We start from the raw sequence: 267,609 nt of genomic DNA, 5'->3' as shown, positions 1-267,609 counted from the left end.
ATGCCTTATTTTCTCTATGGCCCTTATCACCATTTGACCTATTATATACTTATTTTTTGTAGTTGTTTATTGTCTGTCTCTCCAAGTAAAATGTAAGTTCCCTGAGAACACAGACTTTACTCTTTCTGTTCATGCTGTATTCCTAGTACCTAGAATAGCACCTGACACATGGTAAATACTTAGTAAATATTTACTGAGTTAATTTTGCTCAATATATTTAACATGGGTTTATCTGGTTCCTTCTAAAAAATAGGCAGCACTGTATAGATTTCAGTGGCTGCTAATGTCAAATCACTCCAAACCTCCCTTTTTGCTTTTCTCTTTCCTTTTCATTTCAGAGTCTTATTTAGGGGTTGGAATGACCATGGGAATCAAGTTGCATATACCCCAGGTTTGGTACTAGTTTTGTTGCCGTGTTGCAGTAAGCTGGGAATTGTGTCTTTGGTAGCCAGGGTGAAAGAAAATGTACTATTTTAATGTCTCAAGTTCAAATTCCCTCTCATATAGGGATCCCTTGAATGTGATAATGTTGAATCACATTGGAGAATAAAAGATGGCAAAGACTGTATTGGAATTCAGACTGATTCACAAGTAAAGACCTCTTGGAAATAACATTCTGAGAAAGGTCCTTCGTATTTGAAAATCTGCAAGTTTTGGGATCTGGATGATGTGAGTGGTACAGAGACTTGAAACGGAAATTGTAGGGGTGCCTGGTGGCTCAGTCGGTTAAGCATCCGACTCTTCAGGTCATGATCTCACAGTCCATGGGTTCAAGCCCCTCATCAGGCTCTGTGCTGACAGAGCCTGCTTGGGATTCTGACTCCCTTTCTCTCTGCCCCTCTCCCATTTGCTATCTCTCTAAAAAAATAAATGAAAATAAACTTAAAAAAATTTTTTAAATGGAAATTTTAGCTTCTTCTCATTGATTCATTCCAATAAATATTTTATCAAATGTCTAAAACACCAGATACCTCAAATATGTAATCCTAATTGTGATCTATTTTTTTCAACAAGTCAACATTGTTTCTATAGTAAGATATTTTCTGCTCAATGACCCAGAAAATCCCACTCCCTGGTTGTCAGTAAGTAATATTCATTGAATACCCACGTGTGCAGATTACAGCATTAACTTCTACCCTAAAGCAGTTTGCAATTTCTGTCTGCTCAAGGGGCTTGGTTGAAAGGAAATTAATAAATAAGCTTGACTATAAGACTCATTGCTTCCAATGGAAGAAAGGATGTTGACTACTAAAACTTTTATAAATCACCTCTTTTTGTAATATGGAAGCAACTAAAATTTGTTTTTCATATTTTGAGAGGATATTTGCTACTGACACTATCGAACTGATACTATGTTTGAGGGTGGGGCTTATACCTGGGAGGGTTGTGAATCTTGTATCACCTTCCCCAAATACTCAAAAGACCATGGTCAGGAAGAGGGTTATTGCGAGAACAAGGGCATTACACAGCACATTCTGGTCAAGAATAATAAATAAGGAAAACAGAGTAATCAGCTTTTAAAGAAGACATGTATATATAAAAACAATCTGCAAAGTCAAAGTAATTTGCAGAAACTTCCTAGTTTCACCATTGAGATGCCTCTTGTCAATACTATTTACTTAAAACAGTCTAAGACAAGGTGCAACCTATTGATCAGTTTCTCATAATCAATTCTTAGCCAGAAAATGTAAGGACCCTTCTGTGAGTTCTACCTTACCAGAAGCCATGGGCTTCCTGGAATGACTTAGAAATCTCAGATCTGACAATGATTTTGAAACACAATTTTCAGTATTATTGACCCACCCAGCCATTCCTAGATGTACAAATTATATGGCCACCTGGCGTGTGACCAGAACAGAGGACCAGGCAGAGAGCACAGCAAGGAGAACAGGAACAGAAGAGACACTTTTGCCCATTGACCATTACCTTTGTATTTTTTATAAGATCACATTTTTGAATTTTTATTATGGAAAATTTTGAACATAGACACAAAAATAGAACAATAATAAATGCACATGAACCCATCAATCAGCTTTACCCATCAGCAACATTTTGTCTTTCTCAATGTATCCATCCCCTCTTGTATTGTATTGTATTGTATTGTATTGTATTGTATTGTATTGTATTATTTATTTTATTTTTATTTCTGCTGGAATATTTTAAAGCAGCTCTCAGACATATCACTTCACCCTTAATTAGTACAGTACACATCTCTTTTTAAAGCAAAATCACAATACTATTATCCCCATCCTAAACAAAATTAACATTAATTCCTTTTATTAGCTAATAATAAATTATTATTTATTAGACCTCTAAATCCATGTTCATATTTCCTCAGTTGGTTCAAAATGGCTTTAGTATAGTTGGTATGTTTGAAATGGGATTCAGGCAAGGTACGCCCCTTGCATTTGGTTGCTATATCCCTTAAGTCTATTTTAATTTATGAGTTCATTTCCCCTTCTCCACCCTTCTGCCATTTACTGACTGAAAAGTTGGGTCATGTGTCCTGTAGAATTTCCCAAATTTTGAATTGTGCTGATTGAGTTTCTATGATGTCACTTAAAATTTTATTCTATCCCCTGTATTTTTTGTAAACTGATAGATCTAGAGGAGGAATTCAATTCAGGTGATTGATTGATTGATTGATTGAGGCAAGAATACTCATCGGAGGTGCTGTAAGCTTTCTATTGCATCACATTAATAGGAAGTGATATTAAGCTTGATTAATGGGTTTGCTAGGTTTATATCATTTTATTTAAAATTCTTAATTATGAATATAATACACTCACTATGGAAAAATTTAAAAAATATAGATAGCAATCAAGAAGAAAAAAAGTAAGAGTATGCCTACATTCCAAAGAAGACTACTATTTGTATTTGGTGTACATCTTTCCCAGTTTCTTCTGTTTTGGTTGAAACTTTCTCTTTTTGCTCCCTAATTGGACTTATGCTGCCTTTAAAAATATAATCCAGTAAGCCCATTCACTAATAAATATTTTGGGTGCCTATTACATTTTTGTGATAATAGAAAGAAGAAAAGGAGGAAGGGTATGATTTGAGCCTCTGCTATCAAGCTGTTGCTGTTATATTATTTTTTACTTATCTTCACAATGACTGTGTGAGAGAGGTATTCTATTCCCATTTTATGAAAAGGGAAATAAAGACTCAGACCTCTTGGAATCTTTAACTTTGAGTCCGAAGAGTCTTGAAGTCTTTTGGTTACATCTGAAGTCCTGGCATTCATTTTCTTCCTGAATTTGGGGGGTAACTATCAAACAGAACCATTCTATCTCGTCAGTTAAGAATGTACTTGATGGTCATGAAAAAACTTTAAAGTTGCTTAAAAGGCTTGAGAGATTTTATTTGATAAGTAGCAAGGCAAACTCATTTAGGTGTATGAAAATAAAGTACAGAATGTTGTGCATTTTTCAGAGATTAAGAAAGTTTTGCATGTTTCCTATGTTTTACTTCATCTTTACTGTTTATCTTTTGTAGTACTGGCAGTTAGTCTTTAACTTAAAATAGGTAAAGGAGTGAAAAAGAGGACAAAAATCTGATGCAAGAGTTTGGATTTTGGGTTATCTATAAATCCTTTGACATCAATTCTTAATTGCATGAGTTAATTCAAAGAAGTACAGAATTTTATTTATTATTTATTTTTTAAAATTTTTATCTAAATCCAAGTTAGTTAACATATAGTGTAATAATGGTTTCAGGAGTAGAATTTAGTGATTCATCATTTACATATAACACCCAGTGCTCATCCCAACAAATGTTCTCCTTAATGCCCTTCACCATTTAGCCCATCCCCCCACCCAACACCTTTCCAGCACCTCTGTTTATTCTCTGTATTTAATAGTCTCTTATGGTTTGCCTCCCTGTTTTTATCTTATTTTAACTTGCCTTCCCCCATGTTCATCTGTTTCATTTCATAAATGCCACATATGAGTGAGATCATATGATTTTTGTCTTTCTCTGATTTTGCTTAGCATAATACATTCTAGCTCCATCCATGTTGCAAATGGCAAGATTTCATTCTTTTTGAGCGCCAAGTAGTATTCCATTGTTTATATATACCACATCTTTTTTATCCGTTCGTGTTGATGGACATTTGTGTTTCCATAATTTGGCTATTGTTGATAGTGCTGCTATAAACATTGAGGAAACACAGTATTTTAGAACTGGAAGGTGTCTTAAAGATCATCTTCTGGAACATTTTCAATATATAATGAAGAGTCTACAGACCCAGTGGGTTCAGTGCCTTTCCTCAGGTAACTCAACTACTTTGACATCAAGGTATGAGTTGAACTCAACATCTTTAACCTTCAGTTGTATATTGCCTTTGTGTGAATTTAACCTATTTTAACAATTTTTCCCCGCTATGAACAGAAGGAAATGTTTAAACAATCTTTTCATTACACTTAGGGTGGCCACTAATTTTACCAGACTCAGAAGCACGTCCTAGTGTTGTAAAACATATGCCAAGAATGGTTTCTTACTATTATGGAAGCTGAGGGCCAGGATACAAAGGGTCCTGTCTTTAGACAGGGAGAGAAAACACGTTTGAAATAAACGGTGATTATATTTTCTAGACTTTCTTTAATCCTCTTCAGGAAAAGTTTAAATAAATGTATCTTTTAGAACCACTGAATAGTTTAATTCCAAAATAGAGGTAGAAGAGTAATAAGCTTGATTGTAATATTACTGATCATGCTTTTTTAAAAGTAGAAATATTTGCATATAGAAAAGTAGAAATATGTAAAACTCATTTGGGAAAATTGAAGCAAAATCTTTCATCATGCTAACTTAAAATGCAAACATAAAAGTTGGAAATAAATGGCAGGAAAGAGCTGAGTAATAAGCCCTTGGGACAATGGTTTGAAGCAGCTAGATAATGTGTTTAGTATCCAGTTTCCTACCATTTTGTATAAACATTGCCTCTCCGTTTCCTTCGTGGATAAATTTAACCTAAAAATCAGTCTCAGTGTCTCCAGTGCTGTCCTGTTTGTAGGGCAATAATCAGTCCACAGGTTTTTGACAGTTTGTGGCTTACAGGATATCCTTCAGCAGACAGACATGTGCATTAGTCATCCATTTTCTGATGATATTTCTGGACTACATACAGGGACTGATGGTGCCATGTGGTACATGGCTATTTATTCTGGTTTTTAAGCAATTGGAATGCAGGGAACTATTTAGTTCCATGGTACTTGACAGAAGGGAACAGATTTGCTAGACAAGGTTGAAAACAAGCATGTCATTGTAGGCTGAGAATAAATTGGCATAAATGTAGTATCCTTCCTATATGCATAGCCACTAGTAAAGAATAGTATCAGGTACCATTAACATTCAAACCAAAGTTTTTAAAAAATACACAATGGAGGAAAGGGAGCTTTGAAGTACCCATCAATTAACTTCACAATTATCAACTCATAACCAGTCCAGTTTGTCCCTATCTACTTCCCAACCCTGACTATGGTAAAGCAAATTCCAGACATCAAATTATTTTATCACAAATATTTTAACATTTATCTCTAAAAGACAGGGGTCTTTTTTAAAAAAGACAACCACACTACCATATCACAACTGGAAAATGGACAAAAATAACTTAATTCATTAAACATACACTTGCTATTGAAATTTCCTGGGGTCTCATAAATTTTTTTTCTTTATTTTAAAGTTTATATGTTTGGATCAGTATCCACACATTGCAATTGGCTGTTTGTTAATTTTTTTTTAATTTAAAAAATTGTTTTAATTTACTTGTGGTAAAATATACATAAGGTTTACTATCTTAACCATGTTTACATGTATAGTTTAGTAGTGCTAGGTACCTTCACCCTATTGTACAATCATCACCACTACCTATCTCCAGAACTCTTTGTATATTGCAAAGCTGAAACTTTATGTCCGTTAAACAACAATTTCCCACCACCCATTCCCTTAGACCCTTGGCAACCACCGTTCTACTTTGTCTCCTTGAATTTGGTCACTCTAGGTACCTCATTATTAGTGCAATCATATAGTATATATCGTTTTGTGACTGGCTTATTGCACTCAGCAATAATGTTCTCAAAATTTATCCATGTTGGAGCATGTGTCAGAATTTCATTCCTTTTTAAGGTTGAATAATATTCTATTATATGTGCGTACCACATTTTGTTTATCTAGTCATCTGTTGTTGGACACTTGGGTTCCTTCCACCTCTTGGCTGTTTTGAGTAATGCTTCTATAATGTGCATATACAAGTATATTTTTGAGACCTGCTTTCAATTCCTCTGGATGTGTACCCGGAAATGGTATTACTAGATCCTATGGTAATTCTATTTTTATTTTACCTTTATAAGGAAGCACCACACCATTTTCCTTAACGGTGTGCCACTTTACATTCCCAGCAACAGTGCACAAGAGTTCCAGTTTCTCACATCTTTGCCAACTCTTGTTATTTTCGGTTATTCATGAGTTTTTCTTTGTTTTAATAGTAGCCATACTAATGGGTATGAGGTGGTATCTCATTGTAATTTTGATTTGCATTTCCCTAATGACTAGTGATGAGCATCTTTTCATGTGTTTCTTGGCCATTTGTATATCTTCTTTGGAGAGATGTCTATTCAAATCCTTTTGCCCATTTAAAAAAAATATATATTTTTTAATGTTTATTCCTGAGAGAGAGAGACAGAGACAGAGCATGAGCAGGAAAGGGCAGAGACAAAGGGAGACACAATCCAAAGCAGGCTCCAGGCTCTGAGCTGTCAGCACAGAGCCCGATGCGGGGCCCAAACCCATGGACAGCGAGATCATGACCTGAGCCGAAGTTGGGCACACAACTGACCGAGCCACCCAGGTGCCCCCTTTTGCCCATTTTTTAAGCAGGTTTTTTGTTTTTAGGTTATAGGAGTTCTTTATATGTTCTGAACGTTAACCCTTTATCATATAACGATTTGCAAATATTTTCTCCCATTCCATAGACTAACTTCTCAATCTAATTGTGTCTTGATGCACTGTTTTAAATTTTGATGTGGTCCAATTTTCTTATTTTTACTTTTGTGGTCTGTGCTTTTGGTATTATATCCAACATATCACTGCCAAATCCAATGTCATGAAGCTTTTCCCATATGTTTTCTTCTAAGCACTTAAAAAATTTATTTATTATTTTTATTTTGGAGAGAGAGCACATGCACGAGCTGGGAAGTGGGGTAGAGGGAGAGAGAGAGAGTGAGAGAGAGAGAAAATCTTGGACAGGCTGCATGTTCAGTACAAAGCCCAATGCAGGGCTTGATCCCACGACCCTGTGAATATCCACCTGAGCTGAAATGAAGAGTTGAACCCTTAACTGACTGAGCCACCCAAGCACCCCTCTTCTAAGCATTTTATACTTTGAGCTCTTACGTTTCGGTGTTTGAACCAGCTTTAGTTAGTTTTTGTATATGGTGTGAAGTAAGACTTTTACATGTTTTAATCTATAAGTTCTTCCCTTTTTTTCTCTCTCCCCCACCCACTTATTTTTTCCTTGCAATTTATTTATTGAAGACACTGGGTTATTTTTCTTGAAGACTGGCTTTTGTTAACTGCATCCTTGTGGTTTCACTTAACAGATTCTTCTGTTTCTCTTCCTTGCATTTTCTCTAAACTGGTAGCTGACTCTTAAGGTGTAGTTTGATTTTGGCTCAATGTTTTTGGCAACAAACTTCATAGGTATTATAGGCACATCAGGAAGTACATATCTGGTTGTCTTTTTGTTGTGATGTTAACTATCACTGAACAATAATTATTTGTATCCATTCATAAGGGTTATAAACAAGTGATATTCTAATTCACTCATTCTCTCTTCCCTTATTTACTGGAAAAATTCTGAATGGTGAAACTTCTCATTATCAACTAACTAATATCTTAGTTTATAAGTTCATATAAGAAAAATAACACAAATATTAGATTCTTATTCTTAATTTAACAATTTTCAAAATAACGAGTTGGTTCCCTAGTATTCTCCAATAGTGGCAAATGCACCTTTTTTTTTTTTTTGGTTTTATTATAAACCTATCATGAACTTATTATGAAAAAATGTTTTATGTACTTCAATTCATTTTAGTTATTAATTTCATATGTGCTCACGTTGTCCCATCTTTTCTAGTGGGAGCCTCTTCAGTTTAACTCTTGACTCCTTTTGAAATAATCATTAATCTTTGATCTTTGATAGCCTCCTTGCAATCTGAAATGACAAGCTATTCCAGGCTTGTTTTTAACATTTTCTTCTCCAGATCAGGAATCAGCCAATTTCTGAGGAGCTCTGATTCATTTTCCTGAGAAATGATATGTAGAGATTACAACTTGGGGCATAAGATATATTCGTTGCTATTAGGTTTGCCATTATTTCTAGACCTTTTCAATGGACTGACAAATATATGATATATATCATATATATGCCATATGTATGCACATATATATATATGCACACACAACATATATATGTGTGTATATACACATGCTCTATGTGTGTAAATATGCATATATTTGTATACAGTCAGTCTAATATAAAAGATAACAAAACATTAATTCATTTTGATACTGCCAATGCAGGAGTTTTATTTAACTTAATTGATCTTACATCTGTAGACCTTTCCCCCATGCTTCACTTTATTGTCACAACGCATACACACCTCAGCATAACAATAGCAACACTGCTGTCCACAATATGATTACTGAAAACAGTTTACAAAATATTTTCCTAGTTCACTTGTCCTTAAAGTGTATCTTACTAAGAATGTACAGTTAAATTGCTGAATTTGTCTAACTTTTAAGTAATAGCTTTGTTGAGATGTAATTCATAGATCATACAATTCACACACATCATAAAATTCAGTGTTTTTTTTTTTAATTTTTTTTTTTAAATTTTTTTAACGTTTGTTTATTTTTGAGACAGACAGAGACAGAGCATGAACAGGGGAGGGTCAGAGAGAGAGAGGGAGACACAGAATCTGAAACAGGCTCCAGGCTCTGAGCTGTCAGCACAGAGCCTGACGTGGGGCTGGAACTCATGGACCACGAGATCATGACCTGAGCCGAAGTCGGCCGCTTAACCAACTGAGCCACCCAGGCAAATTCAGTGTTTTTTAGCATAATCACAGTTGTGCAACCATTGTGGCAAAACAATGAATTTTAGAACATTTTCATTATGCCAGAAGGAAATCCTATACATATTAGCAGTCAGTCCTCATTTTCCCCCAACTGCCCTCCCAGCCGTAGGCAAACACCAATCTACTTTCCATCTCTATGGATTTGTCTAATCTGTATATTTACATAATGGAATCATGTAATATGTGTCATTTTGTGTCTGACTTCTTCACTCAGCATAATGTTTTCAAAGTTCATCCATGTTGTATCTATTCATTCCTTTCTATTACTCAATACTATTACGTGGTATGGTTATACAAAATTTTATGTATCTGTTCATCAGTTGATAGACATTTGGGTTGTTTCCACTTTTGCCTTTGATGAGTAATGCTTCTATGAACATTTGTGTATACAGTTTTACATAAACATATGTTTTCATTTCCCTAGGGTATAAGGTTTTGCATAAACATATGTTTTCATTTCCCTTGGGTATATACCTAGGAGTTGAATTTCTGGGCCATGGGGTAACTATGTTTAACTTTCTGAGGAACTGCCAGAATGTTATCCAAAGCAGCTGTACCATTTTATATTTCCACCAGAATTGTAGTGGGTTCCAGTTTCTCCATACCCTCCCTAACACTTGTTATTTTCTGACTTTTTGATTACAGGCATCTTAGTGATATCTTAGTCTGGTTTTGATTTGTATTTCTCTTTTTTTTTTTTTTTAATTTTTTTTTCAACGTTTTTTATTTATTTTTGGGACAGAGAGAGACAGAGCATGAACGGGGGAGGGGCAGAGAGAGAGGGAGACACAGAATCGGAAACAGGCTCCAGGCCAGAGCCTGAGCAGGGCTCGAACTCACGGACCGCGAGATCGTGACCTGGCTGAAGTCGGACGCTTAACCGACTGCGCCACCCAGGCGCCCCTGATTTGTATTTCTCTTGTGGCTAATGTGTGGTTTAAGTTTCATGTGCTCTTTTGCCAATATCTGAAGGTGGAACATTAGGCTTTGATTTCAGATTTTTCTTTTTTTTTTAATATAGGCACTTAAAGCTATAAATTCCCTCTAATCATAGCTTCTGCTGCATCCCATAAATTTTGGTATGAGTTTTCATTTTCATTCATTTTAAGGTATTTTCTAATTTTTCTTATGATTTCTTCTTTGGCTTATATATATAGATTATATATGTATACATATTATATATGTTATGTATATATGATTTCTTTGATGAGTGTTGTTTAATTTTAATATCTTCAATTTCTTTCTGTACTGGTTTCTATTTTCATTCCATTATGGTTGGAGAACATAGTTTGTGTGATTTCAATCATTCTAAATTTAATGAGTTTGTATTATGGCCTAGAATATGATCTGTTCTGAAGAATGTTCCATGTGATCTGGAGAAGAATATGCGTTCTCTTGCTGGGATAGATTCTATAGATGTGTTAGAACTTGTTGGTTTAGGGACAACTGGGTAGCTCAGTTGGTTGATTGTCCAACTCTTGATTTCAACTCAGGTCATGATCCCAGGATCCTGGGTTTGAGCCCTGCATCAGGCTCTGTGCTAAACATGGAGCCTGCTAAGATTCTCTCTCCCTTTCCCTATGCCCCTCCCCTGCTTGTGTGCATGTGCATGCCCTTTTTCTCTCTAAAAAAGAAAAAAAGAATTAGTTGGTTTGTAGAGTTCTTCCAGTCTTATGTTTCCATGCTATCTAGTTGTTCTGTTTATACTGAAAAGTGGGGTATTGAAGATTCCAACTGTTATTGAATTGGCTATTTCTCCCTATAATTGTTTTAATTTTTGCTTCATGAATTTTGGGGCTCTACGATTAGAAACATGCAGGTTAACAGTTACTAAATCTTCCTAATACATTGACCCTTTTATCATTACAAAATTGTTCTTTTTATTAATACTAAATAATTTTGGTTAAAGTCTCTTTTGTCTGATATTAATATAGCCACTCCAGTTTTCCTATGGTTGTGGTTTGCATGATATAGCTTTTTCCATCCTTTTCCTTTCAGCCTATTTGTATCTTGAACTGAAAGTGTCCTGTGGACAGGGAATAGTTACATTTTGATTTTTATCCGATCTGACAGTCTCTGCCTTTGACTAGTTTAATCCATTCACATTTAGTATCATTATCGGGTATAGTTGGATTTACATCTGGCATTTTCTTTTTGTTTTCTATACATCTCATGTCTTTTTTTCTTCCTCTCTTCCTCTTTTATTGCTGTCTTTTGCATTAATTGGAATTTTCTAGGGTAACATTTTAATTCCTTTAATATTTTTCGCTGTCTATTTTTGCATTATTTTCTAGTGGTAGCTCTAGTGTTTACACATCTTGTTAGAATCTACTTCAAATATGCGCTAGCTTATTTCTGGTTCTATAAAGTATATAAAGATATAAAACATTACTCCTATCAAGTTTGATTTGTTCTCCCATCTGGGCTATTATTATTAAACATTTATTATGTATGTTACAAATTCAATTGTACATTGTTATAATCATTACTTTGTATATAGTTTTATGTCTCTTAGAGAATCTCTCTTTTACTATTTCTGGTTCTTTTCATTTGTTCCTTGGATTCAAGTTCCACCTGGTGTCATTTCTTTACTCCCATACAGCTTTGCTTCTACCCACCTCCTCTGTGGTGTTACTGTCAAGTTTATTAAATTTCTGTATGTTATATACACAACAGTATATTTATATACATATTGTTTTATGAAATTACTTTTAACTCAGTTAAAATGGAAAGGAGATAATATGTTTACTGGTACTTTTTGTTTTTCTTTGTGGATTTTAATTGCTGTCTGTTGTCACTTGCTTTCAGCCTGAAGACGATCCTTAGTATTTCTTGTATGGTGGTCTGTTAGCAAGGAATTCTCTCTGTTATTTCTCTAGAAATGTCATTAATCCATCTCCATATTTGAAAGATAATTTTGCTGGGTATAAGACCCTAGGTTGGCACTTTTGTCTTTTCAGCACTTTGAATATGTCATCCCATTACTCTCTGGCTTTTAATCAGCTGTTAATCTTACTGAGATTCTCTCGTATGTGCTGAGTCATTTTTTTCTTGCTGCCTTCAAGATTTTCTCTGTTTTTGGCTTTCAGCATTTTGATGTGTCTGGGTGTGTGGGTCTCTTTGCATTTATCCTACTAGAGTTCATTCTGGAAAACTTGTTAAAACACAGACCACCCCAGAGTTTTTGATCAAGTAGGTCTGAGGTGGGGCCTGAGAATTTGCATTTCTAATAATCCCCAAGTAATGCTAATGCTGCTGATTCAGGACTATACTTTGAAAATCACTGCCATATAGTTTTGAAGATTTAGAAAAATTTGGTAAATTAAAAACATTTTTTAAATGTTCATTTATTTTGAGAGGGAGAGAGAGAGAGAAAGAGCGCGAGTGAGCACTAGTGGGTAGGGGGCAGAAAGAGAGGGGGAGAGAGAATACCAAGCCGGCTCATGCTGTCAGCATAGAGCCCAGTGTGGGGCTCGAATTCAACAAACTGTGAGATAATGACCCGAGCCAAAATCAAGAGTTGGATACTTACCCAATTGAGCCACCCAGGGACCCTCCAAATTGGGTAATTTTATCAAATTAAAAAATAAATTAACATGTGCTATTACTTTAATTGTACTAAGATTTATTTTATTTTATTATTTTTTTTCCAATATATGAAATTTATTGTCAAATTGGTTTCCATACAACACCCAGTGCTCATCCCAAAAGATGCCCTCCTCAATGCCCATCACCCACCCTCCCCTCCCTCCCACCCCCCATCAACCCTCAGTTTGTTCTCAGTTTTTAACAGTCTCTTATGCTTTGGCTCTCTCCCACTCTAACCTCTTTTTTTTTTTTTCCTAAGATTTATTTTAAATAAGAGATGTGTAATCTTAAAATCAAACACAGAAATATACAATTGATAGATGTATCCTACTATAATGCATGTACTTATGCTATTTGTCAATCATGTAGCTGCAAATCAATTTATGGTCCTTTATCTCCCTCTAGCTTCTAATTAAAATTTTTCAGGCTGGACATCTGCCCCCCCGCCCCGTCCCCCCCAAAAAAGCAATTACAGAGATTCTTAAAATTTAGCACTGACTTATGGGGTCAAAAGCTAAATGAAAGGCCATTTAAATACATAAATATAAAAGCTGACTCAAATGTGGTACATAGTAGGGTTCCTTCCTTGAAGGAACCCCCAGGGAAGGAAATTGGACAGAGGAAGTCATTGTCTCAATACTCCATCCCCCTTCTTGGTTTTAAATCTGATTGAGCCCTCACTAACAACCTGAGTAACAACCTCAGTAACAAGTGGAATGTTAAAAAGGTGTTGATCCCTTTTCTAGATTTTGGGTTTTATAGATTTTGGGTCTTTTATTTTTCAAAACACCTGGTGTTAAAAGTGGTTAATTCAGTTGAATCTAGAGGGTAGGCTATGGAGGATTGAAACTGTGTTGTGTTGATTATTGACCTTTGCTCAGAGCATTCTGTAGTACTCCTCTCTTCTCCTTTTTAAACAGACTGCACTTGCCACTTGCTTCTGCCTATGATACCTCCTTTCCATGCTGTCAGTTCTTGCTTCTTGCTGGGACTTATGCTATCTGCCAACTCCTAGGTTTCTCCTGGGTGAAACTGTGGAGAATCTAATCACATATCTAGGCACCCTACATGCTGGAAAAACTCTGTCGGCACAAAGAAAAGACTTGTCCACAGGCTCCATAGTTTTGACATAAGACTTCCTGATCTGCCAATAGCTAAACCCTAGAGAGAGCCCTGAGCAGTTGAATACTCCCAGATTCCTTTATTTAGCTAACAGGTGGCCCTGTATCTTATAGCTGTGGCCAGAGTCTCACATACAATCAATCTTCTGTTGGAGTGAAAGAACATTGTTGGCTTCCTATAAACATAACTAGAGCCCCTGATGGAACCCTTTACTTAGGTTCCTCAGGAGTTCAGTGATCCACCAGAACTGATAAACAGTCCATAGTTTCATTCACCAGCATTCTATAACTTCCATCTCCTGCACCCAAACAGAGGTTGGCACAAACTTTGCCATGTGACTAATTTCAGGAGTAATTAATGGATCCTATCCACAGCAGTGGCAGTAACTCCCTGAACTCAACCAAGCAATGAAACCAGGTAGAGTGAAAGTTTGACATCAGTTCAAGTTTCCTTTATTTTGGGATCTCAAATACTCAAGACTGACATCCTTACGCCTCCATCTCCGAGGATTCTATCCTCTAAACCTGACACCCAGGAGTGAATCAGTGCAGCCCAGCATCATCACCCATAGGGGGCCCAGCTTTGTCTCTATCAAATGGTTTCAGCTCCACCCGGAGGGGTCTCTGTCTTATTTCTGGCCATTTGATCTTAAGCACTGTGTTCCCTACAATCCTTAACCAGAACTCGTGCATCTCACACAGTTCATCAGAGATTTGGGTGCAGCAGTGGATGGATGTCATTGTCCTGAAAGACCCCCTGCTAGTGAGTACAAGGGCTGACTTGGTGGCAGGGGGCTCTCCTGAAGAGCTTTCTCCTGGTGAGGCCCATCCTCCAGATCTTGGGGTTGGAGGTCCAGATGAGAGAACATGAGGATATTCTTACCACATCATGCAGACATGCAGTGGCCTAACTGGTCTCCTCCTGTCCATGTTTTCCTCTTTTCAATTCTCCACATGGCAGTCAGGAAATCTCATGGTGGCTTTCTTTTATTGAAAGCCCTTCCCTGTCTCACCTGTATGCCCTTGTCCTTGCCAGTCTTTCCAGTCCCACCTCGTGCCACCTTCCTCCTGTGCTGTGTTCCAATTTTTTTTTTAGTTCCTCACATTTATTGCTCCCTCCTGCTTGAGCTTTTCCACATGCCGTTTTCTTTGACTTTTCAACGTATTAATTCCCACTCATCTTTTTGAGCTCAGTTCAAATGTCATCTCTTCAGGGAAGCTGTCCTTGAGTCCCCCATTACTCCCTTTGTAGCTCTACATCAATTCCTTCCTAGTTTGTAATTTTATATCTGAGCAATATTTCCTGTCTACCTCCCAACCAGCTTGTAAGCTTCATGAAGGCAGAGTTTATGTCTATAAAGGTTTCCCCTGGATCCCTGAGTACCCGCATGGTAGAGGCTTGATAAATATTTACTAGACGAATAAATTCACGAAAATAAACATGGAAAATTACTACTATCAGAGGCTCCACCAGATGGTGAGTAGATGTAGTTCCATGACCTCATGCACTTTCAGTGGTTCTGTCACATGTGTGACAGCTAAGAAATTTTTCATTCTATGTGACACAGAAATTCGATATGACAGCTGCAGGAGTGGGTGCCTGGATTCTTGTCCAGTTTCTCCTCCCTCAGTCTCTCTCTTCCTCCTTCTAGCTCACCCAAAATACTCACTAGACAAGTGTGGACACATACACATACACACACATGCACATACACACACACACACAACTTTCCCATAGCATATGAATGGCAAATTCTGGCTTCTTGAATTCTAAAAAATGTTTTTGCCTACATTATTTATTTAGTGAGATCTGTTAGTTGGCTTTGTTCTGTTAAAAACAATAATATCAATCAGAAAATAACATAACCTTTCTTTAAGATTCACACAGTTCTTAAAAATCTCATTTCCTAGAGATCTTAATAGAAACTTTACACCACTTGGAATTATTTCCTAAGAGTACATTTTTCACTCAAACTCTTTTCTGGCCACTTAACTTTTCACTTCGTCTAGATTTTTTTTTTCTAAAAAGATCATGAGGTACTTGAGGGGAGAGTCTACGGATCTTCTAGTTTATACTCTCCCCAACCTATATCTGTGCACAAAAAAGTGTTTAACAAAATTCTCTCAATTGTTTCCAGAAAGAGAATTTAAGTTGAAGAGGAAAAGAAAATGAAGTTATTACAAAATTGTATATTCTATAATTATATTTCATGTCCTATGACAAAGGAAAATGAAGACTGTAGGCAAGAAGGTAAATCTGTATTCTAGTTGGTTGAGGTAAAAGCCATGGTAACTGTGAAAGTAAGTTACTGTTAATAACCAGAAAGAAGACAAATTCACAAATTATCATTTTCATGGAAAATTATTATTGCAAACTGCTCTGGATTAAACAGTCCTTGAGGCTTAAACATTCTATTATGGCCAACTTTAACTCTTATATATGATTAACACTCTTTTTATTATCCCACTGAATTTCATAAACCCCACGAGGAGGACTCAGAGTGTAAGCAATCATGTAGAAGAATGTAATGTGAATCAGAAGAACTTCCTGACTTCAGACTATAGATTCTCTGGGTTGAGAAGAAAGGTCAAGTCTAGATGGCAAATGAACAAGAGGAGAACTAACCTTGGTGGGTCACTGAAGAGGGAACTGGTCTTGCCCCACTGGGGAGGAGCAAACTAACAGAAGCACCATGTAAGTTTGCAGGAACCGAGAAGAGAGACGATCTCAATGTTTTCTTAAATAGAAACTCAAGAAAACCCAAGATCTCAGAGACTAAAAGGGCTGTGTGGCCGATATGAGTCAGGGGCAGCTTACAGAGTCTCATGTGTCACAATGTGACCTGCAAGCAGGCAGGTGGTTCTGTGGCCTGAGTGACCCAGGAGATGGGGTCTTAGATAGCACCCCACAGTTTCCAAGCCTGCCAGTTTCTCAGCCTGGCAGTGGAATGAAAATGTGTGTACCCTGTACAGTCTGTATGTGTGTACAGTGTGTACAGTCTGTATAGAAGTTGAAAAGGTGGTTGTCAAACCTGCAGGGACCTTTTTAATGGAATCATGAAGATGGTGCAGCAGTCAGACCTATATGTCCAGTGAACAAAAATGAAACAGGATGATGGGTGGCTGAATGAAAACCAAGGTGACAGCAGACAGTTAAGGACCAGACGCCACATCTCCCAGTGCTTTAACACTCCACAAGCACCCCAGAAATTAAATGTATCCCTTTGGTATATATTGACTAAATTTAAATTTTTACCACTTAGAGGCCAGGGGCTCTAAATAGAAAATCAGAGGAAGATAAAGTTACTATTTCTTACACAGCTGAGTTTGTGAGCTGAAAGTGAAACCAATACACAAACCTCTTTAGAAATGCTAATGTTCTGCATTCACATATTATTATGTGAACAAAGTATTTCTTTGATTAATAGCATCCCTTCACCTAGTTTTGAACTAACGGGAGAATATAGCATATTTGGGTGAAGAAGAAAGGTGGGAGGATTGTTGTCAAAGGATTCTCTTTCTAATGGGAAGAGAAGGAGGAGAACATTAAGAGAAAAAGAAAGAAAAGCAGACAGATGAATAACCAACATCTCCTCTGTTCTCATTTCGATATTCATCCTGAATTAATGGGACTTTCTGTTTTTCTAGCATACTCACAAAGGATACTTTAATCTAGACTACTGAAGATGCAGTGTTATCGGAGGTGTGGAAAAACAATGGTAGGTTTAATAACTCAACCCAGGTTTAATTTCTAGCTTTGCCATTTCATACAGGTGTGACTTTGGACAATACCTTAACCTATTTGAACTTCAGTTTCTTCAACTGTAAGAAAGGTTTAACACAGCCCATTGAATCACTGAGAGAACTGAGTCAGTGTACATGAAAGAGATTAGTAAATGGTAAAAAACCCAACAGCAATGCACAATGTAGGTCATTTTGTGGTAAAGGAGACTATGGGGAGAGATAAAACAGGTGGAGAAGGCACATGGGGGTGAAAGGTGCTATTCTGGAGTCTTTGAACAAACAGTTCAACACAAGGACATCAGGCTTACTGGAAGAAAGTAGTCCAGAAGAGAAAAATTAGGAAAGGAGTTTTATGGCCATTAAAGACAGACCCAGATATCCTGACTGGAAGTCTAATAATTACAACATCAAACTCTGTTTATTTATGCTTAGTTGTAGACTCTCTTGCTCATTTACCTTAGAGATCTACTTACAATTAGTATTAGGTACCTTGCCCTGTACTTAGAATTCCAGAACAGGGCAATCACTACTCACACTTTCAATATAAGAAATCAATGGAAATTGGGAGGGGCATGAGGGGATGGGTAAAATGGGTGAAGGGGAGATACAGACTTCCAGTTATAGAATGAATAAGTCAGGGGAATAAAGGGTACAACACAGAGACTATAGTCAATGGTATTGTAATAGTGTTGTAGGTTGACAGATGTGGCTACACTTGTGGTGAGCACAGCATAATGTATAAGCTCATCAGATCACTATGTTGTACATCTGAAACTAATGTAAAATTGTGTGTTAACTACACTTCAATTTAAAAAAAGAGAGAGAGAGAGAAACCACAGTAATTGGGGCTTTAGGAACTGATAGTTAATCTTTCAACCGTTAGAAATCCTTCTTAGTTATTGTCCTTACCATGAAAACCCCTGGATACTAATTCAACTAGTTGTTTTTTTTTCTGACATCTCTGGAAGTTTCACACTTCTGTGCAAAAATCTTTGTCAGAACTCTTTGAAAGCTGGGAATTAGGAAGTAAGCTTTAAATTTAGCTTCAGATGACATACAGAAAAGTCTGAAATAGCAGCAATCTTCCTGATTTAATTCAGGGTTGGCATCCTTTAGTTGTGAAATGAGATGAAAATCCCATTCCCCAGAATTCTTTTGAAGTAGTGTTTGGTGGGAATATTTTGTTATGCTACTTAGGGTGTGGATGATATCTCAAAAACATAGCTAGCACATAATGGTCACTAGAATGTCTTCTCAGGAGTGTAGGCCTGACCAACTAGAGCCCTCTGGGTTTCACTGAAAATTTTGATGGGTTTATGATTGTGACTTTTGGTGTAGAAACCAACAAGAGGTACATGTTTTGTATAAATAGAGAGGAAACATAATTGAAGTGGGAGAGAAAGAGATACCTTGTATAAAACTGCAGAGCCAACAAAGGTAGGGCAGTATTGGAGAAGGAGAATTAAAGAGAGATCTCTGGTACTGGGGAGCCAAAGGTGGATGTCAAAGAACAGATATAGTAAGGGGATTCCCACAAATGTTTTATTTTGAAAAATACCAAAACTTTAGGAAGTTGCAAGAATAGTATAATAAACACTAGTATACCTCTTACATATACATACACATGTATATAGAAGGACAGAGAACATACTTTTATAAATGCGTGTATTCACATTTTATATATAGATAGGCAGATAAAAAAGTAGATACAGAGAGGGGTGCCTGTGCGGCTCAGTTGGTTAAGCGTCTGACTCTTGATTTCAGCTCAGGTCATGATCTCACAGTTGGGGAATTCCAGCCCCACATTGCACTTATGTGCGGAGCCTGCTTGGGATTCTCTCTCTCTCCCTCTATCTGTATCTCTCCATCCTGTCTCTTCTCTCTCCCTCCCTCCCTCTCTCTCTCTCTCAAAAATAAATAAACTTTAAAAAAGTAGATACAGAGAGAAATGTGTGTGTGTGTATTTTTTTCCTGAACCATGTGAAAGTTGTTTGTGGACATGAAACTTTATCACTAAATACTTCAATATGTGTCTTCTGAGAACAAGGCCATTCTCCTATATGACCACAATACAATTATCCCACTCAGGAACTTAAACTTGATACAATACAATATCTAATATTTGGTACATATTCAATTTCCCCGATTGTCCCAATAATATCCTTATAAATCTCCAATGTAAAGGGGATTTTAAAATTGTTTGCCATGTTTGGCATAAATGCCTTTTCCATTTTCCCAACAAAATCATCAAAAACAACTACATTTTCGTTAATGTTTTTTGCAAGTAATTTCTGCAGGGGAACTTGTAGATGTCCCACGTCCAGATTGGCAATGAATGAAAATAGAAATAATAGCAGCTGCCACAAGAGAGATTGGTTGATGCTGATCACATTTGAAGCAACTATTTGGGGGAGAGGAGCTTTGTAGAGACAGTAAGTAATGGAGACATTTAAAACCACTTATTCAGTTCCTTGTATCCTGCCCCTTTTCTTCCTACCCATGTTTTAAATCTGTTCTGTCTTAGTTGTTAGTATGTGATAAGTGTTTCCCAGATCCTACCATGATACATTCAGCTTGCTCTCATAGATCTTTTGTAAAAAACAGATTCTATTTTTAGAGCAGTTTTATATATACAGAAAAAAAAAATGAGAAAACAGTACAGAGTTTCCATACATCCCCTCTCCCTCTACACACAATTTCCCCTATTAATATCTTACATTAGTATAGTATGTTGGTTACAACTGATGAACCAATATTCACAAATTATTATTAATGAGATCCATACTTTATTCAGATTTCCATAGTTTTTAACCTAATGTCCTTTCTGTTCCAAGATCCCACCTAGGAATCAGAATTACATTTAGTTGTTATTTCTCCTTAGGCTCCTTAGACTGTGACAGTTTCTCAAACTTTTCTTGTTTTTGATGTCCTTGACAGTTTTGAACTCATAGGTCTTTTGATAATTTAATCTCCATACATTGCTTGGCAGAGCACCACAACAAATACTATTTTGAATTAAGTAAAATCTTTGATAATTCGTGAAAATCAAATCCTGTTTGAAGTAGCTGCATGATAAAGATGATAAAGTTATTTTAGCAGCCTTGCTTGTATTAGGTCATATTATGACTACTTATTGATTAAATATGGGATATAGAGTTCACAGCATTCATTGGGTGGCATGGTCTTCTTTGTGTGGATTGAGTCAATGGAGCCCGAGGGACAAAGATCAATTGAGAGAGAACCATTCAGAAGGTGCCTTTTCCCCTGGGGCCTTGTGTTCTTACAGACTACACAAGGCAGATGTTTTATGCTTTTCTCTTGGGGGTAATTTGGCTTGAGACATGCTACTATCCTTTACCAAGCAAGTATTTCTCTTGTCCTTTTAACTTTTTTTAATTAAAGTACAATTTACAAATAGTGATAAGCACAGATCTTATGTACACAGTTGGAGGTGTTCTGACAAATGCATTCACCTGTGTAATCCACACCTTATCAAAAGAGAATATGTTCATCACCACAGAAAGTTATCTCATGCCTTTACCAAGTAAATGCCTGCCCTTAATCCCCAGAGGCAACCACTGGTTCAATTTCTTTCACTGTAGATTAGGTTTGCTTGTCCTAGGACTTCATATAAATGGGATCATATATTTTGTACTCTTTTGTGTGTGGGCTTCTTTAGCTTAGCATAATGCTTGTGAGATTCATTCATGTTTTGCATCTATCAAAAGTTTATGCCATTTTATTGCTGAGTAGTATTCATTGTATTGTATCAATATACCACAATTTCTTTATCTACTTTTATATTGATGGGAATTTTTTTCTGATTTTTTGGCTGTTTTGAATGAAGCTACTGTGAATATTCTACTTTATGTCTTTTATGTGGACTTTATGTTTCTCTTGAGTGTGGAATTTCTGTGTCATGTAGTTGGAGAATGTTTAATGTTATAAGAAAATGTCAAACCATTTCCCAAAGAGTGTGCAACACTTTACAGTCTGTGTTAATTATCTATTGCTGCATAACAATTTAACAGTTTAAATCAACACACATTTATTATCTCCCAGTTTGGGTCAGGAGACTGGGCATACCTTAGTTTATCCTTTGCAAGACTGTAATCACAGTGTTGACCAAAACTGGGTTCTCCTATGGAGGCTTAATTGGGGAAGGAAGAATTCTGTTGACAGGATTAACTTCCTTGTGTTGTGTGATTGAGGACTTCAGCTTCTTGCTGGCTGAGGTGGTTGCCCTCAGTTGCTAGAGGCTGCCAGCAGTTTCTTACCATATGGTGTTCTTTAACATGGGCAGTTTGAGTTGCTTCCTCGAAGCCAGCAAAGGAGCAAGAGATTCCAGCTAGGTGAGTGCTATAACCTTATAAGATGTAGTCATGTAATCAAATATATTCAATCATATACATCTCATTACCTTTTCCATATTCTATTACAAGTCCCACTTATGCTCAAGGGAAGGGATCACATAGGGCATGAATACTAGGAGGTGGGGATCAAAGGAGACCACCTTAAGGGTATGCGTATCACATACTCCCACCAGAAATGAATGAGAGTTTTGGTTGCTTCATATCTTTGCCAACATTTGGTGTCGCCACTTGTTTCATTTAGCCATTATAGTTGTTGTAAGGTATGCCACTATGGTTTATTTTTTAGTTTGTTTTATTTTTAATTTAATTTAATTTAATTTTTGTGAGTATGGTTATAACACAATGTTAAATTAGTTTCAGGCATAAAACACAATGTTTGGCAAGTTTATACGTTATGCTATGCTCACCACAAGTGTAGCTACCATCTGTCACCATAAAAAGCTATTAAAATATCACTGACTATATTCCCTATGCTGTGCCTTTTATTCCCATTGTGGTTTTAATTTGTATTTCTGTAATGTCTAATGATACTAAACATTTCTTCATGTGCTTATTGGCTGATTGCATGTCTTCTTTCAGGAAATGTCTTTACCTGTATTTGGCCCATTTAAAATATTGTGTTGTTTGTCTTTTTATTGTTGAGTTGGAGGTCTTCCTTATATATTCTGGATAAAGATCCTTTGATAGATATATGTATTAAAATATTTTCTCTCTGTCTAGGTCTTGCCTAGGTTTTTTTGTTAGCAGTGTCTTTTGATGAACAGATAATTTTAACTTTGATGAAATTTAATTGACCAATTTTTCTGTAATGTTTAGTACTGTCCTGGTGAGAACATTTCTCTCTCAGTAATTGATAAAACAAGTAAATGGTAAATTTTAAAATAACTCATGATACAGAGAAGAAATCACATGGGAAATAAAATATTTTGAACTGAATGTTAATAAAAATACAACATACTAAACCATCTCATATTTGTGAGATATAGCAGTTGAATCATTGCCTAGAAGGGAGTTTATAGTGTACAATGCTTAAATTAAATTTAAATTTTAAAGTTTTGAAGTTTCAATCGTCCAAAGCAAAAGGGAAAAAAGAGTAAATTAGCCCAAAGGAAGCTTAAAAAAGGAAACAAGAAATGTAAGGAAAATCAATAAAATAGGAAATAAATTAACCAGTTAGTTCAGTGAAAATCAGTGTAATGAAAATTTGGTTCTTACAAAAGAACAGTGGAGGCAATAAAGCTCTACTTAGACTGATCAAGAAAAAAAAAATCAATAAAAAAACAGAAAATTAATAAAATAAAAATTTAAATCAATTAAAAATTCATTGATATAACACATTGCATCATATTAGCATAGAGGACAAAAACCACGTTATCATCTCAATAGATACAGAAAAAGCATTTGACTAAATCTATAACCCTTTCATGACAAATACTCAACATATTAGGAATAGAAAGAAAATTCCTCAACCTGATAAAGGGCTTCTAGGAAAATCCCCCCAGAAAATATGATACTTAATGGTAAAAGACTGAATGTGTTCCACTAAGGAACAGAAACAAGACAATGGTGTTTGTTCTCACCACTTCTATTCAACATTGTATTGAAGGTTCTAACCTGGGAAGTTAGGCAAGAAAATAAAACAAAAGGCATCCAGATTGGAAAGGAAGAAGTCAAATGATCTCTATTTTCAAATGGTATGATCTTGTATATACAAAAGAAAAAGTCCTAAGGAATTCATTAAAAATAATGAACAATCTAAAAATAAGGAAAACAAGTCCACTTGCAATAGTACCAAAAAGAATAAAATACTTATAAATAAATTTACCTAAATAAATGTAATACTGATATTTTGAAAACTGTAAAACATTGCTTAAAGAAAATAAAGAAGTCCCACTAAATGGAAAGACATTTCATGTTTATGAATCATAATATTTAGTATGGCAAAGTGAAGATATTAATATTCCCCAAACTGACCTAAACTTCCGAGAAATCCCTATTAATATCTCAACTGGCTTCTTTGCAGGAACTGACAAGCAGATCTAAAATTCATATGTAAATGAAGTTTCAGAATCATCAAAGAATTCTTCAAAGAAAATAATAAAGTTGGAGCACTCACACTTTCCTACTTTCAAACTTAATATAAAACTCAGTAATCAAGACAATGTTGTACTGACATCAAGGTAAACATATAGATCAATGGAACAGAATTGAGAGTCCTGAAATAAGCCCTCACATTTCTGGTCAATTATTTTCAGTAAGGGTGCCAAGACAATTCAATATAGAAAATGGTGCTGTAACAGGTGGTATCTGCATACAAAAGAATGAAGTTGGATCCCTACCTCACATTATATACAAAAATGAGCTCAATATGAATAAAAGACCTTAGTGTAAGAGCTAAACTACAAAACTCTCAGAGGAAAATACAGGCTAAAACTTTATGGCATAGCATTAATTTCATCCCTGACTTATTTTATAACTGGGAAGCTTGCATCTCTTAATTCCCTGCACCTATGTTGCCATTACCCCACTCCCTCTTCCCTCTGGCAATGACTAGTTTGTTCTCTGTATATATGAGTCTCTTCCTGTTTTTTTGTTGTGTGTTTTAGATTCCACATGTAAATGAAATAATGGTATTTTTCTCTGTGTGATTTATTTCACTTAGCATAATACCCTCTAGGTCCACCCATGTTTTTGCAAATGGCAAGATTTCATTCTTTTTAATGGCTCAGTAAAATACTCCATTGTGTATATATACCATATATATGGTATATATACACCCATACACCACAGCTTCTTCATTCATCCAACCATCTATTTAATAGACATTTAGGGGTTGTTTCAGTATCTTGGCTATTGTAAATAATGCTCCAATAGACATAGGGGGTGCATATACTTTCTTGAATTAGTATTTTTTTTCCTTTGGATAGTGGAATTATTGGATTGTATGCTATTTCTATTTTTACCTTTTTTAGTGACTTCCACACTGTTTTCCATAGTGGCTGCGCCATTTTACATTATTAAGAATAACAGGACATGAGCGTTCTCTTTTCTCCATATCCTCGCTAACACCTTATTTCTTTTCTTTTTGATACTAGCCATTTTGACTAGTATAAGGTGATATTTCAGTGTGGTTTTGATTTGCATTTCCCTGATGATTAGTCATGTTGAGCATCTTTTCATGTGTCTGTTGGCCATCTGTATGTCTTCTTTTGTAAAATGTCTATTCAGGCCCTCTGCCCATTTCAATCAGATTACTTGTTTTTTGGTATTGAGTTCTATGAGGTCTTTATATATAAATTTTTAATTTTTAAAAATGTTTAATTTTTTTTTTTTTTTTTTGAGAGAAAGAGAGAGAGACAGAGTGCGAGCAGGGGAGGGGCAGAGAGAGAGGGAGACATAGAACCCAAAGCAGGTCCCAGGCTCTGAGCTGTCAGCACAGAGCCTGATGTGGAGCTCAAACCCACGAACTGTGAGATCATGACCTGAGCCAAAGTCAGATGCTTAACCGACTGAGCCACCCAGGCACCCCTATATTTTTGATATTAATCCCTTATTGCATATAAGTTTGTAAATATCTTCTCCCATTTAGTAGGTTGTCTTTTCATTTTGTTGATGGTTTCCTTCATTGTGCACAAGCTTTAAAACAATCACTATCTGCAGATCACATAATGCTGTACACAGAAAACTCTAAAGACCCCATCAAAAAACTATTAGAACTGAGAAATGAATTCAGTAAAGTTATGGGAGAAATCTGTTCTTTCTATACAGTAGTAATGAAATAGCAGAAAGAGAAATTAACAAAATAACCCCATTTATAATTGCATCAAAAAGAATAAAATATCTACAAATAAACATAACCAAAGAAGTGAAAGGTCTGTTCTCTGAAAACACTGAAGACCACACAAACAAATGGAAAGATATACTATGCTTATGGATTGGAAGAATTAATATAGTTAAAAACGTCCAAATGCTTTGCTTACCCAAAGCAATCTACAGATTCAATACAATGTCTATCTAAACACCAAAAGTATTTTTTACAGAATTAGAACAAATAATACTAAAATGTGTATGCAACCAGAAAGGACTCCAAATAACCAAAGCAATCTTGAGAAAGAAGAACAAAGCTGGAGGTATCACAATCTCAGATTTCAAGGTATACTGTACAGCTGTAGTAATGAAAATAGTTTGGTACTGGCACAAAAATAGACACATCGATCAATGGAACAGAATAGAAAGCACAGTAATAAAGCTGTGCTTATATGGTCAATTAATCTACAACAAAGGAGGCAAGAATATACAATGGGGAAAAGACAGTCTCTTCAATAAATGGTGCTGGTAAAACTGGAAAGTTACATCCAAAAGCATGGTTGAGCTGCACCACTTTCTTAAACTATTCTCAAAACTAAACTCAAAATGGAGTAAAATCTAAATGTAAGACCTAAAATCATACAACTTCTAGATGAAATCATAGGCAGTAATCTTTTGGACACTGGCCTTAGCAACATTTTTCTGGATACCTCTCTCTAGGCAAGAAAAACAAAAGCAAAAATAATTTATTGGTATTACATCAATATCACTGCCAATAGAGGACATCTGCCTTTCTCAGTGTGGCTTAAGGTGACAGTTGACTGACCAGAGGTATTGTTTTCTTTTACAAAGTATACATTTCTATTAACAGAATCCATCGCAATCCCTGTAATTATTGTCCCCATAGTGCTCAAGTATCAGAGCCACTACAAATTCCAATGCTCCACCTTCTAGGTGCACTGCATCCTGATTGGCCACAGGTGGGAAGCTTTAGTCATTATGATACTACTGTGTGGTCCCACTTAGTACCCACATACTGTGCCTGGGTCTTTAATGCCATAAGATCAGTGAGTAACCTAATCTAATATCCCATCCTGAGTGTCTTCAGGACACTTTGGAGCCAAGCCAAGTCTTTTGCTTGGGTTCTCTAGGAGATAGAGACAGAGTGCAATTTGAGAGAAATAGGAGTGAGGACAAAGAGGAGTGGGCAGGGAAGGAGGGGAAACTAATACAATGATTTGGTACCAAACTAGCTACCACTTGATATCAAGTCCAATTGATTGCTCAGTGTCATGGGCACATACTAGGCATGGGGGCACCATAGTTAGCAGAACAGATATAGATATACCCTCATGGACATGTACCATCATGGACAACTGCTTTATGGGCAGTTATATAACACTCCATGTTAGAAAGGCATTGTGCTTGGTTTAACGTTCTGCACTCACCATCTTGAAAATCTCAATATTTTGTGAATAAAGGGCCTTGCATTTCCATTTTGCACTGAGCCTTGCAAATTATGTTATCTGGTCCTTCTAGTGTAAATTACAGTTTAGTAAGGGAACTAGTCATATTCTCTCTCCCGAAGAATGGAGAGGAGGTCATTGTGGTAGGAGAAAATTATAAAAAGATGAAGACTAACAACTTTTACACTGGCAGGAAGGAGGCAAGCCAGCTGTTGGATGAGTGACAAGGTACATGAATGCGGCAGGAGGGACTATTTTATTTGTTGTGGGTTTTTTTTGGTCTTTCACTTTTTCTCCCTAAACTAATCAATAATTCTGAATAATTAAGGTAAACTAAGTGGATCTCTGTTTCTTGAAACCTGAAAGAATCTAAGAGTATACACATATGGGAGGTCATTTAAACCATGGAAATGAAATAGAGCAAAAGGAGAGGAGAATTGAATATCTTTTAGGCCAATGTTATCTCACATTATCTGTGAAGGAACTTTCTTTTTTAATTTTTAATTTTTCATGAGTTAATACTTCTGGAAAATAAAACATTTTAAAGTACTAGAAAAATGAAAGGAAAACAAAAAAGTCACACCAAATACAAACTCGTATGTTTTAGTATTTTAACATATAAAATTATATTTCAAAAAACACAGAACAAAAAATAACATAGTATAAAAGAAAAAATTACAAAAACTACTTTGCTTACTTAGAGTGTGTGTATAGGCGATTTATATAAAGAATTGCTAATACACGATTAGTTTTTTAATCATTCCATACTCATAACAACTAAACAAAAAGTTGGTAGTGAAGTAGCAATTTCCCATATTAAAACCTGTATTTAATATTTTAAATTTGTCAACAGTTATAGTTTTAAACATGACAAATGTGTTTCTTGCTTGTTAAATAATCTCCTCTAGGTTGAATTGGTGACCATGCCACTAGCAGGAGATATTGTAAATCTGTTTCTATGTTTTATTCAGTAACACTCATAGAGAAATTGGTCTCTCAAAGGTATGTTAAGGGAATGGAAATGATTTTAAAGCAATTTCAGCAAGCTCAGGATATTCATTTTTAATTAATTAATTAATTAATTAATTAATTTTTGAGAGAGAGAGAGAGAGAGCATGTGCATGTGGGAGGAGCAAAGGGAGAGAAAGGGGATCATAAGCAGACTCCACACCAATGCAGAGCCCATGCGGGGCTTAGTATCACTACCATGAGATCATGACCTGAGCCAAAATCAAGAATTGGATGCTCAACTAACTGAGCCACCCAGGTGCCCCTCATTTTTTACTTTTATCCAAAATGGAGCAACCTATGCTTTATTTTCAAAATTCATCTTCAATTCTTTATCGGTAATAGTATCAAATCTTTATCAGTTCCAAACATTTGTCCTATTAAGTTATAATTACAAATTAAAGAAATGGGCTACGGATCCATGAATTCCCTATGTTTGATTATTTTCTTGGAAAAACTCCAAATGTTTTATCAAACTCGTAATTAGTTTCTTTATGTTTTGTACGTGAAAGCCACTGAATTTCGATGAGTTTATTGCTTTATTAGTCGGTTTTAGTACTTTACTATGAGTTATGGCTCTGAACTCAATAGAAGGGGGATGATATGTCTTAGTCAAATTAGTAAAATGCTTAGATCTTTAATTCTTTGGAATCACTTCTCTGGTCATTATTTGATTTACTACTATTATTACTAACACACTGCTGACATGTGTCTTTTCTTGACAAAACAGGAAAGTGAGGCTTATTTCGACAACTATAATTTAGGGTTAAAAACAAATGACACAATTTGGGGCCCTGGGTGGCTCAGTCGGTTAAGCCTCCAACTTGAGCTCAGGTCATGATCTCATGGTACATGAGTTTGAGCCCCACGGTCAGGCTCTGTGCTGACAGCTTGGAGCCTGGAGCCTGCTTCACATTCTGTGTCTCCCTCTCTCTCTGTTCCTCCCCAGCTCATGCTCTGTCTCTCTGTCTCTCTCTCTCTCAAAAATAAATAAAGATTAAAAAAAATTAAAAGAAAAACAAATGACACAATTTTACTTCCTTAAGTCAGCTATGAATTTCATAAAACAAACAATTAAAATTTAAAATGACTATAAACATACAAGTGAGAAAAGTAAATAAATATATTTTCATAGATTTGTATTCACTTTTGGGTTACAGTTAACCTCAAAATTTCACTCCTTATAGGGAATTACTCTCATTTATAATTGCACCAAAACCCATAAGATATATAGGAATAAACCCGACCAAAGGGGTAAAAAGATATGTAGTCTGAAAATTATAGAACATTTACAAAAGAAATTGAAGAAGACACAAAGAAATAGAAAAATATTCCATGCTCATGGATTGGAAGAACAAATATTGTTAAAATGTTTATACTACCCAAAGCAATGTACACATTCAATGCAATCCCTATCAAAATGCCACCAGCATTCTTCACAGAGCTAGAACAAACAGTCCTAAAATTTGTATGGTACCACAAAAGACCTCGAATAGCCAAAGTGATATTGAAAAAGCAAAGCAAAGCAGGAGGCATCACAAGCCCGGACTTCAAGCTGTATTGTGAAGCTGTAATCATTAAGACAGTATGGTACTAGCACAAAAACAGACACATAGATGAATGGAACAGAATAGAGAACCAAGAATTGGACCCACAACTATATGGTCAACTAATCTTCAACAAAGCAGGAACAGCATCCAATGAAAAAAGGACAGTTTCTTCATCAAATGGTGTTGGGAAAGCTGGACAGCAACATGCAGAAGAATGAAACTGGACCAGTTTATTATACCATACACAAAAATAAATTCAAAATGGATGAAAGACCTAAATGTGAGATAGGAAACCATCAAAATCCTAGAGGAGTACACAGGCAGTAACCTCCTTGACCTCATTCCCAGCAGCTTCTTACTAGACACATCGCCAGAGGCAAGGGAAACAAAAGCAAGCATGAACTATTGGGACCTCATCAAGATAAAAAGCTTCTGCACAGCAAAGGAAACAATCAACAAAACTAAAAGGCAACCACAGGAATGGGAGAAGATATTTCCAAATGACATATTGGATAAAGGGCTAGTATCCAAAATCTATAAAGAACTTATCAAACTCAATACCCCAAAAATAAATAATCCAGTTAAAGGGTGCCTGAGTGGCTCAGTTGAGTGTCCGACTGCTGATTTCTGCTCAGGTCATGATCCCAGGGTCATGGGATAGCCCCACCTTGGGCTCTGCACGAGCACAGAGCCTGCTTAAGATTCTCTCTCCCTCTGCCTCTCTTCCCCACCCTGCTCCTGCACACTCTCTCTCTCTAAAATTAAAAAAATAAAATAAAATAAAAACCCAGTTAAAAAGTGGGCAGAAGACATGAACAGACATTTCTCCAAAGAAAACATACAAATAGCTGACACATGAAAAAATGCTCTATATCACTCATCATCTGGGGAATACAAATCAAAACCGTAATTAGATACTACCTCACACCTGTCATAATGACTAAAATTAACAAGTCAGGAAACAACAGATGTTGGTGAGGATGCAGAGACAGAGGAACCCTCCTACACCGTGGGTGGGAATGCAAACTGAAGCAGCCACTCTGGAAAACAGTAAGGGGCTTCCTCAAAAAGTTAAAAATAGAACTACCCTACGATCCACCAATTGCACTACCAGGTATTTATCCAAAGGATACAAAAATATTGATGCGAAGGGGCATATGCACCCCAATGTTTATAACACTGCTATCAAGAATAGCCAAATTATGGAAAGAGCCCAAATGTCCATTGACTGATGAATAAAGAAGATGTGATATGCCACATCTTCTTTATCCATATATGTATATGGATATATACATATTATATATAATGTATATGGATATATACATATCCATACATATCCATACACATTATAGCCATCAAAAAGAATGAAATCTTGCCATTTGCAACAATGTGAATGGATGGAGCTAGAGTATTATTATGCTAAGTGAAATAGGTCAGAGAAAGACAAATATCATATGATTTCACTCAATGTGGAATTTAAGAAACAAAACAGATGAACATAGGGGAAGGGAAGGAAAAATAAAATAAGATAAAATAGAGAGAGAGGCAAACTGTAAGAGACTCTTAGCTATAGAGAACAAACTGAAGGTTGCTGGAGGGGAGGTGAGTGGGGAAGATTGGCTAAACGGGTGATGGGCTTTAAGGAAGGCACTTGGGATGAGCACTGGGTGTTGTACGTAAGTGATGAATCACTAAATTCTACTCCTGAAACCAATACTACACTATATGTTAATTAACTTGAATTTAAATAAAAACGTGGGGAAGAAATTTACTCCTTATAATGTGGTCCTACTACAGATGGTAAGGACAATCAAAAAAGTTGCAGAACACCTGAACCCATATTTTGTTCAATGAGAAGTGTCCAATGATCATGTGCTTGGATATAGCTGAAATATTAAATGCTATAAATGCTGCTAAGCACTTTTAATTTCTGTGCTTATCTCCTGTGGACTAGATATAAGCAAACTGGCAGTGGTCCAAGGAACACTCTTTGAGTCCTGCTGCTCTGGGGAAACTTCACTGAAGACAAGGAGAAGAAGGATTGGGAGTTAATAAAGGAACAGAAGGGAGCAGGAGAAAAAGGAGACCATGGATTTGTGGAAGACTAGGGAAGTTTTAAGAAAGAGGAAGAGGTTAATTGTGTTAACTGCAAGATAGTCAATTAGAATGAAGACCAGAAAGAAGCCATTGAATTGACAAGTAGGACACGTGTAACCTTTGAAAGAGTGATTTCAGTGGAGTGCTGGTGGTGAAGGAAGATCAAGAAAAGCTTCTTTGAAGAATCTGCAGAATTTCTAATATTTCTTTGGTTGTGCAACAGAAAGCTGTGGGGGATATAAAACTTTTGATCAATCCAATTGCTCCTAAATTGTGTGTAAGGATATTTTATTTTATTATTTTATTTATTTAATTTAATTTAATTTAAGTTTACTTACTTTGAGAGAGAGAAAGTGGGAGTAGGGGAGGGGCAGAGAGAGAGAATCCCAAGAAGGTTTCACCCTATCAGTGCAGGACCTGACACAGGACTCAAACCCAAGAACCACGAGATCATGACCTGAGCTGAAGTCGGATGCTTAACTGACTGAGCCCCCAGGTGCCTGGTGTGTAAGGATTTTAAATGTAGTGGGGAACATAGTTAAATTAATCCATGATAAAGATACACATCGTTTTGCAAATTGAAAAATCTTTGATGTATCACAATTGTGGTAAATCCAGAGGTTGATAAAGTGGGTTTAAATAAAGCAAGTCATATCTACATGTAGAGAGTTTACTTCAGTTCCCAGAACTTTCCCTCTGCTCTCTTGGCCCCTCTACTTTTAGCAAATAAGCACTTACTGTGTGCCTAACACTGTGTTGGCTACTATAAAGCTACAATGATGCCTAAGATTTGGTCTCTGCCTGGAAGGGGCTCAGAGGGCAAATGTTATCAGTCACAATGCTTTCTGGTAGAAACAACTGAAAACCCCAGCTCAGTTGAGGTCAGCCCCAGGGTTGGTCAAGTCAGACTCAGTTGTCACCGAGGAGGCAGATTTTTTTGATATTATTACTGTTAACATCATTAACATTTCTGCCTTATCCTCAGGTCAGCTTGCCTGAAGTCACAATGGCTGCAGCAACTGTTTAAGTGTCACATTCTCATGGAAATAGTTAAGGGCAGAAGAGCTGTGTCATCTCTGTATCTCATTTTATCAGGCTGCCAGCAGACAACCTTTGATCCTGCAAAGACCAAAACTGCATCCTGAGCAGTTAGTTAGCCTACACTAACCCAGGCAGGTGAGTAAAATAACCACTTGGATGGTACTCATTCTCTGTAGCTGAGGCTGGGTATGAGCCCTACTTCTGACAAGCTTTTGGCCCCAGAGAGATTTTTCCTGAACTTGGGCCAGACTGGCTGTTGAGTAGGCAAATGACTGCCAACCCTTTTCACATCCTGACATATATCATGGTATATACAGAAGATGCAAATTGTGCAAATCGCTAAAATAAACCCAAGAGGCTTGCAGCCATGACTTGCTTGAAGGCTCCCCCTGCCTCAGCTCTGTTCAGCTGTTCCAAGGATGAGGGGATTCACATCAGAACACGGCTATATTGTATTCACAGTGCCTCAGTTGGGAAGTTCTGATTGGGCAATCCACTGGGTCTGCCAAAGAGAGAAAACCGTGTATTCATATTAGACGGTCTATTATTACAGTAAATATTAAGACACAGAAGAGACACAGCTTTTAAACCAGTTTGATGGTGTAAGCTCTTTTAGCAAGCTCTTCTCTGTCTTTGTGCCTTTGCACATGCTCCTCTCTTCTGGGCGCATTCCTTGTCAACACAACGTAATGGTTAAGCAGAATCAAATCTTCGGCAACCCATAAGCTCTGTAATGCTGGGCAAATTAATTAACTCCTCTGAGTGTGTTTCCCCATCTGGAAACAGAAATGATACTACTACTCATTTCAAAGGGTTGTTTCTGAGGATTAAGATAATTAGTTAAAATGGCCAGCACAACCCCTGGTACATAGTAAGCCCTCCTTACATGTTAGGTCTGCCTGGCAAACTTCCATTCAGCTGCCACCGCTTCTCTGAAGATGTCCCATAGACATTTCGATGGTGCCTCGTTTTTTACACCGCTATCAAAACATTTGTCACACTACAATCTGTTCTTCACGCACTCCTCCTCTCTCCCTCCCTAAATAGCGATCCTAAAAGGCCAGTAATCGTTTTACACTTTCCATCTCCCAGTGATCCTCAGAGTTCCGTTTGCATCAAGCATTCCACAAAGGTTTGTTTTTGTTTTGGCCGATTCTGAGTAACGGATTGGGCGGGAGGAGCGTGGTACAGAGGGACGGCACCGCCCACGGAGGGAGAGGGGCGTGCCCGCCCTGGGTGCACACGCTTGATATTCCCGGCGGGGCCTGAGCTGCGTGCAGCCCCAGATCAACCCACAGATAAAAACGGGGCCCAATCTCACGCCCCAGACTGTGCAGTGCCCCGTTACCGGCACCCAGGCCCGGAGGGGAGAATTTCGAGTAGAGACACGTCCGGGCGGCGGCGGCTGCCTCAGAGAGAGTGCCTCGGCCCAGGCCGGGGGGGCCCACGCCCAGGCCGCCCGACCTCACGCCCCCGCCCAGCACACCGCTGGGCGCCCCGGTTCCCTCCCGACGCCGGCGGGCCCGGGAGCCTCGCGGACGTGACGCCGCGGGCGGAAGTGACGTTTTCCCGCGGTTGGACGCGGCGCTCGGTTGCCGGGCGGGGGAGGGCTTGTCCGGTTTCTCTCAGGGGACGTTCAAATTATTTTTGTAACGGGAGTCGGGAGAGGACGGGGCGTGCCCCGAAGTGCGCGCGTCCTCCTTCCCCGGCTCTTCGCCACCACTCACTGGCTCCTGCCCTGGGGGGGAGTCATGCCGCCCAAAACCCCCCGGAGAGCAGCAGCCGCAGCCGCCGCCGCCGCCGCCGCCGAACCCCCGGCGCCGCCGCCGCCCCCTCCTGAAGAGGACCCCGAGCAGGACAGCGGCCCCGAGGACTTGCCTCTGCCCAGGTGAGCGAGCGGAGCCGCGGCGGCCGTCTCGAGAGAAGGGCGCCTCGAGAGTGCGTCGGGGCGGGCACCCCAGCGTCTAGGCGGGGGCGCGTCTCCGCCGGCTGCCGCGTCCCGGCGGGAGGAGGGTTCTCCCTTGTCCCCCAGCACCGCGGAGCGCCTGGACGGGGGTGACAGGGGTCTGGGTTCGCGAGCGAGGGGAGGGAATCCGGGAAGGGTCTCGGCTCCAGCTTGACAGGTGTCGGGCGGGTGGGGCTCGGGTCCCTGAGCAAAGTGACAGGTGCCGCCTTTCCTCCTCCAGGCGGAAAGGCTCGCCGGCGGAGGGTGTTTTTGAGGCGCCATCGAACGCAAAAAAGAAAAATGACTGGCTGGTGTCTGGTGGAGAGTTTGTCTCCTGTTGAGATTTGTAACATTTCGGTGGTCGTGTTTGACTTTCTGTCTTGGTCTCCTGAGATGCAGCAGCTGAAAGTGTTTTCCTCTGGGCGTGCACTGCATCCGAAGCCCAGTCCTGGAAATGCCAACCAGGAAAGCTAGGGGACGTGAAGTGCAGGGTTCTGCGTGTCAGTTGCCCGCAGTGTACTCGGCTGAGGTGCTTTGTGGCGTTTCCTTGTAACAGTGCGTTGAGGTCTTGGGGATTCAGAGCCATCAGTAGCGACTGGAGGGTCATAACACTTGAGAGGAACTGGCGTATGGGCAAAAGTTTTGTGAGACGTTTAGTCTAAGTGCTTGAAAGTTTCTGAACTTTTATTCCTGTCGCATAAAACTCTTCTATGTTAAGCTTCAGCATTTTTCATTCTTTCTTACATTTTGCCTTTGAGCCAGACAACAAACATCCTTGTGTTTCTTTCTCTCTCTCTCTTTCTTTTTTGTTTGGGTACAAAAATTAGTGATGTTCATGCGCTCACATTGAACTTTTTTTCTTCCCCAAGTGGAATCTAAATTTAGGCGAGTAGAACATGACAGGGAGATATTTATTGTACTGCGACATCCTATTTTTCTTGATTGTGATACTTTATGGTTAAAAAGCTAAGATTGAAAGAGTATGATTGCCATTATTATTGCCAGTACTGGTCCTACTTTGAGACTACATGTAGATTGCTGGGAAATGGAACTCCTTTCTTTCCCTCACCACTTCCTCTCCATTTTTGTCCTTTACCAAGTCCTTTTCTTTCAACTTTCCAGATACAGAGTTCAAGCATATTGCAAAAGATAGGAATGGGCTTTTGGGATGGTTTGTGAAAGGCTATTGAAAATACATCTGTTTAAGTGGATTGTCTTATGGGTCAGTTAAAAATCATACTGTTTAAAAAAAAAATCTGAAACGTTCTGGGAGAAGACAGAAGTTTAATTTCTGATTAAGCTCTGATGTATCCAATACTTGAAAGTTGGCATTTGGAAAAAGCAGTAAATATACCTTAAAGAATCCCCTGTTACCCATAGAGCTTTGGAAGCATTCTCAATTATTGTAGGGCAGCCAGAAATACTGAAATTATGGCCATCACTTGGGAAAAGAAGGCCTTTCTTCCCTGACCCAACATTGTTATTCATCTTTAAATGGTGGAACTACCAAAAATTCTCCTGTTAAGTCCAAACCATGCAAAATACACTGTACTCTTGATTATCCTTACCCACAAAAGTTTTCATTAGTATGGGCAGTTCAGCTCTGCAGATTAGCTGCTTAGCAAGAGTAAAACTACTGGCTGGCAGTCTGAAGCCTAGCAATTTGCTTAGGGGTGGATTCAGGGCTCACTCCACCTGCACTTTGCAGTGAGGTTTTTGCTACCTTGACAGTTGAGATCTTTTTTTCTGTTGCATTTTATCTGGCTTAAGTGGTGCAGTTAGAAGGGAAACCTTCACTAGGAATAGCATTTCACCCCCAGTGGTGGTGTAACCAAAAGTTAATTATGTTTTGAAGGAGGGTTGGCAGTCTAAAATAGCGGTCAAGGGCATGGGTTATGGAATTAAACTGTTGGGTTTCCCACTTACTGGCCATTGCCTAGTTGAGTACTTTAACTTCTCTGATTTGGTACTTATCTGTAAAAGAAGAATAATAAGAGTGCTTATCTAATAGGCTGATGTGCATTTAAGGTACTTTGTACAGGGTTAGTGTAAATACTCAAAAATTAGTAGCTATTCCTCACACTAATTATTATTATTAGGTGTGAGACATTAAATGAATGAACAGGAACTAGCCAACAAGAAATTATTGACTACCTATAATGGGTAAGGAAGATTGAGGAGAAAAGGATAAAATAAGCATAGCAATACTTTATGTTAATCGTTACATAAGAAATGCTAGTAGGTAGAGAGATTATATGAGATATTGGTTACATGTAGACTGCATTTTAGCAAAGTCGCTGATACTAAATTGATTCTGAAATATTATATATGGGCTTTCCTCTTTTTGCTGTTACTGTCATCCCAGTTTTCCCATACAGCTTTAGCTATCATGCTTACTTCCTTTTACAAAGCTATTTTTTTGTGCTGAAGTGTATGTGATTCACCAGGCCAGCAAACCTTTTTCATTGTGTGGTATTTTTGCTGGAAAGACTATGAAAAAAGATAAATATGTTTAAAATTCTACCTGTAGTTTTCTTCAAAATAAATAAGATTTTAAACTAGTTAGTGATGCTTTTTTTCAGAACAGTGCTGTTATATGCAAACCATTGAAACAAATATTTAATTAGTTTGATTTGTAAGTATATGCCTATTATATATCTATTTTTATCTGGCAGGCTTGTATTTGAAGAAACTGAAGAACCTGATTTTATTGCATTATGTCAGAAATTAAAGATACCAGATCATGTCAGAGAAAGAGCTTGGTTTACTTGGGAAAAAGTTTCATCTGTGGATGGAGTGTTGGTAAGGATTTCCTTAACATTTTTTGAAAAAAATTTTCTCGTTTAAAAAGTTATTTTGGAGAATAGAAAAATATAAAGAAAAGAAAAGCTAGTAATAATTCTGTTATCCAGTAATAATTATGTTATTCTGATTAGCATTAAAAAATTTTTTTAGCATTAAAAGTTTTTTTTTAAATCTCCCCATATAAACCCCTCCAAAGTATTTTAAAGCAAATCTTAGATGATATATTTTATTCATATACTTTACTCTGGTACAAAGAGTTATTGAAAAGCAAAGCCATACCTTATAAAATAATCTTTAATATTTTATAAATTTAAATAAATTAAATTTAAATAAATTTAAATAAATTAAATCAAAATTAAAAATTTAAATTTAAATAAGTATTTAAATTTCCTGATTGTTTCAGAATTAGTTTTGTTAGAATTTAGAATCTTTGATAGCATTTGATATATTTCTTCCATTTTTTTTCTTTTCAGAGGTGTGTGTGTGTGTGTGTGTGTGTGTGTGTGTGTGTATGTGTGATACTACTAACACCAGCAAATAATTCCTAGTGCTTTATATGTACTGGAGGAATATTATAAGCATTTTGCAAACAACCCATTCAGCAATCCATTGAGATATGAAATAAAAAAATCTTTGTTTTACATGTAAAATTTTTAGAAGGTGATACTGAAGTAGAGTGAGGTTAAGTAACTTGACCAAGGTCTCTGGCTAATAACATTTAGAACACAGATTTGGGATCATACGTGTAGTTATACATAGTTACATATAATAGTTTTGTATCTTGTTATACAATTTTTTTCTCAACATGAGCATTTTATTGTTAAATATTTTATGATATTTAATAATATAGTTTCCGATGGTACTATAATATTTAATACATTAGATATATTTTGATTTTTTAACTCTTACTGTTATTGGACATTTTCCCCTCCAACTTTTTGGCACATAAAATGATGTGATAAGCATCCTTATTCAGAAGAATAATGCCTGGCACAAAGTAAGCCCTTGATAATTTAATGAGTGAAACTCTGATTGTTAGAATACATTTTGAATTACTGTGTCAAAAGCTATGAATATTTATAAAACTTTTGATAGTTAAATTACACTCTAGACAGATACTTTTAATGAATTTACTTTTTAACAGCATCATATTAGTGTACATATCTGTCTGGTTTTACTGATCAGATTAACACAACAAAATATGTTTTTGTATATCATAAAAATATTTAAGACCATTACAAAATCTGGTATCTTAGTCCATTTGGGCTACTGTAACAAGATACCACAGACTGGGTGGCTCATAAACAACAGAAATTTATTTCTCACAGTTCTGGAGGCTGGGAAGTTCAAGATCATAGTGCTGGCTGATTCTCTGTGTGAGGGCCTATTTCCTGTTTCATAGACAGTGCCATGTCACTGGCCTCACATGGTGGAAGGGGTGGCAGCTTTCTTGAGCCTCTTTTTAAGGATACTGGTCCCATTCATTAGGACAGAGCCCTTGTGACATGATCACTTCCTAAAGGCCACAACTCCTAATACCATCACATTGGGCATTAGGTTTTAAGGATATGAATTGTGGGGGATTGTGCACAAGCATTCAGTGCAATAGCATCTGGTAATAAAAAAGAGAAAATGAATCCAATTTCAAAGACCTGAATATAATCTGGAACTCCTTACTAAAAAATGAGGAATATTGAAGTATCTTGGATGAATGACTTTGGTATTATCGTCCCAAAGGATCTAATGTATATTTTCACTGTATATATTATCGTCCCAAAGGATCTTGGGTACTTCATGTAACAAAGTTTTTTTTGTGCATGTGCAGTTAAAGATAGTCCTAGCTCTGTCACCTCTCACTCATAAATGCTAGGCTTTTAGTTTTCAGAAAGTTGGAAAGGAGTAGTAGATTATAGAGAGAATTGGTGAATATATTTTCCAGTTTATGAGTGGGTTATGTTCCCAGTCTTTGTAAGTACAATATAGTAGTTAGGTTTCCAGGCTAGTTCACGCAAAACTTTTTTTGTACTGAACTATAACAGTAATAGTTTTCATCATTGAGGCCCTTTTAGGCTTCAGACTTGACTACAAGTACAAATAAATATTACTACTTTCTTACCCTATGTTTTTTCTCCTAATGGAGCTGATGAGGGGACTAGGGGATGTGAAATTATTCTTGGTGGTATGCTGGAGGAAGACAAGGAATTTCATGTTATCTTTGGGATATTGGGTACTTTTTTTTTTTTTTTTTTTGCAGGGTGTATGACAGAGGAGGGTATGGTATTATCCTGTTATAAATACCAGACATTTATGTAGAAATATTATTTTAAGAGATATTTAACTTTTTGAGGGTTGGCCTGAGAATTCAACCTCTGTTTATACAATATCTAAGGGAGAATGTAACAGTGTGTGCAGACAAGTGAATGTAATGACAAAATTAACCAGTTTCTGATGCAGCTGTTCTGTTCTAGCTATTCTAGATAGCAGTTGGTTATCTTCTTTGAAACAAGAGAAGGAATTTAGTAACTCAGGGAACTCTGGAAACTGAAAGTAGGTGATATTTATTGGAATAAAGGATGGGTTAAGAGCAAGGATTTGTCATCAGACTAGACTGACTCAAGTCTCAGTTCTACCTTTTACTACCTCCATGATCTTGAACAAGTTACCTAAAATCTCCAAGTCTCAGTTTTGTTATTTGTATAAAGGATTAACAATAATTTCTGGATCTTGGAGTTAAAATGTGGGTTAAATAACTTTATGCATACAAAACACTTGTTAGTGTCAATGAAGGCCTATATTAAATCATGCAGCCAGAATAATTTGACTTAAGGATTACCCTAGAAAATTTTATATTAATATAATTTTTAAGAGAACTTAAGAATCAGTTAAAATACTTTAATTTTTTAAAGTTTTTATGTAAATTCCAGTTCGTTAACATGATTAGTGTAATATTAGTTTCAGGTGTACAATATGATGCTTCATCACTTACATACAGCGTGTGGTGCTCATCACAAGTGCACTCCTCAATCCCCATTACCTATTTAACCTATCCTCCCACTCACCCAGACCAATTCTGTTTCTTGGTTTGCCTCTCTCTCTTTTTCCCTTTGCTTATTTTTAAGTTCCACATATGAGTGAAGTCATATTGTATTTTTCTTTCTCTGACTTCACTTAGCATAACACTCTCTAGCTCCATCCATGTAATTGTAATTTTTATGTCTGAGTAATATACTATTGTGTATATATACCACATATTTATCCATTCATCAGTCGATGGACGCTTGGGCTGTTTCCATAATTTGGCTATTGTAAATGCTGCTGTAAACATTGGGGTATACCTTTGAATTAGTATTTTTGTATTCTTTGAGTAAATACCTAGTAGTGCAGTTTCTGGATTATAGATAGTTTTATTTTGAACTTTTTGAGGAACCTCCATACTGTTTTCCAGAGTGGCTGTACCAGTTTGCATTCCCACTAACAGTGCATGAGGGTACTCCTTTCTCCACATCCTTCCAACACCTGCTGTTTCTTGTGTTGTTGATTTTAGCCCTTCTGATAGGCATGGGGTGGTATCTCATTGTAGTTTTGATTTGTGTTTCCCTGATGATGAATGATGTTGAGCATCTTTTCATGTGTCTGTTGGCCATCTGTATGTCTTCCTTAGAAAAATGTCTATTATGTCTTGTGCCCATTTTTATTTTTATTTTATTTTATTTTATTTTATTTTATTTTATTTTATTTTATTTTATTTTATTTTATTTATTTTTTTTTGTGTGTGTGTGCCCATTTTTAAATTGGATTATTTGTTTTTTGGGTGTTGAGTTTTATTTGTTCTTCATATATTTTGGATACTAACCCTTTATCAGATATGTCATTTGGAAATATATTCTCCCATTCCATAGATTGCCTTTTAGTTTTGTTGATTGTTCACTTTGCAGGAGCTTTTTATTTTGATCAAGTCCCAGTAGTTTATTTTTGCTTTGGTTCCCTTGCCTCAGGAGACCTGTCTAGAAAGAAGTTCCTATGGCCAGTGTCAAAGAGATTACTGCCTGTGTTCTCTAGGATTTAGATGGTTTTCTGTCTCACATTTTGTCTTTCATTCATTTTGAATTTATTTTTGTGTTTGGTGTAAGAAAGTGGCCCAGTTTCATTCTTTTGCATGTTGCTCTCCAGTTTTCCCAGAGCTCTCTTCACCTCTTCCATTTGGTGAAGAGACTGTCTTTTTTCTATTGGATATTATTTCCTGCTTTGTTGAAGATTAATTGAGTATATAGTTGTGGGTTCATTTATGCATTTTCTGTTCCATTGATCTATGTGTCTGTTTTTGTGCCAGTATTACACTGTTTTGATCACTACAGCTTTGTAATATAACTTGAATTCTGGAATTGTGATACCTCCAGCTTTGCTTTTCAAGAAAGGATAAGAACCATATGATCATTTCACTATTTGTAGATGACATTGTACTCTATATAGAAAATTCGAAAGACCAGCAAAAAACTGCTAGAACTGATACACGAATTCAGTAAGGTCACAGGATACAAAATCAATGTGCAGAAATATGTTCCATTTCTGAACACCAATAATGAAACAGAAAGAGAAAATAAAATTAAGGAATAGATCTCATTTACAATTGCACCCAAAACAGTAAGATACTTCCCGAGAGGTGAAAGACCTTTATTATGAAAACTAGAGAACACTGAGGAAAGAAATTGAAAGGACACCAAGAAGTGGAAAGACGTTACATTCTTATGGATTAGAAGAAAAAAATTATTAAAATGTCTATACTACCCAAAGCAATCTACACATTTAATGCAATTCCTATTAAAATACCAACAGCATTTTTCACAGAGCTTAGAACAAACAGTCCTTAAATTTTTATGGAACCATGAAAGACCTCAAAATAGCCAAAGAAACATTGAAAATAGTTGAATTTATAAATGTATGTGTAATGATTTTGATGTAATTTTCGTAAAACTTAAGGAAAGTTTGTGGTATTTTGTCTAGAAAAGTGTTTTTTCCTTTTTGCATAAACGTTTAATGGATGTAATATTAGTGATTGTTGTCATTACATTAGATTGTATTCATACTGCATATAACATATAAATAAGGGACTTTTCATTAAGAAATTGGCCAGGAGTGTTGTTCATGTTGGGATTTACAGTGAATCAGTTAGAATTTTGATTTTCTTCTGCATCTTAAATCATTGCATGGTAGAGTGGAGAAGACCTTGGACCTTGAAGCAGGAAAGTTTTGATTGTAGTAGTTGTAATGTAGCTGTAGGATTTTAGATAAATTGGTTGATTCTCCAAGTCTCAGTTTGTTCATCTGTAGAGCAGAAATGATGCCTGAATGCTGTCCTCGTAGGGTTTCGTGTGTCTGTGTCCATTCAAGAGCTATGAAATATATTGCCCTTGATAGAGGCATTGTTTTTGTGATATGGGTCATTATATTTAGAAAGATAATTAAAAGAATAGTTTGGAATTGGAGTAACAGTAGCCATTCCATGTAAGTTATACTGCAGACATATGAAGAGTCATATACTACAGACATATGAAGAGGTTTTTTTAATAAACTTAAAAAACAGAATATTTAAAAATTAAGTGTAATAGAAGGCATATACCTGTTATTTTCTAGTTATTAGTACTATATTTACCCTTTCTTTTTGAATATGGTGCTCATATTCTGATTACGTGTGAGTATTGCTGAGAAAAAAAATCATTTAAGAACATATACGTGAATGTTATATTTTGTCTTACAGATAGAGGCTATTTGCAACTTCTTTTATTTCTGATTCTGCTTCTAAGGTTAATTTTTTACATCTTATTATGGAGAATTTTAGAGATTTATAAAAATAGGTTAATAGTGTGAACTCTCATATACCTCTTAACCAATTACAAATCATGGCCAAACTATATTTCTCTCTGATTCCAGATTATTTTAAAGTAAATTCAGGTTATGTTGTTTCACCAATAAATATCTCACTATGCATGATCTTTTATTCTTTTTTTTTAAGTTTATTTATTTATTATGAGAGAGAGAGAGAGAGAGAGAGAGAGAGAGAGAGAGAGAGAGAATGAATATCCCAAGTAGGCTCTGTACTATCAGCACAAAGCCCTGTGTGGGGCTAGAACTCATGAACTGCAAGATCAAGAGTGGGATGTTTAACTGACTGAGCCATCCAGGCACCCCTTCAGTATGCATTGTCTTTTTAAAAAGTGACTTCTGTTCATCACATCTAACAAAATTGGTGCAAATTTTCTATTATCGGATATCCAGTGTTCAAAATTTCTCGATTATTTGTAATTTATTTTTCATGTGCTCTAATCAGGATCAAAATAAAGTTCATATATTGTGATTGATTGACTTCTGTCTTAAATCTCTTAATCTGTAGGTTTTACCTACCCCCTTTCTTCTCTTACAATTTAGTTGAAGAAACTGGATTGTTTATCCTGTAGAATTTCCTACAGTGTGTATTTTGCAGATTGCATCTCCTCCATTGTTTAACATAATTGTCTAATTCTCTGTATTTCCTGGAAATAGAGCAGGCCTAGAGGCCTGATCAGATCCTGGTTTGATATTTTCTGGAAGAAATACTTCAGAGATATTTTTGTGGATCCCAATTGGCAGGCACATATCTTGTTAATCTTTCTCTCTCTCTTTTTTTTTTTTTTTTTTTGATGTAAGCAATTATTGATCACCATTAACTGGATCTATAGGAGTTGCTAAAACTTTATCATTCCTCTCTCAACTATTAGTTGTAATTCTGTAAAGAGAAACTTTCCTCTATTAACTGTTCTTATTCTAAAGTGTAGTTTATTCAGGAAAGGAAGGCTAGATGAGAGATTTATGGTTTGCTTTTACTTACTACTTTTTAAACTAAAAATTTGTAAGATCTTCCAAAGATGGCCCGTGATTATAATCATCTTTTTAAGTATTATGTTGACTGTACCAGTAGACCAGTTGGAGTACATACATAGGTGTTTAATAAGATCTTTACTCAATAATTGACATATTTTATAATTCGATAATGTTATATAAATGGGATCATACATTATTTAACCTTTGGGATTGGCTTTTTCAGCATAATTCCCTGGAGAATAATTGAAGTTATATATCAATATATTAGTTTGATAGGGCTGCTATAACAAAATACTACAGACTGGGTGACTGACAGAAATTTTGTCATGTTTCTGGAACCTGGAAGTCCAAGTTAAGGTGTCTGCAGATTTAGTTTCTTCTGGGACCTCTCTATTTGGCTTGCGGATGGCTGCCTTCTCCTTGTGCTCTAAAATGGTTTTCCTGTGCACACACTCCCTTGTGTGTTTGTGTGTCCAAATTTCCTGTTCTTATAAGGACACTATAATCAGGTTGGATTAGGGCTCACCAAATGTCCTCATTTTAATTTACTGTACCCCTTTTGAAGCCCTGACTTAAAAAAACAGTCACATTCTTGGGTACTTAGGTTAGTACTTCAACATACGAGTTTTGCAGGGGTGGGGAGCACAAGTCAGCCCATTGCAATTTATTATTGTTGTTTAGTAGTATTCCATGGTATGGCTGGACCACAGTTTGTGTAACCATTCACTCATTGAAAGATACCTGCTCTCTTCATAGGTTTTAACTGTTGTGAATACAGCTGCTTTGAACATTTGTGTATAGGTTTTTGTATAGATACCAGTTTTCATTTTCCTGGGAGATAAATAACCAAGAGTGCAATTGCTGGCCGTATGGTATGGTCATGTAGGTCATATGGTGTGGTCATATATGCTTAATTGTGTAAGAGCTGCCAAACTTTGTTTCAGAGTGGCTGTACCATTTTGTATTACTATCATCAATATATGCGTGTTCCAGTTTCCCAGCATCTTTGCCAACATTTGGTGGTTTTACTTTTTTTTTTTTTAATATTAGCCATTTTTCTCAGTATGTAGTGATATCTCATTGTGGTTCTAATTTACATTTTTCTTATGGCTAATGGTATGGAATATTTTTTTAATAGACTGTTTAGAATAGTTTTAGGTTCACAACAAAATTGAGCAAAAGGTACAGAGATTTCCTGTATTCCCCCTGCCCGCATAAATGCTTAACCTTTTCCACTGTCACCATTCCCACAAGAGTGCTACATTTGTTATGGTTAGTGAACTAATACTGACACATCATTATCACCCAAAGTCCATAGCTGCTGAAAGTCTTCTAAATGTGCTTATTTGCCATTTGTTTATCATCAGTGAAATGTCTCTTTACGTTTTTTGCCCATTTTGAGTTTCCATAGGTTTTTTATATTCACAGCTATGTCATGGGTGAATAATGACAGCTTTATTTCTTCCTTTCTAATCTTTTTGCTTTTTTTTTCTTGTCTGTTGCACTGGCTAAGATTTCAATACAGTGTTGAATAGAAGTGCTAAGAGTTCCTGCTCTTAGAAAGAAATCATTCTGTCTTTTAGCATTAAGTATAATGTCAGGAGTAGGTTTTTCTTAGGTGTTGTTTATCACATTAAGGAATTGTCTTTCTATTCCTAGTTTGCAGAGATTTTTTTATATCAGAAATAAATGTTGGAGTTTCTGAAATGTGTTTTCTGCATCTATCGTGATGATCATATTTTTCCTTTATTAGACTATTGATATGATGAGTGATATTGCCTGTTAAAACAACTTTCCCTTCTTGGATAAATTCCACTTGATCATAATATAGTATCCCTTTCATATATTGTTGGATTTGATTTGCTAAACTTTTAAGAATTTTTGTACTATGTGTTTACAAGGGATATTGGTCTGTAGTTTTCTCTTTATGGTTATGGTTATGGGTTTTTTTTCTAGTTTTTTTTTTTTCTACAATTTTTGTTGGACGTTTTGACAGAATAATTCTGGCCTTATAGAATGAATTGGGAAATTGTTCTCTTCAATTTTTTCATAGAGTTTGTACAAAATTGATATTATTAAATGTTTGGTAAAACCATAACCATATGGGTCTCAAGGCTTTTTGTTTTTTTTTTTCTTTTGTGGGAAGGTTTTTAACTACAAATTCAATTTCTTTAAATAGATATGGGCAATTCAGTTTTATTACTATTTTAGTGAGCTTGGGCAATATATGTTTTTCAAGGAATGTGTCCATCTAAATTGTTGAACTGGCAGAAAATTGTTTATAATCTTTTATTATTGTATTTAATTATATCTCAGTATTACTTAATAAACTTTACTCTTAATATATTTTATTTTATATACTCTTATATATTTTTTCTTTATGTATATATATATTATACATATTATATATTATACATATATATATTATATATATATACATATTATACATATATATATTATACATATATATATTATACATATATATATTATGTATATATATTATTCTTTATGTATATATGTATATATGTATGTGCTTTCAGCACAGAGCCTGATATGGGGCTTGAACTCATGAACTGAGACATCATGACCTAAGCCCACCAAAGTTGGATGCTTAGCCAACTGAGCCACCCAGGCGCCCTGAAATCTTTTTCTAATATTAATATAAACACTTAAGCTCTCTTTTGACAAGTATTTAGCATTGTATACTTTTTTTAAAAAAAACTCTTAACCTCTTTGTATCTTTATTCAGTTGACCCTTGCACAACATGGGTTTGAAGTAAGTGGGTCCACCATACCTGGATTTATTTTCAGTAAATATGCTACAGTACTATACGTGTATTTTCTCTTCCTTATGATTTTCTTAGTAACATTTTCTTTAGTATATAATACATGTAACAAATGAATTATGTGTTAGTCGACTGTATATATTATCAGTGAGGCTTCTGGTCAACAGTAGGCTATTAGTAGTTAAGTTTTGGGGAAATGAAAATTATAGTTGGATGTTCAACTGCACAGGGGTCAGCAGCCTTAACTCCCATGTTGTTCAAGGGTCAACTGTATTTAATGTGGGTGGGTTTCTTGTAGGCTGCATATAGTTGAGTCGGTCTTTGCCTCTTAATTGGGGTTTTTAAATTGACATTTAAAGTGGTTTTTGAAATGGTTGGGTTTAAATCTGCCACCTTGCTATTTGTTTCTACTTGTCTTATTTTTTCTTTGTCTCTTTCCCCTCTTTTTATGACTTTGTTTGGATTGGCCATTTTTTATGATTCCTTTTTTGTCATTTTTTGGCTTGTTAGCTATAACTTTTTTGTGTTATTCATTTCAGGGTTTATAGTATATATTTGAAACTTTTCATAGTCTATTTTCTTTTTTTTTTCCTCAAGAGAAAGAAAACAGTTTTATTTTTGAACAGGCATTAAACCAAAATGTGATGCCTATAACAAGTAATCTGCTGAGAGACTTCAAAACAGAAGGAATCTCACCCTTTTATAGACAGGCAGTGACAGCCCATTACATATATGCTTTTGAGATAAACAAGAAGTAGTCCTCACGTAAGAGGACTCGACAGTACCATTTGTCACATGCAGTTCACTTTAGATTCACTTGGTAATGAGGGTGACGATCTGTGTTAGTTAATTGGCTTTATCCAAAAGAAAAAGAAACTCCTCACATTTTATGACAAGAGGTAATTTTGCCACCTACAGCACGGTACCTGCTAAAGTTAGGATCCTACTGTCCTACAGAGCCTGGGAGATAGTGGTGCTACCTTCCTTGATGGTTGCATTTCAAAGAGATGGATCCTAGGTCCTTGAGAAAGACATCCCTGGGTCAGAAAGCTGGCAAGAATCTTACTTAGCTTTTAAAATACATAACAGAAACAAGGAGTTTACAATTAAAAGTTTTCTTTTTTTTTCTTTTTTTCTTTTTTACATGTTTATTTTTGAGAGAGAGAGAGAGAGAGAGAGAGAGAGAGAGAGAGAGAGAGAGAAAGAGAGAGTGAGCACGAGCTGGGGAGGGGCAGGGAGAGAGAGGATCCGAAGCAGGCTCTGTGCTGACAGCAGAGAGCCAATGTGGGACTGAAACTCATGAACCATGAGATCTTGATGTAAGCAGAAGTCAGATGTTTAACCAACTGAGCCACCCAGGCGCCCCTATAAGTTTTCTAAAGTATATGCTCTGAGAGGGGAAATCACTTCTCTTTTTTTAAATTTGCATTTATCCTTATACCTGTCACCTCCTTTATCTCTTCTTTTTTCTTTTTTTTAAACTTAAATTTTATTAGTTAACATACAGTATAGTATTGGTTTCAGGAGTAGAATTCAGTGATTCATCACTTACATACAACACCCAGTGTTCATCATAACATGGCCTCCTTAGTAACCATCACCCACCTAGCTCATCTCCCACTCACCTCCCTCCATCAACTCATAATTTGTTCTCTGTCACTAAGAGTGTCTTATGGTTTGTTTCCCTCTCTTCTCTTCCCCTGCTTTCCTATATGTTCATCTGTTTTGTTTCTTAAATTACACATGAGTGAAATCATATAGTATTTGTCTTTCTCTGATTGGTTTATTTTGCTTAGCATAATACTCTCTAGCTCCATCCATGTCATTGCAAATGGCAAGATTTCATTCTTTTTGATGGCTGAGTAATATTCCTCTGTGTGTGTGTGTGTGTGTGTGTGTGTGTGTGTGTGTGTGTACGTGTGTACGTACCACATCTTCTTTATCCATTCATCAGTCAGTGGACATTGGGCTCCCTCCATAGTTTGGCTATTGTTGATAATGCTGCTATAAACATTGGGATCCATGTACTCCTTTGAATCTGTATTTTTGTATCCTTTGGATAACTACCTAATAGTGCAATTGCTGGGTTGTAGAGTAGCTCTATTTTTAACTATTTGAGAAACCTCCATACTGTTTTCCAGAGTGGCTGCATCAGTTTGCATTCCCACCAACAGTGCAAGAGGGTTCCCCTTTCTCCACATCCACACCAATACCTGTTGTTTCTTGTGTTGTTGATTTTAGCCATTCTGACAGGTGTGAGGTGGTATCTAAATGTGGTTTTGATTTGTATTTTCTGATTATGAGTGATGTTGAACATTTTTTCAGGTGTCTTTAAGCCATCTGGATGTCTTCTTTGGAGAGGTGTCTATTTGTGTCTTCTGCCCTTTGTTAACTGGGTTGTTTGTTTTTTGGGTATTGAGTTTGATAAGTCCTTTATAGATTTTAGATACTAACCCTTCATCAGATATGTTGCTTTCAATTATCTCCTCCCATTCCATATGCTGCCTTTTAGTTTTGCTGATTGGTACCTTCACCATGCAGAAGCTTTTTATCTTGATGAAGTCCCAGTAGTTCAGGTTTGCTTTTGTCTCTCTTGCCTTCAGTGATGTGTCTACTAAGAAGTTGCTGCATCTGAGGTCAAAGAGGTTGCTGCCTGAGTTTTCCTCTAGGATTTTGATGGTGTATTATCTCACATTTAGGTCTTTCATCCCGTTTGAATTTATTTTTGTGTATGGTGTAAGAGAGTGGTCCAGTTTTAATCTTCTACGTGTTGCTGTCCATTTCACTGTTGAAGAGACTTTTTTCCATTGGATATTCTTTCCTGCTTTGTTTAAGATTAGTTGACCATATAGTTGTGGCATAGTCTATTTCCAAATGATTTTTACTATTGAATGTATATTATACAAACTATGTCACTATATTTTTCATGTCTTCCCTCATGGTCTTTGTCCTATTGTCATACATTTTACTTGTACATGTAAAACCCCATAATACGGTGCTATTATTTTTGCTTTAACCAATTTTTTTAAAGGAAATTTAAATAGTAATTTAAAAAAGAGTCTTTAAAATAGCCATGTAGCTACCGTTTCCAGTGCTCGTCCTTCTTTTATAAAGATCCATATTTCCATCTGGCATCATTTCCTTCTGCTTGAAGGATTTTCCTTAACATTTTCTATAGACATCAGACGTGGTGATGATTTCTTTCAGCATTTGTACATCTGAAAAGGTCTGTATTTTGCCTTAGTTTTTAAAAGATACTTCCACTGGTTAAAAAATTGTAGTTTGACTTTTTTCCCTCAGTACTTTAAAGATGCTGTCTTGCTGTGTTCTAGCTTGCATTGTTTCCAAAGAGAAGTCTGCTGTCATCCAAATCTTTGTTTCTCTGTATGTGAAATGTTTTGTGGGTTTTTTTTATGTTTATTTGTTTTTGAGAGAGTATTAGAGCGGGAGGAGCAGAGAGAGAGGTAGACACAGAATTGGAAGCAGGCTCCAGGCTCTGAGCTGTCAGCACAGAGCCTGACATGCTGACGCGGGGCTTGAACTCATGAACTGCGAGATCATGACCTGAGCTGAAGTCAGACGCTCAACTGACCAAGCCACCCAGGAGCCCCTGTTTTTTGTTTTTGTTTTTTTAACTTTGTTTATTTTTGAGGGAGAGAGAGAGCAGGAGCAGGGTGAGGGGCAGAGAGAGAGGGAGAGAGAATCTCAAGCAGGCTCCACACTGTGTATGGAGCCTAAGGCAGTGCTCAAACCCATGAACATGACCTAAGTGAAAATCAAGAGTGGGATGCTTAACTGACTAAGCCACCCAGGTACCTTCTGTATGTGAAATGTTGTATTTTATGATCTTCTCTTTCTCCCTAGAGTGTTTCAGCATTTTGATCATGATATTTAATGGTGTAGTTTTTAAGATTTTCATGTTTGAGGTTCATTTTACTTCTTGAATGTGTAGGTTTATAGTTTTCATCAAATTTGGAAACAGTTGGCCATTATGTCTTCAAATAAAGCTTTTTATGGTTCTTTTTCTTTCCTCTCCTTCATGGTCTCTAATTATATATATATATATATATTTAGCTATGCGACATTTTCCCACAGTTCATTGATCCTCTGTTCAGATTTTTGGTCTTCAGTTTACTTTGCTGTGCATTTCATTTTGGATGATTCCTTTTGCTTTATCCTTAAATTTACCTGCCTTTAATCCCATTCAGTGTACGTCTCACCTCACATTTAAGAATTTTCATATTTAGAAGTTCAATTTAGCAGTTTTTAAAAAATATATATTCTATGTCTGTGCTTATTACATCTTTGGTATAGCTCAAAGGTTGGCAAACTTTTTCTGTAAAGGGTCAGATAATACAAATTTTAGGTGATGCAATCTCTGTCATTGTAGCATGAAAACACTCACAGACAAAGTGAAAATGAATAAGTGTGGCTGTATTCCAATAACTTTATAAAAATGGGCATGCTGGATTTGATTGTAGTTTGCTGACCTCTGGGATAGCTTCTTGAAAATATGAGGTACTGTAATAATAACCGTTTTAATGTCCATATCTAATAATTCTATACCTGATTTTTTAAATTCTAATGGATTTTTGTCCTTTTTGTGGTTATTTTCCTGTTTTTTGTATATCTAATAACTTTTATTTGGCTGTAGACATTGTAAATTTGTGTATTAGATATTTCATTAATTTTTGTATTCCTGATAATATTCTTAATCTTTTTTCTGGGTTCATTAAGTTTTTTTGGACACAGGTTGATCCTTTCAGGTTTTACTTTTAAGATTTATTAGGTGACATTAGAGTTGGGCTTAATCTAGGGCAGAGATTCTCAATTTTGCCACTGTTGACATTTTGGGCTGGATAATTCTTTGTTACAGGGGCTGTCTTGTGTGTTTTAGAACGTTTAGGGGCATGATCCCAGGCTTCAATCTACTAGATGCCTGTAGTACACCCTGACCAGTTGTGATGACCAAAATCGTACCCAGATTATTGCCATATGTCCACTGGGAAGTAAAAATATCACTAGGTAACAACCACCTGTCTAGCATTAAATACTCTATTGAGGTAAGCCTCTTTAATGTATACCGTTTGTATTACCATGAGGTTTTCTCCTCTGGCCATTGGGAACAGGCACTACTCCCAGCTGGTGTGAGCCATAAATGTTCCTCACCTGCATGTGCTAATTGAGGGGAATCCATTGCAGATCTCTGGAGTTTCTCTGTGTAGCTCTCTTCTCTTTGGTACTCTGCACTGTGAATTCTAGGTGCTTTGACTTCCTCAGACTTCTAGTTCTGTCCAGCCAGTCCATGGAGACCATTGGGCTGTCCTTGGTTTTTCCCTCCTTGCACTGCTATCTGGAATTATTCACCAGGAAGTAGCTTAAACATTTATAGGGCTCACCTTGTATATTCCCTGAGTCTTGGAGATTACTCTTCTTTATTGCCTAAGGTCTAGAGCCTTGAGTTATATTATGTATCTGTTTCCATTTTCTTTTCTTTTTTGTTTATTTTGGGCAGAACCATGAATCTGGCCCTAGTTACTTCATCAAAAGTTGGAGCAGAGGGGCACCCACGTGGCTCCGGTGGTTGAGCGTCTGACTTTGGCTCAGGTCATGATCTCTTGGTTCATGGGTTCGAGCCCTCCATCAGGCCTGCTGCTGTCAGTGCAGAGCCCACTTTGGATCTTATGTACCTCTGGTTCTCTGCCTCTCCCTTGCTCACATTCTCTCTCTCAAAAATAAATAAAACATTAAAAAAAAGTTGAAGCAGAAATCCTCAGTAAAATATTTTTCACGTTTTTAAAAATTTTTCTTAGTGGTTACTCTGTGGCTTGCAATACACATCTTAACTTACCAGATTTTACCAATTTAATTCCATTAAGATACAAAAAGTTTACTATTACACTGTTCTAATCTCTCCTTCCTTTTTTATGGTATTTTTATACATACTATGTCTGTATATCTTAGAAACACAAGAATGTAAGAGAAATAAGCAGAGGATAAATAAATTTATAGAGGTTTTTCAAAAATTCATATATTAGCTTTTTTTAAATTCAACATTTTTGGTTCTCTATTATTCCTTGTTCTGTTCCACCTCTTTCTCCACCTCCCCCCTTTTGTAAAATTTAATCTCCTCTTCTTTTTTAAAAAAAAAAAATTTAAGTGTTTACTTACCTTTGAGAGAGAGAGAGACAGAGAGAGACAGAGTACGGGTAGGGGATGAACAGGGAGAGAGAGGGAGACACAGAATCCCAAGCAGGCTCCAGGCTCTGAGCTGTCATCACAGAGCTCCACGCGGGGCTCGAACTCGTGAACTGCAAGGTCATGACCTGAGCTGAAGTCGGACACTTAACTGACTGAGCCACCCAGGCACCCCTCTTCTCTTCCATCTTAACTGTGAATCCAAGTTATTATCTGGTATCATTTCCTTATTCCAATGTAGTTTCATTCCCACCATCTTTTTTTATGTTGTTATTATCAAATACTACATATCTTTATGTTATAGGCCTGACAGTAAAATTTTAGATTTTTTAAAAAAACAATTGCTTTTTAAAATCAGTTGGAAGGAAAAAGAAATATGCAATGATACTATATTTTGTCATTACCTATTTACCTTTACACACATTATTCATGTAGATTTTAATTACAGTCTATTGTCATTTCCTCTTAGCCTGAAGAAATTCTTTAGTACGTCTTGTAAGGCAGGTTTGGTTTTAGTTCTTTCATTTTTTGTTAATCTGGGAATACCTTTATTTTGCTTTGATTTTTGAAAGATAGATTTGCTGGATATAGGATTATTAGTTCATGGTTTTATTCTTTCAGCTCTCTGAATAGATCATTAATTCCTTCCTCAACTTCATTGTTTCTGATGAGAAGTCAGCTGTTAATCTTACTGTGATTTCATTTGTATTGATAAATCCTTTATTCTCTTGATGTTTTTAAGATTTTCTCTATTTTTGTTCTTAAACTTTTTTAGTGTGATGTGTCTGAGTGTAGATATCTTTGCATTTTTCCCATTTGGAGTTTGTTGATCTTCTTGGATGTATAGATTAGTATTCTCTCAAATATTAAGGAGACTTGAGTTAATTCCTAGATTTGTTTTTAAAATACATACTGCCAGGGGTGCCTGGCTGGCTCAGTCAGTTGAGCATCCAACTCTTGATTTCAGCTCAGGTCATGGTCCCAGAGTTGTGGGATCAAGCCCCACATTGGGCTCTGTCCTGAGTGTGAAGCCTTCTTGGGATTCATTCTCTCTCAATAACTCAACTCTCAATCTCTCTCTCTCCCCCCCCCCCCAACCCCCCTCTCCCACTGTGCTCATTCTCTCTCAAATAAAAAAAAAAATACTTACTGCTAATGTACATAGACATACATATTACTGCAGACAAAGATGTAGATCAAAAACCTTATATTAGATTATTTTCCAGTCCTTCAAAATTTATTGAGACTTGTTTTATGGCTCATCTTTGTGTTCTGTCCTGGTTAACATATGTTTACTTAGTAAAATTCATTAGTGAAGTTATCTTTGGAGTTTTTGGGCAAATTTTAAACTTTTTACTCAATTTCTGTAATAGATATAGTATTATTTAGGTTATCTGTTTCTTCCTGAGTATATATTAATAATTTGTGTCTTAATGGAATTTGTGCATATCATCTAAGTTGTTAAATTTTCAGGAAGGACTTTTTTCCCTCCTTTTCAAAATCTACTTCTTAGTAGATGTTGTTTTTTTTTAGAGCATTGTTAGGTTCACAGTAAAATTGAGGAAAAAGCACACAAATTTCCCACATACCCCCTGTTCCCAATATTCACAGCCTTCCCCACTATCAATATCCTGCACTAGAGTGGTATATTTATTATAGTTGAGCCTTCATTGACAAATCATAATCACCCAAAGTCCATAATTTACCTTAGGCTTCACTCTTGGTATATTATTTTCTACATTGGGACAAATTTATGTAATAGCATGTACTGATCATTGAAATATCATACAGAGTATTTTCACTGCCCTGAAAATTCTCTGTGCTCTGCTTATTCATCCTTCTCCTCCCCCACCACAGCAACCACTGATCTTTTTACCGTCTACATAGTTTTGTCTTTTTTAGAATGTCATATAGTTGGAATCACATAGTTTCTAGCCTTTTCAGATTGGCTTCTTTTCCCTTAGTTATGTGTATTTGAGGTGCTCTATGTCTTGAATGTTTTGATAGCTCATTTTTTTTTTTAGCCCTGAATAATATTCCATTATTTAGATGTACCATTTTTTGTTTATCAAGTCATCTACTGAAGGACATCTTTGTTGGTTCCCAGTTTTGGCAGTTATGAATAAAGCCACTCTAAAAACCCATGTATAAGTTTTTATGGGGATAGAAGTTTTCAGCTCTTTGGGTAAATACCAAGGACAGTGATTTCTGGATCCTATGGTAAGAGTTTGTTTATAAGAAAGTGCCAAATTGTTTTCCAAAGTGACTGCATCATTTTGAATTTCCACTGGTAATGGAAGTTCTTTTTGCTCTACATTCTCAGCAGCATTTGGTGTTGTCAGCGTTTTGGAATTTGGCCATGGTAATAGGTGCAGTATCTCACTGTTTTAATTTGCAATTCTCTACTGGCATATGATGTAGAGTATTTTTTCATATGCTTACTTGCTATCAGTACACTTTTTTTGAGAGCTACCTATTCAGACCATGTGCCCATTTTTTAATCAGTTCATTTTCTTGTGGAATTTTAAGAGTTTGTGTATTTTGGATAACAGTTCTTTATCAAATACATCTTTTGCAAATATTTTCTCCTTCTGTGGCTTGACTTCTTGTTTTCTTGACAGTGTCTTTCATGCAGCAGAAATGATTAATGAAGTCTAGGTTATCAATTCTTCCTTTTGTGAATCTTGCCTTTGGTGTTGTATCTAAAAAGTCATTGCCATCATGCTTTCTGATTTCAAACTATATTACAAAGCTGTAGTAATCAAAACAGTATGGAGTTGGCATAAAAACAGACTCCTAGATAAATGCTGGGGAATATCCCAGAAATAAATCCATGCATATATGGCCAATTAATTTATTACAAAAGGATCCAAGAATATAAAATGGGGATAGGACAGTCTCTTCAAAAGATGGTACGGAGAAAACTGGACAGCCAAATGTGAATGAAACTGGACCACTATTTTGTACCATACATAAACATCAACTCCAAAGACTTGATTAAGTCTTAATCCAAAGATTAAGACTTGAACATAAGACCTAAAAGCCTAAACCTAGAAGAAAATGTAAATTGTAAGCTCCTTGACAATGATTTTGGTAATGATTTTTTGGGATTGATAGCAAAAGCAAAGGCACCAAAAGTAAAAACAAGCAAGTGGGAATATATCGAACTAAAAAGCTTCTGCTCAACAAAGGAAACCGTCAACAAAATGAAAAGGCAACCTACTGAATAGGAGAATGTATTTGCAAATCATATATCTGATACAGGGTTAATTTCTAAGATACATAAAAAAACTAAATGGCAAAGAAGCCAACAATCCAGTTAAAAGATGGGCAGAGGATTTGAATAGACATTTTCCCAAAGGAGACATGCATATGGCCAACAGGTACATGAAAAGATGCTTAGCATCACTCATCATCAGGGAAATGCAAATCAAAACCACAATGAGATATCCCTTCACATCAGTTAGAATGACTGTTATCAAAAAAGACAAGAAATAATAAGTGTTGGTGAAGATTTAGAGAAAAGGGACTCTGGTGCATCGTTGGTGAGCATATAAACTGATGCAGCAATATGCAAAACAATATGAAGGTTTTTTTAAAAATTGAAAATAGAACTACCATATGATCCATCATTCTACTTCTGGGTGTATATATACATACATATATATATATATATATATATATATATATGTATATGTGTGTGTATATATATATGCATACACACATATATACATACATACATATATAAATATAGTGGAATATTATTCTGCCATAATAAAGAAAGAAATCTTAACACTGCAACAACATGGAGAGATCTTGAGGGCCTTATGTTAAGTGAAATAAGTCAATCAGAGAAGGACAAATGCCATGTGACCTCACTTATATGTAGGATCTAAAAAAAACTGAACTTACAGAGACCAGATTGGTGGTTACCACAGGTAGGTAACCTTTAGCGGATGGGCAGTATGGATGAAGGTGATCCAAAAGTATAGTCTTCCAGTTAAAAACAACCAAGTCATAAGATGACTTATTAAATAACTAATTAAATAAATAAGTAATGTAAAACATGGTGACTATAGTTAATTCTGTATTTTATATTTAAAAGTTGCTGAGTGAGTATACCTTAGAAGTTCACGAGAAAAAACATTGTAATTATGTGTGGTGAGGGATGTTACATAGACTTATTGTGATCCTTTCACAACATACACAAATATTGAATCATAATGTACACCAGAAACTAATATGTTATACTCCAATCATATCTAAATTAAAGAAAAGTCTTTGCCGAACCTAAGGTCAACCAGATTTTCCTTATTTTACCTTTTAGGAATTTTATAGTTTTCCATTTTACATTTAGGTCTGTGATCCATTTTGAGTTAATTTTTGTGAAGGGTATAAGGTCTGTGTGTCTAGATTCATTGTTTTGCAGGTGTATATCCAGTTGTTCTAATACTATTTGTGGAAAATACATTTTTCCTTCATTATTGTCAAAGATTATTTGACTATATTAGTGTGGGTCTGTTTATGGACTGTCTGTTCCATTGATCTGTTTGTCAGTTTTTTCACCAGTATCACAGTGTCTTGATTATTGTAGCTTTATAAATCTTGAGATTGGATAGTGTTAGTCCTCTGACTTTGTTATTCTTTTTCAATATTATATTGGCCGTTTGAGCTCTTTTGCCTCTTCATATCAACTTTAGAATCACTGTGTCAATATTCACAAAATAACTTGCTGGGATTTTGATTGAGGTTGTGTTAGATCTATGGGTCAATTTGGGAAAAACTGATGTCTTGTTTTCCTATTTATAAGTATGGAATATCTCTATTTATTTTAGTTCCTTGATTTCATTCACCAGTTTTGTAGTTTTTCTTGTATACATCTGGTACATATTTTATATTTTGTTAGGTTTATACCTAAATATTTCATTTTTGGAGTGCTAATATGAATGGTATTTTGTTTTTTATTCCACATCCTACTTGTTCACTGTTGGTGTATAGGAAAGTTATTTAGTTATGTATACTAATCTTGCATTTTGTAACCCTGATATAATCACTTATTAGGTCTAGGAATTTTTGTCAGTTCTTCCAGATTTTCTAAATAGTCATATCATTTGCAAACAGTTTTTTTTTTTTCTTCCCAATATGTATACCTTTTATTCATTTTCTGGTCTTAGTGCATTTTATAGGACTTACAGTATGATATTGAAAAGGAGCAGTGAGAGCCAACACCCTTGCTTTGTTCCTTATCTTTAATGGGGAAGCTTGTAGTTTCTCACCATTAAGTATGAGGTTAGTTGTAGGTTGTTTATAGATGTTCTTTATCAAATTGGGGAAGTTCTTTATTCATTTTTGTTGAGAAGTTTTATCAGGTGTTGGATTTTGTTAAATGCTGTTTTTATATCTCTTGATATGATCATGTCATTTTTTTCTTCATCTTGTTGATGTGATGTATTACATTAATTGGTTTTTGAATGTTGCATACCTGGAATAAATCCCAATTTTTCAGGTATATAACTCTTATTATACATTGTTGATTCAATTTTCTAGTAATCTGTGGAGGATTTTTGTTTCTATATGCATGATAAATACTGGTCTGTATTTTTTTTTTTCCTTGTAATGTATTTGTCTGGGTTTAGTATTGTGGTAATGCTACTTCATGCAATGACTTAGAAAGTATTTCCTTTGCTTCTGTCTTCTGGAAGAGATTATAGAGAATTGGTAAAATTTTTTCCTTAAATGTTTGTTAGAATTCACCAGTGAATTCTTCTGTGTCTAGCGCTTTCTGTTTTGAATGGTTATTATTGATTCAATTTCTTTAATATATTAGAGGTATATTCAGAGTGTATATTTTTTTGTGTGAGTTTTGGCAGATTGTGTCTTTGAAGGAATTGGTTTATTTCATCTAGGTTTTTGGATTTGTGGGAATAGAATTGTTTATAATACTGTATTATCCTTTTAATTTCCATAGGATCTGTAGTTATTTTTTTTTCATTTCTTAAAGAAGTAATTTGTCTTCTCTTTTTTCAGTTAATATAAATATAGGCTTCTCAGTTATATTACTCTTTTCAGAGAATCAGCTTTTGGTTTCATTGTGGCTTGTTTTTTCTTTCTGTTGATTATCTGTTTTCAGTAGTTCTTTTGTGTTTAGGCGGATTTCTGTTGTGAAATATCAAAATTACTTTTATTTCCTCTTGTATATATTCTTCAGCTATTTTCTTTGTAGCTATGATTGTGATTCATTTAACATCCTAAAGTTATAACACTGTAATTTGAATTTATTTCAGACTAACTTCAGTGACGCAAAAACTGTACCCCTTCAACAGCTCTATATCCAACTCTTTTAGTTGTTGATGTCACAAAATTACATTTTCATACACTGTGAGTTCAAAACATAACTAATAGTTTAATTCATTAGTCTTATGTAGAAAACAAAAAGTGGAGTTATACACCATTCTTACAATAATAGTAACTTTTCTAGTTGTCTATGTGTTTACTTTTATTGAAATTTTTATTTTTATGGTTTTGAGTTACTCTTTCTTTTCATTTCAGTCTTCACGACTCCCATTAGCATTGTTCACAGGGCATGTTTAGTGGTAATGAACTCCCTCAACTTCTGTTTATCCCAGAATGTCTTACTTTCTCTTTGATTTTTTGAAGGATAATTTTGTTGGATATAGCAGTCTTGGCTGACAGTATTTTCCTTTGAGCATTTTTAATATATCAGCGTACTACCTCTGGCCTTCAGAATTTCTAATGAGAAATCTGTTGATAATCACTGAAGCTTCTTTGTACATGATGAGTTGCTTCTTTCTTGCTGCTTTATAAATTCTGCCTTTGACTTGAACTTTTGACATCTTGATTATAGTATGTCCTCGTAGGAGTGTCTTTTAGTTCATCATACTTGGAGTTTGTTGAGTTTCTTAGATGTTTATATTCATCTTTTAACACATTTTGGAAGTTTTTGGCCATTATTTCTTTAAATATTCTCTCTGCCCTTTTCTCTCTCTTTTCCTTGGGGAACTCCCATAAATCATATGATGGTATCCTGTAGGTCCCTTAGTCTTTGTTTCCTTTTCTTCAATTTGTTTTCTGTTTCCCAGACTCTATACTTTCCATTATCCTATCTTCACGTTTGTTGTTTTTTTTCTTCTACCTTTGAATCTCTCTAGGTGAATTTTTCATTTTAGTTATATACTTTCCAGCTCCAGAATTTTTTTTTGTTTCTTTTTAGATTTTCTTTCTCTTGATATTTCCATTTTGTTTGTCATTTTCTTGACTTTGTTCATGTCTTCCTTTTGTTCTTTGAGCATCTTTAGGATCATTGTTTTAAGTTCTTCTTCTAGTATATCTGCCATCAGTTATTTTTCAACAACAGTTTCTGTTGGTCTTTTTTTTTCCCTTTGAGTGAGTCATACTTTCCTGTTTCTTTATATGCTTTGTGATTCTTTTTTGTGGAAAACTGGACATTTGAATCCAGTAATGTGGTAAGTCTGAAAATCAGATTCTCCCTTTTTTCCTAGGGCTTGCTGTTTTTTGGGTTTTATTTTTCATTTTGTTTTCTTTTTTGGTTGTTGTAGTGCATGTTTCTGCCAAAAATCAGTGTGGGGTATAAGATTAAGGTCTTCTCAGGTCTTTTCTGAGCCCGTGACTTCTCTGAACATGCACTGTCTTTTTTATTTTCTTTGTGTATGTGATTGCTTTACAGTTATCTAGTTATGGATGTCTCACTCCCAAAAGTGGAAAAAGAAAAAGGCACAGATCCTTTAAGTCCCCTGGAAGTCACTTCAACCAAAGGAGGAGGCATAACAGTAGCCCCACTTCTTTGCATTTCTGTGATGAGTAGCAGCAGTCAGTGATTAGAACATATATCTCTGAAATTTGAGAGAGTCCTTTTTGCTCACTCTGACTCCTGTGGACTGTGTGTAAGCTATTCCAGGAACATGTGCACAGCTGCCTGCAGGGTAGCTGAGGGTTGGCAAGAGTAGCTGCTACTGTTTTAAGAGCTGAAATCAAGAGAAATTAGCCCTAATTTGTGGTCTGTGCCTTTCCCTGGAAATCGAAAGCCTTTAATAGACTCCAGAGTTACAAAATAGCTACATCAAAGACATTCCTTCAGTATAATTGTTATCTAGGTAGGGAGATAGATTTCTGCTTCTTACTCTGCCATCTTCTCAGAATCCTCTCTCCATATGGATTTTACAATGAATTTGTCAATTTCTATTAGAAAGACAGTTGGTATTTCAATAGGGATTATGGCAGATCAGTAGATCAATTTGGGAAGTATTGCCATCTTAACAATATTAAGTCTTCAGATTTGTGAGCATGAAATGTCTCTCCATTTATCTAGATGTTGTTGACTTTCAGTGATATTTTTGGGTTTTAGAGTACAAGTCTTACCTTAAAAATTATTCCTAAGTATTTTATTCTTGTCCATGATATTATACATAGAATTGTTTTCTTAATTTCGTTTTCAGTTTATTCATTGCTGGTGTATAGAAATACAGTTGATTTTTGTGTGTTTATTTTGTCCCCTGCAAACTTGCTAAATTTATTAGTTCAAATAGTGTCTTAGTAAATTCCTTAGGATTTTATTTATACAGGATCACATTGTCTGCAGATACAGATAGTTTGACTTCTTTCTTTTCTTGATACGTTTTTATTTGTTTTTCTTCCCTAATTGCCCTGATTAGAACATCCAGTACATTGGTGAATAGAATAGCAAGAGGGGCATTGTTGTCTTTCCTGATCGTTTTGATGCCTTTCATCAGGTTGAGGAAGTTCCCTTTTCTTCCTCTTGCATTTAGTGTTTTATCAGATGATTTTGGATTTGCCAAATGATTTTTCTGTGTGTATTGATATTATATGATATGTGATTTTTTTCTTTTATTGGTATTACATTAATTGATTTTCAGATCGTAAGCCAGCATTGCATTTCTAGGATAAGTCTTACTTGGTCATTGTGTATAATCTTTTGTATATGTTTGTGAATTTGGTTTGCTAGTATTTTCTTGAGGATTTTTGGTTTATACTCATAGATTTTCTCTCTGTTGTCTTTCCTTGTAATATCTTTGTTTGATTTTAGTATCAGGGTAATACTGGTTTCTCACAGAATAAGTTGAGGAATCTTCCCTCTTAAGAGATTTTTATGGGAATTTGATGAGTTGATATTAATTCCTTTTAAAATGTTTGGAATTCATCAGTGAAGCTATCTGGGCCTGGAATTTTCCCTATGGGAAGTTCTAAAATTACTATTCTTTTACTGTAGGTCTATTCAGATTGTTTATTTTTGAGTCAGTTTTGGTAGTTTGTCCTTTTCAAGGAATTTGTCCATTTCATCTATGTTATCTAATTTGTTGGCATGTGGTTATTTATAGCATTCATGTTAATATTCTTTTTATTTCTATAAGGTTGGTCTTAATGTCCTTATTTCATTCCTAATTTTAGCTAATTTAAGCCTTTTGTCTTGGTGAGTCTAACTAAAAGTTTCTCTATTTTGGTGATCTCTTTAAAAAACCATTTTTGGTTTGATTTCCCCCCCCCCCCACTTTTCTGTTCTCTTTCCTAAACTGTTTCTTTCCTATTTTTTCCACCATTTAATGTTTTATACTTAATATGTATAGCAGATAACATTATTAAAGTTCATTATGAACTTTCATCATGAAATACTCAGATATGTCTAATATATAATTACATATAGTCAAATTATTATAATAATGTATAATTGGACTGCCTCCTTTTAAAATTCCTTTTCCTTCATTAAAGTTTTCAGTGTTAGGCAGTATTATTTACTGCAGTGTATTTTCTTCTGGGCCTATGCAAGGAGTTTTATCCTCATCTGTGAATAAAGATCAGCTTGGCTTCTTCTGAGAACTAATTTATTTAATTTTGTGGTCACCATGAATCTTGTAACTGATTATTTACTATTTTGGATATCAACTTCCAAGGCATTATAGCATGCAGTTTTTCAGATACTAACATCTCTCCTGTTATTTTTTATCATCATTATATTTTGCTTTCAAAATTTCAAAGAAAAAATCATATACTCAAAGTTCAAATGTACTTGTTTTTAAGAGATCAGGTTTTATAGTAATAGAGTAAAAAGTGAATATATATATATATATATATATATATATATATATATAGACTTCTTTCTATCCCTACCTTTGTAGAAAGAACCATTGATAGATTTTTTATTCACTTTGTACCTCCAATCCTTCCTCCTTTAACCTCACCACACACACACAAGGATTTTTATTTTACCTAATTGAGGTTTTATTATTTATTTACACTTTTTAAAAATTCATTACTTTTTATTATTATTGGAGTAGGCATTAGACTCACATGGTTCAAGATTCAAGAGAAATAAAAATGTAAACAGTGAAAAGTTGCTCTCATTCCTATCCCTCAGCCACCTACATTTTCCCTCCAAAAGCGACTAATAAAAGTTTCTAGCTTTTGCATTGTTCTGCACCTTGCTTTTTTCATGTAGCCATGTGTCTTGAAGAGTACCTTGCCCTTTGGGGTTAGCTTGATATTTTTAGTAAATGTATTTTCTATTGTATGGACATATAATTTATTTATGTGTTCCCCTCTTGGTAAACATATAGTTTATTTTTGAATATTTGATACTATAAATGTTGTATGCAATGAATATCCTATCCACATTTAATGCACAAGTAACATGATTTCTGTAGTGTAGATTGCTAGAGGTGGAATTATTGGGTCAAAATTTAATAGATATTTTAATAGATGATGTCTTCGTTCATAGAATGACAGTCTTTGCCCAGATTTCACTCTTCCAGTGAGACCTACCACCCTGTTTAATAGTGTTTAATCTCACTTTTTTTCCCTCAAATTCTCTATTCACTTTACTCTGTTCTTTTTATAATATAGTGTATAGTATACTTATTTAAACTGATTTTTGTTTATTGTCTTTCCCCTCCCTTTAAAATTTCAGCTCCAGGACACAAGAATGTTTATTTTGTTACTGATGTATTCTGAGCAGTTAAAATAGTACTTGGTGCTTAGTAGGCTTTTAATAAATAACTATTGAATTAATTTAATGAATAAGAGAATAATGTCCCCAAATTACCCTTCCCAAAAATGCTTAAGTTCTTTATCCATATATTTTGGATTTTTTTTCTTGATCTTATTTATAGTTTTTTAAATTTAAAAAAAAAATTCTTTCTAGTACCTTTTGGGATACAGATTATTGAAAACCAGCTATAATGTATTTTCTTTTAATTTTTTAATTTTTTAATTTAATTTAATTTAATTTTATACTTGAGAGAGAGAGAGAGAGCAAGCGAGCAGCAGAGGGGTAGAGAGATGGAGACCTAATCTGAAGCAGGCTCGAACTCATGAGCAGTGAGATCATGAGCAGTGAGATCATGAGCAGTGAGATCATGATTTGAGCCAAATTTGGATGCCCAACTGACTGAGCCACCCAGGCGCCCCAATGTATTTCCTTTTTAAAAAATCTTCCCCCTCATTCTGCACAAACATAGAGCCAAATCTGAATTTTTATCCCCCCTGTTAGAAGTAGATATCAGAAGAATACATCAAACTCTTCCATAGGATTAAAATGACTGTAGAGATTGTCATGGGCTTCCAAGTATGCTAGATTAACAGCAGATGTTGCTTTGAAATAAATAAATGATCTGCCAGTGAATTAATATTTTTCCTTATTTACATGCATTGTAAGGGCACCTGGGTGGCTCATTCAGTTAAGTGACCAACTTTGGCTCAGGTCATGATCTCACGGTAGGTGAGTTCAAGCCCCACATTGGGCTCTGTGCTGACGGTGCAGAGCCTGCTTGGGATTCTGTCTCTCCCCTCTCTTTATGCCCCCACACTGCTTGCTCTCTCTCTCTCTCTCTCAAAATAAATAAATAAACTTTAAAAAATTGTATGCATTGTAATGTTAGAAGCCTGATATACATGATTATTGATGTTATTGGTAGTTATTCCTCTCTGTTTTATATTCAGCTATAAACAGATAATCAAGTTTGTATAAGACCTAGATATTTAGGAGTTTTTAAGTGAATTATTTTATCAAACATTCATAATCCTGTTTGTGTCTTAATTTATCTCTTTTATATGTGCCTTGATTTTCTCATGGTACAAACTATTTTTTAAGGTAAGTTGAATCAGAATCATATTGCACTCAAAACTAAATATTTATTATTAATTTCCCCTCACCTTACCTCTGTTTCAGAAGGTCTCCAAACTTTGTTTATTAAGTCTATTTCTCCTAGTTTTATTCAAGACCTAAAAGCTGGCAGTCATTGTTTTTTTATCAACATAAAGGTAAATTGTGTTACCATGCTGCATTGAATTCTAACAGAAGCGATAAATGCCCATTCTAACAAGTGCCCTCCTCACAAGGACATTGTGTAACTAGATGGCTGTTTAATAATTGAAGCTTTATGGGAAGTGAACATATGGGTTTTCCTAAAGTTTTTTTAAAATATAGGAAAATTTGCCAAAGATTATCATTTTATGACTTGGAACCCTAGAAACTCCCAGACCACAGAATGCTTTGACAATTACTGATCTCTTTCAGTTCCTTTCCTACTTGGGATTTTTATTCTAATGCCAGCTCATTTATTCATTATTGAAGTTTTTCTTTTTTCAAGTAGTATATGCTATATTGGTAGAAGGAGTTGGCATTCAAACTTTGGAAGATACCTTTTATCCATATAATTGAATCTGAGTTGTAGGAATTGATCTGTCTCTTCAATGTTTTTCTACCTTGTTTCTAAGAGTAGTAGATAACAGTTTGATAGAAAAGCCAGACTTTTACAGAAAAGCCAATTAATGAATGGTTGTTTGAGCTTGGTGGCAGCTTTTTCTTCTATATGATTATATCTTCTGGGGTAGATCATCTTTGGGCCTTTGACTCAATAAACTAAGCAGAGAGCTGGACCAGAAACTAAGTTCCAGGTCAGTTGTGTGTCACCTATTTAGAAAATGAGGCCTGTAATATCATTTCTTTGTGTAAGTTACTTTTTTTAAATGTTTAATTTATTTTATTTTTTGAGAGAGCAAGCTGGGGAGGAGCAGAGAGAGAGAGGGAGAGAGAAATCCCAAGCAGGCTCCATGCTGTCAGTTCAGAGCCCGACGCGGGGCTCGAACTGACAGTGAGATCATGACCTGATCTGAAACCAAGAGTCAGATGCTTAACCAACAGAGCCACTCTTGTGTCCCTGTGAGTTACTCTTGTTCATACTCACTAGTTGTTATCAATGTGAATGAGAGTTGAAGAAACTATAGTAGAACCAATCATTGTACCTTACATTTTGTACTGGTGATTGAAGTGTTGCTTGTTTTTCTGAGCATACTAAGGGAAAAAAAAGATAAAGACAAAAAAGCTATTCTATCCTATATGGGGTATGGCTATTACTACTGCTTTTTTTTTTTTTTAATACACATTTAATACCAAGTTATTGTGAATACTGTATTAGGCTCTTGGGTGGTACAGTAATTAATTAGGTATAACTCTTTTGCCTTCCAAATGCTTATGGACTAGTTGAAATACGGACAAATAAAAACAAGTAAATCACAGTTCTATTAAGTGCTTGGGTAGTGCTATCCACTGAGTTCTGTGGAAGTTCTTAATGGAGGGAACCCCGTCTCTTGGGCAGTGGGCCAGGCAAATCTGAACTTGCTAGGTACTTACTTTTCCTGGAGTAGAGTCAATTCTCTCTCACAAGGGCATTGTGTAACTGGATGGCTGATTCAGCTGTGTGTTGTATCAAAAATGTGATTGAGTGCAAGTAAGGTTAGCTTTTATATTCATCTTCTTGGCTGTGTCACTCTTAATTTCTGCTTCTTCTGAGCACATTGAAGAATTGTCCTTAATGCTGACTGCTGTCAGCCAGTATTACACAAGTGAGGGAGGTGGGATTTTCTGGCATATTAGTCTGTTATCCCTTTGGTTCCTACATACAGTCTTGGTGAGGAAGAAATCCAAGAGTAGAAGATAAAGACAGCTCTTACCCCCTCTATTCCTCTAATATACTCCTGTAATACATTCCTGTAATACATTTAATTTGTAACCTTGTTGCTAGTCACTCATTTCAGTCCTGTGAATCAAGTGTAAGGATGTGTCTGTCCTTTTGACCCAGAGTTAAAAAGCATGTTTTTAATGGCTTTTTTTCAGTTTTTTAACTATGAAATTTATTGTCAAATTGGTTTCCATACAACACCCAGTGCTTATCCCCAACAGGTGCCCTCTTCAGTGCCCATCACCCACCCCTCCCTCCCACCCCCCATCAACCCTCAGTTTATTCTCAGTTTTTAAGAGTCTCTTATGGTTTGGCTGTCTCCCTCTCTACCTTTTTTTTTTTTTTCCTTCTCTGTGGTCTTCTGTTAAGTTTTTCAGGCTTATTTTCATCTTGGTTGTGGCTAATATTTTAAAAAGTGAAAATTAGAGATAATAGTATTTTTAAGTTTTAAAATTGAATTTAAATTCATGTTAGTTAAGTTGTGACAGCATGAATAGTAATTTTCTAATGCATCCAAGATGATTTCTTTTACCACTTGGTGGAGCTCTTTTGTAAGTTAGTGCATTTTAAAGCAGCAAGTTGAAGTCATCAATTGGGGGCTATCATTTGGGTGGTTCAAGTGAACTAAATGCTACTAATAGGTAGCCTCTTCAAGTGTTGATTGTAGATTTTAATTTAAACTATAATGTGTAATTAAAGTTTTAATATCTTAATGGTTTCTCAATATTCCTAATTTTTCTCTTTCCTGCTTTGTATAAATTTAGCACTTTCTTGCTGACTAAATTTTCTTACTGACTAAATAAAAAGCTCATAAGCTTTTTATCTTGATGAGGTCCCAGTAGTTCATTTTTGCTTTTATTTCCCTTGCTTTTGGAGAACTGTCGACTAAAAAGTTATTGCAGCTGAGGTCAGAGAGGTTGTTGTCTGTTTTCTCCTCTAGGGTTTTGATGGTTTCTTGTCTCACATTCAGGTCCTTCATCCATTTTGAGTTTATTTTTGTGTATAGTGTAAGGAAGTAGTCCAGTTTCATTCTTTTACATGTTGCTGTCCAGTTCTCCCAGTACCAATTGCTAAAGAGACGGTCTTTTTTCCATTGGATATTCTTTCTTTGTCAAAAATTAGTTGGCCATACATTTGTGGTCCAGTTCTGGGTTCTCTATTCCCTTGGTCTGTGTGTCTGTGTTTGTACCAATACCGTACTGTCTTGATGAGTACAGCTTTGTAGTAGAGGCTAAAGTCTGGGATTGTCATGCCTCCCACTTTGTTTCTCTTTTTCAACATTACTTTGAAATGTTGGGGTTTGGCTTTTTGGCTGTTTGGGGTCTTTTGTGGCTCCATATAGATTTTAGGATTGTTTGTTCTAGCTCTGAGAAGAATGTTGGTGCAATTTTGATTGAGATTGCGATGAATGAATAGATTGCTTTGGGTAGTATTGACATTTTAACAATATTTATTCTTCCAATCCATGAGCCTGGAATGTTTTTCATTTCTTTGTGTCGTTTTCAATTTCTTTCATAAGTTTTCTATAGTTTCAAGCATGTAGATCTTTTACATCTTTAGTTAGGTTTATTCCTAGGTATTTTATGGTGCTTGGTGCAGTTGTAAATGGGATCAATTTCTTGATTTTTTTTTTTTTTTTATTCTGTTGCTTCATTATTGGTGCATAGAAATGCAACCGATTTCTGTACATTGATTTTTGTATCCTGCGACTTTGCTAATAGATTCATGTTTCCATTCCACCAGTTTTTTGGTGGAGTCTTTCAGGTTTTCCATGTATAGTATCATGTCATCTGCAAATAGTGAAAGTTTTACTTCTTTGCAAATTTGGATGCCTTTTGTTTCATTTTGTTTTCTGATTGTTGAGGCTAGGACTTCCAATACTGTGTTAAACAACAGTGGTGAGAGTGGACATCCCTGTAGTGTTCCTGATCTCAGGGGGGAAAGCTCTCAATTTTTCTCCATTGCGGATGATATTAGCTGTGGGCTTTTCATATAGAGCTTTTATGATGTTAAGTTATGTTCCTTCTATCCCAACTTTCTTGAGGGTTTTTATTAAGAAAGGATGCTGTATTTTTTAAGATGTTTTTTCTGCATCTATTGACAGGATCATATGGCTTTTATCCTTTTTTCTTTTTTTTTTTAACTTTTTTTTTCCAACTTTTTTTTTTTATTTTTATTTTTGGGACAGAGAGAGACAGAGCATGAACGGGGGAGGGGCAGAGAGAGAGGGAGACACAGAATCGGAAACAGGCTCCAGGCTCCGAGCCATCAGCCCAGAGCCCGACGCAGGGCTCGAACTCACGGACCGCGAGATCGTGACCTGGCTGAAGTCGGACGCTCAACCGACTGCACCACCCAGGCGCCCCTTTTATCCTTTTTTCTATTAATGTGATGTATCACATTGGTTGATTTGTGAATATTGAATCAGCCCTGCAGCTCAGGAATGAATCCCACTTGATCATGGAGAATAATTCTTATATTCTCCAATAATATACTGTTGAATTTGATTTGCTGGTATCTTGTTAATAATTTTTGTATCCAGGTTCAGCCTGTAATTCTCCTTTTTAGTGGGGTCTCTGATTTGGGAATCAAGGTAATGCTGGCTTCATAGAATGAGTCTGGAAGCTTTCTGTTTCTATTTTATGGAACAGCTTGAGAAGAATAGGTATTAACTGGGCTTTAAATGTCTGGTAGAATTCCCCTGGGAAGCCATCTGGTCCAGGACTCTTACTTGTTGGGAGATTTTTGATAACTGATTCAATTTCTTTGCTGGTATGGGTCTGTTCAAATTTTCTATTTCTTTCTGTTTGACTTTTGGTAGTGTGTGGGTGTCTAGGAATTTATCCATTTCTTCCAGGTTGTCCAGTTTATTGGCATATAATTTTTCATAGTATTGTCTCCTAACTGTATTTCTGTGATGTTGGTTGTGATTTCTCCTCTTTCATTCGTGGTTTTATCTATTTGGGTTCTCTCAGTTTTTGAGAAGTCTGGCTAGGGGTTTATTAATATTGTTTATTCTTTCAAAATATCAGTTCTTAGATTCATTGATGAGTTTTTTTTTTAGAATTCTGTATTGTTTATTTCTGCTCTAATCTTTATTATTTATCTTCTGCTCATTTTGGGGATTCTTTGCTGCTATGTTTCTAGTTCTTTTAGGTGTGAGGTTAGGTTTTGTATTCAGCATTTTTCTTGTTTTTGAGATAGGCCTGGATTGCAATGTATTTTCCTCTTAGGACTGTTTTTGCTGCATCCCAAAGGGTTTGGACTGTTGTGTTTTCATTTTCATTTGCTTCCATTTGTTTTTTAATTTCTTCTTTAATTGCCTGGTTGACTTGTTCATTCTTTAGTAGGATGTTCTTTAACCTCCATGCATTTGGAGGCTTTCCAAATTCTTTCTTGTGGTTGATTTCAAGATTCATAGCATTGTGATCTGAAAATATGCATGGTATGATCTCAATTCTTTTATTTATTGAGGGCTGTTTTGTGACTCAGTATGTGATCTATCTTGGAGAATGTTCCGTGTGCACTTGAGAAGAATGTGTATTTTGCTGCTTTTGGATGAGAAGTTCTGAATGTATCTGTCAAGTCCATCTGGTCCAGTGTATCATTCAAGCCCATTGTTTCTTTATTGATTTTCTGCCTATATGATCTGTCCATTGTTATAAGTGGAGTTTTAAAGTCCCTTGCAAATACCGCATTCTTATCAATAAGATTGCTTATGTTTGTGATAGATTTATGTATTTGGGTTCTCTCAAGTTGGGGACATAAACATTTATAATTGTTAGCTCTTCTTGATGGATAGTCCCTGTAATTATGATATAATGCCCTTCTTCATCTCTTGTTACAGCCTTTAGTTTAAAACCTAGTTTGTCTGATATAAGTATGGCTACTCCAGCTTTTCTTTTGACTTCCAGTAGCATGATAGATGGTTCTCCATCCCCTCACTTTCAATCTGAAGGTGTCCTCATGTCTAAAGTGAGTCTCTTGTAGATAGCATATAGATGCATCGTAGTTTTTTACCCATTCTGATACCTGTGTCTTTTGATTGGGGCATTTAGTCCATTTACAGTTAGAGTTATTATTGAAAGATGCAAATTTAATGTCATTGTGCTATCTGTAGGTTTTATGCTTGTAGTGATAGCTCTGGTCCTTTGTAGTCTTTACAGCATTCCACTCACATAGTCCCCCTTAGCATGTCTTGCACAGCTGGTTTAGTGGTCATGAACTCCTTCAGTTTTTGTTTGTCTGGGAAAGCCTTTATCTCTCCTTCTATTCTGAATGACCGCCTTGCCAGATAAATGATTCTTGGCTGCATATTTTTCCTATTTATCACATTGAATATTTCCTGCCCCTCCCATCTTGCATGTCAGGTTTCAGTGGACAGGTCTGCTAGTACCCTAATGTGTCTACCCTTGTAGGTTAAGGCCTGTTTGTCCCTAGCTGCTTTCAGAATTCTCTCTTTATCTTTGTATTTTGCCAGTTTCACTCTGATATGCCATGGTGAAGACCTATTCTTGTTGAATCTGAAGGGAGTTTTCTGTGCCTCCTGGATTTGGATGTCTGCTTCCTTCCTCAGATTAGGGAAGTTCTCAGTTACAATTTGTTCAAGTAAACCTTCTGCCCCTTTCTCTTTCTCTTCTTCTGGAACTCGTATGATATGGATATTAGTACATTTCATTGAAGCACTTAGTTTTCTAATTCTCCCCTCATAGTCTGGTATTTTCTTATCTTTTTCTTGGCTTCATCACTTTCCATAATTTTATCTTCTATTTCACTTATTCTCCCCTCTGCTTCCTCTGTCCTTGCTGTCACTGCATCTACTTTATTGTGCACCTCATATATACCATTTCTTAATTTGTTGTGACTATTTCTTAGTTCCTTGATCTCTGCAGCAATAGATTCTCTGCTGTCTTACTGGCTTTTTCAAGCCCAGCTATTAATCTTATGACTATCATTCCAAATTCTTTATCAGATATATTGTTTATATCTGTTTTGAGAAATTCTCTGTCATTTCTTCCTGAAATTTCTTTTGAGGGAATTCTTCCATTTCATCATTTTAGCTAGTTTTCTGCCCTTTAAGTGTTTTAATAGCTTGTTAAGGGTCCTTCACCTACGAGCACTACTATATTAAAAAGGGGTCATACACTGTCCAGGGCCTGGTCATTCAGGATGTGTTTTTGGAGTGTGTTGTGTGCTCTCTGTTATTGTGACTCTGGTTGCTCTATCTCCCTACTTGTAATGGTGGTTTGGACCTTCCACCAGGTATACTTTGATTTGTTCTTTGAAATAACCCTGGAAAAAATTTTAAAAGGCATGGTGGTAGAAGAAGCCTTATCCCATACAAAGAAATGACAGGGGTGTGGTATAAAGAAAAGAAAAAAAAAATGACCAGGCAGAGAATCAGAGAAACTATATGGCTTACTACAGAGAGAGAAAGGGGAAAATAAGGAAAAAAGAGATACAGAAGAGATATGAAAAGACTAGATTAAAAACGTCTGCTTAAACCAATAACCAGAATAGAAAAGGGAAGAAATAAGAGGAAGAAAAGAAAGAAAAAATTGACCATGAATCCAATCAGAAAATGCAACACTGCTGGACCAATATCTGATGGTTCCTTGAAACCAGTGGCTGTGCTGGTCTGGAGGAGGGGCTGTCTGGTTCGGTCAGTGTCAGTCTTGCTTAGGTAGATAGCAGTTACCAGATACAAAGGGGGAGGGGCGTGGCTTGGTGTAGGTGGGTCCTGCCTCCACTCTGGGCCTGCTGTTTTGTTCCCTGAAGCCCAACCTTGTTGGTGATGGGGATAAAAATGGCGACAACCCAGTCTCTACTCCCTGGATGGGCTATCCCATACCACTCTCTTCAGGCTGTCCTCACAGTGCTGCCTGGGCATGAGCAGGTGGTTTGTCTTGCTCCACAGTCTTCTGTGCCTTCCAGGCACTTGGCTGGGATTCAAACCCCAATGTCCTAAAGGATCCCACTCTGCCCGCCCCCATTCCAGGGTAGTGCCACTCTACCCTGCCAACAAAGGTCCTCTGGCTGGCAGGTCTTTTGTCCTTGGAGTGGCTATATACTTCTTCCCACAACACCCAAGGGAGGGGACTGCTGTCTTTGTGCCTCTGAGCTTGCTCCTGAGCCTGGGGTGGCTCCCCTTCTCCACCAGGTGCATGTACAAGGCAGCAGGCCCCGGTCTGGAGAAAGTCCTGTAACCCTGGATTGTCACTTCTAAGGCTGTTTGCAAGTTAGACATTGGTTCTTTCTGTTTTTTCCATTCCCTGGACTATGGTCCAGAGAGGTTTTTCTCTTGTCCAAACATAATCCTACGCTTCCACAGCCTCTCTGTCTCTTCCTTTTGTCTCTCCACAGAAGGAGATCCTTCTCTTCTGTGCCTATGCCTCCTGTTTTATCTCTCCCAGTTCATAATCACCCACTTATAGCTTGCCAAGTTGTATCTGTTGGCCCCTGGAGATGTTTCTGTCACTCTGTAGCCTAGATTCCTGGAATTCCAAATCTTCTGGCCTCAATACTCCTGTGTTTGAGGGGCGGGGGACCTTCACATCCCCCTGCTTCTCTGCCATGTTGACTCTGTCTCCTAAGTTGTTTTTTTTTTAATTTTTTAAATGTTTACTTATTATTTTGAGAGAGAGAGAGAGTGAGCACAAGTGGGGGAAAGGGCAGAGAGAGAGGGAGGGAGACACAGAATCTGAAGCAGGCTCCAGGCTCTGAGCTGACAACAGAGAGCCTGACACGGGGCTTAAACCCACTGACTGTGAGATCCTGACCTGAGCCAAAGTTGGATGCTTAACTGACTGAGCCACCCAGGCGCCCCAATAAATCTTGATAAATGCACTCAACCATGTAATTACCACCATCAATTAAAGTATAGAAATTTTTGGTCCAGAAAGTTTTCTCCTTTCCTTTGTTGTCTAACCCCTCCACTCCTGTCCCAAGGCAGCCACTGATGTACTTTTTGCCATTAAAAATTAATTTTGCCTTTTCTAGAGTTTTGTAGGAAAGGAAGAACAGTATATAGGATTTACCCTTTTTTCTCTGGCTTCTTTTTTTCATGTGATAATTTTGAGGTTTATGTTGTGTTTATTAGTACTTTTCCTTTTTTATTAAAAACATTTTTTTATGTTTTATTTATTTTTGAGAGAGAGATTGAGAGACAGAGCATGCATGGAGGAGGGACAGAGAGAGAGGGAAACACAGAAACTGAAACATGCTCCAGGCTCTGAGCTGTCAGCACAGAGCCCAACGCGGGGCTCAAACCTACGAACTGTGAAATCTTGACCTGAGCCAAAGTCGGATGCTTAACTGACTGAGCCACCCGGGCGCCCCAGTACTTTTCCTTTTTATTGCTGAATAACATTCCATTGTATGGTTGTACCACAGTTTATCTGTTCACCAGTTTTTGGATATTGGGACATTTTCTAGTTTTTGGTTTTTATAATTGAAGCTGTTATTAACATTTATGTACAAAGTTTCCATTTCTCTTGGGTATAAATACCTGGGAGTGGTATTGATAAGTGTTATGGAAAGTATATACTTAACTTTATAAGAGCTTGCCAAACTTGTTTTTCAAAATGGTTGTACCATTTTACATGATCACCAGCAGTATTTGAGTATTCCTTGCTCTACATTCTTACCAACCATTTGTCATCTCAACCATATCGTCAGTCTTTTTAATTTAACCATTCTAGTGGGTGTATAGTTGTAAGTTTTAAGATATTTGTATAGAAATGCAACAGATTGCTGCATATTGTGGAATTTAAGAAACAAACAGCAAAGAAAAGAAAAGACACATGAAGAAATAGACTCTTAACTATAGAGAACAAACTGATCGTTACCAGAAGGGAGGTGAGGGGATGGGTTAAAAAGGTGATGGAGATTAAGGAGTGTACTTGTCTTGATGAGCATTGGGTGATATATGGAATTGTTGAATCCCTGTATTGTACACATGAAACTAATATACCACTGTATGTTAACTATACTGTAATTAAAGCAAAACTTAAAATATTTGTTTTCCATGTAGCTAAAATTAAGGAAAAGTTTAGAGTTAGATAATATGTTTTTATTATTAAAATTTGATAATCCAGAACAATTCTTTTCCTAAAGTTTATATGTAACTGAGATTTCAAAACAATGTAAAATTTCATCATAAACTTTTCAGCTCTGTTGTAACCTTCGATTGAGAGTAAGCAAATTGTTCCAGTTGTGTAATAGAATATCAGCTAATTTGGTATTTCTTTTGTTTGCAATCTAATGTAATCAAGTTTTACCTATAAAACTTACATATTTAGAAAGAGATACATATTTTTAAGGGAAAAAGTATTCTAATGATAATCATAGCCATCACTCATCAGGTACTAATTATATGCCAGGCATTATTCTAAGGGCTTTAGATGTATACTCTCACTTAATTCTTACCAAGTGAGATATGTATTATTATTTCCATTTTACAAAGGAGGCAATTATGGCACTGAGAGATATGAATTTCATGAGGTTACAAAATACTTGAGTCAGTAGATTGGTAAAAAAAAATTAAGTGTATCAGAGCAAAATGAAGATATTCAAGAAAGTAGGCTTCTTTTTAAAAAAAACAAACAAACAATTGTTATGAACTCAAATCTTTTAAGTTGGCTCTGATGACATTGGATTATTGAAAAATGAAAATATTTGCTTTAGAGAAATGACCCCTCAATTTTTCACAGTAAGTTATAATTTAACTTTTTGATCTTTCTAGTATTTTTTGCTTTATAATATAAAATTAAAGATTTTTTATTAGTGTGGAATTAAATACTCTCAACTATATGCCATCATAAGAATTTAAAAGCAAGTTAAATTGAGTAAGAAAAAAAGTCATCATATAATTTTAGTATAGTATCCAGTGTGTGAATAATTAATGAAATATTTGAATTTTTTTTTTTTTTTTGTACCCAGGAAGGTTATAGTCAAAGGAAAAAGGAACTGTGGGGAATCTGTATCTTTATTGCAGCAGTTGACCTAGATGAGATGCCATTCACCTTTACTGAGCTACAGAAAAACATAGAAACCAGGTAAAATTTCTTACATCAATATAGGCCTCTGCCATTAAAGAAAAGTATTTCTGAACTTTCCTCTTAACAGACTTTAGAGAACTAGTGAGAAATGTTGAAATTAAATAAAACTTTTAAAGGACTTAGGTCAACTAGTGAACTTTCTCTCATGAAGCCTTGATGAATGTATATTTATGTTGCACTTTCTCAAGAATATTGCAGTTTGTGTCCTGGGAAATTTTTCATCATGTTCTAACTCTCTAGAACTTTCCTAGTTGTAGCTCTTGATGAATTGGACAAAAAGAACAAGGGTTTGTAATGTAGACTTATTAGATTAAAACTTACAAAAGTACTGTAAGTCTATCTTAAAGGAATTTAACTAAGATTTATTAACGTTTAAGATTGCTTAATGTAATATATGCATAATTATATGCTTTTTGAGACTGGAAATTTAGCTGAGTGTCCATAGTTGCTCTATGAATTAATGTTTGTTGTTAAGTTTATAAGCCTTATAAGAAGCATTTACTAATTTGTTTCTAGTAACTTCTGAACTGTATCCTGAGCAGATAGTTTGTTTGACTTCCAGTCATTTCATTTGCAGTGTATTTACAAAATGTAACAGTAAATAATGTTACCAGAAAGGTAGTAGTATATGTTTTTTCTTGGATAAAACCATCTAGAATTAAACATAATTGGTGTTTTATTTAAATGAGATAAATTGCTGTGTTGTTCAGTAACTCTTTTTCTTACTGCCTCCAAATAAAATGTGGAAACAAAGACCTTGTATATTTTTTATTATTTTTTATGAATATAATTTATTGTCAAATTGGCTTACATATAACACCCAGTGCTCATCCCAACAAGTACCCTCCTCAATGCCCATCACCCATTTTCCCCTTGCCCTCACCCTCAGTTTGTTTTCTGTATTTGAGTCTCTTGTGGTTTGCCTCCCTCCCTCTCTGTTTTTTTCCCCTTCCCTTCCCCCATGGACTTCTGTTAAGTTTCTCAAGATCACATGAGTGAAAACCTATCATATCTGTCCTTCTCTGAATGACTTATTTCACTCAGCATAATACTGTATGTTCATATTTAACCTGGTGAATTAGAATTGGTTTACTGCTCAGATTTCAGTTTAACTTGATTAATAAAATCACTAAATCAAAATATTTTTATATAACTGAGAAATAATCTAAATATATAAGTAAATTTCTACATTCATTTGTATATTTACATGGTAGATGTTTCATCTACCTAGACGATTCATCTGTCCTAGAGGATTGAAAAGAATATGGATGCTTTGGTTGAGACAGAGCAGGTTTTAATCTGGTCTCTGTTGTTTTACAAGCTGTATGACTTGGAGCAGATTGCTTAGCTTTATTAAGTCTCAGTTTCCTCATCTGTAAAGTGAAAATTATTAGCTACTTTATATGAGAATTAAATAGCTTACAGCAAATAGAGAAGTAAGCAGTTTATAGAATCAGCATTCATGACTCAACTTGACCATAGGTACTGTTGAGGTCTTGAGTTCTTTCCTTCTACAGACCACCCCTCCATGCCCTTCCCCTACAAAAAAAAGAAAGAAAACTGGAACAACTGTTAGGCACTCTGATACTGTGCTAGGTTCTAATGATATGGAGGTGAGAAATAGTCTGTGACCTCAAGAAACTCAGTCCACTGGGAAAGATAAACAGATGGCTGCAATTCAGTGTTACATAGCTATTTATAGACTACTAAATAAATATGAAAGAGAAAAGTGAATACATCTTTTATTTCTAACATGAAAGAATTTTCCTGGCAAATGTTTTCCTATACTTTTTTCCTGAGTATTCATAAGCAGCACTGTTTTATAATTGGGCATGTCATAACTAATCTCCCTAAAATAAATGTAGTAATGACTTGTTATAACTTTTTCTTAGGGCATCTCTCTGTTGTAATAACTACCCAGTAATGTTATCTAGACCACTGCTTCTTAAATGTGCTTTGGTAAAGGGCTTTTTTCCTCAGTATATCATGGACTGACATTTAAAAATATATAATGTCAATTGATTACCGAAAAAAAATGAAATGAAAAACTTATAGTAATATTTTTTATTTTTATATTTTATATTTTTATTTTTATTATATTTAGCAGGCATAAAATTAAATTGTGAAAGTTTTTATATGCTTACCCTCAATTTCTGTACTTATTTTAATTGTGGACGGATAACAAACCAGTACCAATTCATGGAGCACTGCTCTAGAGTATGTAGTTACTTACAGATCCGTGTGTCTTAATTATGGCTTTTTATACCTGCTTTTCCTCCCTCTAGCCTTTCCTCTTCTCTTTCCTTCACAGAAAGGCTACAGAAGGAATACTCAATTAAGTTACCCCTAGTAACAATTCAGTTTCCACGGTCCTCCATAGATATTGCCATATATCTCATAAAAACTGGAATTTTCATGGAGAATGGTTCATGAATAAATGCTGTTCTGAGGTTGATTTCTTTTTCTCTGGAGGTACCTACACATTTACTCCATTCCCTTTTCTGAGCAGCATCATGATCATTTACTCCACATTATTTCTGCTTCTTTGTTTGCTGTTCCACATAGCTTGTTGTGGCTGCCCCAGTCCCTTCTATATCCTGAGGATTTTAATAACCTTCTTTTGGGTTTTTTGCCCTCTGTTGATTAGCTGAAGCTTTTATTTTTACAGTTCTCAAGATAAGTGTCTGAGGGGTCCAGTCCATTTTTGGAATGAAACCTGTAATTCATTAGTTGCCAGACAGCCTTTGGGTGGGTCTGGTGACTACCCTTTAGTTCATTTAGCTGCTTTGGTATAATTCCTTAGACAATCTTGATTAGAAATGAGTGTGTGAGGTGCAGTTGATGATTGCTGTCTTTAGTGCCCTGTTTCTCATTGGTGAAAAACGTGTTAATATTTCACATAGATTAATTTTTTATAGAAAACAATAAAGAATGATTTAAAGAGATTATTTAAACAACTTAAAAATTTTATTCAGTTTTTATTTTCCCTTCCCCAACAATTCAGTCCTAAAACCACTGGGGGGGGGTGCAGTGAAGAAAGTAGGTATGTGCATCTGTGATAGGGTAGAGCCACGGGGTCCAAGAAGGATGTTAGAGTCCAAATGAGATAAGGAAGGCATTCACATGGCTGTGGTTGGGGGTGGGGATTATGATCTGGACTGCTTGGTGTGCAGTGTCAGAGACCAAGCAGGGTGTGTAGTAAGCCAGTGTAGAGAGTCATGGCACATGTGAGGTGAGGGCAGTTACGGGAGGGGAGTCCTCAGTCTCCTAGGGTGAGGAAGATGTCCATGTAGAGGGGTGAGGGCAGTCTAGAATGGGGAGTCAGTCTAAGCAGGAGAGGAGAGTGCCCATATGGGAGAGGGGATAGCTTTGGAGATGGAAGGTAGTTACATACAGGGGGGGTTGACTAAATGAATAAATAAAGATAAGTAGATCCTAGGTTTCTCACTGTGAAAGAAGAGGTATAAATATGGAAATGGAAACACTGGAATGAACCATGTGTTCAAAAAACCATGTTTTTTGTTGGAATTAGATAAATAGATGTGAACTTATGATTTTCAAAGCATATGGGTAGGTATGGAAATAAATATGTATGTATATGCCTGTCATAACCCTTGTTTTTGTATAAATAAATGTAGGCATAGGTATACAGATACAGGGGTGTAAGTTGAAGCTAGTTGATTTTTACTCTTCAAAGTCTAGTAAAATGTAAAAAGTAATTCCTTCTAAAGAATATAATAGTGATTTGGTGTAGAGCTAATAAACTTTTTAATTGAAATGTCTCTGCTTTGAAAATGAAATAAAACATTTTTTCAGTTACAGATTCACTTTTTTCTGTTATTTTCTTTTAGTGTCTACAAATTCTTTGATTTACTAAAAGAAGTTGATACGAGTACCAAAGTTGATAATGCTATGTCAAGACTGTTGAAGAAGTATAAGGTATTGTGTGCACTCTACAGCAAATTGGAAAGGTAAGTAGAAATATTATTAGGATTACCTCCATTTTTCATGTTACTGTTCATGATTAGGTTCCGTCTGGGAACTCTGTTTAGTAATATTGTTGGATATTACCCCTTAGATTTGTCCCCTTTGCTATTAGTTTTTTTTTTTTTTTTTTTTTTTTGGTTCTTATTAGCTTTCTCTTTTATCCAGTTATACACAATTCTGAATGTTTCCTCCAAAATTGTTATATGGTCCTTTCATATTTCTCATTTGCTTTAACGAACTTTAAGCTTAGTTCCCACTTTAGCCTTCTCTGCCAGAAGAAGACTTCTAGTTCTCAATGGAAGAGTGACCTTAACATTTAAACTTCTTCCTAATGGTGTTATTTCGTTTAGAAAGAGAAAGCATGCAGTAGGTGTACCTGACGTATACTACCAAGCTATGATTTGTATTCTCAGTGGTGGTTTAGAAGACTTTTCATTACTATTCAATGGGGAGAAAGATAAAATTCAGATAAATGTGGGTTGAGTTTTTAATACACTCTTCATGTAGGTCCCCACTGCCACTGGATACAATGCCAAATCTGGCATGTGCCTGTTGCTGTGTCCACTTGGGGGCTCATTTCACTTGGGTAAAAAATATGAAAGTTAATATTTTAGGTAAATAAAAAGTTGTAAAGGAAGTTGTATTCTACTTTGGGCTCCAACACGTATTGTGTGATCTTGGACAAGCTAGTTACCTAACTTTAGTGCTTAGTTTTCTAGTGTGTAAGCTGAATTGATAATGGTGCCTATCCTCTTAGGTTTTTTTAATGTACTAAATGAGGTAATGCAGACAGTGATGACTCCAATGCCTGTAATAAACATAGTAAACTTTACACTGTTTGTTGTTTTTTGGGTTTTTTTTTCCTTAAGTAAGCTCTATACCCAATATGTGGCTTGAACTCATGACCCCAAGAGCAAGAGCCACATGCTCTATTGATGGAGTCAGCCAGATGCCCCTTCACAAATGTTTAAAAAATTTTTAATTGTTTGTTTCTTTTTGAGAGAGATAGCAAGAGAGAGCAAGTGAGCACGAGTGGGGAAGGGGCAGAGAGAGAGGGAGACACAGAATCTGAAGCGGGCTCCATACTCCGAGCTGTCAGCACAGAGCCGATGGAGGGCTCCAACTCACAGACCAAGAGATCGTGACCTGAGCTGAAGTCAGATGCTTAACCGACTGAGCCACCCAAGCACCCTTCCACATAATGTTTTTAAAACAAAAAAATATTTCTCGCCCAATTTGGGAAAATTTATATACTATATCCCCTTTAAAGAGTCACGCTGTACACTGGCAACTCAGGATTCTTAAAAGTCCTATATAATAAAATATGTGGAATCTGTTGAATTCATCATTTCCTAAATTTATTAGACTACTAATATTTGTTTATATGCATTTAACATCAATTAAAACCTCCTGGAAATAGTGTTTTGTAGAATATACTTTAAGAATCTTTAGGCTAGCTATCAGCTTATTTTATTGCAAATAAATTAAGAAACTACAACAAGCATTAACTAAGTGTCTGTTAGTCCTCAGTTATAGGTTAGGTGCTGGGGACATAAAATCTATGACACTATGATCATCAAGAAGCTTATAGTAAATAAATTATATTCTTTAATAAAAATAAGTGCAGTAATGCATGTGATGCTCTCTTTTAAAAGATTATATATGAGAAGTAGAAATTACATAGTGGGCAAAATGTCGTGTATGTTCAAGGGTGAGAAGGGTAATTGCAGGGTACTTTTGATCAAGTAAAAACTATAAAATGCAATATCTGAAAAGGCTTAAGGATAAATTCACCAAGCAAAATGTGTAGGAACTGTGACTGAACTTCCCAGGCAGAGTGATTAGCATGTGTACAAAGGCAAAGCAGTAGCATTATGTACTTTGTTTTGCTGATGGCTGAAAGGTAGGAAGGGTTCAGACTGATAGTGAGCTTGGACTTTGCCTTGCAGGGGATGGAGTCATTGAATGATTTTGATCTGGAATGACAGATCTGGCCTTAACAGATCACTTGGGCCTTTTTTATTAACTAGTTATATAAGTGGATTGTTAGGTTTTTTTCCTATCTTCTTTGTACTTTTTTCTGAAGAGCAATTAGGAAAATTAACTGTGGTATCAAAGCCTGTTCATTTCAGAGCAGACTGTATGTGTGCATATATATATGGCAATATGACGAAAAAGATCTAAGTATGAATATTAATTTAGTCACTGAGTGTGTGAGTTAGGAAAAGTTCCTTAACTTCTCTAAACATCAATTTCGGTCTAAAATATAGCCAGTAATATTTTCCTTACAGGGTAATTGGGAGAATTAAATAAGACGATGTTATCGGTTAGCTCACTTGCCAGCACATATTAAGTGCATAATAAATGGTAGCTTTTAAAGTTAATATTAGCTTTGTTAATGCTATTATAGAGAAATATAATAATGTAAGCCATGAATTTTAAATACTCTAGTAGCTATGTGACAAAAATAAAAAGAAACAAGTGAAATTAATTTTAACATTTCATTTAACTTACATATTTCAAAATATCTCATTTCAACATGTATAATTCACACAAAAATTTTTGCCTAAATGTTCATAGCAACATTATTCATAATAACCAAAGGTAGATTATTTTATTGTTCAGCTATTAAAGGGAATAAAGTGCTTTTAGATACTACAACATGGATGAACCTTGAAAACATTAAGCTAAGTGAAAGAAGCCAGACACAAAAGAGCATATATTCCATTATATGAAGTGTCCAAATGGGCATATCCATAGAAACAGAATGTAAATTAGTGATTGCCAAGGAGTATTGCTAATAGATAGGGGGTTTGTTTGGGGGGTTGGGGGGACGATAGAAATATTCTGGAATTAGATAGTAGTGATGGTTGTAAAACGAAGTGAATACACTAAAATTACTGAATTTATATACTTTAGAATTATAAACTTTATGCTATATGAGTTATATTTTAATAAAACATAAAACCAATATAAAAGTTATTAATGAAATATTTCACATTCTTTTTCTTGTACTAAGTATTTTTTAATACTTTGGTGTATAATTCACATTTACAGCACAACTTCATTTGCACTAGCCACATTGCAGGTGTTCGGTAGCTTGCTGTAAGTGCTTGTGGCTACCATATTAGCACAGACATATGTTGAATGCATTATCTTTTACTGTATGAGAGCATTTTAGTTGGAGTTACATTAAGTTACAGTTTAAAACAATGCTTTGGACATTAAACATCTTTTCTATAATTACAAAAAGTCCTTTTTGTAATTATAAACTACTCTTTATTATAAGGTAGTAATTTTGTCTATATACATTTTTTTATTTACATATTTTTGGTGACTGGCTTCTTTCACTTAGCATGTTTTCATGGATTATCCATGTTGTAGCATGTTTCCCTACTTTGTTACTATTTATTATGGAGCAATATTCCACTGTATGGTTTTATCACATTTTATTTATCAGTTTACAGACATTTGTGTTGTATGTCTTTTAAAGTAGTTGAGAGTATGGAGAAAAGCAAGTGTATATTTATAGAGTTTGTTACATTAATTGTCTTATTAAGCCATTTTTTGTTCTCCTCATTTGTTCCTATGGATTCAGTTTACCATCTAGTGTCATTTGTTTACTCCAACACAGCTTTGATCCCACCCACCTCTTTTGTGCAAATAGATTACATTTCTCTATGTTATAGCCCCCAAAATACAGTTATATACATACCGTGTTATACAGTTGCTTTCACATCAGTTATGAGAAGAAATACGCAGTTATTACCATCTTTTATAGCACAATAATTTCACCTTTTCCAGTGCTCTTTGTTTTTTCATGTGGATATGAATTAGTGTTACTTATTTTCAGCCTGAAGAACTTCTTTTAGTATTTCTTGTGAGAAATATTTAGTATTTAGTATTTCTAATGAGTCTGCTATCAACAAATTCTCTTTTATTATTTGGTAATGTCTCTTTTATTATTTTGACTCTTGACAGTTTTGCTGGATATGATTCTTGGTTAACATTTTTTTTCTTTCAGCACTTTGAATATGTAATCTTACTGCCTTCTGATCTTCATTGTTTCATGAGAAGTCAGCTGTTAATGTTATTGGGTTCCTTTCTACATGCTGTATCATCTTTTTCCTGTTTTTCTCTTTGTCTTTTAACACTTTACTGTCATATATCTGGGTATGGATTCCTTTACATTCATCCTTCTTGGAGTTTATGTGTTTTGGGTATGTAAATTAATGTTTTTTCATCAGATTCAGGAAGTTTTCAGCTATTTCTTTAAATTTTTTTTTTCTGCTCCTATCTCTCCACCCACTTCTGGTACTCCCATTACACATGTATTGGTGTGTTTTTTGGTGTCCCACATTTATATGAACCTCTTCATTTTTCTTCTTCCCCCCCCCCCCCTTTGTTCTTCACACACCATAATCTCTTTTGGTCTGTCTTCAAGTTTAGTGTTTCTTTCTTATGTCAGGTCAGATCTGTTGAGCCTATCTAGTGAATTTTTCATTTTGGTTGTTGTACTTTTCAACTCAAATTTCCATTTGGTTCTTTTAAAATAATATCTCTTTATTGATATTCTCTATTGGATGAGACAATATCAGAATACCTTTCTTTGTTCCTTAAGCATGATTTCTTTTAGTTATCTGGATATATTTATTTACTTATTTTTGGGGGGGATATATTTATAATAGCTCCTTTGAAGTCTTTGTTAAGTCTGACATCTGGGCTCTCTTTAATGCAATTTCTATTGCATGCTTTTTTCTCATGTAGAGTTCATACTTTCCTATTTCTTTGCATATTTTCATTTATTCTTGAAAACTGAACATTTTGATAACACCCTAGTAAGTCTAGGTACTGATTCTCCTATGTTGTGGGGCTTTCTGTTGTCGTTTTGCATTTGTTAGGTGGCCTAGCTGTGTTATTTCAGTGAAGTATGTTAGTCCCACAGTGTCCAGCCTTTGATAATGCCCTTCAGTGTAGCCATTGGACATGTGCACAGTCACTCTGAGGTGACTCATTTTCAAGAGGTTCTCTTTGACAGTCTTTTTCCCCCTGATCTCTCTTGTTAAGTTAACCACTTTGTTGATATACCTTCCATTAATTGGTGAATGATTATTTTGCTGTTTTTGACAATGTCTGGGCCTCAAATTGTTTCACAGTCTGATCTCATTAATTTGGCTCCCTTTTCAGAAATAGTCTTTGAGGTCAGCCTTGAGGCTTGTTCTTTTTGAGCTCTTCTTAGCTCCTTCTTCTCCTGGTTCTCTCCTAAGTGGTCTAGGATTCAGCTTGTTGCTTTCATACAATTGCTAGCCTCCTCTTACATGCTCACCACCAAAATTTCCATTGTTTCAATGGCACCTAGCCTTGAAAGTTCCCACACTGTGTTCCAAATGAAGTTAATTCCTTTGGAGAGAGCTTCAGACCTCTTTTTTTCTGAAGACTTGCCTCTTTCCTGGGCATCACTTTGCCACTGCTGTGAGGTCAGAATGGGAAATGTGCACCTCTTCTCTTAGAACGTCATTTCCACTTTAAGAGTAGGGCACTGAGAAAACATGGTAGCCCCTAATCTTCTCAGATTGCTTTTCATATCTGGAACCTCTGTACTGTGAACTAAGTGGGGTAAAAGAAGTCAAGGCCCCAGTATTCTTGATCAGCTGTGCCTGGAATAGAACTTTCACCCTTTGAGTGGGAGCTAAGTGGAGGAAGGGAGCCCTAGACCTCCCAGTTACTCTTGCCTGGGATAGACTTTCTGCATACAAAGCTGGGGGTGATTAGAAATTCTGGCCACCTTCCTTTCCCAGAGTGATAGTCCTAGGCTGGGAACTGCAGAGAGAGGGAGTCCTGTGTCTGGGTGTACCTGCCCAGGGTAGAGCTTTATGATGCTGAGCTAAAGAGGAGGAGGAAGTGAGTTTTGCTATGAATTCCAGTCTGTTTTTGTTCTTACCAAGAGTTAGTAGATTTTCATGAACAAATGTTTCCTTTTTTGCTGTATTCCCTCAGGAGAATTTCCAGAGACTTTAAATGATTTTTAAAATAATTTCAACCAATTATAGTTACTACACTGGGAAACAGGTCTGTGGAAATTTTTACTCCACCATTGTCCTAAAAAAACATGGTTTATAGTACTGTTAAGTTGAGTTATTTTAGTGAGACTAATAGTTAAATAAACTTTTACGACCTGATCTGAGATTCTAACTAGATCAAGATTTAATTGCAAAATACATTCTGAGTTACAAATGCCCATAAGGAATCCAGTCCTTTTGTAGTTAAATATTAACAGTGATGTGTGGAAATGTCATGTATTGGAAAAACCTACTTTAACATTTTTTAATAATGCTGTAATTTTTTGTCTTTAAAATGTATACTTCTGGATAAAAAGAAAAATAATAAGATGTATACTTCTGGAAATAAGATGAATAAAGCATGATAAAATTTATTTCTAAGTTATGAAAAAAATTTAAAAGTAACTTTTAAAAAAGCCATAATGGTAATATAATTATTATTTCCTTTTAGGACATGTGAACATATATATTTGACACAACCTGGCAGTTTGTAAGTATTTCCTAGCATGTTATTTTTATCTTCTTTTATTTTTATTTATTTTTTAAAAGATTTTATTTATTTTGAGAGAGAGAGGACAGCATGAGTAGGGGAGGAGCATAGAGAGAGGGAAGGAGAAAAATCCCAAGCAGGCTCTACACTGTCAACACAGAGCCCAATGTAGGGGTCGAACTGACAAACCATGACATTGTGACCTGAGCTAAAAGCAAGAGTTGGACACCATTGAGCCACCCAGCTGCCCCTGTCTTTTTTTTTTTTTTTTTTTTAAAGATTTTTCTGGAATAATCCCAAACATGTTAATGTCAGGGTTAGTTTGATAGATTATAGCATGCTACCTCATAAATTAAGGTCATAGATTTATACTCTGTGCAGATTACTTACCTTCTCACAAAGACAGTGGTACGAAATACATGTCCTTTACTGCAAGGTGAACTAATAGGGTGGAAGTTCATTCAGTGCAACATATCACCTGCTCAGGGGAAAATGCGTATTCACTGGCTAAATCTTTTTTGAGGGTCCGTTATAAGCACTTTATTAACTTTAGTAAGACTAAAAGCATAGTGTTTTTGTAAGAGTAAATGTGAAGTGTATATTAAAATTTCCAAATTATCTTTTTAAATGTATATGGTACATGCTCCAACAGTATACCCATGTAAGAGCTCTAGAGATTTTCTTTGGAAATGGTATGAGTAGTATATGAGATATTCTGCCCCACTGAACTAGTGGTATTGAAGATGATTGATAAAAAGGGAAATTATATGTTTATTAATTAATCTATTCCAGTTGTTAATACCAACAAGTTATCAAAGCATAGTGTTAAATTAGTAAAGTAGAGTCACCCAAACCTCTCTCTGCTTAAATGTTGATTTTAATTAGAAAGCAAAGGGCAGGAAAGTATTAAGTAATTGGAAACCAAGTACATCATAGTATACCACTTTTTATGCATATTTTTCGATTAGAATTGAAATATTAAATATTTCCTTTACAAAATGTGTTTTGTACATTTTGTACATGGGCTAAATATAAATATTGGTAAAACCACTCACTGAATTGAAGCAAATTGACTTAATGTGTAAATTGTACATTTAAAATGGATTGTATTCTCTTACGCAATCAATCAACTTAGGCCTGTAATTTAAAAAGAAGGAAGAGGTGCCTGGGTGTCTCAGTTGCTCCACACTGTTGGTGAAGCCTGCTTAGTATTCTCCCTCCCTCTCTGCCTCTCTCTACCTACACCTTGTGTGTGCATGTACTCTCTCTCTCTCAAAATAAATAAGTAAAAGGAAAAAAATAGTTGAAGACTGTCAGTGTAAAATTTTTTTCTGCTTTGTTTGTTTACCAGGCTATCTACTGAAATAAACTCTATGTTGGTGCTAAAAGCTTCTTGGATCACATTTTTACTAGCTAAAGGTAAAGTCATTGTTTTTGTTCCATGTGAATGTTTCAAATGCAATAATTGATAATTCTTTTGGACTACGCTCAATTTTTTATTCAGTTTAATGTTACTCCCACCCCCCCACTCCCCAATTCTCTGTGTGGCTTGTGAACTCTTAGCAAGTTCTTGTAATTATGGCACTGGAAGCAGCTTTGGAAATGTCTTATTTCATTTCTGTTTCTAATATCCTTTTATCCTTCTTGCCTTTTTTTTTTTTTTAAGAATAATGTTACTGTTTTTATAAAAATGATACAGTCACAATACATAATTCAAATAATACAGAAAATGCAAAGAAAAGTGTAGAAAAATTACCCAAAACCTACCTAGAAATAATTATCATTAAAATTAGACTGTCATTCCAGTTATAATTTCTCTAAGATTATAAAACATTATTAAAAAATTAAGGTTACAATCTTTTTAATTTTACCTTGTGTTTCGATTTAAAGGTATTAATCTGCTTGAAAGAAAAGAGCACTAATATTACCACTCTTCCTGTTACCTCCCCATTCCCTACTTTAAGATTTTTGCATTTTCGTATTAACATTATCAAAGATTATAACACATACATTCTCTTCTATAATTAAAATTACTTGTTTATTCTCACTTCTCTGTTTTGGTGGATTCTAAGTTTATTGTCACTTCTCTGTTACAGCTTCTCCATTTCTGAGTTCTTTATTTTGATTCATCTTTAGTTGGCTGGATTTTACCAAGAAGGAGTTTTTCAAAAAAGGCTTTTTGGCACCATATTCTCTGTGTTGTTTATGAGTCATGTCCATAGGCTTTATACTTGAAGGACCACTTGGCTGTCTATCCTATTTTTGTGTCATTCTTGTTTTCCTCAGGACACTGTTTTATGGCATTAAACATTGCTATTAAAAAATTGGAGACTAGCTTAATTTCCGCCCCTTATTTACTTTTTTTTTTTCTTGAGAGATAGTGCGAGTGGGGGAGAGGCAGAGAGAAAGGGAGACACAGAATCCGAAGCAGGCTCCAGGCTCTGAGCTGTTGGCACAGGGCCTGATGCGAGACTTGAATTCACGGACTGTGAGATCATGACCTGAGCTGAAGTCAGATGCTTAACTGACTGAGCCACCCAGCTGCCCCCACTTATTTACTGTCTAAATACTTGATTTTTTTTTTTAAAGTTTGAGGTTCATTATCTTAACTAGAATATCTCTTTTGTTTTTTATTATTCTGTATTATTTTTTCTTGTAACACTATATCTCTTTTTAAACTGAAGGTCTGCACTTTATTTCAAAGAAATCTTAACATACTGCATTTTTTCAAGTTTATTTATTTTGAGAGAGAGAGAGAGAGAGAGATAAAGCACAAGTGGGGGAGGGGCAGAGAGAGAATCCCAAGCAGGGTCAGCACTGTCAGCATGGAGTCCATCGTGGGGCTTGAACCCATGAACCAGGAGATCACCAACTGAGCCACCCAGGAACCCTTCATGCGCTACATTTTTAAATATTACTCTATTCAGTTAGGTGCTATTCTATTCTGTTTCAGGAACTTAGCTGTCTTATGTTGGATTGTTTTTGTCCTCCATATTTAGTATCTTTTCTCATATTATTCTGATCTTTGGTCTTTTTCTTATGTATTAACTGTTTTTTGTCTCAAGCCTTTCTTCTGTTTTGAGCTAAACTGTGTTTGTAATGGTGTTATTTGGTCCTCAGTTTTTCCTTAGCTTTTCTAGCTCCTTATTTTTATATAACTTGTGCTTTTTATTTCTTAGTGCAAGGAGTCATAGGGCATTTTCTTCTCGTATATTATCTTCCAGATTGGGTTCTCTGATTTTTTTTCCCCTTCTTACATTGTGATTCTTTTATTTCTTTTCTTGTTTTATTTTCTGTACTGTGTTTGCATAATTGCTGTTTCTCATGCTCTCCCCCACCTCATGTTACTAAGACTTTTTGTAGGCAACCCTGACCTGATGTTCTAGTTTCTCTGTTGTGGTTGGTGTTTGATGTTCTGTTTTCTCTGATGTAGTGTGAATAAATCTCTTTTCACTCACTTTGCATTTTATCTTTGGCTCGTTGTATTCCCCAAAGAGCTACAATATGAGTACAGCCTTTTTATTATATTTATTTTTAGTCGGGGTGAGGGAGAAAGTGGAGAATTTATCTGGAATGGTATGAGTCTTTGTTGTTCTGAGATTCTTGTTAGAATGAACTCTACAATAGAACATTTATAGTGATAATTACATCCTGTTTCCATAACAGGATTGTGTTGGGATTCAGATTGGCCCCCAGTTCAGCACAATATACTGGAGTCTCTGTGTTTATCAGAAAGTTAGCTACCATTTACTTCCTCTCTTTTACCCTTCTCTCATCAGCAATTTCTGTGCCCTCCACGTAAGAGGAGGAAAAGATGAGGATACTCTGAGTCAGTATCTCTTAAATTTGGTGTTGGTACTGACACTTAGCCAGAACATGTTTTCCTTTATTTTATTGGGTATTGGAGGAGGATTTGATCTGACTTCACTTGACCATTTTATGTATTTACTTACTTACTTAATGTTTACTTATTTTTAAGAGGGAGAGAGAGCAAGCATGAGTGGGGGAGGGGCAGAGAGAGAGAGAGAGAGACAGAATCCAAAGGAGGCTCCAGCTCTGAGCTGTCAGCTCAGAGCCTGACATGGGACTTGAATTCACGAACTGTGAGATCATGACCTGAGCCAAAGTTGGATGCTTAACCAACTGAGCCACCCAGATGCTCCAGAAACAAAATGAATTTAGACATAGGGAATGAATTATAATGATAATAGCTAAATGTCAAATTCTCATGGTAGATTTATACTTCATTTATAATTTCATAACCTTTTATATATTTCATTTATATTTTATATATTTCAAATCTTGAGTTTTTGTGAAACAAAAAATTTTAAGCTTTAATATGCCTTTAGTGACTCTTAAATAAATGAGTATATGCATATGCCCATACCTACAATTTTCCCTGATTTAAAGATCTCAATCTCCGTTTCTAGTCTGTTACTTTACAATGTGAACCTACTTTATTTTCAGGGGAAGTGTTACAAATGGAAGATGATCTCGTCATCTCATTTCAGTTAATGCTCTGTGTCCTTGATTATTTTATTAAACTCTCACCTCCTGCATTGCTTAAAGAACCATATAGTAAGTATTTTAAATAATTTATGCACCTTCTACATCATTACTCAACAGTTGTTTATTTAATATCGACTAGGTCCAAAACATAGTTCTAGAGCTGAAGGGATGATAAAAAAGAAATCAGACCTGGACTCTGCCCTCAAGTAGTATAAGGTATAGAAGTAGAGATAAGACAAGTAAGTAAGTAATCAGTATATTATCACTTTCTAAGTGATCTGGGTCAAAATATAGTAAATGCTATGAGAGTTCAAGCAACGAGAAAGCAGGGAAGACCAAGGAAGACCATATAAAAGAGGTGGATATGAACTGAGTGTTGAAGAGTAGATAGCATTTGAGGGTTAGGCAAAGTTGGGGTAGAATATTCCTAGTAAAGAGAAAATAAGAGGTAAGGCACAGATATGGGTGAAACTTCATGAGAAAGAGTAGCCCATTCTGCAGGAGGAGATTACCTAAATTGTATTATTGGATGCTAATTGTTATGTGACTAACTTTTTTTGCATATAATTGTCATCTACTTCAGTGGGTGATGAGGTGAGAAGTGTTTTTAAGTGAAAGTAACTGTTGCTAAAAAAAAAAAAATAAAAAGAAAATAACTTGTTGAAATAGAGAGTATTAAGCAAAGATGAGTATATTCCTCTTAGAATGGAATTGCTTCTTTTGGTGGCATCAAGAGTAGAATTTCAAAATCATTTATTATACCACAGAAAAATGTAAACTTAACTAGGCCGAACTGCTTCCTTGCTCCTAAAATGATGAAAGTATTAATAATACTAAAAGTAATAGAGGACAGATCAAAACATGGAAGTCAAAAGTGGTGTTGAAAGTGGCTGAAAAACTGAAGCCTATTTAATCTTCCTGAACGATAGTTTCATGGAAAAATGTGTTGAACGTGGTTTGACAGAAAAAGATCAGTAGCAGAAACCAAAATGGGAGAAAAAAATACAAAACAATATATTTTAAAAATTTCTGATTCTGTAATGATTATATGTCTTTTCTTCACTTTTTTCAATTTTTACAAGTTTAGGAAGTTCATGTAGGATGTTACTTTAGGTTGACAGACTTTGTTCTTTTGGATTATTCAAACACATGTTTTAATATTCTAAGTGCTATGTCAAGGAGAAACCAGGATGAGGTGTTAAATTGAGTATGGTAAACTTTTAATTACTTTTTTATTATGAAAATTCCAGATGAATATACAAAAGTAGACAGTAGTATAATAAGCCTCATGTACTTAATCACGTGCCTTCAACATATAACTTATGGTCAACCAGGAGCCCCATCTGCTGCCTAGTTGCATCAGCTATATTATTTTGAAGCACATCTTTGTATACCATTTCATTCTTACAAATTTTAGTATGTATCTCTAAAAGGTAGTCTTTTTAAAAAGCATAGTGACTATTAGCACACCTGAAAATCAATAGTGATTTCTAACCTAATACCACCAAATATCTAGTAAGTGTTCAGATTTTCACTTGCCTTTTAAAAGTGATTTTAAAACTTTTTTTTTTTATAGGTTGACTAAATCAGAATCTAAATAAGATCTATACCTTATGACTGGTTGATACGCTTTTGAGACAAAAAAACTTCCTTTTCTATCTGTCTCTTTTTTTTTCTTGTAACTGATTTGTTAAGTAATTAGGTGGTTTATTCTGTGCAGCTTCACATGGTTTAATTTTTTCTGACTGCATTTTGTTATATAGTTTAACATGTTCCTATATTCTCTCAATTTCCTGTAAATTGGTGGTTAGGCCCGGAGGCAGTTAATACATTTTATATTTAGTCATTTGTAATCTCTTTTAGTAGTTGAATCCATTTTCAGTTTAAGTGGGGAATACTGAAAACAATACAGAAAGTTTTTAAAAAATCACCCTTTATCATATTATAATACATATATATTAATTTTACATATTAATATATATATTTTTAAAAGCATAACTTATTGTGGGTTTTGCTCAAACTTTAAAATTTTATTTATTTTTATACTATGTCTAGCAATTAAATCCATAAATACTTACTCTTTTTAAGACTCTCCAAGATAGGAAACATTTTTTTTCCCTTACAGACTGAGTAGGATACATTTAGAGTAAGTTTATAAGTTGGCTATTTCCCTTGCCTTCTCCATATTTGCCTATAGGGCTTTACATCTTGTTTATAATTGTTTCTTTTTGGGCTGGTTGGGGGCAGAAGAGAATAGGGATGGCAAAAGCTATTATCAGTAAATAAAACAAATATTCAATAGATAGATGAGACTATTAGCCTTTTAATGAAGCCTAATAAATAAAAGTAGCAGAATGTTACCAAGATTATTTCTGATCCCCCGAGTTAGAATACTTCATTATTTTATACAGTGGAATGTGCAATTGTTCTTATCTAATTTACCATTTTTACAGAAACAGCTGTAATACCTTTTAATGGTTCACCTCGAACACCAAGGCGAGGTCAGAACAGGAGTGCACGGATAGCAAAACAACTAGAAAATGATACAAGAATTATTGAAGTTCTCTGTAAAGAACATGAATGTAATATAGATGAGGTAATTTAACTTCATGATTTCTTTAAAATGAAGTAGATTTAGATATAAGTTCTTCCTAACAGTATATACTTCTTTCGTGACAAGTTGCTTTTGTAATTAGTGCTAATTCTTTTGCAGCAAAATATTTAGAAAAAAATTACTTTTCATATTAAGTTACTTTGATTTTAAAGAGAGTGCCTCCCTTGTTCAGGAATCACTGCAAGGTGCATCATTAAGGCAGTAGTTTTCAAATGAATTTGTTCTTTGATTCTTCTATGGCTATTGATAATTCCTAAGTATTAAAATACCCTGCAAGAAAATCCTGGTGTTAAGTAATATCAACATTAAATTGCTGTTCAGCCTATATACTCTTTCCAAATATTACACCAGATACTAATGGATGGTAGAGGATATACTTGAACATCCTGGAATTGCTTATGTTGTTCACAGAATCTGGGGTGTTGGAATTGGAAGGAATGTTAGAAACAATGTACTCAACCTCCTTTTAGTAATGAGTGAATGAGCTTCTAGAGATTGATAGCTAATTACTAACAGAGTCTAGACTTTGGTAAATCTGCTACCAGTTTCCCCTTTTAGTGTACAATGCTGTTTCTCTCATAGATTGTTATATTGTCCACAGTTCACTACTGCCAGATAGCTGTATGAAATGTTGCATCTTTGAAATTTCTCTGTCAACTGGGAAGGAATGGAGTATGATCTCAAAATTTAGTTTAAGAAGTGTTGGAATGATTTACCAAGATACCTAAATTCTAGTACTGTGGCTTTTGTCAATTTTAGCAAAGATACAGATATATACCTGTGGATATAGATGTATCAACTTTATACGTGTGTGTGTGTGTGTGTGTGTGTGTGTGTGTGTGTGTGTGTGTGTGTTTTACTTTCTAGAATCACAAATAATCTTTGTTAATAAGCTGACAAATGTCGTTGAAATATTTTTTAACCCAGTCTATTGCTAAGTCCCTTAAGATAATGAACAGACATAAATACAGTTTGCTAATTCCTGGTTGTTAATTCTATGGATTTCAGAACTACTTATAAAATTTTATTTCTAAAATCAGGAATAAATGATTAAAATTTTTTCATTTTAAATAACTTCTGTAACTTAGAATATTTATGGGAATGATTTTTAAAGTGTAGCTGATTAAAAACTATGGTAGTCATTGACATTAATTAATTGACAGTGGGTATTTACATATAATGTTTTTGGTTATATATTGATTAGTTACATTTATGGCTATATAATTATTGGTTAGTTAATACTAATTGGTTAGTTAAAACTACCTACTTTATAAATACTCCAGTTAAGTGGGAGTTAATTAAAAAACAAAATAAGTATTACAAAAGCCAATTTTTATAACTTATATGTGAAGTAGAAGATATGAACTGGTATTATTTCTACCTTAATATATGTAGACTTCAGATTTTGAGAAGTTAAATGAAAATAAGTAAGTTGTTTAAAATTTTGTAACACACTGCAAGTGCACAATAGCCTGGAATATGACTCCAGGTTTCCTGTTACAGTCTTTATTATCTATGTTAAATAAATGTAGGATGCTTTTGTATGAAAATGCATCATTCTACAAAATATTTTTATGTGATTTTGAATTGAATTATGGGGTATCCTTTATGTGTGTGAAATTATTTTCTTGTAAAAACAGGTTATTTTCCTAAATTTCTGCAAAAATACTTGACTGTTCCCTAAGCTAGCTATCATGATAAATATGAAGTGGCCTAAAAATATGCTTCAGGGAGAAATCAGAGATAGTAGGGAGAAGTAAAGAGTCTTGGCTTTGATGATACATTGGGTTTTAATTCCAGCTCTGCCACTTCCTAGCTGTGTAACTTTGGTCAAGTTGCCCAATTTTTTGGAGCCATCTTTTCATCATTTGTTAAATGCAGAATACTGAGATTGGTTTCAATGGGTTTTCTTCTTATAAATCCCGTTTCGTTAACAGTCCTCTACTCCACTTCCATTCTAGGACTTGAAATCTGCCTCATGTAAATTAAAAAGTAAATAATGGAATTGATTATAAATAAGTATCACATTAGGTTGAATGTAAGTCATTGATTAAAATGTCATTTAGCACTTTCATTCTAGTGTTAAAAGTGACAGAGATTAAGGTTTTTATTTTAATGGCTGTGTTGTAACTTTATCTTTTTCAGGTGAAAAATGTTTATTTCAAAAATTTCATACCTTTTATGAATTCTCTTGGAATTGTAGCTTCTAATGGACTTCCAGAGGTAGGAAGGAAAAATTAATAAAAAGTTAATGTGTTTTGGGACTTTTGGGAGGCAGGAATAGCTGTCTAATTTCTTAAAGTTGCTTTGCTGTATATTAAATATTTTTTGCCCAAGGAAAGAAATCTAAGTAGAATTGTGCTAAGCCAACTTTATATAAGTAACAGAAAAACCTTTTGAGTATATATTCAGATGTATAAATAAGCAGCATTTATAATTTTCACTAGAAATTGATTTATACTGAAATTTTTAAAAAATCAAAGTGTAGGCTTTTGGATTTCTGAAGGCCATTATATTTAAGTACAGTATAATTAAATATGCACAATCAAATTTTGATTCTGATTTGCTCTACATCCTTGAGCATAGGATCCATGGATTGATGCTATCAACATTATTGGCATTACTATATTATGGAGCATCTCTTTGGAATACTTTAAACTACTTAATTGAAAAGAAATTTGGTTGAAATGGCTGTGATTGTACTGCAGAAATGTTTTACCTTACTGGTGTGCCATCCATCTTTGTTTCTTTTCATATTTTGCCTCAAATATCTTGCTCTCCAATGAGAACAGAAAAACCTAGAACTTTACGTGGTAAGATGTGGAGAAAAGAATACTTAGATAAATGATGAACAACAAGTACTCAGTGCTAAAGCAATGTTTTAGAAGCACCTGGTATTAGTTATCAAGACCAAAAGACGTGGAATCAGATAGCTAGTCTGCTGATTCTACTCCCCAAATTGGTAGCTAGTCCTTGAATTAATAAACTTACTCATCCAACAATCATTTATTGAGTGCTTAATGTGTGCCAGGCATTGTGCTAGATATTATTCATTAGAGATTTAACTCACAGTCAACAAGGTCATAGTGCAAAAAAGGCAAAGAAATAGAACATTAGAGGAATCTGCGAGGGTCTGATACAAGTCTGCACATGGTGCTGTGATATCCACCTAATCCAAAGTGGGGCAGATGGGTTTTGTGGAAAATTGTTTGGAGATGTGATTTCTGAAGTGAATAAGCTTTATGAGAAAAAAAGATATTTTCAGTGTTAGAAATTATAGATTCAAAGGGACAATGATTTATGATAGTTTGGTCTGTTCAGTGAACTCCAGCTAATTTGTTAAGATTGGGATGCAGTGCAAAAGATACTAGAGAAGCAAGAAATGGGGTCAAATGTTGTATTACTGAGCTTTCTTATCAACTGATGTGCCAAAAAATAACCTGTTCACAGCTCTAAAGAATTTTGGACACTCATAGTAGTTTTTCTTCCTTCATTAGAAAGGATTACAGTTTTAGTAGAAATCCTAAAATAAACTTTACCCCAGCATTTTTAAAAAGTTTGTTTGTTTGTTTATTTATTTTGAGAGAGAGAGACAACGAGTGTGTGATTGGGGGAGGGGCAGAGAAAGAAGGAGCCAGAATTCCAAGTAGGCTCCACACTGCCAGTGCAGAGCCTGACATGGGGCTCGAACCCACGAACCATGAAATCATGACCCGAGCGGAAACCAAGAGTCAGATGCTTAACCGACTGAGCTACCCACACCCCCACCCCAGCATCTTTCTTAAATGGTTTTTTAATGTTTATTTATTTTTGAGACTGAGAGTGAGTGGGGGAGGGGCAGAGACAGGGAGACACAGAATCCGAAGCTGGCTCCAGGCTTTGAGATGTCAGCACAGAGCCCCACGCAGGACTTGAACTCGTAAACCACAAGATCATGACCTGAGCCGAAGTCAGATGTTCAACCCACTGATCCACCCAGGCGCCCCCCAGCATCTTTCAAATAGCAGTAATAGCTGCCTGTCAATAAATGATTGATAATTAGCGCCTCACTAAGATAGGGCACAGTGATTGAACTTAATTAACATGAATAACTGTTCTATCTAAAAAACTTACATAGAAAAAAGTTTACACTAGCTGGATTTCTTCCTACCACTCCTTTTAAAATTCAATTTTAGTTCTGTCAGGTTAGAAATATTTTGACTTTAAAAGTCATAGCAGAAGTCATGCCAAATAGTTATTTACTGGGCATTGGTTTTTAAATTATGTTTAGAAAATAATGAATCAGAACTTACAAAAGAATTACAGATTCTAACAAATGAGATGAAAAGGTATTTGAGATTAGGAATACATTGTGATATGTTAATTGGGCGGGGAGTTGGAATGCCACCAAAGAATTTAGAAAAGATAGGCAGAATGTATAATCAGGAGGTTTGTTATAATGTTTGAAAAATATTCTTTTTTTAATGTTTATTTAGAGAGAGAGACAGAGAATGAATATGAGCAGGGGAGGGGCAGAGAGATAGGGAGACACAGAATCGGAAGCAGGCTCCAGACTCAGCTGTCAGCACAGAGCCTGTTGCAGGACTTGAACTTGCCAAACGTGAGATCATGACCTGAGCCAAAGTCGGATGCTTAACCAACTGAGCCACCCAGGCGCCCCTGAAAAATATTCTTATATTCATAATCATAGTGGAAGATTAAAAGTGAGGGATGTATGGGCTATTTGGAGCATCTTGGCAATTAAGTTGATTAAAATAATACTTATTTTTGTCTTACAGATCTGTCTCAGTACTGTTTTGTGTTATTGGTGATCATTGTCTACAAAAAACTCTAATGAATGGGGTGCATGCATAAAATCCGTTTAAGATTAGAGTTAAAAAGATAGCAATTTTTTAATGTCACTTTTAGATATGCTTTATTATTACTGCATGTGAACTCTGTCTATATTATAAAATTGTATGCTGTACAAAGATTCTTTAATTAAATCTGTACTTCGTGGACTAAGAGTGAAATGATAGGAAAAGGATAATCACCAGTATTTTTTTTCTTTTGAGGTGGAAAGTCTCTCTAAACAATATGAAGAAATTTACCTTAAAAACAAAGATCTTGATGCAAGATTATTTCTGGATCATGATAAAACTCTTCAGGCTGATCCTATAGACAGGTATTGTACATGGTCTGTTTGTTGAGATGCTTTTGCTATAACATTATAGGTTGATATTGATACACGTAGGTTAAATAGGTTTTTGTTCAACTTTGTGATCTTTAAATATCATTTATAATAAGTTACTTCAAATGCCTTTCTATAAAGCTGATAAGCATATATTAACAAATAGAGATTTAATGTGAATTATTCTCTATAACAACTATTTTTTATTGAATATAATTTTTAAAATGTGCATGAAAAGAAAATTGTTGAAGTAATTAGTTTACTTAAGTAGTGGTCTCTCCCACCCTTTCATCTATTATTATTGCTTGGTTCTTTTTTTAAATGTTAATACAAAAGTATATTCTCTTGAATTGTCATGTATAATCCTAAAATAGGAATGATTGAGAGTAATTACAAAAAATTTATTATGTTTATGTCGTTAGCATGAAGTTTTGGAATATGTAACTGAAAATCTATATAATTTATAGGTTAAATACAGAATGTTTCAAGTTTAAGTCAAAGTAAGGTCTTTGGAAGGCGTAATGGTTAAGAAACTTAAGCTTTGATATTTTTTAATACTGAACAGCTTGGTTAGTAATACCATCTAGCATTTAGAGATAGCATCTAACTTTCACTTTTAAAAATTTTTAAAAACTTTTAAAAAATTGTTAATGAATTGGTGCGCCTGTTTTTCATAAACCTAGTGGAAGAAACCCAACTTAAAAACAATGGTGAAAAAAATAAAATTTGATTTACTTAAACAGCTTTTGAATCATCTGTTTCCTATCACTTGTTATTGACTTACCATTTTGTATGATGGTAATATACTGCTCTTTTGATTCATAAAGCACAAACTGTATATTAATGACTTTGTTTATCATTACTTAGTTTTGAAATGCAGAGAACACCACGAAAAAGTAACTCTGATGAAGAGGTGAATACGATGCTTCCGCAGACTCCAGTTAGGTATGAATTTTCTTTTGATTTTCACTGTTGTTATTATTCTGTGCCTTTATAGTCCTTTGGGTTTGTTCATTCTATTGTATATTTGTATATACACACAACAAACATATTGAGTGGTCTTTGCATGTCAGGTATTTTACTAGTTGCTGAGGATATGATTATTAGACATAGTTCTGTCTGTCCTTAAAGAATATAAGCTAGAGTGGGAATGTGTTCCATCTCAGTAAATAAAGAAGAAAAAGATGTATTATCCTTTGCTCTGCATAAACTTGGATTAGAAGCATTTTTCTGTCCTTTTCCTCACTTTCTACATCTAATCTGTTACCAAGTCTTGTTGAATCTACCTTTTAAATACCTCGAGTCCATCTCCTGTTCTCCATTTGCAGTCTCACCACCCTTGTCCAAGATCTCTTTCTCTTTGTTTTGGATTTTTTTGCAGTAGCCTCCTAATTGATCTTGCTGTGTCTACTCTCCTCACTTTTCCTCTCTCCCCACCACTAAATATATTCTCCAGAGAGCCCCAGAATAGTAATCTAGAAATGTGAGTCAGATCATGTTCACCATATTAAACCTTTGATTGCTTCCTGTTGCAGTTGAAATGCACATTCCTTCACAGTGCCTATAAGATCCAGCTTCTGTTGCCTCTCTCACCTCATCTTGTTTGCCTGCTCATGATGAACTAGCCAGTTTCCTGAATGCTTAAAGCTCTTCCTTTATACTTGAAGACCTTCACACTTTTCCCTCTTCTTGAAACTCGTCCTTCTTTTTTTGCTTCTGAATTACATGGTAGTAGTTTGCAAGGGGATGGACTAAGGAGGACATAGTGAGAAATTGACCTCTCAATGTGTCACAGTGGTTCTTAACCAAGGGTGCAAATTAGAATAACCTGAGGAGGTATTTTTCTAAACTACACGTGCATAGACCTGATTACCATACACATAGTCAAAAATCCATGAACTGCTCTATTGCAGTAATTCAATTGAGAAATGCTAAATATCCAAGCCAAGAGTAGGCAGTCGAAATAACGGAACAAGAACAGGTTTGATAAATATTTGATGAATAATATTCAGAATATTATTCATGAGGCATTTATGGGATATGAAGAAGTAGTAAGCAGAAGGATATAAGCTCTTACAGATTTGAGAATCATCAGGGAAAGTTAAAACCATAAAGAAAGATGAGGTTGCCTGAAGTAAAGGTATGTAATAGCAAGAATGGCTGACTAAGGGCTGAACCCTAAAGAATGCTAGCATTTAAGGACTAGATAGAAGTTAAAGAGAATGAGAAGGGGCCTCAGAGGATGAAGCCAAAAAAGCCAAGGGAGGGAGGGAATTTTAGGAAAGAGCAGATGTTTGAGTGTCACATGTTTGAAGGAAATCAGGTATCAGAACAAGTGAGAAGGATCTTTTAGTTTTAGCAATTAGTTATTTGTGGCTTTAGTCAATGTGGCTTAAGTAGATTAGAGGATGTACAAGTTATAAAAGCAATAATGTTTGAAAGGTGAGAATGTACAAATATCAGTTGAGAGAGGTATAATGGTTCGGTGTAGAGGCAGCTGGGTGGCTCAGCTGGTTAAGTGTTCGACTTCGGGTGAGGTCATGATCTCACAGTTCAGGAGTCTGAACCCCATGTAGGGCTTTGTGCTGACAGAATGGAGCCTGCTTTAGATTCTCTGCCTCCTACTCTCTCTGCCCCTCCCCTACTCGTGCATGCTCATTCTCTCTCCCTCTCAAAAATAAACAAACATTAAAAAATAAAAATAAAGCAAAATAAAATAAAAATGTTAAGTATTTATAAAAAAAATAGTTTGGTATAATAACAAAGATGATTCAAATTAAAACCAGGGATGTTTGACATGTTTTTTCCTAAAAGAAAACTTTCACCAAAAGAGTTTAGAAGATGTAAAGACAAGTTCTTTTTCCAAACTGAGTAATTCTTACTGAGGTTACAAAAAAGAGGAAGAAAATTCTCACTGAACATGTTCACTGAACAATATTTAAGGAACCTTTCAGCCATAAACATTCTATAGTTCTTTGCACTATTAAACAGTACCTATAGTAGCAATGTGCTACCATTCCAAAATTGGAACATTAGTGTTTACTGTACAACACACACACATAATTATAGCATTAAAGAAATCTTAAGGGACTGACCCAATTTTATGCTTTAACAGTGGTGACTTCTAAAATGTTTGTTTCATCTTGAAAATCTTTGTAAAGTCATGTGTTTCTTCATTTGACTTAGGGTATATGCTACTGTATTTGAAAAACTTTAATTGTAATGTTTTCTTAAATTACCATTTTGATAGCAGTTTATATGTGCTTTTCCTAAAATATCATTAATTTTGCCAATTAATTGTGTACTGAAATGTGGTTTTATTCGTAAATAAACATATCAGTGTTTTTAATTATGATCTTAGTGATTATGAACATGTTCTTTCCTAAAGGTTTAAGTAAATGTAAGTCCTTATAAATAACAGTACACTAAGGGCTTTGTAAAGTCTTATTTCAGAGAACTTCTTAAATATAAACAAGAAATAGTGAGTTTGAAGATTTAACTTGTGAAATAGGTAAATAGATACATTTTATTTATTTGCTTTCCTTCATTGCTTAATATTCTTCCTATTTTTTTTTCTCTAGGACTGTTATGAATACTATTCAACAGTTAATGATGATCTTAAATTCAGCAAGTGATCAACCATCAGAAAATCTGATTTCCTATTTTAATGTAAGCAATAAATGAAACTTTATTATTTTGATAAATTTAAAATTAGAAAAATTATTAAAAATACTGAATATTTTTTTAAACATCTCCCAACCAACATGCCCTTGTCTGTTTTCTTATTTCTTGCTTTTTTGAAACCTCCAAATTAGATGTTGGTAGTACTGTTTCACTTAGTGCTATTTTTGGATTTTTTCACGTTTAATCTTTGCCTTGCTTGTTGACAAATTCTTTCTTGCAACTTAGACTTCATTTCTGATTTCATTTTCTTTCTTCTTCAGATACATATTTTTTTGTTTTATTTTATTTAAATCCAAGTTAGTTAACATATAATAATGATTTCAGTAGTAGAATTTAGTGATTCATCACTTACATATATAACATCCAGTACTCATCCCAATAAATGCCTTCTTAATAACCATCACCCATTTAGCCCATCCCCCCTTCCCTCCAGCAACCCTCAGTTTGTTCTGTATTTAAGAGTCTCTTATGACTTGCCTCCCTCTCTGTTTTTATTTTTTCTCCCCTTCCCCTATGTTCATCTGTTGTGTTTCTTAAATTCCACATATGAGTGAAATCACATGATATTTATCTTTCTCTGGCTTACTTCTTTCACTTACCATAATACATTCTAGTTCTGTTGCAACTTCTTGATTGCCAAGTAGTGTTCCATTGTATGTATGATTTTATTTATATCTTCTTTATTCATCAGTCAATGGACATTTGGGCTCTCTCCATACTTTGGCTATTTGATAGTGCTGCTATAAACATTGGGGTGCACGTGCCCCTTTGAATCAGCATTTTTGTATCCTTTGGATAAATAGCTAGTAGTACAATTGCTGGGTCATAGAGTAACTCTATTTTTAATTTTTTGAGGAACCTCCATACTGTTCTCCACAGTGGCTATGCCAGTTTGCATTCCCACCAACAGTGCAGAAGTGTTCCCCTTTCTCTACATCCTCACCAACATCTGTCATTGCCTGAGTTGTTAGCCATTCTGACAGGTGTGAGGTGGTATCTCATTATTGTTTTGATTTGTATTTCCCTGATGCTGAGTCATGTCGAGCATCTTTTCATGTGTCTGTTAGCCATCTGGATGTCTTCTTTGGAGAAGTGTCTATTTGTGTCTTCTGCCTCTTGGTTAACTGGATTATTTGTTTTGCGGGTGTTGAGTTTGATTTTTTTTAATAGATTTTGGATACTAACCCTTTATCTGATATGTCATTTGCAAGTATCTTCTCTCATTCTGTCAGTTGCCTTTTAGTTTTGTTGATTGTTTCCTTCACTGTGCAGAAGTTTTTTATCTTGATAAGATCCCCATAGTTCATTTTTGCTTTTGTTTCCCTTGTCTTTGGAGTCAAGTAAGAAGTTGCTATGGCCAAGGTCAAAAGGTTGTTGTCTGTTTTCTCCTGTAGGATTTTGATGGTTTTCTGTCTTACACATAGGTTTTTCATCCATTTTGAGTTTATTTTTGTGTATAATGTGAGAAAATGGTTCAGGTTTATTTTTCTGCATGTCACTGTCCGGTTTTCCCAACACCATTTGCTGAAGAACTTTTTTCCATTGGATATTCTTTTCTGCTTTGCTGAAGATGAGTTGACTGTACATTTGTGGGTCCATTTCTGGGTTCTTTACTCTCTTCCATTGATCTATGTGTCAAATACATATTTAAATAATTTCCTCAGTGAGTGTCAGTTTGGGATGAACTTAAAAGGTTTGTGTTTTGTTTCTTAAAATTTCTTTAGTCTTACTTTTTGTCAAGTAGTTTAGCTGAATCTTCAATTCTAGATATTTACTTTCTCTTAGAAGTTTGTAGATATTATTTTGCTATTTCCTGGCTCTCCTGATTGCTGTTTAAGAAATCTGTGAATCTGACTGTTGTTTCGTTATAGTTAGTGTATATTTTCTTTCTGACTGCTTTTAAGATCTTTTCTTTGAATGTGGTATTAGGATTTAACATTTACCATATCTCTATAGTCTTTTTTATCCTGTTTTCAGCCCATTTTTATTTTCATTTCTTGTCTGAACTTGTGTGTATTGCAGTTTCCAATTCCTATAGACCTGAGTTTGACATCTGAAGGGCCCTTGCTGTGCAAAAACTAGAGAAAGAATGAAATAATGAAAACTGGGGTGCCTGGGTGGCTCAGTCGGTTGAGCGTCTGACTTCAGCTCAGGTCATGATCTCACGGCTTGTGAGTTCGAGCCCCGTGTCAGGCTCTGTGCTGACAGCTCAGAGCCTGGAGCCTGTTTCAGATTCTGTGTCTCCCTTTCTCTCTCTCTGACCCTCCCCCATTCATGCTCTCTCTCTGTCTCAAATAAATGTTAAAAAAAAAATTAAAAAAAAAAAAAAAGAAATAATGAAAACTAACGTGTATGTCGCTTGCTTTCTTCTTCACTCCTTATTTAAATTTAAATGAAGGTTAGGATTCACAGAAATGCTCATCCATGGAAATTGGATAAGGCCAAGAAAATTATTACAATTTGCCATATTCCAATAACTCTGTGCTCTGTATGGTTAACATTTATTTATTTTTTTTAATTTTTTTTTTAACATTTATTTATTTTTGAGACAGAGAGAGACAGAGCATGAACGGGAGAGGGGCAGAGAGAGAGGGAGACACAGAATCGGAAGCAGGCTCCAGGCTCTGAGCCATCAGCCCAGAGCCTGATGCAGGGCTCAAACTCACGGACCGCGAGATCGTGACCTGAGCTGAAGTTGGATGCTTAACCGACTGAGCCACCCAGGCGCCCCTGTGTGGTTAACATTTAATACCGTGACCTGCCTGTGGCTTTGTCATACTCTGTTGTCATCTTCTTGCTTATATGCCCCCCATGAATTAGCAAAGTATTTTGTCAACATATTCATAATTTGTCAACATATTCATTGTGTTGGCTCAGAACTGATTTTGTTTATCCAAATTGCTTGAAGTTGCTTTTATATGTGGATTATCTGTAGCACAAGAATATTTCCCAAAAATAGCTACTCAATTACTTAGAACTTCTAAAAGAAATAATGATAGAAGTTAAAAGAATGATAATCTCTTCGTTCTGTTTTTAAAAATGTTTATTTTTGAGAGGGGGACAGGAGGGACAGACAGAGGGGGACAGAGGATATGAAGTGGGCTCTGTGGTGACAGTAGAGAGGCCAGTGAGGGACTCGAACCCACAAACCGGGAGATTGTGACCTGAGCTGAAGTCAGACGCTTAACCAACTGAGCCACCCAGGCGTCCCTGTTCTCTTATTTTTATTTCAAGTTTTTATTTAAATTCTAGTTAGTTAGCATATCTGGTAAAATTGGTTTCATGTGTAGAATTTAGTGATTCATCTCTGACATTAACACCCATTGCTCATCTCAAGTGCCCTCCTTAATGCCCATCACCCATTTAGCCCATCCCGTCACCCAGCACCACTCCAGCTACCCTTTTTGTTCTCTATAGTTGAGACTTGTATGGTTTGCTTCTCTCTCTCTCTCTCTCTCTCTCCCCCTCCCTCCCCCTCCCTCCCTCCCTCCCTGTCTCCCTTTCCCTCTCCCTCTCCCTCTCCCTCTCCCTCTCCCCCTCCCCCTGTCTCTCATTTTCCCCCAATAATCTATCTTCTCAAATTCATTTTGAATATTCCCTCCAACATTTTGAGTATGTAGGAGCTCTTTTTTTATTTTACATTATTTTAGTTTGGCAGAATATTCTACCTCAGGGGCATTCTCTGGAGCTCAATGTAAAGTTTAACATTAAATGCAGCTTAACAGCCTAACTGCATTTTTTCCTATCTAGATTGCAAATTGCTTACCTTAAGAGCATGTTTTGAGGATCACTAAGTTCTTTGAGTTTATGTCTTTATTAGTTCAGGTTTCTTTATTTTTATAATGAATGCCATCTTCTGTAAGTAAAATCTTAGAAGTTGTAGGCATTTAAGTGAATGTTTTGGCAACAGTGACTTTATTTTTTTTAAGTAATTAATTTTTTAAATTTACATTCAAATTACTTATCATATAGTGCAACAATGATTTCAGGAGTAGATTCCTTAATGCCCCTTACCCATTTAGCCCATCCCCTCCTCGCACAACCCCTCCAGTAACCCTCTGTTTGTACTCCATATGTAAGTCTCTTATGTTTTGTCCCCCTCCCTGTTTTTATATTATTTTTGCTGCCATTCCCTTATGTTCATCTGGTTTGTATCTTTTTTGTTGTTGTTGTTGTGTTTTGTATCTTAAACCCTCATATGAGTGAAGTCATATGGTATTTGTCTTTCTCTGACTAATTTTGCTTAGCATAATACCCTCCAGTTCCATCCATGTAGTTGCAAATGGCAAGATTTCATTCTTTTTGATTGCCAAGTAACACTCCATTGTGTATATATACCACATTTTCTTTATCCATTCATCCATTGATGGACATTTGGGCTCTTTCTTGGCTATTGATAGTGCTGCTATAAACATTGGGGTGCATGTGTCCCTTCGAAACAGCATACCTGTATCCCTTGGATAAATACCTAGTAGTGCAATGGCTGGGTCATAGGGTAGTTATATTTTTAGTTTTTTGAGGAACCTCCATACTGTTCTCCACAGTGACTGTACCAGTTTGCATTCTCATCAGCAGTGCACAAGAGATCCTTTCTCTTCATTCTCACCAGCATCTGTTGTTGCCTGAGTTGTTAATGTTAGCCATTCTGACAGGGGTGAGGTGGTATCTCATTGCGGTTTTGATTTGTATTTCCCTGATGCTGAGTGATGTTGAGCATTTTTTCATGTGTCGGTTGGCCATCTGAATGTCTTCTTTGGAGAAGTATCTATTCATGTCTTTTGCCCGTTTCTTCACTGGATTATTTGTTTTTTGGGTGTTGAGTTTGATAAGTTCTTTATAGATTTTGGATACTAACCCTTTATCTGATATGTCTTTTGCAAATATCTTGTTCCACTCTGTTGGTTGCCTTTTAGTTTTGCTGATTGTTTCCTTCAATGTACAGAAGCTTTTTATTTTGATGAGGTCCCAATAGTTCATTTTTGCTTTGGGTTCCCTTGCATCTGGAAACCTGTTGAGTAAGAAGTTGCTATGGCCAAGATCATAGAGGTTTTTGCCTGCTATCTCCTTGAGGATTTTGATGGCTTCCTGTCTTACATTGAGGTCTTTCATCCATTTTGAGTTTATTTTTGTGTATGGTATAAGAAAGTGGTCCAGGTTCATTTTTCTACATGTCACTGTCCAGTTTTCCCAGCACCACTTGCTGAAGAGACTGTCTTTATTCCATTGTATTATTTCCTGCTTTGCCAAAGATTAGTTGGCCATACGTTTGTGGGTCCATTTCTGGGTTTTCTGTTCTGTTCCACTGATCTGAGTGTTTGTTTTTGTGCCAGGCAACAATGACTTTATGACAGGAGAGGCTTCTTTGTTATTGTTTCTAACATATGTGTGCTGTTTTCTTTCCCAAAGAATTATTGATTTTATAGAATGTGAAATTTTTGAATGACAGTGTTCAAATTTATTTATTTATTTTTTAGAGGTGAGGGTAGAAAGTGAGTGAATAGGGGAGGGGCAGAGGGAGAGAGTTTTTTTTTTTTAATGTTTATTTATTGTGAGAAAGAGGGAAAGACAGCATGATCAGGGAAGGGGCAGAGAATGAGAATCCCAAGCAGGCTCCACATTGTCAGTGCAGAGCCTAAGGATCTCACAAACCATGAGATCCTGATCTGAGCTGAAATTAAGAGGCAGATGCTCAACAAACTGAGCCACCCAGGCACCTCAGGAGAGAATCTTAAAAAGTCTGCATGCCCAGTGTGAGCCCAGTGCAGGACTCCATCTTGCGACCTACCATGAAATCATGATCTGAGCTGAAATCGAGAGTCAGATGCTTACCCAGGTGCTCCAGTGTTCATATTTCAAAGAAAGGTATAATTAAGCTTGGTTTTAGAAGCTTATTTTGTTTCACTCTTTTTTTATTTAAATTTTTGTTCGTTCACATACAGTGCAGTGTTGGTTTCAGAAGTAGAATTCAGTGATTTATTGCTTCCATACACCCAGTGCTAATCACAAGAAGTGACCTCCTTAGTACCCACTACCCATCTAGTTTGTCTCCTACACCTTCCTCTGTCAATCCTGTTCTCTGTGATTAGGAGTCTCTGGTGGTTTGGTGCAGGCACTCTGGGAGACAGTATGGAGGTTCCTCAGAAGATTAAAAATAGAACTACCCTATGACCCAGCAATTGCACTACTAGGTATGTATCCAAACAACACAAAAAAGCTGATCTGAACCCCAATGTTTATAGCAACGCTATCAACAATAGCTAAATTATGGAAAGAGCCCAAATGTCCATCAACTGACGAATGGATAAAGAAGATGTGGTGTATTTATACACAAGATATTACTCGGTGATGAAAAGGAATGAAATCTTGGCATTTGCAACAGTGTGGATGGAACCAGAATGTATTAATGCTAAGCAAAATAAGTCAGTCAAAGACAAACATCACATGATTTCACTCATAGGTAGAATTTAAGAAACACAACAAATGAACATAAGGAAAGGGAAGGAAAGATAAGATGAAAACAGAGGGAGACAAACTATAAGAGACTCTTAAATGTAGAGAACAAACTGAGGGTTGCTGGAGGGAAGGTGAATGGGGGGATGAGCTAAACGGGTGATGGGCATTAAGGAGGGTGCTTGTTGGGATGAGCCCTGGGTGTTTTATGTAAGTGATGAAACTCTGGATTCTACTCCTGATACCGATACTATGCTCTAGGCTAACTAACTTGCATTTAAATTAAAAAAAATAAAGCATTGTCAATAAAAAAAATAAGAGACTGCTGTGGTTTGTTTCACTCTCTTCTCTCCACCCATTCCCATATGCATAATACATTCTAGCTCCATCCACACTGCTACAAATGGCAATATTTCAATCTTTTTGATGGCTGTGTAATATTCCTATGTATATGTGCGTGCGTGTGTGTGTGTATGTGTGTGTATACCACATCTTCTGTATCCATTCATCAGTAGATGGACATTGGGTTATCTCCATAGTTTGGCTATTGTTGATAATGCTGCTGGAAACATTTGGGTGCATGTATCCCTTTGAATCTATTTTGTATCCTTTGGGTAAATACCTAACAGTGCAATTGCTGGGTTGTGGGGTATTTCTGTTTTTAACTTTTTGAGGAACCTACATACTGTTTTTCAGAGTGGCTGCACCAGTTTGCATTCCCACCAACAGTGCAAGAGGGTTCCCCTTTGTCCACATCCTCGCCAACATCTGTCGTTTCCTGAGTTGTTAATTTTAGCCACTCTCACTGGTGTGAAGTGGTATCTTAATGTGGTTTTGATGTATATTTCCGTGATGATGAGTGATGTTGAGCATCTTTTCATGTGTCTGTTAGCCATCTGGATGTCTTCTTTGGAGAAGTGCCTATTCATGTTTTCTGCCCATTTCTTAACTAGGTGGTTTTTTGGGTGCTGAGTTTGAGAAGTTCTTTGTAAATGTTGGTTACTAACCCTTTATCAGATAATGTCATTGCAGATATCTTGTCCCATTCTGTAGGCTGCCTTTTAGTTTTGTTGATTGTTTCCTTTGCTGTGCAGAAGCTTTTTTTCGGTCCAATAGTTCCCAAGAGGTTCTCTAGGATTTTGATGGTTTCCTGTCTCACATTTAGGTCTTTCATCCATTTTGAATTTTTGTGTAAGAAAGTGGTCCAGTTTCATTCTTCTGCATGTTCCCATCCAGTTTTCTGAACACCATTTGTTGAAGAGACTGTGTTTTTCCCCATTGGATAGTCTTTCCTGCTTTGTTGAAGATTAGTTGACTCTATAGTTGTGGATCCATTTCTGGGTTCTCTATTCTGTTCCATTAATCTATGTGTCTGTTTTTGTGCCAGTGCCATACTGTCTTGATGATTACAGCTTTGTAATACAGCTTGAAGTCTGGGATTGTGATGCCTCCTGCTTTGGTTTTCTTTTTCAACATTGCTTTGGCTATTTGGGGTCTTTTGTGGCTCCATAAAAATTTTAGCGTTGTTTGTTCTAGCTTTGTGAAAAACTCTGGTGGTATTTTTAAAAAAAAATTTTTTTTTTTTTTTGGGGGGCGCCTGGGTGGCGCAGTCGGTTAAGCGTCCGACTTCAGCCAGGCCACGATCTTGCAGTCCGTGAGTTCGAGCCCCGCGTCAGGCTCTGGGCTGATGGCTCGGAGCCTGGAGCCTGTTTCCGATTCTGTGTCTCCCTCTCTCTCTGCCCCTCCCCCGTTCATGCTCTGTCTCTCTCTGTCCCAAAAATAAATAAAAAAACGTTGAAAAAAAAATTAAAAAAAAATTTTTTTTTAATGTTTTTAGTTTTACTTTTGAGACAGAGACAGAGCATGAACAGGGGAGGGGTAGCGAGAGAGGGGGAGACACAGAATCTGAAGCAGGCTCCAGGCTCTGAGCTCTCAGCACAGAGCCCGACACGGGGCTTGAACTCACAGAGTGTGAGATCATGACCTGAGCTGAAGTTGGACACTTAACTGACTGAGCCACCCAGGCGCCCCTCTGGTGGTATTTTTATAGGGATTGCATTAAATGTGTAGATTGGTTTCTGTAGTATAGACATTTTAACAATGTTCGTTCTAATCTATGAGCATGGAATGCTTTTCCACTTCTTTGTGTCATCTTCTGTTTCTTTCATAAGTGTTCTATAGTTTTCGGAGTATAGATCTTTCACCTCTTTAGTTAGGTTTATTCCTAGGAATCTTACTGTTTTTGGTGCAGTTGCAAATGGGATTGATTCCTTGATTTCTTTTTCTGCTGCTTCGTTATTGCTGTATAAAAATGCAACAGATTTCTACACATTGATTTTATATCCTGCTACTTTGCTGAATTTGTGTATTCTGGTAATTTTTTGGCAGAATCTTTCAGGTTTTCTACATAGAGTATCATGTCATCTGCAAATAGTGAAAGTTTGACTTCTTCCTTGCCACTTTGGATGCCTTTTATTTCTTTTTGTTGTGTGATTGCTGAGGCCAAAAGTTTATCGTTCTATAGTTAAAGTTCTAATTTATAGTATTTTGAATGTATTTGACCCATAAAGATTGTAAGAATATAGTCACTCTTTGGTTATAGCTGAAGGGAATCAAGTTTTTGATATGTTTTAATAGATTACAATATGAATTACAGAATATTTTAATGTATCATGATATGCATTTTAGTAATCATCTTGTGATAAATTTTAATTACTAAATAGAGCCCCACCCCATATGATGCATGTATTGAAACTTCTTTTGTAACCATTTCTCTATTATGTGTTTTGAAAAGGTAGTGAAATGATTTAATAATACTTAACTCTTAGCCCAGTTTTTAATTAGGAAATGATACCAAACTCAAATCATAGTTTTAATTTTATTATTTGTATTTTTAGGGTAATATACATCCCAATTTAACTCTTAATTGAAGATAATTTATGAGAGTACATGAGATTCTTTTTATTTTAGTAGTCGTATTGTAATTGTTTCATTTTTAGTTTATTTTTGTTGGAGTATAATTGATATATATATAACATTTTGTTTCAAATATGTAACATAATGATTAAATATTTGTATATATTGCAAAATGATCACAGTAAGTCTGGTTCGCATGTCATCATACATTAGAAATTAGAAAGAAATTAGAAATTTTTGTTTTCTTGTGATAAGGACTTTTAAGATTTATTCTCTTAGCAACTTTCCAATTATACATTACAGTATTATTATCTGTAGTCACCATGCTGTATATTACATCCTCATGACTTATTTTATTTATTTTATAACTGAAGGTTTGTAACTTCTTATAGCTTTCACCCATTTTGCCCACCTCCAACCCCTACTCGGGCAATACCAATTTTTTTGTATCTAGCTTGATTTTTTGTGTTTGTCTTTTTTTTTTTGAGTCCACATATAAATGAATTCTTACAGTATTTGTCTTTCTCAGTCTGACTTATTTCACTTGGCATAATGCCCTCAAGTTCCATACATGTCACAGATGGAAGATTTCATTTTTTGTGGATGGATAACATTCCATTTTATACATGTGCATATGTACATACATATATATATATTATCCATTCATCAGTCATGGACAGTTAGGTTGTTTCCATGTCTTTTCTACTGTAAATAATGCTGCAGTGAAGGTGGGATACAGATCTTTTTGAGTTAGCGTTTTTGTTTCCTTCAGATAAATACCAGAAGTGGAATTGCTAGATCATATAATGGTTCTATTTTTAATTTTCTGAGGAACTTCCATACTCTTTTCCATGGTAGCTGTACCAATTTACATTCCCACAGTACATGGGGCTCCCTTTTCTCCACATCCTTGTCAATGTTTGTTATTTCTGGTCTTTATAAGTGTAGCCATTCTGACAGGTATAAGGTGGTATCTCATTGTGGTTTTGATTTGCCTTTCCATGATGATTCGTGATGTTGAACTTCTTTTCATGTGTTGATTGGCTATCTGTATGTCTTCTTTGGAAGAGTGTCTATTCAGGTTTGCCTTTTTTTAAAAATCAGACTATTTGTTGACTTGTATGAGTTATTTATATATTTTGAATATTAACCCCTTGCTAAATATATGATTTGCCAATATTTCTCTCATTCAGTAGATTGGTTTCCTTTTTGTTTTGTGGACTAATGTCAAGGAGTTTATCTCCTATGTTTTCTTCTAGGAGTTCTATGGTATCGTGTCTTATATTTAGGTCTTTAATCCACTTTGAGTTAATTTTTTGTATTGTTGGCAAGTTTTATTCTTTTTCCTGTGGCTGTCTAGTTTCCCCAGCACTGTTTATTGAAGAGACCGTCTTTTCCCCATTGTATATTTTTGCTTCCGTTGTCACAGATTAATTGTATGCATGAGTTTATTTCTGGGCTCTATTCTGTTCCACTGCTCTGCATGTCTGTTTTGTGCTAATAACGTACTGTTTTGATTACTATAGCTTTGTAATACAGTTTGAAATCAGGTAGTGTGATTTGTTCTTTCTTCTTTCTCAAGATTACTTGAATCTTTTGTTGATGGGTACAGACTTTTGGATCACTTATTTCTGTGGAAAAGCCATTGGAATTTTGATAGGGATTGCATTGAATCTGTAGATTGCTTTGGGTAGTATGGACATTTTAACAATACTAATCCTTCCAGCCCATGAACATGGGATATCTTTGCATTTATTTTTGTCTTCTTCAGTTTCTTTTCTAGGTAATTCATTCTTTTTGATGCAATTGTAAATGGGATTTTTTATTAATTTCTCTTTCTGTTAGTACATTATTAGTGCATAGAAACACACCTGATTTCTGTCCATTGATTTTGTATCCTGCAACTTTACTAAATTTGTTTATTCTAACAATGATTTGATGGAGTCTTTAGGGTTTTTTATATATAATGTGTCATGTGTCAATAAACACAGTTTTACTTCTTTTCCAGTTTGGATGCCTGTTATTTCTTTTTCTTGCCAATTTGCTCTGGCTAAGACTTTCAATACTATGTTGAATAAAAGTGGGAGGAGAGTGAGCGTCTTTGTTTCTGATCTTACAGGAAAATCTGTCAGCTTTTCACCACTGAATATGATGTTAGCTGTGGGCTTGTCATAAATGGCTTTTATTATATTGAAGTATGTTCTCTCTCTACTTGCTTTGTTGAGAGTTTTTATTGTAAATGGATGTTGAATTTTGTCAAGAATTTTCTGCATCTATTGAGATTGTATGATTTTTATCCTTCATTGTGTTAATGTATCATATCGATTGATTTGTGAATGTGGAGCCATCCTAGCATCTCTGGAATAAATATCACTTGATTGTGGTATATGATCCTTTAACATATTGTTTAATTTGGCTTCCTAATCGTTTGTTGTGTGTGGATTTTTGTATTTACATTCATCAGGGATATTGGCCTATAATTTTGTTGTCATGTGGTATCCTTGTCTGGTTTTGGTGTCAGGGTAATGCTGGCCTTGTAAAATGTGTTTGGAAGTGTTATTTCTTCTATTTTTTTGGAAGGGTGTGAGAAGTTTTGGTATTAGTTCTTTTTTGGATGTTTGATAAAATTCACCTGTGAAGCTGTCTGGATCTTGACTTTTGTTTCTTGATTATTACTTTTGTTTCTTGATTGATCAGGTTTTATGTTTCTTCATGGTTCAGATTTGGTAGTTTGTATGTTTCTAAGAAGTTTTCTTTTTCTTTTAGGTTTTCCAGTTGTTGGTGTATAATTGTTCTTAGTAGTTACTTATGATCCTTTGTATTTTCATGGTATCAGTTTTGTAATGTCTTTGAGGCTCTTTTTTGATGGATGGAGGGGCTACCAAATCTCTTCTTTAACATAACAGCAGAAAATTTAGATAGTAGGGTTTTTTATTTGTGCTTTAGTGTTTTTTGGTTGCTAACATCCTAAAATGAAATTGTTTATGCTCCTTTTATTTTCAGTAGTTGTGTTTACCTAATTTTTATGGAAGTATTTCCATAGTGTAAATAATCAAAAGTGAAAAGTTGTATATTATAGGACAGACATGTTAATTATGATTGAATAGTATCCTCAACATTGACTTAAGTTTTTCTTCTTTAAAGAACTGCACAGTGAATCCAAAGGAAAGTATCCTGAAAAGAGTGAAGGATATTGGATGCATCTTTAAAGAGAAATTTGCTAAAGCTGTGGGACAGGGATGTATGGAAATTGGATCACAGGTAACTTGAGTTCATTTCGATTGGTGTCACTATAATAGAAATAATTTCAAATATAATGTCTTTCCAAATTGTGAAAATATTACAACAATATTTGTCTTATATTGGTAGATTCTATATCTTACCTGCCTGTGTATGCTGCTGCTTATGGAAAATTTTATAAGAAAATGCCCCTTACACTACTACAGAAACTAAAAGTAAACATGTAGAAGTTTTTACACAAATTGTAGAAATTTTTAAAAAAATCAGTAGAAAAAATTAAAATCTTTGATACTATTAAATTTTTGGTGTATAGTCTTTGGCTTATACATATATGAATATTCGTGAATGCATATACTTCTCTGAATGGGATCATATTATACCTGCTATTTATCGGTGGTAGTGATATCATTTTACTACTATTATTATTTCAGAATGTCTAAAACCAGTACATTGGGTAAAGATATGGGCTCTGAATCAGAACCCTGGGTTTATATCTGGTTCTGCCATTTATGAACTGCCATTAAACTTCTTTGAGATTTGGGTTTCTGTATTTGCTCTGCTTCATTGTGTGGAAATAATGAGGTAACATAAAAATATGTTTGAAAACTATAATCTGTATACATTTATTTCAGCATAGTGAGGTTATATTTGGATGCTAATAGTGTTTTAAATAATTGTATTTATAAGTATTTTTGGTTATATATGAAATTTATGCTTATAATTTGAATGAAGGAATATGGTTTGTGTGTGTATATCTAAAATTTTGTTATTCTTTAAACTAATAGGAACTATTTATTTGGTTAAAACTTTTTGCGGGTAACATCAGTTGGGTCAGATTATTGCCTTTTCCAGTTTTATGGACAGACTATTCTCAGTCCTGGAGAGCTAATGTGAAAATACGTAACCTAGGCCACAAGAAGCATTACATTAGTATATAAAAGAGTTAACCCTAGCACCATGTATATAGTGTGTGTGCGTGTGTGTGTGTGTGTGTGTGTGTGTGTGTGTGTGTATTGATTGATATGGACTGAAGTGGAAATGAAGGAAAACCAAGTACTGGACCTTCCCTCTTGATAATTTATTGGTAATTTAAGCATTTTATACTGAAGTCTTAAGTTTTAGACAAGCTAGTTTTTGTGGTGTCTTGGTATTCAGTTTCCTAAGAAGTATCAGAAATATGTTTCAAGAGAAAACTTCTTTAAAATTAATAATTATGATTTTTAAAGTAGTGGAATCTAATTTTTTTTCTTTCTAGAGATACAAACTTGGAGTCCGATTATATTACCGAGTAATGGAATCTATGCTTAAATCAGTAAGTTAAAAAGAACATAATGGAAAGAAAATTTAATGCTGACATAAAAAAGACATTAACTAAACATTTTTTATATCTGTTTTAGGAAGAAGAACGATTATCCATTCAAAATTTTAGGTAAATTCTTTAATTTTAATAAAACAATTTCTTCTTTTTATAAAAGTAAATGTTTCAAAATCATTCTTTTTCTTTTCTTTAGTAAACTCCTGAATGACAACATCTTTCATATGTCTTTGTTGGCATGCGCTCTTGAGGTTGTAATGGCTACATATAGCAGTAAGTTAAATTTTAGTCAATAAACATTTTAGTTCAGTTTAAAGTTTAAAAAACTTACCTAAGGTGTGGTGGGTTTTTTTTGGGGGGGTGGAGTTAAGGGGATGATATGCATATGTTAGATCAGTATATACTGAAGAATATAAGTAGTCACCATAAATCATTTAAATGTGTTATTATCTTAATTATTTCAGGTCGTCTTGGGAATAGTATTTCAGTAGGCTCTTATTCTGGGCTATCCTGAATCTAGGAAATGAACCTTTGAAATCCCTTTCAAGACAGGAGATTGTGAATTTCCAAGGAGTACAAAAAGTAGCATTTCCCTATACGGAAACACTGCTATAGACTTTATGGCAGTGAGACCAAAGATTGGAGCTATGGTTCACCAGATAAATGGAACAGAAGCCACTGATGGTGTTTTTTAAACGATACAATTTTAGACATGTATTGTTTTGCAAATAATATTGTAGATATTAAGAAGTCTTGTTTGTGAAAACAAAAGAAAATTTACCTAGGGTACAAATACGCAATAAAAGAGAAACTTAAAACTGCTCAACATATGTGGAAAACTGTGAATCCTCATTAATAACCAGAAATACACATTTAAAAGAGTTGCTGTTTTCTAACCAAATTAGCAAAATTTTAAAGAATCCTTCCCTCCCAACATCAGGGATTATTGAGGTTGTTAAAATGGATATGCTAATGCATTGCTGGTTAGATATTATACTCGTTCCTGATATAAGGGTAGGGTATTTAAATCTTTGAAAATCTGATAGAAGCATAAGCCCTCTATTTAGGAAAAACATGTGTAGACATACACCCAAAATTTAGAAGCCTATTTCTTTTGGGTCCTTGGACTCCACAATAAAAGTTTTGCTCTAGGAGCACCTGACTGGCTCAATCTGTACAGCACACAGCTCTCAATTTCATGGTCGTGAAATCAAGCCCCATGTTGGGCATGGAGGCTACTTAAAATAAATTAAACAAAATGAAAAACAAATCTGCTCTAAATAGAAATTTTTGTGTAGCTTTTCTGCTGTGTTTTTTTTGTTTGATAAAACCTTCCAAGCTAAAAATACATAATTCAAGGCTTAACATTTCATACCTAAGTTAAACTTTTTCTTTCATTTTTAGGAAGTACATCTCAGAATCTTGATACTGGAACAGATTTGTCCTTCCCATGGATTCTGAATGTACTTAATTTAAAAGCCTTTGATTTTTACAAAGTGATTGAAAGTTTTATCAAAGCAGAAGCCAACTTGACCAGAGAAATGATAAAACATTTAGAGCGATGTGAACATCGAATCATGGAATCCCTTGCATGGCTCTCTGTAAGTAACTAGCTAAAACAATTAAAAATATTGATATGCAAATGGATAACAGTTATCTGTTAGAACTATTTGTTAAAATTTACCTGAAGAGCAAATGCAATTTAATGAACACTGTAATTCAGTGTATATCCCAAGAATCAAGTGGAATATTGGCATGGAGTTTTCTCTTTTACTTGGGCTCCCTAGACCATCCGCTACAATGATTTATTTAGGAATAGCTTTAACTAAAACATGGTACTTTAAAGCAAAGCAGAATAAAGTATTTGAGCAGTATATTTAAAGATGGCATATTTGAAAATTTAAATGCTCTTAAATTCTAAAAAAAGGTAAAAATTAAGATTATGCTATTTAAATGATTTAAAAGTATAGTTTTCTGGTTGAATTTATTTGGATTTTTTTTTGTTCTATCATTAAAGATAGTCCAAAACCCTATAGTATTGTTTGATTACAGTTATTGTTTATAGCATTGTAGGAGCACAAATCATATTCTCTAGGTATTTTATTTATAATATATGAGCTATTGATAAGGCTTTTGTTTCATAAAGATGGCAATAGTAAGATACTTATTTGAATTTCTTCTGTGTTATGCTTTTTAAATCTCCATAGTTGGGTAATACTTTGTGACTCACCAGATTTGTAGATTAATATGGGGTTGGTTTCTTTTGAAAGTTTGTTCCATGCTAAGCATGTAACTTTTCATTTATGCTAGTATATAGAAATGGCAGTGAACACTTTGACTTTAGTTACACTAGAATTCTAATCTATACATGTAAGCCTTAGTTTAAATTTTTTGATGTTTTAAAAGTTTAATGGCTAAGAGATAACTTATGTCTTAGTGTTTTCTTGCATTGCTGTAGGGATAGAGTAGATAGAACAGGAGAGAAGTAAGCCAAGTAGATAGAAAGCTGTTGCATTGCTATAGTTGAATTTAGTAACCCCATTATACAGGAGCTTCCACTTTATAAGATCAGGAGTAGTTAGGAGAAATCTAGGTGATTTCTGAGGGATTAAATGAGAATGGCAAAAATGAATAAATAGGTAAAGAAATTAATAAAGAGTACTTTTCAGAGATTGATATGCCCTCTCCTTCTAGACATTGAAATCAAAACATTACTGTATCATATGAAAGTGACTGTTGTCATTTCTTTTAAAGAATTAGTTTTTTTTTTTTTTTCCATCAGTACACGTCTGCAACATGCCTTGCATTGGGGTAGACATTGTGAAGATACAGAAAAGACATGGGCTCTGAAACTTATGGAGGAAGTAGTAGACATTTACTGTTTATAAATTGCTTGTGTTCAAGCCTGTTTAGTTCAGTTACTGGTGTTCTAGGATTCTAAACAATGTTCCTTTATTTTTGAGAAATTTTGGAGAAAAAGTGACATGCCCAAAGCCTAGAAAAGGGTATCATATATTAATACAATGATATGGAGGTCATAAGCCTCTAAATTTAAATTCTAAATGCAGTTGGTATTGCTAGGGGATGAAGTTATAGATGATTTTTATTGTCATATATTTTTAATATGTCAAATATTTAATATTTAATATTTAATATGTCACATATTTTACTTCTAAAATGTTTACCTTTTTGATAAGGGAATAGGGTAACTGTGAAGATAAGTCACACTACACAAATAGAATACTCTGAATTTTTCCCATGAGAATAATTGACATTTTAGAGAAGGTACATACCATAGATATATCTCAGCTTTCGCAGATTGTTTTTTTTTTTTAATTGAAGTATAATATATATGCAGAAAAGTATATATAACAAGTTTATAGTTTGATGAATTTTTCACAAATTGAACACACCCATGTTGCCAACACCCAGATCAAGAGAGAAAACTTTAATAATTTTTTGATTCTGTATCATAATACAATTTTTTCATTAAACTGTAGATTCAAACAATGTTGTTTACCCAGGGAAACATCAAGTGAGGTACTACTTACTTTTCCTTCCAACAATTTAATGAAAGGAAGAACATCATTGGATTTTAATGGTTGCATGGGGAAAAGTCTTAGCATCTTTGCTACACAATCTTGAGATTTAATAAATCAAGAATAGAATAAGGAAAAAGCACACCTTTCTTTGTTTCAATACCCGAGAGTTTAACAGGTAATATATAAGTATAAAATGCTAAAAAGTCTATTGGAAAACTTAGTGAACTTTTGTTCTATGGAAATTTAAAGAAATTAGAGGCAATTTAGAACAAACCATACCTAAGAGTTAGATTAAATGACTTCCAGATGTTTAAGCCTTTTAAATCACTTAAGCAGTTTATAATGCCAGTAGATGATGAGGTGAGATTTGGATATCTTTCTTTTAGTGTATTCAAAATTCATCAGATTTCTCTCAATAAAATCTTTATAAACCAAAGTACATTGGGTATTTTATTTTCTAAGTAGTCTTTCTTTCTGGGGATATTGTGGACTCTTTCTGTTGATCTCCTTGCATTTCTAACTTCCTTAAGACTATTTCTCTGGCAGCAACTAGAGAAATCATTTTAAGATGCAAATCTCAGGGTGCCTGGGTGACTCAGTCTGTTAAGTTCTGACTTTTGATTTCAGCTCAGGTCATGATCTCATGGTCATGCAGTGAGCCCTGTGTTGGGCTCCATGCTGAGTGTGGAGCCTGGTTGGGATATTCTCTCTCTCTCTCTCTCTTCCTCCCTCTCCCTCCCTCCCTCCCCTTCCCTTTTTTTTCTCTCTCTCAGAAGAAATAAATAAACATAAAAAACCAAATCTCATAATGCTAACTAAACAAAAACCTTCTGTGAGGGATCTGTATATCTGGTAATGATGGAGGAAGAGACTACCATATGACTCCCCTCAAAAAAGCTATGAAACCTCTATGTAATCCAAAAAGCAACTGCCTGAAACCCCTGGACAGGAAGAGTAGACAGACTCTTTAGGCGTGAAGGGGACCCCTGAGCTGGGAAGGAAGCTTTTTAGGTGAGAAGTTATAATAAGATGGGGTGGGGCGGGGGGTGCCAGTGGGAAAACTGCAGGCTTTCAGGCCAGGGAAACTAGAAAACTGAAGCTGGGGAAACCTTGGCTACTGAATAGAATGGACAGATTTTGCAAAGGAAAGAGCCAGAGAAAGAGTGCCCAGATTCTGTCTACCCATATCTCTGTCTGAGACCTAAGTTATTGCAGTGTAATAGATTCAAAGCAGCTTAATGAAAGACAAAGGATCTGAAGTGAGACAGGTGCTAATGCCCAAATAAACAGTTTATAGTTCAAGTTCAGCAAAAATAATTGTCTGCTTAAAAACAAAACAGTACTCATTTGAGGGAAAAACGACAGAATCCAGAATCTTTACAACTTAACATTTATGACATCCAGGATACAACTTGAAAATTACCCAGCCTGTGAAGAGGGTCAAAGGAATCAGGTGGAGGTTTTTAAATTTTTTTCTTAATGTTTATGCATTTTTGAAAGACAGAGACCGAGCACAAGCAGGGGTGGGGCAGAGAGAAAGGGGGACACAGAATCTGAAGCAGGCTCCAGGCTCTGAGCTGTCAGCACCAGAGACTGACGCAGGGCTTGAACTCATGAACTGCGAGATAATGACCTGAGCTGAAGTCAGATGCTCAACTGAGTCACCCAGGCACCCCGGATGCAAGTTTTTAGAATGGGAAATTTATTTAGGTCAACTCTTTGATCCCTCAAGGTTCTCTTTTGGAAGCTTTGTCTCCTTTTTTCTTGTATCAGCAGTTCAAAGTATGGTCTTAACACTTCCTGGTGTCCCTCAAACCATTTTAGGGAATCTGCAAGATAAAAAGTATTTTTATGTTGCTATTCAGATGTTACTTCTCTTTTTTACTCTGTTGACATTTATATCAGTGACGTAAGAGTGTTGGCACCTTTGTAGGTATTAGATCAGCATCCAACTGGCGAGTAGTCATTGTATTCTTCACCACCACAAACTCTCAATTAAAATACAGAACAGTCAGTTTTATTTAAGAATGTCATTGATGAACCAGTAAGAAGTATTAATTTTATTGAATCTCCATTTTCACGCACACATGGTTCAAAACAACTGACAATAAATATTGCCAATGGTGAATTTTGAGTTTTCAAGTGAAAATTAGAATTTTGTTAAGCTTGTATCCACTATAAGCATTCAGAGACTTCTGATGAAATCAGTGGTACATTAATAAATGTGACTTGATATCATATAAGATTTGTCAACATTTGTAAGATCTCCATAATTCAGTGAAGGGCAGAGAGAGAGGTAGAAAATCCCAAGCAGGTTCCATGCTGTCAGCATGGAGCCTGACTTGGGGCTTGATCTCACCAACTGTTAGATCATGACCTTAGCCAAAACCAAGAGTCGGACACTTAACTAACTGAACCACCTAGGTGCCCCAGACCAACAGATTTTAAGGTCTCAGAATATGAAAAGTTTATTTTTGTTTATTGATGTTGTTCCCCATTCCATATTGCAATTAACCTTTAAGGAACTATAGCTTGCCAAGTTTTAGGGTAGTATCAAAGAAATATATCCATTATTATCTGAAAACTGTATTAAAACACTCCTTTTTCCAACTACCTATTGTGTGAGGCCAGGTTTTCTTATGCAAGCAACCAGTACCTTGTTGTTAGTGCAACAAAGTAGATATAGAGACAGTTATGAGAATTCAGGTCTCTTCTAGGAAACCAGAGATTTACAAGATTATAAAACAGTGCCAGTGTGCTCACTAATTTTTTTTGAAAAATATGGCTATTTATGCTTAATATATAATGAGTTTATAAAATATTAACATATTATTTAACATATATTAACATACAATGGTTAATTTTGGTTAAGTCACATTCTTAGAAATTTTCTGTTTTGAATTAAACTTAATTTTAAAAATTACTAATACAGTAAATATTGAGAGATAAAGTCCACATGAACAAAGTTTTTTGGGTCTTGAATAATCCTGAGTAATTTTAAGAATGTAAAAGTGTTATGAGTCCAAAATGTTTGAGAATGTCTCCCTTGTATTCTCTTCTCCATTCAGACTTTTCTTTTACTATAACTCACACAACCACGTTTGTTTCTGCCTATCCCTGAGTCTTTATTCACTTCATAGGCCCAATTTAAAACACTTTCCCTGCCTTTTTATTTACTGGAGTTTTAGTTCTACTTCCACTTTGTTTTTCATGATCATCCTAGTCTGTAGTCATTCTTCCTCCTTTACAGCCTTACAGTGTCTATTTATACTACTTATTAGTCATTTATAAACTTTATATCTTATTACCTGTGCATGTCTCATGTTAATTGTGTTACCGTATATAAAGCACTCAGAACAGTATCTGACATCATATTATGCATGTGCAATTTAATAAGTGGGAGTGAAGGATAGAGAGGGGTCAACTAATGATGAAATGTAGGTAGTGTCTTTCACTAAGATACCTGGGATTGGATGAAATTTCCTTGGAAAGATGAATTTCATTTGATTATGTTGAGTTTGAAGTGATTGTAGGTCATTCAAGTAGATGTGTCCAGTAGCAGTTGGTTATGTATGTCTGGAGCTTAGGAAAGAAATCTAAGCTAGGAATATGAACCTGAGAGCTGCTGACACATATATAATAACAACACTTTCTACCCTTTATTGACAGTTCATCTTGTGCTAGGCACTGTGATGAGTAGTTCTTTTATTTTTTTAATGTTTATGTTGTGAGAGAGAGCATGTGCGCACAGGCATGTGAGGGGGAGGGGCAAAGAGAGAGAATCCCAAGCAGGCTCCACACTGATGGTGCAGAGCCAGACACGGGCTCAAACCCACGAACTGTGTGATCATGACTTGAGCCTAAACCAAGAGTTCGACACTCAACCAACTGAGCCACCTAGATGCCCTGTGAGTAGTTCTTTTAATATTTAATTTTTATGATGATTTTTGATGTAGTATTCTAAATGAATAAATTCTTAGAAAACTTCAATAACTTGTCCTAGACCACACAAGTTAAATGCAAAGCTGTGGTTTGAACGCAAGTCTCTCTGGCTCTGAAGCTGTTAATCTGTATGTTTTTACCAAGTAACTAAAGTTTGGAGAATGGATAAGATCACCTAAAGAGAAAATGTAGTACAGTAGTTCCTTCTTATCCACAGAGGATGTGTTCCAAGACCCCCAGTGGATGCCTGAAACCATGAATAGTATTATGTATTGTTTTTCCTATACATATATACCTGTGATAAAGTTAATTTAGTATTAGTAGGCATAGTAAGAGATTAACAACAACAAAAAATAAAATAGAACAATTGTAACAATATACTCTAAAATTTGTGTGGTCTGTCTCAAAGTATTTTATTGTATTATAGTCACCCTTATTCTTGTGATGATGTGAGATGATAAAATGCCTATGTGATGGAAGTGAGGTGAATTTAGGCTCCTACTGACTGTCCGATCATACCCTACAAGGAGAATCTTCTGCTTCTATGCTGCAGTTGACTGGGTAATTGAAACCATAGAAAGCAAAACTGCAGTTGAGGGGGACTGCTGTCTAAGAAGAGAAGGTGGCTAAAGATAGAATCCTGAGGCTCTCTGACATTTAAGAGCTAGACAGAAAAGAGAAGCCTACAAAAGAGATTGAAATAGAACAGCTAGAGAGATAAGAGGAAAATCAGAAGTGGTGTCATAAAGAGACATTACAAGGTCTGAGTCAGTGGTTGCTGTTTCAGATACTATAGGAGCAGCCAGTAAGAACTGAAAAGTATTCATTCGTTTGGGCAACAAGGCCACTGGTGATGGTAGCAAGGACTGTTAATAGAAGTGGTAGAGGCAGGAGTAGGTTGCAGTGGAATTTTGAAGAGATGTGAATGAGAGATAAAGTGGAGACAGTGATTGTAGATAACTTTTATGAGAGTCTTGTCTGTGAAGGGAAATAAAGATACAGCTGCCAAGTGTGTGAGGTGGAGGGAAGATTATTTTTCAAGATGGGAAAGGTAGGATTAAATGTTGATGGAATAGAGTCACTAGGAGTGTTCTGAAGTTGCTGGATGACACATTAGTGGGTTAAAACACCCGCTTTATTTTGCTCATGATTCTGTGGGTCAGGGATTTAGGAAGAGTTTGACTGGGCAGTTCATTCCTGACGGTGTGGTATCAGGGGCAAGATCCACCTCCACGTGCTTCTTAACTCACATGTCTGGCGCCTGGCTGCCCCTCATACATGGTCACCTTTTCTTTCCTCCCTTCTATTTTCCCTACTCCAGGTGGCATCTCACAGCATTTTGGTTTTAGGGTAGTCATTTGTCTTACATAGCAGCTGGCTTCCAAGAAGCTTCTGAAAGAACTGTAGCTGAAAGCTGTATTCTGTTGGTGAGAGGAATCACAGGTCCTGTCCAGATTCAAGGGGCTCCCTTGAATAGGTGTCATGTCTTGTTTGAAGAGAGGCAGGGTGGACATCTGGGTGGCTCAGTCAGTTAAACATCTGACCGGCTCAGGTCATGATCTCATGGTTCATGGGTTCAAGCCCCATGTCAGGCTCTGTGCTGGAAGCTCAGAGCCTGGAACCTGCTTCAGATTCTGTGTCTCCCTCTCTCTCTGCCTCTCCCCCACTCTCTCTCTCTCTCTCCCTCTCTCTCAAAAATAAATACTAAAAAAAAAAATTAAAAGGGAAGCAAGGTGGGATGGCAAATATCGTGTGGCAAAATGGAAAGAACGGAAGCAGTTACCAGTAAGGTTGGTATGTGGGTGCCATGGCAGAAAATGAGGAAGTTTCCATTTGATGGCTTTATTTTTATATATAAAATAGAGCTGAGTAGTTTGCTGAGGATGAGTTGATAGAGGGTAGAAGGGAGTCCAAAGTAGTATAGTCAGAAGTTTGAGGAGAGTGCATACAATTTGAAATTGTTGCTGAGGAGAATAATAGAACTGAGTGATGAAAGATAAGAGGATTACCTAGCAGCACTGAAGGAAATTTTGAAGGTAGAAATTTTAAATTTGTAGTGCCACCCCAACTCTTTGTGGTGGCATGATTTTTTCCAGCACCACCTAGCAACTAGATGTAGGATTAGAAAAGACCAACAGCTAGATTGACCCAGGATATTAGGGTTTGCCAACACAGATGTGGTAGACTGATAATGGGGCAAATAAAGTGAGGAAGTTGGTCAGAGTGATTAAAGTGGTAAGTTTAGTAGTTTCAGTTGCATAGAAGAGATAGGAGGCTGATGGAGAAAGTGGAGGTTTTAAGAAACCTCTTTTAATGAAATTTAATAGAAAGAGATTTCAACTTCATATTCCAGAGCTAGAACATTTCTGCATAGTTTACTGTATTCTAAGAAATAAACTTAGGAATGCATAAATGAGTTGGAATGCACATGAACACCACTGGAAATGAGGTGGTCAAGGAACCAAGAGGCTGAGTGAACAGTGAAGTCACCCAGGACATGTGTTAGGACGAGTGTGGACTAGGGACCAAAGTCTTCAATACTTGAAGGAAGTGACCTTGAGATAAGAGGTTCTAGGAGAGGCAGAGGGTTAGAGAGTTCCGAAAAATTAAAAGCCCCTGTCTTAATTTTTAAATAATCTCTTTAACAAAACCTAGTTTATTGTCTTACATATAGAATTTAGGTGCATAAACAATTAGAATTCTAATGTCTTCTTGATGAATCTACACCTTAATTATTATGAGATGACCCCTTTTATCACTAGTAATATTCTTTGCTCTGAAAACTGCTTTGTCTGATATTAGTAAAACCACTCCAGCTTTCTTTTCATTAATACAAGCTTGGCATATTTATCCCATCCTTTTACTTTTAACCTATTTGTGTCTTTATACTTAAAGTAGATTTCTTATAGGCAATGTGTACAGTTGAATTGACTCTTGAACAGAAGACTTTGAAATGAATGGGTCCACTTATACCCAGATGTTTTTCTGTAAATATAGTGCACTATTATAGATACTGTATTTTCCTTTCTGTATAATTTTCCTAATAACATTTTTTCTAGCTTGCTTTATTGTAAGAATACGGTATATAATGTATATAGCATATAAGATATGAGTTGATTGACTGTTTATCTTATCCATAAGGCCACTGGTCAACTATTGTCTTTTCGAATCGTCATTCTGACAGGTGTTAAGGTGATAGCTCATTGTAGTTTTGATTTGCATTTCCCTGATGAATACTGGTTGAGCATGTTTTCATGTATCTGTTGGCTCTATGTCTTCTTTGGAAAAATGTCTATTCAAATCATCTACCCATTTTTGATTCATATTTTTTTTTAGTGTTGAGTTGTATGTATTTTGAATATTAATGTATTTTGAATATTTATGTATTTTGAATGTTAACTCCTTGAGTATGTCATTTGCACATATCTTCTCCCATTCACCAGCCTGCCCTTTTGTATTGATGATGATTTTCTTCCCTGTGCAGAAACTTTTTATTTTCATGCAGTCATAACAGTTTATTTTAGCTTTTGTTTTCCTTGCCTTAGGAAACATAGCCACAAAAATGTTGCAATGGCCACTATCAGAGAAATTACTGCCTTTATTTTCTTCTCAGAGTTTTATGGTTTCAGGTCTTATATTTAGGTCTTATATTTAGAAGATAGTTTATTTGAGCTTTTTCTTGTTTCTTAAGGTAGGTCTGTGTGTGCTTTGGTTTCATTTTCTTCATGTTTCACTTGCTTAAAGTTGTTAGATATGTGGACTTTATAGGTTTCATCAAATTTGGAAATTTTTATCTATTATTATCTTAAAATATTTTAGTTGACTCCTCCCACCCCTCCCTTCAGGGATTCTAGTCATAAATATATTAGGTGACTTGAAGTTGTCTCACAGCTCACTGATCTTCTATTTTGTTCTTGTTTTTGTTTGTTTGTTTTTTCCCCCAGGTGTTTTGTTGTTCATTTTAGATAGTTTCTATAGCTATATCTTCAGGTTCATTAATTTTTTCTTCTGAATGTCTAATCTGCCATTCCATCTGTTGCACTTTTAATCTCAGACACTGTATTTATCATCTTGAGGTTTTATTTGAATCTTTTTTTATGTCTTATAAACTCTCTTTAATGTAATGGGGAAAAACATGTTTGGGCTTTCTTTGATTTTCTTGATCATGTAGAATACAGTTAGAATAACTTTTAAAGTCCCTGCCTACATATTCTAGCATCTCTGTATTTTAGGTCAGTTTCTATTGACTGATACTTCTCCTTTTTAATATTTCCCTGCTTTTCTTTGTCTGCTTTGTAATTTCTTATCAGATACCAGACTTTGTGAGCTTTACCTTATGGAGTCCTAGATACTTTCATACTCCTTTCACTGTGCTTGAATTGTGTTTTGGTACACAGTTTAGTTTCTTGAAAATAATTTGACCCTTTTCAAGGCTTTTGTTATTGTTGTTTTTAGACAAAGCCAGAGCAGTCTTTAATTTATGACTAATCTGTAACACCCTTCTGAGTACTCTACCTCATGTTCCATGTATTAAATAGGTTTTTCCACTTTGGGTGGTAGAAATCAGAATTCTTCCTGGACCTGTGTCAGCTTCAAGAATGGTTCTGCTTTTCCCACTGGCTTTTTCTTTGGCTTCAGTAGTTTGTATGCACTGACGGGTTCTCCTCTGAAGAAGACTTGAGACTAACCCTCTGCAGATCTCTGGAGCTCTCTCTTTGCACCTCTTTCCTTTCTGTGTAACTCTCCCTTCTCTGGTATTCTGCCCAGCTAATTTTAGCTACTTTGGCTTCCTTGAATTCTCAGTTCTGATTCAGAACTGAATCTTCAGTTCTGTGAGAGGGACCTTTGGGTTTTATTTCAGTGTCTTCTCCTTGTGTTGTAGCCTGGGAATTCTCTCCATGCAGTAAACTGAGGCAGCGGTCAGGCTTACCATTTGTTTTCTTTCTCTCTGGGATTACTGTCCTTTGCTGCCTATTGTTCAGTGTCAGAAAACAATTGTTTCATTTATGTAGTTCAATTTTGGAGTTGTTGAAGACAAGTCCTATTTGTTACTTCGTCATCATGACTGAAAGAGTTATGCATAGTATTTACTGATAACATTTTTACAAATATGCCTGCTTAAAGAATATTTAGGATACCCTAAATATTTTATTTCTGTTTTCCTATATTAAATACATCATATCTTCTGAATAATACTGCTATGAAGGGGTACTTATATGGAGATCATAGAAGTACTAGTTATTAGCTATTGTTTTACTTTTAATAAGTCCCAAGAAAGTTAAGTATCCTTTAATTGTTGTTAAATATAGCTGACTCATTACAATGGATTCTGTGGTACTACTTTTCTTTAGTCACCAAACATTAGTGGATTTCTTCCTTCAGTTACACAACTTTTACATAAGAAAAAACTTAAAGTATTTCTTTTTTTATTATTTTTCCAAACTTTAAATGAAAGCCTGTTTTACATAGCAGTATAGTTATAATGAATGGCTTATATTTTTAGAGTTCCAATTTGATAACAAACTTACAAACAAATTTTTAAGCTTCTTTTGAACTGCCAAACTTGACAGGAAGTGAACACAAAAGGCAGAAAAGCCTGTGGCTCTGAAAAAGCCAAAAAGGATATCTGTTCTATATTTGTATGGTAGATCATTAACCTCTCATGCACTTTACACAAAGGTTTTAGTATTTACCACAAGACATTGTTTTTTTAAAAGAGGTACATTTTTCTGAGAGCTGTGTCTCAGGAAAGTGAGTGAACTGTAAGATAATGATTAAGTCATATAGAACACTTTTCTAAAAATATGGGTAAGGATGATGAAATACTAAGATGCCATGTATTATATTTATATAACAGCCATGCTACTATAATGGAAAATATTCTATGGGTTTTTTTTTATTTTTCCATTCTAAATCTTTGAAATCTTGTGTATTTTATTAATATGAAATTTATTGTCAAACGGTTTCACTACAACACCCAGTGCTCATCCCAACAGGTGCCCTCCTCAATGCCCATCACCCACTTTCCCCTCCTCCCCACCCCCCCATCAACCCTCAGTTTATTCTCAGTATTTAAGAGTCTCTTATGGTTTGCCTCCTTCCCTCTCTGTAATTTTTTCCCCCCTTCTCCTCCCCCTGGTCTTCTGTTGAGTTTCTCAGGATCCACATATGAGTGAAAACATATGGTATTCTTTCTCTGCCTGACTTATTTCACTTAGCATCACACTCTCCAGTTCCATCCACATTGCTACAAAAGGCCAGATTTCATTCTTTATCACTGCCAAGTAGTATTCCATTGTATATATAAACCACAACTTCTTTATCCATTAATCAGTTGATAGACATTTAGGCTGTTTCCATAATTTGGCTATTGTTGAAAGTGCTGCTGTAAACATTGGGGTACAAGTGCCCCTATGCATCAGCACTCCTGTATCCCTAGGGTAAATTCCTAGCAGTGTTATTGCTGAGTCATAGGGTAGATCTATTTTTAATTTTTTGAGGAACCTCCACACTGTTTTCCAGAGCGGCTGCACCAGTTTGCATTCCCACCAACAGTGCAAGAGGGTTCCCATTTCTCCACATCCTCGCCAGCATCTATAGTCTCCTGATTTGTTCATTTTAGCCACTCTGACCAGCATGAGGTGATATCTCAGTGTGGTTTTGATTTGCATTTCCCTGATGATGAGTGACGTTGAGCATCTTTTCATGTGCCTTTTGGCCACCTGGATGTCTTCTTTAGAGAAGTGTCTATTTATGTCTTCTGCCCATTTCTTCACTGGATTATTTGTTTTTTGGGTGTGGAGTTTGGTGAGTTCTTTATAGATTTTGGATACTAGCCCTTTGTCCGATATGTCATTTGCAAATATCTTTTCCCATTCTGTCAATTGCCTTTTAGTTTTGTTGGTTGTTTCCTTTGCAGGGCAGAAGCTGTTTATCTTGATGAGGTCCCAATAGTTCATTTTTGCTTTTAATTCTCTTGCCTTTGGAGATGTGTCAAGTAAGAAATTGATGCGGCTGAGGTCAGAGAGGTTTTTTCCTGCTTTCTCCTCTAGGGTTTTGATGGTTTCCTGTCTCACATTCAGGTCCTTCATCCATGTTGAGCTTATTGTTGTGAATGGTGTAAGAAAGTGGTCTAGTTTCATCCTTCTGCATGTTGTTGTCCAATTCTCCCACCACCATTTGTTAAAGAGACTGTCTTTTTTCCGTTGGATATTCTTTCCTGCTTTGTCAAAGATTGGTTGGCCATACTTTTGTGGGTCTAGTTCTGGGGTTTCTATTCTATTCCATTGGTCTGTGTGTCTGTTTTTGTGCCAATACCATGCTGTCTTGATGATTACAGCTTTGTAGTAGAGGCTAAAGTCTGGGATTGTGATGCCTCCCACTTTGGTCTTCTTCTTCAAAATTACTTTGGCTGTTCGGGGTCTTTTGTGGTTCCATAGAAATTTTAGGATTGCTTGTTCTAGCTTTGGGAAGAATGCTGGTGCAATTTTTGTTGGGATTGCATTGAATGTCATGTAGATAGCTTTGGGTAGGATTGACATTTTAACAATATTTATTCTTCTAATCCATGAGCACGGAATGTTTTTCCATTTCTTTTTATCTTCTTCAATTTCTTTCATAAGCTTTCTGTAGTTTTCAGCATACAGATCTTTTACATCTTTGGTTAGGTTTATTCCTAGGTATTTTATGATTCTTGGTACAGTTGTGAATGGGATCAGTTTTTTTATTTGTCTTTCTGTTGCTTCATTATTAGTGTATAAGAATGCAACCGATTTCTATACATTAATTTTGTGTCCTGCAACTTTGCTAAACTCATATATCAGTTCTAGCAGACTTTTGGTGGAGTATATCGGGTTTTCCATGTATAGTATCATGTCATCTGCAAAAAGTGAAAGCTTGACTGCATCTTTGCCAGTTCTGATGCCTTTGATTTCCTTTTGTTGTCTGATTGCTGACATTAGAACTTCCATATGTTGGGTTTTTAAAAGCACTTCATGAGTTACTTAAAATAACCATATATTTACTTTTTCTTTGCCGGTTAAGAGAAAACATTTTAATTTTTGAAAATCTGATTCTTTCTGAACATATACCTAAGGCTTTAACCTTTCTCACTCTGACCCAGTGTGTTCCTAATTTCTTGCCCTTAACTCCCATAACTAGTAGTCTTTTAAGATTTAAGAGACTTGACTTCATTATTCAAAACTGAAATTATTTTATTTTGTTCTAAATACAACTCTTCTTACCAATCTGTATTTTTACATTACTTTTCAAGTCATCCAGGCTTAAAGACTGAGTATTCCTTCCTTCCTTTTTCTCTATAGTTAAATACAGAATCTTGAAAATTTAAAGAAATTGTACATGTCTCTTAGATTCATCTTACTATTTTTAAAATCTTATTTTCATTTAAATTTCCTTAAATCTTTTATTTCTTACATTTAATTTATTACATGCTCCTGTTTGGTCTCCCAGCTCTGCCACTAACCTCCATTTAAACTTTGGTGCCAAGTTAATATCCCTAAATACTTATTCATGCCACACCCCAGTGTAGGAACCAATAATAGCTCCCTATTGCCATTCAGAAAAATTTAACCTCTTTTCCCTGGTTGTGGTAATCTGGCCTTTCCTAGCCTTACTCCTACTATTCCTCAAACAGTTACCATAGCCAGGTAACTCTTTCATCTGTGGAGCAAACCACACTTATCCAGTGAGAGATAGCCTGCCTAAAGTGGGACGTGGAATCAGATGACCTGGCTTTATGTTCTAACTCTTCCATGTGCAAGTTAATGTTTTTGTTTTAGTGTCGTGCTTTGTAAATTGAGATAGACCAAAATATTTCCCTCCTTCTAGCTCAGATATTTTGTTTCTATAAAACCATTTAATTAATAATTAATAAAATAAAATAATAATATAAATAATATTTTATTATATATATTTATATTATATTAATATATAATATAATATAATATATAATATATTAATAAAATATATTAATAATATTTATATTATAAATTTATATAAATATAAAATAAAATATAAAAAAATAAAATAAAAATAATTAATAAAAAACCAATAATTAATAATTATTTGCTAATACTGAGTGTATATTCATATTCCTTTAGATTGCTTCATAATTTATTAAATATTGAAGGAAGTTTTCTTTCATAAAAAGGTTACATAGTGATCTCATTTCCCTATACTCCTTCAGCTCATATTTTCCCAATTCTGTTTGGGCCATACCTGGGTATTCTGTACATCAGATATTTTAAAGGAATTGTACTTGTCCCTGTGAAATATGTAATGACATGGGAAATGGTCCCTGGTCTTTTTTTTTTTTTGCTTTTGAGACAGAGATTGCACATGCGCGCTTGAGCACATGTGAGTTGGGGAGGGGTGGAGGGAAAGGGAGAGAGAGAGAATCTTAAGCAGTCTCCATGCCCAGCCTGGAGCTGATGGGGGCTGGATCTCATGACTGTGAGATCATAACCTGAGCTGAAATCAAGAGTCAGATGCTTAACAGACTGAGCCACCCAGGTGCCCTGTGGTTTTAATATAATATGTTACTAGAATCCATAATAATTTAGGGTTGATAACATTAGGGATTTGGATCAACCTTCAAGGAGATTGAAGAGAGGGATAAAAATGAGGTAAAATGGAAAGCTAAATCTGTTTTTAATAGACCGAAATATTAGAACTGAGTTTTCTCTCAGTTTTTAATAAAAGATTCCAGGTATGCCTGTTGTCTTCTATAAGAATGAACAAATGTAGAGCCTGAAAAGGGAAAGTAAAGAAATGCAGTATCTTAAAAATAAAATTTTTGATAGCGGCCTTGTTTTCTATTAGTTCTCTAGAGAGAAATAAAAAATATAGATTTCCAGAAAAACCACAAAGATAAGGATACTTAGTGCATCTGAATAATTATTCACTGAAATGTGAATAGATGATTGCTTAAAAATATCTAAGAATATAAGCTCAATTTAGTAAAATAATTCTATTTCTTCATAGTTAAGAATCAGTGAAGCATTAAATGGTTTTTTATATTGTTCCTCATATGTTAAAAAACAGTAAATGGAAAATCCAATGTAACTTAGATGACTGTTAGCAATCAATGCAAGTATTCTCCTGTACTAAATGCTGATGTGAGCTTGAGTTCTTGTTCTTGATCCAGATCTATTTATGGTCTTAAACATAAAATCTTTCCTTGCCTAAACCTTCACTTAAGTGCCTTCTAGTCTTGCATCCCATGTTTGACCGTGTAGTTTATTCTTTTCTCTCTGCATTTGCCTCCTTCTTTAATCTTTAGAACACTCTGACACACACGAGTAATGGCTAGAGTTCACTTTGGAAGAGACTTGCCCATTCATGTTTCTCTTTCTTCTCCCCTATTGTCAATATTGTACATTTTACTTGTTCATGAATTGGCACAAGGGACTAAAGAAATCTGGGGACGTTAAAAAAAAATCAACAACTCAGAAATGTCTCTTAAGTGTAACTCATAGAAACTTGCTTTAGGAAGCAGTGCTTTTAAAAAGCTCATCACTGGCTTAATTCTTTAGAATTTTTCCTGATCACATACAGACCTGCATCAAAATGATCCTCAATTATGCATTTAACATTTCAATGTAGAAATCATAATAGATAATACTTGCGTGTGTGCTCTTACTGGCACTATTAAAAGTGCTGAAATGTGTTAACTCATTTGCTTTGTAAACTCTGTGAAATAGATGCTGTCATTATCACTATTTCACAGGTGAGGAAACTAAGGCACAGAAAAATTGAGAACCTTTTCCTTATAAGGTGTCACTGAACTCCAGCATTGTTAAATGTGGGCAGTGTTTGCTGTTATACTGCAGTTGGAATTCATTATATTGCAGGTCCGCAAAACTAAGTTGATGACAGAGACAGAATTTTAACTTGGGCTCTCTGGTCCCGGAGACTGTGCTCTTAACCTCTGTGCTGTCTTATGGTGTGTAATAGTTTATTGTTGGATATATTCAGTGTTGTGATTAGTTTCTTTATTCATGTTTTATTTGTGTTTGTATCTTTCTTTCTGTGTCACTCTGCTGTAGTGGGAGGAACCTGGGCTTTGGAGTTACCAGCTCTCAGTTAATTTTCACAGAAGGTAAATGAAACTATCCCTAGTTTACAGATAAGGAAAGCTAAGGTTCAGAGATACTATATAACTCACTTTGGTGTGATTCTGAACAAGTTATGTCACTGCATCTCAGGTTTCCTTGTCTATAAAACAGGGATAATAATATTTATCTTTCAGAGTTAATGTGAGAATAAATGAACATTTATGAGAGTGGTATATTTTAGAAACAGCACAATTAGTTTCCTTCATTCCCTTTCTTCTATACAGTGATTTTTTTTTAAGAACAGAGAACTGAGAATACAGTTAAACAGTATTAGATCTGTTTATCCTCACTTACGAAATGTATGTAGAGCTTTTCTCCTGAGGCGCTGCCCTCCCCATTGCCTTTTCAAAGTGGAAAAAGTTCAGAGGGAAAAAGGTGTAACTGAACTCCAGCATTGTTAAATGTGGGCAGTGTTCACTATTATACTGCAGTTGGAATTTGTCATATTGCTTTAGGTATGAATCATGTCAGTAATTACCCGAGGGCAGTGTTAGTTCATTATTCAAGTACAAACAAGAAGGGAGATAGCAATTGTAGAAGAATAGCTCAGAAAGATCCTCTGTACTTATTAACCTGTGGACATGGAAGCAATTGTACTGTTGTTCAGAGCGTCTTCTGCAAGGTCATGACGCTAGAAAATTGCTTGAATATAATCTTAGAATTTTCAGTTTCTAAGCTTATAGTCATATCCTGACTATAATACTGAGGAAGGGTTCTGGAATCTGGATATGAAAATAACAAAAACTAGAAATACCTTATGAGATATGTATTTCAATTAATACAGTTTCTAAATTCCTCCAGAAAAATAAGAGGCTATTAATAATAATAAGTTGAGTAAAATTTTGGAAACACTCTAGGACGTTTACTCCTAAATCATCTAAGCTCAGTTACTTTTCATAATAAAATAGAACCAACTTTTTGACATTTATCTTTTCCAAATATTTATGGCATGTTTTTAGAACTCTGAACTGTCACAATCTAGTCTGTTTCAAAATGCATGTCAGAAAAAAAAAAACAACAACAAAAAACAAAATGCATGTCAGTAGCCCTTGTGTCTGTGGTTTTACTAATTTACTTATTGTCAGCAGTAGCCAAATATCAGAAGTATTTATGGTGTCTTTCTATAAGTGTGGATTTAGAACATAAGGGAATGTAGAGTAGGAAACAGCTGGATTTGTTTCTCTTTCAAAAAAAAATTTTTTTCTTTTTGCTGAGTTTCAGTGTTTCTTGCCTCTGTTAAAGTATAAAAGATAATTTCTCTTTAAGATTTGATAATACTCTAAGAATTTTTCAAAGTCTAACATAAATCTGTCTTGCTATCTTTTATTTAAGTTTATTTCCTTTTTGGAGTTTAATATCTGGTAATTTATATCCTTACTAATAAATTAATAAAAACTTGTTATTTTTGTTAATATCTGATCATTATCTTGCCCTTTCTATGTGTTAAGATAATTACCTAAAAGTTTTCATTTACATACTAAGTAACACTAGTTTCTATAACTTAAGTTTTGTCATTTTGTTTTTTTTCTTTTAAACAGTAAAAATGAGAAAGGTGGAAAAGTAAAATGACTCATCTTTTACTAATACATGAGTCCTAAACAAAAATTAACATTGGATTCCCTAATCCAATACTGAGATCTTGAAAATACCAACTTTTTCTTAAAAATATACACTCCTGGGGGCGCCTGGGTGGCTCAGTCGGTTAAGCAGCCAACTTCGGCTCAGGTCATGATCTCGCGGTCCATGGGTTCGAGCCCCGCGTCGGGCTCTGTGCTGATAGCTCAGAGCCTGGAGCCTGTTTCAGATTCTGTGTCTCCCTCTCTCTGACCCTCCCCCATTCATGCTCTGTCTCTCTCTGTCTCAAAAATACATAAAACATTAAAAAATATATATATACACTCCTGCAGAACACCTTGGTTGCTCCATCAGTTGAGCATCTGACTCTTGATTTCAGCTCAGTTTGTGATCCCAGAGTCGTGGGATTGAGCCCCGCTTCAGGCTTGGTGCTGAATGTGTGGCCTGCTTGGTATTCTCTCTCTCTCTCTCTCTCTCTCTCTCTCTCTCTCCCTCCCTCCCTCCCTCCCTCCCTCCCTCCCTCTCCCTCCCTCCCTTCCTCTCCCCCTCTCCCCAGCTTGCACATGCATGCTCTCTCCAATAATAATAATAGTGCAAAAGTTTACATTTTTTAAATTATCTTTGTAGCAGGCATACTGCACACTTTCAGTACCATGTACTTTTAGGATCTAACTCACATATTTAAAGTCTTCTGAAAATAAACTTTCCCACAGTCCAGTTTCAAATGAAGAATAAATGGCCAGGGTGGATGGAGATTGCCATGATAATGCAAAAATGATATATCTGACCTTTGTAATTATTTCTGTAGGAACAACAACTTTTTCTACAATCTCTTACAGACCATTTATCATCGTCCCTATTTTTGAATACATGCCCATATTTTTCCTTCTCTTAAGTAGCTAAGATTATATCAAAATTATGTGTGTGTCAGTCTAAAGAAGTCTTAAGAGATCACAACACAAAATGTAGCATTTTTTGCCCAACAGTTTTGAAACCAGTTATGTTGGCCATCAGCAAAAATCACATATGTAATATACATTCCAAAAGGTATAATTCTTAGCACTCTGTTTCAATATTCATTTTTATTTGAATAAACTTCTTTTGACAAGTACTATACATAAAATCCTTTCCCTGGGAAGCCTAAATTTTAGTCCAATGTGAATATTTTGTACTCCTGTAATTAAATAAGAGTTCTTTATTTTAAAATAAAGAATTATAATAAAGTGATTCATAGGTTTTTATGACCTATTAAACTATGATCTAACAATTAATAATTGGTTTAAAATATTTTTTAAAGAAAATAAGTTGAAAGTTTTATTGTTCATGATACAAGGATTTGCTACACTTTGATGAAAAAGCCCTTTGCATGTTATTTTTTAGCAGCAGTAAACCAGTAAGTTGTATAACTTTTTCTTGTGTAACTTACATTGTGCATAGTTTTAAAAATGAGAATATTTCTGGTTCAAAATAGCAAACTGACCATACACCTTTACCTCCTTTCTCCCCCCAAACCCCTCCAGAAGTTACAGAAAAGAAACAAAAAACACACATTGGGGTGAAATCCTGTAGTATTGAGACTATAAAGTAGAAAATCTATGGAGAGAAGTTCGGTTGATTCAGTTTTGAGGATAAAAAGTAAATGAGGAGTGTACTGATGGATACAACAAAGTAGAGAAAACTACAGCTCTGAATGCATACAGAAGAGGGTCTGGTAGAAGTGGGAGTTTGAGCCTCCAAGCTCAAAGTAGCAGATACAGAGAGTAAGGCAGTAATCAGGAGAGTTTTTTAAAGTACTGTCTGCCAGTGGCCCTCAAAGTTGAGCATGCATCAGAATCATCTGGAGGGCTTTTTAAAAACACAGGGTACAGATTGCTGGGCACACCACCAAAGTTTCTAGGGTCAGGTTCAAGAATTTATATTTCAAACATGTTTCCAGGCAATGCTGATGTTGCTGGTCTGGCTGCTACATTTTGAGAACACTGGTCCGTGAACAGTTGGACTGGCCCCCCTACCTCAGGCCATGCGAGGCTATAAAAATCAGGAAAATGCACCTTCCTCTGTGCCAGTGAATTGGAAAAAGATGCCCGTCTGGATACAGATACCCCTGGTTTGGTATGAAACTTTATGCTGAAGCCCTGTGCTTTTGTGCAGTACACAGTCTGTACAAGTACATGTCTGGCTCCACACTAACTTCTGTGTACACACACACACACACACACACACACACCCCTACAGCTACCTGATGGTGCCTACAAAAGAAACAGAGCAGGAGATTAGGTAAATCTAGACTTCTATAACAGATTTGAAGGGGAAAAAAAAGAATAGGAAAGGTATTTCTGCTTAAAAATGCATCAAATTATTGTGTTGCAAGGTTATATTGCCCTTATTTTGGTATTTTTTGGGTAACCTCAGTTCAATATCCATTCCCAAAAGAAAGACCAGATTAAAATAGAAGAAAAATTTCCAAAGCTAATAAAAGCCTGAAGGCTTTCAATGGAAAATATTCATAGATCCAAGCAGGATAAATGAGTGTGGATATATCTTGGTGAATAATTCAGAATTCCAAAGGTAATGAGAAAATTATAAAAGCCTCCAGCAAGAAAAAAGTCAGTTATTTACAGTGGAATGAGATCCAGATCAGCATCAAAGTTCTTAGCAGGAGTACTGGATGTCTGATGACCTAGAATTCTGTATCTGACCGACATGTCAAACAGGAGGGTAAAATCAAACAATTTTTAGACATGTAATGACTCAGAAAATTTACCTCTTGACTATCCTTTTTGAAATAAAATTACTAGAGAATATACTTCAGCAAAGTAAAAAAGAAATCCAAGAAAGGTGAATTATGGGAGCTAAAAATGAAACAGGAATGCAGAGAGAAAAAAAAATGGGGAAAAACTCCAGGATACAACAGGCCTAGATAGTTGTTCCAAAAGAGAAATCTATAGATACATAAAGAATGTCAAGAAGAGTGGTTTCTTTTAACAACTCTATAACCTCACTCAAGGTGGAGATTCAACAGTAACAGTTTAAGATTGATAAATCAAGTTTATGGTGATAGCTGCAAGAGTTGAATTTTTGTATTATAGTATTGACAAAGGATAATTTGCCTCTTTACCTTGAGCTTTTGATGGATTAAGTGAACCAAACATAGGTTTGATGATACAAGAGGCAGTCTTTACTTTCTTTACATGTTTGTGTGTAGGTATAGGACATTTATTAGAAATACATTAATAAATACCCAGCATAGGTACTATATAAGTAAATATATTCATTATTAAAAATGAATCTTCAAATCACTACATTGTATACCTGACACTGGTTTAACACTGTATGTTAACTATACTGGAATTAAAAAAATAAAAATAGAAACATGAAAGGAAAAAATTAATCTTTGGCACGGGCAAATAATATTTAATTTGTTCTTAACTCTAAGCCCTCTCCTTCCAATCTCTACCCCCTCTATTTCAACCCACATTAGATGCTATAGAGAATACAAAGAAGTACAGAACATAATCCCTTTCCTCAAGGAGTTTGAGGTATCAGGAAGATCAGACCATGTAAAGAGATAACTAAGGCAGTTAACAAAAATACCAAATAAGCGATAGAGACAATAAGCATTATCAAAGATTTTGTTTAGCAGTTGAACTGGGCCTTGTAGGATGAAAAGGATTTTATCAGGGCCAGAGTGAATTTTATTGACTGGTGGGGGGTGGGGCAAGTAGTGTGTCTTGTGCCTACATGTCTAGAGTCAATAAGATGAGAGTTATGAACACAGGACATGTAGTAGACCAATGAGGAGGAGTCTTAATTGGGAGACAGAATTGAGTACGTCAGGATTATATTTTGGGGAATATTGTGATATAGTCCCAATATAACACGGTAACAGTGGCGACAATGGTTATTAAAAGTAAGGAGTGGATGAAATCGTAACTGACAAGAATGAGAAACAGGACATGAGGTGTGGCATGGACCTTATATTCTCTAGTCCAAAACCCTTAGTTAAGATAAAGAGGTCAACATAGGCTAAATGATTAAAATTATACTAGTTTGTAGGAAAACCCTGACTAGAACTCATGTCCATCTTTTAATAGAACTTTAAGTTTCATTCATTTAACAGATGATGGAGACCGATTATGTGCCATGCACTAATACAGATGTAGCTCTAGGATGATTGGTGTCTTTTTTTCCTTGTTTCCCTTTCTTGTTGGCTTTAGTTTTTTGACTATGTGGAACAAGAAGTGGCACATACAGCCCACAGGCAACCACTTCATTTTGTAAAGTTTTATTGGAACATAGCCACACTCATTCACTTACATATTGTCTGTGGTTGCTTTTGTGCAGTAATGCAGAGTTGAGAAGTTGCAACAGGACTGTACAGCCTGCAGGCCTAAGATCTTTACTATCTGACCCTTGAAGAAAAGGGTTTCTGATTCCTAATGTATGTTAACATGCATCCCAAAGTCTTACACTCAGTTAAGTGTCATAGCTTTCAATATCCTGTCTGTGCTGTTCCTCACCCCTACTCCTTGCTCTTTGGTTTATCTTTCTTGTGTTTCTTTTTGTAAAAATAAGCAAATATATGTATGCCCTCTTATTTTGCTTTTTTGTTATACCACAGGTAGCATGCCATGTGTATTCTTTTACAACTTTTTTCATGTAATGCTTTCTGGAAATCTCTCCATATCAGTTCATAGAGCTCTTTCTTATTCTTCATTACAGCTGCATGGTACTACATTGTATATGTGCTACAGTTTTATTCAACTAGTCTTCTATGCTTGGACTTGTAGTAGTTACCAATATTTATAATTTCAAATAGTGCTGTACCTTGTACATATATATTTTTACATTATTGAAATTATGTCTTCAGGGTAAATACCTAGAAGTGAGAATGCTGGCTCAAAGGGTGAGAGAGAGAGAGAGAGAGAGAGAGAGAGAGAGAGAGAGAGAGAGTGTGTGTGTGTGTGTGTGTGTGTGTGTGAGAGAGAGAGAGAGAGAGAGAGAGAGAGAGAGATGTGTGAGATATTGCCACATTCCCATCCATAAAGATCAAGCCATTTTGTATTCCCGTGAACAGTGTATGAATATGTATCAGTTTCTCCACAAGGGCTGCTCATTTAATTTTGCAAAATGATGGCATTAAAATATTCTTCCCATCTTTCATCACTATCATTTCAAATGATTTTAATATTTCTTACCATTTTAATAAGGTAAAAAACATAATTAAAATAAAGGGTAACAACTCTTTAAGTTTAAACCGAATAAATTTATCTCTTATTGTGATTGTTTTTCTTTTTGTTGAAGACAAATGCATCTCTACCCTCTAATCAGAGGAATCTTGTTGAAATGCATATCTGATCCTGTCTCTCCTAAATGGGAAATCCTTCAGGGCTTTTTCCACATTTCCTCAGATTTTATTATGGCCTATAAGTACATGTAAGGTCTCAGCCCTATATCTACAGCCACTTTGATTTTTAGTTCTTTCAGTATACCAGACCACAGGGCCTTTCCATGTGCTACTTCCCTTGCCACCATTAAAGAAATAGATGAGTCAAAAACAAACAGGAAATCCAAGTTCTTAATCTTAGTGTACCTTTCTGTGACCTTATGCAAGTTACTTAACCTTTTAATTCTTCAGTTTCCTTAACCTAAAGTGAAGTAGTTGTATCAAATGACCTACAGGTTCTCTCAGTTTTAAGTTGCAAATTTACCAGGAATCATTCTGATGGGAAAGTAACAGAACTAGCACTATCACCCTATGGCTTTTAACTGTAACTTGGCTTTAAGTATATAACACATATTTTTCCACTTTCTAACTCTTTACTTAAATTTTAATCATTTTCAAAAATTATTAGTTGACTCTATATGAGTAAGGCAAGGTTTAAGTTTGAAAATGATTATTAAAATCATGAATTATCTCTACTTTTGGGGTCCTGTGTCGTAGATTCTGACTTTGTGACCACTTTCAGCACTTTAAATCACTGTGATGAGAGTTAATTTTATACCCTTTTAAAGATTTATTGGAATAAATCTTTTTTTAGAGCAGGAGGAAAGGGGAAGGCTTAATGGTGAAGTTGGCCTGAACTTAATTTCATACTCTTATTATCCTGATCTATTGCCACGTTTAACTGATGATTCTTTGTACTCTTATAAAATTGACTGTCAGAAAATCTGTAGTAGATATCAGGCACAAAGGCTAAAGAGAAAGATTAAATAGGTATTTGAGAATTAGTGATTGTAGGAGGATGTATATATGTTGATCTGTAGAAAATGTTGCTAATTAAGTAACATTGTCAACCATTAAGTACTCTAGTCTTTTCAAATACACTTTGGGTCCTTAAGTTTGTCCATTAGTCCCTTTTACTTGGAAATATGTTATAAGTGGATAATTTGATTTCCAGCCCAAAAGGGCTTTTTAAAAAACATTGTATCTTAGGATTGCCTTAAGATTCATCCACTAGTAAGCATTGTTTATAAAATTTTCTATATACTTATTCACAACTAAGAACACCAAGTTACATCTTCCCTTACTTGCATCTGGGGTTGGATTGACATGCAAGCACTAAAAAAGTTAGGGTGTTGGGAGGTAGTAAAGATTCTGTTAGGCAATAGTAACTTAATATATTGACAGAAGTCTCAAGTATCTGGTTCATTCATTGGGGATCCAAAATTATAGAACCAAAAAACAATTGCTTCAGACTTTGCCAGCTAGATATGAGTCATGAATTAAATGTTTCTCAGTTGGGGATGTGAAGTTAGCTGATGTTCCATTTTATATTCCTCAACTGAGTGATTAATCTTTAAATACCAGTATCTGTAATTTAGATTTATACCTTAAATTTACTTTCAGTATCTTAAGTGTAGATATAAGATACTTTCAGTATCTTGAGTGTAGAATATAAAGTCAAAACTCCTTGATAAAGTAATGTCTTCTGTTTCTTTAAATATTTTGAATGAATGTTATTTTTACTATGTATATATTTTTGTACATTCTTTTGGTAAACTAGTTATTTAGTTGTTATTTTCTCTGGAAAGGCCATTTCTGAGTTTAGAACCAATCATTAGGATCCTGGGGAGCTGTTTTCTACACCTTAAAAATGTTCTCATTTTCTGTTCCTTTGAAGGGCATTAATGTAGAACAGAAGATTAAATCATCTACTCTTTTATAGAGATGTTGAAAACAGTGGGTACAGTTCTTTGGGAGAGAGGGCTTGGCACTGTTACCTTAGAGTAACAAAAAGTAAAATTCTCAGAGTTGTAGTAATACAGGTTTTTTGGAGAAAGGGAAAAGAGAAAACTCTCAGAATATGTAATTTACCAGTGTAGTGCTAACAAAAGGAAAATAACTTTAGTACGCTTTCTCTCCATGTAGTTGAGATTTACCCAGGATTTGAAGTTGTTGATAAGAAAACTAATATTTTTATCTGTTAGGTATTACTTTGCGAAAAATCCTACAAAACTTTGATTCATCTTTCCCTTGACAAGAGGGTTACAAAAATTTCTCCAGTAATCACAGAAACAACAAATATCTAATCACTCTTTTGCTTGTATTTTAAACTAATAGCCATGCTTTGAGGTCTTGCCCACAAGACCTTTCAGCCAAGAAAATTTCTGAGAAATCTGTTACAACCTCCCTGCCCTTTGTTCCACATCTTTAAGTCACTAGTTGTTTTTCAAGAGTACTAGGTCTATTTATTTTCTGAAGAGTGATATCAAATAGAGGTACTACAGGACCAATTGAAGACATTAAGGATTTGTTTTGCTTTTGGTTTATCTAAAGGAAACCATGGCTACCTAAAGAAAATCTCCCACTGTTATTTTATTGAAAATGGATTACTTATTTAGCAAGTGACAATGATTTGTCTGAAATCATTGTAGCCCAAACCCAGAGAAGAGCAAAAATCAAATTTAAATTTTAAGGGTATTTTTCCAAAGTTGTATTCAGGATGTGAAAGATTAAGTGTAAAAAGTAGACTGAATGCTGAATTTAATTATGTGCATTTTTCTCAAATAAAAAGTATTCTTTTTTAGTTAACTTTGGAGAACTGCTTGAATTTGAAAGAAAAAAAATATGTTGGAAAATGAAAAAGTTTTAGTGTAGTTGGTGCTTCATATCTAAATTATAGCTCAAATCGATACCTTTTCTTTAAGAAAATGGAATGTAGTTGTACTGAGTAATTTGGCCCTGTAGTTTTCCTGCTTTGTACGTAAGGAACTATATTACTTTATAAATTATATTGACGTACAATAACATTTTGCCTATGGATCTATGTTTTTACTTTATAAATTATATTGACATACAATAACACTTTGCCTACTGGAAATAATATTTTCATCTGTTCAATATTTGGCTTTAAATGGTCAAGAGGGAAGGGAAGTAATATATTTATTTATCACTTTCTAAGTGCCGAGTCTTGTATTTCACTATCTTACTATCTGTGGTGTTTCTGACTTAAAATACTTAATATACAAGTTACTTATTATGACATAAATTTGCCTTTAAAATGTACCTCCAAGTAGTATTTTCTTAATGGACTTAGCAAAACAACAATTTTGTTAGTTTCTTCCCTCTCAATTTTGGTGATGTATATTATTTTGAAATTGAGTGCTATTATATCCAGTGAATGGATCAAAATAACAATTTGAAAGCATATTATACTATATAGTGAGATAGCATATGCTTCTTATGAATTTCCTACAAAGACAAAATCCTAAATATTATCTGGAAGTGTAACTGTTAGAGATCCCCAAATAGCGTTAGTGTGTTGTTAGTCTACAGAAGACATTTTTAGCTGTTTTTTCAAAAACACTCCCCAAACACTCTTTGAAATTACTCTCCTTTCTCATTTATGTTACAGTTCAAGAAACATGATTAGTTATTTCACTTCAAATCGAAATAGAAATTAGATATATGTTGAATAAAAATATTAAATACTTTAAAACATTTAATGTTATACTTTGTTTAGTTTAAAATTGCTAAGAAATTCAGACAGTGCACATGGTCACCACATGATTGAAATCATAGTCACTTTTAGACTTCGAGCAACTTTTTTAGGGATTTTTTTAATGAAGAGGAAGGAACAGATCAAACTGGCTCAGAAAAATAAAGTGGTATGTATACAGAATAGAATACATTTTAATGGTTAACACATTGAATACAATTTTTTATACTAATAACTTTAAAATGTCCACATGTTTATTTTCTTTCAAAGGCGGAGAAATAGTTGTCCAAGAAAACACTTTTCACAGTTGAAGGAACTTAGAGGTGCCCAGTGAAGTCCCAGCGGTTTTATTTCAGGCAGCTTATATTGTAGATTCATGGTCAAATATCTTACTTTTTAAGGTCTGTAGGTTATGTTGAATAAAGTTCTCTGTGCTGTGAACTTCAGAGAATCTAAAGTCACTTCTCCTAGTAGACCAGTTTTTCATTTTTATTGAATTCTGAATCGTGTCCGATGTGAAGTAGTAAACTATAGGGTCAAAGCAACAGTTTGAAACAGCAATGCAGAGAGTGATTGGGTACATAGTCCTTACTGCTGTCACTGCTGAGCAATTAACAAATGTTTGTGTTCTCATAAGAGAATATAAAATAAGATTGATGTTGTAAGGCACGAAACAGAAGCAGAATATGACCAAATGTACAAAAATCATTTTTAAAACTTTAGTTTTGTTTATTTTGCTTCTACTTAATGTAACAGGTTTATTTAAAGTTCTTAGCACCATACTAGAACAAGTTACATTTAAAATTAGAGGAATAAAAAATCCTACTATTTCGATGAAAATTACAATCCTTGAAAGATACGTTTTCCATGTGGCTTCTGGAAATTTTTCAAAGCAGGCTTCTGAGGCATTGTTACCCTGAGAGTGGGTAGACTGAAAAAAAACTGCTGGTGCACTTCCTCCTATCACAGTTAGCCACACAGCAATACACACGATTTTTGCATTTCGTTTGGTTCTTAGAGTCTTTGACTTAAATGGGTAGACGATTGCCAGAAACCGATCGACACTAATACAGGTTAAGAACAGAATGCTTCCATACATGTTGGTATAGAATAGCATCACTGAAATTTTACAGAGTTGATCTCCAAATGGCCAATTCTGGGTTGCAAAGTAAAAAATCCTGAAGGGTAAAGTAAAAACGAAAAGCAAGTCTGACATTGCCAAGTTAATCATGTATGTTGTAGTTTCATTTCGCACTTTGAGGGTGCAGATGAAAATGTATATGGCAACACAGTTAGATATTAACCCAAGCACAAATACCATACTAAACATGCAGCCATACAAAGTGTACTTAAAGGAGTCATCATAGTAGCATTGGGAGCTGTTATTGCTTACCATTATAAAGGCACGTCCAGTTTACAGTGTTAAATCCTTTGGTCTGCCGCAGTTTTCTTTGGTATTCAGATTGTGACCACTTTATAACCTCTGGAGTATTTGCAAATTCCTTGTATCTTTGGGTGATTTTGTAAATATTTCCTTTTTCTTCGAAATCTCGACAGGAAACATGAAATTCGTTGTTGTAAATTTTCCACTTGGTTCTTCAACAGGAAAATACTCTCATTTTCTGATTTCCAGAAAATCCGTGAATCCAGGGTTTAGGTAGCCCACGAACAACTTTAAAAAGAAATGTAGTCAGTGAAGCCAGCCTGTTAGATTATAAATTTAAAGAAAAGCGGTGTTTTGAAACAGGAATAAAACTACTCTTCTGGTAAACTTGCATTTCAGTAGGCAAAGTGAATATTTCAGAACTGTTTCTTTATGCTCCAGAATATTTAAGCTAAAGTTAGCAATCTTTTTTGCTTTTCAGTGCAGAGTTTCAGAGACTTAAACATTCCCAGTTTGGTCTCACTTACTTCTTGCTCCTTTTAAATAAGGTTTTCCTTTTTGGTATTCCTGAAGTGGATTCCAGACGGTAGTAAGCAGAAGAGTCTTTAAAGTTTCCGAAATAAATTCCTAAGCGTGTTAGCTCTTGCTGAATTGAAGCCTTTCCTCCGTTGCCAGATGTATTGTGAGATGGGCTTTCTCTGAAGTGGAAAAGAAAGGCTCGCTAGATTTGTAATATGACATCACAGGAAGAAGAGGCTGGGCTTGGACAAAGAAAGGTTTCAGCCGTTTGTTTGCAGTTCCTTTAATCTGATAATGTGTCTGCTGGGAATATACCTAGGAGGTTTGCAAATGGTCACTGGCTGTTTCGCTGAGCCTTTGCCCTTTAACTCTTTTTATGCAGAAATGCCTTCTGGGATGCTAGCCACCTCACAAAGAGTTTTCTTTCTTTCCTTTCTTTTATTTCTTTGTATTTGGTAGTAAAAATTAAGAAAGAAATCAGTATTAAACCTGTTTTTCTCTTATTTGATTGCTTTTGTGTTTGGAATGTGACTTTGTTTTCAAGAAATGTATAGGAGTGTATACTTATAAATTTAAATTGTTTGTGGTGTCTTAATATAGCATTAAAAAAAGTGTTTAGGAGAAATTTAATCTTTAGGGATAAAAAGGACTTGACTGCCCAGTGGTGGTTTTGCCAGTCTTGCCTTCTCTTTGCCATAATTGTTCCTCAAGATTTAATTGGTGTGATTGTGAGTGGCTCCAATCCTGAATCTCTTTTATTTTTGATGACGGAATCTTCTAACATTCTTTCCTCTTTCCCATAAAATTAAGTTAATATTTTAGAACACTTTCAATTTTTAAATTACCACTTTCCCCAAGAATACATTCAAGGATGTTCACATTTGGTGTGGTATTAATCTTCTTTACACACAGAGCTAAATTACATCTTTTTAAATGAACTTTTTTTCTTCCTTAAATTGATTGAAGTAAGTTTTGGAGAATAAAAGTTATACTACTTGGCTAAATTTTAGGTTCATAATTTTATTTTCCTTACCCTTAGCCCACACCTTACCCCTCTTAATATGACTTTGACTGTATTGGAATATGGTTCAGATTTTGACTTCATTTAAAAGCTCCTATGAGTTGTTTCTGAATATATTTGTATTTGAAGGATACTCATTTTTTAAAGTCCAAAGAAATTGGAGGAATAAAGTATGTGCAGGATGGGGGTCATTGAATATAGAGGATATTTCCTTCAGGATCGAAGATACCACACAACCTTTGGACACATACTTGGTTTTTTGTTCTAAATTACCATTTTTCAGAAAAGGCTAAGATCCAGTTATGTTTTACTGTTGCTATTTTCTTTCTTTCTTCTTCTTTTTTTTTTTTTTTTAATGTTTTTATTATTTACATTAGCACGGGCTGGGGGAGAGAGAGAGAGGAGGACAGAAAATCTGAATCAGGCTTTTCACTGACAGCAGTGAGCTATGCTGGGCTCCATCTTACTGTTAGGGCTCAAACTCATGGGTCTGTGAGATCAAGACCTGAGCCAAAGTAGGACGCTTAACTGACTGAGCTACCCAGGTACGCTGACTGTTGATATTTTCTAGTTTGGTTCAGTTTGGGGCAAAACTCTTTCCAAGTATCAATTTTGAAAATTTAGGGAATTTATGAGTGATTTGTTTTTCCTTCCTGAATTACTTAACTAATTTGAAAGTAATATGTTGCAATAATATGTTTTAATACGCTTTTAATTATAAAATTAAGTTTAGCAACTTTTGTTTGTTGATGAATCCTGCCTGAATTATTTTTTTTATTGTTTTGACTGGGAAATTTATAATAAAGTGACACCAAAAAATGAGTATTATTTATAATTGATAAATTTAAATGTTAAAGGGTTAAATTCTTTGTGTATTGCATTGATATGGAAAAGAGTTAGCCTGTGTGTGTTCATATAAGAAGCAGGTGAATAGTAACAAGATACGTAGTTGATAAGCTGTATTCTTTTTTTTTTTTTTAACGTTTATTTATTTATTTTGAGAGAGAGGGAGAGAGGGGGAGCAAGCAAGGGAGGGACAGAGAGAGAGAGAGAGGGAGAGACAGAATCCCAAGCAGGCTCCACACTGTCAGCACAGAGCCCAACGCAGGGCTCCATCTCACGATGTAAGATCATGACCTCAGCTGAAACCAAGATGATGCTTAACCGACTGAACCACCCAGGCGCCCAATAAGCTTGTAGTCTTATTGGAGAAAATTTTTCTGTTATAGTGTCTTAGTAATCTATTACTTTGATTATCTCTTTAGTCATCATTAAATAATGAAATAATAAGCAGTCATATGCCCTGACCTTGTTTACTTCTGCTTTCATTTTGAATATGGCATTTACTCAAAGAGTTAAAAATTGTGTTAATTCTATATTGGAATATTCTTCTACATATTGATGTTATTTACAAGACTTATTCACATAACTGTTCATTTCTTGTTTGAGTTATTTTGCTTATAGATCACTATTTGTGAATTAAGCTTTTTGTTATCAGTGTATTAGTATATGTTTGCATTTCTAATTTTTATGTAGTGTTTGACCCTTAGTAGATACTCACATGTTTGTTGATGAATGAATCATATCAGTAAACTTTAATTTTGTTGAAAGGTGTTTCTGTTCAGAAAAAAGAACAACAGCAGAGGGGCTGTCTGCTTCAGGGAAGATCATCAAATGCTAGATTTTTCGAGATATTTATGTTGACTTCTAAGGAACCAAAGTGAAATTAGATACCTTGATAATTCTTTAGATTAAGATTTGATAAATACATAGTAACTCCTTGCAAAGGGAGTTAAATAAATATAGAGAATTGAGTGTATTTAATATGTACTTTGTATTTGATAGCTTCAGGCCAAACTGTTATTTTAATACGAGATTTGTATACTTCTGAAGGTTAAGTCTGTGAATCAACTCGTTTTTTGTGTGAGGTTTTCTCCGGGGGAGAAATAACATGTGCCACCTATTTGAGATGTAGTGAATCTCATTATGCAAGTCATCACTTTCAAACTTTAATTTTATCAAGAAGCCAATTAAATAACCACCCAGCCTATAAAGTAGATGTTTGATTCACTACAATAGTGGTATAAATCAGTTAGTTTTGTAACTAATTTTTCTTCGGGGTGAGAGAGAGTATTCTGGTAGTTAACTATTAGAAGCGTAAGGGTTTGGGTAACTTCTGAGTTCTTGACTAAATTTCTGCCGCAACTGTGACTTTGAGGAGGCAACAAATCTGACTTGTTTCAAAATAGGCATTTTGAAAATGAAAAAACATTTCAAAATGTTTCAAAACATTCATAATAATGTTTGTTGAAAGAATAAACAAAGCTTTATTAGACACCCACTATAAACAAATAGTGTGTCAAGTGTGCTCCTCATCCATTCTTACTTTCTCTTTGTTTTCATCAAGCCTGTTTTCTTGGGCTTTATTGCAAGATCACTCACTTCCACCTTTCTGGGCTAAGCTTGTTACTCTTATCTGTATGATTGTTATAATGTCTTATCTTGTCTTCTGATTTTTAGTCCTACCCTTTTCTGTTTTCCCTCTGCCAGCCTGTCACAGATCAGCTCATGAGTGAATCAACTATTTATTCATATATTACCCTTCTTGCTTCCAAAAAGAATTTAAAGCTCCTGCTGATTTTAAAACGGATGAAAATAAACATTAAGATTTTAGTGTTTTATTATATGTAAATTATACCTAAACTTTAAAAGTTTAAAAAGAGTGTATAGAACAGTTACAAAGTTTGAATATGAGATATGTGAAATTATTGTATACATTCATCATTTTCATTCTACAAATTATTCATTTTGAACACTACAGTGTTTGCAAAAGGTAAAAAAAATCTTTAACACACAAATTCATAAAATGTTAGTAAAAGAATAAAAGGCAAGTATTAGCAGGAAGAGAGAAGGGTAGGAAGGGCAGAATATGAAATGATGATGTTAGAAAAATCTAGGCTAAGGGAAGTTGCTGCATTTGATGCAAGGGAGAAAAGGAAATCATAGTGGATTATGTCGCTTCTATTTAATGAAGGAAAACATTCCCGTGTGTCAAGGGAGAAACTTTTCTTTTGCTTTGTCTCAGAAATACATTGTGAATCTTTACCATGAACAATTAAATGACCACTGCTGATTGTTTTCTAGTGGCAGAACATACACCAATTCTCGTTGGCCTTCATTTCAATTCAAGAAAAGCACCTGATGTCAAATTGTGGTTCTGAGAAACATACTGTATGTTGGTTTGGTAGATTAATATAGTCCAAATATATGTGGTAATTTGGTTTAATGCTGAGGCTATTTTGGTAGTCTAGTGTAAGGGATCTCTACCTGAAGACCTTGACATATCTAAAACTACTGTTTAATTAATTCCCCCGAGGACTAGGTCCATGGTTTTGATGATATTCTCAAATAAAACTGTGACTAAAAACACATAAGAGACCACAGATCTTAAGAATTGAAGGAGTAGCTGGGGCGCCTGGGTGGCGCAGTCGGTTAAGCGTCCGACTTCAGCCAGGTCACGATCTCACGGTCTGTGAGTTCGAGCCCCGCGTCAGGCTCTGGGCTGATGGCTCCGAGCCTGGAGCCTGTTTCCGATTCTGTGTCTCCCTCTCTCTCTGCCCCTCCCCTGTTCATGCTCTGTCTCTCTCTGTCCCAAAAATAAATAAAAAATGTTGAAAAAAAAATTAAAAAAAAAAAAAAAAGAATTGAAGGAGTAGCAAGTCCTGCAGGCCATTTCTCTGAAATATCTGGAAATCTCAGAAATATTTTGAAAATTTTTCTCTATGGATAGACTAGAAGGAAAAAAGACTATTAGATGCTAGTGCAGGTTCCTTATGAACGAAGTACAGAAGTGTGTATGTAGGCAATAGAATGTAAATCTGTAATTTTTTAAATTTTGAATAGGGAAATGTGAAAGTGTTGTATAAAGAGGACAGGCAAAGAACAGAGAAGCTTGTTACACAGTCATTTGACCTTCCTAAGATTTTGGCTACTTGGCTGTAAATTGAGGGAGCTGGACTGCTCAGAGGTCTCTTCCTGCTTCTATACCCGATTCTGATTCTTTAAATACTGTGAATACTTAAGCTACTAGATTGGGTTTTTTCACTCTCAGGCATAACAAATCAAGGAGTCACTTTTCATTCTTTATGTTTAAGGATATCTAATTTTGAAACAGGTTATACAAGAAATATGTACAAGAAATATTCTTTGCTTACACCAAGAGTCTCATAATATAAGAATTTTGTTAACATGTTGTTATGCTGTAAAGATTTAACGTTGAACAAAGACTTTCCTTTGTATTTCTGTAGCATTCATCTTTAAAAGGTTTTTCTTTCCAAAGCACGAATAAGATGCCATGTTCTTACTATAAAATTGATCACAACTTTAAAGTATTTTCTTATTAAAAGTTTTGATGGTCATAATTGGAGTTATGCCTAAAATAACATTGAATATGAGGTGTATGAAAACAATTGGACAGGAGAGTATGTGAAACTTAAACTGAAATAAAGTTCAAGTTCAAAATAAAGTGTGGAACAGTGAAATTTTAAAATGTAAGAAAAATACTCTAAACTTGTTTTGAATGCATCAGATGTTTATTGTGATGATATGTGACTCTTCAATGTTCTCTTCCATATCAAATTTACACCTATTTTTAAAAATGTTTTATTTTTTTTATTTTGAGAGACAGAGTATGTATGTACGTGCTACCAGAGGAGGAGAGAGAGACAGGGAGAGAGCAAATCCCAAGCAGACTCTGTGCTGTCAGCTCAGAGCCCAGAGCCTGATGGGCAAGGCTCCATCCTAGGAACCTTCAGATCATGACCTGAGTTGAAATCAAGAGTTGGACGCTTAACAGACTGAGCCACCCAGGCACCCCTCAAATATACACTTACTAAAAAAGCCAAAGTTTTTCTCATTTTGGAGCCTTCTGAAGGCTATTATGATAAAATTTTTATTTAAGTTCAGACATGAGCAAAACTTTCAATTTGAGTAATGAACATTTATAATTTATGACAATGAAGTATATTCATTTTATATAAAAAGATCTCTTAACCTAACAAGAAAACTTATTAAATTCTATACCAATTTAGTATTACTGTAAGTGTGTTGATATCATTTGAAAGTGGTTTACCTTTCTATCATTATTGCAGACACTTAGTACTTTTTGTTACTCTTTACTGGAGCATGAGTCATCTACCCAAGTTCAGAGGGTTGAACCTGCTTATAGTGTTGGGTGGAAATAGAAGAAAGATGTAAAGGGTGATGAATAATGATTTATAGCAAAGTAACAGTAGATGGAAATGGTGGTTGAAGTAGGTTCAAGCAAACAGGGGAAGGAAATTAAGAGGAGCAGGAATGTTGTTTGTGGTGTAAGACTTAAAACTTGAGTAAACATATGTATCACTGCCAACTTTTGAGTTGTCCCTTCTTTCTTTTTTCCTATCTCAGCCTGATCCCCACTCCTTCATTGCTGCCTCTTAAAATCCTATCACATATTTTTTGGAGACCTCTCAATTTCATAAATTGGTTTTCTATACTTCCATAGTACTTAGTTTGTCTTCCTTTTAAGACTGCAATACAGAGTATAATAGTAACTGCAATACAGAGTATAATAGTAGATATTTATACAGAGTAGAGATGAGAGTCGACCAAGTCAGTTAAACGGCCTTCAGAGGAGATGATATCTAAAGAAGGGTAGCCTTTAAGCTGAATAAAAGTTTTAAATTTTAAGTCCTGAAGGCTAGAGTCATGCCTGGTAGTAATGTTGTCTTTTGCAGCCAAAAACACATAAAATTATTTGAGTGATGATTTTCCCAGTTTTTTCAAGGATCCTACATAATTAGTTCCACTCTAAATTTCTAGGAGAGAAGTTAATTCATCACATACAATGTATGCTTTGGGGCATAAGGGTTTAATTTGGTCATAAAATGCACTCAAATAAGGTCATAGGTTGGTTGGTGTTTTCAAAAGTCTTTTACCTACTTTAGAAGCAGGTAGATATAGTGTAAAAAAAAAATCTAGATGTTAAGGGACCTAGATTTGTAATCCCAGCTGTGCTACTAAAAATTAGTGTGACATTGAGCAAATAGTTTAACTTCTCTATTATACATTTATAAAAAAATACTGAACTAGATCTTTAAAATCCTTTCCAGACCTTACATTTCTAATTTAATCTTCATACAAATTTTGAATGGTAGAAAGAACATATATTATTGTCTCCAAAAAACTGAAAATCAGAGAAGTTGTGATTTGTCTAAAATTATGAAAGTGATTAAATAATGGAGAATGATGAAGCCAGAACTAGAAACCAGATCCTCACCATTAAATACCCAGCCCAGTTCCTTGTACTTCTTTGTCAAATTAGAGATATCTAATCATGTTTTTTTTTTTTTTTCTTATTGACATAAAATAGGAACCTTGGTTCATAGCTTAGGTGAATGTTAAGCAGAGAAAATCCTTCTTTGCTATATAGCCTTTTTGGGGAAACACTATAGTCTAAAATTATGATAGATTTAATCTCTTAGATTAGATTAAAATCATACTGCAACCATCTTTCACTTTTAGCTTCACCTATATTGATTTTATTCATTCATTCAGAGAGAGGGCAAGCAGGGGAGAGGGGCAGAGGGGGAGAGAAAGAGAATTAAACACACTTCATGCTCAGTACAGAGCCTGACATAGGGCTTGACTCACAACCCTGAGATCATGACCTGAGCCAAAATCAAGAGTTGGACGCTCAACTGACTGGGCCACCCAGGCACCCCATGTTGATTTTTTATAAAAAATGTTGGAAATGGAAAAAGTGCCAGATTTTATATAGGGGAAGGAAATATTTCTCTTTCTTCCAAATAATTAGAACAGACGTTTTCTGTGAACAATAATTGAACATTTTCTAGCACTGTTTATTATCAGAAATCCAAGTAGTTGAGTTATATTTCAGTAAGCATTTGTTGACTTTATCCATTACTGAAATGGAGAAAGGGAAGAATTGCTCTTTTAGGATGCTCCTGAAAAGCTAAATAAATACTTGTGGCCAGAAAGCTGCTCTTTGATACACCTGAGGTTTTTTGTTCCCACTAATGAAATTGCGTTTTAGGAAAACCAAGGTCAGTGCTTTTGAGTGACTCAGAGGCAAGTTGCTGAAAATACATCGTTGAGTTAGATGTATACATCTGTAAAAGGTTCATAGGGATGCCATAAGAAACTAGAAGGATTGATTCTGTAGTTCTCAGATTGCCTTGCAAGAGTCTTTATGTCCTTACTCTATGCATAGTGAAAATCATAGACAAGCATTGCTTATGTGATTCATAGGAGAGAAACAACTTGAAACTCTACCTAAAAAAAGAACTTTGACCCTACATAAGGAGAATTTTTTAATGAATATATGTTATACATTTTTGAAAATTCAAGTAAAATGTTTTAAAATACATATGTATCCTTTAAAAATGATTCCTTAGCTTTTTTGATTAACTGGTGTCACTCTCATTAAATAAGATAATTCTGTATGAGCACTAATCAACTGGAAAATGTAATGGAAAAAAGATTCTGCTTAAAACAGTAAATAGTATAAAATACCTTAAGAATAAATGTAATAGGGAAAGAACAAGATCTAGATGAAAACAAAAGACCCAAAACTGTAATGAAGGCCATAAAAGAATACCTAAATATGTGACATGCAGTTTTACTGGGACAAATCTAAAAGTTTAATGTTATTCCACTAAAAATCCCAATAGATTTTCAGTGAATGTCTTGAATAAAATGGTGTATATATATGTATAGTGTATGTGGATTATATTTATGTGTGTATGTGTGTAATAATATATATACACATGCTAAATACATATATATTATATACTATAATATATTATGTATACTATGTATACACATAGTATAACCTAGCAGTTTTACTTCTAAAAATATTTGTCCTTGTTTCCCATTCATATTCCTATCAGTATTTCCCCACATCCTCCTCTAAGCCAGATTATTATGAGACTTTTAAACCCTTCATAAATTAATAGGTTAAAAGTGGTATCTTGTTTAATTTGCATTTCTTTAGTTACGAGTGAATTTGAGCCCAGAAATAGGCATGCATGTGGGGAAATATAATATTAGTACTTTAAATCAGTAAGAAAAATACAAATATTTTAGAAATGCTTAATGGGTCATCAGGGAAGCAATTTAAAAAAAAAAAAAAGTGGACTTTAACTTATTCTTTATACCAAACAAAATAAATTCCAACTAGATCAAGAATTTAAATGAAAAAATGACTCCATTAAAAATAAAAGCCTCCATAAATTTCTGGGAAAAAATTGGGTGCACTTAAAAGAGTAGTAAAGTATTATATGAAGTCTACAGTTTTGAAGGAAAAGGTACATTTGACTAAATAGTTTGGCTACAAGAACACATAGAGTAGGAAGAAAATGTCAGTTTATCATATTGCACTTTATATAAGATTAAAACTAATGAGAGGCACCTGGCTGGTTCAGTCAGTGGAGCATGCTACTCTTAATCTCTGGGTTGTGAGTTCAACTCCATGTTGGGTATACAGTTTACTTAGTAGAAAAAAAAAACCCAAAATTAATCCATTCAGAAAAATGGGAAAAGGATCTGAACAAGAATATCATTTTTCCTCTTAACTTAAAAGTGGTTTGCAATTTTGTTTGTTTTAAAGTAGGGCTCCACATCCATTGTAGGGCTTAAACCCACAACCCTGATATCAACAGTCACATAGGCTCTACTGGCTGAGGCAGCTAGGTGCCCCTGGTTCACAGTTTTTGATACCCAAATTAATATTTTCATTTTTTTTTTTAAGTTTTGGCCTTTAAAAATGAGTGCACCTAATTTAGATTTTTTTTTCCTTTTTTTTTTTTTTTTTTTTTTTGCTTTCAAATGACAGATTTTTAAGATCTAGCTCTGTGAACACGATTGCAAATACACTTAATAGTGGAAACATATTTAAGCATTTATGCAGATGTTTTACTCTTAACTAGAATTCAGAGAGACTGGCTCTTTTAACAGATACTGATACTCAAGGTATATGGAAGAATTAATAAGATTCTAAACCACTACTAATCCTTTTGCAGAACAAAATTTCCATGGTCACTTCTTTTATTGGTTTGTTGGTGTGATTATTTTAATCAACTGATTTCACATTCTTGGAAAACTTGAGAGTTTCCTATCCATACCCAGATGTCACCAGTGCTGCCTAGGAAAGGTTAGAAACAAAAGACCGGAAGGACTGACTCTACAATAGGGCCCCTTTCAAAGCCCAGCTTTTTGTTGTTGTTTTTTAGTTAAAAGTGGACTGCTTCAGCCAGACCAAAAAACAGTTACTAGATTGTTGTCCTGGCTATATAGATAGGGAAATAGGATAGGGACATTTAAATTATTTTAAATTATTTTTCCTTTTTATGTTGTGTTTGATCTTGGGTCTGCTATTTGTTTATTCAATAGCAAATATTTACGGAATGCCAGTTGTGTACTCTTCCAGGTACTAGGATTACAGCAGAGGAAAAAAAAATTCCTGACCTTATATTTATTTGGGGGAGATGGGCAATCAACAAATAATTATATAATTGGTCAAATGGTGGTAAGGTCTCTGAAGAAAAATACATTTAGGAGGAAAAGCAAGGTGTTCTATAGAGAGAGTCCTAGGAAGGGCTTGTTGATAAAGGGACATTTGAACAAAGACTTGAAAGAAGTGAAGGAATGAACCAGTCTTTAAAAATGCCCTCCCCAGTTTGTATTTCCAGCCTCATCTTAAATAATTCACTCACCAGGTTCACGTAACCAAAATTTTCATGGCAACTGGAAATTTCTAAGTAGTGTTTCAATTTGATAAAATTCCACATACCTACTTCTGATTTTTGTTTTGTGTGATACCTTATAAACTGGGATTGGCTTAGTTTTGGCTACTCATCAGGGTTCTTGAAACTAAATCCTTTTAGGAGAGTCCTGTCTTTCATTAAAAGGAGCTCCAGGTCTATAGTTGATTTCAAGTCAGACCCCACCCTGATTTCTGCCTCTCTTTGCAGTTATCAGATTTGTCTTTTACTCTTTGTTGCTTTGACTAGCACCTTACTACCTCAGGACTGAATTTTCTCCTGGGTTCAGTTTCCCTGGTAACAGCAACATCTGACAGCCTATGTCAGTTGACTTCCTTGACCTCTGTTAATTACCTGTCCTACATATGCTCCAGTCTGGGATCTACTTACATTACCGTTGTCTTTTATCATCACATGGTATCCTAATTGTGGATTCACCTTTAGATTCTTGGCATTGTGTCAGTCCTTCAAGGAGCCAACTCTTTTCCTTACTCTTGTGCTCTGACACGTAACCGTTACCAAGCCCTACTCTCGTTCTTGGAACCGTGACTTCACTTTTCTCTGACACAACTCCATTTGCTAGACACACATGACATCATTCCATGAGACTGGCTTTTCAATAATTCTTCCTAGGAATAAATTTATTATTTATAATGTAGGAGAGATATTATTAAGGCTCTTAAAGAGCAATAATAAGAGAAATAGAAAAAATTAGAGAAAAGGGAGCATAACTCTACTATTCTAATAAATCAACTGTCTATAATTTTTCTAGTTTTTATAAAATATATATATTAAATTTAAATTCCAGTTAACATACAGTGTAGTAATAGTTTAGGTGTACAATATAGTGATTCAGCACTTCCATACATTACTCAGTGCTCATCACAGCAAGTGTACTCCTTAATCCCCATCACCTGTTTAACCCATCCCCTCATCCCCCTCCCTTCTGGTAACTATCAGTTTGTTCTCTGTAATTAAAAGAGTCTATTTCTTGGTTTGTCTCTCTCTTTGTATTTCCCCCTTTGCTCGTTTGTTTTGTTTCTTAAATTCTGCACATGAGTAAAATCATACAGTGTTTGTCCTTCTCTGACCAACTTACTTGATTTAGCCTTATACTCTCTGGCTCCATCCATGTTGTTGCACATAGCAAGATGTTAATTCTCCCCCCCCCTTTTTTTTAAAGTTTAGTTATTTATTTTGAGAGAGAGAGAGAGAGAAAGAGTGGGACAAGGGCAGAGAGAGAGGGAGAGAGAGAATCCCAAGCAGGCTCCACACTGTTAGTGCAGAGCCCAATGTGGGGCTTGAACTCACAAACTGCAAGATCATGACCTGAGCTAAAGTCACACGCTCAACTGACTGAGCCACCCAGATACCCCAAGATTTCGTTCTTTTTGATGGTTGAGTAATATTCCACTATATATGTGTGTGCGCGCGCGCGTGTGTGTGTGTGTGCACGCGCATGCCACCTCTTTATCCATTCATCAGTTGATGGACACTTGGCTACTTCAGTATCTTGGCTATTATAGATAATGCTGCTGTAAACATTGGGGTGCGTATATCCCTATGAATTAGTATTTTTGTATCCTTTGCTGGATCACAGGGTAGTTCTGCTTTTACCTTTTTGAGGAACCTCCATACTGTTTTCTAGAGTGGTGCACCAGTTTGCATTCCCATCAGCAGTGCAAGAGAGGTCCTCTTTTCTCCACCTCCTTGCCAACACGTGTTGTTTCTTGTGTTGTTGATTTTAGCCATTCTGACAGGTGTGAAGTGATATCTCATTATAGTTTTGATTTACATTTCCCTGTCTGTTGGCCATCTGTATGATGTCCTTGGAAGAATGTCTATTCATGTCTTCTCCCCATTTCTTCACTGGATTATTTATTTTTTGGGTGTTGAGTTTGAAAAGTTTTTTATAAATTTTGGATATTAATTCTTTATATGTTATTTGCAAATATCTCCTCCCATTCTGTTGGTTGCCTTTTAGTATTGTTGATTGTCTCCTTTGCTGTGTGAAAGCTTTTTTATTGAGATATAAATGACATAAACATTATATTTTTAGGTGTACACTATAATGATTCAGTATTTGTGTATATTGTGAAATGATTACCACAAAAAGTATAGTTAACATTTATTGCCATACATAGTGGCAAAATTTTTCTTGTGATGAGGACTTTTAAGATTTACTATCTTAGCAACTTTCAAACTATACAGTACGGTATAATTAACTGTGGTTACCATGCTGTATATTATATCATTACCTCCTTATAACTTACTTATTTCATAACTGGAATTTTGGATCTTTTGACCCCTTTTACCCATTTTGCCCACCCCTCTGCCCCTCTGGCATTCACATCTATTCTCTGTACTCAGTGTTGGATGTTTTTTAAGTTCCACATATAAGTGAGACCATACTGTATTTGTTTTTCTCTGACTTCACTTAGCATAATGCCCTCAAGGTCCCTCTGAACTGTCAACAAACGGCAAGATTTTCTTCTTTTTTATGGCTGAATCTTATATATATAGCACATTTTCTTTATCCATTCACCCATCAGTGAACACTTAGGTTCTAGGTTTGTTTGTTTGTTTGTTTGTTTGTTTCTTAAGATTTTATTTTTAAGATCTCTACACCCAGTGTGGTGCTTGAACTCACAACCCCAAGTCCATGGACTGGGCCAGACAGGTGCCCCAAGATCTAGGTTTAATTTAAGTCTTTGCTAGTATACTTACATAGTTGAAATCAAACAATAATTCTCTTTGAAGTCTAGAAGGGAACAGTGCTTTTTTTTTTTAATGTGCTATTAGATAATAACATTTCCACTGTATCTTTTAAATTATGTCTTACCATAAATTTCTCAAAATGATTTTAGTCACTGTCCATTTTAAACAATATGAAAAATAAGCTAATTTCTGACACGAACATACATTTAAATGTAAGCTATTGACATCTCTAAAATATAGCCTCTTAGGAATAGATTAACTTTTTAGACTTCAATCTTTTTTAAAAAAATACTCATGTGTTTTTCTGTTTATAAAAGTACACCTAGATTAATTAGAAAATAGGAAAAGGTACTTTGATGATTTAAAGCACTTAAAGTCATTTTATAGTCACTATTTTATAAATTTAAAAACAATGATTAGTTAGAAGCAATGAAATTCTTGTCTAAGATATATACTGTCTGAAGAAGAGAGTTGAGATTCTGCTGCCTTGCTTTCTAATACAGAGAAGGCTTTTTCAGGGACTTTCTCAAAGCAGTAAAGGTGCTGGAGATGAGTCTGATCAGGGAATTTTTGCCGCCAAATGAGCCTTAATAAGTATGCTACAGAAGACAGACTTTATTTAAAATAAACTATTTAAAATTATTAGTCAGAAACACTATCAAGGCTTAATTCTTATTTTATAAAGCTGTTTCCCTGTTAATTAAAATGTCTTTCAGTAGATATGCTCTGCATTATAAAACACTGATATCTTTGAGAAAATTTTCAGCTGAACTAGAGATGTGGATAGTTTATTTTATTCAGATTTGAACTAGTTTCTTCTTGAGAAGGAGCATATCTTAAAACTTTAATCTGTTACCTTCATATTTATTTAAAGGTTACATGAAAATATGTTCTTAAAATATTGATAATTAGAAGAAATAATCTTTTCAATAATAATACTTTGTATTTGATAACACTATAAATTGAAACTTCAAAGGTTAAGAACTCAACTTTGAATGTGTTTTGGGATTCAGTATAAATAATGAAAAAGATTTTATTTATTCATTTATTTATTTATTTATTTAGATGTTTATTCTTGAGAGAGAGGGAGTGGGGGAGGGGCAGAGAGAGAGAGGGAGACACTGAATCTGAAGCATGCTTCAGGCTCTGAGCTGTCAGTATAGAGCCCTACACGGGGCTTATACTCACGAACCGTGAGATCATGACCCGAGCTGAAGTGAGTCGCTTAACTGACTGAGCCACCCACATGACCCACAAAGGAGATTTTTGTAATAGACACATTATTATACCGTTGCTCTGTTAGCAGAGTCCTGAAATAGCATCAGACATTTTGCTTCAGGTACTGTTACCACAAGCCCAAGACTCCTAAGATCCCCTTGCCCCATCAGGAGACTTCGTGCGGCAAATGGAACCAGCAGAATGGACACAGCCACAACAGGTAGCCTGTCCCAAGACTTCCCTTCCTTGCCTTAGAGACAGCAGGACCATAGAGGAACACCAGTAAAGAATATTTTACCCACCCACCTCCACCACACACCCCCAACTAAGACACATCTGGCAGCCTGACCTGGGAACAATGTGTGTAGGTTCATATATCTACCACCACAGTCAAGATACTGAACGCTTGTATCATACAGGGAACTAAACCCACATCCCTATAGCCCCTCATGCCTGTCCCTAACCCCTGGTCACTATTAGTCTGCCTTCTATTTCTAAAATTTTTTAATTTCAGAATGTAATATAAATGGAATCAAATACAATTACCGTTTTAGGATTATGGTTTTTTTTTCCCCACTCAGCCTAATTTTCTAGAGATGCATTTAAGATACTGCATTTATCAATAGTTAATGCCTTTTAATTGCTGACTAGTATTTCATAGTATGAATGTACTACAGTTTTGTTTTTTTTTTTACTTTTGTTTTTCAAGTTTATTTTGAGAGACACAGAGTGCAAATGGTGGAGGGTCAGAGAGAGAGAGGGAGAGAGAGAACCCCAAGCAGGCTCCACACTGTCAGCACAGAGTCCAATGTGGGGCTTGAACTCACAAACTGTGAAATCATGACCTGAGTCAAAACCAGGAGTCATGCATTTAACGGACTGAGCCACCGAGGCACCCCTGAATGTACAACAGTTTTTTTTAACCATACTCATATTGAAGAATATCTGGCCTGATTCCAGTTTCTAGCTATCACAAGTAAAAGCTGCTTTGAACATTAGTGCATAGGTTTTATATGAACTTGAGTTTTCATTACTTTGGGATAAATACCCAGAGTATAATTGCAGAATTGTATGGTTATTGTGTGTGTTGTTTAATGAGACTGCCAAAGTATTTTCCAGAGTGGTTGTACCATTTTAAATCCCCACCAGCAATACATGAAGGTTCCAGTTTCTCTGCCTCCTTGCCATCATTTGGTATTGTCACCATTTTTTTTATTTGAGCCATTCTGATAGTATAGGGAGAGCTCACTGAGGTTCTAATTTACATTTCCTATTAGGATGATGGCTAATGATATTGAATATCTTTTCCTATGATTATTTGTGATCTGTATTTCCTCTTTACTAAAAGGTCTCTTCATTATCTGCCCATTTTCTAGTTGGATTGTTTTATTATCATTGAGTTTTACAAATTCTTTATATATTAGGTACGAGTCTTTTACTAGGGAGGTGGCTTACAAATAATTTCTCCTAGTCTGTAGCTTCTTTTTTCATCCTCTTCTGTGGTCTTTCTCATAGCAAAAGATTTTAATTTTGATGAAGTCCTACTTACCAATTTTTCTTTCGTAGATCATGCTTGTGGTATCGAGTCTAAGATCCCAAAGGTTTTCCCCTATGCCTTTTTAAAAAGTTTTATAGCTTCACATTTTATATGTAAGTGCATGATTCATTTTTAGCTTTTAAAAAACTTTTTTAAAGATTATTTTTTTAAGTAATCTCTATACCCATGGCACTGGAATTCACAATTCCATGTTGCATGTTCTAGCCTAGTACCCCATTTTTATTTTATTTTTGTACAAGGTTTAGGATTTAAGTCAAGGTTCTATTATTTTGGCTTATATCCGGATATTCATTTTTTCAGCACTATTTGTTGTAAAGCCAATCCTTTTTCCATTGATTTGCTTTTGTACCTTTTCAAGAAGGGAAAAAGAAGATGATGGGACAAATAGATGTAGTATTTAAACTAACCATTAGCAATAATTGCATTAAATATAAATGGTGTCAGCACCCCCAATTAAAAGTCAAAGATTGTCAAAGTGGTTAAAAAACAAAGACCTGGGGGGCCTGGGTGGCTCAGTCGGTTAAGCGTCCGACTTCAGCTCAGGTCACGATTTCACAGTCTGTGAGTTCGAGCCCCGCGTCGGGCTCTGTGCTGACAGCTCAGAGCCTGGAACCTGCTTCAGATTCTGTGTTTCTCTCTCTCTCTGCCCCTTCCCCACTCATGCTCTGTCTCTCTCTGTCTCAAAAATAAATAAAATATTTGAAAAAAAAAAAAAACCAAAGACCCAACTCTGTGCTGTTTACAACATACCGGTTTTAAATATAAAGATATAAATACCTTAAAAGTAAAAGTATGAACCTCCAAAGATTAGGAGCCTGGATGGAAGTAAGGATAATTCTAAGATTTGTATGTACTGTCAGTGGTTAGGTGGTTGATAACACAGTTAACTACAGAGGATATTGAAGGAGTCATAGCTGATTGGTGATGAGGATAATGAGTTCATGTTAATGTTTGAACATGTGAATATTTGATGGGTTTGCCACATATCCATCTGGAGGGCTGAGATATCTAGTTGGAAATCATGGATCTGGAACTTGAATGAGAAGCTTTAGTCAGAAAGCAGATTTAGGAGTAGAATAGCTATAATTAAAGCCAGGATAATGGCTCAGCCAGCATATATATTGGGAAGAGCATCCTGAGGAATATCAATATTAAAAAAGTAGTAAAGTAAAATGGGAAAGAACTGTCAGAAAGGTCAAGGCCAGCCATAGATTATCTATTTTCTATTCAAGTTCCTTTTGCAAGGCAAAATTATCTTCTAATGATTTGGCTTAGGATAGTACAAAAACATTTCCTGTAATGCAGGTCTAATAATATTCCTCAAAATATCCAGAAAACAATAGCAATTCCTGCCTTCCACTTCTATTATTAATTTATCTACTAGCACTAGAGACCTTGTGCTTACTTGGATAATTACAATCTCTTAGGAACACCTCAACTTGATAGCCTTTAAGTTCTTGACTCTCTGGAATTCCAAAGTTCATGCTTGCTTTTAGAAATTATTCTAATAGTTAATTTCATAATTAACATCATGAAATATGTAGAGTAGACTTATAGCTTCTGCTTTTTCTATCCATATTATTTACTCAGTGGGATTTATTCTAATCTTGCTGATAAAGTCTGGTTTATATCACAAAATCAAGTGGCAAAACAGAGTGAAGTGTTGTCCAAAAAGTGATTATGCTGGCAGTTAATTTCAGTAGCTAAGTAATGAAATGAGACAGCTTGCCTGAGTCTGAAAGAAAAACTGCTTTCTGAGTCCTGGATACAATATAGATATAAATACATAATTTTCAAAAGTTAAGTATTCCACTAAATATTTTCTTTGTAGTCTTTGAAAAAACCATTTGCTGTATTATCTATTTGCTGTGTCAAGAATTACCCCAAGATGTAGCAACTTAAAATAACTAAAGTGTGCTATCTTACAAGTTTCTGAAGGTCAGAAATATGGGAGTGGCTTTGCTGTGTGGTTTTGGCTCTTGTTCTCTCAGGAGAGACCCTCAAGTTCTTAACTAAGGTTGCAGTCAGGTTAGGGCTTTGCTGGAGCTGGAGAATCTGCCTTCAAGTTCACTCACATGGTTGTTGGTAGGCCTTACTTCTTCACTGGTTGTTAGCCAGAGGCTTCTTTTCTTTGCCACATGGACCTCTCTCCATGGGACTTCCGGGAGCCGGAGATGAAACTGCACATTTTTTATAAGCTAATTCAGAAGTGACATGCCATCGCTTCTGCCATATGCTATTGACCAGACAGACTAACCCTGGTACAGTATAGAATGGGTCTTCACAAGGGTGTAAATAACCCAGTGTCAGGGATTATTGGTGTGGAGGCTGGCTGCCACAGTTGATATTTAATGTCAATTAGAAAGAAAATCATGTCATCACTTTTCTTCTTTGTGTTTTGCTGTATTTTAATTTGACCCATGATATGGCTATGTTGTATAACATTCTAGAAATATTTCTTGAGTATCCATTATGTGCTAAGCGCTGGGATTTTATTTTAGAGCTCTCTAAAGGTCTCATCTGCACCCTGCTAGTCACCTGCTTAAAATCCTTTAATTAGTTAATCCTCTGCTGTTTCCTTGCAATAAACTCTATGTTTTAGCTCTATGGAATGAATCATCTGAGTTTTAAGGGCTTATGTCCCTGATGCCATTTTGAATACTTAATACTTATCATCTCATTTGATTTTTATAACAGCCAACCCTATAAGGAAGTATTACCTTCCTCATTTTATGGGAGCTATATGACATCTCTAGGGTCATATTTTCTCTTGTTCAGAGCCATCTATTCTGCTTTCCACTTGAAATGACTTCTGTCTTTGGGACTCAAATCAGGCATAATCTTCCAGGAAGTTTTCGGCAATGTACCTAATCTGGATTCGATGTCCTTCCCTTGATTTCCAGTATATACCCTGTGCGTATCCTTTGATTATGGAACTTACTGCTCTGTATTGTTGCTTTTTAATTTATTTATCTGTTTCCTTCACTAGACTAGAGACTGTAGCATAGGGATTAAAAACAAGGGCTTTGGAGTGAAAAAGCTTGGGGCCGAATCCTGGATCCACCATTTACTATCTGAGCAATTTAATCTTAGCCTACCTTTCTTCACTTGTAAAATGACATAAAAAATAGTACCTTCCTCTAGAGTTTGTTGTGGGGATGAAATAATATAAATAACGTGCTGGGTGGTTTGCCTGGTATTCAGTAAATCTGTAAACTCTTCAAGGGCAGCATTATTGAATGCTTAATATGTGCCATGTACTGTTCAAAACCTTTGTGTAGTTTATTTAATTCTCACAATAACCCATCGTGGTAGGTACTGTCATTAATGCTACATTCTTCCTTGTGGCGTAGTGCCTGTCACAGAATGTGAGTATTTGTGGAATGGATGAATGAATGAATGATAGATGGAATTGTGGGGAGTAGAGCTAATTTTAGGGCGAGACACCACCATGGAAATGTGGCTAAAAGCATGATAGTCGGCAAAAGAATGACGAGAAAATGTACAAACGAACATGGTTTACATCATTGTATAGGAGCTAATAGCACACACCCTCTAAATAGACTTGGGTTTAAATCCCTGCTCCACAATTTATTGGCCATATGACCTGGGGAAAATTTCTTCTGTACTTCAGGTTCTCTGTCTGTAAAATGAGGATAATAATAGTATGTATTTTATAGATTTACTATGAGGATTACATGAGACCATGTTTCTAAAATATTTAGCATAGAAGTTGGCATACAGTAGATACTCAGTAAGCATTAACTAGTACTATTCTTAAATTGAGAGAATCAAGAAGACAGAATTTTGGTAGTGAAGGAAGTAAAATATTATGAAGTATGTGGTAATGACTTTGCATCATTAATCATAGTTATCAACATTAGATATGATAGAAAGGAAGATCACAGTTGTTATTCTACCTTACAGTGTGGTACCCTCACCAGACAACACCAAGTTTTTGCTGTGGGTCTCAAAATTAGTTCTCATAAAGTTAGTGAAATGTTTCTAATATTCTGCCATCTTACCCTATCGCCACTTTAGCCCAAATGCTGGGAAAATGAGAACCAAAAGTCTTCTGTCAATGATTGACTATGTTATGAGTTAGGAAATTTTTTGAGTTTCACAGTAGAGACTACACTTTTGTATCTGATCTCAAATTTACCTGGGTTATTAGCATTCTAGAACATATAGTTTAGATTGAAAGGATGCCTTTGAAACCTAAGAAGGCAATAAGTGGAGTTATTACAATAGTATTTCTATTTAAGAAAGAGTGAGTCAGTTTTTAGAAGTTTATACCAGAATTAGAAAAATAAAGTTAGTTCTTGAGGGAGCGGCAGAGGAGAGAGAAATATAAGGGAGATATGGCAGGGATGGCATGGGAAGAAGCTGGAATGGTGGGATTGCATTAGACTCTAGTGAGAAACGTTTCTAAAATGTAGATATTATTAGAATTATACCTGGCATTATCAGAATTTTAGGGGTTGTGGAGAAATCTGACCTGTGTTTTTAATAAAGCTTCCTTGGGGGCCCTGACCTTCCAGCTAAGTTAGAAGCTATATCAGAAAGTAAGAGTTTACCTTATAAAATATAATTGTGGTATTCTAAGGATGACCTAGGCCATTGATAGTCTAAACTTAAAATTAATCATTAGAGATTCTGAACTTGTGTTACACTTAAAGACATATGGCACAATATAACAACTTTCTAAGCTTTGTTTTCTTGAAAACAATTCACTGTCCAGTCATTAAATAATTTTTGACACAAAACTTTGGCACTACAAATAGGTTAAACCTGATGCAATATTTGCTGTCATGGAATAAGATATATAAGTAAAGGGTACTAGTTACATTCCCAAAGGTATAAATCTGATAGAGAGGCCTTAGCTAAGGCAAAACTTATTGAGAAAAATGACTTTAATTGTGATTATTTAATCATAGGATATATGTTTTTGTTTTTTTACTTTTTTACAAATCCTTGTCATCAGCATATTTATAGATAATTGGGTGATTCCTCACTTCAGCACGGCAAGCATGTTTATTCCTCACCTTTGAACTCTTATCCACCCTTCTTGTGCTTTTCTTTTCAGTCAAAACCCTCCCTTCTTTCACAGTTTGACAAAAACTGATTTTCATCATATTCAGACATGCTAGTTTCTTTTCACAAACTTTCATACCCTATTTCTCTTTTAACGTCTGTTTCTCACACTCTATTAGTTCCTTTGATAGTATTCCTCCTACTATATGAATTCTTATTCATTTTGCAAATATTCACTATAGGTTTTCTTATACTTTCAGTTAGAATAAGATTTTTTCTTTGGATTAAGGACAATAACTTTCACACAGTATTTAGGGTAAGTTCTACAAATAATGACTCTTGAACATGATTTTATCATGACTGCTAGAATGGAGGAAGCTCTCATTGGATATGCTTGCCATGGCCATTGAAGATCGTACTGATAGGAGTGGACTTTTGACTCCTGTAATATTTCATTTAGAAAATGGCTATAGTAGTTTAATTGGATAAATTTTGTCATTGTGCTTGGAGCTGCCTACCCAGAGCAATTATGTCAAACATCTTTAAGTATACTCTGACCTAGTTTTAGAGTTCTTGGCTAATTTTGAGTTAGGAATTCCTTTCTTAAAACAGTATTTTAAAATTAATGCAACAAATGCAAAATATAACATATTGTGTGAGCTACATCTTTAGAAAAGACTTTAAATAATACCCAATACCACAAAATAACTTAATTTGAAATAAAATAAGATCTGAGGCACCTGGGTGGTTTAGTCAGTTAAGTGTCCAACTTTGGCTCAAGTCATGATCTCACAGTTCATGAGTTCAAGCCCTGTGTGGGGCTTGCTGCTGGCAGCGCAGAGCCTGCTTCAGCTCCTCTGTCCCCCTTTTTCTCAGCCCCTTCCCCACTCATGCTGTCTCTCTAAAAAATAAATAAACGTTTAAAAAAAAAAAGATCTACCCAAATTGATATATTCTCATTGCTTTTGAAAGAGTCGATGAAGATACCAATTTAGAAAATACTTTAAAAAAATTTTTTTAACATTTATTTATTTTTGAGAGACAGAGAGAAAGCATAATTAGGGGAGGGGCAGAGAGAGGGAGACACAGAATCAGGAACAGGCTTCAGGCTCTGAGCTGTCAGCATAGAGCCCAACTTGGGACTTGAACCCACGAACCATGAGATCATGACCTGAGCCAAAGTCGGACCTTAACTGACTGACCCACCCAGGTGCCCCTTGAAAATACTTTTAAAAATGCATTTTGGGGTACATGGTTGTTTTAAATATTTGTGTGTACCACATACAAAAATACACTCAAAATGGATGAAAGACCTCAATGTAAGACAGGAAGCCATCAAAATCCTCGAGAAGGCAGGCAGAAACCTCTTTGACCTTTGCCTCAGCAACTTCTTACTCAACACGTCTCCAGAGGCAATGGAAACAAAAGCAAAAACAAACTATTGGGACCTCATCAAAATAAAAAGCTTCTGCACAGTGAAGGAAACAATCAGCAAAACTAAAAGGCAACTGACAGAATGGGAGAAGATATTTGCAAATGATGTATCAGATAAAGGGTTAGTATCCAAAATCTATGAAGAATTTCTCAAACTCAACACCCAAAAAACAAATAATCCAGTGAAGAAATGGGCAAAAGACATGAATAGACACCTCTCCAAAGAAGACATCCAGATGGCCAACTGACACATGAAAAAATGCTCAACATCAGTCATCATCAGGGAGATATCAATAAAAACCACAATGAGATGCCACCTTACACCTGTCAGAATGGTTAACATTAACAGCTCTGGCAACAACAGATGTTGGCGAGGATGCGGAGAAAGAGGATTTCTTTTCCACTGCTGGTGGGAGTGCAAGCTGGAGCAGCCACTCTGGAAAACAGTATGGAGGTTCCTCAGAAAGTTAAAAATAGAACTACCGTATGACCCAGCGATTGTACTATTAGGTATTTATCCAAGGGATACAGGTATGTTGTTTCCAAGGGGCACATGCACCCCAATGTTTATAGCGGCACTATCAACAATAGCCAAAGTATGGAAAGAGCCCAAATGTCCATCAATAGATGAATGGATAAAGAAGATGTGGTAAGTATATACCATGAAGTATTACTCAGTAATTAAAAGAATGAAATGTTGGGGCGCCTGGGTGGCTCAGTTGGTTGGGCGGCCGACTTCGGCTCAGGTCATGATCTCACGATCCGTGAGTTCGAGCCCCGCGTAGGGCTCTGTGCTGACAGCTCGGAGCCTGGAGCCTGTTTCAGATTCTGTGTCTCCCTCTCTCTCTGCCCCTCCCCTGTTCATGCTCTGTCTCTCTCTTTCTCAAAAATAAAATAAAAACGTTAACGTTTAAAAAAAATAAAAAAATAAAAGAATGAAATGTTGCCATTTGCAACTACCTGGATGGAACTAGAGGGTATTATGCTAAGCGAAATTAGAGAAAGATAAATATCATATGACTTCACTTATATGAGGACTTTAAGACACAGAACAGATGAACACAAGGGAAGGGAAGCAAAAATAATATAAAAATAAGGAGGAGACAAAACATAAGAGACTCTTAAATATGGAGAACAAACAGAGGGTTACCGGAGGGATTGTAGGAGGGGGGATGGGCTAAAACAGGTAAGGGGCATTAAGGAATCTACTCCTGAAATCATTGTTGCACTATATGCTAACTAACTTGGATGTAAATTTAAAAATATATATACGTGTGTGTGTAAAATTGTATATAATTGATATAATAACATTACTACTACTTTGACGTTTTCAAGTCCTGGGGCGCCTGGGAGGCTCAGTTGGTTGAGTGTCTGACTCTTGATTTTGGCTCAAGTCATGACCGCAGGGTCGTGGGAATGAGCCCCTTGTCGGACTCTACGCTGAACGTGGAGCCTACTTAAGATTCTCTTTCTCGGGGTACCTGGGTGGCCCAGTCAGCTAAGAGTCCAACTCTTGGTTTTGGCTCACGTCATGATCTCAGAGTTGGTGAGTTCAAGCCCCACATTGGGCTCTGTGCTGTCAGTGAGGAGCCTGCTTAGGATTCTCTCTCTCTCCCTCCCTTTCCATCCCCACGTGTGCTCACTCTCTCTCAAAATAAGTAAATTTAAAAAAATAATTGAAAAATATAAAGATTCTCTTTCCCCCCTCTGTTCCCTCCCCCACTCACGCTCTCTCTAAAATAAAAAAATAAATTAATTAAAGTTTTCAAGTTCTTAAAAATATCTGCTTTTAGTCTGTAATGTAACAAAGGGATTGCTGTTTTGGGAGACTTTTTAAAAATTCCTTCAAATGATCACTTATAGTGAAAATCTAGTTAGAATTTTGGTTCTCTTTTGCATAATTTCTTATATTTAACGAGTGTGTTTTTCAAAAACAATGCTTCTAACTCAAACATTGCTCAAACAGGTTATAATATAAATTGTCGAGTATTGTCAAAATTTGATTCATAGTTCATCATTATATTATTCTGGTATTTACTATACCAAATAGTTACCCTTGAAAGGAAAAATAATATTTTATATAAGCTGTCACTGTTTGGTAAGTTATGTAATTATTTTAAGCAAATATTGTAGAAGTCCTCTCTGATTAAATAAATATGACTTTGTGTTGTTTTTTGAGAGAAGAATGATCATCAGGAATATTTAACTTTATTAAATAGTGTATAATACCAGAATTAGCTTTGGTAAAATTAATTCATGCACTTGTTTTATTGCTGCTGTCTTTTGTACTAAGAAATTAATGAAATATTATAGTATAGTCATAGTGCATACGAGCTCAGACTCTGCAGCCTGGCCGCCTAAGTTCAAATGCCTTTGTTAGCTTCATTTTCTGTGTCAAGTGGGGATAGTATACCTACATCGTAGGGTTTTGTGAAAATTAAACGCATACATGCAGTAAGCATTTACTAAATGCTACTATTGTTAATGACAGATATTAATATGGATTTATTTTCCAGGAAATCCTTTGGATAAAGATGAAAAATAATAGTGAAATTAATAAAATATTTTTAATAATTCATAATTAATACTACTAGTTCTAGGAGGCTACTGTATTCATTATGTAAAAATAGCTTAAAAGAGTTTTGGTTTTTATATTTATAAATGTCAAAAGTTATTATCCTGTGCTCTGAAAATAATTTTAGTGTATAATACAGTATTGTTTGAATTTACTAGAATAGCGAAATTTTCTAATCTGTAAAATTAGTAGTGGTAACGCTTAATTCACAGGTTTATTTTGAGGATTACATGAAATAATACATTTGTAAACTTTGTAAAAAACTTTGTAAACTCAAAGTGCTTTAATCCTGTCTAAGGAAACGATAAAAATAATACATCATTGTGCTTTGCCAAATGTATTTTAAATTAACTTTCATTATCAATTTAGTGTTCAGTGCCCCAAAGGGCAAATTTCATATTAGGGTCATGCAAGTATAAGTTATTGCCTCCTTAAATTTTGCATCCAAGGCGCCTCTCTTGCTTTACCCTAGTCCTGGCCCTGGCCCTGGCCCTGTTTTATACTACTTATAGACATTTTTCTTTTGGAGAGAAGAAAAGCTGAAAGACATTTGTGTTGATAACATACTACTGCTGAAATATAAATAACCCAGAGTATACTGGTAATTTCATTATTTTCCGTTCTGCTTACAGTGAAGCTGAGGACTAAATTAAGTAAATAGTAGGCTTTTCTTTTTTAAATTTCAGATCAGTAGCATTAATTCCTGAGTTACATGCACACAACTCCAAAGTTGTTTGCTCTCACTAGACTTGGTACTAAACATGCCTGGCACATTCTTCACTCATAACGGAGCTAAGAAATTGATAGGAAATTCTGTCACTTGTAACAGAGTTAAGGCAGTATGGATTATAGTGACCTCTATCTCCTGCAGTACATTCCTGAAAGCAAACAATAAATCATTCAATTAATCAAATATTTTTAGAACCCCAGTTCTATGCTACAAATACATATAATAGGAAACAAGGCACAATTAAACTAGCTATCTCTATATTAGTGATTTTTGACACAAAAAATCCGTATCTTAAAACATAGTTTCTATTGTAATAGATGTTCCATTTCTCTTAGCATGGTCAGACTTTGTAGCATGGTCTTTAGGATTTTGCATCATCAAACAGCTACCCACCTTTTTCTCTAGCAGTCTCTCCACTACTATACCACCACTTTACTTTAGTACTAGTAGTGTCTTTTTTAGTTCCTAAACTAACATCAGTTTCTTATCACATTTTCTTTCATCTTAGGAAACCTCTGCCTCCTGCTTCTCTCAAAGTACAACTTCTCTTCACATCTCAGCATCCATGTTACCTTCTCAGATATATCTTCCTTGAACTAACCCCCTCTACCAGGGTTTCCATTTGTATTCTTCATGAGAAACTCTATTGTTTCATAGATTTTTTCTGAATGTGTCATTCCTTGTTTATTGTCTGCCTCTTCCCACTGGACTCTGAGCACCATGTGGGGAGGAGGAATATCTTTCCCTGGAACTATTTCATAGACAAAACTAATAGTTTTACTCCAGATTGCCTAAGTGCTCCAAGGTACTCTACTGTACTTCACTTTGAACAAAAGCCTTCTAAGAATAGGCATTCTGAAATGATTTTCCTGTTTTTGCTTTCTTTATGGCTAAGGTACACATACTATGTTTGACTAATGCTTGAGGGAAAAAGATGGGGGAAAGCAGTAGGTAAATACTTTATTTTTAAAAGATCTAGGGTATATATAACTAAGAAACTTCTATTTTTAATCTTATCCTCACTTTAAGGCAGAATTAACCTCAAAGAATTTTGAACACTTTTTACCTACTCACTTCATTTATTCAATAAATGTTGAGTCCCTACTGTGTGCCAGGCATTTTTAGACATTGGAAATGCTGTTGTGAACAAGATAACTGGAGGAGACAATAAACAAGTAAACAAATGAATGCATAATATAATTTCAAATAGTGATCAGTACTATGAAGAAAATAAGGCAGAGTTGGGAGTAGCAAACAAGTGGGAATTATGACTGCTTTGGACAGGATGTTCAGAGAAGGCTTTGCTGAGAAGGTGCTATTTGAGGAGACAATGTGAATAATAGAGTGGGCTGAGCCATGGAAAATTCTGGCAAAGAGCACTGCAGACAGAGGAAAGAGCATATATGGAAACAGAGACAGAATCATGCTGTGTTCAAGGAATATAAAGATGACTAGTGTGACAGGAGTAAAAGGAGGAAAGTAGTAGAAAGTGAAGCCTGGGAGGTAACAAGGGCCAGACATTAAGTTTGGATTTATTCTAGTGTGATGAGAAGTCATTGAGTAGGGTGGAGGGTGTGAGGAATAGCCTATTAACTCTATTGAGAAGAGCTGGGAGGCAGCAAGAGTGGAAGTGTTGAAAAACAGTTGGAGGATGCTTTTGTGGTAGTACAGACAAGAGATAATAATGACTTAGACTACAGTAATGTTAGAGATGATGAGAAGTTAGACTTGGGATATATTTGGAAGTTAGAGTCAGCATGACTTTCCTGGATGGGATAGTGGAGTGTGAGGGAAAAAATAATTGAAGATGACTCCTTTTTTGCTTTGGACAACAGGTTATAATGAGTGATAATGATATGGGAAAACTAGAAAACAGCAAGAGTATTTTGGTGGTAGAGGATTATCGAAGTTTATTTTGCACATAGACCTCAATTGAATATGTTGAGTAAGGTGGAAGAAGACAGACGTTTCTGAAATGATTCTTCCAGTCCATTGGTATCTGGCAATTGGAGGGTTGTTTGTAATTTTTAATTCCTAGCATAGGGCCACTTACCAAGTAGACAAACAACAAATATTGGGTGGATAGACAGATGGAATGTATGAGGTATACATTCATATATTTGAACAGATACATCATCCTTTGTATAAAAGCATTTATTATGTATAAACAAGAACCATAATAATTTCAAATGCTTACGTAGCACTCTGTGCCAGGCTTTGTTCTAAATGCTTAACATGTGTTATTCACTTTATTCTCACAATACTATAAGTTACTATCATGATTAGTATCTCCACATAACAGTTCAGAAGAGTGAATCATACGAGGTTAAGCAACTTGTCCAAAGTTACGCAACCAATAAGTGGCTGGGATTTGATTCTGTGTGGTGTGGCTCCAGAGTCTCATGCCTGACCACTGCACTGTGCTTCTTTCCCACTATCATGACATACTCATTATAAACATATCTATATATCTGTGTTGGGGGGAGATGGAGGAATAAAAGGGATACTTGAGTGAAACATGAAGACTATTGGTTAAAAAATGCTACCTTAACCCTTGGAGGAGGCATTCACTTTAGTATAATACTATTATGCTAATCCGCAGCCCAGCTTGTTGTGCTAATCTGAAGAGAAAGTAGAATGCCTGATTTGTAGTATACCTAAATCCTGTGAAGGCTCAGGTTTACTTGCATTTCTTAGTGAGTCTTCGCGTCTCTTCAAATATCATTGAAATAAAAATGGGAATAGGCCACTCCTGCTGAATATATGGATTTATATATGGATTTATACCCACACTATTTTAGTTAAATAAGTATATTCAATTTGTCAGTGGCTAGAATATGTAAAACATTGAATATGACTACATGTATTAATTGGTGTTGTTAGCCTTACCTTACTCCAATGAAAGCCTTTACTTAGATTGCACTTCAGAGTGCCCCTAATGAAAGGAAAGAATTATTTATAATAAAAATCATGTTATGAAGCTGTAGGAAAAAACCTTAGTATTATTTATTTTTTAAAGATTTAATTTAACTTGGTTTATTGTGGTTTTAGTCAAACAAGTTTTTAGTTTTTATGTAGTCAAATCAGTTCATCTTTTTCTTTGACTTCTGGATTTTGGTTAAGCCTGCAAAGTCCTTTTTTTTTTTGGATATCACAGATCATTTAGTGAAACATTTTAAAAACTGATGAAAACAATGCTAACATAAAACACAGTAACCACACAAAACCAAATCTGTCAGCAATTATAAATGTCTAAAATCACTGAAATTTGGTTAAGCGTCCACCTTCGGCCCAGGTCATGATCTCATGATTTGTGAGTGTGAGCCCCACGTTGGGCTCTGTGCTGACAGCTAAGAGCCTGGAGCCTGCTTTGGATTCTATGTCGTCTTCTCCCTCTGCCCCACCCCCACTTGCACTCCATCTCTCTCTGTCTCTCAAAAATGAATAAACATTTAAAAAATCACCCAAATTGGATTAAAAAACCCCAAAACCTAAATATATGTTGTATTCAAATAATGTTACTCAGCAATGTTGAAAATAAAAGAACAGAGAAAGGCATATTGGGCTAATAGTAAGAGAAAAAGAAGTCACAATCTTAACATCGGTTTAATAGGTTCAACATAATACAATTAAGGAATAGAAAGCCATGTTGTAATGTTCAAGAATGCAATCTTTAGTGAAGATTTGACAGTTCTGAATATACACTCAGTAGCATAGTATTCAAATTCATTGAGAAAAAACTTCTTATATGAAATAGTAAGAAATGCATTATTAGTATAAGGAGACTTTAACTCATGCTTCCCAACCCACCATAGCTCAAGTGGACAAAAGATAAATATATGGAAGATGTAAATGCTATAATTAGTAAACATGTAATTGATATATAAAGTTCTATAGGCTGAAAGTAGTTTTCCAGTGCCCATGGAATGTTTATAAAAGTATTTATATGTTAGGCCATAAAAGAAAGTAAGTTCCAAATGTAAGAAATAAGCAACTTCTCTGATTAGATATTATAGTAGAAAATAAACTTGTGAGATAGAAAGAACGCCTTATCACCTAGAACCTTTTTCTTCAATGTTAAATGGTCCTTATTGTAAAAATTAGTATTAGTAATAATGTTACTCATGACTTCATTATAAAATTTTTAATTGTGTTTACACATCACTTTGTGTAAATACTCTTGATCTCAGGGTCATGAGTTCAAGCCCCATGTTGGGAGTAGAGGTTACTTAAAAAAAAAAAAGAAAAGAAAAGAAATAGAATATATAGTTCTATAATAGAAATAAAGTGATGTTAAGGAGAGATTTTTATCTCTCTGTTCATGAGTGGGAATGGGGTATAACTTACCTTTTTGTGATGTCCTTGACGAGTTTTAGTATCATTGTTGTACTAGCCTCATAAGATGAGATCAAGAAAGTTTCTACTTTTTCCACTGTCAGTAAAGTTTGAGTAAAAGTGTAATTATCTGTTCTTTTTATGTTTGGTAGACTTTGCCGGTAAAACCAAAGGTGTTTGATATGCTTAGTATTTTCCTTATGGGGAGATTTTTAATTATTGATTCTAGTTTTTTAATAGTTTATATAGGACTATTACTACTTTATTTTATTGTTTAGTTCATTTATATTTCTGTGGAATTTTCTACTTGGTCTAAGTTTTCCAATTTATTGGCATAAAATTATTCATAACAATTCCCTATTATCTTCCTAATTTTTGTGATAATAGTCCCACTTTTTATTCCTATTACTGTTTATTTCTTCTCCTTTTCTCAATCTGACTGGAGATTTAATTTTTCTAGTTAATTCAAAGAACCAGTTACTAGCTTTGTGATCAAACAGTGCATGTATCTTTTAGTTTCATTAAATTATGCTCATATCTTTATTATTTGTCTTTGTGCCATATTTAGGTATTTTCTGTGTATTTCTCCCTAACTTTTAATTTCTTTTCTAACATAAACATTTCAAGTTATGCGTTTTTCTGGTCCTTTATTTTATGTATATAGAACAAAAATTGGCAATCAGTATTTTCAAAGTGAAGAAAAGGATCTCATTTGAATTCTAAGTCACTGCTGTCAATTGTAACTAACTTTGTAGCACTCCCCATGTCGGCAGTAGGATTTTGTTATGCACATGGGAAAATCATACTTACCAGTGTGGTTTTAATGTCATCTGGTTTCATATAGGATTCACCTTTATTTGATCTTATTAAACAAGCAAAGGACCGAGAAGGACCAGCTGATCACCTTGAATCTGCTTGTACTCTCAGCCTTCCTCTCCAGAGTAATCACACTGCAGCAGATATGTAAGTAGAATGTATGCTGTGCTATTAACTCAACCTGCAAATAGGTTTTGAGCATGGTGTAATGCAAGATATAGAAACTGTAAGGAATAGAATTTTGAATAAGACATTGTTCTTGCTTTGAGGGAGCAGGAATATAAGATACATGACCCAAGTAAAGATCATATAAAAGTGGTACCAAGTGCTACTGAAATCACTCATGTTTGATGTAATGAGGATGGTTTTCATGGCAGAGATGGCAATTTAGTTAGGTCTGAAAGATGGAAAGTGGGATTTCTCTATGGAAACTGGAGAGGAGGGAGGAGACAGAAGGTGTTGCAAGAGTCAGAAATGGCATGAGTTCCAAAGTGTAATGCCAAGAAAGCAGGAAACATTTTCAGGGAGTACAGATCAATGCATTTGGGGTAAAGCATAGGATAGGCATAGGGATTAGCGTAGGATATGAAACTAAATCAGTTAATAGGTACACGATGATGATGATGGTGACGATAATGGAAGAAAAAAGCAAATAGCTAACATTTATTGAGGGTTCACTATGGGCTGGACAGTTGGCTAAATACTTGAGATTGTTTTTTTTTCCCCCATTTGGTCTTAATAACATCCCTATAAGGTGATATATACTGCTATCAGCCTCAGTTCTCTGTAAAATAGGAATTAGAGGAATAAGGTAACTTGCCAAAACTCAACAGAAATCAAACCCAAGCAACCTGACCCTGAAGTGCATGCTCCTAAGCATTCTAGCTCTTCTGCCTTTCATAGAAGTGTACCTAATGTTGTTTCTATTTAGTTTTGTCTAGGAATTGACATTATAGTGCTCTGTGATTAGTTCAGGGACTACTTTCCAGAGATGTCCTTTCCATGCTAACTTGTACCCAAACTATTTCTAGCATATGATGCTTCTGCCTTTACATATAAATTTGTTGGCTAAGTTATGCATTAATATAAATAATCAAGCATTATCTTTTTCTTTAATTCAGTAAGCAGTTGTCTAAGTGCCAGGAAGTTTTCTAGACTCTGGGAATAAAAGGTGGGTAAGGTGGACTAGGTTCTTCTCTTCATAGTGCTTATATTATGGAGGAAGTAAACTAATATATGATGTGCTTTTAGAGTCTACTAGGTTTGGGGTGCCCGGCTGGCTCAGTCAGTACAGCATGTGACCCTTGATCTCAGGGTCATGAGTTCAAGCCCCATGTTGGGAGTAAAGATTACTTAAAAAGAAAAAAAAATAGAGTATATTAAGTTTTATAATGGAAATAAGTGATATGAAAGCGAGAAGCTGAGAGTGTAGGAATGTTTAGGGAAACTTTTTCTAATAGAGTGATATTGCACCTGACACCTCAAGGACAGATGGATGCTGACCAGACATGAATCTTCATGAGATGCATTCCAGGCAGAGCAAACAGTAAGTGTGGTGGCCCTAGGGCAGATCAAACTTAGCTGGTCTGAGGAACAGAAGGAAATCCCAGTGTGCTTGGGGTAAAGTGAGCAAGAGGAGGTTGGAGGTACAATAAGACAAGTTTGGAGAGGCAAACCAGGGCTGGACCTTTTAGGTTTCCATGGGCCATAGGAAGGGGTTTGGATTTTAGAAGGGCAGTGGGAAAGCATTAAAGTTTTAAGTAAGGGTGCAGCTTGCTATAATTTGTATTTTTAAAGAGCCATTTTCTAGCTGCTGTTTGAAGTGCAGATTGGTTTGGAGGAGGGTAAAGAAGTAGGAAGACCAGTTTGGAGATAATTTCCATAGTCCAAGTGAGAGAGGTAGGTGACTTGGTCTAAGATACATCAGTAGAGATAGAAAGAAATGGAAAGATCTAGGATGTATTTTAGAGGAAGATTTAATAAGATTTCGTTTTGCATTGAGTTTGAGGAATTGGGAAGAGGAAGAAATTAAACATAACTCCTATATTTTAGACTTAAGAAACAGGATGTAATGTGGAGCCATTTATTGAAATGGGAAAAACGGAGGGAAGAAATCAAGAGCTCCCCTTTGGCCTTCTTAAGTTTGAGATTCAAGTAGTGATGTCCTGTAGGTAATTGAATATTTGTACCTAGAACTCAAGGGAGATTAACTTCTATCCAAGTTAAATTTGTCTACAATATTATGAATTAGTGAATTGAAGGGAAATACCAGATTGGAAGTAGACTAGACCCTGTTACTTAAAAGATTATGATGGTGATTCCCTTTTCTTAGTGTATTAGTTAACATACTATATGTAGTGGAAACATCCATAGTAAGGTTTAAATCCTCAGAATTACTTCTCAGCTACAGGACAAAATTATAAAGTAGCTCTGGATTATCCTATAAAAGGTAACACAAGAGTGGTAGAATGTCAGAAATTGAGATATAATATTTACTAATATCTTCCTTGATTTATGCCTGACATGTTTAGTATACAGGTATAAATCTTCCTTGATAATGTTATCTGAAGTATTAGAATTCTGTACTGTGTAATTTAGGTGGTATGTGTGTGTGTATAACTGAAGTTTTATCATATATATGAACCATAGTTATCAATGAAGCATTTTTTTAAGTTTATTTATTAGCTGAGAGACAGAGAGACACAGAGAGAGAGAGACAGAGAGAGAGAGAGAGAGAGAATCCCAAGCAGGCTGTGTGCTGTCACTGCAGAGTTCCATGTGGGGTTCAAACCCATGAACTGTGAGATCATGGCATCAGCTGAAACCAAGAGTTGGATGCTCTAACTGACTGAGCCAACCAGGTGCCCTATCAATGCAACATTTTTAAGAGGAAAATCAGAAACATGACAACACTATTTTGGTGTCAATAACTTATTCTTTTAAGCTAGAGTTATTTTATGATCTCAATCTCACTGTAACTATTAAAATTGAGCATATATACAAATGTAGCTGTCTTTTTCTTTTTCCAGTAAAGCAGTAACTCCCAGAAAAAGCCATTTCTTAAAATAGTTAGAAATTATAACAACCAGCTTAGTTTTCCTCTTAGGCAGTATCTTTTCTAGCTTGTATTTAAATAGCTTGCTGAATGAAGGAATTTGATGTATAATAACAAACTAAATAGATATGTTTAGATGCATGTGTACAGCTGTGTTTGTGTGTACATGAGAGAGAGAGAAAGAGAAAGAGACTCTTAGCGAACTTCAAATGAAGTCTTTTCCTTTGAATATGTCTAGGTATCTTTCTCCAATCAGATCCCCAAAGAAAAAAGGAACTACACGTGTAAATTCTACTGCAAACACAGAGGCACAAGCAACCTCAGCCTTCCAGACTCAGAAGCCATTGAAATCTACCTCCCTTTCACTTTTTTACAAAAAAGGTTAGTAGATGATTACTTTCAAGAACGTGACCTCTGAAACCTGGCTGTGACTGGGTTCAAATCATGGCCCTTCTGCTTACTAGGTTTGACTTTGTCACCTATTATCTCTGTGCTTCAGTTGCTTCATCTGTAAAGTGGAAATGATAATAATAATGTATTTTATAATAATAATCTACCTTATAGGGTTTTTGAGTTAATTAAATGAATTAACACATAAATGCTTCAAACAGGGCTTAGCACATAGTAAGCACTCAAAAAGTGTTGGATGTTGGTATTGTTGCTGCTGCTGCGTTTGTTATGCCTTCAAATTTGTTTTTGGAAATGTTTGCCCCTGACAGTACCTCTACTGTTCAGGTGTGTATGTAAAGTTAAGACTGTTAAAGTGTGCTGTGGTCTAGTTCAGGCATATTTCCTGGTAATTAGGTTGTAGAGCATTCTCTGATTGTGTGTGTATGAGGTGGGGCAGTTGTGTCTGTGCATGTGTATATACAGCTGACCCTTGAACAATGTAGGGGTTAGGGGCGCTGATCTCCCATGAAGCCAGAAATCTGCATACAGCTTTTGACTCCCCAGAAACTTTACTCATAGCCTACTGTTGACTAGAAGTCTCACCGACAGCATAAACAATTGACACGTATTTTGTATGTTATATGTATTATATACTGTACTCTTACAATAAAGGAAGTTAGAGAAAAGTATTATTAAGAAAATCAGGGGTGTCTGGGTGGCTCAGTCAGTGAAGCATCCAACTCTTGACTTCGGCTTAGGTCATGATCTCACAGTTTCATGAGTTTGAGCCCCTACCTCAGGCTCTGCGCTGCCCCTTCAGAGCCAGCTTGAGATTCTCTCTCTCTCTGTCTCTCTCCCTCTCCCTCTCCCTCTCCCTCTCCCTCTCCCTCTCCCTCTCCCTCTCCCTCTCCCTCTCCCTCTCCCTCTCCCTCTCCCTCTCCCTCTCCCTCTCCCTCTCCCTCTCCCTCTCCCCCTCCCCCTCCCCCTCCCTCTCCCTCTCCCTCTCTCTCTCTCTCTCTCTCTCTCTCTCTCTCTCTCTCTCTGTCTCCTCTGCTCATGTTCAGTCTCTCTCAAAATAAACTTTAAAAAAATCATAAGGAAAATACATTTATAGTACTGTCCTGTATTTATAAAAAAAAAATCCATGTATAAATGGACCCTCACAGTTCAAACCCATGTTGTTTAAGGGTCAGCTCTGTGTGCAAGGGCACACGCACTTGAAGCTCTCTGACGGAACATGAAAAGCCAGATTCCTCTGCGATAAATACTTTTTCTGATTTTATTCAGGTCAGAAATATACTGAGTTTTATAGGCATATTGTAACATATCCCTTAAGTTAGAGCAGTGTTAGCGAGTGTGGTCCCCAAAAGCAGAATCCACCTCACCTGAAAATTTGTAGAAAGGAAAATTTTTGTTTAGGCCCCATTTAGAACTATACTCAATCAGAAACTCTAGAAGGACGTGCAAAAAAAAAAAAACAAAAAAAAAAACAAAAAAAAAAAAGAAAAAGAAAAAGAAAAAAGAAAATCCTTATTTTAACAAGCCTTCCAAGGCAAGTCTAATGCATGCTAAAGTGTGACCCAGTAGAGTAGTTACCTTAAAAATTCTGACTACTTTATGAGTCTTTGAAAGGTGTAATTAAAACAAAGGTCATTAATATATAAAGTAGATGGGAAAAAAACCTCAATTTTGTGTATTCCTTTTCTCCAAACCTGTATCCCAGTAGTATTTTTTATAGACTCTCTAAATAAATCTTATGTTAGTATCCAAGGGCTAGTTTGCCTTCTATGTACATAGCTCTGCACTAAGACTAGGGATTATTAACTCATAAAATAGTGATGGAGGTAGCTGAGGTTACTGTTAAAATGCTGTTTACTGTTGGTGGGAATGCAAACTGGTGCAGCCACCCTGGAAAACAGTATGGACATTCCTTGAAAAGTTAAAAATAGAATTATCCTATGATCCAGCAATTGCACTATTAGGTATTTACCCAAAGGATACAGAAATGTAATTTGGAAGGGATAACACGCACCCTGATGGTTATAGCAGTATTATCAACAATAACCAAATTAAGGAAAGAGCCCAAATGTCCATGGATAAAGAAGAGGTGGTATGTGTGTATGTACGTGTATGTGTGTACACACACATATATACATACATATGTGTATATACACACACATGCACATATATATATACACACACAATGGAATATTAACCATCAAAAACAATGAAATCTTGGGGTGCCTGTGTGACCCAGTTGGTTAAGTGTTCGACTCTTGATTTCAGCTCATGATCTTATGGTTCATGGGTTCGAGCCCCACATTGGGCTCCATGCTGAGCATGGAGCCTGCTTGGGATTCCCTCCCCCTCCCTCCCTCCCTCCCTCCCTCCCTCTCTCTCTCTCTCTCTCTCTCTCTCTCTCTCTCTCTCTACCTCTGCCCTCTACCTCTACCTCTGCCCTCCCCTGCCTGCATTGCATGCTCTCTCCCCCCTCTCTCTCTCAAAACAAAAAAGAAGGATAAAATCTTGCCATTTGCAACAATGTGGATGGAGCTAGAGAGTATTATGCTAAGTGAAATAAGTTGGTCAGAGGACAGATACCATGATTTCACTCATTTGTAGAATTTAAAAAACAAAACAAATGCACATAGGGGAAAAAAAGAGGCAAACCAAGAAACAAACTCTTAACTATAGACAACAAGCTGTTGGTTACCAAAGGGCAGGTAGGGAGTGACTTAAAGAGGTGATGGGTATTAAGGAGGGCACTTGTGATGAGCGCTGGGTGTTGCATGTAAGTAATGAATCAGTGAATTCTACACCTGGAACTAATATTACATGTTAACTAACTGGAATTTAAATAAAAGCCTGAAAAAAAGGTGCTGTTTAACAGTGTTATGGTTATAACAATTTAATGTTCTGAAAAATCCACTTGTAATTGAAAATGAATAATAAACATGATTAATTCCCCTTATGTCTCCAGTGTACCGACTGGCGTATCTTCGACTAAATACTCTGTGTGCACGCCTTCTGTCTGACCACCCTGAACTGGAACACATCATCTGGACCCTTTTTCAGCACACACTGCAAAATGAGTATGAACTCATGAGAGACAGGCATTTGGATCAGGTAATAATGTAGTTCACTTCTCTTCTCCTACTTATTTGTTAACTGTATACTGATTTCTTAAAAGATTAGATTGAAATGAGAAGCTAAATCAATTTTGCAGACTTAATATATGTGCACTTGTTAGCTACCTTTTGTAATTTTGTTGTACTTCTTAGAGCTTTAGAGCTTGAGAGTATTTTAGTAACTTGCTTAATGACCTAAAAGATCTTGTTTACACAAATCATTGAAGAAACCGTTTATTGTGGACTTTTTCTGTCTTGTGGTAAACTAGATTTCATGTTAGTATGGAAAAAGCATGAGATTTAAGAACAATTTGATCTGGGGGCACCTGGGTGGCTCCGTCGGGTAAGCGTCTAACTTCGGCTCAGGTCATGATCTCGCTGTTCATGAGTTCAAGCCCCACATCAGGGTCTGTGCTGACAGCTCAGAGCCTGGAGCCTGCTTCAGATTCTGTGTCTCCTTCTCTCTGCCCGTCACCTGCTTGCACTCTGTCTCTCTCTGTCTCTCAAAAATAAATGAACATTAAAAAACTTATTAAAAAAACCCAAGTTTATCTAAAACAGTGCCTACTGTTTGAATGAATGAACAAAGTAATGACTAAAAGATTTAATTTACAGAGAACCATCTCTCACATCTTCATTTTTCTTCTCTGTACCGAATAATAAGAATATATATTTTTTTTAGTAACAACTTATTGAGATGTAATTCACATACCATACAAATTAAAGTATACACCCCAGTGGTTTTTAGTATATTCATGGAGTTGTGCAAGCATCGTCACAAACACTTTTAAAACAGTTTTTTATCATGCCAGAAAGAAACACCATACCCTTAAGTACTTACCCCCTATTCCCCCACTCCCTCCATCCCCAGGCAATACTAGTCTTTCTATCTCTGTAGATTTGCCTATTCTGGACATTTTTAATAATTGCAGTCATATAATATGTTGTCTTTTGTGTCTGGCTTCTTTTATTTAGTATAGTGTTTTCATTGCTTATCTATGTTATAGATTGTATAAGTACTTCATTCCTTTTTATTGCTGAATAATATTCCATTGTATGGATATACGACATCATATATATCTGTTCATCATTTAGTGTACATTTACTTTCTATTTTTTGGCTATCATGATTAATGTTACTGTGAACATGTATGTACAAGTTTTGTGTGGATATATGTTTCCAGTTTTCTGGATGTATACCTAGAAGTGAAATTGTCAGGTCATATAATAACTGTGTTTAACCTTTGAAGCCTGGCCAGATTATTTTCCAACTTACCCACATCATTTTACATTCCTACCAGCAGTGTATGAGGTTCCAGTTTCTCCACATCCTCACCAACTTCTTATTTGCTTTTTTAATTATACTCATCCTAGTGGGTATAGAGTGATATCTCTTTATGGTTTTGATTTTCATTTCCCTAATTGCTAATGATACTGATTGAACATTAAACACACTTTTCATGTGCTTATTGGCCATTTGTTTATCTTCTTTAGAGAAATATCTATTCAGATCATTTACATAATTTTTAATTGAGTGTCTATTATTGATTTATAAGGGTTCTTCATGTTGTCTACATAAAAGTCCCTTATTTCATATGATTTGCAAGTGTTTTTTCCAGTTCTGAGTTGTCTTTTTCACTTTTTTGATGGTGTCCTTTGAGGCACACAAGTTTTAAATTTTGATCATATTCCACTGGGTGTTGTATGGAAATCAATTTGACAATAAATTATACTTAATATAAAAAAACTTTGATCGTGTTCAGTTTATCTGTTTTTTTCTTTTGATGCTAGTGCTTTTGGTGTCATATCTATAAAACCATTGCCAAATCAGAGACCACCAAGGTTTATCCTTATTTTTCTCCATTTTTCTCAGAGCCTGGGAAAAATGAGTATGAACAATTTAATGTTCTGAAAAATCCACTTGTAATTGAAAATGAATAATAAACATGATTAATTCCCCTTCTAGCTCTTACGGCTTTTTTTGAGTTAATTTTTCTGTATGGTGTGAGATAGGAGTCTAACTTCATTCTTTTGTGTGTGAATACTGCTTGTTCCAGCACCATTTCTTGAAAAGTCTTTTCTTTCCCTCTTGACAGTTGTCAAAAATCAACTAACTATATATATGTAAAAGTTCATTTCTGGTCTCTTAATTGTACTGCATTGATCTGTAGGGAAGCATGATACCCCAGTTTTACTCTTCTTTTTCAAGATTTGTTGTGCTGTTCTGAAGCTTGCATTTCTATATGAATTTTTAGGATCACCTTGTCAATTTGTACAAAGAAGGCAACTGGAATTTTGATAGGGATTGTACTGAATCATAAATCAGTTTGAGCAGCTCTGTCATCTTAACAATATTAAGTATTCCAGTCCATGAACATATGATGTCTTTCCATTTATTTAGATGTTCTTTAATTTTTTTCAGTAACGTTTTTAAGTTTTCAGAGTACAGCCTTGCATTTGTTATATTCAATTTAGACCTAAGTAGTTTATTCCTTTTAACACTATTGTAAATGAAGTTGTCTCTTTAATTTCTTATTTGGATTGTTCATTGCTAGTGTATGGAAATACAATTAATTTTCATATATTAATCATATTATCTTACAGTTTTGCTGAAGTAATTTATCAGTTGTAATAGTTTTTAGTGGATTCCTTACTATTTTCAATATATAAGCTCATATATCTTCAAACAGAGGTAGTTTTACTTCTTCCTTTGCAATCTAGATGACTGTTATTTCATTTACTTGTCAAATTGCTTTGGCATAGAACCTCCAATACATTACTTAATGAAAGTGGTGAAAGGGGACATCCTTGTCTTATTCCTGACCTCAGGGGAAAGCATTCAGTCTTCCACCATTAAATGTATTGTTAGCTATGGAGTTTTTGTATATGCCCTTTATCAGATAGTGGAAGTCCCCATCTATTCTTAGTTTATTGAGTGTTTTTATCACAAAAGGGTATTGAATGCTTTTTTCAAATGCTTTTTTCTGTATCTATTGAGATGATCATTGGGTTTCCTTTTTATTGTATTGTGGTGTATTATATTAATTAATTCTTCAGTATGTTAAACCAGCCTTGCATTTCTGGAATGAATCCTACTTGGTCACATAGTATGTTAGATATGCTGCTGATTCAGCTTGTTTTTGTTAAGGATTTTTACATCTGTAATCATAAGAGATAATGGTAATTCTCCTCTGATGTCTGTTTTTGAGTACTACTGACCTCACAGAATTAATTGGAAAGTGTTCCCTCCTCTTCTAATTTCAGAAGAGTTTGTGAAGAATTGGTATTGATTTTTTTTTTTTTAATGTTTGGTAGAATTCACCAGTGAAGCCATCTAGGCCTGGGCTTTTGTTTGTGGATAGTTTTTTATTATTAATGAAAGCTCATATTTTCTATTTCTTCTTTAGTCAGTTTTGGTAGTTTGTGTCTTTTCTTAAATTTTTCCAGTGCATCTTAGATAGTTATTTTGTTGGTATGCAATTGTTCATAATGTTCCCTTAAAATCCTTTTATTTCTGTAAGGTCAGTAGTAATGTTCCCAATAAGAATATTTTTAGCAAAAGGTACACTAGTGTATAAGGGTATAACCTACAAATGTGTATATTTTACAAGAGAATAAATATTTGGATATATAAATTCTAGGATGTTGGATTTTTAAAAGTAGTCACTCATTGCCTTATGGTTCTGCTTTTCTACAATATAGAAAAACAGTAGTGCTAAGGGTTTCTAAAGAGATTAGGTATCTTGAATCAAGAAGATTTTTGCAGAGAGAAACCTTAGGAAAAGAACTGAAGTAGGAAAAAAATGTGAATTAGCAAAGAAGTTATTGGATGGCATTCTGAATGGGGAGACCAGAATTGGGGCTGGTAGGTTGCTGAACAAGGGATGGTGAATAGATATTCTCGGCGATAGTATATATAAGCAAGAATGTTGCAGAGATATGAATACTTAAATTTGGCAATAAAATTCATGCAAATGAAGAAAGTTTGATTTTTTAAGTTCATAGAGAATAATTTCTAATCTAATTTTTATATTAAATTTTTTAAATTGAAATGTAATATGCATATAGAAACATCCATGTATCATAAGGATACATCTTAATGCAGATTCATCAGCTGAACTCACCTGCATAACCTGCCTCCAAATCAGGAACATTATCTATAATACAAAGACTCTCTCCTGCCCCTTGCTAGAAAGTTCCCTTACCACTATCACCAAATGTATTCAGTATTATTTTATCTGATAGTTTGAACCTATCACAACTGGCTTTTTTTCTTTTTAAGTTCTAGTTACACAGTTAACTCATTCGAGTTTCAGCTTTTCTGGGAAAAATTTAAGTAATGGGTGAAGGTTAGAGTTATTTACAAACCAGATGATCAATTCTAATAATTGAGATTTGGCTATTTGCATTTTGTCCCTTAAACACAATTTGGGCTAAACACTTCACATCAACTTTCAAACTGGGCTCAGGATTAGAAAAGATAATCCTATAGGAACTTAAGCTTCCGTTTTATTTTTGAAGCTAAAAGAAAGATAACAGAGTACTCTTTAGAACACAACTATGTAACAAAATTCTGATATTTTTATATTACGTTGATTTACTAGATTATGATGTGTTCCATGTATGGCATTTGCAAAGTGAAGAATATAGACCTTAAATTCAAAATCATTGTAACAGCATACAAGGATCTTCCTCATGCTGTTCAGGAGGTAAGTAACCTTCCATGGTAAGATTTTAGATATATCCATATCGATAATATAGATAACTTAAGTCATTAATTAGACCATATATTCTGACCTTATTATATAAATTCACCTGTCAATTTTTTTACTTTTATGTTATTATTTGTAACTAAAATGGAATTGGAAAGCTAAGACATTTTAATATCCAAATTTATATTTTAAAGTTAATAAGGAATACTGTATCCCTCCAATAAAGAGAATATTTGTAATAAACTTTACATGTATATATACATAAAAAATATCTGTGATGTTTCAGGGCGCCTGGGTGGCTCAGTCAATTAAGTGTCCAGCTCTTGGTTTTGGCTCAGGTCATGATCTCATAGTTCATGAGTTCAAGCCCCGCATTGGGCTCTGTGCTGACAGGGCAGAACCTGCTCAGGATTCTCTCTTTTCCTCTCTCCCTCCCCAACTCTTTTTCTTTCTCTTTCTCTCTTTCTTTCTCTCTATCTCAAAGTAAATAAACAAACTTTAAAAAAAAATGCATCACATTTCACTTCTGGTAGAGCAGCTATAATCTAAACCTAAGAAGGCTTTTTCAGATGATTTTTTACTACATAGTATGTGATTCTTACTGTTCAAACATATTATGAATTATTTATAAAGAAAATCTAAAGAGATAAATTTCTAAATTCATTTAACAGTTGTTTTTATTCTTCTTCCTCAGACATTCAAACGAGTTTTGATCAGAGAAGAGGAGTATGATTCCATTATAGTATTCTATAACTCAGTCTTCATGCAGAGACTTAAAACGAATATTTTGCAGTATGCTTCTACCAGGGTATGTCGGAAGTATCCTTTGATTGGGAAACTCTATTTATAAAGCAGTGGATCTCATTAAAACATTAAAAAAATAATCTTTTTGTTTTTGCCTTAGCCCCCGACTTTGTCACCAATACCTCACATTCCTCGAAGCCCTTACAAGTTTTCTAGTTCACCTTTACGAATTCCTGGGGGAAACATCTATATATCACCGCTGAAGAATCCATATAAAATTTCAGAAGGTGTGCCAACACCAACAAAAATGACTCCAAGATCGAGGTTTGTGTTTTCTCTTTAGGGAAGGGGCAAAGAATAAGAGGAGATTGTTTTGACCCAAGTACAAAAATATAAAGCTTTCTTCATTTAAAATGAGTGACAATTTGTATTAAGTGACATGGCAAGAATTTGGTAGGAAAGATAAATAATGTTTACTTAAATGGTTTTGCAAATTTAGTCATCAACCTTTCTGGTTGCTGGGATCTATTTTTTGTGAACAGAGAACAACTTTTGTAATAAGTTTAAAATCACTTTCATATTTTTGCAAGTCGACAATCTGCTAAACAAAGTGGATTACTTTCAGTTAAGAATTTTTATTCTGTAGATTTATTGAATGTCCTATAAGCTCAGTGAACTTGTTCGTCTTGCTTTGTTGTTAAAATGTAGATGACTGATTAAATGTAGATGACTGTAAATTAAGTCTTTAGAAGTCCATTCTTAATTCTGCCTGCGGTTTCCTTACATTACTTGGGGCAGGTGTCAGGGCTACTACGGAAGGGTGCTGTCTATCAGGGAGATGATGAGTATGAAGCTGTTTTAAATTCCTAGATGAAAGGTTCTGTGCAACTACAAATCATTATATCATCTTCTACATCCAACCACAAGTGCTTTCTGGCTTTGAAGTGCTTCCATTGACTTATTATATGTTATCATGGGCAGTTTGAAATTGACTTAATTTGTAGAGTGGTAGGCAGATTAGGAAGTATAGTTAATGTAGTCTCATCTCCCCAAATTGTCAGCTCATATAGTTGTACTTAATGGGCAAGAAAAACAGGGAGAAGGAGATATATTAACCCTTGAGAAAACATTTGTGTGGGGTGTTTAATTACATAAGTAATGCACACTCATGGTAAAAATCTCCAACTCTACAGGAAGAGATAAAGTAGAAAATAATTGGCAAATGATATAAATGCTCTCATGCACTTTGTACCATATTTTATTTGATGTTCTTATAGTATCTGTGTACTGATACCTACAAATTATGTTGTAAGTTCCTAACATGCTGCACTGTGCATATTTAATTTACAGTCCCACACTGCCACATGAAAATGTATACTTAGGTAATGAGAATTGATCCATATTATACTTATGATGATGGCTATTTGCTGAGTTTAGTAAATCATTTCTGGGTTGAGGTTCTTTAGCAAAAAATTCACATTCTTAAAGTTTTAGATAAATCATTTGTCAGGCATTAAGAGAGCATCTTTTAAAATTTTTTTTTTTTACATTTATTTATTTTTGAGAGACAGAGACACAGCATGAGCAGGGGAGGGGCAGAGAGAGAGGCAGACACAGAATCAAAAGTAGGCTCCAGGCTCTGAGCTGTCAGCACAGACCCCGATGCGGGGCTTGAACTCATGAACAGCGAGATCATGATCTGAGCCAAAGTCGGATGCCCAATTGACTGAGCCACCCCAGGCACCCTAAGAGAGCATAATACTCTACTTATCCAGCATATTTAGGTATTCTGCTTAATCAAATATATATAGAATGATGGCCACTTATCAAGGAATTGTAGGACAGTAAAATCTATTAGTCCCATGTGCATATGATTAGTCTCATGTGCATATTATTATATCCTTGTTATGTCAGGCTAATGCTGTTCTTCAGCTTTATTATTAAAAACAAGTTACATGGTTCACTCATGGCAACCACAAAACCCCAAACCTATGATATATACACAAAAAATAGAAAGAAAGCCAAATATAACACTATAGAAACTCATCAATCACAAAGCAAGAGAAGAAGGAACAGAGAAGAACTACAAAACAACCAGAAAACAAGGAACAAAATAGCAATAAATACATACCTATCAATAATAACTTTAAATGTAAATAGCCTGAATGCTTCAATCAAAAGAGAGAGGGTGGTGGAATGGATAAAAATACAAGACCCTTCTGTATGCTGGCTATAAGAGACTCACCTTAGACATAAAGACACATACAAATTGAAAGTAAAGGGATGGAAAAACATTCACCGTGTAAATGGAAGCAAAAAAAAAGGCAAAAAAAAAATCAGCAGTACTTATACGAGACAAAATACACTTCAAAACAAAGACTGTAATTAGAGACAAAGAAGGGCATTACAGAATGATAAAGCAGTCCAACAAAAGGATGTAACATTTGTAAATATCTGTGTACCCAACACATGTATTAGGGCACTTAAATACATAAAGCACATACTAATGAACATAAAGGGAGAAATTGATGGTAGTACAGTAATAGTAAGGGACTTTAACCCTCCTCTTAATATCAGTGAATAGATCATTCAGGCAGAAAATCAATAAGGAGACAGTGTCTTTGAATGACACTTTGGAACAGGTGGACATAATATTCAATCCAAAAACAAAAAAAATATTATTCTCAAGTGCACATAGAACATTCTCCAGGATAGATCACATGTGAGACACAAAACAAGCTTCAATAAATTTAAGAGGATTGAAATCATACCATGCATCTTTTATGATCACAGGAGTATGAAACTAGAAATAAATCACAAGAAAAAAACTGGAAAAAACACAAACACGTGGAGACTAAACAACGTGATACTAAATAACCAATGGGCCAACAAAACAATCAAAGAAGAAACAGATTCATGGAGAGAAATGAAAATGAAAACACAATAGTCCAAGAATCTTTGGGATGCAGTGAAAGAGTTCTAAGAGGAAAATATATAGCAATACAGGCCCACTTCAAGAAACCAGAAAAGCTCAAATAAACAATAAACCTTACACCTAAATGAACTAGAAAAAGATGAACAGCAAAGCCCAAGGTGAGTAGAAGAAAGGAAATAATAAAGATCACAGCAGAAATATATGATGTAGAGACTAAAAAGAAGAAAGTTAACAAAACCAAGAGCTGGTTCTTTGAGAAGATAAACAAAATTGATTATCCCTTAGCTAGACTCATCAAGAAAAAGAGACAAAGGACCCAAGTAAATAAAATCAGAAAGGAAAGGGCAGTAACAGCTGACACCACAGAATTATGAAGGAATTTAAGAGACTACTACAAAAAATTGTATACCAACAAATTGGATGACCTTGGAGAAATAGATAAAATCATGGAAACATACCATTTTCCAAAACTGAATCAGGAACAAATAGAAAATCTGGACAGACTGATTACTAGTAATGAAATTGGATCAGTAATCAAAAAACTACCAAAAAATAAACGTCCAGTCCAGATGCATTAATAGATGAATTCTACCAGATATTTAAAGAAGAATTAATACCTATTCTCCTCAAACTATTCCAAAAAAATGGAAATGGCAGGAAAGCTTCCAAATGCATTCTACAAGGCCAGAATTATCCTGATCTGATAACCAAAACCAGACAAAGTCCCCACAAAGAAAGAAAACTACAGGCCAGTATCCCTGATGAACATAGATACAAAAATCCTTGACAACATATTCAACAACATATCAAAAATATCATTAACCACAAGCAAGTAGGATTTATTCCAGGGGTGCAAGGGTGGTTTGATATTTACAAATCAATCAACATTGTGCAGTGCATCAACAAAACAAAGGATAAAAATCATATGATAATCTCAGTAGACCCAGAAAAAGCATTGACAAAATTCAACATCACTCATGATAAAAAACTTTCAACAAAGTGGTGTTAGAGGGAACATACCTCCACATAATAAGGCCATATATGAAAACCCACAGATAACATGATACATACCACATGATAACATCATAGTGAGAAACTGAGCTTTTTCTCTAAGATCAGGAGTAAGACAAAGGATATTCACTCTCATCACTTTTACTTAACATAGTACTAGAAGCTTCACCCATAGCAATCAGGGAAGAAAAAAAATGAAAGGCATCCATAGTGGTCAAGAAGTTGTTAAACTGTCACTGTTTGCAGATGACATGATACTGTACATAGAAAATCCTGAAGACTCCACCAAAAAACTACTAGAATAAGTGAATTCAGTAAAGTTGTAGGATATAAAATTAACATACAGAAATCTGTTGCATTTCTATGCACTAATACTGAAGTAGCAGAAAGGGAAATTAAGAAAACAACACTATTTACAGTTGCACCAAAAAAGAATAAAATACCTGGGAATAAACTTAACCAAAGAGGTGAAAGATGTGTATCTGAAAACTGTAAAACACGAAAGAAATGGAGGATGACACAAACAAATGCAAATATATTCCATGCTCATGGCTTAGAAGAATTAATATTGTTAAAATGACCATACTACCCAAAGCAATCTACAGATTCAATGCAATCCCTATCCGTGTACCAATAGCATTTTTCACAGTCTAGAACATATAAAAAAAGTTTGTATGAAACCACAAAAGACCCCTGAATAACCAAAGCAACCTTGAAAAAGACCAGGGGCGCCTGGGTGGCTCAGTAGGTTGAGTGTCTGTCTTTGGCTCAGATCATGATCTTGTGGTTTGTGAGTTCGAGCCACACATCAGGCACGCTGCTGCCAGACTGTCAGTGTAGAGCCCTCTTCGGATCCTCTGTCTTCCTCTCTCTGCCCCTCCCCCACTTGCACTCTCCCAAAAAATAAATATTAAAAAAAAAAAAAGAATAAAACTGGAAATGTCACAATCCCAGATTTCAAGAAAGGCTTCAATGTCATAATTACTACAAAGTTGTAGTAATCGAAACAGCATGGTACTAGCACAAAAATAAACACATTGATCAATGGAACAAAATATCCCAGAAATAAATCAACGATTATATGGTCAATCTGTGACAGAGAAGGAAAGAACATACAGTGGGGAAAAGACCAACTCTTCAATACATGGTGCTGGGAACACTGGACAGCTACGTGTAAAAGAATGAAAGTGGACCACTTTTTAATACCTTACACAAAAGTAACCTCAAAATGGATTAAGACCAAAATGTGAGACCTGAAACCATAAAACTCTTAGAAGAGATCATAGACAGTAATTTCTCTGACATCAGCTGTAGCAACATTTTTTTCTCAATATGTCTTCAAAACCAGGGAAACAAAAGCAAAAATAAACAAGTGGAACTATATCAAAATAAAAAGCTTCTGAACAGCAAAGGAAACCATCGATAAAATGAAAAGGCAAGCTAATGAATGGGAGAAAATATTTGAAGCCATATATCTGAAAAAGAGTTAATACTCAAAATTTATAAAGAGCTCATACAACTCAATAGCAAATAAACAATTGAATTAAAAAAGTGAGCAGAGAATCTGAATATACATTTTTCCAAAGAAGATGTATAGATGGCCAACAGATACACAAAAAGATACTCAAAATCACTAATCATCAGGGGAATGCAAATCAACCATAGTGAGATAGCACACCTGTAAAATGACTAGAATCAAAAAGACAAGAAATAACAAGTGTTGGTGAGGATATGGAGAAAAAGGAACCTTCGTACACTGTTGCTGGGGATGTAAAATTGGTACAGCCAATGACGGAAAACAGTGTGGAGGCTTTTCAAAAACTTAAAAATAGAAATACCATATGATTCCACTATTGGGTACTTATCCAAGAAAATTAAAACACTTATTCTAAAAGATATGTTCTCCTGTATGTTTACTGCAGCATTATTTACAATATCTAAGATATGGAAGCAACCTAAGTGTCCATTCATGTATGAATGGATAAAGAGGATGTGGTATATATGTACAAGGGAATATTATGCAGCAGTTAAAAAGTACAAGATTATGCCATTTGAGACAACATGGATGGACCTAGAAGATACTCTGCTAAGTGAAATAAGTCAGAAAAAAACAAATACCACATGATTTCACTCATAAGTGAAATCTAAAAAAAAAAAAGAAAAGAATAAACAAAAATCAGAATCAGACCTATAAATACAGAGAACAAACTGGTGGTTGCCAGAGGGGAGGGAGTTATGGGGTGGGCAAAATGAGTGAAGGGGAGTGGGAGATACAGGCTTCCCGTTTCAGAATAAGTAAATTGTGGGAATAAAAGGTACAGCATGTGTAGTGACACTAGTGATGATAGTCTGTGATACTGTAATAGCAATACATAGTGACAAACAGTAGCTAAGCTTGTAGTGAGTATAGCATAATGTATAAACTTGTTGAATCACTGTGTTATACACCTGAAACTAGTGTATCTGTAATGTGTCAACTATACTCAAACAAAAACAAAAGAACATAAATTATATGGTTCAAACAAGGGCAGACTAATAGAGATTTCTGATTCTAAGATATATGACAGACTTTACTATATATCAGTAGAAATCTTAATTCCAATACTGATTATTTAATACTATAAGTTTTTGCCAAATGTTAGGCAAATTTTTAATGAGAAAATGTGAAAGAAATTTTAATTGTTATCTTATGCACTGATTTATGAGAATTAAATATGGATAAATTAAAATTTTCCTTTATCTTCTTTAAATGTGGACAGTGGCAGAATAGTCTTTCAGTCATGTAGTTCTTTAAAAATCTAAGAGACAGCTCAGTGTATGATTAGAGTAGCATTGTTAGAATAAGCCACTGATGACTGTAATTTTGTTGTGGTTCTGGGGTAGAGCAAACTTTTGATTTGGTATTTCTAATAGCTTCGAAAGATGTATGTTCATCTCTGCACAGTTATATATGATTTTCATTACTAATTTGTATTTTATCTTGACAGAATCTTAGTATCAATTGGTGAATCATTTGGGGTGAGTATTTTCTTTCTGTAAAATACAGGAGCATGCATTGTAACTATAAAAGAAATTGCAGATTTCTGTTAACTTGAATTAACAAATGCTATTATTCAAACACCTCATCAATGCATATTGCATAGAATTTAGAAAGAAAGAAAAATAGATTTATTTTCAAATCACATTTAATTTCAAATTATACTCCTAATTGGTGAATTTCAAAGTGGTTTTTTAAACATCCTTTGAAATTATATAATACATTACATAGATTTTTCTAAGCCATCAGTTCCTTGTCACTTGAGCCTCTACATGGAGCCACTCATTACAACATGGCATCCTGCTTCCCTCGGAGCAAGAAGAAAGAGAGAGGTATAGAGCAAAATGGAAGTCACAGTCTTTTTGTGACTAATATTGAAAGTGATGTTCCATCACTTTTGTCATATTTTTGTCAGAAGCAAGGTAACACTAGGTCCAATCCACACACTCAGAGAAGGGAGTATTACACAAGGGTGTAAAAACTAGGAGGTGGGGATTCATGAGTGCCGTTCTAGAATCTGCCTACCCACTGCCTCAAATGAAATAACTAGAGAAGGATGGTGGTTTGTATACTAAAAGACTGAGTGTTAAAACATGTTACAAGTAGTAAATGCTGTGGTATTGAGCTCAAGTTAGGGTATAGCTATCAGGCTTCACAAAAGAGATGTGGGACCACATAGGAAGAGTTGGATCTGGATCCGAATAGAGTAGGGGTCCTCAAACTTTTCTGCTTGCTATAACCGCTAAAAGAATTGAGAAAATGTTACAGGGACTTATATACTTTAAAGCTGATAACTAAAAATCTTATCATAAATTTGATATGTACACAGGATGTGCTCTAAATATATTTTCCATCTAAACTTGTTTTTGCATTTAATTTTTGGAAAGTAAAGCTTAATTAACAGAGCTAATCCTCACTGTCAGATCAGTCAGACTTAATATTTCTATCAACAGTCTGACTTCATTTTTTAGTTCGGATGAACACGTTCATACACATCCCTGAGGTACTCGCCCGCTCCAGTTCTAAATTAGACACATAAGAAATAGAATTTTTCCGTGTGTTTGTCCCTTGGATGAAGTAAGTTATTGTGTCCCCTTCGGTACTTATTACCAAAGCTTTCTTTACTTTGCTGTGACAGGATTCTCCCTCAAGAGATGTATATCGCAAATCATCTCCAGTAATAATGAATGGACTCAAAGTCTTTTGATATTTGAATTTTTATTTAAAAACTTAATGAATTCACATTTCAATAAATATTGTTATCAGTAATGGTTTAAAATATATAAACTATATGACTTGTTGACATAATACCCACAAAGCAAATCCAGAATTATTATTGAAAAGACATTTCACTTCTTATTAGACTCTTGTGATAGTCTCTTTGGTCCTGTTATGCCCTCAAACAAACAAAACCCATAAGGTTCCAGAAAGCCATTCTAACTTTACACACTTCTGAGAAGTAGCCTTGGTTTTGTGTGTGGGTGGGTTCCCAAAATGAGGAACCAGGATTTTCAGAGTAAGTCAGACTTGTTGGAGGAAGGCGAGACGCCTCATGGGGAGAGACAGGAGGGTATTTAATTGGGGCAGAGGTAAGTGTAGTTACACTGATTCTAAGATTTTTCATATCTCATTTGGTGCAATAAAGCAGAAAATGAAAATGCAGGTATTACCCCAGCTGATTTTTGACACCCCTCAGACTACAGTTAAAGGTTGCTAACTTCAAGATTCTGGCATTTAATGATTTAAAATAAAGAATTCTGTAATTTGTAGACTTCTGAGAAGTTCCAGAAAATAAATCAGATGGTGTGTAACAGCGACCGTGTGCTCAAAAGAAGTGCTGAAGGAGGCAACCCTCCTAAACCGCTGAAAAAACTACGCTTTGATATTGAAGGATCAGATGAAGCAGACGGAAGGTAGGCACAGGTTTGAAATGGTCCTGTGGAGAAGCCAGAGTGCAGCTGTGCTCCTAACTTCCACCAGGCCCTTTTATGCCGATTTCATTTGGAAGTTGTGAACATTGCTCAAAATAGGTAGGAATGTATCCCAAAGTTAAAAGCACCATATAAATCATGTACTGCCTACTGAAATTCATTGAAAATATCAGATACTAGCAATCTGATGTTTTTTCATGTTTTTTTTAAAGCTATTAATAAAAATTCGTTATGATTAACATTAGACTTTTTAAGTGCTTACTCTTGAAAAATATTTACTGTGTTTTTTAAGACTCACTGGCAAAATACAAAAAGGTTCTAAATTTGTGATGGTTATATTTTAGATGTTTTTTGTTTATAAACTGTTGAAATTAAAAGTCACTCACTAAGAGTATAAAGTAAGTCCTTGAAATCACCATAGTTAATAAAAATTTGAGTTTTCCGTTTATCTGTATACATGTGAAATGTTTTGTCTTTTTTAAATCTGCAGTAAACATCTCCCAGGGGAATCCAAATTTCAACAGAAACTGGCAGAAATGAGTAAGTACTTATCATTTCACCTTATGTAAATATGAAACATTGTTTATCTTGCAAAAGGCCTTTTCTTGTTTTAAAGGAATAAATACATATAATTCCCTAACTTAGCACACTTGCTTATACACTGAAGATGTAATTCAATCAAGTATGTACTCTTTACCCACAGACATTTGTGGATTAGATGTATGATGCAAAGTGAAGGTCATCTTTACTCTTTCTAAAATCTTTAGTGTAGAAATACTAAGAAGTGAAACCACATCTTCAACATGAATGGCTAGAAACACTTCAGGAGAGCGAAACTATAATGAGGAACTCTTTAAGAGTGTTGGATATAAGGAAAGGTTTTTTTAAATAAAATTAGCATATATAAACATCATCCCCCTTATTTGAAGAATAATTTTTTATCCTATTATGGAACTTCTCTAATTTGCAAGTTTTAAAAATTTACCGTCAAACAAGTTTTCCATTGCTGGAAATCAAAATTTTGATAAAGAGCACCAAATCATTTTCCAGATTACACAGAGTGACATAAATCGGGAATGTTAAGACAAATGGGATTCTATCCTCAGCCACTCTAAGACTATAAAAGATTAACCTAAGTATAATAAATGGAAACTACATTAAGAAAAAGACAAACATGTACTGACTGCTACTGGGTTGTCCTACAGAGATAACTGTGGTAGTTTAAGTGTGACACTTCCTGATAATCTGCCAGATCCATTGACAGGAAATATAGCTGGTATGGGGAAAGAAGACACATACTTCAGAGATAAGTATTAAAATTATTGGGGCATCTGGGTGGCTCATTCAGTTAAACGTCCGACTCTTGATTTCTGCTCCGGTCTTAATCTTGCAGTTGGTGAGTTTGAGCCTTGTATCAGGCTCTGCACTGACAGCATGGGATTCTGTGTCTCCTTTCTCTGCCCTTCCCCTGTTCACATACACAAGTTCGTTCTCTCTCTCTCTCTCTCATTCTTTCTCTCTCCCTCCCCCCTCCCTCTCTCTCTCTCTCAAAAATAAACAAACATAAAAAAAAAAAAACCCTATTATTCCTAGGTCATAGGACATATCAATAAGAACAATACCAATTGAAATGTGACTTTTTAAAAAAAAGGCTTTCTCTAAACATGTGTCTGTCAATACTAAGTATTTAAACTATAAAGTATTTAAAAGAATGTTTTTTGGGGCGCTAGGGTGACTCGGTTGAGCATCCATCCAACTCTTGACTTTAGCTCAGGTCATGATCCCAGAGTAGTTGGATCAAGCCCCACGTAGGTACAGAGTCTGCTTAAGATTCTCTCTCCATCTGCCCCTTTCCCCTGCTCACACGCACTCTCTGTCTCTCTCTAAAATTAAAAAAAATAATAAAAAACCCAAAAAGAATGCTTTTGATTTTTTAAAACCTTATCTATGTGTTATTTCAAAGAGTACAATTGAAACTAAATATACCAAGAGTTTAAATTTTTTGGTTATAAATAAATCTTTTTTGTATTTTACATCAACTGACACACACCTATTTTAACTTTTAAGTAGTTGTGGCATTTCCCCTCATTATGTGAAAATAGACATGAAGTTTATGACCAAAATGAAGCTTTGAAAACGTTTGGAGGCATTTGGAAGCTCACAAATACGCATTTTAAAAGGAGCAGAAAGCTGTAAAAACACGCATATTTTCTTAGAGAAGAGTTCAGTTGCTGTCATCAGTACATTTTCCAATGGCACACTCAGCTGTGATGGTGAATTCTCAGTGCCAGGCTGGAGTTCAGGACCTTTCTGAGGCTGGAAAATTGGGGAGAAGCAGCAGGAATGTTAACCCCTAAGGCTAAGGAATTCTTCAGTTTTCCTCAAAGACTTGAATTGCATTCAAAGAAGACCATCAGACAGTGCTAGATTGCCGAGAGGGGGAAGACTGAGAATTTGTATTTTCTTTCTTTTCCAAATGCGAATTTGTTTCCTCTTTATGAAGAGCTTCTGCCCACCACAAAAATCAAGTTAAGAATTTTTAAATAACTTAAAAGAAGTTTTCTGGTTTTGGCTGTGTTGTAACTAATACCGTACTTTTAAAATGTTCATGTCCGAATTAAATGAGCTGCCAGCTGACGTCTTTGCGAGGTATCTGCAAGCACAAGGGAATTACTTGCTTTGTGACGAATACCACTCACTCCAACAGATCATTCTCGGCCAGGCCCGCATTCTGCTGGGCCACAGGGCCAAACCCAGCCTCAGCATCTCTGGAGCGGTGGTCTGCAGAGCTGGGCACGCCTGCAAGTATGCGAGACCACCTCTTGGTACACAGAGAAAATACTAGAATCTGTTTTTATCTCCTCTGTTTTTGATGTTTGGGCTGTGTGTGTTTTATAACTTATCTACAAACATATATGGTATACATACACACCATACACATTTTGGTGGTACATACTTGGGAAAAAAATGTACTGATAGAAATTATATGATAAAATTTTGGAAACCACTGCTTTGCCAGGCCCTGAACTCCATCGATTTGGCACAAGCCTAACGTTTATGGCAGCCCTTTGTCAACGCATCCAGCACCATCAGTGCTGTTAACATTTCTGCATCCTTTTTCCAGCATCTACCCGAACACGAATGCAGAAGCAAAAAATGAACGATAGCATGGATACCTCAAACAGGGAAGAAAAATGAGGATCCCATGACCTCACTGGGCACCGTATACACCTGTGGCCTCATTGTCTCTCACAGAGCAGACTGTGTGACTCTCCCAGGTTCTGTTTACGGCCGCATCGGATATGATCTTCAGCTCTTTTTACGGATATTGGATCTCGAGTGTGCAGATGGGCTTGCCTGTGCGTGCAGGGGATTCCTAAGCCACTTGCAACGTCGTAGTCAGTAGAATATACATTGTTATTGCACAAGATTGAAAATCTTGTGTAAATACTGCCATTTAGAAAGTTGTAGCAGATGTTTTCATTTCCAAAATATAATTGCTGTGCTCTACAAACGGCAAGGATGCCCTGGGAGGGGCATCCCAGCAACCCAGGCCTATTTGAGTACTTTGTCTTTTCTTGTGGCATATATGTGATGTTTGCTATTATTTTATTAATTTATATTTATATATTTTTTAATTTAACATGAACGCCCTTAGAATATGTGTCCTGTCTTCCAAATGCAATTTGGCTGACTACTTCCCCCTCACCCAAGTGATCCTGAACTCTTCTGCTAAAACAGATATTAGAAACTAGAAAAAAAAAATTACTAATTTTTACACATTAGATTTTAGTTTACTAATGGAATTTGATGTACTGTGTGCTTGTTTTATAAATTTTAGTTTTAAAATACAAGCAGAAAGCAGAGTATAAACAAATGATGTCGTCATACTACTGATACAGATTTCATACCTCAGGACTTGTAAGAATTTATTGATCCTTTTCTCCATCCAACTCCTGCTTTAAAGTGAGGGTTATTAATAGTACTCTTGGTTTTCATAAACCATTCAGAACCCCGAATTCAGGAAGTACCCATCTAGTACTTGGAAAATAAAGTGTTCAGCTAGAGCTTTGCCATAGAGGGCCCTAAGACAGGATATCCCAAGTGCACTTTCTAATGTTTCTGGGTCCGAAGAATCAAGACCTAAAATAATTTTACTCCACAGACTGTTAACTATAGGAGCCTTAATTTTTCTTTCTTAGAGGTTTGTTTAATTGCATCTCAGCAATTATTCTGCCCTCCTAAACTTGGGAAGGGGTGTGTTTTCTCGGGAATTGTACATGTCTTCCATGTATCTTTTGAGCTGGCAATTGTCTATTTATCTTTTTTTTTTCTTTAAGTCAGTATGGTCTAACACTGGCATATTCAAAGCCACATCATTTCTACTCCAAAATTGCAAGTAATCAAAGGTCTTTGGGTTAGGCATTCATGTTTCTATCTGATTTTGTGCAAAAGCTTCAACTTAAAACAGCTATGTTAGAAAAAGAGGCGCTTCCCCCCCCCCCCAGCACCTAAAGGTGTATTTAAACTATCTTGTGTGATTAACTTATTTAGAGATGGTATAATTTAAATTAGGTGATATTTAAGGTAGCATCAGCTAGCTTTTAGGAAAAATCACTTTGTCTACCCAGAATTCTTTTTAAAAAGAATTCTGGTCTTATTTGTTAGAAAATGACATTTTATTTTGTGCTCGGTTAAGTTTCAAACTTGTTATCTTGATAACAAAGGCACTAGAAAGCTTTCTCCCGTTTCCTCATTAGTTTCTGCATGAACATCATACAAATCAGTTAGCTTTTAGGTCAAGGGCTACCATATTTCTGGGTCTTTAGCTAATAAAGGTTTACGTTAGAGTTAGTGCCAGAATTTTAGGAACTTCAGAGATCATATATTGAGATTACTTACATAAGGCTTCAGGTATTGCTTTATTGCTTTTTTGTATTGGTTAAAACTGTACATTTAAAATTGCTTTGTTACTATTTTCTACAATTAATAGTTTATTTTAAAATAAATTAGTTGTTAAGAGTCTTCATGGTCTGATGTGTTCTTTGTATCAAGTGCACTAATGTTCTCTTCTCTACCTGGCTTCTCTCCTAGTGCCTTGTCCATTGTTAACCTTCCATTGGCTTCCTATGCTGATGATTCCCAAATGTATTTATCCAGCGTGACCTCTTTGTGGAGGTCAAAGCCCTCAGGCAGTGGGACTCCCCCACCCCCTCCCCCAATTCTCAAAACATAAACCAAAATTAAATCAAGATACCTTGTTTCTACCTCGGTCTTTCCCCATTTTACTAACCACTTACTTGGTCAAGTCAAAATCTTAAGAGTCATTTATCAACTTTTGTCGAGACCATGGTTTTAAACTTCTAACTGGTCTCCTTGTTCCCTTTCTATCCTTTATAAAGAGCAAAATTGATCCCTTTAAAATAGAAATTCATTTACATTGTTATTCAAGTATGGACAGTCCTTGTCACAGCCTGTGGCGTGGCCCCATTCACTTGCTCTTCCTCCTCCTCTGCTACTTTCTCCTGCTCCTTGTGCTTCAGCCACACTGACCTTTTGTCTCCTAATACCAACCCTGGCTTTTCTATTTGCTGTTCCTTCTGCCTGGAGTGCTCTTCCCCCAGAATTTTGCACAGGTGATTCCTTCCTGTCTTTCATGGCTCAGCTCACAGGCCTTCCCTCGACCACACAAGCTAAAAATCCTTACTCTGTATTGTGTCACTGTCCTCCAAGAGTGTAACAGCGTTTATCACCATCGGAAATCGTCTTGTTTGACCTACCTATTGCCCGTCTACTCATCCCTGCATCAAACTCCCTCTGCAGATGGGAAGCATCAGCCTGGCTGCTCTTATAGCTCTAGCACCTAAAAGAAACTCCTACGTGGTCAAAAAAGAAAAAAGAGAGAATGTATATTTGCATATTTTTCCAAGTATATGGAAACAAATAATATTCCCTTCCTCTTTTAATAGGTCATGTACTCAGTACCCACCATATTCCAGGCACAGTTCTAAATGCAAGAGATACAGCAATGGGTAAATAAAGCTAAGATCCCCATCTCTGTGGAGTTTACCTTCTAATTGTAGTTTCAGGGAAAGAGAGGAAGTGAATAAACAAGAAATACATTGTGCAGAAAAACATAGCAGGGAGGGCAGGGAGTACTGCTAGGGAAATAGGTGGTCAGGGAAAGACTCACTGAGGTGGTATTTGAGCAAAGCCTGCCAGGAGGTGAGGGAGTAAGTCATGCAACGATGGGAAGACACCCAGTGGAAAAGCCAGTGCGCCGAGATGGGAATACGCCTGTGTGTTTGACGAACAATAAGGCGTCATAGAAAAATGGACAATCGTAAGAGGAGTAAAAGCAAGAATCTCTCGTCATCTAATGCAAAGTGTATATTAAAGGCCTTTCCTCCCAAACATCCTATTTGTGTCTCACAGGTCCACAGTCTTTTCCTGCAATTCTGAGATCCAAAAGGCTTAAAAACCCAAGCGGTCTGTGCGTTTGTTTGGTGGCAAAAGTCATGTGACGTCAAACGTGTCTAAACTGGCATAGAGCTATTTACAGCCTTTTATCCTACTTAGTAGGAATACTCTTGTTTCACTACAAAAAAATATTAATACGTTGATTTGGGGAATCTAACCTAGGCCCTACTCAGGTATTACATATTAGGTGGTATAGGTACTAAACTCCAAAAACAGGACGACCTGTATCTCATACCAAGGGTTCCAGATAGGGGATTATCTTGAATTTCAGTAACATGATTTCTCAAAAACAGGGTGGAAAGTGGAATTCTCTCCTTCTAGAACAGCAACATGTTTGTTCCTGAAGGAAGAAAGGCAATCACACCTCAATGGACTGTATTTATTTTGGGATCTTACATGAAATGCATCTCTTAGGTCAAAGCAAAAAAGCAGCCTTTAGGATGCTAAAAGTTTTTAGTCTGGATGGTAGAAAATTGATCACTTCCAGGGATCTAGCATTCTAATAATAAAAACTCTTTAGAATAAAAAGGACAAATTCAAATTCATTTACTGATTTATTTCTCATTACAGTTTCTTGGTGCAAACGGTGGGGAGGAAGAACCTATATGTTGTAGTTCTAGTACCATCTGGATGATTTCATAGAAACTTGCCTCTCAAGGCGTATTTTTGTTTTTCATTTTTGGGACAGTGTACGTGGTATTGGTAACAATTCATTCAGTAGAATTTTCCTTTGGACTAAATATGTATTTTATGGGACAACAGGAAACCTTACCTTTAGAAATAGCATATTTCTACCACAAGTATAGTGTCTTACATAGAAATATATCTTGGTAATGCTGATAGTGTCTGGGATTTAAAACAATCTCTTTTAGTATGAACCTGGATATTCTCATAAATCTTTTTTTGTGTCTGTTATTTTGGGAGTATGCTTATATACTAGCATTGAAATATAAAATAATGACAGTTTAATATGAAAGTTATGTTTATTCCACAGACTAACATCACTTACTTCCTCAATAGAAAACATCATGATTTTAACTGCATTTAGTGAAAGAAAATCAGTATGGTTTACATTTTTATGCTTTGACAAAGACTGAATTGAAAGTAACAGGTATGATTTATCATTTTTCTTTACAGTTTTCCCAGCCCGTCTGTTGTAGTAATAGCATGGGGAAGGCTAATAAGATAGACCAAAAAACAGACAAGACTATATAGTTTTTGTTGTTTGCTTTTCATTATCACTGGTCAGGAATCCTGCCTCCAAATAAAAATCAACAAGTCTGGTCCATAATGACTGACAATTTTTCAGGTCTCAGCTGAAAAATGACTCAGGTCAGTACATTAACCTTTACTTTTAAAAAGCTTTAAATGATATCTTCACAAACCTCTATTCGCAAATGACCATAATTCTTGTAAAATCTTAACCTTTCTCTGTGTAAGGTGTATTGGAATTATGCTGGAAGCACTAACTCACCGAACTTCTTGTGTGAGCAGAGAGGAAACAGAACATAGGGAAAGAAAATCTAAGAATAACTTCTGTAAAATGAAGGATCCATTAATTTATGATGTAGTGTCGTTATAAAAAATGTCCCTTTTCCCTCACAAAACCCTAACTGAACAGCAAGGTTTCTGGGGCTCTCCACTCATCTGTTAGAAATAAAGGAAAGAAAGTGTTATCCTCTGTATAGGAGTGTTGATGGCAAGCCTATCCTCCAGGATGAGAGAGAAAGCTCTGTTTTTTTCAGAGATGTATCCATGGGACTCATCCGTCATCTCTCAAACTGGTCTATGAGCCCCTTCTTGTTTGGAGTCCCAGATTTTAAGGGTTAAATGGTGATTCTCATACTTGGCTAAATATCAAGATTACTTGGGAAACTTTTCAAATATACTGAATTAGAATCTTTATGTTTGGTAAAAGTTCCATAGATTATTCTGTTGTACAAAGCGATAAGAAGAACTGAGAGATATAGCAGCACAAACCTACACATAACAGAGCTTAGAAAATCTGGGTAAAAATCCATGCAGCCCTTCTTAATAACTTGTACTGTGGCAGCATGGGCTACTGACCCATTGTGGAGTTTGGTAAAAGGCAGGCCATTTTTTCATACCTCAGTAAACTCATCTGTTCCCTTTGAGTGTTCCGGTTTTTACATGAAATGATTTCATAAAAGAAAGAAGCTTAAGACCCTGTCAGAAATAGGCAAGAAAGGAAGAGAAGGTTTCGGAAGACCTTGTGAAGATGTAAAGGCATTGGTCCGTTCCAGCTAGCATTGGAAGGTGAGGAGGAAAAGTCAGCAATGCAGGCTGCGGTTGTCTAAATGCCTAAACTGACAGCTGTGGATAATAACCAGGTGTGAAGGTTTCTTTGATAGATAAAACAGCAAATCTAATAAACAATGAAAACAAATGGTATATATGGCTAACTTCAAATAACAAATAACTGAATAAGACTATATAATTCCCCAAACTGGATTCTGATTAAGAACTAGAGGTCAAGGCCACTTTGCCTCTACCAGATAAGGTCTGCAAAAACAGATAAACCAAGATAAACTAAGGATTAAAAAGTGACCTCACCAATAAAGAGTAGTCAGAGGCAATAATATGAACAGTAATTATGTTGTTTATATGCCATTTATGTTTTAGGGTGGGCTTTGCTATGATAGGTTATCTGAGTAACTGCTTCCAAAAATAAGCTTAATCAAATGGATTTGTATAAATGTAAGAGATATAAAGTTGATATAATTTTGCTGCTTATTAGGGATAAAAAAAACACAATTGTTCTATTATCTACAAATAAGCACTTTATTATCAAATAGTTCAGCATCAGAACAAGGTTTTTAATTCCAAAAGAGTTTTCTTTACATAATATCATATTGTGAAATACATACCACATTGTGAAACCCATGTTAGAGGAATCTGACATTACATCCTACATCCCGTTCCAGTTTTTCTTTTGCAGTTGGGTAACTTGTTTTGACCGAAAAAGTATAAATTTATCTCATTCTTCTTAATGCTGTCCATGAAATGTAAGTATGAGTTCCTTTTCAGCTAGTACTTTATAATTATTCTGTGCCAGGTTAAGAGAACTGTTTTATAGTGACATAAAACTCCACTACAAGAAAAACACATAATCATTTTTACATACACAGGCAAATCTCTCAACACAAAAAGAAAAGACATTATGCAATTATGTAAGGCAGATGAGCCCAGAAATAACATTCATTCAAAGACAGTACTTCATATTCAGTAATCCCGTATGAGAAATTAATGACTCAGAGTAAATAGAAAATTAAAATTAGCCCTTGGGACTTCGACAATTAAATTGTCAAGGCTGTTTGTGAATTCTAATTAACGCTCTAAGTTAGCCACTACTACTTAGAACCAGGTACCAGAAGAATATGAACCTCAATAGTGATGGGCTGTCTCAAATTTGTTTTTGTGCAATTTGTTATACCTTCATCCGGTATTCCACAAATAAAGCTGTTTTCAGGGCATACGTAAGATTTGTAATAAATGAATTGAGTGCCTATGTATGCAAGGCACCGTTCTGGATGCTGACAATGTACTGTCCAGCTTTCTATGTGATACCAGCCTGTTAAGAACAGAAATTTGGCCAGGATAGCATATACTTAGACCAATGTACCAAAAATGCCCAACTTAAGGGACGTGAAAGAGGAAATGGTAAATAAGACATTTTAATTTCTTTTCCCTTGACCTCAGTCACATCTGATCAGAGCACGGAATGCCTTGTACAGTAAACTTCAGACTTCAGCACAGGGCAGACTGACCACCACCTTCTTTTGACAGAATGTAAGTATTCAGCCAATTAAGGAAAAGTCATTCTCTGGCTTTTGCAGGGAAAATGGAAATACCAAAAATTCTTTCTTGCAGATGAGGATCAATTTTTAAAGGCTCCAACTCTGCTAGCTTTGCTGATAAAGTTCTTCAGAAGATCATGGTCCATTTCTGCAAAGCCTGAAGTTTGTGTTACTACAGTCAAATGATTTATGCAAAACCTGAAGCAGAATTCTTCTAAATCCTAGGAACAAAAACAAAAAATGCTTTAATAAATTTGTATATCCCAATGCAATGCAACACAGCATGAAAATTCCCAAGACACATAGGAAGGGACAAGCATTTGAAAGCCAATAGGAAGAATTGTTGGTACAGCAATACCTAAAGAATAGTTATAAAACTGTACAGCTAATGTGAATCCATGCTTGTAAACATTTAAATAACAGAGTAAAATATTCAAGTTCCTCCATACCAGCCAGTGCAAAGAATCAGATTTTTAATTCTCAGAAATAGGCACTACGTACCTTTCTCTAGTGACAGTATTTGTATTGTTCATTCCACTGTCAGTATTTGTTAAAATACTCCCCTTTTATATTCCCCTAGGAGCTGAAATGTTTCTAGATGAAAAGAGTTTCTACTATATGTTAGGTACTACCCTAAGGCATTAGGTCTATGATTGTGAGCAAAACAAAGCCCCTGCCTTTCCTCAAGGAGCTTACTTTCTAGGAAACAGAAGGCTGGAAAGTAACCATACAAATAATTGACATAAATATGGAATCTGAAAAAGTCTTGAAAATGAAGCCCAGTCCTGGCAGAAACACTGTGTGCCCACGGCCTCATCACTGGAGATTAGGCACCAGCCTCCAGTATTATCACCATGACTTGCACAAACTAGCGAAGAGTTTGGCCTAGCCATGAAGTGTTCTGCATGTTGTAAGTGCCCAATATATTATAATGTTAATGAAAGACATTCACTATGCTTTTAATATCAATGTTTCAAGGTGGGTAAGATTTTTTTTAAATGTTAAGGGGAAAAAAAAAATCTAGTGTTTAGAGAAATATACATCATGTAACAGGAAAAAAACAGAAGCAGCTGTATGAAAATGTTAAAGTTCTCTGGTTTGATGAGTCATCTCCTTCCTCATACTTTTTTGTATCTTCCAAATTTTCTTTAATAAGCAGAAAAGAAGTTACAAACTTTTTTTTGCCCACCACTAAAATGTTCCTGTTTTTTGACCAGAGAGGATATCCTTATAACAAAAGGAAATCGACTCCAAGAAGAATGGGCTGCTTCCTAAAGATTTAGCTCTAAGACAGGTTTTCTTTCCTTTCTTTATTGTCAAAACAATACACAGTCACTGTAGAAAGTTCAGAAAAAAACAAGCAAAGATAGGAAATAAAAATCATCCATAATTCCACCAAAGATGACCTTTGAGTATATTTTTCAGTCTCTTTTTTTCTATGTAGATAATGAATGTCAGTCTTTTTAAAAACGGCTTTAAAAAAATTTTTTTTTAATTGATGCTTTTAAAAATGTTCATTTTTCATGAAATATGGCCTTTTGTAGCAACATGGATGGAACTGGAGAGTGTGATGCTAAGTGAAATAAGCCATACAGAGAAAGACAGATATCATATGGTTTCACTCTTATGTGGATCCTGAGAAACATAACAGAAACCCATGGGGGAGGGGAAGGAAAAAAAAAAAAAAAAAAGAGGTTAGATTGGGAGAGAGCCAAAGCATTAGAGACTGTTAAAAACTGAGAACAAACTGAGGGTTGATGGGGGGTGGGAGGGAGGGCAGGGTGGGTGATGGGTATTGAGGAGGGCACCTTTTGGGATGAGCACTGGGTGTTGTATGGAAACCAATTTGACAGTAAATTTCATATATTAAAAAAAAAAAAAAAAAATCCATTTAGATGTAAAAAAAAAAAAAAATGTTCATTTTTCAATTAATGTATTTTGAGTTGCTGCATAGTTTCATAGTATAAACATTCTACAGTTTAAAGAAACCTCTACTGTTCATGTTGTCTTTTTCTAAATTTCAAAATTATAAGCAGTCTTGCAGTACAATTAGCCTTTGAAGCTAAATCTGTCTGAATCCACGAGTACTTCCTTAGGACAAATTCCTACAAGTGGATTCCTTAAAGAAGTACACCTTTAAAGCTTTCAATACATTTGGTACCAAGTGCCCCCACAATGACTGCCCCAATGCACACCCTTAGCAGCTGTTCAGGAGAACACATAATATTCTGAGCCTGCATTATCTCTAAGAATATACTCCCCAGTTTCACAAGTGAAAAATTATACCTTAGTTTCATTTATATTTTTCATTTATTCATAAATCCATTTTGTTCTTTGGTCCATTTTCCATCAAACTGCTAATATTTTCTTTTTGTTTTCTAAGAACTATATGTTAACTATGGTAAATGTGCTTCACCATATGCTGCAAATATTTTCCCCACTGTATCAACTTTTTAATTTTCTTGGTGGTAATTTCTGATGTCTAGATATGTTTTTCTTTCTGAAATCAGACCTATCAATCCTTTCCTTTAAAAAAAAATTTTTTTTTTAATCTTTACTTACTTTTGAGAGAGAGACAGCATGTGAGCAGGGGAGGAGCAGAGAGAGGGGGACACAGAATCCGAAGCAGGCTCTGAGCTGTCAGCACAGAGCTTGACACGGGGCTCGAACTCACAAACTACGAGATCATGACCTGAGCCGAAGTCAGACGCTCAACTGACTGAGCCACCCAGGTGCCCCTGTCAAGCCTTTCCTTTATTTAGGGCTTCTTCCTTGGAGCTCCACCCTAACATTATACAAATGGTCACTTTTTCTGGTACTTTTAGTTGGTTTACTTGTTTTAGTTTATTTTAGTTTATGAACTAAACACCTACCATTCTTTCCACAAGGTCAGCTAGTTGAAAGGGTGCTTTTCTTACCTGAGCATCATACTTCACAGCAGCTGAAAGCAGGGCAATGGCATTCTCCTCACAGATTCCTTGCTTGATAGTTTGTTGGCAGAGCTTTTTCAAACGATTTTCTCTATAAAAGGTAGCCAAATCCAGCAATCCTGGCAGGAAGAGATGTTTATTAGGGGGAGTGATTAGAAGCATCCCCATTAAACTCACTCAACCCTTCAAGCAATGATTGTTGATGTGGGAACTGAGCAAATACAATACACAAACAAGTAGCTGTGGAAAAGCAGACACACCGTGAAAATGCCTTTCATATTTCTCCTGTAAAGGCCGACCCCGCACTGTCACTTATTCTCCTGGGTCATTTCCATCAGCACATGGACACGTGTCCGTCTCTCATCAGTCTCCCCCATTTCTCTGTAAACCTGGGGAACATCCTCTCTGTTTGCTGTCTCCATTTTCTCCCTTCCCCTTCTCCCGCTAAGCCATTCCAGCAGAATCCCATCCCCTCCACTCCCGGATGTCACGAATGCTTCCATGGAGCCAAATCCAAGGGGCTGTTGTCTGGTTTGTCCTACTCAACATTTACACAGAATTTGACGTGGTTGGTGATGCTTCTCTTCTTGAAACTCTGTGTTACTTATGTTTTTCTTCTCCGTAATCCTCTTCAGTCTCTTGGCTCGGCCGTTCTTCCTAACTTCCAAATGTTTTGAGTGCCCCAGGGTTCAATCCTCAGATTCTAATTTCACTTATTTCCCTAAGTGACTTCCAGCACCAACCCTGCCCCTCAGTTTAAAATACCACCTGTAAATATTGATGAGTGCCGTTATATTATCTGTCAACTACTTTCACATAATTCACGACGGAGTGATTAACACATGTAAGTTAAGGATATGGCTATCTAAATCTCCATCAGGGGATTTGTTAATTAGCATACAGAATGCTAGAAACACTTTGTGAAAATACTTATGAAAGGAGCTGTGTCTGGATACAAGGCTTGGCTAGAAACACTGTGCGAGGCCTCCTGCCCTGGCATGAACAGGATGAGGCATCCCGAGACCAGTACGCCCCACGCTCAGAGAGGTACACTCACTAGCTCTACCTCCAGTCTGGGTTGTCATCTGATCAAAAGGTTAGCTGAATCCTCTGCCAGAAAATCATCACATCTACATCAAGCTAACCTGCAAAGTGCTTCCCAGGGGCCTAAGAGACAAAGAGGTGGGATTTCATCAATCTTAAAACATCAACCGTTTTTGCATCCATCTGCCACTGCGTCTTGCGTATGTAGGAGGGCCGGGTGCAAACTTGTTTTCATCGTAACCTGACCAATACTATCAAAATTACAGTGGCAAGGCCCATGGCCCAGTGAAGGATACTGAAATCTTCTGAAATCTTGAGACCTGTGATGGCTCATTTGTTTTCGGTCAGTTCTTGGCAACCCCAAATTCCTATCTCTAGTCCACACTCCAAACTGCAGAATCACATAAATGTGTTCTCCTGAGCTGCCCTCAGAGAAGATCCTGCCCTGAGCCCCTGCTCAAAACAGCCCAGATCTGCACCTCCTCCAGGCACAGTCCTCACCACAGTGGCCAAGAGCCAGGCATCCACTCCTAAACCACACTTTGGTTACCGGGGACTCTGGAATTCCCTACCTAGTTGGCCCTGAGGCCACTTATGTGGACATTTGCTCCCTTCCCGACCATGCCACCAATGTGCAGATGCCCAGCCCCGGCGGTGGCCTAGGTGAATGGAGCTTGGCCATGCAGGCTGGCGTGCCCACACATCCCTTGTGATGCAGGGTGTAGCTGGCAGTGGGTATAGAAAGATGGTAGGCCTGCCCTTCCAGTGCAGATGTCTAGTAAGCAACTCAAAACTCCTTTGCCTTCTCACACTCAAGGGCAAAACCTGTTGCTCTCCATCTTCCTCATCGTCTTGAATGCTACTTCCACGAACCCACCGACTCAGCCAAACAGCTTAGAGCAGTCGTGACTTCTGTTTTCCGCACACCCCAACGTGCCATCAGCCCCATTTTTAAAATACATCCAGAATAGGATCTGTTTCAACACCTCTGCCGCTGTGCCACCCTAATCCAGGGTATCGTCATCACCTTATACCTGAACCGTCATAATTACTATCTTTTAAAACACATCACTCCTGTCATGGAAGCTGTGCCTCAGCCCCACCAGCACACAGACCTGTTCTCCCTTTCTTCCTCTACCACTTCCCCCAGCCTCTCATGTAGCACTTCCAGGACCCTTCCTTAAGAGACACTAGGATTTTCCCTTTGCCCCTTCGTCATCGTCCCTTCCTCCATCTTGCCAGTAATGCAAACGCGGTCCTGGACTATGAGCACAGGGGCCACACGCAGGGATGCCCTGCACTGTCTCCTTTAAACCACAGTTTTTAAAATGTTGTTGTTAAAGCAAATCCTAAATAACACAAGCCTCACGCTCAAAACCTTCCAAGGCTTTCCACCACACCAAGATTAAAACTCAAGCTCTTCACCGTGGCCCCCAAGGGTAGTCATGCTCTTGCCCACATCCCGTTGCCTGACCTAATTCTTACCGCACTGAGTCTCACTTCACTCCACCTGCCCTGGCCTTCCTCTTCCTCCACAAATCTGTGCCTGTCTCAGACCTCTGCACTCACTGTTTCCCAGAAGGCTCTTCCCTCGGGCATCTGCGTGGCTGTTCCCTCTTGCTTCCCCCCGCTCTCTGCTCCCTGTACTTCCTCACGGAGGCCTTCCATATTTGCTTGTTTAGGGCTGGTCTCCCTCATCTGAACACAAGCCCCCAGGGGCAAGGCCCTGGTCCGTCTCCTGCACAGACACTGAGAGGAGCTGTGGCACATGCTGGGCATAGGCACTAAATCATTTGTGGAAGAAAGGGAGGAAAACTGTACAACTCCAGAAATCAGATTTTTGTTTACCTGACGAAAATTAAATGCTGATCTGCTAAAAACCGATACTGGATTTATACATGTAAAAGGAATATTTAATTTAAAAATCTGAAGGCTGAGCTGTTTCTTTAGTTCCTTACAGAATTCCTTAATTCTCTTTGCCACCAGCTAACAATATTGCCAACAGCTGTGAACTGAAATGTAGTATGTCTGTTACTCTGTGCCCGTTTGATCTATGTGGCTTTTTTTTTTTTTTTTTTTTACTGTCCGTACCCCTGAGGCGCAGTGAACGCCCCACACTACCTTCAGGACAGAAGGCCCCAGAAGTCCCACAGCGTTCTGTCCCAAAGCCGTCTAGAGGGCAATTCCCGGTTATGGAGACCACAGGGCTTATTACTACTACGTGCATTTCATCTTCTTTCTAACGTAGACATCTCAGGGGCGGCAGATGTGGCTGCCGAACAGTCATGCGCATTCCTTACATACGGCAGTTACGGAAGAATGGCACCCGCTCCACAGTCTGACGGTTTGAGATCCACCAAGTCACCCTCTGTATGAAGCAGTAACCAGGGAAAAGAGTGTGGGTTGGACACAGAGAGAACTGTGTGTGCGATCGCCCTCACGGCCACTTCCACCCTGCGCGTTACTCAGCATCGTGCCCGTCTCTTGGGAGAGCGTGGTGGCAATTACCTACTGCCTCCTCGGGGGAAAGGCTGATGCTGTCTGTATACAGGTATTCCAGGAAGGCTCGGTAAACAGGATACGAAAACTCACTCATTTCTACGATATCATCCTCGTTGTCTTCCAATGAAGAACGAAAATGCTCACACCTGAATGAAGGAAGAAAGAGCATGTGAGGTCCTAGCTTCTGGGCGAGAGCAGACGACCCTCCTGAGGGACACATCCTTGTGGGGCTTCAAGGGGAACTGACAAGGAGAAAGGAAACACGGCGTGGCACAGGATTCTCCTCACACTGCACACCTCTGTGTCCCCATCCTGGTCCCTCGCTTCCTCTGCTGGCTGGAAGTGTAGTGACCACCACTTACTGGACGAGGCTGCAGATGGAAACCGGATGTAGCGGAGCTGACTCCGAGATGTCATTTCCGCACCCCGTGCGCAGCGCGGCATTTATGGAAATTGGGTGGGTTTCTTTTCATAAACTGAGTCATTTTGTTTCTTTACCTCCTGCTATGGGTTGAATTGTGCCCCTCCACCCAAAATTCATATGCTGGTGCCCTAACCTTAGAATATAACAATAATTGGAGAAAGGATCTTTACAGAGGTGATCAAGTTAAAATGAGGTCATCAGGGTGGACATTAATCCAAGATGACGGGTGTCCTTATAAAAATGGGGAATTTGGATGCAGACATGCACACAGGGAGAACCCCACGTAAAGACTGGAGTGGTCAATCATGCCCCAAGCTAAGGAATGCCGAAGATTGCCAGCAAGCCACCAGAAGCTGGGAGAGAGGCATGAATTCTCCCTTGGGAGGAACGCATCCCGCCAATACCTTGATCTTGGACTTCTGCCTCCAGAGCTGTTGTTGAAGCCACTCAGTGTATGGCACTTTGTTACAGCTGCCCTAGCAAACTAATGCCCCTGTCTCTTTTATGAAGGTTTAGGGGCTATAGTAGGAGTGAAGGAATGTTGGACAGCACAACCAAAGAGGCGTACTTGAGACTAAAATGCCATACTGAGTTTGTGATTCATTGTAGCAGGATTTAAATATCTGTTACACAACAATATGATGGTTTTTAAAATCATTATGCTAAGAGAAGGAAGCCAGGCACAAAAGAATACAGACTATATGATTCCATTAACATAAATTTCTAGAAAATGCTAACGAATCTATAGTGACTGAAAGAAAATCAGTGCTTGCCCCAGGGCTGATGCATGAGGGACCTTTGAGGGATGACAGGAATGTTCTATGTCTTGATATAGGGCCGTGGTTTCACAGCATAAATATATGTCAAAGCTCCTCAAACTGCACACTTCAAATGGATGCAGCTCGTTGCTCAAAAATGATGCCTCAATAAATCTGAATTTTAAAATCTCGGTGTTAATTTTACCCCAGACCTTGCTGCCTTGCAAAAGCCTTACCTTCTCTTTTTCCCAAGCATCTAAAAGTTCACTGTCCCACAACTGACAAGGAAAGCGACGAAGCTCGGGTCCTGGGCAGGAAGCCCAGGTGGCAGCCAGCCGCTCTGACGCCGGGCTGGACAGACCACCCGCAAAGTGTCTAAGGAAGCCCGTAGCCGTTTACTCTCTCCCCCACAGGCCCCGGTGGTTCTCGTTTCCTGTGTCCTGTGTTTCCCCGGCTGCACTGCACGCTCGCAAGGGTGAAATCAGCCTTACGTTATTTTCATAACTACTGAAGTGCCTCCTCTAGTTCTGTGAACACTTAGAAAATCATGTTTATCTCAAGTCTCAACGTAAATGACTCCTTACCTAATTTTGAGAAGGACTTTATGTGCATAAATGTACTTTCCGTCCACCAGGAATTTCAGGTCTGCTGTACTGGGGTTGTCAAATTCCCTCTTGAGCGATTCTGCCACTGTCAGGTGGTCATCAGGTTCTACAGAGGAACACCAATGTTTCAGGCTTAAGGACAGACACAGTAGAAATGCAGGCCAGAATACAACATCGCTCTTGTGACACTCAGGAAAATACCCGAAATAAATGGCTGAGTGGTGCTTTCTTTCCCCTAAATACAGATTTTCACGTCTCTGTAATCATTAAGGGTAAGAGCCTCACACACATCTCCTTGTAAACCTGACAGAACAACTAAAAAGTCCCAAACCGCCCCCTCAATGAAATTTTTGAATGTTTGAGTAAATAGACTAGCTAAAAATAAAAGAGAATAGTTTTTCAGGAACACTAAAAAGCAGTCAAATGAAATAGCTTTTAATTTAGTATGTGATCCTGGTTTCTGATACTTTCAAGAAAAATTAATCCATCAAATCAGTTTCCTTTCACAGGAGCCCATTAGCGAGAAAATATATGATTCTGCACCTAAAAAGTCCTTTTACTATCACCGGGGTTGTCTTGCTAGTTTTCACCCAAATGGGCAGAGACCACTCACCCACGGACAGGAGGCGCCAAGAGACAGCAGGAGTGGCGAAGCAGGCGAACACGTCGTCGGTGCAGGAGAAGTGCGTGAGGTGAGGCAGGATCACGGACTGGCCCCGGCACTGGCCCCACATGTACACGTGCCCGCCCTGGGTCTTGGCAGCCGAAGTGTGGGCCGAGTGGCAGGCCGCAATCTCTATAATTCTAGGTTCACAAATAAATGCCAAGTGAACGTGGCAAACAGGAGAAGAAACAAGTTGATTTCTCCTTCCCTTAACTTTAACGGATTTAAAAAACAAAACGAGACTTAATCTAGATTTTCAGGCACGAAACAGTTATTTAGGTTTAAGCTATCCTTCAATGGCACAACTCATAAAGATCTACCTGTTACTACTTCCAGCCCGTAGGCCTACAAAAATATATACTGTCCCGTGGTGAAATGCAAAAACAATCCAAGGGTAAAGGCCAAAACAAACAAAACAGTGATAAAGACTTGGGCTACTTAACCCAGGTCTTGATCCAGTATCAAGAAATATTTTCATTAAAACTTTACCGATTTTAGTGTTAGATGCAGCATGCTGTGGGCCACCCCAATTCACACTGCAAACAGTAAGGTCAGTAGTTCTAACTCACAGGACTCTATCTTTGAGAGCCCAAGAGAGCAGTTTTCTGTTAAGTTCACAATTGCCAGGGAGGTAGTTCTCAGAATACTTCCTAATAGCCCTGTTTTTGTTGATTTAGAAATAATTAACTTTCTCTAAGAATAAGCCACTGTACAGATTCACAAAAGAGAGTAAACTATTTTACCCAAAGTGAGGTTGCCATCTTGATTTTGCCCACAGCAGGCAGTGGCACCAAGATCCTCAGTGACTTAGGCTCAGAGCTTCAGAGTCATCTTTGACTTCTCCCTCCTCACTTTTTTCAGAATATCCAATTGACAAATAACATAGATTCTCTCTTTGTTAATTTCTCCCATCTGCCACTAGGCCAGGCACAGCCCATATCTGACTCCAAAGCAACAGCCTCCGTGGTCTCCATGCCTTAAGACTCTCTTTTCCGATCCAAATCACACAAGGCTGGCAGGTTAACAATCCTCTGAAAACAGCATCCTCGTCGGTACTCTCAAACCTTCCGTGGCTTCCCACAAGATAAAATCCAGATGTGTGACATCAAGACCTTCCATAATTTGTCTTGCGCCTGTATCCAATCCTCTTTCAAATCACATTTACCTACATACCCTATGTTCCAACAAACAGATGTACTCACTGCCCCTCAACATTTTTCCTCACAAAGTCCTTGTGCAGGAATGCTCTTTCCTTTCTCTCTGCCTTAGAAATCCTGCCCATCTTCCAAGGCTCAGCTCAAATGGCCCCAGAGGAAGAGGTCTCTTGCTCACGTGCACTCTTGCCATTCATCCCATCCACACCACTCCAGCCTGGCCCTTAACTTCTCAGGGAGGTATGTCTCACCTACTCTGCTAGATTACAAGTTCCTGGCAGGCTAAATCACTGGCTTATTTCTCTCTCCCCAAGTGTCTTTCTCTCCCCAGTAAGGTGTCTGATTAAGCACAATTTTTAGGTTATTTTATTGACTAACTGGGAAGGACAGAACAACACAGAGCGACTGAGGGATGGGAAGACCCCATTGACAGCCTAGCAATTGGAGGGTGGAGACATCCCTCCACTGCCTGTTTTAATCGGTCGTTTCCCAGGCAAGGAGGGAAGATGGTCATCATGCAAGCTGAACACTGCCGTGGTGGCTTGCCTCAGAAGGCTGAGGTGTACTGTTTTCATGTGCGGTCCCAATCATTTCGGGGATTCATTCAAGGGCAGCTCTTAGCTCTTGAAGATGGGAGTACTACACAAGAAGCTATGCTGTACCACGGTGGAGAGCCTGGATGCTGGGGTCAAACACACCGAGGGCCACATCCTAGCTCTACCACTGGGCTGTGTGACGGTGTAAATGTTCCCAAGCCTCTGTTCCATCACATTGCAAGCCAGTACATACAAATTAAATGATAAAATGTTAAACACCAAGCACAGAGTCTGGTGTACAAAGTGTAGCCAGCAGTAGAGGCTTAACAGGTTTACTACTTCTTGGCATTTTAAGTGACAAAGCCTCCCTCACACAGAGACTATATTTCCAATGATCAATTCAGACAGTGAGACCTTCCCTATTTGCATGGTCAAGTCAGTGAATGGGCCCAAACCTCTAATATGTGCTTTTTACAAAAGAATCTTCCTTGCCCACACAGGGAATATTGCCAATCCTATTTGGCTTCTCAATAAGCATATCCTTCTCAATAAAGAAAAGGCAAGGAAATGGAATAAATGCGTTTGTTCAAAGAAAAGGCATCTGTTCAAAGAAAAGGCCACCCACCCTCGCACATTACACCAAATGTGAGGGCAGCAACACACTTCATTTTACATGGCTTGGTGCGAGGGGCAGGGCACAGGGCTGAGGGCCAGACAGCAGCCTATGGAGGCCAAGGTACTTAAACACTTATCATCTATTTTATCATCTTAAAAAAAAAAGTGAGGAGAGCAGAATCCAGGTAGCAATCCTTTCACAGCCTTGTGAGTAAATGAAATCAGCTACGGCAGAGTGCACACTCAAAACCAGTTTCTTCTGGTGACTGAAGTGTTTACCAGTGGCTGCAGGAACTCTGGGAAACCACTTAAAATCACAGATAGCCTCTCTCTTCCCTGATGATGTTCTATGAAAAATGTAACTGATGGGAACATAACAGTGTCCTTCTGGGCTCAACTACCCAACATCAGAAAACCAAAATAATTTAATTCCTGCATTCACTTCTGAAATATCTTTACTAGCCTCCGTGGAAAGGAAGTAGCCTTTGCCTTCACAGGAGAAGGGAACACTGCTTGGTGGAGGAAGGCTGGAACAGACACAGCACAGGGGTCAAGATGCAGAAGGCTGTGGAGCAGTGGCCTTCCCTTAACATGGCCTCGTGAAGTTTACCTGGAACACCTAGCGGCACACGGGAAGTCAGGGGTGGGGCACGGGCTTGGCTGACGGCAGCAGCTGCTACAGGAACAAGAGTGGAGAAAGTTTAGAGGGAACCTTCAAGTCTAAGCTTGGGACCCAACCAACTGCCAACGCATCCAGCTGTTGCCTAAGGTCATCTGTTCTTAAATCTGATTCATACCAAGAAGCAAAATTCTGAAGCTCAGATTTTCCAGTCTAATATGCAACAGACGATGACTATAAACTGAGCTAAACTTTACTGTCAGAATGTCTGGCATATTTCACATTTTATTTTGTAGCCATGCTTAATGAAAAAAAAAAGTACTAGACATTCATAATAAATGAGTTTTGTGTCACCTCAATGGAATGATCCCCAACGACTGCAGCTTAATGGCTGTGAAGTACTAGAAATGAAAAAGCAGAGAGTGAGGAAGAATATAAAACAGAAAACAATGAGGAGAGGAAAAAAGGTAATTTGTGAGACAGAAGAAGAATGGAGAAGAAATAGTAATAATAAAAAGATCCAGAGCAGTGATTCCCAAGCCTGGTTTTGTAAGAGGCCAACATACTACCAATTATCAAGGTGTCACAAAATTCCCAAAAATTCAAGGCAAAGTTAGCTTTAAATCAATTTAACTTCAACTATGCTTTTATGGAACTTTAAGAACAAAGATAAATGCTGGTAAATCAAAGTACTGAGACTTCAGAAAGATTGGGAATGACTGGGTTAGAGAGAAGAGAATTACTTTAGTCGTTAAAATTACTTTTATGTGAACATAAATTGCTAACAAATGTCATTAGCATTCTTCATCATAGATCTCTGTGGGAAAAATTTTTAAAAGGTTTTCCTTGGGTTGTCGTTTAAGCAAAGGATCCAATGTACACAGATATTCACTTTCCACTTCTGTGAACAGGTAACCAGGACCTGAAGATCCACCCCACCCTACATTCAATCCTTTTGTTTCTAATTAGTCAAACTTCCCCGAAATGGGCCCCAAGAGTCAGAAGTGAGTTCTTGAGAGATAAGTCATAACATATCTGCAAATTTCAGTCGCTGAAAAGGGTGGGTACGTGCAAAACAAGTCCCAGCAGACTTACAAATTCCTCCCTCGCAATATTGGTGTGATGGAGAGCCTGCAAGCTCAGGGGTTACCACAGCGAATTCAGGCATGGAAAACAGAAAAGTAGGAATATTGCATTCAAAACATTCAGCCATGATTTCTGTAGCCCAAATAATGACTACATGGACAACAGCGAGTGTGCAAGTGTGGAGCTATTTCCACTTTTTTTGCATTTATAATTCAAAATTTGAAAAAAGTTAGTTTTTTTAAAACCTTAAGTTTTTAAAATAAACAAGCAATACTCTCAAGTACCACGTAAGGAGTTGGCACTCAACATAACTCCCCTGCCCTCCTTTTCTGCCTCTTTTTCCTTCTTCCCCAAGCTGTCCTACACTCTTTCTGGCCTAGCATGATGGGAGTGGGAAGACCTGGTGCTCATCCTGGGACGACCAGGGACCAGCAGAGCAATGTGGGGCAAGCTGCTGGTGGGCAGACAGTAGTGGATTTGGCAAGTCCAGGGACGAGGAGTTCAAATTTACAGAAAGTGTGACAGCACCATAAAAATGGTAAAGGGCTATACAAACATGTTTTGATTTGATCCTTTATTTGATCCTTTAACACTTTACTGTTTGTCTAAATACTAAATGTCCCTACTGACCCAATTTGCTAAACTGAAGCATTTTCGTGATTGCTCAAAGCCTCAAGACTGTCCCTTCTCTTTTCACTGAGGAGCCCTGAACTACCTAAACGGGGGTGGCAATGGCACGGCTGCACACATCTAGTACATTCCCACCAGTTCCTGACCTCCATTCCCTCTCCTTCTCCCCAATCCTTATGAGGTCCAGGTTCTTATTCTAAGATTTTGGGGGAAAAAAACAAAAATAGGTTTTTTTTAAAACCTATTTAACATAGGTTAAACAAAATTAGCCAGGTTTATAATACTCACATGAAAATCAAGGGGGTTGAAAATGACAATTTGGTTCTTCACTTTTATTGTTAAATATTCCAACAGGAAAATATGAAAGAATTGCATACAAATGCAAGATAATCTATATATCCATATGCTTACTTTGAAATCAGATATAACAAAAATTAGTATGTACAATAAAAATGAAAATAGCAGTATTCATTCCTACAATGATTATAAACCTGGTTTAACAGACACAATAATGAATATTTTTGTCCTATACTACTGTGTCAAGAGATAAGAGTGAAAAGGCAGTGCTATGGCCATGTTTGAGACATTCAAAGGGCTTTCAAAAGTAGTAGGATAACTGGAAGAAAATTTTGGATATGTTAATTACTTGACACAACCTTGCAAACAAGTGAGCAAAACTAAGTCTTAATTTTCTAACCACTATACTCTGCCTCATAGTGATAGCTTGGGAGCTAAAATCATGAGATGGTCTTATCCTTTCAACTGGCAAATTTTACACGTAGCTGAGTGAATGGCTTTATAATCTATCTGAGGTACTTTTGTTTTTCTAAGCCACAGAAAATCCACCTCAAGCATCATCAACTTCCTCTTAATGTAAAACAGAAAACAAGGAGGAGGAAAAGGTAATTTGTGAGGGAGAGGAATAATGTAGAACAGCTGTGGGAGGCTTAGTCCTTGTTGTTTGTGTACAGTAGCTGAAATAGGGGTAAATGAAAGTAGAGTATTTAACATACAAACTCCCCAAGGGTTCAAAAGCCAATTTTAAAGAGGAATGAATGCTCTGGTGAAAGACTATTCTAATATTAGCAGTAAGTTTCCCCACAATTCTGTATCACGTCCAAGTTCTGTTTAATCACTAAAGAACATGCAAGTTGTTTTGAAAATGCACATATTACCTGTCCTTTTCCACAACGACAGGTGCAGGATAGGACTGGTTACTTTTATTGCCAGTGCCCAACTGGCCGTAAGAATTTGCACCCCAAGCATACACTTGGCCTTCATCTGTTAACACTAATGTGTGCGCATAGCCACAGGCAACCTGGAAAGAGGAAAACCAAATCCACTTAGGCCTGCAAATATGCTTTCACGAGATAGGTTAAGAATCAAAGATGTAAAAAAAAAAAAAAAAAAAAAGAAGAAGAAGAAAAAGAGGCAGCCTGCCCAGAGAGACCAACATTGAGGTAACCTATATTAGTCCAGAACTAGCTCAGCCCACATGTGGCCAAAACGGCCGTTAAGATCAACATGATTTCCTTCAGTGACATGAGTCTGGTTTATTCAGCTTTCATATGGCATTCATTATGCTCACAGAGATCAAGGGGTGTGAAGTGAATATGAAATACACTTTTATTTTTTAAGAATTACTTTCCTTTTTTTTTTTTTGTAAAACGTTTAATGTGAAATACCATAAAAAAAGTATAAATATGAAAGTAATCTCAAGATCAGGATTTTTTTCTATATATATACACACACACACACATACAGTACAGAAACACGTGCCATGTCTCCATGCACCATGTCTGTATCTTCATTTTTATATAACATCACATAGCACTATTTCCATATCATTAAAAATCCTTTGTAAGCATCATTTCCATTCATGTAGATTTTGTATAATTTATTTAATCACTAACTTATTATTTGATTAAATTATGCTATATCTATTATTTATTTATTAAAGTTGATATTTTTTTCTTTTCTTTCTTTCCCTCTTTATCCTCCCTCCCTCCCTCGCTTCCTTCCTCTTTTGCTATATCTCTCCACTAATCCTGTGTCTTTCTTTTTTGTTCCTTAAATATCCCTGGAAGAAAATTACAGAACAAAGGGTATGAATATTTTCAAGGCTCCTGATATATGCTGCCAAAGTTTCCTTGGAAAAGATTGTAACAATTTACATTCCAACAGCTATGTATGAGAGTGGCCTAGAAACAGAATTTCCTGATGAACATCTACAACTTTACTCAGGGAAACAGAGCTTTGGTTTTTAGTTCAATAAAGAAAACATCAAGCAGCTAAACTTTTCATCTGCCAAGAAAACTGTGTACATTGGCATCTTTGCCACGAAAGACGTAAAACCAGGCACACACAGACCCCTGTGGACGTACCCGCTGGACACGAATGCCTTGCAAAGCCGATATTCTACAGGGGGTTGGCTGGTTGCCACTACTGCCAAGTCCAAGCTGCCCGTTTCCATTGTAACCCCAGACATAGACCTGAGAGAAAACCAGAGACTCAGTCCCACGAAAGACACATGCAAGCAAGCTCTCTGCTGTGAGAAACACGCCACCGATCAGGCGAATGGGTTTTTTTTCTAAACAACATATGAAATAACTTTCTTACCTCGCCAGTGTTCACCACTGCCATTGAACACATCTGCCCACATGCTATGTTCACAACTACTTTATTCTGTAAGCAGCCTGTGACTCTTCGAGGGATTGGCTGATTGGCTGTTGATCCAGATCCTACCTGCCCGGAGTTATTATAACCCCAGGCAAATACCTGGGGATCAATAAATGAAACACATTAACTTAAAAAGTATCTCAATTAGAAATTAACATGTACTCATAATGCCTCATCTTTGTTTTCAAAATGCTTGATATCCATAAATTCTCACAACATAGAGAAGTTTTTGTAAAATTCATTCTTACAAAATTTACAATACTTTATAAAATTGGGTCATTGGTATTATCTGTACAAATAACAATAATGATCATCAAATATATAATATTTATCAAAATATCTACTTGGCTTCAGCCATATTTTCCAGCATTTTAGGGCTTTTCTTTTTGCAAATAAAACCCTTGAGTATATAGCAATATAGAAAGAACATTACAACCTTTTAAATTCTGCAGTTATAGAAATCCTTACTACATAAAGGTACACTTAATGATGTAACCACCATGATTATGAACTGCTAACAAGAATAAGGTTGAATTTGAGGGAGGTGGTTATTTTAATCAAATGACCATGTTTCCAAGATGGCTGTAACAATCCATATAATCTTACTGAAAAAAATCAATGAGATTTACACTAACTATTCTCACCTCTCCATCAGATGTTAGCACCAAAGAATGGTAAGACCCACAGGCAACTTCAGTGACTTGTTTGTTTGACAAATTAGTAGAAATATGACAGGGCATTAAACCATGATTAGTTGTCCCATTGCCCAGCTGGCTGTAAGCATTATGACCCCAGGTAAAGACTTCTCCTTCTGAAAATAAAAAGAAATAAAACCAGCTTTCAAAACATCTACTTCATTATATGAACATATATATTGCATCCTTCTACAAATGAAAACTAAAAATTCATGTGCAAATGATAATTGATTTCCCTATCCCACCAAACTCATTCCATAAGAGAATACACTTGGAAAATTTGAGATACTCTATCTCAAAGCAACAAGATGAAATTTAAATGGATGAGTTAAAATAGCTGGCAGATAGGTTGTAAATAAACAGCAGAGAAATGCTACTAAGAATAATAGGAAAAAACATCAGATTGAAAGTCAAGACACTGTAGGTCATTTAATTTCCCTGGGCCTATTTTCTTATCTATAAAATGATCAAGTTAATTTTTAAAATATTTGTTATATATTATTTCTTATGTGGTATAATATATATTCAGAAAAGTTCATAAGATATATATGCAGTTTTATAAATAATTATAAAGCACACACCCATGTACCACCACTCAGGTCAAGAAATATAACCTTATGATCACTCCAACAGCTCCCCATATATAATCCACAATAAGAGAATTTAGTTTTTCCTGTTTTTGAACTGTAAATAAATGGAACCATACAGTATATACTCCTTGTGCTTGTATTTTCTACCATATTATCTCTGGGTGCTACATGCCAGGTAATTTCTTCTGATCTTCCAGTTTACTAATTTTCTCTTTTGATATGCCCAAACTGCTATTAAACTTGCCCAAGGAGTTTTCATTTTGATAATTATATTGTGTATTTCATTCTTTTTCAAATCCTCTTTGATCTCTGCAGGTCTTCAAGCTGGTTTTTTATTTTTTCAAACATAATAAATATAGTCATCTTGTACCTGGTAACAGCTGATACTTAGTATTCAGTGTTTGGTATCTTTTTTGCTGGTTCTCATTCATGGTGCCTTGTTCCCTTGTGTACCTGGTTATCTTTTACTATGTGCTGCTAATTGCCATTGAAAACTCATTTTGCAATGGCATTATATTTCTTCAGGCCTAGGATGAAATGAAGGTGCCTTCCTCTAGAAAGGATCCGCATTAACTTCTGTCATGCCACTAAGGCACTTAAAGGTACTTCTTTAATAAATCCAAGGCTTGAGATTTCTTGGACTACCAGTCTGATGTGAATTGGAATACGAATCCATGATTACAACCCTTCAGGGAGAGGTTTTCTTTCTTTCTTTTTTCCTCCTTGCTTTTCTCACAGGCAAGGATTCTTCTGTTCAGTGCCTTAGAGATGGAAGAGCTGGCCCATTCTTGCCCCCAGAGCCTAGCCCTTGGTGTTCCTAGCCTAATGGGCTAGATGTCTGACCCATGACCCCTTCACCTTGTGAGTACACCAAACCACAACTCATTTAGGTGGGGGAAGCAGATGCCCTTAAGGCAAAACTAGCTTTAAGTTCCCCTTTAACCTTAGTTCATACTTTCTCTTGAATCCGATCCAGTAATTCCTCGCTGCCTTGTTAGTGCTTTGATGCCTTTATGGAAAAAAATTAAATATTTTATCTAGAATTTTTAGTTGTTTCCAGTGAAGAAGTGGTCCCAATAATCTAGCCTATTACTGGCAACCAAAATTCCCTAAAATTTATGTGAAATAAGTATACAACACAGTATTTATAAACTTTATTTTCAATTCAAAGAATACTAATGAAATGAACACCTCGCTTAAGAAAAGACTAAGGTATGATTTAATTATAATGTCTTATTAGTCTGAATTCATGAAACAGCCATTAGTCTATTATTCGTGGTAATTATATTTCAGCCATCAGTCATTATTCATGGTAAGAATCCCAGTGTGCTAGGAGTCAGAGAACATCTTGGACTTAGCTGCAGTGTCTTAGTTCATAGATCAGAGATCTCAAATTCAAAAAGTCCAGAGTGAGTTAATTTTAATGCAAAATAATTAAACTTATGAAGTGTAAACAAAAGGGGTTTACTGGGCTTATAGCACTGTCATTCTCACATCGAAAGTGCCAGTAACTGCTAGATTCCATCTGCTCCATTACCTTACTCTGATACTCAGACATGTTCATATCTCACATTGTCCAAAGCACAGTCAAGTTCACAGGACAGAGCCGGAAACTCCTACCCAATCAAGAAGTATGTTCTCGATTTAACGGGTGGTCCCAAATCTTGTTTCTCAACAAATAAGGCAATGGCTAAACCTCTACACTGTGATCCTAGGTTACCTGTTGTGGCAAGGACAATATGGGGGCCACTCCCATAGCTGAGGCAGGCTATTTTTTTGCCACTTAAAGAATCCAGTCTCCGAGGTTCAATGGTGCTCTGGACGTCACCTAATCCCAAACAGCCACAGCAGTTTGTGCCAAGCACAAAAATCTGTGGGAAAACGACTGTTAGTTCAAGCACCTCTATTTCTGACAAACCTGTAATTACTGCTTCATTGTATAACATTATGTAACAAGTAAGAATCTACTCTCATGCTTTCTTTTTAACCTTAATTCCTCAGTTTCTGCCCCACTCCGTCGAATCTATTACGGTAAGAGGCTGAATTTTTTCTTCAAAATTTACCTCATCATTTACTGTAGTATATAAAACTTCATTGCCAGCGCTGCCAAAGACACAGGCCTGACGAATTAACTGCAGTTCTTCCTCAGAACAAAGGGAGAAAATTGGCCACTTTCCCACATCTAACATCTTCAAAGATGACAGAGTAGCCTGTACTGGCTGAAAAGGAAAAAAAAAAATACATATATATATACATTAAGACTATTAATTAAAAAATACTTTTTTTTTCCTTCCCCTTTTAATTCTGTAGAAGAGTCAGCACCAGTTCAGGCAGGGACGGCTCTCTTTTTGAGAGGCCCTTTATAGCTACAGGAAATGCCTCTACAAACCCACTGCTTCAGTCCTGCTCTCACAGCCACCAAGAGACAGAGACTCCAGGTGGGATCAGATCCCACCTACTAATTTTCCTCAAGGCCACAGGAATCGTCCTGACTGACTTCTGGGAGGCCGAATGGCTAGCAAGTATTTTCAGCGTTGGCTAGGTCTTAAATGTAGCTCTGGAAACTAGGCTGGTTGTAAAGGCAGGAAAAACAGAGAGACAGCACTGCTATTTCATCAGATGCCTAAGTCTTAACAAAAAGTGTCCTTGGAAAAGAACAATGCTGAAGGTGACACCAAGGAAACGACTCAGAAGTGCCAGTTCATGGGTCCATTCTGACCACCAGTTAAGCAGTTAGCGGCTTCTCTCATCCCCCCACTCAGGTTTGGAGATAGGAAGATACACCCACAAAGTGTGCATTCATTTGCTAGGGCTGCCATAACAAAGTACCACAGACCGAGTGGCTTACACAAAAGAAATTTATTTTCTCACAGTTCTGGAGGCTAGAAGTTCAAAATCAAAGTGTCCACCAGTTTAGTTCCTCCTGAGGACTGCAAGGGAAGGATGTAGATCTCTGTCTTGGGCTTGTAGATGGCCATCTTCTCCCTGTATCTTTACATCATCTTCCCTCTATACATGTCTGCCTCTGGGCCCAAATTTCCCCTCACCAGTCAGACTGGATTAGGGCTTACCATAATGACCTCATCGTAACTAAACTAAATGCATCGCAATGACCCCATTTCCAAATAAGGTCACCTTCTGAGGTACTGGAGAGTCTTAGTGCATGCCAGACTGGGTGGCTTATAAAAAACAAAAGTTTACTTTTCACAGTTCTGCAGGTTGGAAATCTAAGATCAAGGCACCAAAGTGCTCATGTTCTGATGAGGGCCCCCTTCCTGCTTCATAGCCATTGCCTTCTCCCTGTTTCTTCACAGGGTGAAAGGGTTAGGGATCTCTCTGAAGCACCTTTTATAAAGCACCAATCCCATTCATGAGGGTTCCACTACTTTTGTTCCTTCCTCTATCTTTTGTTCTCTTCAGCCCCTTCAGATTGGATGATGCTCACCCACACCAGGGAGGGCAAACCATTTACTGAGCTCAACAATTCAAACGCTATTCTCTTCTGTGAGGTAACACCCTCAGAGACACACACAGGAGCAATGTTTAATCTGGGCACCAGTGGCCCACTCAAGCTGACACATAAAATTCAGCATCACACCATGTGAAGACACACAGTGAAGAAGCCCATGTGAACCATGGAGGCAGAGACTGAAGCAATCCAGCTACAGGTCCAGGAACACCAAAGATTGCCAGGAGCCACCAGAAGCTGGGAAGAAGTAAGGAAGGCTTCTTCCCTAGAGCCTTCAGAAAGCATGGCTCTGCTGATGCCTTAACTGCAGACTTGTAGTCTCCAGAGCTATAAAAGAATAAATTTCTATTGTTTCAAGCCACCCAGTTTGTGGTACTTTTCAAAGGCAGCCCTAAGAAACTAATACAGAGGGTAAGCGCTTATAACAGCTCACAGCACCATCCTGAGTTAATGGCAGCACCTGACCAAGATGAGCTCCCCTGATGCCAAATCCAGCCACTTTCCCTCGCGATGTCATTCAAGTTCTAAGACCCTGTCTGGAGAAGGATGTCTTCTATTCTCTTTTGGGCAGCACCCAAGGCCACTACAGAGCTAAGGACAGAATCTTGTTAGGTTAGCTTTTATTCTAAGCTTCTACATAAATTATCCACGTCCATATATCATGAAGGAATCTTATTTTCTATGGGGTCTTCATTTTATTTTTTTTCCTATTTAAGTCTATAAATTTCAAAAAGAACAACATTTGGAATGTGACCTCAAATATTTATAGATGAACTAATGTGTGAGTTAAAAGAATTCTTATATATTATTTCCAACCTTCACAATTGTAGGGCATAGATATTGCTATCCTCATTTTAAATGCAAGGAAACTGAGGCACAGAAGCACTAAGTAACCCTCCAAGATCACTTACTTCTAAAGACTGCTTTCCACACACCACATGTTGCAGAGAAAACAGTTCACATAAAGTTATACCACTTGTAGACCTACTGCTTGCAATCACAGGGCACTGGCTGGTCTCATAAAGTCCTTGCTGAACAGGGCAGTAATCCACACTGTGGGTTACCTTCTATAAACAGGGCAGATGGCAATATACGATGAGAAAATAAGCACTGCTACCTCATTTTCTCCTTTCAAGCAGATTTCTGGATTGCAACTTGCCCTGCTACAAAAATCAAGTGGTCTCTTAGATGCCTAGAATCAGGTTATAAATCCAACAAGCTCCTAAACACTTGTCTACAAAGCATGGCCCACCTGTATAAAACCTCTAGTACCCACCCCCCATCCCCCCATGACTCTACTAACCACTGGGCCTCATGTGTGTGTGTGTGTTTGGGGGGGGGGGGTGATGTCACCTGCAGTCATACATTTGTTAAAGGATGACACAGGTCAACAAAACATCAGGTCTGACAGTATCATTGAACATGTATACAGTGCAAGGATCTAAAGATATAAAAACGAAACATCATCACTCCCTTCAAGGAGCTCACGATAGAAAACAAATATTTACAATATAACCTGGGTACAAAGGAGGTGTGAATACATTGCTTTCAAATATCTGTCAGACGGGCTCCTGGAGGTTAGTCATCAAAAATTCATTTTTCTAAGTCTTTTGGGGGAGTTATTTCATGGGGGAACTGATGACTTACTTTACGAAATGCATACATTTACACTTTTTGAGGTAAACATTTAGTATCAGTCTCAAGGAACTGTAACATCTTTGTTCACAGAAGAAAAATACATTTTTCTCTCCAACACACTCAAGAGTATATACAGCTGTATACACCGTATGTATTATAAACATGTACACGTATCATATGTATATATACACTGTGTGTATATAATAAGAGTGTAGGTAGCATAGGGTTCACATATAGCGCACCTTATAGGACCTGCAGCCACCCTGCATGACAGCAGCCATCTCTACAAAAAGCACCCAACCACCTCTGTGCCCACCTGCTAAATAAGGGACTGGCTGAGCAAGAGCCAAGGCAGGCAACAGACAAATCTGAATGGGGCAAAAACATTGCCAGGAAATGAGAGCTTAGCAGTAGACAAGATAAGTCATCTAGCTTGTGTCCCTAGAATTCAGTCCTAATTTGGCCCAGGTAATCTTCCTTCCTACATATAACATTATTATAGGTAATAACTATTTCCTGGCCAGATTTCCTTTACTACTTTGCTCACATCCAGCCCCTCACCCCCCTGTCTTTCACTGGCATCTATCTGGGAGACACAAAGTAGTGAAATTTTAACATTAGCTCAAGAAAAATATAATTAAGGAAACTAAGCTTCATAAAATTAGAGACCAAGAAGCATTTTATTATTCTTTTGAGTATGTGCTACCGATATAACTCTGCTTCTCTAACAATATGAAGAACCAAACAGATTATGATACTTCACCTGACTCCAGACGATTACTAAGTTGTCACAATTAAATTTAAAATACCGCATATAGCATTAGAACCAAAATTACCCATTGGGCATGCCTAACAAAACAAGTTATTTTAAAAAACCCACCAACACCTTGCCTTTTGAAGACTTCCTGGCAATGTAACACTTTATATGTAATAAAGTCATTTCATTGCTAATTCTGTGAGTCTGTTCTTCTATTTTACAAAATCTGTTGCTCCCAGGAAAAATTAGGAATTTTTCTATTAGCATTTTATAACATTCTCAAGTTCTATACATTACTTTTGTAAGCTACTTTCGTACTTTCCTACAAGGGTTCACAACAAACACGTCCATGGTGATACTATGGTTCAGTTTTAGAAGTTCTGCCACCTTTGCACACTATGCTGGCTTTGTATAATTATTTACATCTTTTATTGTGTTTTGACCATATTTATTTAAAAAGAGCAGAAAACAGGAAAATGAAAGTTAACGGTGGCAGTTAATATTGTTACTAACGAAGAACAGACATCATGTCAATTTAATAAAATTAACACAAGATGGAAAATGATGTGCATGCTGAAAGGTGTGAAACTTCTAACATCAGTTGGACACTGACTAGACTTAAGCTGGTTGACTGTAATGTTAAGCTGTGGTGGAAAATAAATAAGTTAAAGAATATCTGTGACGAATTAAGAATATGTCATCTAAGATTAGGTGTTTTATAGTTTTCTGAAATCTCTGGGAATGGAGCAAACATTGCTCAACTCAGACCCTCTTGCAGGGTGGTATTATCTGTGAAAGTAGGGATGGTCTGTACTCCTCATCCAGCTCAAAAGGCACCATCTTCAGGAACCCTGCCCTACCCCTCAGACAATACCCACAGTTTTCTGCCAGCCCCTTTGGCATTCTCTGTACCCACAGTAATTATGTTTGCATCTGAGTAACTACACTGTGAGCCCCTCAAAGACAAGTACTATCTCACTGATCTTTCTATTGGATGACCAACAGATGATTGGTATAGGTTTCATGCAACAGAAAATACATGCTCCAGAGGCATGTTTTTGTTTGTTTGTTTTTTCTAACCTTGCCACTTTCTCCATAGGAAAGGGAAAGCTCTTCTTCCATACGGACTCAGTCCTGTGCAGTCCCTGAGGAAAAAGTATGTGGTAAAATCAGGATCCTGTGTGTGGAATGAAACTAGGCAGGTTAAAATTATTTTACTTCCAATTAACAGGGAAAATAAGCTAAGCTCAAATATGGTGAAGGGAAGATAAGGGAATTAAGGTGTAGGCATGAGAGTTAACAGCTATAAAAACCAAAAGGTGTTTTAACTGTTCTGAAACTATCTTATGGTCTCTTATGTAATCCTCCTGCTGAGGTCTGGAAAAGTAATCCCAGGATAAATGAAGATTCTTAAATCTATACGGAAATAAGTAGACAATTTTCATTTTACAGTTGACCTCCTCTAGATAAGGAAAAATAAAATTTTAGACCTTGGTCAAATTTTCCCTGGGATTGGAAAGTTCCAAATCTGTGAACAGCAGACTTATCAGTTCTCAGCTCCACTGAAGAGTGTATGATTTGCTAAGCTGGAAAAAAAAAAAAAAAAGAAAGAAAGAAAAAGGAGGAATGAATGAAAAAAATGAAAGGATGAACCAAATATGGCTTTGTTATCCTAGACTTTAACAAAAAATCTGCAACAACAGCCACCAAGTAGGTAGCAACAGCACTCAATGTTCTTGCCTTAATTAACCATCTCCACAATGACTACTTTCTACCACATAGAAGTAACAGCAGAAGCAGCTCTAACAAAAGATATGCAGTATGTCTAGACTGTGGTTCAGTCATTACACAGTTAACTATCCCATCACTAAAAATAAATATAAAGAAATATTCTCCCCTACCCCAAAGCAATAGAATGAAATCGTATTTAATAATGTTGATATTTCTGATTTATTAGTTTGGGTTCTATTTACTCAAACAAATACAATCCACATTTCAAAGGGACTAACATCAGAACATTTTATCTGATATTATTTATAAGCAGTTAGAGCTTTATAATAGAGAATGCTGGTAAAATTTTGTTCTCATCAGCTATAGAAAGGTCTCTTAGAATATAAGGAATAATCATATTCAGAATAATTGTAACTCAAACTATGACACTGATACAAATCATTGTTTCTAATGTTTGGAAAAGATATGCTTGTTTTTAAAATAATCACTTAGACTTTTCTCACTTATTTATTTATAAAACTTGGTCTAGTTGCCAATATGGGAAGATAATTTCATGTGACAGTTAATCCTACTTGATCTGTGCTTCTCTATTAATTTGCAAGCGTTGTTAAGAGAGGCAACTTTGACTCGTTCATTGCTATAACCACCGCAGGACATGGGTCACAGCAGACCACAATACCATATATTGGTTGAAAGCATCCTTTGAATACAGCTTTTTGTATACAAGAGACTGCCTGCATTGAAGATTCTTTTCGTTTTGTTTCATCCTAACTGCATCATCTACATTTTGCCCCAAGTTTACTAGAACAAAAAACAAAAAGAGGAGAGGGAAAAAAGAAAGAGGAAGAGAAAAAAACTAGAAAAGAAGTCAAAGGCAAGAAAAAAGAGGAAATGAATAAGAGGAGAAAAAGGGACCAAAGAAGAGATGCCTCTCATTGTATTGTAGGCTACCTTGTGCCTAGTAGAAGGGAAATCTTTCCAACACACTAACCAGTAATCCCGGTTTGTCGTTTCCCACCCTACCCCTCACTCTACCATTGTAAGTAACCAATTCCATCGTTTTCTGGTTTATTCTTCCTGTTTCGTTTCCTCCTTACATAAAAAATAGCAATTTTATATACTCTTGGGCAATTTGCATTTTTTTAAAACTCAGTTAACAATATATCTCCTGGAAATCATTCCATATCAGCTAACAGAGTTTTTGTTTTGTTTCGTTGGTTTGTTTAATCAACTGAGTATCCTAGTTTTTAAAGGAAGAAAATAAATAGCTCTTTTTGGTGTCTTTGATCAATTTCAATTATAGTACCTATTTAAAAATTAGAGTGGTGGAACACAGCCCATTGTGTTTATTTGACACTCAAGTTAAGACATAATTGCATGAGTGGCATATTGAAATTACCACAATCAAAGAAATAACATTTGTAAGATTCAACTAACATTAACCATAAGATTAACATAATTTCATCTTTATTGGTCAGAACATTCTTGAAGATTTAAAAATGATTCAAGAATAAGTACTATTGTACAGTACTGTGAAAAAAAAACTGTTGAATTCTCGAGCATTGTAGAAAGTAGACTGATTTTTTTTTCTCACATTATTTCAGTGTGATACAAACATAATAGAGAAAACTAGCGTCAATTTGCACCACTTAAGGAATATAGTTTATGGAATATATGTGAGTATTATAGTTATCTTATTCTACTTTCTACATGATTTTAGCAGGCTATTATTACTATCAATGTTATAGCAGTATATCAATATATACTTCCTAAAAATCCACAATATACAGAATACCATACCTTTGAATTACAAATAACAGTAGCAACAATAATAATGGTTAAAATAAACAGTAACCCTGTGCCAAGTATTAAGTGCCTTATATTATCTCATTAAACTTTACAATAGCCAAAATGAACAGACACAATCATTGCCTCCATTTTATGGACATGTTTACAAAACTTGACCAACCATCACCAACCAGTCAGGGTTAGAGCCAGTATTTGAACACAAGATGGATTTCAAAACTTCTCTCTTGGACCCTCTCCTGTATTTCAAGGATATTTTAAGTTTTCCTATGTGCGTTCCCACTTTATTTTGTACTGACTGGTTGGGAAAGTTCCCTCCAAATATTTTTGTACCTGATTGTTTTAAATTTCTGGAGCTCAGTATTCAGTCATCTTTAATCCTGTTCTGTCTAGATCCTTGTAAAGTTGTCTTCTAGGATAAAGTTAATGTGACTGAAAAACATAAATACATAAATTCTATTAGAGAAAAACAGAGAAGGAAAAGAATATACCATCTTGCAACTACAACAAGCTATTATTTATCTGAGAAGTATACAGTTTAAAAACTGTATTAGCTCTGTTATTAAAAAGTCAGTAGATATGCTCAATTATTAAAAATCAATATTGTAAAATATAACTTTTAGATTTTATACTTTGTAAGTTTTGGGACAATACTTCACCAACTTGAATACTGTAACATACGAAAAAACTCTATACAGTTTAATTTGTAATATGTCAACACAGAAAATGCAAGAGAAGCCATCTGGAATGTGAAAAAAGCAAAACTTTCATATTTTTGGAAGAAGGTATAGAAAACATCTTTGTGACCTTAGGGCAGGGAAAGATTTCTTAAATAAAACACAGAAGCATAAACCACAATGTCTGGTAAAACTTAAAAAAATATGGCATACTAAAAAACAAAATGAACAAAGGAAAACACATGCCACAGAATGAGAGAAGATATTTTCAACATATATAACTGGTGGCTTACAAAGAATTTGTATCCAGAATAAAGAATACCTAAAAATCCATAACAAAAAAACCAATCCAATTTAGAAATGGGCAAAAGACAAGACAACTCACAGAAACAATAAACATATTAAGAGATGCTCAAATTCACTATGGAAATGCAATCACAGTGAGACAGAGCTCACCCATCTGCAAAATTAAAGGGGGATAATACCTAGTGTTGGTGAGGATACATATCATAAAACACACTCATACTGCTGTAAGAAAAGCAGCTGGTATAATCACTTTAGAGAGTAACTCAACAATATTTAGGCCAGAGCAGTGTCTTTTGATCTTTTTTTTTTTTTTTTTTGATACATGTATGTACCTGAAACAAAAGTTCGACAAAATAATTCTTACTCTTATTATATGATGTGCTTAAGGACATCCTTTTTTCTATTTTTTCTGTCTTACTCTATTCTACTGTATCCTACTCTATTTTATCCTTTCCTATTTCACTATTTAAAAGAAAATGCTGGTCGGAGGAACTAAGATGGCGGAACGGCATCGAAGTTTTTTTTGTGTCTCGTGTCCATGAAATACAGCCAAACCAACACTAAACCATGCTGCACACCTAGAAAACTGATCTGAGGATTAACACAACAATCTACACAACTGAACCACAGAATTCAGCAGTATGTGGTGCAGAGAGGTGAATTTGGGGAGCAAGAAGCCACAAAAGGTAGGGAACCGCTTTTGGGGGCAGAGAGAGGACGGAGACTGGGGAGGGGGGTAGAATACGGGAAAAGCACCCCTCCCCAAAAGCAGCTGGAGAGAAAATGGAAAAGTGGAAACAGCTGCAGGGACTGAACTAAAAAGGGAGAAAGGAGAAAGGAGAGGGTTTAAATTCCATTAAGACTCTAAACACGGGGAGCGCAGAGTCTGCAACTCTGCAGCTCAACACCTGGATGTGCTCTGGTATGAAGGGTGAATCCCCAGGAGTAGAGTGGATTCTGGGGCTCTTCAGGTCACACAGGGAGAGGCGGTTCCCCTGCTGGGAGGACACCTGGTAGAGGCTGTGTGGGTCCCCCAAAGGCAAGGTCCATGTGGACCCAGGAGAACAACCACATTGGATGGTGCTGGAACAAGGTCGTTAAGGGTAAAGCCTGGTGCCAGATGTGTGTTGTGATTTTCCATACTCCCTGAAATGCTGCTGCTGCACTATCTTGCGAACTTTTTCTGGGGAGGGCTGGCGCCCAGCCATAGTCTCTGGGCATTGGCAGTGGCATGGCCCCACAAATGTTCCTGGGTGCAGCCGACACCCAGCCATTGCTCGATGAGACCCTCCTGCAGAGGGGCAGAAAGGGTCAAAGCCGCAGTCCCCCAGAAGTAAGGGGTCGGGAAAAACAGCCACGTCTGAGACAAAACTCAGGAGGGAGGTGCTGCCTGGGGCTTGGTCATGGACTGTGTAAAAGCGGGGGTGGATAGAAGCCAAAGACAAAGGACTGGTGCACGATTGCTGATCAGGGAGAACAGAGTTCCGATACTAGAGACTGGCTAGCTGGGTGATGCCATTTTTACCACTCCTGCGCGTGCGCACCTACGAGTACTACAACAATCCACCCCAGTAAGGTAAGCAGCACCATCTACTGGAGAACCGAGCCGTTACACTGAGTCCCGCGCAACTGGGCCAACCTTGATCTTCAGGAACACAAGTCTCTCCGCCTGCTTAGTTTATGGACTATAAAGTGCTTCATAGTTTGACTTCAGAGGAAAATGAAGTGATTTCAGTCGTATTTCAGTATGTTCACTGGTCCATCTATTCCATTTTCTTTCTTTTTTCTATTTTTTGTTTCTTTACTTTTTCTTGAACACAAAAAGAGAAAAACCTCATTTTTATTTTCAATTGTTATTAAAAAGATTTTAATTTTGGGTGCACCTGGGTGGCTCACTCGGTCAAGCATCAGATGTCAGCTCAGGTCATGATCTCATGATTTGTGAGTTAAAGCCCCGCATCAGGCTCTGTGCTGACAGCTCAGAGCCTGGAGCCTGCTTCCTCTCTCTCTGCCCCTCCCCTGCTCATGCTCTCTCTCTCTCTCTCTCAAAAATAAATAAACATTAACAAAAATGTAAACAATATTTTATTTTTTTTCTATTGTATTTTTTACTTTTGGGTAAATTTTTTCAAATTCTATTTAATTCCACCAATTCATTTTAGTCACTTCAGTGTATTCATTTTTTCAAATTTTCAAACAATTTCCGTTTTTTTTCGTTCCCCTTTTTTCTCTAATCTATCAAGACCCTTTCAACACCCAGACCAAAACACAAACATTTGATTTTGTGTGTATGTGTTTAATTTTTTTAATTTTAACAGTTTTAGTTTTAATTTTTTTACCTCGTTAATTCCTTTTCTCCCTTCAAAATGATGAAATGAAGGAATTCACCCCAAAGGAAAGAGCACGAAGAAATGACAGCCAAGGATTTAACCAACAGAGATACAAACAAGATGTCTGAACCGGAATTTAGAATCACGATAATACGAACTCTAGCTGGAGTCGAAAACAGATTAGAATCCCTTTCTGCGGAGATAAAAGAAGTAAAAGCTAGTCAGGATGAAATAAAACATGCTATAACTGAGCTGCAATCTTGGATGGACACCACGGCAGCAAGGATGGATGAGGCAAAACAGGAATGAGCGATATAGAGGACAAATTTATGGAGAATAATGAAGCAGAAAAAAAGAGGGAGATTAAGGCAAAAGAGCATGATTTAAGAATTAGAGAAATCAGTAATTCATTAAAAAGGAAAAACATCAGAATCACAGGCGTTCCAGAAGAGGAAGAGAGAGAAATAGGGGTAGAAGGGTTAGGTGAGCAAATCATAGTGGAAAATTTTCCTAACCTAGGGAAAGACACAGATATCAAAATTCAGGAAGCACACAGACTCCCATTAGATTCAACAAAAACCGACCATCAATAAGGCATATGAGAGTCAAATTCACAAAATACTCAAGCAAGGAGAGAATCAGGAAAGCAGCAAGGGGAAAAAAAGTCCTTAACCTACAAGGGAAGACAGATCAGGTTTGTAGCAGACCTATCCACAGAAACTTTGCAGGCCAGAAAGGAGTGGCAGGATACATTCATTGTGCTTGACTCAGAAAAATATGCAGCCAAGAATTCTTTATGCAGCAAGGGTGTCATTCAAAACAGTAGGAGATAAAGTTTTCCAAACAAAACTTAAAGGAGTTCATGACCACTAAAACAACCCTGCAAGAGATTTTAAGGGGGACTCTCTGAGGGGAGAAAAGATGAAATAAATAAATAAATAATAAACAAACAAATGAATGAATACCAAAAGCAGCAAAGACTAGAAAGGACCAGAGAACACCACCAGAAACTCCAACTCTACAAGCAACATAATGGCAATACATTCATATCTTCCAGTACTCACTCTAAACATCAATGGACTCAATGCTCCAATCAAAAGACATAGGGTAACAGGATGGATAAGAAAACAAGATCCATCTATATGCTGTTTACAAGAGACCCACTTTAGACCTAAAGACACCTTTAGACTGAAAGTAAGCAAATGGAGAACCATCTATCATGCTAATGGTCAACAAAAGAAATCCAGAGTAGCAATACTTATATCAGATAATTTAGACTTTAAAATAAAGACTGTATCAAGAGATGAAGAAGCGCGTTTATCATAATCAAGGGGTCTATCCACCAAAAAGACCTAATAATTGTAAACATTTATGCACCAAATGTGGCAGCACCCAAATATATAAATCAATCACAAACATAAAGAAACTCATCGATAGTAATACCATAAAAGTAGGAGACTTCAACACCCCACTCACAGCAATGGACAGATCATCTAATCAAAAAATCAACAAGGAAACAACGGCTTTGAATAACACACTGGACCAGATGGACTTAACAGATATATTCAGAACATTTCATCCTAAAGCAGCAGAATATACATTCTCCTCCAGTGCACATGGAACGTTCTCCAGAATACCACATACTGGGACACAAATCAGCCCTCAGCAAGTACGAAAGGATCGAGATCATACCGTGAATATTTTCAGACCACAATGCTATGAAACTTGAAATCAACCACAAGAAAAAATTTGGAAAGGTAACAAATACTTGGAGACTGAAGAACATCCTACTAAAGAATGAATGGGCTAACCAAGCAGTTAAAGACGAAATTAAAAAGTTCATGGAAGCCAATGAAGATGATAACACCACAACCCAAAACCTCTGGCACACAGCAAAGGCAGTCATAAGAGGAAAGTATATAGCAATCCAGGCCTTCCTAAAAAAGGAAGAAAGATCTCAGATACACAACCTAACCTGAGGCCTTAAAGCGCTGGAAAAAGAACAGCAAATAAAACCCAAAACCAGCAGAAGACAGGAAATAATAAGATTAGAGCAGAAACTAATGCTATCAAAACCAAAAAAAAAAAAAAAAAAAAAAAAAAACCAGAAGAGATCAATAAAATCAGAAGCTGGTTCTTTGAAAGAATTAAGAAAATTGATAAACCACTAGCCAGTTTGATCAAAAAGAAAAAGAAAAGGACCCAAATACATAAAATCAAGAATGAAAGAGGAGAAATCACAACCAACACAGCAGAAATAAAAACAATAACAAGAGAATATTATGAGCAATTATATGCCAATAAAATGGGCAATCTGGAAGAAATGGACCAATTCCTAGAAATATACACACTACCAAAATTGGAACAGAAAGAAATAGAAAATTTGAACAGACCCATAACCAGTAAGGAAATCGAATTAGGAATCAAAAACCTCCCAAAAAACAAGAGTCCAGGGCCAGATGGCTTTCCAGGGGAATTCTACCAAACATTTAAGGAAGAGTTAACACCTACTCTCTTGAAGCTGTCCCAAGGAATAGAAATGGAAGGAAAACTTCCAAACTCTTTCTATGAAACCAGCATGACCTTGATTCCAAAACCAGACAGAGACCCCACTAAAAAGGAGAACTACAGACCGATTTCCCTGATGAACATGGATGCAAAAATCCTCAACAAGATAGTAGCCAACCAGATCCAACAATACATTAAAAAAATTATTCACCACGACCAAGTGGGATTTATACCTGGGATGCAGGGCTGGTTCAATATCCGCAAAACAATTAATGTGATTCATCACGTCAATAAAGAAAGCACAAGAACCATATGATCCTCTCAATAGATGCAGAGAAAGCATTTGACAAAATACAGCATCTTTTCTTGATAAAAACCCTCAAGAAAGTAGGGATAGAAGGATCATACCTCGAGATCATAAAAGCCATATATAAAAGACCCAATGCTAATATCATCCTCAATGGGGAAAACATGAGAGCTTTCCCCCTAAGGTCAGGAACAAGACAGGGATGTCCACTCTCGCCACTGTTATTCAACATAGTATTGGAAGTCTTAGCCTCTGCAATCAGACAACACAAAGAAATAAAAGGCATCCAAATCGGCCAGGAGGAGGTCAAACTTTGACTCTTTGCAGATGACATGATACTCTATATGGAAAACCCAAAAGATTCCACCAAAAAACTGCTAGAACTGATTTACGAGTAGAGCAAAGTTGCATGATATAAAATCAATGCACAGAAATCGGTTGCATTCCTATACACCAACAATGAAGCAACAGAAAGAGAAATCAAGAAATCGATCCCATTTACAATTTCACTAAAACCCATAAAATACCTAGCAATTAATCTAACCAAAGAGGTGAAAAATGTATACACTGAAAACTATAGAAAGCTTATGAAAGAAATTGAAGAAGACACAAAAACATGGAAAAAGATTTCATGCTCCTGGATAGGAAGAACAAATGTTGTTAAAATGTAGATACTACCCAAAGCAATCTACATACTGAATGCAATCCCTATCAAAATAACATCAGCATTCTTCACAGAGCTAGAACAAACAATCCTAAAATTTGTATGGAACCAGAGAAGACTCTGAATAGCCAAAGCAATCTTGAAAAACAAAACCAAAGCAGGAGGCATCACAATCCCGGACTTCAAGCTATACTACAAAGCTGTAATCATCAAGACAGTATGGTACTGACACAAGAACAGACACTCAGATCAATGGAACAGAACAGGGAACCCAGATATGGACCCACAAAGGTATGGCCAACTAATCTTTGACAAAGCAGGAAAGATTATCCAATGGAATAAAGACAGGCTCTTCAGCAAGTGGTGCTGGGAAAACTGAACAGCAACATGCAGAAAAATGAACCTGGACCACTTCCTTATACCATACATAAAAATAAACTCAAAATGGATGAAAGACCTCAACGTAAGACAGGAAGCCATCAAAATCCTCCAGGAGAAAGCAGGCAAAAACCTCTTTGATCTTGGCCATAGCAACTTCTTACTCAACACGTCTCCGGAGGCAAGGGAAATAAACGCAAAAATGAACTACTGGGACCTCATCAAAATAAAAAGCTTCTGCACAGTGCAGGAAACAATCAGCAAAACTAAAAGGCAACCGACAGAATGGGAGAAAATATTTGCAAATGATATATCAGATAAAGGGTTAGGATCCAAAATCTATAAAGAACTTCTCAAACTCAACACCTGAAAAACAAATAATCCAGTGAAGAAATGGGCAAAAGACATGAATATACACTTCTCCAAAGAAGACATCCAGATGGCCAACCGACACATGAAAAATTGCTCAACATTACTCATCATCAGGGAAATAAAAATCAAAACCACATTGAGATACCACCTTACACCTGCAGAATGGCTAACAGTAACAACTCAGGCAACAACAGATGTTGGCGAGGATGGGGATAAAGAGGATCTCTTTTGCATTGCTGGTGGGAATGCAAGCTGGTGCAGCCACTCTGGAAAACAGTATGGAGGTTCCTCAAAAAATTACAAATAGAACTACCCTACCACCCATCAACTGCACTACTAGGTATTTATCAGGGATACAGGTACGCTGTTTCGAAGGGACACATGCACCCCAATTTTTATAGCAGCACTATCAACAACAGCTAAACTATGGAAAGAGCCCAAATATCCATCGAGGGATGAATGGATAAAGAAGATGTGGTATATATATTCAATAGATTATTACTCGGCCATCAAAAAGAACGAAATCTTGCCATTTGCAACTACGTGGATGGAACTGGAGGGTATTATGCTAAGCGAAATTAGTCAGAGACAGACAAATATGACTTCACTCATATGAGGACTTTAAGACACAGAACAGATGAACGTAAGGGAAGGGAAGCAAAAATAACATAAAAACAGGAAGGGAGACAAAACATGAGACTCAAATATGGAGAACAAACAGAGGGTTACTGGAGGGGTTGTGGGAAGGGGGGGATGGGCTAAATGGGCAGGGACCATTAAGGAATCTACTCCTGAAATTATTGTTGTACTATATGCTAACTAATTTGGATGCAAATTAAAAAAATTAAATTAAAAAAAAAAGAAAATGCTGGTCTCAACTCACTAAAATAATTTCATGATCACTAAGAAGTCACACCTTATAGCTTGGACAGTGCTGGCCTAGATAAACTCTAGAGCATATTCACAATTGTTTGCAATAGAAGAACACTAGAAATAGCAAACAGAATTGATCAACAGGATTCCTCAACAGAATTTATCAACTGTGGCATGTGGATACCATACAGCAATTAAAATTAGACAGAATCAACACAGATAAATCTCCAAAATAATTTTAGCCAAAACCACTAAGTCACAGAATGATACAGATGGTACACTATTTGATAAATTAATTAATCAAATTTAATAAAATTTAAAACATGCAGAAGACAATACTATTTTAATGTGTCATGGATACTGACATATATATGGGTGGAGTCTGATGGGAATTTTTCTTAATAGGAAAGTTTTGATAAGGGTAATGCGAAAGATAAAATTTTCCATGTAATTCTCTCAGTGAATTGGTATGATTGGCTTTTCCATCTGAGAAGGCAGTTTTCAAGATATTAAACTTAAATTATATTAATAATCGGAGTATAGGAGAATAGTTACCCAATGTTAAAGAAAACACCATTTTGGAGTCAAAATACATCCATTCTAATATTGCCTCTACCATCAACATAAGAATTCAATAAAGTCTTGATAATCACAACTCATAAACCACAATCTCTTTTGCCATCAGAAAAAGAAAATTTTATCAATACCAAAAGAAGATAACAAATAAATAACATGGAGAAACTATAGTATCTTAAATGCCATGGAAGAAATTTCAAAATAGACAAAAAGTTTACTATTAGCATATCAGAATGGCAAAAATGTATTTTCTACTTCTGGTCCAAAACTGCTTACAATGATCCAGCAATTACACTACTATGTATTTACCCAAAGAATACAAAAAATACTGATTCGAGGGGATATAAGCACACCAATGTTCATAGCAGCATTATCAACAATAGCAAAATTATGGAAAGAGCCCAAATGTCCACTGTCTGATGAATGGATAAAGATGATGTGGTGTGTGTATGCATGTATGTATGTGTATGTATGTGTGTATATACATATACATATATATATACACACACACATATATATATATGGAATATTACTCAGCCATCAAAAAGAATGAAATCTTGCCATTTACAATGACGTGGTAGAGCTAGAGAGTATTAAACTAAGCAAAATAAGTTGGTCAGAGAAAAATACCATATGATTTCACTCATGTGGAATTTAAGAAACAAAACAGATGAATGTGGGCTGGCGGGGGAGGGGGGGAGGCAAACCAGAAAACAGACTCTTAACTAAAGAGAACAAACTGAGGGTTGCTGGAAGAGAGGATGGCAGTTGAATAGGTAATGGATATTAAGAAGGGCACTAGTGATAAGCACTGGGTGTTGTATGTAAGTGATGAATCACTAAATTCTACACCTGAAAGTAGTATTACACTGTATATTAGCTAACTGCAATTTAGATAAAAACTTGAAAAAAAATTTTTTTTTAAATAAAACTGTTGAGCTACCTGGGTGGCACGGTCAGTTAAGCGTCTGACTCTTGGTTTCAGCTCAGGACATGATCTCACAGTTCGTGGGATTGAACCCTGAGTCAGGCTCCTCATTGACAGCATGGAGCCTGCTTGGGATTCCCTCTCCCTCTCTCTCTCTGCTCCTCCCCCAATCATGCACATGCGTGTGCTCTCTTTCAAAATAAACTTAAAAAACAAAATTAAATTAAAATAAAATAATAAAATAAAATGAAGTAAAATAAAATAAATACAATGCAATACAATAAAACTGTTTACAAATTTCCCCCTTTTCTGCACAGGAGGGCAATGTTTCTTATGGACTTCTTATAGACCTCTTCTTCTCTTATAGAGAAGAGGTTGGCATCTGTATTAGGAAGATCTCTTCACAGTGATAGAGTGTCACAGATTAAGATCATTCCATACATGGGGCGCCTGGGTGGCTCAGTCAGTTGAGCGTCCGACTTCGGCTCAGGCCATGATCTCACAGTTTGTGGGTTCGAGCCCCACATCAGGCTCTGTGCTGACCGCTTGCTCAGAGCCTGGAGCCTGCTTCAGATTCTGTGTTTCCCTCTCTCTCTTTGCCCCTCCCCTGCTCACACTTTGTCTCACTCTGTTTCTCAACAATAAATAAATGTAAAAAAAAAAAAAAAAAGATTATTCCATACAATTCTTACTACATGTTATTTACTGTTTTTTTCCTTACATGTGTTTTCATACTTACAACTTGACTCATGTATGTTGTTCATTAGTGCCTATGCTTCGCAAAACAGTTTATGAATTTCCTTTTTTGGTAATGTAATAAGTATGTTATTACAGAATCATACCATACTCACATTTGCTTCACAATATAAAAAGAAAATGAGAGAATGCCTTTTCAAAGAAGAAACTCCTACCACTGATCTCTGCCTTTAGAGGACCTAAATTGGACACTCACAGGGCCAATGTTTCAAGTTTTTGCAACAGTAATTTTCAAAAGCAAATATACGTTACCAAAGGTAATTTTTTTGTATAACATTTTTTTTTTTTTTTGCTTTGTGCAAGTTTCATTCCAATGTGAGAAGCTAACAATCATAATAGGTACATTATACTGTATATTGAAAAGTGATGGTGCCATAAAAATGAAAATGGAGCAAGATAGGAGGGATCAGGAGTCTTGAGGTTGATTATAAGGTTTTCAATTTTGAACAGGGTGGTCAGAGAGCTTCCCTGACTATATAATATCTAAGGAAAGACTTGAAGAAAGGAAGAAGTGAGCTCTGAGTACATCTAGAGCAAAAGTGATCCACACACAAAATCTATCCACTGCTAAAGCTCTGAGGTAAGTAGGTTTGAGCAGAAAAGTGACAAGATCTGATCTTGTTTGGAGTCACACTAGTTCTGTGCTGATATTTCTATTATTTTCTCTTTTTTATTGAGGTGTAATTGACATGCAACATTACTTTCAGGTGTATAACATAATGATTCAACATCTGTATACACTGTGAAATGGTCACCACAATAAATCTATTCACCACCATAAGTTACAAGAAAAAAATTTGTTTCTTATGATGAGAACTTTCAAGATCTACTCTTCTGGCAACACTCAAAATATGCACCTACAATATTATTGACTATAGTCACCATGCTGCACATCATACTCCATGTCGTATTCATTTCATACCCTGAAGTCTGTACCTCGGAACCCCCTTCATTCATTTCATCGCTCCCCCAACCCCCTCACTCCTGGCAACCACCACCCTTTTCTCCATCTCTATAACTTTTGTTTGTTGTATTACTTAGATTCCACATATAAGTGAGATCATACAGTATTTGCCTTTCTCTGATTTATTTCACTTAGCATAGTGGCCTCTAGGTCCATCCATGTTGTTTCAAATGGCAAGATCTCATTCTTTTCTATGGCTAAGTAGTATTCTGTTGTGTATATATACCACACGTTCTTTATCCATTCATCTATCTGTGGGCACTTAGGTTGTTTTTATATGTTGGCTCTTGTAAATAATGCTGCAATGAACACAGGGATGAATATATCTTTTCAATTTAGTGTTTTCATTTCCTTTCAGTAAAAACCCAGAAATGGAATTGCTGGATCATATGCGACTTTTTTGAGGAACCTGTTTTCCATAGTGGCTGCACAACTGACATTCCCACCAACAAGGCACAAGGGTTCCCTTTTCTTCACAACCTTGCCAACACTTGTTATTTCCTGGCATACTGATAACAGCCATTCTAACAGGTGTGAGGTGACATGTCATTGTGGTTTTGACTTGCATTTCTCTGGTGATTAGTGATATTGAGCATCTTTTCCTGTGCCTGTTGGCCATCCGTATGTCTCCTTTGGAAAAATGTCTATTCAGATCCTGTGCCCATTTTTAATTGTTTATTTGCTATTGAGTTATATGAGTTCTTCATATTTGAATATTAAATCCTCATCAAATATATGATTTGCAAATATTTTTTTCCCATTTTGTAGGTTGGCTTTTCATTTTGTTGATGGTTTCCTTTGCTGTGCAGAAGCTTTTTAGTTTGATGTAGTTCCACTTGTTTATTTTTGCTTTTGGTGTCAGATCCAAAAAACACTGCCAAGACCAATACCAAGAGGCTTACTGCCTATGTTTTCCCCTAGTTGTATGTTTTCAAGTCTTACATTCTAGTCTTTAATTCATTTTGAGCTAATTTTTGTGTATAGTTTATCTAGTTTCATTCTTTTGCATGTAATTATCCAGTTTTCCCAACACCACTTATTAAAGAGGCTGTCCTTATCCCCATTGTATATTCTTGCATTGTGGGGCAGAAATTAATTGAACATATGCATAGGTTTATTTCTGGGCTCTCTATTCTGTTTCATTGGTCTAGGAGTCTGATTTTATGCTAATATCATCCTGTTTTGATTACTATGGCTTCATAATTTGGTTGAAATCAGGAAACATGATACCTCCAGCCTTGCCCTTCTTTTTCAAGATTGCTTTGGCTACACAGGGTCTCATACAAATTTTAGGATTATTTGTTATACTTCTGTGAAAAATACCCTTGGGACTGATAGGAATTGCATTGAATCTATATACTGCTTTGAGTAATAGGGACATTTTAACAATATTAATTCTTCCAATCCATAAGCATGGGATATCTTTCCAATTATTTGTGTCTTCAGCAATTTCTTCCATCAATGTCTTATAATTTTCAGTGTGCAAGTCTTTCACCTCCTTGCTTAAATTTATTCTTAGGTATTTTATTATTTTTGATGTAATTGTAAATGGGATTTTTAAAATTTCTCGTTCTCACAGTTTGTTAGTGTATAGAAATGCAACAGATGGGGCACCTGGGTGGCTCAGTGGGTTGAGCATCCGACTTTGGCTCAGGTCATGATCTCGTGGTTTATGAGTTCGAACCCCACATCGGGCTCACTGCTGTCAGCCTGTCAGTGCAGAGTCCACCTCGAATCCTCTGTCTCCCTCTCTGCCCCTCCCCCACTTGCACTCTCCCAAAAATAAAATATATGTTTTTTAATGCAACAGATTTTTGTATGTTGATTTTATATCCTGCAACTTTACTGAATTCATTTATTTATTTTTTACTGAATTAAAGAATCTAACAGTTTTTTGGTGGTACCTTTATGGTTTTCTATATATGAAATCATGTCACAAATAGTGAAAGGTTTCTTTCTTTCCAATTTGCATGCTATTTATTTATTTATTGCCTAATTGCTCTAGGACTTCTAACACTATGTTGTATTAAAATGGCAAGAGTAGGCATCTTTGTCTTGTACCTAATCTTAAAGAAAAAGCTTTCAGCTTTTCATCATTGAGTATGATGTGAGCTCTGGGCTTGTCACATATGGCCTTTATTATGTTGAGGTATGTTACCTCTTTACCCACTGTTAAGAGTTTTGTTTTTGTTTTTGTTTTTGTTTTTTAAGATTTTTTTTAACATTTCTTTTTAATATTTATATTTGAGAGAGAGAGAGACAGACAGACAGACAGAGCATGACCAGGGAAAGGGTAGAAAGAGAAGGAGACACAGAATCCGAAGCAGGCTCCAGGTTCCGAGCTGTCAACACAGAGCCTGACGCAGGGCTCAAACCCACAAACTGGGAGATCATGACCTGAGCTGAAGTGAGAAGCTTAACCAACTAAGTGACCCAGGCGCCCTGACAGTTTTTTTCTTAAACAGATGTTGAACTTTGTCCAATGCTTTTCTGCATCTATTGAGATGATTATATATTTTTTATCCTTTATTTTGTTAATGTGGTGTATCATGTTGATTAATGTGTGAATGTTGCCATCCTTGATCCCTGGAATAAATCCCAGTTGATCATGATATGATCTTTTTAATGTGTTAGTGAATTCATGTTATATTTGCTAATAATCTGTGTGCAGTATTTGCAAATATTTTGATGAGAATTTTTGCATCTATGTTCATCAGGGATAGTAAACTGTAAAATCCTTTTTTGTTGTTGTTTTGTTTTGTTTTGTGATATCCTTGTCTGGTTTGGGTATCAAGGTAATGCTGGCCTTGTAAAACAAGTTTGGAAGCATTCCCTTCTCCTTAATATTTTGGAAGAGGTTAAGAAGGACAGATATTAAATCTTCTTTAAATGTTTGGTAGAATTTACCAGCAAAGTCATGAACTTTTATTTGTTGGGAAGTTTTTGATGACTGATACAACTGCCTTACTGTAATACACCATAGTCAGTCTATTAAGATTTTCTATTTCCTCATGATTCAGTCATGGAAAGTTTCTAGAAATGTATCCATTTCTTCTCATTGTCCAATTTGTTGAGCTATAATTCTTCATAGCAGTCTCTTATGGTCTACTGCATTTGTGGTATCAGTTGTAACTGCTCTTCCATTTCTCATTTTATTTGAACCGTCTCTTTTTTTTTTCTTGGTGAGTCTAGCCAAAGGTTTGGCAACCTTTTGTTTGTCTTTTCAAAGAAACAGGTTTTAGTTTCATTGATCTTTTCTATTATTTTTTGTTTCTGTTTCATTTGCACTCTGAGCTTTGTTATTTCCTTCCTTCTACTATGTTTGGCTTCATCTGTTCTTTTCTAGCTTCTTTAAGTGTAAAGTTAAGTTGTTTGAGATTTTTCATGTTTATTCAGGTAGGTCTGAATCCCTACGAACTTCCCTCTTATAACTACTTCTGATGAATCACATAGATCTTGTAAGTTATATTTCCATTTTAATTTCTCAAGGTTTTGTTTTGTTTCGTTTTTTCTCCTTTGAGTCTTTTGATTGACCCATTGGTCAGCAGAATGCTGTTTAAACTCCACATGATTTTCTGATCCTTTGTCTCTCTTTTCTCCTTCTGCGACCCCCTATAATGCTAATGCTACTCTATGTTGTCCCATAGCTTCTTTAAGCTATCTCATTTTTAATTTTTTTTTCCTTTTTGCTGTTCTGTTTAAGTAAGTTCCACTCCCCTGTCTTCTTGATTACCAATAGTTTCTTCTGCTTCATATAGCCTGCTGTTGAACCCCCTCTAGCGTATTTTTCAGTTCAGTTATTGTATTCTTCAGCTCTGTGACTTCAGTTGGTACTTTCTTATGTTTTCTCTTTGTTGAAGTTCTCACTGTGTTCATTCATTCTTCTCCCAATTTAGGTGAACATCTTTTTGACCATTAATTTGAATTCTTTACCAGGTAAATTACTTATGTCCACTTTAAGGTTTTTGAGGGTGTCTTTTTTTTGGTCCCCTGAGGTTTTACCTTGTTCCTTCATTTGTAACATATTCCTTTTTCCTCATTTTGCTTCACCCTCTGTGTTAGTTTATATCTAATGAGAGAAACAACTACCTTTCCCAGTCTTAAAGTGGCTTTGTACAGATGAACTTTATCTTTAAACTTTGCCCTAGCTCTTGGTTGTCTCTTGAACCATTATGACTGTCTAAGGAGTCTGATTTATTCTTGATAGGTCCCAGTTTTTGAAGGTATGCCAAGAACTGTCCATGTTCCAAAGGGGGGAATCTCAGTCAGCACCTAGTTTTAGGCTGATTGGAAGCCAGACCCTCAGGCAGCAGCTTTTAGAGTATGCAAATACATACAGTCCTGTGAAACAAGTATAGACTCTCTTAATGTAAGTGATCTGACTGTCCCCTGAGTGACAGTTGCAAAAACTGGAGCTTCAGACCATTGCATAAGCTCCTTTCTGGGAGGTCCTGGCAAACAGTAATGAGGCTAAGGGAAAGCACAAAGATGGCATCCCCTTGCCTATATTCCCTGAGAGCACATTTGTAAGCCTCTACATATATGGCAGACCTGAAGTCTGCCCCTCAGGCTGAAGTGTCAGAACAAGTAAATAGGCCTTTTTCACAAACAGACTGGGGGTGTGTTTCAGTCTGCTGTCTGTGCAGTGCCCTGGGGGTGACAGCCTATTGAGAACTGTCTCTCCATTTATTACAGGCCCATGGAACCCAGGAAAAACAACCATGCCTGCCCATGGTATCTAGGTAGAACAAGAGTGCAAAATAGTACACACCAGCACATCTGTCCCCAGACAGAGTCCCAACTGGTCCCTGCCCCTCCAGCAGATGCTTTAAGATTAGAAAATAAATTTTCACATATAGTCTAGGCGCTTTTCAAACTGCTGCTTTTGTGCTGGTTCCTGAGTGAGTCTGCATGCAAGCCCTTTCCGAGAAATATCTGAGTTCTACTATATAGCCTTTTGGGTCTCCTGGTTGTGAGATCCATTTTCCATCTGGTTTTCAAAGCTAGATGTTTGGAGGGCTCATCTCTTCACTGCAGGTCCCAGGGATTGCGGTGCCTGATGTGGGGTATAAACCCCTCATTCATCAAGGAGAAGCTCCAGATTTGTGAGATTCCTCCCAACTGTGGGTCACCACTCTGGCAGTGGGGTTTTTGGTGAGACTGTCTCACATGTGACCCTTTTACTGCTTTGATGTGAAGAAGCTATTCAGCTAATTCTCAGGTCTTTTTCAGAGGGAATTTTTCCATACGTAGCTATAGATTTGGTATGTCCATGGGAGGAGCGAGTACACCCACCACCTTGGACCACCCCCCTAACATTTCCTATTATATCTGTTTTCTTAAACTTGTATAGTTCAACAGTTTATTTCCAAATTATCCTTGTTTGGAACAGATAAGTTCTTATTCTTATAGACTGTATTTTGAGAGCTTTCCCTACACTCTGAATAACTACACAGTTGAAGACTGGTGGATAAGAAGACAGTCTTTTCATAACTGAACATGATAAACATATCAACTCCTAATCCTCTCAAAGAGCAGGTCAAATAATTCAGTTCCCTGCACAAAGCATATAATAGGTAGCCTCTACATATTATTGTTGGCAATCAATGTTAATCAGTGTGTTTACTAGCAGGACAATGTGTCATATTACTTGGTAATACCTCTGACCCAAATAAAGAGTTAAGCTGATTATAGGACATACGTTCGTTTGCCTAATTTATTCAACAAATGTTGATTTGGTACCTGCAGAAGGCACTAAGCCAAAGTAAATACATAAAAGAAAAAACAAAATAATATGGAGCAAAAGGATAACCACCTCCCAGGTGCTTGTGTCAACATTACCCCAACACAATGGTACTTGTGGGCCTTAAGATCTAATAACCAAGACACATTGTATCTATGAGAGCAAAGCATTTTCCATGGAAACGGATATTTTGCAATTGATCAGGAGCTTCTAAAAGCTGATAACCATTCTTTAGAAGTAATCCCTGAAGAAAAAAAGAAAAATACAGTAATTTCTGCAAATAAAGCCCAGTGTTATATACCTTTATAATCCAATTTAATAATATGAGGTCAACTTCAAAGCTGTGCTTTAAAAATATAATATATAAAAAAGTGTCCTTGCAATATAGAACTCAGTTCCTTTAACAAATTCCCCCATCTGGGCAACACAGTTGATGATGTTTTTATAATCAAAGAAGTAGGACATTAAAGAAAACTAATGTCTTTTAGGATGCCAACACACAGTTTGCAGTGTGTTAATGAGCTCCAGGCAAAGTAAATGTCAATGGGGTACTGATGATTCCCAACTATATGCTAGCTGAATCATTAAATGGATGTCATCTGTGAGTTATGAATGATAAAAATATAAGAAATGATGATCCCAATGATCATTTGTAAAGGATGATAGCTATAATTTACCTCCACTTGAATGAGAGGTCCTAAGCCTGTGACAATAGTGAAACACCTACACAGCTGCTAATGTCAGGCAATTAAAAATAGGATGGACGGGGCGCCTGGGTGGCTCAGTCGGTAAGCGGCCGACTTCGGCTCAGGTCATGATCTCGCGGTCCGGGAGTTCGAGCCCCGCATTGGGTTCTGTGCTGACAGCTCAGAGCCTGGAGCCTGTTTCAGATTCTGTGTCTCCCTCTCTCTGACCCTCCCCCGTTCATGCTCTGTCTTTCTCTGTCTCAAAAATAAATAAACGTTAAAAAAAATTTTTTTTAAATAAATAAATAAATAAATAAATAAATAAAAAATAAAAATAGGATGGACAAAACTGAAAAACTAAAATCACAACTAAAAGTAAGGTACCACCTCAAAGGAAATGGTATTGCCATGTTTACGATAAGCATCAAACTGACTTTTAGAACACACAAACATCATTCCACTTTAATTAGATTTATATAAAGGAAGGGTTTCAAATTTCATCAAGAGAGATGAGGCAGATCTTCAGTCCCAAGCAAATTTGTATTTAGTTTGAAGAGATTACCGAGCTCGTCAAAGTCAGCCTTTTCAACTACGCATAGCAAAAGTGCCCCTTCCAAATATGAAAAATTATCAAGATATATTGATGTTTTTCTGTTGTTATACTAGCTAAAATACGTTGATACTTGAGACATTTGTAAATCCACTTGAAATTTAGGTCCTTATAGATATAGTACAGTTTAAAAAAAATCCTAACATGCCTACGAAATAGAATCCTAATTGTGAAAGATCCTTATCCCACAACATAAACATTCCTTCAGCATGGCAGGCTCTCTTAGCCTTGGCTCATTTCCATTTGGGATTCATTTTGTTCAGTATCATATACATTCATTACAATACAGAACATATGATGTGATCACTATTTATGATTTCCTTACTATCTGTTATCCACTGGTACTTGTTAGCTCAAAACGTCTTCCATGGAGAGATATACATAATAGATAATAGCTCAGGTTAGATTAGCAAGGCTGAAGACACATAAGACACATGTTTCATTGTCAGATAAATGCTAGAAAAAAACCCTACTATCCCTTAAGTTTCCTCTCATATTGTTAAGATGGGATCACTATGTGAACTAGACACATATTCCTTCTGGATAATGAAAGTGAGAAGGATATCTGCCTTCCACTGAAGGACACTATAAATATCCCTTTCAGAAAGGCAAGCTATCTGCTCCTTTGAAGTAAATATCCCCATGCAGCCCCAAACGGGAATCTTTGATGTCATTCTGCAACCCTGATAATTCCACTCCTGGTCTCAAATCTCTCGTCTGGTCTATTTTGATTTATACCAATACAACTCCAGTAAACTTCAAAAGTAGTGGTATCTTAGGGGCATTGTAATGTCACTTTAACCAAGTGATAAAACCAAAATTAAACATGACAAACTCCTAAAGACAGACAAACCCCATAAGTACCCTAAATTTATAGCTCCAGATTAATAGTTTTTGATATTCAAACACAGTGTTTGTACTCTTCTGAAGTAAAGGACCCAAAGGAAAACACATCTTACTATCAGCCTCTTTGTCTAAGTCTTGCCTGGTTCATTCAGAAATCTCTAAGAGCAATAATTTAATACCTTAAAGCATGACATCATACTGGTGAATCTTCAACCCAGTTTCAAATAAAGAAAAGCATCCACCATAACCATCCTCTATAAAATTGCAACCCACACCTGTACTCTCAGGCCTCTTTCCCTGCTCTCTTTTTTCATTTTTCATAGCACAATTTTCTAACACGATAATCAAATATGTTTATTGTCAATCATTCTTCTCTAGAACATAAGCTCCAGAGGGAAGAGATCTTTGTCTATTTTGTTCACGTACATATCCCAAACACCTGGACAGGACCTGATGCAAGGTAGTCACTCAATATTTGTCGAATGAATGGGTGAATTCACATTGAGAATTCAGTACAAAATACGCTCTGAATATAAGGGAGACAGAGCATACACATACAAATACATAATATCAGACAGTGGTAAGTGTTACAGAGCCAAAGAGAACAACAGGGTAAGAGGCTGGAGAGACAGCCAGCAGTGGCTATTTTAAATGAGGAAGCCACCTCTCTAAAGTGAAGGCAATTGAGGCTTGAATGAAGGTGGGTGCCATACACATTGGGTGGGCGAGGAAAGTGGGCTTTGAGGATGGCGGAATTAGCAAATGCCTAGGCCCTAGGCTGGAGGCCCACTTGGGCCCAAAGAGGCCTGCATGGTGGAAGTGGGGTGTGCAAGAATGTATCATTTCAATTGCCTTTACTTACTACTTAATAACATGTACAAACTGCCTAATGCCCTGGGAAATAGATTACCTTTCACCTAGAGTACTCAGATTCCCTGATAGTAAGTGCTTCTTCTATTTACTAGCCCCCAAATGTCCGTATCAGCACACCATATAAGATTACAAGGCACAGTAATGACATCGTCAAAAACCGTTCCAAGTAGCCTCAGGAGTCACGAAACTGACTTAACTCAGTACCACTGCGCACGAAGGTGTAAAGCCAAGCAGGAACTTGGTACTAGAAGTGTGCCAAGCCAGGACGCTCAGTAAACATTAAACAGTGCCTGTCATTCGAGTTTGGGGGGAAAGAGCGTCAAGCCTAAGCAGTTTCATTCACCTCTAAGAAAGACTAAGTCGCCAAGCACGGTACGAGGCAGCGCTGTGACATGCATTTTGTGACAATCCTGGACTCGAGTTGTTCTGACCTTTTATGTAACTTCCCAAAGAACAAAAACAAAAAGTTCGCTCTGAACTCGCCTTCCAACTCAGACAGGAAGTTCCTCCTCGGCCAAGGCGGGGCGCTTGGAAAGTTTTCAGCGGCTGAAAACCTGTTTCCGGGGCTGAGCGGAGCAATACCTTCCGGCTTAAAATAAAGGTTTTCGGTGATTCCTCCTATGCCTCCACAGCAGCTTCGCCTAGCTTAGCCACACTTTTTGCGCTGTCCCCTCGACAACAGGACCAAATGTCGGAGGCACAACACTGAGCGAGCTGGTTCGGGGCCGGGAGCTAGGTGAATGGGTTTTCAGAACGCCAGCCGCGGGTCGAGGCGACGGAAACGAAAACCACAGCAGCCTACGCGGGGCGAAGAGGGGAGTGGGAAGGCGAAACTCTGAGGCAGGCGCCGCAGCCACTGCCCGGGGCGACGCTCCGCCTCACCCGCCGGAGGCGGGGAAGCCTCCGGGCAGGCGTTGCTACACGCGACCCTCGCAACGCGCACCACATCCGCCCGCAGGCTCGCACATGCGCAGCGCCGCCCGGGCCCCGCGGCCTGGGTGGGGAGACAATCCCAGAGTTCCGCGCCCAGCCCCCGCCAGGGGGTGTGCGCACGCGCGGCAACGCCTAGGTCCTAGGCCCGGGCGGGGGTGTAACTCCGGGGGCTGCTCTCCCACAGTCGCCGCGTTCGGGAACTTGGACAGCGGGGGCAGGGAGAAGTGGCCCGCCACCGGGGGATCTGAGAGCGGCCTGCTGCAAGCCTGACGTCCCCTCTTGACTTCCTACACCATCCTGTCCCCTTACCTCAGCGTAGGCCCGAGCCGCATCCGCTCCGCTTTCTGGGTCGCCGTTACTGCTCGGTCGGGGGCCAGGCGCAGCGACGAGTTGGCGCCTCCCCCTGAAGCAGCCTGGCCTCGGCGGGTTGTGCTCGGGTGCCAGGCCGGGGAGGGGAAGGGAGGAGAGCGCACTGGAGGGGAGGGGGCCGGCGACGGCGCCTCGCCTCGCCCCTCCTCTCCTCCTCCGGCTGCCCGCTACCGCCCCCGCCCCTTCCTTGCCGACTCCCCCTCTCGGAGCGGACCCCACGACTGCATCTCGCCTCCCTCGCTGGGTCCATCTCCGCTCTGTGGGGCACCCCTCTCCTCTGCTAGGGTTCTGGTTCCCAAAGTCTTGGGAATTTGCAAGGGTGAGGCGTGTAAATTGTAGTGTGGGCAACCTTTTCTACAGTTATCCCCCCAGCTGGTCCACCATCAGGGAGCTCAAATCACGTCTTCACACGGTTTCCCCGTTTGCCCCTCTGGGATGTGGGGCCAAAGTCCTGTACTCTCCTAATAAGAATGTTGAAATAATGACTGATTTGTCTTGGGGTGCCCTGGGACCAAGGTCCTCTGGGACAACCGCACTTTACCTTTATTAATTTAGTAATTTCTTGTATTACACTGCGCCTCTATTGGCCTCAGCAGACTTTAGTAAAATGCACCACATGTAATATAATTACAATGTGCAATAATTTCTTGCACTTTACACTTAAATTGACCTGAGTGGGTTTTGGTAAAATGCTCCACAATTAATCTTATTAGCTGTTCCTGGGAGGTAAGCTGAATGCCTTTACACTGGCTTGTAAATGAGGGCACAGGTTCAACGTTTAAATGATTTGCCAAAAAGTAGCACAGCCAGATAGAAATGTCAATCCAGAGTGATTCTGTCGTCTTGTTTGATCTCGACTTTGTCATTCACCAGAAAAACATCATTCCAGAAAGTCTAACTGTTTTTATTGCAGTTGCTGTCGTTGGCAGACATTTGTGTCTATTATCACAGCATATTACATTGAACTCCAGAAGGAGAGTTGCATTTATTTACTTGATTTTATAGGTTATGAGCGGGGGCAGGAGTCACATGCATTTCAGTGCCTAAGATTAAGCTTTTCCCCTGAAACAATCAGTTACCTTTTGTCCTTTTGTTATGAAAGGTAACATAACCATAACTGAAAGGACAGCTTGGATTTTTTTTTACTTGAAAAGGATAATTATAAGGAACTCCTTCCAGAGTATTTATCTAAGGGAGAGGGTTGCCAGACTAAGTAGTGAGATAAGGTGGGGTTATCACTAAACAGACCTTCCTTCTCTTATTTGTGATGTTTATATCTCATTAGATTGTGAAACTCTTAAGAGCAAGATATGCCTTATTTCTGTACCATAAAATGTGTAATAAATGTTTGTGGAATCAAATTACATTGATTACATGCCCTTTAGTTCCTCAAATATGCATCCATACTCCATTAAGAGACCTAAACATAAACATGAATCCATGGTTTACTCTCATTTTAGATAGTTTGTGCCAATTCTCCTGGGCCTGACTGCCTGGATAAGCTGACTTCTTAAGAGAGGTTGGTATCTAATCCAAAAAGGCTTTAAGTCACCTTTTCTTATACCTTCATCAGGTCTCTCATTCCTCTCCTTGTGGCAAAGCTGTGTAACACTGAGTCTGCATAAAAAAATCCACTGACTTGTTTTTCTGTTCAGGAAAAGGTTTTTCCTCTGGTCACCACCAAAGCTAAAATTCATCATTAAACAAGTTCAGAGTTGGTTCATTAAACAGGAATTCTTTCTTCAAACAGTCAAATTCTGCTTCCACCTTTTTCCTGTATCCAGACTACTTTGTATTTCAGGTATTTTAAGGAATTTGAGTGACCATTTAGAGAGCAAAATTATAGAAAACCACTTCCATTCATAATATAGTGCATAATTTACAAATCAACCTATATAGTATTTCTTTCCCTGCAGGTATGATACTCCTTTACAAATTAATATTTTAAGATTTAGGTATTTTAGAAATAAAAGTTCTTAGTTCTTAGGACTTTTTTTAAAAGTCCTAAGATTATTCCTAAATAATAATAATAATAATAAAAATAAGACATTTTATTTAGACTTTCTCCAATTTCTACCACGAAACATCTTGTTAATAGGAACTTAATGTTAAGATGTGATTGCAGCAAGAATGATCAGAGCAGAGGATTCAACAGGTTTAGTCCCACAATACAGAAGGGGAAATTTCCTGTAACAAATCTAATACCTAGAGCAGTTGGAATGTGGGAAGAAACTTAAAAAAAATTTTTTTTCAGATGTTTATTTATTTCTGAGAGAGAGACAGAGTGAGAGCAGGGGAGGGGCAGAGAGAGAGAGGGAGACACAGAATCTGAAGCAGGCTCCAGGCTCTGAGCTGTCAGCACAGAGCCCCATGCAGGGCTCAAACTCATGAACCATGAGATCATTACCCGAGCTGAAGTCAGACGCTTAACCAACTAAACCACTCAGACACCCCCAAGAAACGTTTAGAATATCTCCATTTTTATCTAAATTAAGAAATCAAACTTTACTAATATTTAACATGTACATTGACAATAGTGCATATTTTTTGTAATCAAAATACAAGACCAAAAATGTTTAGAGACCACTCACTTCTTTAGAGTACCACCAGGCAGGCATCTGATTTCACTACATGTTTTGACTCTGTAATATTTTAAATACAATAATTTGGATGCATACAACATTTTAAATATAATAATCATGAAATGTATATAATAGTTAAAAATTTACTTTTGTTATACTATGCAGTAAGTAAATGTTTATTCTTTAATCACTTTTAACATGAGATACTTACTTAAATCTTGGTAAATTTGCATTATCATAGAGCTGAGAGATTAAATATAAATCCTCATTTTATCGATGCCCAGATTATGAAGTAAATTATCTCAAGTCTTTGGATTGCGAGTTTCATTGCTTTTTCCAATCCATCATCCCACTCATAGGATAAATAGCAGGATCTCATTATCCATCAAACGAAGGATAACAACAAAGCCATTGCACAAGATGAAAAGGTACAGATTTTTCTCATAAAACTTTAAGTGGAAGAAATTCTTTTTAACTTCTTACTTTAAAGTAATTATAGATTCACATCAAGTTACAAAAATAGTACAAAGATGTCCCATACACCTGCCCCACTTTCCCTCCACTATGTTTAAGATAATAATATACTACAAACACTAAGAGCAAAGACTTGAATCAGCTGACCAAACTCTGAGAAAACCAACTGGCCAGGAACTGAAGGTTGAAAAGGACTGGTTTGCAGCAAGGAGTCTGAATGATGGGAGCTGTTCCAGTGGAAAGAAGGAGGGGAAAGGGAGAGGGGAAGAAGACCATTAAACACAACACATTCCTTAGAAGAGAAGTGATAGCCTCTGTACTAGATATATGTTTTTTATGGTTTTCTTTTTGGTCTATTATTTCATAATTTATCATTTCTTTTAAATATTCCAGATAATGTCATCACTACTATAACCTATATCCCTACACATCATAGCTTAGAAATACAGCTAGGTTGCAAAAAAAAAGAGTAACTTTCTGACTCTATCATCTAAGGGCAACCTTGTAGGAATATTAGCCCTCCTTAAAGCACGTAGGAGCTGGGAAAACAGGGTGTTCGAGTATAATTATATAGACATCATGTAGCATCCTCCTCCTTTGCCACTTCTGAGTGAGGACAGGTGACTCTCCTGGGGTCCTGGCTCCTCCTAGTTGTGTGGGACAGAGTAAGTGCCCAGGCCACTCTAATGTGGAAGGCACAAAGACGGCACTGCCCAGCTCTCTGTATTTTAGAGAGATGTCAGTTACACTGTGCCTTTACAGACACTTCCTCTTAACCATGGTATGTGACATGGTAATATCCCAGCACAGTGCTAGAGTACAAAGCAACGAAGATGATAGGATACATGTACATGTTACCGTGGCAGCAATAAGAGAACAACAAACCATCAGGAGGAGGTCAGTTAAGGCTTTCCAAAAGAAAAAAACTTTTGGCGTTAAGTTTTAAGGATGTTTACAAGTTAGCTGAGAGAACAAAGTTACAGATGGGGATGCTAGGGAAGGGAAACATTCTAAGTAGAATCTGAAAGAGTATGATGTATTCGAGAATTTTAATCTGTTCTGCTCGGCAAAGCAGGAACAAAGGCTATGTGGAGAGGATAGAGTAATGGGAAAAGATTAAAGTAGCCATAATTTTCTGAGTGCTTTCTTGGGCTGTGCTTTTTATAGTACATTACCTTAATCTTTACAATAAACTGCAACTTAATTTTGGCCTTGTTTTACAGATGAAACAGTGGAGACTTAACTAACTTGCTTAGGGTCACATAACTAGTAAGAGGTGAGGCTAGCACTCAAATCCATCTCTGATTCCAATCTGAAGCTCTTCCCACTTGACCATGTGGGCTCTTTTCAAATGAACTGGAAAAGTAAATGGGCCAAATAATAAAAGCCCTTGGCAATGCAACAGCAAAACATATCACAGAATCCAACAAAAAATTTTAAGAAAAAGGATGACATACTGACCTTTGTGTTGAGGAGGCTCCCGATTTTGTAGTGGGGAAGATGGTGAAGTTGGGGCCAGGGGACCATGTTAAGACTGTATCCAGTCAGTCCAGGCAGGACATCAAGAGTGCTTGAACTCAATGTGAGAGTAGGGTATGCTTAAAGAGAAAGGAGAAGATGAATCTGAGAAAAAATTTTTCTAAATTTATTTATTTATTTGAGAGAGAGAAAGAGAGGCAAGCAGGGGAAGGGCAGAGAGGGAGGGAGAGAGAGAATCCCAAGCCCGATGTGGGGCACCATGTCACTGCAAGATCATGACCTGAGCTGATATCAAGAGTTAGATGCTTAACTGACTGAGCCACTCAGGTGCTCTGAATCTGAGAAAATTTTGATTAGTGTTTGGGGAAATATTACTAATATACTTCTCCATAATAACAGGTCAAAGAAATAGAAACATTTTAATTGATGCTGAGAGTATGTTGGATAAAATTCAATAGTCAATATTCATTTTTGATAAAAGTTAGTTTCATGTTTAATAGTGGAATTTTAACAGCATATCCGTTAAATATAGGAATAAACATATGCTTAATGCTCAAATGCTATTCAGAAAGTACTAGCTAATGCACTTATATAAGAAAATAAAGTAAGGAATATAAAGACTGCAAAGGATGCAGAAACTATCATTGTTTATAAACTATGCAATTAGATTTGTTGGCTAAGGGATCCATACAACTCCTTTTTCCTACCCTCTTGCTCCATTCCAATTTTGGATTGATCAAGTTCAAAGGCATTTCATGGGTACCCTTCTGTGAAAATGGAGTTGTTACCATGTCATGGTAGCACACTGTCCAGTGGACCCACTGGGGATGACTCTTGTGACTCTTTTTATAAGACTCTAGGAAAAAATGTCAGAGCCTCCTCTTGGAGATAGCCTACATATTAACTCCATTTGTGGCTTTTCATTCCTTATCCCTGAAAGGCAAGACGAGCCCAGTGATACAGTCTAACTGCCCCAAGCTTTGGAGCAAATATGTTTTTGCTCTTGCACAGCCTTATCCTGGCCAAGTGGTCTGTTCTGGATTGGCCATTCCCTGCATTGCGGCGTTAAGCACCAAGATTGAGGATGGGATTCTAGGGAAGATACAAACAGGGCAGATTTTATAGCCTGCTCCGGTTCTAAATCATGTAAGCCTTAATAGTATAATGAATGGTGTGGCCTAATACGCTGATTTCAACATTAGAGCTCAGGGCAAATCATCAGATGATAATAGTGATCAATCTGCCTTGCTTCGGTTTTTTGTTTTGATTTGATTTGGTTTTGGTTTGTTCAGTGTGTGTGTGTGTGTGTGTGTGTGTGTGTGTGTGTGTACGTGTACTTTTCTTAGGGACTTCAGAGAAAAGAAAGTCAAAACAGGATTTGGGTTTTTCTGGATCTCCTTGTCAAATACCACTTGAGTTTTCCTGACTTTGGCCATGACCAATGTAGACCTTGAAAACCCAAGAAAATACACTGACAATCTTTTGAAAATAATAGAATTTAGTGATGCAGCCAGTTACAAAATCAATATACAAAAATCATTATGAAGAAAACTGTAAAGCTACTGAGACAAAGGAAGGCAAAATGGAGAAACATGCTGTTTTCAGATAGGAAGACTCAATAATATAGGGATGTCCATTTCCCTAAAACTAATGTAAATGTATAATATTATCTCAATAAAAATATCAATCATTTTATTTAAATAGTCCTTAAATCCATTTGAAAGTGTAGAACTCTTTGGAAGGTGCATTGGAAGGCAGTTTGACTTTAGGTATTAAATTGTCCTTTGACTCAATAATCCCACCTGGATGAGGTTACTGGTATGAAAAGATACATGGAGGAAGATGTATAGCATTTTTATAATTTGGAAAAATAGAAAGTAACCTATTTACTATAACAAACTGGTTAGATAAATTAAAGTATGGCAAATACTGTTGACTGTCCACCTAAAAGCTGTCTGCCCCCCCCTCCTCCCTCCCTTTCTTTTTTCTTTTCTTTTCTTTCTTTCCTTCTTTCTTTCTTTATTTCTTTCTTTTCTGCTCTCTCTCTCTCTCTCTCTCTCTCTGTCCCTCCCTCCCTCCCTTCCTTCTTTACTTTTTATTAGGGGAAATTTCAAACATATACAAAAATAGAATGATTAAAAGCCCCATGCACCTGTCATTCAGCTTCATCAATTAGCAATTCACAGCCAACCTTCTTTTATCAATACTTCTGTCCACTACATATTATTTTGAAGCATCTTATCACTTCACCTGTGAATATTTCAATGGATGTTTCCTAAAGATAAGAAGTCTTTTTTGAAAAACAACCAAAACACTATTGTCATACTTTTAGGGAAACTAACACTAATTACTTGATCATGAAAGGTCCTTTCAGAACTCAGTTTTTTAATTTCCTTTGCTAGTACTATATATATATATATATATTATATATATATATATATATTATACATATATATATGTATAATATATATATATAACATATATGCATATATATTATACATATATATACATATATATAACATATACATATATATTATACATGTATATATGACACACATATATTTATATATTATATATACACCAAATATATATTTTATATTATTTTATTATATTTATATTATATATATAATATATATATTTTTAACAGTTTGAGTTACTTGAGATTCAAATAAAGTATACATACTGCAATTGGTTGCTGGGTCTTTTAAGTTTCTTTCAACCTGTGGGTTCCCTCTCCAGCACCTTTTGTTTTCTTGCAATTTATTTGTTGAAGAACCAGTTTATTTGTCCACTAGATTTTCCAAAATCAGGATTTTCCTGAAGGCAGTCTCCATATTTTGCATCGATTAATAATCTAGAGCCTTAATTATATTCAAGTCTTATTTTTATTTTTTTGGTAAGATGACTTCTTAGATGGTGTTGTGTCCTTCCATTGATAAGGATATGATGTTGGATTGTTTCTGTGACATTAACAGTTGTTGATATTCAATGCCTATAGTCATACTATATTGAATATGGTATTATGAATTAGACATAATGTAATTCAGTAGATGTTTTAAATGGTGAAATCCTAACTCTATCATTTCTTCTTCATTCATTAGCTGGAATACTTCGGTAGAGGGGGAAATACTTTCCTCAATGATTTGATTTCCCAGTGATATAGGAAGAGCATGATTCTTTCTCTTACTTTGACGGTTTTTCAAATAATGAGTTTTTTTCACTAGCATTCTCCAATTGTGACCAAATGAGTTTGTTTGTTGGTATCATTGTGAATCCACGGATTTAAACTTGCTTCTTTGTTTCATCTCCTTTTTTTTTTTTTTTCTCACAGAACCCTGTTTTTGTGCAGGTAGTAATGCATTCAGTCACAGAGAAGAAATTCTGGCTTGACTGAGCCTGTCTTATCAATTCATTTTCATTTGGCAGTGTCTGGGGTGGGTATATAATTGGTCCTGACTGTAGACACATATAAGGAAGTTCACTTCTAAGAAAGACCCCTCCACCCACTCAAGTGCCCTCTTCCTACCACACCACCTCAGCTTTTTTCACATTGTCGCATAGGGACTTGATGTTTGGGGAGCTGCACCTTAAGCTTGGAATGTCCCAGTAGATACATGTGATACATAGGCACAATTATGAACATTAATACTGCAGATCTAGATGTACAAACAGGGAAAGATATCTATGATATATTGCTGATACAGTACATATCATTAAAACTATTTACATAGAGTTGATGACAAGCACATATATTTATACCAAGACCTGACTGGAATTAAGTTCATTGAAATATTAAGACTGATTATCTCTGACTGTTGAGAGATTGGTGAATTTCTACTTTATTCCTTGTATTTTCCTATAAGGTATAAAGTTTAAATTTT

At 36.2% G+C, this 267,609-nt stretch overlaps 3 protein-coding genes across 10 annotated transcripts; 1 reads left to right on the top strand and 2 right to left on the bottom strand.

Moving 5' to 3' along the window:
* The first annotated feature begins 34,533 nt into the window (after positions 1-34,533).
* Positions 34,534-204,709, top strand: RB1 (RB transcriptional corepressor 1). The gene is made up of 27 exons (XM_042969199.1): positions 34,534-34,817; positions 37,550-37,676; positions 76,468-76,583; positions 80,438-80,557; positions 87,084-87,122; positions 88,474-88,541; positions 91,590-91,700; positions 94,085-94,227; positions 96,391-96,468; positions 99,300-99,409; positions 100,283-100,360; positions 102,997-103,084; positions 115,610-115,726; positions 116,961-117,017; positions 117,103-117,134; positions 117,217-117,293; positions 118,425-118,621; positions 179,351-179,469; positions 182,616-182,758; positions 185,748-185,893; positions 190,499-190,603; positions 191,301-191,414; positions 191,511-191,674; positions 198,284-198,314; positions 200,104-200,246; positions 200,755-200,804; positions 203,389-204,709. The coding sequence occupies exons 1-27, from the start codon at positions 34,681-34,683 to the stop codon at positions 203,460-203,462; spliced, it is 2,784 nt and encodes a 927-aa protein (XP_042825133.1). The 5' UTR covers positions 34,534-34,680; the 3' UTR covers positions 203,463-204,709.
* LPAR6 (lysophosphatidic acid receptor 6) lies at positions 146,111-148,846 on the bottom strand. Its single transcript, XM_007085404.3, has 2 exons — positions 148,068-148,846; positions 146,111-147,828 (listed from the first exon to the last, which is right to left on the bottom strand). Exon 2 carries the CDS (start codon positions 147,550-147,552, stop codon positions 146,518-146,520), a length of 1,035 nt encoding a protein of 344 aa, XP_007085466.1. The 5' UTR covers positions 147,553-147,828; positions 148,068-148,846; the 3' UTR covers positions 146,111-146,517.
* A 4,821-nt stretch (positions 204,710-209,530) lies between the features above and the next one.
* On the bottom strand, positions 209,531-259,289 carry RCBTB2 (RCC1 and BTB domain containing protein 2). 8 transcript variants are annotated; one of them, XM_042969293.1, is made up of 16 exons: positions 259,134-259,288; positions 237,828-237,926; positions 235,448-235,543; positions 235,038-235,102; positions 230,157-230,312; positions 229,814-229,964; positions 227,453-227,619; positions 226,749-226,907; positions 226,514-226,621; positions 225,305-225,447; positions 222,405-222,470; positions 219,439-219,629; positions 218,805-218,931; positions 217,045-217,184; positions 213,481-213,611; positions 209,531-210,783 (listed from the first exon to the last, which is right to left on the bottom strand). In XM_042969293.1, exons 4-16 carry the CDS (start codon positions 235,077-235,079, stop codon positions 210,643-210,645), a joined length of 1,722 nt encoding a protein of 573 aa, XP_042825227.1. In that variant the 5' UTR covers positions 235,080-235,102; positions 235,448-235,543; positions 237,828-237,926; positions 259,134-259,288; the 3' UTR covers positions 209,531-210,642. The 8 variants fall into 8 exon arrangements, with proteins under 8 accessions (XP_042825227.1, XP_042825290.1, XP_015394478.1 ...); XM_042969356.1 differs by lacking the exon at positions 259,134-259,288 and adding an exon at positions 258,235-258,368; XM_015538992.2 differs by lacking the exon at positions 259,134-259,288 and adding an exon at positions 256,498-258,222.
* Positions 259,290-267,609: the final 8,320 nt, after the last annotated feature.

This window comes from Panthera tigris, chromosome A1 (genome assembly GCF_018350195.1).
Source record: "Panthera tigris isolate Pti1 chromosome A1, P.tigris_Pti1_mat1.1, whole genome shotgun sequence".
Classification (NCBI taxonomy): domain Eukaryota; kingdom Metazoa; phylum Chordata; class Mammalia; order Carnivora; family Felidae; genus Panthera; species Panthera tigris.
Note: the sequence above shows the minus strand (reverse complement) of the source record. Positions and strands in the feature narration are given on the sequence as shown.

Coding starts and splice junctions, on each gene's coding strand:
- RB1 (XM_042969199.1), top strand. CDS start 34,681: ATGCCGCCCAAAACCCCCCGGAGAGCAGCAGCCGCAGCCGCCGCCGCC. Junction 198,315..200,103: donor CAATTGGTGAATCATTTGGG/GTGAGTATTTTC, acceptor TGTAATTTGTAG/ACTTCTGAGAAGTTCCAGAA. Junction 200,247..200,754: donor TCAGATGAAGCAGACGGAAG/GTAGGCACAGGT, acceptor TTAAATCTGCAG/TAAACATCTCCCAGGGGAAT.
- LPAR6 (XM_007085404.3), bottom strand. CDS start 147,552: ATGGTAAGCAATAACAGCTCCCAATGCTACTATGATGACTCCTTTAAG.
- RCBTB2 (XM_042969488.1), bottom strand. CDS start 235,079: ATGGAAGAAGAGCTTTCCCTTTCCTATGGAGAAAGTGGCAAG. Junction 227,620..229,813: donor TATTGTCCTTGCCACAACAG/GTAACCTAGGAT, acceptor TTTTATTTTCAG/AAGGAGAAGTCTTTACCTGG. Junction 222,471..225,304: donor GTCGTTGTGGAAAAGGACAG/GTAATATGTGCA, acceptor TTGTTCCTGTAG/CAGCTGCTGCCGTCAGCCAA.